The sequence below is a fragment of the Prionailurus bengalensis genome, chromosome A1 (assembly GCF_016509475.1).
Source record: "Prionailurus bengalensis isolate Pbe53 chromosome A1, Fcat_Pben_1.1_paternal_pri, whole genome shotgun sequence".
Taxonomy (NCBI): Eukaryota; Metazoa; Chordata; class Mammalia; order Carnivora; family Felidae; genus Prionailurus; species Prionailurus bengalensis.
Window position 1 is genome coordinate 119,596,304 of NC_057343.1, and position 288,358 is coordinate 119,884,661.

At 40.0% G+C, this 288,358-nt stretch overlaps 1 protein-coding gene across 11 annotated transcripts; it reads right to left on the reverse strand.

Annotated features, from left to right (window-relative positions):
* Window positions 1-12,524: 12,524 nt before the first annotated feature.
* NR3C1 (nuclear receptor subfamily 3 group C member 1) lies at window positions 12,525-132,999 on the reverse strand. Of its 11 annotated transcripts, none has more exons than XM_043589940.1 (9): window positions 132,801-132,999; window positions 127,134-128,348; window positions 41,553-41,716; window positions 37,013-37,129; window positions 32,127-32,405; window positions 30,974-31,118; window positions 26,709-26,839; window positions 17,273-17,430; window positions 12,525-16,720 (listed from the first exon to the last, which is right to left on the reverse strand). In XM_043589940.1, the coding sequence occupies exons 2-9, from the start codon at window positions 128,330-128,332 to the stop codon at window positions 16,568-16,570; spliced, it is 2,346 nt and encodes a 781-aa protein (XP_043445875.1). In that variant the 5' UTR covers window positions 128,333-128,348; window positions 132,801-132,999; the 3' UTR covers window positions 12,525-16,567. The 11 variants fall into 11 exon arrangements, with proteins under 11 accessions (XP_043445875.1, XP_043445839.1, XP_043445894.1 ...); XM_043589904.1 differs by having other exon boundaries at window positions 41,550-41,716; window positions 132,801-132,949; XM_043589959.1 differs by lacking the exon at window positions 132,801-132,999 and adding an exon at window positions 132,029-132,254.
* Window positions 133,000-288,358: the final 155,359 nt, after the last annotated feature.

Consider the following 288,358-nt stretch of genomic DNA (forward strand, 5'->3'; position numbering starts at 1 on the left):
GTGGGCCTAAAGCAGAAGTTATGACTAATCTGAGAAGGGCCTTGCTTGACTTTGGGGTATTTTTTGCTTTTGTTACTGTTTAAGTTTTAATTTAAATTCCAATTAGTTAACATACAGTGTAATATTAGTTTTAGGAGTAGAATTCAGTGATTCATCACTTACATACAACACCCGGTGCTCATTCCAAGTTTAAAATTTATTCTGTGGGGAAGCATCAGAAGCTTTTCAATGGGAGGCCTACGTGGCCAGATTTGGTTTAGGAAGATTATGCGGAAAGCAATGTGGAGGCTGGTTTGCAGTGCAGCGACACAGGGAGATCCATTAGAAGATTTTTGCTGTAATTCATATGAGGTGTAATTAGGGCCTGGATAGCAGTGTCACTGAGACTTAAAAAAAAGGTTTTTTAAATGTCTGTTTGTTTTTGAGAGAGAATGAGACAGAACACAAGCATGGGAGGGGCAGAGTGAGGGAGGCACAGAATCCGAAGCAGGCTCCAGGCTTCCAGCTGTCAGCACAGAGCCCTGCCGGGGGCTTGAACTCATGGACCGCAAGATCATGACCTGGGCTGAAATTGGAGGCTTAACTGACTGAGCCACCTGAGCGCCCCTAAAACAGGACTTTTGGAAAGGACTTCAAACCAGGTGTTTTAGTTAAAGAGAATATACATATGTTAGTGATGGTCATAGTTTCTAATCTGAGAACCTTTGTATGAACTCTTTTCCAGTGCCTAATGTTGTTTAAGAAATAATTTAAGTCTGTGTTTTATTTCCAGGGGCAGTTACATCTGATTCTATAAGTTGAAGGTTTTTTTTTCTTGTTTTTAAACTTTATGTTTATTGAGGCATCATTTACGTACAGTAAAATTCACCCTAGTTAGCGTACAGGTGAGAGTTTTGACAGACTCACACCGTGATGTAAGTGTATGTCAGTGCCACAGCCATCAAGGTATCACTCCATTAAGTTCTCCCCTTTGTTGTGTGGTCATTTCCCTCTTCTTCCCAGCGCCTGGCAACCACTAATCTGATTTCTGTTGCTGTGGATTTGCCTTTACAGAATGCCCTATAAATGCAGTCATACTGTATGAAGTCTTTTGTGTTTGGTTTCTTACCGTGCTTTTGAGATTCATCCAAGCTAGTGTATTTACTAATCGTTCATTCATTTTTATTGCTGAGCAGTAAGCCATTGTATGACTTAACATGATTTATTTTTTCATTTATTGATGGACTTTTTTTTATTGTGTCTAGTTTTTGACTTAACAGGTAAAGCTGCTATGAATGTTAATGTACAGATGAACGAATCTTTGGACATATACTTCTTTTCTTTGGGGTAAGTAGCTAGAAGTTGAATGTGTAGATCATATGGTAGGTATATATTTAACTTTTTAAGAAACTACTGTACTATTTTCCTTACTGTTTGTACTATTGTACATTCTCATCAGCAGTGTACGAGAGTTCTAGTTCCTCCACATCCTCACCAACATTTGGTACAGTAAGTCTTTTTAATTTTAATATTCTACTAGGTGTGTAATATTATATTATTGTGGTTTATTTTATATTTCCGTAATACATATTGATGATCATCTTTTTGTATGCCTATTTTCCATCTTTTTTTGGTGAAGCATTTATTCAAATATTTGGCATTTAAAAAATGCCTATTGAGGTTTGAAGAGCTCTTTACATATATAAAAAAATCGGTCTCTGTAAATGTGGGTTTATTTGACTGTCTAGTCTGTTCCAGTGGACTGTTTGTTTCTTTTTATGCCAGTACCATGCTGTTGTGATGACTATAGTTTTATAATAATTTTTGGAATCAGATGCATTTAGTCCTCTTTGGTTTTTTTTTTATTTCATAGATTTTTTTTTTTTATTATTGTAGGTCCTTTTCATTTATACATGATCTTAGAATGTGCTTGTAAATATCTGCAGAAACCTACTGGGATTTTTATTGTGGTCACATTGAATCAGTGGGTCAATGAGAATTGATATCTTAAGGATATTAAGTCTTTTATCACACAGATATATCTCTATATGTTTTTAAGTATTAACTTTTATCAGCAACATTTTGTAGATTTCAGTGTATAGGTTTTTCGCCTACTTTGGTTTGTCTCTTAAGTATTTAATTAATTGTTTGGATCTATTGGAAATGGTATCTTAAAAAACTATCAGTTTCTAATTGTTTGTTGCTGGTACCTAGAAATAAAATTAATTTTTGTATAGGGGTCTGGTGTCCCAGGCATCAGAAAACTTTTTCTGTGAAGGACTAGGTAGCAAATATTTTAGGCTTTGCAGGCCATATGTCTCTGTCACAAGTACTCACCTCTGCCATTGCAGTATGACAGCAACATAGTTCGCCTATAAAATGGGTAAGTGTATGTATTTCAAAACATTTTATTTACAAAAACAGGCAGTGGACTGGGTTTGGCTGTAAGTCGTGATTTGCTGACCCCTGTTGTATTCTGAAAACTTGCTAAGTTTACTTATTAGTTCTTGTAGCTTTTTTTACTTATTTTTACTTTTATTTTTATTTTTTTAATTGAAGTAGAGTTGACACACAATGTGACATTAGTTTGAGGTGTACAACATAATGATTCCCCAGTTTTATGCTATGCTGTATAGTCACTGCAAGTGTAGCTACCATCTGTCACCATAGGGCACTATTCCAGTCCCATAGACTATATTCTCTGTGCTGTGCTTTTCATCCCAGTAACATATACGTTCTGTAACTGAAAGCCTGTACCTCCCACTCCCTGTCACTCATTTTGCCCACCCCCCTCCCACTCTCCTACCCTCCGGTAACCACTAGTTTGCTCTCTGTATTTATGGGACTGTTTCTGATTTTTTGGTTTTGTTTTCATTTTTAAATTCCACAAAAAGTGAAATCGCACACTGTCTGTCTGGTTTGTTTCACTTAGCATTATGCCCTCTAGATTCATCCATGTTGGTGCAAATGGCAATTTTTCATTCTTTTTTTATGGCTGTGTAGTATTCCTCTGTGTGTGAACCACATCTTCTTTATCCATTCACTCTTAGTGGACGCTGGGGCTGCTTCCAAATCTCCATATGGCTTTCCACTTTTTTCTTTTTACTACAAGTGGCTGCACCAGTTTTGATTCTCACCAAAAGTGAAGAAGGATTCTTTTTTCTCTGCATCCAGGCCAGCAGTTATTTCTTGTCTTTTTGATAATAGCCATTCTGACAGGTGTGAAGTGACATCTCATTGTGGTTTACATTTGCATTTTCCTTACGTTTTGTGACGTTGAGCATCTTTTCATGTGTACGGTCATCTGAATGTCTTCTTTGCAGACATAGTGTTTTTTTTAATCCCCTGGTCATTTTTAATTGGATTATTATTATATTTTTTGGTGTTGAGTTGTCTAAGTTTTTTACATCCTTTGGATATAAACCCCTTATTAGATATTTTATTTGTAAATATTTCCCCCCATTTAGTGGGCTGGATTTTTGTTTGGTTAATGGTTTCCCTTTGTTGTGAAAAAACTTTTTATTTTGATATATTCCCAACAGTTTATTTTGCTTGTTGCCCTTGCCTGCAGAAGCATCCATAGCAAATGTTGCTAGGACCAATATCAAAGACATTAGTACCTGTGTTTTCTTCTAAGACTTTTATGGTTTCAGGTCTCACATTTAGGTCTTTAATCCATTTTGAGTTTGTTTCATGCATGGTGCGAGAAAGTGTTCTAGTTTCATTCTCTTGCCTGTAGCTGTCCAGTTTTCCCAGTACCATTTATTGAAGAGACTGTCTTTTCCCCACTGTATATTCTTGCCTCCTTTGTTGTAAATTAATTGATCATATAAACATGGTATTATTTCTGGGCTCTCTATTTTGTTCCATTTATCTTTGTGTCTATTTTTTGTGCCAGTACCATACTGTTTTGAACACGACAGCTTTGGAGTACATCCTGAAGTCTGGGATTGTGACACTGGGAGCTTTGTGTCTCTCAAGAGTGCTTTCAAGAGTGCTATTCAGGGTCTTGTGTGGTCCACACAAATTTTAGGATTAGTTGTTCTAGTTCTGTGAAAAATACTGTTGACATTTTGATAAAGATTGAATTGAAAAAAAAAATTTAAAAAAAAAAAAAAAAGAAAGGGGCGCCTGGGTGGCGCAGTCGGTTAAGCGTCCGACTTCAGCCAGGTCACGATCTCGCGGTCCGTGAGTTCGAGCCCCGCGTCGGGCTCTGGGCTGATGGCTCAGAGCCTGGAGCCTGTTTCCGATTCTGTGTCTCCCTCTGTCTCTCTGCCCCTCCCCCGTTCATGCTCTGTCTCTCTCTGTCCCAAAAATAAATAAACGTTGAAAAAAAAAATTAAAAAAAAAAAGATTGAATTGAATCTATAGATTGCTTTGGGTAGTATGGACATTTTAATAATAATCTTCCAGGCCACGTGTAGGGACTATCTATCCATTTGTTTGCATCATCTTCAATTTCTTTCATCAGTGTTGGATAGTTTTCAGAGTCTTTCACCTAGTTAGTTAAGTTTGTTCCTAGGTTTGTGGTGGTTGTTGTTGTTTTTGGTTCAGTTGTAAACAGAATTGTTTTCTTTGTTTCTGCTATGTGTCATTAGTGCCTAGAAATGCAACAGATTTATGTGTATTAATTATTTGTACTGCAACTTTAACTAAATTCATTGATTACTTTAATAGTACTTTGGTAGCGTCTTTAGGATTTGTTATGTATAATATGATGTCATCAGCAAATAGTGATAGTTGTTCTTTGTCTTACTGATATGGATGCTTGTATTTCTGTTTCTTGTCTGATTGCTGTGGCTGGAGCTTTCAGTACTGTCAAATAAAAGCAGCAGGACTGGACATCCTTGTCTTGTTCCTGATTTAGAGGGAAATCTCGCAGTTTTTCACCACTCTGTATGATGCTGTCATCTGTGGCCTTTATTGTGTTGAGGTACACTCTGTCTAACCCCACTTTGTTGACAGTTTTTCTTTTTTAATCATGAATGGGTGTTGAATTTTGTCAAATGCTTTTTCTGCATCTGATGAAATGATCATATATTTATCCCTCGTTTTGTTAATGTGGTATATATCATTTTGAATGATTATTGACCCACTGTAGGAATACTTTGAGGAGAATAGGTAGTAATTCTTCTTTAAGTGTTTGATAGAATTCCCCTGTGGATCCATCTGGTCTTGGACTTTTGTTTTCTGGGAGTTGTTGGAGTATTGATTCAATTTTGTTCTAGTAATAAGTCTGTCCGCATTTCCTATTCTTCCTTATTCTGCTTTGGAAGATAATATATATTTCTAAGAATTTCTTGATTGCTTCTAGGTTGTCCAATTTGTTGGAATATAATTTTTCATAGTAGTCTCTTGTAATTGTTTGTATTTCTGTGGTGTAGGTTGTTACTTCTCCTCTTTTATTTCTCATTTTGTTTTGGCCCTTTCTTTTTTTATTGATGAATCTAGCTAATGGTTTATAAATTTTGTTTATCTTTTCAAAGAACCAGTTCTCTTTGTTTTAATGATCTTTTTTATTTAATTTTTTTGTAGCCTCTATTTCATTTATTTCCACTCTCGTCTTTATTATTTCCAGCTGTCTACCAACTTTGGGTTTTGTTCTCATTTTTTCAGTTCCCTTAGGCATAAGGTTATGTTGTTTGAGATTTTTGTTGGTTTCTTGAAGGAGGCCTGTTTGCCATAAATTTCCCTCGTAGAACTGCTTTTGCTGCACCCCAAACATTTTGGACCATCTTGATTTTATTTTGATTTGTCTCCATGTATTTTTTTAATTTCCTCTTTGATATCCTCACTGGCCCATTTGTTGCTTAGTAGCCTGGTGTTTGGCCTCCATGTGTTTGTGATTTTTATTTTTTTCTTGTTATTTTTAGTTTCATACCATTGTGGTTGGAAAAGATAACTTGCTATAATTTCATTCTTCTTAAATTTATTGGGATTTATTTTGTGGCCCAACATGTCATCTCTCCTGGAGAACGTCCCATGTGTGCTTTAAAAGAATGCATATTTTGTAGTTTGTGTATAGAATGTTCTGTATAGATCTGTTAAGTCTATTTGGTATAATATGCCACTTAAGGCAGTGTTTCCTTACAGACTTTCTGTCTGGATGTTCTATTCATTGACATGCTTTTTTGAAAAATGAGAACAATTACTTTCTGTACATTGAAGCAATGGTCTTGTGTATGGTTATCCACTGTGTAGACTATGTGCCTGGTGACTTTGACTCTTTTGGGTGGCTGGAGCTTGGTTGGCATGGGCTGGGATTTCCAGGGTACTCTATGATGGGGATGCGCTGTTGGGATGGCTGGAGCTGAAGTGGGTGTGGGCTGGCGTGATTCCAGGGTTCTCTATGCAAGAGGCCTCCTGGCCAGACAGCTGAAGCTGAAGTGGGTACAAACAGGGACCCCAGAATTCTTTATGTAAGGGGCATCTTAGTGGCTGGAGCCCAGGTGGGTTCAGGCTGGGGTGCTCTGTGCAAGGGATGCTCCATGCAAGAGTGCTTCTGGTGAGTCATCCAGAGCTGAGGCAGGCATGGGCTGGGAGGTTCTGGGCACTCTGTGCTGGGGTGCCCTAGTAAGTCATCTGGAGGTGAAGTGGTGTGGGCCTGGAATGATCCAGGGTGTGCTCTTTGCCTTATCATCTTGGTGACATGGCTGAAGCTATAATGAATGCTGACCAGGAGTGTCCTTGTGTACACCATGCTGGGGCTGCCTTGGGATAGCACGGGCTGGTATAGGCTAATGGCCTCAGTCTCACTGAGGTGGCTGGCCAGCCGTGGTACCAGGCCTGTCCTCTGGGTTACACTATTAAGGTGGAGAGGGAGTGTAAACCATGGTGTTCGCCAGCGCCTCCCACTGGGAGAGAGTTCGAGCAGCATCACTGACCTTTTGCAGGGTTCTGAGGCTGAATCTTTTATATTCTAGTTGCTCTTTTAGGCCGTGACTTTTTTCCCTGTGCCCCAGAGTATGCACATCTGCTCATGGTCCCTCTGTACTCTTTCTTTCCACTTACTATGTCTCCATCACTCTGTCTCTCTTGCCAGTCTCTGTGTGGTTTATCTTTTGTACAGAAGCTGTTCAGTCAGCCCTCAATTATTATTTAGGAAGAATTATTCTATAAATAGATGTCGATTTGGTGTGTCTGTGGAGGAGGTGAATTCAGGGTCTTCTTATGTCGCCATCTTGGACCCTCTTCTCTAGTAGCTTTTTAAAAATTAACTTATTGAGATGAAGTTAATATTACATAAAATTAACCATTCAAAAATAAATAATATGGTGGCATCCAGGATAGTCATGGTGTTGTGCAACCACCAGTTCCCAAACATTTCCATAACCCCAAAGTAAAACTCTTATCCACAAAGTAATTTCTCATTATCCCCTTTCCTCAGCCCCTGGAAACAGTCAATATATTTCCTGTATTTATAGATTTATCTATAATAGGTATTTCATATAAATGGAGTCATACAGTTTGTGACATTTTGTGACTCCTTTTTTTCATTTAGCGTAATGTTTTGGAAGTTCATGTCGTAGCATAAATTAGTACTTCATTCCTTTTTGTGGCTGAGTAATATCTCATCACTTATATGTACTACAGCTTACTTATCCGTTCATCCCTTGATGGGCATATAGGTTGTTTCTACTGTTGTGGACGGTTCTGCTGTGATGAACATGTGTGTATTGCCTGAGGACCTGTTTTCAGTTCTTTTGTGTAGATACCTAGGAAAGGTCCTAAGGTAATTCTGTACTGAACTTTTTTGAAGCCTAGTTGCATTTTTGTACATTCCACAAATTTTTTTTGTGCATAGATGTCTATGAATAAAAATAGTTTTCTTTCTAATTTAAATGCTTTTTATTTCTTCTTGTCTGATTGCATTGGGTAGAGCCTCCAGTGCACTGTTAAATGGAAATGGTAAGAGTGGGCATTCTTGTTTAGTTAGTAAAATTAGAAGGGAAATATTCAGTCTTTTCCCATTAAGTATGATGCTAACAGAATGTGTTTTCTAGATGCCTTTTATTATGTTGAGGAAGTTCCATTTTATTCTTACTTTGCTGAGAGTTTGTTGGTTTTATTTTTCTTAAGTTTACTTATTTTGAGAGGGAGCACAAGTGGGGGGGGGGGGGTAGAGCAGAGAGAGGATGACAGAGGATCCCTAGCAGGCTCTGCACTGTCAGCACAGAGCCAAACACGAGGCTTAAACTCACAAAATTGTGGGATCATGACCCAAGTGGAAATCAAGAGTCAAAAGCTCAACCGTCTGAGTCACCCAGGCACCCCAAGAGTTTGTTAGTTTTTAATTAGGAGTGTCTATTGGGTGTTAGGCTTTGTCTGCGTCTGTTTGGATAATCATTTGGATTTTTAGTTTTCTACTGTCATCAGTTATACTGGTTGATCTTGAAATGTGAATCCAACTTGGTCGTGGTGTCATCCTTTTAATGTATTGATAGATTTTATTTGGTAAAGTTTTAGGTAGAAAATTGTATCTATGCTCATGAGGGATAGTCTGTAGTTTTCTTAAATGTGGGGTAGAAGAGTAACAGGCTGGTTGCCTTTTTCTGTCAGCCTCCTTACTGACCAGGAAACACTCTGGATAGAAGACCTCAATCTACACCTTCACCCTTCTCCTCTGGTCTTGACCGCCTTGGCAGCACTCTCCTGTTGGAAGTGGAAGACCCTTTCTGAAAGAATGGTCGCGTCTTCTGGGTCACATCTGTCAGGGGCTGATAGTTGGGAGTGTGTGGCATAATGAAAATGCAGGCCGGTATCCTAACAGTCTCCCCTTGCCCTGTGTGTGACCCTTCTTTATTAGCGATATGCGAGGTTATGTGCATTTCTGGCGTTCCCATCATTTGTCATTCACTTTGACTTCTTCTATACATTTTTGAGGAGAGTGTTAACAAATTCCCCTTTTAGATTTCCTTGAGGATTTAAAAACCAGCTACCATGTCTTGAGTGCTGATCAGACTGTAGGAATTGAGCTAAACACATTTAAGATTGTATCTCTGGGCGCCTGGGGGGCTTAGTCGGTTAAGTGTCTGACTCTTGATATTAGCTCAGGTCATGATCTCATGGTTTATGGGTTCAAGCCCTGCAACGGGCTCTGTGCTGACAGTGCTGAGCCTGCTTGGGATTCTCTCTGCCCCTCCCCTTGCTCATGCTTTCTTTCTCAGATAAACATTACAACAAACGAATATGGTACCTCATTTACTTCTCTCTTCCTTCAAGATGTTATTCCATTTTTCACATGGACCTAGAGTGGCTCTACAACTTCCCCAAGGTCTCAGATTTAGTAAATGACAGAAGCAAAACTTGATCCCAGACTTGTCTTATTATAAAGTTGTAGCTACATACAGCATTTATGACACACTTTCATTTGTATTTGAAATGAGCATGTGTGCGCTTTGAGTTCTATTTTTACTTGCTATGTTCGCGATGTCTTTGCACATGGTGGCTATCTCAGGGTAAGTACAATGTATAATAAATTAAGCATTAGGGGGAAATCTGTTACTATTAAATGAGTAACCCCTTGTTTGCACTGTTAACTTCAACTGATCCTTTAACACCCAGCACGGTGAAAACCTCTTCCGCTGGAAGATGAAAAAACTGCTGCATCTGTCTTTATCCAAAGGACTTTGTATTGGCTTCTGATGGCAGTTGATGCATTTGCTTCTCTGCATCTTACATATTTAAACATGTTTAAACATATGTTTAACATATCACAAAGTTTACTCACTTTAAGTGTATAATCGATAATTTTTATTAAATTTACTGAGTTGTACAACCATCAGTATAATCCAGTGTTAGGACATTTCCATCTCCCCGTAAAGGTCCCCCGTGTCTGTTGTCACTTAAGCCGTGTTGCCAACCCCAACCATAGGCAACCACTGATGTGCTTCTTGATCTATGGATGTGCCTTTTCTGGACATCTCATAAATAACCTGTGGTCTTTTGTGTCTGACTTTTTACTCAGCATGGTTTTGAGGTTCACCCATGTTATAGCATGCATGGTGTCACTTTTTTATTGCTGTCTGGTACCCTATTGTATGGATATGCCGCAATTTGGTTATGTATTCGTCAGTTGACCAACGTTGGGGTCTTTGGGCTTGGTTATTATGAATACTGCTATGAACATTTGCACGAAAGTCATCGTGTGTTCCTTTTGAGCAGACACAGGAATGGAATTGATGAGCCAGGTGGCTTTCACCTTTGACTCCCTGAGGGCAGAAACCTTCTCTTGAAGTTTTAGTATTTCCTTTGTGGTCTGTCTTCACATTGGCTCATCTAGCATGCCTGCCACATAGCAGGAAAGAAACTCATCAGAAGATAATTATGACACAGTCTTATCTTGTATGAACCTTTCTTTGCAATGCTAGTAAATGATCCTAATGGTTTTCGCTGGCCTAGATTCTTATTTCCAGCATAGCTGCACATGTACTGAGATGGTACTTTATAAGACACTGACGCATTGGGGCATCTGGGTGGCTCAGTGGGTTAAAACCTCCAACCTCGGCTCAGGTCATGATCTCACGGTTCATGAGTTCCAGTCCCACATCGGGCTCTCTGCTGACAGCACAGAGCCCACTTCAGATCTTCTGTCCCCCTCTTTCTGTTCCCCTGCCACACATGCGCATGTGCACATACACACTCTCTAAAATATTTAAAAGAATGAAAAAAAAAAGACACATTATCATAGGAAAGCTTATGGCTAATTTACACTGTGTACACATTACTGATCTGCACCAGTTTTCATTTGTAAACAACTTTTTTCTTTGGTTTGAATGTAGTCTATATGTTCCACATCCCTTGAAGAAATGTTTGTTGATTTTCCTGTGGCTGTTGATGAGACAGATTCTTTGTTGTGTATTTGACAAACTAAGGGGTAGTGTCATCTCTGGGCAGCCAGTGTTTTTTTTAACCATCAACATCCCCAGGGGATAGGACACATGTTTTTAAGAGAAGAAAATGTCATTGTTAAATGTTTAAGTCAAAATTGATATGGTAGCAAGAGGGATTAGATTAAAATGAGATCATGTCACAAGGCCTGACACATAATGCTCGGTATGGGTTCTTTTAATCTAGTTAGGAGCTTCATATTAATAATTTCTCCGTAGTGCTTAAGAGCATGAACCCTAGAGCCAGATGCCCAGTGTTTTTTTTTCTTTTTTTTTTTTTTTTTAAGGTTCTATTTAACCATTTCAAAGCTTTGTGACCCTAGGCAAGTTACTCAATTCCGTAAGCCCGTTTCCTCCTATAAATGCAACGAAGTTAATAGTAATGCTTTGTAGTGTTTGAAAGCAATATTTCATAGCACTGCTATGAGCACTCCTATAAGGTTTGCTAAGCTTAAATGAGATAATATATTGAAACATGCCTGGCATTCGGTTAAGTGCTCAGTAAATGTAAAACATTAATTTAAAAACATAACCAGTTCCCTGGGAGGCTTTTGGACAAGAGACTTGTTCTCTGACATGTGATAAATGGCCTTGCAGAGACTTTCCATTCAGATCTCAGTAAAAGGGGTGTTAGTAGCTATGAACCAATTGCTTAAACTCTGAGCAGCCTGTCTGCTGTTTTATAAATGGAGTTATTATTTTCCTCTGCATTTGTTCTCATTTCATGCATTCATTGGGTCAGGATAACCGGTATCATGTCAGCAAAGGTGTTCTGCAACTTTAATAGTTCAAGCGGACGGTAAAGCAGTAATGTGTTTGCCTCCTAGTGCTGTACCTGGTGTCTTTTGCGTTGTAAAGCACGGGGAAAGTCTGGTAGACACACTTTTCCAATCACATATTTCCAATGACTGAGGTGATGATATTTTTCTTCTCTTGTATCTGCGGTATTTATCACCTAGTGAAGTAGGTAGCAAATGCTTGGTATACTGAGGATGGCGAAGGCAAACTTGGTTTTTAAGGACAACAAATAATAAACTTTTTTTCTTAGTGAAGGAAGTCAGTGGTAAAGAAAAGAGTATTTCTAGGAAAACTGTGACATCATCCAGTTGATGGCTGGATCTGACCTCAACACAAGACATTTTCGGAAAATACCGAACAGGTTGTTGAGAGGAGCTGGTTTACCGCTTTAGCCCCTTCTGTCTTTATTGTCAAGACTGTGCCACGTTGCTGTGAAATCTACCAAGTATTTATGCCCTTTTCTGGGAGAAAGAATTGGTTTTAAAATACGTAAGGCAAGAATTTTGACTAGATAACTTGGTTTCCACAAAACATTGCTTTTCCTGAGGAAGACTGTTCTAGCGCACGAAACCTCAGGTGTGGGTTCTTCCTTGCCTTAGCACCCTTTGCAGTAATGGGCGTAGGACCATTTGAGGCACGAGTGGGATAGTCTTTGGGTCTTTGGCGCCAGAGTTAAGCTCCCTTTGGACTTATGCCATGATTGCACACAGACAGGGCCACACTGACCTGTAAATGCCCACTTCAGCGTCCTAGGTTTCCTGACGTGATGACGCTACCTTCTGTAGAGGAAGGAGAAAAAAAAAAAATAGGAAAACTGGGAGTGCATGAGTTCTACAAATGCATATTGGAGTCACATAATGAAAAAGCAGATTTTTTTATTATGATGTTTCTCCATATTTGGCATTGCTGTAAATGGCTAACTAACATTTACTGCCAATTCCATACAAATGTGTGGTTTGGTAATACCAGAACAGCAAATTTAAATGAAAAATAAAAGTTAAACATTTCCACACGAGATTTTACAGTCTGACATTTCACTGCGTAGGTAAAAAGACATTTTTTTTCTTTTACTACAGATTATTCAGCATGAATAAAAAACTACAACTTTTATTTTTAAACAGGAGTCACTGGTTTTAATTTTTACACATTTTTAAAATTACTGTGATAAAAAATAATGAAAAAGCTTCTTAATAATGCCATACACAGTATAATATAGATTTGTCCCCATTATATAGCATTTGTTTAATATACAAAATAGAATATTGACACACTTGAATCTATATGTAGTTAAGCAAGTTATTGGAGGAGGGTATTTTCATACAGCCTTTCATCAGAAAATAGAATCCTTCTTTCAGGCATTTTCTAGAGAGAAGCTAATCCTTTCCTGAAAACCTGGTCACTAATCCCTGGGGGACCAGGCTGACTGATCATAGTCTGGAAAATGATGAAACTTGCATTCAAAGTGGTTAAAGCATCCTGCTTACGCTCCTATTCTCCCATCCAACTCTCAAACCAGGCACATGAAAACACATTCATTTACCGCTACAGCCTTGAGGGCGACGGGCCAAGACTGAAATCTCACTGAGGGCTGCCATGGTTCTTGAATTTCGACAGATCAGAGTATAGTAATCTTGTTCATTCCACAGCGATGTGGTTTTAGGGTGTTTGACACGAAACGAAGATAAGGCTTATCAATAATAGTAAAATTATACAGAAGTAAAATCCGAATTGCCCCGCCCCTCCCACCCACCAGTTCTGAAATGAGGCTGGCTTTCCTTTGCATGCACATCCCGAGCTCTCTGATGCTAATTATCAAGCTCTTCACAGACCCTGGTCATGTCGGTCTTCCCACTAGTGTGTCCATTTCTTTTTCTCTCCAGGAGAAGGTAGATGATCTTTTAGGTTCCCTTCTCCTAGTTTTTAGACAGTTGGCTATATGTACCCCACAGGCTACTTGTAAGGTCTCCCACGGCAAGGCCTTAAAACACTGAGAAGGTCCTATTTTTCTACCGCTAATGAAAAATACTTTTCAGGATCTGCGGTGGCCAGTTCTCACTGAAGTTAGTACAAACTTAATCTGGGATGGCAAGATACCACATACACAGAAAATGAAGTTGCTTTCAAATAGCACCATATCTTTTCTCCCTTAAATTGTTAACTGTACTCAAAGGTAGTTAAGATAACCTTCTTCTTTCCCACTTACTCTAAAAGGGCACAACTTCTTTTCCCATTTAAGGTACAGCCTCCTACTTCCACGGATGTCAGTTGATTTTCTTTTCACAAAGTGTACATACCTTTTTTTCACTGAGTTCTATTTTTTGAGAACCGAGATTGGGACTGAAATAAGATTAATGTGTGATGTGCTTTCTGGTTTTAACCATATAATATTCTATATTATATGAATAATTTACCTTTCATAAGCTCTTTTTGAAACTTAACACTGTCATTGATAATAATATCCAAGCGGTATTTCTTAGGCACCAAAAATTTCACATCCATCTGGGTTACAAACCATCTTAAAATACTCTGAGCTCAATTTAAACCATTACGAAAGGAACATTCCCTTTTAGAGAGCATTCAAAAAGCAAATGATTACACTTGTTTATTAAATAATTTCTCCAAATACTGAAAAATAACAAGTAACATTCAAAAAAGCATTCAAAGAAAACACAGACGTGTACTCATTCTGTTTGGAAATGAACTCTTGTAGGATAGAAAGGAATTAGTGTATTATTTGGCAACCTAGGAGATTCTGCACTATTTACATATTGCTGGTACCTCTACGCATATTATTGCCAAACTTCTGAGGCCTCTGTGTTGATGACACCGCTGGAGAGGCTGTCTGGGAAAGGAACCGTGCGATCACGTGGTGCTCGGATGCGCGCGGGCACCACCTTTCTGTCCCGTTCGCTCGCACGCCTGTCCGCCAGGGGCCAGGGGAGACTCGGCAAACCGAACCGGCACTGACCGACAGGCTCCCTGCTGGAATGAGAAGGGCGGTGGTTGCGGGAGGCAGAGGATCCGAATGGGACGGAGCCTCAGCCGCCTCCCCCGCACACAGGGCCGGTTTCCATCCCCCTCTTCCCCTAGAGCAAACCCGTTTGGTTTCTGAGACCACTGCTGCCTGTATGAATGCTCACCCACACTAGAAATCATATAGGTTATCCGTCGACATTTCTTTGACCCCTACAAAAAATATATAGCATGTCGTGATAAAACAATCTCATCTAAAAATCGTTCTTATTTTACACTATACAAGCTATTTTACAATCATTTTAATAAATTGCATGTAAAGCTGCAGTAGCCCTTCCCTTCCCAGATTAGTGAATACCAATATGATATATATCTGAAACTATAACTAAATATAAAAATATATTAGAAGTTTCGTATGTTTAATATTAGATTTTCAGTTTTCTATTACACAAATAATTTGGCCACTTTGAATAGAAATCAGCTTTCTTGTGGCTTAGTAAATAGAAGTTGAGTTTACAGAAAGTTGGTAAGGTGCACACAGAAAGGGCTACTACAGCTCCTACTTTGTTTAAAAGGATCTTTCTCAACAGCGAGGAGGAGAAGTTCACAAGACTTGTGTTAAACTCTATGGCACACGGAGGGATGTGAGGCATGTGGAGTTGCAAGAACATGGAAGTCTGACAGACAGTTCTAAATCACAAAAGTCAGTAGCTGAACTTTCCTGTACCGCCAGGAAAGGTAGACCAATTGGTGACAGATGGGAATGTGAAAATGGGTGTCTGGCTACTTTTTCCACGTTGGAGATTTATTTTGGGGGTGAAGTTTAGTGACCGGAAATACTTGGTCTGATTCCAATCTCTCAGTTGTGTCTCAGCTGGTTCTTCGGAATCATCACTTTTAAGAAGGTATACAAACTACAGCGAAAGGTCCTGAAAGACAGTTTACCGACTTTCTTGCCATCTAACCATTGCAGAGACAGGCCATTAAGTACAAACAGGGCCTCTTGGTAGTTTTCGTGTTTGTTTGTTTTTAATTTCTTTTGCAACCATCATCCACGGTTTACGGAGCAGGTCACCGGACTAGGTGCTCTACGCCAGTTAGGGCGGTTAATTTGCACAACCTATATATAATTCTCCACTGAAGCAGATATACACAAAATATGAGCTTTTTTTTGACGAGAATACTGGAGATAGGAGTCAATTTTTGTGGTCTTCTGATAGCTAAGTGCCATCAGGTTAGAAGCACCAACCCATTTTCACACAGATGATTAATGTTTAGAGTTTATTTTGGAAAGCTATGAACTAGCTGCCCATCTTAAACAGCTGTACAATAACTTGAATACAAAAATTATGTAAGAAAAAATGAGCAAGCGTAGTTCACTGGATATAAAGGAAATTGTTAAAACCAGACAGTAATAGCTATAAAAGGCACAGCTTCCCTTTTCTGATAGACACTTGTAAACTTTTTTTCAGGTTTCCATGCATAAATCAAAAAATGCTATCCTAACTATACAGGGGAAAATACACCAACAAAAAGTCTAGGAAATTTTGTCCAGCCAACTGTGAAAAGTATGAGCAGAAAGTTTGTCACGCAGACTTTGGGCACTGGCGGTTTAGGCGCCGTCCTTCTCTGGCAGATGGGGGCTCCCCCACTGTGACCGCTGCTGATTCCCGGGACCCACCAACCATCACTCTCTACTTGGCCCACCACTGAAGAGTGATGGCCAAGGGCCTCTGTTGCCAAGTCTTGGCCCCTCTATAAACCACATGTAGTGCGTATTTAAAACAAAACAGAACAAAACCAAGGACCAGACGAAAACGAAAGAGAAAAAAATAAAACAGCAAAACTGCTACAGGACAAATTGATAGTTTGTACAACAAAAGCTATAAATTCAACTTTCTTTAAGGCAACCTTTCTTATTAAGGCAGTCACTTTTGATGAAACAGAAGTTTTTTGATATTTCCACTTGAATATTTTGGTATCTGATTGGTGATGATTTCAGCTAACATCTCTGGGAATTCAATACTCATGGTCTTATTCAAAAATGTTTGGAAGCAAAAGTTAAGGAGATTTTCAACCACCTGCAAGAGAAAATAGATTAACAGTTATTCTTCAACATTACTAGCAAGATCTCATGCTTGTTGGCTTCTAATTTTAAAAAACATATCTGACCTAGAGTATACCTGTCTTTGCTGGAATCTGCCAGATAAAGAAGTTCAGTTGGATAAAGTGAGCATTCAGGTTACCAAAGACATTTTGGGGTCTTTAAAACTGTATCTAGAGTCATACGGCCTTTAGCGCATCACCGTGACCCACACAGCACCGTGACATGGGAAGGACACATGCTGGTTTAATTGATTAGTCATATAAAAGAGAATTTGACTTAAAAGAATAGTGCCATTCTGTACTGGCATCATGCTGTTCTATGCACGTGACTAGATGAAATATTTCATAACTGGCATGAGGAGAGATGTGTGCCAAAGTGAAGCTGTCACAACGTGAACTCAAACCATCACCCAAATCCACCAACAGAAAGAACAAAAACAAAAACAAACAATTGGCGTATAATTACATACACTAATCAGAAGTCCCAGAAAATGTTTCGGATATCTGGATTTCAGTTTGACACTTACATCATGCATGGAGTCCAAGAGTTTTGTCAGTTGATAAAACCGCTGCCAGTTCTGACTGGAGTTTCCTTCCCTCTTGACAATGGCTTTTCCTAGCTCTTTGATGTAGGTCATTCTAATTTCATCAAATAGCTCTTGGCTCTTCAAACCTTCCTTAGGAACTAAAAGGTAAAGATGTTGTCACATAAAGAATTTTCTTACGGTGACTCTGTCATAGGTGCCAGCAGGGCCTTTTATGATTAATAGCACGCTTCTTGACATGACATACATTGTATATACACTCTGAATATATTCCATGTAATTACAAGCATTTCACAGGATCACGAGAGTGCGGCCAAAAGAGGTTAGGGGATAATAGAAAATTGGAGGATTTAATCTGGAGTTATAAGCCTTACTGGGGAGCAGGTATCTGCCTTCCCTTATGCACTTAGAAAATACGTCACGGATGCTATAAAATCAGTTGTTTTATATTACTCTTCAAAATGTTACTAGTAGGAAGGACTGTGAACAGAAGGTTAATCATGCTTTCCATTAATCTTGTAGAGACAGACTTTTGTACACTGCTCAATTTTCTCAAAATGTGTACCTAGGAACTCTGGTTCTGTGTGAATGGTTAGGGAAAAAAGGATTTGGTCAACATTGAAGCAAACCTAAAGGTTAATACAAAGTTAAGGAGATTTCTGGATTTCAGGATGTTTCAGAGCCAAAATTAAGCACTTTCTAGGGAGGGGGGTGTGTTGTTTCCCAAACTTAACTTCATTGTTGCTGGTATCTTAGAAAATGCTGGAATTCAGGAAGAGCAGTGGCTTTAGGAGCAAGAAGTTTTAATTTTTACTTGCCCTGTGGATTTGAGTATAACCTGCCTGAGCTGTGTTTCCTACTCATTCTCACTGAACTGTTTAAAATTGGTTTACAAATTTAGATATAATTGACATATTAGTTTCAGGTTGTACAACATAATGATGAAATATTTATATATATTGCAAAATGATCACAATAAATCTATAGTTAACATCCATCACCATATGTTACCATTGTTTTGGTTTGTGATGAAAACTTGTAAAATTTACTCTGTGCAACTTTCAGATATATAATATAGTATGAATAACCATAACCACCATGCTGTACATGAGATCACATGACTTACTCATTTTATACCTGGCAGTTTGTACTTTTTAACCTCCTTTACCCATTTCTCCCACTCCCCACCCTCCCACCTCTGGAGAACACTAGTCTGTTCTCTGTGTACGTGAGCTTGTCTTTGTTGGGTTTCCACATTCCACAGAGAAGTGAGATTACATGTTTATTTGTACTTGTCTTTCTCGGTCTCACTAACGCCCTCTAGGTTGATCCATGGTGTTGCAAGTGGCAAGATTTCACGATCTTTAATGGTGGAATAATATCCCATTGAATATATACACACCACGACGTCTTTATTCATCCATCCATAAATGGACACTTAGGTTGCTTCCACATCTTGGCTATTGTAAATCATTATGCAATGACTATGGGGCTACATCCATTTTTTTATGTCGTGTTTTCATTTTCTGTGGACAAAAACCCAGAAGTGGAATTGCAGGGTAATGTACTAGTTCTATTTTTAATTTTCTGAGGAATCTCCATGCTTTTTTCCACAGTGGCCGTACCAGTTTGCACTCCTACCAGCCATGCACAGGGTTGCCTCTTTTCCACATCCTTGTCAACACTTGTCTTGTTTTTTATTATTACATATTTTTTAATGTTTGTTTATTTTTGAGAGAGAGAAAGACAAAGCATGAGCAGGGGAGGGGCAGAGAGAGGGAGCCACAGAATCCGAAGCAGGTTCCAGACTCTGAGCTGTCAGCACAGAGCTGGACGTGGGACTCGAACCCATGAACGGTGAGATCATGACGGGAGCTGAAGTTAGATGCTTTACCGCCTGAGCCAACCAGGAGCCCTTTATTTCCTGTCTTTTTGACAACAGACATTCTAACAAAGATGAGGTGATCTCTCATGTGGTTTTGATGTGCATTTCCCTGTTGATTTGTGATGACAAGCACCTTTTGATGTGCCTGTTGGCCAGACAACTTGCAAGTATTTTCTCTCATTCTGTAGGTTGCTTTTTCATTTGATCGTTTCCTTCTGTGCATAGTTTTATAGTTAGACATGCTGCCATTTTTATTTTTACTTTTCTTGCTTTTGCTTTTGGTGCCAGATTAAGAAAATCCCCACCAAGACTGATGTCAGGGTGCTAACTGCTTATGTTTTCTTCTAGGATTTCTATGGTTTCAGGTCTTACGTTCAAGTCTCTGATTCATTTTGGGGTTAATTCCTTTGTATGGTGTGAGATAATGGTCCAGTTTTTTGCATATATCTGTCCAGTTTTCTCAGGGTTGTTTACTGAAGAGACTGTTCTTTCTCCATTATATGTTTTTTGGCTCCGTCATAAATTAATGCTCTCCTATCTCTCATTCATCTATGTGTCTCTTTTCTTGCCCATACCATGTTGTTTACAGGACTACAGCTTTATAATAGAGTTTTAAGCCAGGGAGTTTGATGCCTCCAGGTTTGTTCGCCATTCTCTAGATTTCTTTGGTTATTCTGGGTCTTTTATAGTTCCGTACAGAATTTAGGATTAGTTCTGTGAAAAATGCCATTGAAATTTTAACAGGGATTACAGTGAATCTGTAGATTGCTTTTGGTAATATGGAAATTCCAACGATATTCTTCCAGTCCATGAGTATGGAGTATCTTTTATTTAGGTATTCTTTAATTTCTTTCACCAGTGTCTTACAGTTTTCACTGTACAGGTCTTTTGTCTCCTTGGATACATTTATTAATTTTTCTGCTAGCTCGTTACTGGTATCTAGAACTGCAACAGATTTTTTTTTTAAATTTTTTTTTTGAACATTTTTTATTTATTTTTGGGACAGAGAGAGACAGAGCATGACCGGGGGAGGGGCAGAGAGAGAGGGAGACAGAATCGGAAACAGGCTCCAGGCTCTGAGCCATCAGCCCAGAGCCCGACGCGGGGCTCGAAATCACGGACCGCGAGATCGCGACCTGGCTGAAGTCGGATGCTTAACCGACTGCGCCACCCAGGCGCCCCAAGAACTGCAACAGATTTTAAATAGTGATTTTGTATCTTGCAACTTTATTAAATTTGTTTATTAATTCTAACAGTCCTTTTGTGGAATCTTTGAGATTTTCTATATATAAAATCATGTCATCTGCAGTGAGTGTTTTATTTAGTCCTTTTAGATTTGGAAGCCTTTTATTTCTTGTCTAATTGCTCTGGCCAGAACCTCAATAGTGTGTTGAATAAAAGCGATGATAGTGGATATCCTTGTGTTACTCCTGATCATGAAGGACAAGTTTGTAGCTTTTTCACTACTGACTATGACGTTAGCTGTGGATGTGTCATATATAGCCTTTATTTTGAGACATATTCCCTCTATCCTAATTTTGTTTAAAAGTTTTTTTTCATAAGTAGACATTGAATTTTGTCAGTGCTTTCTCTGCATCTGTTGAGATTTTTATATGATTTTTTACCTTTCTTTTGTTAATGTGTTGTATCACTCTCCCTGGATTTTGATTAGGGTTAGGCCAAAGAACACATACGAAAACGTTCTGATTCTAGAAAGCACTACTTGGTACTTCTAAGATGTCAGTATTACTGTGAAAACAAAGACTACTTAAACAGGAGTGGTAAGAGCCTACCATGTTAAAAATGGGCCTACGTCAATATATTACACATAACCTAATTATTGCTAATTTTTTAAATATTGAAATTTATTATTTTCATTGATTGCTTATCTTTAACTTTCTCCTGCATGTTACCCAAATTCTAAAAGTAATTGTGGGTGGAGCCCTATTCACTGCTTATGTTTAAAAGAATCTCATCCATCTCAAATTACCCCTAATTATCTTTGTAGCTCCGTCTTTTTGCTTTATGTGGTTGGGCCATATATTTAGAATTACTTTCCTGATAAATAAAATGTTTTATTTAAAGAGTATCTTTACATAAAGAACTGTTTTTCTTTCTGCTTTAAAGTCTGTGCTGATAGCACTGTAGCTGCTACCAATTCCTTTTAGTTTAAGCAGTGGTCAGCAAACCATGACCAGCAGTCTGTGTTTGTAAATAAAGTTTTATTGGCACACGGCCCTGCCTTCTCTCCTTACATTGTTGAGGACCCTGTTCACGCTGCAGGGAGCAGGGCTGATAAGCTATGACAGGGAGTGTAGGCAAAGCTGAAAACATTTACCATCTGACACTGTCCTGCACAACTTTGCCATCACCAGGTTACTCTATGCATAGGCTAGATGGCCTTGTATTTCAGCCACTCAGTATCTTTATTCAGATACTCTCATGTAAACAGCATAACATTGGATTATTATTTTTTTAATCCAGCCTTGCACTTTTTTGTGTGTCTTTTCACCTTGGACCCTTGTAGCTTTTATTCCCTCTTGATGTAACGAAATTGCTAATACATTTATTTGTACGATTTGTTACTTTCCCTTACCATGCTTTAGTTTACGTTCCCCCCACCCCCCACTCCGTCTCATTCCATTTTTTTGTATTGCTTTTCCTTCCCATGTTTTCCTCAGCTGCTGCCACCCTGAGACTCAGGGCTTTGGTCCTTTGTGTAGTTTCTCCGTCTTTAGCCATCATTACTGAAATGTAAACACTCATTCTTATCAAACTCCCCTTCTTGTTTATATGTAATTATTGTGTCCTTTGGTTCTGTTTTTTAAACCCTCCAAATTGCTGTTATTTTATACAGTAAATGTTAGCTTAAATGTATCTACATATTTTCCACTTTCTTTGTTCTTTTTTCCTTCTTAGAGATGGGATTACTTTCACTTATCCTAAGTATATCCTTTAATTACTTCATTCAGGATCTATGATGGCAAACTTTCCTTTAAAAAATAGATTATTGGTACATTTAGACTATTGAAATGTAAGGTGATGTTTGGATTAATAGCTACCCTGTTTGTAACCGTTTTCTACTCAGTGCACTTGTTCTTCTTTTCTTTCGTAAGCTTCCCTTTTTTTTTCTACTTTCTCTGGTTTTCACTGAGTATTTCATATGATTCTATATTCTTTCTTATCAATTAATACTCATTTTTAAAAGCTGTCTTCAGGGGCACCTGGGTGGCTCAGTCGGTGAAGCGTCTGACTCTGGATTTCGGCTCAGGTCATGGTTCGTAAGTTTGAGCCCCGTGCCAGGCTCTGCGCTGACAGCACAGAGCCTGCTTGGGATTCTTTCTCTCCTCTCTCTGCCCTTCCCTCATTCGTGCTGTCTGAAAATAATTAAAAAAAAAAAACCAACCACCAAAAACCTTTTCATTGGTTGCCCTACCCTTCCCCCTATACATAGACGACCAATCTACATCTCCTTTACATCACACTATTGTACTCGATAGGGAGGGCAGGTACCTGCCAGCAGTATTCCTAGCCCCTCCCTCCCACTGGTTTGAACCCTGCTGCCATTCATTTCACCAGTATACCTTACACCCATCCCGTGCACGGCTGCTATAATCACTCCACAGTTGTGTTAAGTTACATCAGCGAAGAAGAAAAAGGAAATCTTATCTTCGTTGCTTCCTTCTCTGATGCTCTTCTTTCCTTTATGGAGATCCATGTTTCTGGACTGTGTCATTTTCAATTCCTCTGAAGAACTGCCTTAAATGTTTTATGCAAGGCAGGTGTTCTAGTGACTAATTGTTGGTTTTCGTTTGAGACTCGCTGTTTCGCTCTCAATTTGGAAGGATAATTTCCCTGGATATATAATTCTAGATTTTTACTTTTTTAAGCACTAAATATTTCACTCGACTCCCTTCCTGCTTGCATGGCTCCTCTGTGGGTAAGCTGCTTTTTTTCCTCCTCGGGCTTCTTTCAAGAATTTCTTCTTGATTTGGTTTTCTGCATTTTGAGTAAAACATGTCTAGATGTAGATGTTGTGGTATTTATCTTTCTTGGAGTTTGGGAGTTTCCTGGGTCCATGTTTTGGTGTTTGTCATTAATTTTGGAAATTTCTCAGTCGTTATCACTTCATATATTTCTTCAATTCCTTTCTTTTACTTTGGATATCCCCATTACTTGTATGTTACACATGTTGTTATGGTCTCCCCACAGTTCTTGAATACTCTGTTGCATGTTTTTTTTTCACTCTTCTCTTTGCATTTGAGTTTGGGAGTTTGCCACTTGCGGTTTACTGATGAGCTAAATATCCCATTCCATTACAGTAATTCTCATCTTTATAATATCTCCATCATATGTTTCTTTCCTAGAGTTTCCACTTCTCTGCTTACATTACCCAGGTGTTGTCACATGTTGCTAACTTTTTCCATTACAGCCCTTACCATATATTAATCATTGTTATCTTAAATTCTCTGATAATGACAACATCTGTGTCATGGCTGAGCTGGATGCAAAGCTTGACTCTTCAGACTATTTTTTCTTGCCTTTTAGCTTGCTTTTTTTTTTTTTTTTTTGCTGTTGTCAGAACTGAGGTAATTATGCTTTTAGCATGAGGTTTGATGTTCATCTGGCTAGGAGCTGAGCTGTGTTTCATGCTAGCCATAGGTGTTTAATGGAAACTAAACCTGTTTCCTTGTTTTTCCCCTCTTGTCTTCGGGTTTCCCTAAGAACTCCTTCTCAGATGGCTGTGTTCTACAGTTCTAATCCAGTGGAGCCCTACTGATATGGTGGTAAGGTATTGGTGATGTGGGGTGTCTGATCCTTTTTGATTAAATCTGTTTTGTCCTGAACTTTAGAAGTGTTTCCGAACCACAACCTCCACCTTATATTCCTGTTTTCCTTGCCAGAGATACAGGAAGGAAAAGGGGGCTGCCCTGACCTATTTGCCCTTTTCCTCAGGTCAGATAAATTTCTTTTACAGAGGCTTCCCTCAGAGGGCAACAAACAGAGGGGATCTTTTCTCTGATCTTCACTGTGAAAACCTGGTGGGGCTTATGCAGGTAAACCCCCAAAAAGTGTGGGGAGGCAACCCCCTTAGTTTTTAATTCGCAAGTTCTTCCTAGGTCTCCAGCAATTCATCAAAATTACAAGTATTCCTAACCAGGTACTGGCTCTAGAAGTTTCTTTTCCCAGTAAGCTGATCATGGCTGTGCTTCTCTATATCTGTCTCTACAGATTTTGACATGGTCATTTGCCTTGTGACCTCAATTCATTGATGGCTCCAAGAAAAGTTAACTGATTTTTAGTTCAGCTTCTTACTGTTGAAGATGGGAATGGCAGTGTCCAAGCTGTTTACTTGTCAGAGATGAATGGAAGTCTACCTTCGTTTTTCAATATTTTTTCCTTAGCATTACGAAAAAATCCTTCCATTGTCTTCACTCCTGCTACATAGGTTATTAAGTTGCTTCTCCTTTGAGGGTTTTTTTTTTTTTCAGTCAGTTGGATTTTACTTGTATATTAGGTAGAATTCATTGAACTGCCTGGATAGGGCAGGAAAGTTTTCAGCCATTCTTTGCATAGTTCCCTTCCCTATTCTCACTCCCTTTCATTTTGGATCTCTGGTGATTATGTGCCACCAGAGCTTTTGTCAACTGGCATACCATGAATGGTCACCCATGTGTCAGGATACACATTTCATTTACTCTCAGTCTTCTTTACTGTAGAAATGCTCCTTTTTATGTTCATTAAAGCACTCTTTCAGCCCTCCTCCCTCAGTCATGCCTCTTGTTACTTATGTACGTGATACACACATATACATATCTATGCATTTAAAAACTTGTATTCTGGCTAATTTCTTCTTTCTCCAAATGGGTCTGATCTGCTTTTAGAGACCTCCCTTATTTAAAAAATTTCACTTAGGTTTCCAACCCCTGTCTTTAAACTTATTAAATATACCCTCTTAGTACAGCTGACTTCTTTGGGTTCCTGCCTGCACTTAGTTTTTCCTGCTTTTAGTCTAGCGTTTTCAGTGGGAAGTTAGGGTACCTCTTCTGGTATTCTGATAGGCTAGAAGTCTGACTGTATCTTATGGTATCTATTTTATTCCTTGTGATTCTATTCCTTTTTTAAAAAAGAACCAGTGTAAGGCGCCTGGGTGGTTCAGTCGGTTTAGTGTCATGATCTCAAGGTTCATGGGATCAAGCCCTGTGTCAGGCTCTGGGCTGACAGCGTGGAACATGCTTTGGATTCCTTCCCTCTGTTCCCTCCTCAGTTTGCACTCTCTGTCAAAATAAACATTTTTTAAAAATTGAAAAAAAAAGGACCAGTGATATGTACTAGTTCAGTTTACTTTTTGTATTCTCTGCAATGAAGAATCTGGTATGTATAAAACTTAAATCACCAGTGTTTACAAATAGGATTGCTTAGTGTTTGGTGCTGATCTGTACCTGGAATTATGATCAGAACTTCAACAGTTTATTGAAATAACGTCAAGCTCATTTCTTTAACACATGTGCTGCATTAGGTAACGTCAAAAAGTCTCTAGCAAATGAGTTGTGGAAAATTCCTGTCTTGACTAAAATGTTAATGGATTTAAATATTAATAATATAAAAGAACTTTCTGTAGAACAAGGTAGTATGAAAGCATTAATGATAGAGGTGTCTTGGAAAAGCTGAAACAGATACAGTCACATGCAACATCCATCACTTCGAGTTACTTGGCAGCTTTGAAACCAGAATTACTCATGGAAAGACTTTTTGAAAGCTTCAACTTTATTTGTATATGAAAGAAGGGTTCAGTCATCAACTTAGTATTTTATAAACACTACCTTCATATGGGATTTTTATTGGTATTATACAATTTTAGCCTATTCCAATTATTCACACACCTTCTACTGGTTGTTGAAAATGCCACCTTTTTACGAATCAGATACGTTGTATTTTTCACAAGCTTTCTAGGTTTACTGAGTAGTGCCTTTGCCAGTCAAAAGTAGTCTCACTCAAGTTGACATACCAGTAACTTTATCTAAACTTTGAAGACGGTTTCATAAACTCTTGCTGCTGTTTTCCAGATAGAACACCTCTGTCCAACAGTCTGGCAACCGTGCTGCATCATGGGATGTTCTGACGGTAAGCGTGATGTACTTTTGTCTCAATTTCTTAGACACAGGAGTATTCCTTGGGTAACTAAGTTGACCAGGTTACAACAGAGCACAGAAACTAAAATCATTCTAGCTGGCTTTGTTTCTCCCTGTTTCCCCCGGGGAAGGAGGTGTGTACACATTCCAGACCCACAGAGGCTCCTGCATAGCTCATGTACTTCTCTGTTTCCCAATGGTACCCAACTGTCTTCCTCATCTTAGCATCACTGGCTGGGCCTTTATAAAATTTTACATTTATGAACAGGCTCAACTATTTGAGTAGCGGGAAATAACCGTGCACTTGGTGCTATGTACACAAACAAACCTTTGTTTCTATATTTCCTATTTTTGACATACTTAGAAGTGAATTTTAGACGCAAATAGGTGTTCTACCAACCTGAAGAGAGAAGCAGTAAGGTTTTCATACAGAGATACTCTTCATAAGATACCTGAAGCCTGTGTAACTCAGAGGAAACATACAGCATATGTTTACATTGTTCATACATGCAGGGTAGAGTCATTCTATGCCTGTGAAAGACAAATATCAGTGTGAGTTAGGAAAGAAATAGTGCTTGTTCCCCTGCCTGAAGGTAGACTTCTTTGTTTTTATTTTGAAAAACTATGAACTTAAAAAGGAAAAGCTAACTGTTGCTATTAATGCTAATTCCCTACAGTTAAGAACCACGACAGCACCTAAAGAGACTGCGGAACAATCTATGTTTACACTGGAGAAATTATTCTTCTGTTGTGCATGCCACTTACTAAGTGTTTAGAATTGATTCATGCAGAACTTTACCAGTTGCTCCTTTAATTCAATGTTTCTTTTAATCCAAAGTTTTATGGCAGCATTTGCATTCAGGCCAGTTACACAAGACGGTTTTAGGTCTTACCCATTCAAAATCAAAAAGTTTTTTTTTTTCACAGCATCACATCCTGAAAACAGTTATGTGTGATTCTGTTTATAGTTTTGCAGAAGGTCAGAAGTACACTAGAACTCAACTCTGGGATTTCTGAAGTTTCTTAACTTTTTTTGTTTTTTTAAAAAAACTTATTTTGAGAGAGACAATCTCAAGCAAGCTCTGCAGTATAGCTCCTGCAGATAGGACCCTGAGATCATGACCTGAGCTGAAATCAAGAGTCAGACACCTGACTGACTGAGCCACCCAGGCGTCCCTGAAGTTTCTTAACTACTTTAATGACACTAAGAGCCTGAAACTGTGCTTGGTTCATGGTTTTTACAATACCTCAAGATTTTTGTTTGTTTCTGACAGAGAGTGATCTTGGATTTAGATTTAAAAAAGGTCACTATTTTTTTCTACTGAAGATACAGTTTGTTTCTTTATAGGATAAAATAACTCTGACAGGAATGGTATGCTGTGACAGTGATGACACAGGAGCTCACAGGACTCTTCAAATTTAAAATCTTCTCTTCCCAAAGAGGTACCTTCCCAATCTCCCAACAGGAATTAAGCATAAAATCATTCAGTAGGCTGTTAAAAACTATTTTTTACAACAGTAAGACCTAAAAACAACGGTGAGGCTACCTGATAGCTACACAGGCAGATTTGGGGTGACAGTGTACCTTCAAATTGTGCCTGTCAGACGATGCACCAGGATGGAAACCAGTGGGCAGAGGGAACAGAGCAGCACAGACCCCAGAATGGGGAATAGTAAGAATGCCCTCTACAAAACCACTCTTCCCGTCTGCTGTCTGTCCTCCAGCATGGCGGAACCCTGAGAAAAAGTCTGCAATTCCCACCTCGTGTAACAAATGCGTGCGGCACTCTTCAGGTTATGCTGTGACTGCTTACCTCTAACTTTGAGTGCCCCCCAAATAAAAACCCTGAATTAATTTCCTAAAATAGAAGGATAAGTTGGTGTTTCATAGAAGTCTCAGTTCACAGTTTTAAGCCCAATACTATGAGTTCAAATTACTTTTTTTGGGAAGGGACCGTAAATACCAAATGTTGCCAACATGATGTTTTTAAGTAACTGTGGTTGGATTCCGAAATGTGCAACCAGTACTCAGGGAGTTTTGGTGTCTGCGTTAACTCACAAGATTTCATGTATTCATTTGCTAATTAAATATCTGATCAAACAACCAAAACCCTGTTCCACTGGGATACAGGAGTTTGAACAGCCCTCTTGCTGGCAATTGAAGGTGACGTCCTTCTCTGACACAGATTCCTAGGAGTGTGGGTCTGTCCAGGTCTGATAGGGCCAGGGGAGGTGACATCTGGCCCCTTCTGGGAGTACGAAGAGGCGGGTCACTGCATGTACATTCCCCATGCCTCCTGTCCTGGTGCTTCAGTGTGAAGCCTTGTCCTTCACCTTTAGGTTTAACTCACCTCTAATTACACTTCCTCCCAGAAGCCATTAGCCACTTTATCTGAAATAGACCCCTCCAGTATAAACTATCCCAATCTGAAATTATTTTATTTGGTAGTTACCTGTATGGAGGATATAAGCAATACAGGTCGGGAAAGCTTGTCTGTCTTGTTCTCAGCTACTCTGTCCCAGGCTTATTAGGAAGGAGGAGTCAGTGGTGTTCCCTCTCATCCATCCTCCACCATGTTATCCTGTTTGAAAGCCTCCACTGGCCGTGGCTTCTCCTAGAATAACATCTAAACTCTGTTTCATGGCCTACAAGCCTCATATGGTATTTCCAGCCTTTGCCCTCACTTCTTCTGTCTGCAGGGCCCCACCTTTCACACAGCCTGTGCTTCTGTACTGTGTGATGCCCACTCCCTGGACCGGTCTTCTATGGTCCCTAAATCTAAAGTAGCAGGTGCCTGTCACTGCTCCCTTTGCCCAGGCACACTTTTAGACCATGGTTCTCTAAAGTAATTTTGGTTATCTATTTCATTTTCCCCATTGGAATGTTAGCGGGTGCCACATCTATTGTGCTATTACAGCTCAAGCTCCTAAAAGAGAGTCTGGCACTTGGTAAGGACTCCTATCACTGAGAGAATACTGTGCTGGAAAATAAGTATCACCAATAGAGAAAGAACACCAACTTTAACTCAGGATTCATTTCAGCCAGGATTTCTAGACTGGTTTTCTATGCACCTAGCTAGCCTGATGGCAGAAACGTGAAATCTCTGCTTTAGAGATTTCTGTCACAACGTCAAGAATATCTTCAAAACTACCTGGACCTAGTGTTATCCAGTCTCCTCTAAAACACTTAAAATAATGTGAGCTCACCACATTGTAAGGCAGGCTCTCCCACTGAGTACTGCTCAAATAGATGTTTTTCTTGAGCTCCTACCCATTATTTCTGTGCCTGGCACACCCATAAGGCAAAACAGTATGTCTGTAGGCTGCCCTCCTCCATACCCTCCCTGTTCACTGACCGATGTCAATTTCCATTCTCCTTGCCCTCCTGGACATATTTAAAGTTGTCACTCCTAATTTTAATATGGCATCCAGTTCTTTTTTTTTTAATTTTTTTTCAACGTTTTTTTATTTTTGGGACAGAGAGAGACAGAGCATGAACGGGGGAGGGGCAGAGAGAGAGGGAGACACAGAATCGGAAACAGGCTCCAGGATCTGAGCCATCAGCCCAGAGCCCGACGTGGGGCTCGAACTCACGGACCGCGAGATCGTGACCTGGCTGAAGTCGGACACTCAACCGACTGCGCCACCCAGGCGCCCCGATGGCATCCAGTTCTTAACACAAATTGCTCACGATGGGTTGACTCATATAGGGTGCAATGGGATTATTCTAATAACAGGGTTTAAGGTTTACAGTGATTTGTCTGACCCCTGGTCAAAAGTACCCAGAGCTCACAATTAAAGAAATCTTCATTTCTTACTCTGCTCTGACCATAGGTATGTGTGGGAGAACTCCCTGTTTTCATTCTCATAAAAGAGAGAAGCTGTAGGCACAAAAATTGTACTACAAGGTGGACAGTGGTAAGAACTAGGGATATATAGCACAGAGGTCTTATAAGGTGCTAAGAACATCATGAGTTAAGGGTATGCTTGAGGAACAGGTCATCTGAGTGGGGATGCCGTGTCTATCAAAGAGAACAGTGAGAGAAACCAGGTTCTGGAAAGCCAGTAACCATGCTGAACATGCATGGCGTGGGCAGGGAGGACATCTGGGTGTTGCGAAAGTATGTGATGTGATCAAACTGTACTGTAGGAATAAAAAAATCAGAACATGATGGAGGGCACATCAGAGGCAGAAAACTAGTCAGCAAAAACTGCAATGAGGTCAACAGAACAGACACCGGAAATATTTCACAGATAGAAACATAGGCCTAGAAAAGCATAGGTGGCTGATTTATCAAATCCTACAAGTCATAAACATGGAGTAGGCCTTGCCCTGGCAAGAGAGTCCCCTTGCCTCTGGGTCTGTACCTCCCACCTCCTCGGCCAAGATGTCCTCATCTATAGTCGTCCCTACTGAATGTGAGATCAACTGACCCCAGAGATGCTCACTGTATTAAAAAGTACCCTTACATGTGTCCTGCCCCATGTACATCTGGTCTGCCAAAATGTACTGATAAACCACTCTCTTTCAAGTGTGCCCTGTTCCAAGAAACCTGATAGAATGGATTCAGTTCTCAATGACCATGATAGCAATCCATCAGGAAAACATCAGCGGGATAAAAAAAAAAACAAAACACAAAACAGACAGACTCCCAAATAACTTACTCATTAATAACCAGATCAGGAGCAAAACACAGCATGTTTGCACTTGATTGTCTATATGATCTCCACCCCAGGGCAAATGCCATGAGGAACATCCATGAATATTGCAGTAGGGTCATTTGGTCATCCAGGTGTAAGTTCCTGAATCCTGAATTAAGAGAAGTAAAGGTTATGAGGAAACACTCAGTGCTGAAGATCATCTCTTTGGGAACTGCCACAGACCAGAACCCCTAAGAGGCAGAGGAAATGAAGTAACACCAAGGGGGCACAGTTCTCTTTTGTCATCCAACATGTCAAGACCAAAGCCTTTGGTGCTTTTTAACAGCATCCGGTACAATGTAACTTACTGTCACTCTTTCCCTATTTAAACAATATGAACTAAATAGTAAAACAGAAAGCCCAGAGTCCTGACTTGGTACATTACACAGTCAATGAATTCAATTTTAAAAATTCCCCCTGACAGTAACACCTCTTTCCCTCTTGACAGAGTAGAGATGACGGAGGTCAGGTGACTTCATTCTTGTCCTGTCTCTTTTCTGTGTGAACATAAGCTTATTGATTCTCCTCTAGCTGTAAAGTCTGGGCTGACACTAATGTTGACCTCTTATGCCCCATCTACATCAAGTTCCCATAGGGGGACTTTTATCTCATACGATCCTAAAAATGAGACTAATGAAGATTCACATTCAACATATATCATGTTACATAGTTAAGAGTTAAAAATCATTCTACTTTACCTTGAGAAAGGGTCACGACACTGGATTTTTACAGATTTTACAAATAACCTGATTTTTTAAAGTGACACACTGAAGGAAAAGCAACTGAGTTCTTACAAGTACGCATTCCCCGCCCCCCCCACTAGACCTGGGTGTAAAAGGAATTTCTGAGTAAGTCCTGTGCCCCTAGTTCTGATATTACACCATCCTGCTTGAAACTGCTCTGAGCAACACTGTGAAGAAGCTGGGAGGAGCATACAAGTTTCATTATAAACTCTCCACTCCCAGCTTTTCCAGCCTCTCCCCTTGTTAGGCCCCAGAACTGAGGAAGAGAAAGCAGGACGCACAGTGGGAGCTGGCTGACAAACAGCCAGAGCGCTGCGTCTGTTTAAGACAATGCAAAGCTTTATACCTTAGCTGTGTCCTCCCCTGCATCTTACCTGGTATCGCCTTGGCCCATTTCACTGCTGCAATCACTTGCCTCCCGCCTAACATGTTGAGTGTGGTCATGATCCGCCAAGTCGAATCTGGCAATGAGCTATCATACCCTGCGTATAACACCTCGGGTTCGATGACCTCCAGCAGGGACACCAGGGTAGGGGTGAGCTGTGGTAATGTTGCAGGAACTACCGTTTTGTTAGCAGGGTTTTCAGAAGTTTCTTGGGACACTCCTGGGGTGGCCTGCTGAATTCCTTTTATCTTTTTCTTTGTTTTTCGAGCTGTGGGTGTTTAAAAAATATATACATAGAGTGAGTTTTACTGGGAAGGTCTGGGTGACAGAGTTTATTCAATAAGTATTTTAATTTCTGAAACTATTCAGCAATTATAAAGTGAAATAGAAGAGGAAAAAGCAGAGTCAAGAGGAACCCATTGGTATATGAAGCCACGTCATACCGGATACAAAATTGTCTTTTGGGGTGCCTGGGTGGCTCAGTCGGTTGAGCATCTGACTTCGGCTCAGGTCATGATCTCGCAGTTTGTGAGTTTGAGCCCCACGTCTGGCTCTGTGCTGACAGCTTGGAGCCTGAAACGGATTCTGTGTCTCCCTCTCTCTCTCTGCCCCTCCCCCACTCATACTCTGTGTCTCCCTCTCTCTCTCAAAAATAAATAAACATTAAAAAAAATTAAAAATTGGGGCGCCTGGGTGGTTCAGTTGGTTGAGCGTCCGACTTTGGTTCAGGTCATGATCTCCCAGCTTGTGAGTTTGAGCCCTGTGCTGGGCTCTGTGCTGACAGCTCAGAGCCTGGAGCTTGCTTTGGATTCTGTGTCTCCCTCTCTCTGCACCTAACCCACTTGCATTCTGTCTCTGTCTCTCTCAAAAATAAACAAACATCATAATTAAGTGTCTTTCAATGTTATGTGAAAACAATCTAAATAAATCACTTATATAGATTCTTATATGAATTAATTTCTCACTCTCACTCCTAAGTGGAAATTCTCATCAGTTTAATAAGGCAATACTTTGGGGCGCCTGGGTGGCGCAGTCGGTTAAGCGTCCGACTTCAGCCAGGTCACCATCTCGCGGTCCGGGAGTTCGAGCCCCGCGTCGGGCTCTGGGCTGATGGCTCAGAGCCTGGAGCCTGTTTCCGATTCTGTGTCTCCCTCTCTCTCTGCCCCTCCCCCGTTCATGCTCTGTCTCTCTCTGTCCCAAAAATAAATAAACGTTGAAAAAAAAATTAAAAAAAAAAAATAAGGCAATACTTTTACTAGCAGTTGAAAGAAAAATCCTAAGTTCCTAACAGCAGACTAGGAACTGTGGCTAAGGGTTCATCTACATGATGGTATATATAATGAAGACAGGCATACTAAAACCTAGCATAAATTCCCCTTCTTCTCAAGATAGTATTAAGATGACACTGCAGATCATATGCTAGAAGCACTATTAATTTCAATAGCAGAAAAGTCCAGTTTTTACATTTATATGATGGATACTGCTTAGGTCTAAAAACATCTGGGAGATGAAGAAAAGAACTTTATATTTCTTTACATAAATTATCAGGGAGGGATTTCCCTTTTTTAAGAGATTTATATTGATGACCTGATAAACCTAAAGCATCTACTTTGATATCATATACAAAGTATATACAAAGTAAAGATATCTTTCCATCTTTGACTTAGTCTGGAATAGTGCAATCAAGTTACAACATGGATTCCATAGATTATTTAGTAAACATATACGTACTCTTAAACTTACGTGTTGTATGAAATTACGTGTTTTAGTAACAAATAAGAATTTCTTTTTTGGTGCACCTGCTGCTGAAGGGAACACAGTATTGTTCAAAAGGAAGGTCTCAGAGATCCAAGGAAGGGCAATGAATATAATTCATATGAAAGAAGAAATGTACCTGCCTCACTTATCAGGGATACAAAACATTTTTGCTCAGAGAAAAGTAAATACTAATCACCTTTTGAAATAATTAGATTCTTTGCCCTTAAAATGATAGAATGGTCTCATTATTGTGCATTGTGTTGAATATGCTAGTGAGAAATTAGAAATTTTTGTGTCACATCTCAAAACAGAGAAGGGATTGGGACAGGTCCATTCTTATTTTACCACGCTCTGTTGAAACACACTATGGTGTAGCAGTAAACAGCATAAATCTGAAACAATCATGGCTGAGTTTAAACCCTGGATCTGCCATGCAGTAGCTGGGATCTCACAGTTACTCCCTGGGCCTTAGTTTTCCTCTTCTACAAAATGAGGGTAATATTGGTACCTTGCTCTGAGGGTGGTTGAGAATTAAATCAGTTAAGACACGTACAATGCTTAGAACAGGTGGTGGCACACACCAAATGCTACGGAAGGACTATCATTACCTCAACTGGTGGCAGAATATGGCTTTTGAGTATTCTCAGTGTAGACAGTAAAAGTACACAGAGGAGCAGTACAGTTTAAAAAAGCAAGTGCTACAATACATAAGGAAACACGTGAAACAACCAAAGGTTTAGGAAACCCACATTTCAAAATCCTGGCAAGTACTCCATTGAGAAGATAATGACAGAGAATATCCTTTCCCAAATCAACACACTGAAACAATAAGCTGAAGACCTCAATTAACCATGGCTCAGAACCTACACTCCAGAGAACAGGAGAAACGACAGTGACAAACTGGTGGATTTTTAAAAATCTTCTGTGCTCAGTTGATAATTTCTTACTACTTAGCTATTGCCCTAAATGAGAGAACTAAGGCTTTTGAATAAAGCTCAAAATACTGACTAGAGCAAGAATGCGTGCTAATATGTTTTCATAGAACTTTAGCAAGGAGTTGTTAATTGAATTAGTTAAGCAACCACTATTTTCAAGCACTTTGCTAAGATTTCTACTCTATATAAAGTTTGACTCCTTGGAATATATAGGTTATCAGTCAATTTCTGATCTCTACAGAAGTGTTCAAAAGTCTGTGACAGTTGAAAACTTAGCTTAAGTTTGGGAACATGTGGGTGGCTCAGCTGGTGAAGCATCCAAACTCTTGATTTTCGCTCACATCATGAATTGAGCCCCATGCTAAGTGTAGAGCCTGCTTACGATTTTCTCACATGCGCTTTCTCTCAAAAAAAAAAAAAAAAAAGGTATGAAATCTGATAATGTCACAAACCTCCTTGCCTGTTAAGTTCCACCTGACTCTTCATACCAAAAATAAAACTAGGGGCGCCTGGGTGGCTCAGTTGAGCATCTGACTCTTGGTTTTGGCTCAGGTCATGATCTCAGGGTTAGTGGGATCGAGCCCCATGTGGGGCTCTGCATAGGCTCTGTGGAGCCTGCTTGGGATTCCCTGTCCCTCTCTGTCTACCCCTTTCCCTGGTCACACTATCTTTCAAAATGGATAAACTTAAAAAAAAAAAAAAGACAACTATAATTTGGAATGATTACAATATACTTTAAAATGAAGTTAAGAAAACATTAAGGATTACCCTTAAAAAACTTATCTGTACTCAAATGCCAGGAACTTTAAGCACTGAAGAAGGCTGCTTTATAGCAAATCTTGAGAATTACTTGGTATAGGAACAACAGTACCAAAATACACCACTTCTGGTATTAAGTTACATTTACGAATTTCATCTTTTTTGCTACTGAAGTGCTATGAAAAAGTGAAGATGATGCTGTGTATCTGAGTTGAGGAATTTAGACTCTTCATAGCCATACCCATGAATCTACTTCATATTTAAAAACAGGTGCACACATGGCTTGTGCAGATCGTGCCAACAGTCAGTGCCTCTTTTACCAAAAGAGCCACACACTTGCTGTTCTCCCTCCAACATGGCAGTGTGTTATTTGGATTACTTCTACAGCCATTCAATTGGTCTCTCTCTCTCTCTGAGATCAGTCTTTCTAAAATGTGAATCTGATTGTGTCCCACTTTGGTTTTTACATAACTCCTTCTAACTCAGCTTTTCTAGATTGAATCTTGCTTCTTCCAAGGAACCGTTCTCAGCTTTCCAGGACAGAAGGAGCTGATCCTCCTCTTGCTCCTGCTCCAGTTCCTTCTGTAGTGTGCCACACCATTTTGTGATGGACTCTGCAACCTAAGTCGACAGTGACTCCTTAAAACAGGCACCACTTTATTTGACTGATGTGCACCGCCTGCCTCCTTGGCAGGTTTGAGCAGGAAAGTGCTACTGTCACAGCAAATACGAAGCACATGTGTGATTCTGGCACCACCACTACCTTCATGGAGTTTGCCCTGTCAACTAAAGGAGAATTCCAAACGTTTTTCAAAGGGAAGTTTTCAAATGCTGAGACCAATGTTAATCATACAACTTTATATAAACAGGGCTATGAAACTCAAACTTACAACTAGCTTCAGGTTTCTTCTTTACTTGAAAAACAAAACAAACAAAACCCATTCAATACCTCCTTGAGGAGTTTCCCTCAGCCCAGGCAGATTTATCATCTACCTGCATCTGTCTAGCTATAGAGCCAAGTAAAAGGTAAATGATACAAAACGCACATGTAAGTACATCTGACAGAGAAACATTTTCAACTCTAGGGAACAGTTTTGAGGCCGAAGAAAGGGAGGAGAGAAAGCTGTAAGTAATGTTGCTTCACGTGTTTAAGTTTCATTTTTTTACCTAATTTACTTGCTCAGTGGACAGTCTGGCTATAATGAATTCCGTGTGTGCAGTACGAGCTGGTGAAAAAACTCAAGTGGAATATGAAATATTCACAAAAATCCTACTTAATAAAGCAGTAATATAAAATGATGTTAGTCAAGCACATATATATTGCAACGACTAAATTATTACTTTGGCTCACTTATATCTTAAAAAGGAAAACGACGAATTTTTATATGATGCAGAGACATTTCCTTTCAGGCGTTTACATTACCTTCCAGGTTCATTCCAGCCTGAAGACATTTTCGATAGCGGCATGCTGGACAGTTTTTTCTTCGAATCTTATCAATGATACAATCATTTCTTCCAGCACAAAGATAATTGTGCTGTCCTACACAGAAAACAAAGGCACTGTTAACATTTCCCAGGTTACAAGGGATCTTTTTATGGCGAGACTCATTGCCCTTTTGTTTTGGGCTGACCACGGGCAGGGACCACAGGCAGTGATGAAGAAAGATGTACTTGCTTCCACTCCCATTACAGAGTTGTGAGGTCACCTTAAAAATGTCCCTTTCTTATTCCGCTCAACAAATAAACATAGTTCATGAAAAATACTGCAGTACCCATACAGAAACGTGCACAGATTGTTAAGTGTAGCATCTCCTATGTTTTCACAAACTGAACACCGCCATGTAATCGGCTCTCTGGTCAAGAAGAACAGTACCCCACCAGTAGTCTTCTAGGCCCTTTCCAGTCACTACCCTCCTCCAAGGTAACCCTGTTCTGCATTACAGGAGAAACTGTTTAAAGTACAGTTTGACAGGATGTCTGAAGTCACTATTTCATTATGACTTCTGACTTAATGCTAAGGAAGGTTAAACAAAGAGGAAACTGCTTTCAAAATACTCAAAGAACCCCACACGGAAAATGACTTTCCCTCAACATTATGCCACCACATGCAAATGGAGCGTGCTCCCCCTTCAAGTCTAAGTGACAGGGAACAAACTTCATCTTGAATGTTAAGACTGCCAACAACTAGTTAGGGAAATCACACACCTGGCAAACTAACTACCGTATATAGATCTTACAGGTATTTGTTCATTATGTCACATGCACTGTAGAATGTAAGTGTTTAAATCCACCACCGACTCCACATATTAGGCTGTCACTGTCCATACCATCTTCTGGCACCTAGTATTTAACAATGTGTGGTAAGAGGTACAAAGTACAGTTTTCACCTGGCAAAAAGAATTAAAATGGAAAGACTGATACCCTTACCCACCCCAAAAAGCGCATTCTTGTAGTTTTCTTTTAATCTGGCTATTGAGTGTCAAAGAAAATATCGCAGGATCTGCTGGCCCGGCAGAAACTGAAAAGATCCTCCTGCACAACACCACTGTGGCTATGCACAGGACCACAACAGGGCATTTCTCTTCTCAAAAAGAAATCGCATTCAGAGAAAAGAGAAAAATCATCAGCTCACTAGGTTGAATATATCTTGTTCTGATTTCTGGGAAAAGATCCCTTCTGCACAGGACTGCCTACTACTTGGATGGAAACAAACCGTATTCCCTTCTTCATAAGAGGATAAATCACAGTGCTATGAGGCGTGCATTTTGAGTAGATGGTTAACTATATCAGGTTCAGTTCTTTGTGAGGAGTAGGCCACCGGGCTGACCGATGGCCTACAGTTGAGCTTTGTTCCAGAGCTGCTCCGCTCTCCAATGCCCAATGTCTTATACCAGCTGTCACTGCCCCTGGAATCCCAGCTCTACCACTTGAACTCTCAGCCTCAGTTTCCTTGATAAATAGGATCAGAACAGCATTTAAGAGCTCACAGAGCCCTTAATTCAATGGTATGATGTACATAAAACATAATGCTTGGTCTATGGGACATTAAAGGTAATGGATGCCTATCATCATTATGACCCACCAACAAAGATTACATGTACTTTTGTGTACAGGGGATATAAGTAAAAGGGACTTGGTGGAAGGGGGGACATCACTGAACTAGTATACATGAAAAGACATGAAGCTACCCAAAGTTTTCTTCTGTATGTAGAGAAGTGACTCCCAGAATACAGACTTAAAAAAACTCAAGGTATCTATCCTTGATCTGGGTTGTATGGATAAAACTTCTTAAAAATTCTTGAAATGTTCAGGTATTTTATCCTATGCCTATTTGGGGGGGGGGGGGTAACCTAGTATTTCCAGCAGGTGCCAAAAATGGACTGCTAAGTATGATACAGACTTTAGAAACTACATCTCTGTAATGAAAACATCTCCATCCTGTGTAGAGAGGAAAAGTAGAACTGTTCCGAGTTAGGTTGTCAAAGGATTACAGAATTTTAGAGCTGGAAGGGACGTTGGAGAAAATGAAAGTCCAAATATAGGATTTACTTAACATGGTCCACAGTTAAACCTTCCCCTACTAATTATGTAATTGAGCCACCATACTTAACTGAAATACTTAAACGCTAAATAAACATTTTGAAATGGGACAGCTCATATTCTATGAAATTTTTACCTAAAAACAAGCATAAGAATTTAATTCTAAAGCAGGGGGTAAGCCCTGAGGGCATATGGCCTGCAGTGGTATTTTATTGGGGAGTTAGGTTTAGCTTTTTTTCTTTTTTTTTTTACTTTTCTTTTTTACTTTTTAAAGGGTATTGAAAGCTTTCAAAGTAAGCTTGCACTCTCTAACCTTCCTTGTCCCAAATGTCTTCTATTTGCCAGAAGGACACATACTTGGTCCGAATAGGCATTTACGTTTATAGTCCTATTTTAAAGAATTTTTCATTCTCCTCCATTTTAATTACAATATTTTTTTAGGGGCACCTGGGTGGCGCAGTTGGTTAAGCGTCCAACTTCAGCCAGGTCACGATCTCACGGTCCGTGGGTTCGAGCCCCGCGTCGGGCTCTGGGCTGATGGCTCAGAGCCTGGAGCCTGCTTCCGATTCTGTGTCTCCCTCTCTCTCTGCCCCTCCCCCGTTCATGCTCTGTCTCTCTCTGTCCCAAAAAAAATAAATAAAAAATGTAAAAAAAAAAAAAAAAATTTTCAATACCCCTTTTTTTTTCTTCTAAGGTTCCACAGTCTCTTTCTGAATTTCACTTGCAGAAATTAATTTGCCAGTATTACTGTATATTGGATTACCTCTATCACTGCGTTTATATCATGGAGATAACTCAGGACTTAAAGTGCTGTGACAGGGGCACCTGGGTGGCTCAGTCACGTAAGCATCTGACTTCGGCTCAGGTCATGATCTTGCAGTTCATGGGTTTAAGCCCCACGTCTGGCTCTGTGCTGACAGCTCGGAACCTGGAGTCTGCTTCAGCCTCTGTGTCTCCCCCTCTCTCTACCCCTCCCCTGCTCCCATTCTGTCTGTCTCTCTCTCCTCCCCCTCTCAGAAATAAACAAAAACATTTAAAATAAAGTGCTGAAGTAAAGTGCAGACAAGAAAAAGCTTCATTCTCTTGGGTCCGTGGTGAATAAGGTCTACTTTGTTAGAGGCAGTAGAGTGTGCAGGGGTGGGCTTTCCTTAGCACTATTCATCAGTTGGGGGCTCCTACCTGGTCAAAGCCTGCCTCCCTGTGCTCCATGTGGGGTAACAGGAGGAATTTTATAGTTTGCTTATGGATTAAAAAGTAATCCAAACAAAAGAAAATGACTCATCTAACTCTTAAGGATATGCAAACAGAACTTGAGGCAAATAATAATAATCTTTCTCATACTGTGGATGGATAATTACACTTCTTTAAAAATTAACATACTCAGAGCTTTAGGTAATCCATTCATGCGACACCACCTTCAAACAGCTTTATAAATAACTAAAGTACATGATTTTTTCCCAAGAGGATTTTAGAGTAATTTCCAACACTAATTTGCTATGGAATGAATTTCTCTTTAAGGAGTTGATGTGACTGCCCTTGTCAGCAGACTGAATCTATAACCAGGGTACAGTTTTTATTAGTATTCATATAGTGAAATCAGCTTCTCTACATTACCTTCTTTCTCTATCTCCTCGGGCTGTTTATCACTTGCTTCTTACTACCACCTCTTTCCTGGAAACTTTGAACTCCTCTCTCACTTCAAGCAGACCGTGACCACTCAGAGGGTGGGGACCACGTCTTATGTGGACTTGATACCACTTAGCACAGTGCCTGGCTCAACAGGAAGAGAAACCCACCCAGATTTTCCCCTCACAGTTCTTACTGACCCTCATTTTTTGTCACAGTGGAATAGTCGGTGGTCTTAAAACCAACTACTTCATGGGAGTTAAAGCCCATGATTCTCATACAGTGAACGTTAGGTTTGGGCAGTAACGTAACACCATTTCCCACGACAGCACTTTCTTACTGTTACCTTCTGTTATCTGAACAAACTCCCTCTCCTTAATTTATACTTTTCTATTTTATTCTAGTTCTGCTTGTGTTGTTGTTTTATTCAAGTTAGTTAACATACAGTGTAGTCCTGGATTCAGGAGTAGAACCCAGTGATTCATCACTTACGTGTAACACCCGGTACTCATCTCAACAAGTGTCCTCCTTAATGCCCATCACACATTTAGCCCATCCCCCCACCCACCTTCCCTCCAGCAACCCTCAGTTGGTTCTCTGTATTTAAGAGTCTCTTATGCTTTTTGTGTGGCTTTTTAAAATCTCTCCATTTAGAAGGCCTCCGAGCCAACCCCCCGCACCTGACTTTACTGACTTCCAGCCTTAATGGGGTTCGCATATACCAGAAACTTCACAATCCACCTTGAGAGACAAGAACCAAGTAGAGGAAAAATAAAACTCTTCAAAACACACACTACCTTCCACTGCTCTTTTGAAGAATACTTTACAGCTTCCACAAGTCAAGACCCCGTAGTGACACCCCGAAGCTTCATCAGAGCACACAAGGCAGAGTTTGGGAGGTGGTCCCGTTGCCGCTGCAGAGCTGGATGGAGGAGAGCTTACATCTGGTCTCATTCCAGGGCTGAAGGAGGAGAGAAAGCAGTGTCAGGATCCACTGTCATGACCTTCAAAGAAACATCGAACTACAGCTCTCTTACCTCCTCACTCCCTAGGGAGCATGTTCACACTGAACTCTGGCTTCAAGTACTAGCAAGCATTACAACAGTCTATTCAAATATTTTCAAATCATGTTTTAATCTTCTTTTAGACAAAATTAAGAGTGAGGTAACTTTAAAAAAAAATTTTTTTAAATATTTATTTTTGCGGGTGGGGGGGAGAGATAGAAGCAGAGTGCGAGTGGGGGAGGGGCAGAGAGAGAGGGAGACACAGAATCCAAAGCAGGCTCCAGGCTCCGAGCCGTCAGCACAGAGGCCGATGCGGGGCTTGAACCCACAAACTGTGACATCATGACCTGAGCAGAAGTCAGACGCTTAACTGACTGAGCCACCCAGGCACCCCAAGAGTGAGGTAATTTCCTTTTAAGCATTCCCTAAAAAGAATGATGAATACATGCTTCACTTTGAAACTGTCATCTGTAGTTGCGTAGCATTTGTTTACATTCATGATCACCTTTATAAAGGGGTCGCTTCCATATCATTCACCATTTTTAAGCGAACCATTGGCGAGTTTGGCTAAACAGATAGTAGTGCAACTACCACCAGGATCCAGAGATAGTATAGACATCTGTCACCTCAAGAAGCTGCGTCCTACCCCTTTAATTGTTTGGGACATCAAGTTAATTTTTGTCATTTTAAGACCTTGTACAGGCCTCTCTCTAAACTCAGTGTCTAAATTCAGTCAATCCACGTCCTCCGCTAGAGTCAAAACTTCATAGAGTATTCGAGTTTGGGCCTACATCTCTCAATCCCAATGCTGTCAGGTTTCTCATTATGGCCTACAAAGACTGATGCGAAACATCACTGTCTGTCACCTTCCTGTGTGGCTCACAGCAAGAACGGAAAGGGCAGTGGGCTTTCAACAGGAAGGAGCATTCTGTCCTCTGCACTGAGGCCACGTGTGGCCTCAAGAAAAGGACAGGAATCTGCTTCTCCTACCCCATCTTGTGGTTCATTTTGCAGACTTCTCACCACAGTGAGTGCTGTTGTTGTGTCTCTAAGGATACTCTAGGCCCTAATTTGTTTTGAAACCTTTCAGCAAGCCCAAAAGCTCCCCTAAATCCTGTCCTCGGATGAAGCTACTGCACCTTGCCAGTCTTCCGTTCGAGAGGCTTTGTCAGGTGGACGGTGTTGCCATCACCCCGGTTCTGGGAACAGGCCTCAGGGTTTTACATGTTTTCTGAACACGGCCACAAAGTTCTGGATGCTTCCATATCACAAGGTGTTGGTTCCCTGCTAGGTGGGGGACAGCGGACGATGGGAGAGGACAGACTCAAATGACCGTGCTGTAGGTCTGGTGTGAGCCACCCGTGATGAATGGAAGCTTGTGACTAACGCGGAGGAGCTGCTCTAGGCAGTATTTTTACAGAAAGGTAGGAAGGACTTGGTGTGAGTGAACAGAGCGATGTGTCAGGGAAGCAAAAACTTCCTTGGCTTGTGGCCTGAAGATGCGCCTATTCCTGCTCAGCCCATCTCTGTCATCTGACATCTATTTTTAGGGATCAACCAGTTGTTTATGGAAAATGAGTATAATATTTAAAGATCTGAAAGGTTACTTCTGAAATGCTTCCTCAACCAATTTTATATATATATATATATATATATATATATATATATATATATATATGTTTATATACAATACTCACAAAAACATAGGCATATGTAAGTGTTTAAAAATTTTTTAAAAAGGTACTTTGTAGTAAAGGCATACCTCACTGATACTACAGGTTTGGTTCCAGACCACAGACAGCAATAAAGTGAATATCGCAATAAAGCAAGTCAAATGACTTTTTTGGTTTCCCAGTGCACATAAAAGTTATATTTACACTGCTTTGCAGTCTGTTAAAGTCTGTAGGAGCTTTATATTTAAAAAAGAATGTGTATACCTTAGTCTAAAAATACTTCATCTGTGTTTTCAGCGAGTCGGAAATCACAGATCACGCTAACAATAATGAAAAAATATGAAATACCAAGAGAATTACCAAAATGTGACACAGACACACACATAATGAGCAGATGCTGTTAGAAAAATGGTGCTGACAGGCTTGCTTGAATTAGGGTTGGCACAAACCTTCAGTTGGTAAAAAACGCAAAGTGCAATAAAGGAAAGCACCATAAAACTAGGTGTGCCTGGACTTTGTAGCTGTGAAAACACTTTCGTGAGTAAAATCTCGTCTAGCCGCTCACCAGCCCCGTGACAGGATGGTATCACCTCCAGATGAGGCCAACGCAGTAAGAGGAGGGTGATCGGGGGGTCTATTTGCAGTCAAACTGACATGCTTCAGATCCCTGCTCTCCCCATGGAAAGTCTGTGTGACCCTGGGTTGCTGTCTACCACTGTGAGCCTCAGTTTCCTCATGAGTGGGAAGGCCATCATCTGTGTGTGTGCTGTGAAAACAGGAGAACACACAAAATGTAGCATGTAGTTCCTGCATAGAACCAACACCCAATACATGTTCCTCCTTTCCTGTTTCAGAAAAACTAGAGATTTTATGAGACAGCATTATGTAAGTAGAAAGTTAGTATTCAGTCTGAAACCCAGGATGGTAATCACAAATTCTAGCTTATAAATGAGAGCATTGGCAAAACGCATTCAGGCCACTCAACCATGAGCTCCAGATGGCAACAGGGAAAGCTAGGAACCAATGGACGGATACAAGTGTAGCTGAGCATCTGTAATTTAAGTCAGCCTTTTGAAATCCCTTCAGTCATTCCAGGCTCCATCAGATAAGAACGGAGTACATGGAAAACTGCCAAGTATACCACAGACATCGGTGGGGAAAAATCCATTTCTGTCACACAAACACGAGGACTAGGATAGCCTAGGACGAACACCATTGGGGAACACGGATGAGTACGGCACAGTTTACAACCGCAAATGTGACCCTGTGCTACTGCTGAAGGGCTACAGGCCAACCAAACTGCTAGAACTACAAGGAAAATCATATGGAATCACCATCTTTTAATAAGGATACATGGCAAATACATGACAGAAAGAAAGAGAAAGCACACAGGAATGAGAGTGTATATGACATCTCCTTGAATGGGAAAGCTGAAAAGTCTGGGGTCTTTGATCTGTGTGTGTGGACGGCTGTGCCAAACTTGAAAGACAGTAAGAGGCTCCATTATGAACTGACCATATCCACGGTGAGTGGAGACTCATAGGAACAAAATGCCTTGCTCCAAGTGAACACTCAAATGCCGTTCCACACTTATAGTGGACAGCGTGCTAAACACCAGCTTATTCCTGAGGCGATGGAGTTTATGTGAGAGTTGAGAAAGAAAAAAAAAAACAAAAAACAACACATTCAAAGCTGGGTTTTTCTGTCGAGTTCTACAAGAAATGCAAGTGCTGAGAGGGGGCTCCCGGACGGATAGTCATGGATGGACTGTGAGAATTCATCCCACCCCTCGAGGAGCTTATAAAATGTACAAGTAAATGACATCCTTTCATTTAGCACGTGCTCACGAATCCGGATTGTCAGGTGTTGTGACGACACAGAAGTCATTTCATGTATGTAAGTCTTATTATGCGCGGAATACATCACTAAAATAACGAACCTTGAAACGCTTGTCAATATTTTTTACCTGCCTCCTGTGACATGGGACCACCTGGAGGATCTCAGGTGAAGCCAAGTGCCATAAATACCCTTCCCTCTGAGCCAGCTGAGGGTTAATGATCCTCCAAAAGCTTGAGTTCAGGTAAATGTAGATACTCTTTGTGATTCTACCCCAAAATAAAACATTCTGGTTTTTTAAAGGTCAGTACTGCAGTGCAGAATCTGAAGCCCTATCAGTGAACTTTTTGAAACACTGTTACATTAAACTCCATCTGTCTGTCTTGCGCTTCGAATGGTCCTTTTACCTGTGCATGATTTTGTACTATCCTGCATTAGTCATTTGGAAAATATTGGTTCACTGAGTTGGGCAGATTTTCTAAATGTTGACCAGTCCATTATACAATATAACAGTCACATCTATCAAGCTCATAGTGGCAGACATAAGTCTTTCAAAGTTCTAAACTGTCTTCCTTGAAGTGATAAGCTCACTTCAATCATTTTTGAGATAACATCTGGCAAACACCAAAGGCTAAAAACCATAGTTTATCCATGGTATGTCATGAAAAAGGTGGCTTGTTCAATGTGCAACATAAACAGTCTTACACCTACTCCTCTTTGACACAAACCTAAATGCTATGCGCAGCGTAAGTACGTAATAAGCTTCAAGCATCTTCCCATTTTGTCACACAGACAGTAAAAGGACGTTGTCAAAGGTGGAGATTTAAAAGAATATTTTGCTTCCTCAAGGATATCCTTTTTTAAAAAAAAAAACAAACTTTTTTTAAAGTTGAGAGAGAGAGAGAGAGAGAGAGAGAGAGAGAGAGAGAGAGAAATATATATATCCCCAAGCAGGATCCTTGCTGTCAGCACAGAGCCTGACACAGGGCTCAAATCCACGAACCATGAGACCTTGACCTGAACAGAAACCAAGAGTCAGATGCTCAACTGACTAAGCCACACAGGAATCCCTCAAAGATATTCTTAAGTGGAAGTGGCTTTCCTTAACTTGGGAGTGCAAGGCAGTGAGTACACTTACTACTGTACCCTATGAGGCCAGCAGTTTTACTCATCATTACTTTTGTACCATCTCTGCAAATGCCAACACAGTGAGAAAGGCAAATGAAGACTGTATATTTTTATTAATGTACTTCTGAAAGGGTCCTGGGGACACCCAAGTGTCCATGGACTACATTCTGAGAATTGCTGTTACAGAGAATAGTAAGGACTCTAAGTCAGGCAGGCTAGAATTCATAACCTAACTGCAGTGTAGTAGCTTGGTGACCTTTTAATCTCTCTAAATCTCAATTGCCCTATTTCTAAATGGGGACTGTAATGTACCTGGCAAGATGATACAGTATTGCTTAGTAGAGGCTTTCTCCCAAAGACAAAGAAGCAGAGATGATAAACATTACAAATCCAAATGGTGCTGTTGGTTTAGCCTCCAAGTTAAGTGAATTAAATCAATGAAATGCAAGGAACCCATTTGGGGGAAAACAAAACAAAACAAAACAAAACAAAGCAAAAGGGTATCACCTCAGAAAACAAGTATAATTAACATGGGGAAAAATCCTGAAAATAAAACTGGATTAATTTTTATCAAGTACATATGGAACAGGTGTTTTCTCATGGGCCAAATATTGTAAACCAGTGGTTCTTTGCTCCCAGGGAAGAGGGGTGTGTGTAGGTGGGTGGGGGGAACACTTGGTAATGGGTGGAGACATCTGTGATTGTCAAACTGAGGAAATGCTGCTGACAGCTAATGACAAAAGACTGGAGTGCTGGTCCACCCACATGCCATGGGTACACAGGACAATCCCCCACAACAAAGAGTTACCCAGAGTCGACTGTCAATAATGCTAAGGTTAAGAACCCTTGCTATGCATAAAGCTTTAGGCAACACAGAGAAGAAAACAATCCAACAAGGTCCAGAAACAGATTTTAAAACCTTTGAACTATCTTTAAAGGAGGCAAGTGTCCTACTGAAACAGGCTTAAATATTCTTTGATTCAAGATGAGTCCAAAAAGAGTTCAAAACAGAGCTGACACCAGGGACTACAGAGGTCTAGTGATTACTTTGCGTCAGTAATGTATTTGTCCCTCTAGGGCTAGCCTGAAAACGTGGTTTTTACACATTAAAATCACCTGCATTTTTCTTATCTTTTTTCATTAGGCAAAATGTAAATACTCAGCTGCACACACCAGGTGATTATGTTTTCTGACTATCCATTTATCCCTGCATTAGCTAAAGGATTACTGATTTGTCTGATAATAAGCTATGGAATAGTTTTTAAATCAAACAGAAAAATACTCTGAGGCAAGGCTTTCGTGATATTTCTGTTAAACGCTTCTACCAGAACACATGTTCTTGAAGAAGTCGAAGAAACACCGATTATTCTCTGCTTTGCATTTGTTCAGAGAGGTTTCTAACTTGTTTTAGCTTTAGGTGCATATTAAGACAGTTCCCCCAAACCATGCATCATTTATCCTCACTCATCTTAGGGAGAAGGTTAGACAACACAAACTCTAATAAGACAGGAACATTTTCAGTAAAGGGTAAATGAAGGAGGAAATGCCTTTTTCACATCTCTGAGACACCAAGGGCCTGTCACCTAATGTCTCTGGGCTTAGTTTCTGTCTGTAAAATGAAGGTCTTCCATCAATAGACTCCAAGAACTTGTCCACATTTCCCAAGGTGGCACAGGGGGTATAGGCAGGGAAGAATACATTTGGGCCTCCAAAAGGCTTCTTTGGTCCTGTGTATTTATTTCTATGAAGAGAGAACATGGTCACCTTATCTGAACTTGTTTTGTAAAGTCTGATCTAACGTGTTTCACAGAAGAAATGTATTTCTTTCTCTTTGGAAGGATCAGTCCTCAGTCTGGTCACTGTATTAGCTAACTTGAGATCTTAGGCTGCAAGTCCTCTGCTCTGTTTGCTCAGGCCTGCATTAGGGGACATGAATTTTAACAAGTACTGATGCTGTGGAGTGAGGATGTGTGTTCCTCACTTCCTGAGAGCACACAAGGATAATTATGGTTTGATACACACGGAGTTAGGAATGCTACATCTTTCAGGAATACAAGAACATGTCTGAGACAATGGTACGCTCACTACCTTCTTCTAATGTATGTCCCACTATATATCTAGGGGTGAAACTGATGGCTGTGGAGCTGTGGTTCTGAGCTCAAATCTCACCTGTAATGTTTTTCCATCTTTTCAAGACTTGATTTTTCACAGACGTTGACCCAGTAGGTATCCTCCGTGGCAAGTCCATAGCTGAACGCCATTGTTATTACAATTATTTGTGACCCCATGTAAGCTTGAGTTTAAGCTGGTACCAGCATCTTTGGGAACTGTCTCGGGTTTCAGTAATGTACGTCTAGCTTGCAAGATTAAGTAGACTTTATCAGCTACGGTCTACCTGGGGTTTGTAGTTTAATTTAGAATTGTGGTAAACTGATGATTTGTATTTGTCTTCATTTTACATTAGTTTTAAGTATTTTTGATTATGGAATTTTTGATTATGGAATCTGGGGTTGCAATGATATATAACAAAAGGGAGCAAATTCCCTGTGCGTGCTTCCAATCAGGATATGCAAATCCAGATTTTTGTCCAAGTAAGGGTTGCCAAATAGAGGGAAATAGGGAAAAACAGCTGCCTTAAAATTGTGCAACAGTGTATTGTTGGACTAAATTTTCAAAGGATCCACAAATTCATACTTATCTCATTCTGTACAATGAACACAATTCCTAAATCCTTACAAAGATGTTTTGTAAAATCACACAAATTCAGAGCAGCTGGGTCCTTATTCAACTTTATATTAGTATAAAGGAAGGAACAAAACACTCAGAACCAACCTCAATTTGATCTATGGCCACACACTTCCTCCCTGACCTCAGCCAAAAGTCAAGGATTGATTCTTCAATTCTCAGGTTCTTTTATTACTGTGAAAACGTCTTGGTTTCTCTGTCATGCCCGTCTACCCGATGGAGGTGTTTTGGTTTTTTGTTTTTTGGCTATACGCATTTCCCTTGGGTTTTGGTGATGATGCTCTCACTTCACACCCTGGTTTCTAAACATCCACTGAAATAGCTTAGAGGAATAATTCTAAGTATTGAATTAATAGCAAAAAGAATGGGAAACTTATCTCCTGAAGAGGATGGAAGACAGAAGAAGTCTTATCAGGCAGACAGACGGAAACTTTAAGACGAGAGGTTCTTAGGAGGGGACACAAAACACTCCCATCATAGTAATGACTACAGGGTACACTAGTTAAGTGATATTTTAATTCTACATGCCAAACTCCATGGCTAGGAACTTTAATAAATACATGACCTCTAATAATCCTTCCTCCTAGTCCATTTTACGGATGACAGTTAAACCATTTGTCTGCCCATAGTCACATGAGGAAAACCTGGATGTGAATTCAGCATTGCCTTATTCCAAAACCTGTGTTCCTTGCCTTCCTAACTGTGCTGCCTGGCAGGGACCTGCAGGGTAATATCCATTCAAGCTTGACAGAATTTTTTAAAACTTGTGTGAGTCATCAAGTAGATCGTCTTGAGGTAGGGTTAAACTTTAAAAATAATTTCTGATTTTCTCTCTTCTATCATTACTATCACAGTAGAATAGAAATTGCCTATAATTAAGACATTCGAGGGGCAGGAGGAGTAGGGGATCCTGGGCTCATGTCCTCCCTTGGACACACCAAAGTGTGCACCTACAAGTGGAACAAGTATCTCAGAGTGAACTAAAGACAAGCAGAAAAGATCACACCCAACTAAGGATGGGAGCCAACGTGACATATATAGGAGGTACAGACACAGTTTAGTCAGGACCTGCATGCTTAGTGGGGAGGCCCACAAGTGGGAGGGATATCACAACCACAGAGGCCTCACTGACGAAGGAGGGGTCTGAGCCCCACACCAGTCTCCACTGCTCAGGTGAATGGCACCAATAATAACAAGCTTTGAAAAGCAATGGGGTTTATAGCCAAGGGAGCCAGAGGACAGTAGGAAATAGAGACTCCACTCTTTTTTTTTTTTATAAAGTGTTTATCTATTTATTTATTTATTTTGAAAGTGAGAGCATGTGTATAGGGGAGGGGACAGAGAGAAAAGGAGAGAGAGAATCCCAAGCAAGCTCTGCAGCATGTAGCCCAATGCAGGGCTCCAACACACAAACCGTTGAGATCATGACCTGAGCTAAAATCAAGAGTTGGACCCTTAACTGACTGAGCCACCCAGGCGCCCCCAGGGACTCCACTCTTAAAGAGCATGTGTGCATTCTCACTTGTGTGGAAGCCCAGTGCAGAGGCAGCAGTTTGAAAAGCACCTGGGTTACATGTGAAGGAAGTACTTTCACTAATGGCTGGGGTGTGTGCCAGAGAGACAGGGATCACTTGGAGCATTCCCCAGGGACAGTGGCCCTGGTGGGCACCATTTTGTTCTTGTCAATTCTACCCAGCTGGACCAGCATTGGTGGGCACCATTTCTAATACTTTCTATCTATCGTGCTAGCACCATAACTAGCACCTATGTTATACCCCAGTGTTTCTGGGGAAACATAGCCCCAGTGTTTCTCTGTGAACTCACTCCATCCAACCAACTTGGAGCCCTTCCCAGGAGGCTTACCACCCCATGTCTCCAGCAGGTACTACAGCTCCTCCCAAGCATCCTGCCCTGGGGTGCCAGCCCAGCAAACTAAAATACTTACAACAGGTGTAGCCAGCTGTGCAGGAGGCCTGCCCTGCCTACCAGCCTGGCCATACTGCTGCCATCGGGCATTGCAGTCAGCTCCTGCAGCCAGCCCCACACACATCAGCAAGTCCATATGGATTGGGACCAACCACAACAGGAGGCATACACAGCCCACCCAGGCATCAGTCCTTGGGCACCTGGGTCAGGTGACCAGAGCATGTTAGGCTCCTGGGCCCCACAGGACACCTTCTGCATAAAGCCACTCCTTCAAGACTAATAGATGTAACTGATCTAGTACCACATAGAGAGGTAGGCAAAATGAGGACACAGAGGAGTATGTTGCAAATGAAAGAACAAGATAGAAACTCAGAAAAAAAAACTTAAATGGAACAGAGATAAGCAACCTACCAAATAAGGAATTCCGAGTAATGCTTATGAAGATATTAACTAAAGAGATGAATGGATAAACACAGAACTTCAACAAAAAACAGAAAACATAAAAAAGAACCATTCAGAGCCGAAGAATAACTGAAATGAAAAATATACTAGAAGGAATCAGCAGCGTATAGGATAATGCACAAAAAGGGATCACTGATCCTAGAAAGATTAGTGGAAATCACCCAACAGAAACAGCACAGAAAGAAATTTAAAAAGCAGGAAAGTTTAAGACTATCCTCTAGGATGACATCAAACATACTAACATTTGCATTGTAGGGGCCCAGGAGAAGAGAGAAAGAGACAAAACCTATCTGAGGAAATAATGGCTGAAAACCTCCCTAACCTGGTGAAAGAAACCTGTATCTAAGTCCGGAAACTGACAATCCCAAATGAGATGGACCCAAGAGACCCATATCATGACACTTTACAGAGAATCTTCAAAGTGGTGAGAGAAAACTTGTTATATACAAGGGAACCCATGTAAGACTATCTGCAGATTTTTCAGCATAAACTTTACAGGCCAGAAGGGAGTGGTATTAAAATATTCAAAATACTAAAAGGAAAAAAATATACAACCGAGAATATTGTACCTGGCAAGATTATCATTCCAAATTGAAGATGAAATAAGGAGTTTTCCAGAAAAGCAAAAGCTAAAGACGTTCATCAACACCAAACTGGCCTTCCAATAAATGTTAAAGGGACTTCCTTAAGTGGAAAAGAAAAGGCGGTAACTAGGAATAAGGAAATTATGGGAAAAAAAAAAAAAACCTCTCACTGGTAAAGGTAAACATATAGTAGGGGTAGTGGATCAACCACTTCCACAGCTAGTATGAAGGTTAAAAGACAAGAAGAGTAAAATCATCTAGACCTACGGTACTTAGTCTGACAGTGAAAACATAAAAGAGAGATAAAAAAGGTAGTGTTTTAGAACATGCTTGAACTTAAGTGACCATCAACCTAAAAGAGACTGCTGTATACAGAAGATATATATGAACTTCCTGATAACCACAGACCAAATACCTACCATAGGTACACAAAAAATAAAGAGGCAGGAAATCAAACATAACACTAGGGGAAGTCACCAAATCACAAGGAAAAGAACAAGAGAAGAAGAAAAGAGCAGGGAACTATCAAAACAACTGGAAACAATGAACGAAGTGGCAATACATACTTACTTCCTCAATAACTATCTTTTTTAATGTTTATTTCTGAGAGAGAGAGAGAGAGACAGAGAGAGAGAGAGAGAGAGAGCAAGCGTGCGTGAGTGCCCCATGTGGGGCTCCAACTCACAAACTGTGAGATATGACCTGAACTCAAGTCGGATGCTCAATTGACTGAGCCACCCAGGTACCCCTATCAATAACTACGTTAAATAGATTTAATGCTCCGATCAAAAGACACAAAGTAGCTGAATAGATTAAAACAAAAAACAGGGGCGCCTGGGTGGCGCAGTCGGTTAAGCGTCCGACTTCAGCCAGGTCACGATCTCGCGGTCCGTGGGTTCGAGCCCCGCGTCAGGCTCTGGGCTGATGGCTCAGAGCCTGGAGCCTGTTTCCGATTCTGTGTCTCCCTCTCTCTCTGCCCCTCCCCCGTTCATGCTCTGTCTCTCTCTGTTCCAAAAATAAATAAAAGTTGAAAAAAAATTAAAAAAAAAAAATAAAACAAAAAACAAAAAACCAAAAAGACCCATCTGTGTGAGTCCATGGAAATGGAAAGAAAGTCAGGGAGCAATACTTACGTTAGACAAAATAGACTTTAAAACAAAGAGTGTAAAAAAAGGACATTACATAATGATAAAGGGATCTATTCAACAAACAGGTATAACACTTGTAAGTATCTGTGCACCCAACCGAAGGTCAGTCACCTAAAGAAACAAAGCAATTACTAACAGACATAAAGGGAGAAGTTGACAATAATCCATTAATAGTAAGGGAGTTTAACACCTTACTTACATCAATAAATAGATTACCCAGACAGAAAATCAATAAGGAAACACTGGCCTTAAATGACACATTAGACCAGATGAACTTAACAGACAGATACAGAACGCTCCATCCAACACCAGAAGAATATGTATTCTTTTCAATTTCACATGGAATATTCTCTAGGATAGATCACCTGTTAGGCTACAAAACAAGACGCAATAAATTTTAAAAGACTGAATCATAACAAGCGTCTTTTCACAATGGTAGGAAACTAGAAATCAATTATAAGAAGAAAAGTGCAAAAAACCCCACAAACCCATGGAGGCTGAACAACATGGTACTCAACAACCAATGAATCAAAGAAGAAATCAAAGAAGAAATAAAAAACATCTTGAGATAAATGAAAATGGAAATACAGCAGTCCAAAATCTATGGTCACAACAAAAGCAGATCTAAAATGTATATAGCAATACAGGACTACTTCAAGAAGAAAAATTTCAAATAAACAATCTCACTTTACGCATAAAGGAAATAAAATCAAAAGAACAAATGAAGCCCTAAGTTAGTAGAAGAAAGAAAATATATTAAAGATCAGAGTGGATATAAATGAAATAGGGACAAAAAAGCAATAGAAAGAACAATGTGGGGTGCCTGGGTGGCTCAGGTGGTTAAGTCTCCAACTGTTGATCTTAGCTCAGGTCTTGATCTCAGGTCATGAGTTCAAGCCCCGCATTGGGCTCTACACTGGACATGCAGCCTATTTGATGACTTTTAGCCAGCATTATCAACATAAAAAAAAAAAAAAAGTGGAGGGCCCAAATAAAATCAGAAATTAAAGACGGTATGTTACAACCAATACCATAAAAATACAAAGGATCATATAATAAGAGTTCTACAAACAATCACATGCTAACAATGGGATAGCCTAGAAATGTTAAGTCCTTAGAAACAATCTTCTAAGACTCAATTAAGAAGAAATAGAAAAGTTGAACAGATCAACCACTGGTAACAAAATTGTTGGGAGGTTTTGATTATTGGTTCAAACAGAAGTCCAGAACAAGACAGCTACACAGGTGAATTCTACCAAATATTTACAGAAGAGGTAATACCTATTCTCAAACTCCTACAGAATACTGAGGAGGAAGAAATGCTTCCAAACTCATTCTATGAGGCAAGCATTATGCTGATCCCAAAACCAGACAGAGATACTACAAAAAAGGAAAATTGGAGGCCAGTATTCCAGATGAACATTGATTCAAAATCACCAACAAAATATTAGCAAACCAAACTCAATAATACATTAAAAGGATCGTACACCACGACTAAGTGGGAATTACTCCAGGGATGCAAGGATGGTTTCAGTGTCTGCAAGTCAATGTGATACACCACATTAACAACAACAAAAGGATAAAAATCATATGATCATCTCAGTTTATGCAGAATAGCTGTTTGATAAAATTCAACATCCACTTATAATAAAAATTCTCAAAAAAGTAAGTATAGAATAAAGATGCCTCAACATAAAAGGCCATTCATGATAAACCCACACCTAGCATCATACTCAACAGTGAAAAGCTTAAAGCTTTCCTCTAAGATCAGGAACAAGATAAGGATACCCAGTGTTACTACTTTTATTCAACGCAGTAATGGAAATCCTAGAGACAGCAATTAGACGAGAAAAGAGAATTAAAGGCAAGCAAATTGGAAAAGAAGTAAAACTGTAAAACTATCTGCAGACAACATGAAACTACATATAGAAAACCCTAAAGGCTCCACAGAAAAGCTAATCAGAGCTTATAATAAGTGAATTCAATAAAGTTGCAGGATACAGAATTAATATACATAAATCTGTTGCATTTCTATATACTTCTTAGAGAAAATAAGAAAATAATCCCATTGACAATTGAATCAAAATGAATAAATTACCTAGGAATAAATGTAATCAAGGAGGGGAAAGGCCTATATGTTGAAAACTGTAAGACACTGATCATGGAAATTGAATATGTCATGACATAAATTGGAAGATATATGGCGCTTATAGCCTGGAAGAATTAATATTTAATAGTTAAAATGCCTATACTACCCAAAACAATGCAATGCAATCCCTATCAAAATATCAATAGCATTTTTCATAGAACTAGTACCACCTAATCCTAAAATTTGTATGGAACCACAAAAGACCCCAAATAACTAAAGCAACTTTGAGAAAGACCAAAGCTGGAGGTATCTTGCTGCCTGATTTCAAAGTATACTACAAAGCTGTTGTAATCAAAACAGTATGGTTCTGGCACAAAAACAGACACACAGATTAATGGAATACAATAAAGAGCTCAGAAATAAACCCCATGCTTATACTGTCAATTAATTTATGACAAGGGAGGCAAGGGACAAAAGATAATCTGTTCAGTAAATGGTATTAGGAAAACTGAACGACAGGCGAAACCATGAAAGCAGACCACTTTCTTACATTATACCCAAAAATAAACTCAAAATGGATTAAAGACTTAAACGTAAAAACAGAAACCATGAAATTCATAGAAGAAAACATAAGCAGTAAGCTCTTGGGCATCAGTCTGAGCAACATTTCTTTGGATTTGTCTCCTCAGACACATGGAACTGAAGCAAATAGAAACAAATGGTACTATGTGAAACAAATCCTTAGGCACAGTGAAGGCAACACAAAGACAAAAGTAAACAAAACAAAGACAGCCTACTGTATGGGAGAAGTTATTTGTAAATGATACACCTGATAATGGGTTAATATCCAAAATATATAAAGAACTGACAACTCCATATGAAAAACCAAACAATCCAATTTAAAATGGATTCTGAGGACCTGAATAGGCATTCTTCCAAAGAAAACATACACATAGCCAACAGACACATAAAAAGATGCTCAACATCACTCATAGTTAGGGAAACAAGTCAAAACCACAATCAGATATTGCCTTACACCTATCAGTTTGGCTATTATTCAAAAAGACAAGAAATAAGTGTTGGCAAGGATGTGGAGAAAGGACAACCCTGGGACTCAGCTGTCGGGAATGCAAGATGGTGCAGCTACTGTGGAAAACAGTATGGAGGTTCCTCAGAAAGTTAAAAACAGAGTGACCATATGATCCAGCAATTTCACTTCTGAGTATTTATCTAGAAAAAAAAATGAAAATGTTATTTCAAAAAGATATAGACACCCATGTTCACTGCAACATTATTCACCATAGCCAAGATATGGGAGCAAACTAAGTGTGCAATGATAGATGAATGAATAAAGAGGCTGTGGTGTATGTATATATGATGGAATATTACTCAGCTATAAAAAAAATGGAATCTTGCAATTTCCAACAACATGGATGACCCTGCCGATTACTATGCTAAGTGAAACAAGTCAAAGAAAAGACAAACACTATATGGTCTCATTTATATGCAGAATCTAAAAACCAGAATGAACAAACAAGACAGAAACAGACTCATACAGAGAATAATCTGATGGTTGCCAGAGGGGCGGAAGGTAGGCACATGGGCAAAATAGGGGAAGGGGATTAGGAGACACAAAATTCCAGTTATAAATAAGATAGGGGGATGCAATGTACGGCATAGAGAATATACTTAATAATATTGTAACAACTCTGTGTGGTGACAGATGGCAGTTAGATCTATCTTGGTGATCAGTTCAAAATGTATATAAACATTAAATCACTATGTTGTATATTTGAAACTGACATAATATTGTGTTCTAACTATAATTCAATTTTTAAACTATGTTTATTCATTTATTTTTGAGAGAGAGAGCCACAGCACAAGCAGGGAGGGGCAGGAGACACAGAATCTGAAGCAGGCTCCAGGATCTGTGCTGACAGCTCAGAAGTCATGAACTGTGAGATCATGACTTGAGCTGAAGACGGACACTTAACCGACTAAGCCACCCAGGTGCCCCTATAATTCAATTAAAAAAATTTTTTTTAATGTTGATTTCTGAGAGAGAGAGAGACACAGCATGAGTGTGGGAGGCGCAGAGAGAAAGGGAGACACAGAATCCAAAGAGGCTCCAGGCTCTGAGCTGTCAGCACTGAGCCCGACGCAGGGCTTGATTCGAACTCACAAAGTGTGAGGTCATGACCTGAGCCGGATTAGGAGGCTCAACCGACTGAGCCACCCAAACGCCCCTATAATTCAATTTTTAAATTTTTAAATAATTCCACATTACCTCCACTTTTTTAGATTCTAGTTGCATTAATTTAAATCTCAAATTAGTATATTCACATTCTAAATTGTTAAGATACTGTAACAGTAACCATTAAAGACTAAATTACCTGGCAAAATATTAAAAAATATGAAAACAGAAACAGAAGTGTTTTATATATTTGCAACCATGTATGAAAAATATGAAAATGATATGGGGCACCTGGGTGGCTCAGTCGGTTGAGCCTCCCAATTCGGCTCAGGTCATGATCTCACAGTTTCTGAGTTTGAGCCCCATGTCGGGCTCTGTGCTAACAGCTCAGAGCCTGGAGCCTGGTTCGGATTCTGTGTCTCTGTCTCTGTGTGCCCTACCCCTGCTCACACACTCTCTCTCTCTCTCTCCTTCAAAAATAAACATTAAAAAATTTTTAGAAAATGATAGAAATAGGAATGTTTTGCATATTTATAATACCATTCTTGCCCTCAGAGGAGTTTTGAAGACATTATGTTTTAACTTAAATATAGGAGACCTTAGACTGAGATATATTTCATTTTGTCCCAGGACACTGCTCCATCAAAGTATCCTGTTGGAGATACATGATGTTATAAATAGTAATTATCGTAGTTTTTGGCAAATGAGTAAGAGTTGCTTTTAGTAAAATGAACTTGTTATTACACTGCCTTAACTAGAAAGGTGCTATCTAGTCACACTACCACTTTTATAGATGGAAGGTTTATATCTATTGGCTAGAATAAATTATGGGTGTAAATTAAATTGTCAACCAATGTTTAAAAAACAGATAAAACCAAAAAAATTGTAGTTATTCAATTTAAGAGCACTAAAATACTGTAATTATAGATTTAATTCAAGTTATATAATAACAGCTACCACTTATTTAGTACTTTTTAGGTGCTAGGCACTTTTGATATACATGGTTTATAATCTTCATCACTATCCTGAAAGATCTCGCTAATCCCATTTTATAGATGCAGAAATTAAGATTCACAAATGTAGAGAATTAGTCCCAGGGCCCTATAAAATACTAATGAAAGGGAAAGTCTAAGTTTTCAGGATTCCAAGTCTACTACTTTTTTAGCGCATACCAGTAATAACTTTTGGGCTAACTATATGGTAGATTAAATTAGAGCATTAAAATGTTGGAGCCCCTGTTTCATAGAAACTAATGTCCAGTGAGGCCCAAAATAACAGTTATCCTAGATCTAGGATTAGTACTTTGCACCAATAGCCATTTATTATCTATGTATCTTGCATTCTCCACATGCAGATAACAAGACTGACTACATTTTTTAAAATACATGTGAATTGTTTAAATTCTGTACTTTCCTTACATTGAGAAAACCCCTTTGTATATTATACAATTACATCAGTCAAAACAAACTAAACGAAAAACATACTGGGGTAGTGCACATTGTGTATAGGTACACCAATTTAAACATATTTGTACACATGTATTTTCTCAACAAAATTTTATAAAAACAGTGATGAGCAACATAAGCTATCACGTAGTTCCACTTTTGCTAACGTTAGCAATAAAAAAACCAGCAAGCTTTGGTTTTCCACAGTCCAACTAAGTGTAGATTACTGTAGTTTATTCTAGAATATTCATTAGAAAAATAAGTTCTGTTTCTTTTAAAATGGTATCTTCTAACATTTTAGAAACTATATAGGAATGGAAAAGAAACTTTGAAAGCAAGTGATGACATGATGTTTGTTGTAAAGTCTTGGGGATATTTGGAATGTAAAAATTTCAAGGGCACAAGCAGCACTTTTTGTAGGATGGATAAATGGTAACTACTGCAGTGGGAAATTTGCACTCTGGAAGCTTTGAAACTGATAAGCATTTATGATCAAATAATACTAGTTCTATTTATAAAATAATTTGCAGATTGAAAAACAACACCAATACTGCATTCTCTCAAATTTGTCTTAAATGCTCTGTCAAAGTTTGTATTTTCACAGAAGTGTTAAATCGTTATTTTAACGAAACCAAATCCCTTGCTTCAAAGAACTCGAATGTGAATAGTCAGCCATTAAGAAAGCATCTTAAAGTTGAGTTCTTATGTAAGCAGTTGGTTGTGTATGCAGGAAACAGAACCTGCTGAATACCACGCAGATTTGACATTCCCGTCAAAGGACAGCTCCAAAGTCTAAGAGAAACGCAACTTCTGAAACTAAAGTCCTCAGTTTAAAATATCTAAGTAGTTTTCAGACTTGTTAATTTCAATGAAATCATCACTTCAAACAGCTTCACAATTCAACCAACAGGGAAATGGCCAGGTTTTGAGGAAGGCAGGGGAGAAAGCGAACCCATACAAACAATGACTTTGACAAAATTTTCACACAGTTTAAAACAAAACACACAAAAAAATCTATCTGCCAAAAACATCAATCACAGAATTGATAAAGTCATTAATTTATAGCATAAATATCTGACAATTCTGAACTGAGGGTTCCATTGTTGATAAAGGATTCTCAAATCCTGAAAGCTGACATGTTGTAGAGCAGTAAACAACACGTCACAATGTGGACCGTTGACTGTTGGTTAAGTAGATAATCAATGCGTGAGCTGAGCTGAATCAGGCTTATTTTAAGACTGTTTGGACACCCTGAGTGTTCATTTTGGTTTCTGTACTTTCTCTAAAAACCACAGAGTGAACTTTAACACCCGAGCCATAAGAAGTATGGCTGAGAAGTACTGAGAGCAAGATGTCATAGCCAATCTCTTTAAATTAAATGGAGGTGGTTGGCAAAAGTATGCCTAGTTAGCTGGAATAAGAAATTGGCACCTCTCCCAAAAAAGGGGATAAACGGGCACACACGAATAGTAGTTGAGAACATCTCTGTTTGAAATTTAAATTTTTCTCACAGTGCTCCAGAAGAGTGAAACAAAATAAAGTATAACTTTTTGTGATTTCTAAAATGTAGTATAAACCCTACACCTGTAAAGAATGAGAAACAGCCACTAAGGGAAACTTACAAGACAGAAAACAAGGAGGGTTCACACTTTGTTGCCACTGTAGTGGGTAGCTGACATGACTCAAGGACTGTTTATGGGCCTGAGGCTCTCATTTGGGATAGGAAGCCATTCCCTTCTCTCCCTGCTAGAATGTTACGTACTAAGATAGCTCTAGATGTGGGCTGCCCCATTTTTCAGTCATGGGGAAAAGAATGTAATTATTGTTACCATACTGGGGAAAGCTCATTACCATGTCGATAAAGACCCAACTATTTTTGTCCTGGTTCATTTCTTTATCTCTAATCCATCACCAACTCCAAGATCATTGTTTTATAGTCCCTTAGAAATATACAAGTAGATATAATAGAAAAGTAATCTGGCAAATAAAACTGAAACAAGGTATTTTTTAAATCATAAAAGTAATAAGTATTTAGTTAGAAAATTTAGAAAACACTAGCAAACTTAAATTAGAAAATAAAACCATCATACTTTTATCAGAAAAAAAACAGGAAATACTTTTATATATATCTTTAATCTTTTAAAAAATTATATATATTTATTCTGGGTATAGTATTCTACATAACTCTTTTGTATCCAGCTTTTTTAAGTGAGGCACTGTGCATTTGTTGTTCATTACTTAACAACATTTTGAGAAGATTTCCTGTGTCAATAGTTTATCTCTTATTACATGATTCTTTGATGGTTACAAAATACTCAGCAGTAACTTCAGCATTCCCTCATTATTGGCTATTCTTTGTTCCTGTTTTTTTTTCACTATAATAAATTTGCATAAACCTTTGCAAACCTTTTTGATTATTACTTAAGTTAAAATCTTAAAAGGACAAGGAAAGCCAATAGACAGTTTTAGGACTTTCGATACATACTGTTAAACTGCTCACCCCACCTTGGTTCAGAAAAGGAGATACATGCATTTTCCCACATTTGTTCCTCACAGAAAACACATCTGGTCAACTATCACTTGATGAACACTATTTCCCTACTGGGGTGTTGGTCCTCTTTGGATTTATAAGAACATTTTGGACATTAAGTATTTCAACACTTAGTCCAATGAGGACATATCTACAAAACCCTGAATTTTAAATCAAATTTTAAAATATTTCAAGTCTGATGAAATAGCCCGTGTTGTTCAGAGCCCTTAATTATATTGCTCGCGTGATACTTCTTTTAGCCACATTACTGCTTCAAGTGTTATGTGAGTTTGAAAATAAAATGACCAGCCACATGTAGTTCTGCTTAAAGATGGTGCCTGTAACACATGCTTTAATTTCAGCTTCCTCTGGGAAGTAAAACAGAGTAATGACATTTGTTTTCCAAGGCATGAACCTCTAAGACTTCAGACAACAAGAGAAGTGGTGTTTTGTCAGCTAGAGCACAATAACACAGGAGGAAAAAAGAGAGATGATAACTAGCAAAATTTTACACTGGAATGAGCATTCTGGGGTCTGTTAAATTACCAGTGGGGAAAGCTAAGAAGCAACCTAATATGACCATTTTCAAAAGGCTGAGAAATTGGGGATAAAGGTAGGGGTCAAAATCAGGGGGAATGGTTCAAAGTCTGCTTAAGAACATTTACAGGTTTCTTTTTATAGAAATGACAGGCCAGGTTATGGGGGGCAACGTGCCTGTCAAAATTGAAATGTTAGCTAAAAAATGTATTTGAAAAATCCTTAAAAGCACCAATGTGCTGACAAAATGACAGGGTTTTAGGCTAAAATTGAAGGGAAAGGACCCTAGCCACCTGTGCTCTGATAATATTCACAAATTTAGACAAATGTAGCTTTCAAATAAAAGGAAAGAAAACCCATTGGAAACATGGACAAAAATTATACAGCTATTTTAGGAACTAGAACTCCAAATGGCCAATAAACATACAAAAAGTTATTCAGCTTCATTAGTGATCAGGGAAATGCAAACTGAAACCACCACGCAATATCATCACACACCCACCAGACTGGCAAAAATTAAACATTTGACACTAAAACGTGTCTGAGTTTAAAGAGCACATCGCCCTGGAAGACCGTGCGGCATTATCCAGTAAAAGGCAAGACGAGAATATCCTGTGATCCAGCAGCAACACCTGACATACACTTAAAGAAATGTATACTCTTTAGGAAAGTGATGTGTAGATACAGTAAAATGTGTTAGAATGACACTTTTTGTAGTAAACCAAAACTAGAGACTAAGTCAAGTGTTCAAAACAATGGGAAGGATGTATGAACAGTGGTACAACTGTATAGAGCAGTGAACTACAGTTATATATAATAACAGGGATGAACTGTACGGGTTAGAGGGAAAGCAACAAGATACAAAATAATACATACAGTTTTTTTCATTTCTATTCTATTTATTAAAGTTCAAAGCACGAGAAGTAAGCTACGGTGTTTAAGGATGTATATACAGGTGGTAAGGAAAGCAAGAAAATGATTATTCAGTCAGGATAGTGGTTACCTCTGAGAAGGGGGAGCAAAATGGGACCGCAATATTGCAAGGTCACACTGGAGGCCTCCATGGTGCTACCACGTTATATGAATAGTTACAAGAGTGCTAGCTTTGTAATTATTCATTAAATTGTGTGTGTATGTTATTCTTATATATTGCTTTGTGTCGAAAGTAAAGAGTTTTCTTAACTCTAAAAAAAACCAATAGGAAAAGAAGCAGATAGCTCATCCCTACATTACCTTTCCTTTTCCAGTCACTTATGATTTCCTATACTGGTCCTCTAACTTTCTTATTTTCTCTCCTATATTCCAGCTGTGTGTCTTTCTGCTCTTATTTCTAGGTTATTTTCTTACTTTTACTTCCCAACCCTTCTACTGAGCTTTTCATTCATGCTATAACCTTTTTAATTTCTAATAGTTTGGTTTTACTCCCTAAAAATTCCCTTTATATTTTTATTTTTTCTTGTCCTCACCCACCTTTCCCTGAAATTCCCTTTTTTAAACAAACCTTACTCTTATTTGGTGGATACACTATTTTTCTTATCTCTAAGCATAGCAACAGTAGGTTTGGGAGAAATTCCTTCTCTCTGCATATTTTCTATTGCCTTCAACGTGGGTTCTTCTATTTTTTGTTTTGATCTTTCATTAGAAGCTATCCTTCCTTTCACCCTATCCATCCCCTTCTTCTAGGCAGAAGGCTGGAGACCTCTCTCTGGGAAGAGCAAAACAGAAGGACCCTGGACAAGAATGCCAGACACAGTTGAGGGTAGAGGTATCTTTTAAAAAACAGGAGGATTGGGGCGCCTGGGTGGCGCAGTCGGTTGGGCATCCGACTTCAGCCAGGTCACGATCTCACCGTCCGTGAGTTCGAGCCCCACGTCGGGCTCTGGGCTGATGGCTCAGAGCCTGGAGCCTGTTTCCGATTCTGTGTCTCCCTCTCTCTCTGCCCCTCCCCCGTTCATGCTCTGTCTCTCTCTGTCCCAAAAATAAATAAACGTTGAAAAAACAGGAGGATTAAGTGAGCTGTTCTATATCCAGTATCAATGTAATTCATGTGGCCTGAGGAACAGAGAGGAAGAAAAGACTGAAGGAAAATTAATAGTACTTCAAAGACCTGAGAGACAATATTAAACGGCCCCACATATGCGCAAATGAAGTTCCAGCTGAAGACTGTGAGAAAGGAGCAGGCAGATATTAAAAACAAAAAACAAAACAAAAAACTAAAAGGAAATTAGAATCCATGACTTCAGCATGGTCACTGGGCACAATCTTAAAAAAAAAAAAATCAACCTTCCTTCTAGATACCGCAAACAATTCAAAAATGATATTTCCTGTCATTCATGATAGCAGCAAAACACAAACACATATACACGTAAAACAGGAATAAATGGGGGGAGGGAAGGGATGCAAGAGCTCTGAGGGAAAACATAAAACACTGGTGAAATTAGGTAACGAAGATCTAAGCAAATGGAGAGACAGCCAACATTAGTTTTGCCCATTCTTCCCTGACCTGCAAATTCTATTACTGGTTATGATCCCAACAGGCTTTTTTTGTGTACAGAAACTGACAAGCTGCTTCTAAAATTTACGGGAAATTGCCAAGACAGAGAAGATCTTAAAGTTTGGCTCTGTCTTCTGGGGGAGGTCTAAATGTCTTGAAAGATGGTATCATTCCTTTACCAAATATGTTAGAGTACCAGGCATTAAATATATACAATGAATGCAGCTCATCCATGAAAACAGCAACAATTCTGGGGCACCCGGGTGGCCTCAATCAGTTAAAGGGGCTGACTTCAGCTCAGGTCACGATCTCACGGCTCATGAGTTCCAGCCGCATGTCAGTCTCTGTGCTGACAGCTCAGAACCTGGAGCCTGCTTTGGATTCTGAGTCTCCCTCTCTCTCTGCCCCTCCCCTGCTCGCATGCTCATTTTCTCTCTCTCTCAAAAATAAATAAAAACATTAAAAAAAAATAAGAAAAACTGAAACAATTCTTCAACCTGTGGGCATATGCAAACTCTTCTTTCGGATGTTTTTATATACGCTCTTAGAGTTTCAAAATAATAACCTATATTCCTTGGTTTGTTCAAAAGCCTGAAATATATTAAACAAGTCACTGATCCAAAGAACCAGCAAGTGAATAAAGGAATGTTAAAGGAAAACCAACCAGCTTAAAAAAAAAACTTTTTTCTTTGCCAAAGGCTTAGTTGGATGTGTTAACTCAGAATTACAGGTATTCTTTGATTTATGAGGTTCTCATTTGAGTACTTTTAAAAATTGAAGGTAAATATTCTGATGCCTTACAGCAAAACGAGAGGCTTTACTTAAGCAGTCATTAGGACAATAACGAGTTGGAGAAGAAGAGGTGAAAACAGAAGTCAATACTCGGCAATCAGAATGCGGGGTCGGGGTGGGGGGGAGGGAACGAAAGTAGAAAGAACTATATCCACCATTGGTCTTTCTGGAGTCATCTATATACACCGCTCACAACTGCCCTGAGGACCAGGACTTCCCTATGTGAGAAGTCAAGTCTTCTAGTTGCCAGAACTCTTTTGACAAAACACATGCATCACATCCTTTAGTTTTTGCCTCTAGTTATTTTGTTTTACAATTAGAATGTTAATAGTGAAAGGACATTAAATATTTAGTATAAGCCTGTTCTTAAATACTCTTAGATAATTTATTCTTTCATTATTAAAGTAGAAAGAAAAGATCTATTTCAAACAAATTGTGACAATACAGAATTATTCAGTGTGCGCGACAGATAACATATGCAAATGCCCTCAATTTTTATTATGAATTGAACTGAAACGTTACTTCTATGGGCTTGACGTGAATCAAGTTTGTGGCAAAGAAAACACAGAGAAGGAAGAGGGGAAAATGAATGCCTTTCATCACATCATGTCCTGGCTCACATCCATTTGATGCCTGTCCAGGATGACGTGATTGTTGAGTCATACGCTATTCCACTGACGCTGTGTTCAAAATGACAAACTGGTCTCTCAGACCTTCAACAGGAATCCAGAACAGCCACAGTCAAAACACTATGAATAACAAAAAGGTGCCATGCAGGTGTTCCACAGGGGGAAAAAAAAGCCTGAAACATACTATGTTTCAAGAATAACAGAACTTCTTTCCTTTTCATTACCTCACTTAATTTGTTAATTAATTTACAATTAATTGTTGCTGACTTCCATTTAATATGTGTCAGACACTGAATCAAATGCTGTATCACAATTATTTTGGTTACTTTCATCCTGGAGACATCTCTGAGAATGGGTTCTGTTACTATCCCCACTCTCAGGATAAGGAAAGAAGTGCAGGGTGGCAGCTCACAGAGAATGAGAATCCAGATTCTCAGACCTCTGGCAGAGGAGTTTCTTGACGGGATTCTGTTGCTGCTCTTTACTTTGATGACATATGGGTAACATTTCCTGTGGATACTCTTTGAGGAGGTGGAAAAGCCATTAAAAGGCTCACAGCAGTAAGAGAAAATGTTAGCAGAAACCACGAGAAGGAGATGCTCCAAAATGTTTGCAGAAGGAACATGAATGTCCTGAGCGAGGAAGGAACGATGGTAAACTAAGTTCTCAACCAAGACCTAGGAAATGTGCTGTGTACTTAGGATTGTAATTTTAAGATGGACAGACACAAATTAGGTTTTCATAAGGCTTCTACAGTCCATTGTAGGAGAGACATACAAGCATATGGGCAGTTATAATACACTGATCACACTGCCATGGGAGAATACAGAAGGGTCTTTAGGTAGAGACAGCAATCAGGCAAGTCTACCTGGAGGAGATGGCATCAAATGTCAAACACTGGAAAGCTAAGCAAGAGAGGGAAGTTGAGGGAGACAGGATAACATGTACAGAGGTGTTTTGGTACACAGAGTAAGCTCTTCTGGGAAACTGAAAGGCACCAGAATAGGACCAACAAAAATATTAAAGAACATCAGAAAATTTTGTCCAACCAAGGTTCCAAAGTGACCTTTAAGTCATAGGTTAAACTTTATAAGGTGCAAATTTAAGACAGCATCTAGGGAAGGGAAGGTAATAAAATAGAAATTTTGGTAACACAGTGGTCCTAGCGCTATTTAGAATAGCACAGCATTCTAGTGCCCAGCAGACCCCCACCTCCACCCCACACTGACTAGAAATGGGCAACCAGAGAGATTTCAGATGTCCTACCACCAGCTCACTGGGGGACCACCAAGAGCTCACTCAGCATCCCTAGACTTCAAGATCCCTCTCCCGTTAATCCTAAGATAAAGACACTTATATTGCAGGGCACAGGATGCTGGACCTGGTAATTTTCTCAGGATTCTTTTAATTCTAACATCCATGATTCTCTAACTCAGTTACATGATGGCACATAACCAGGGACAACGACAATAACATGAGAACCAGTAACAGTAGCGAACACAACACGAACGACATGGGCATGAACTGCACGGGACCACTCAAGCATATTTTTTTCAGTAAGTTCGTGTGAAAGTTTTTGGAGATTCACAACAATTTGAAGAAACATGGAGATGAACTGTAGGGTTTACAAATATCAAAACAATTCAGAAAAAGGGATGTCGTGAATGCATAAAACATATGTAAATACCAGCCTATTTTATCATTTACTACCATAAAATATATACAAATCATAACAAGTTCAAATTTGTCAAATTTGAGAAATACGCACACGCGGACTTATAGCTCACACATAGTACCAATGACAATTGAGAGAAATGCAAACAAATGCAAAGATACCGTATTCAATCATAACTGCATGAAATTAACTGTAATTCATACTGTACTACCGTAATAATTTCACAACCGCCTCATTTTGCTATTATCGTCCTAAAACACCATGTGCCACCCATCATCTCTATGTGAGAAGCTCATCTCTCCAATAAACCGTGTGTCACAGTAGAAAGTGAGGTCTTGTGGTTCCCACGTATTTTTCATCGTGGTTTGTACAATACTGTAAACCTTGAATAAGATCACAGAACCCATAGAGTACCACTAGTGATGCTGGAAGTGTTCCCAGGAAGCAGAAAAAGTCAGACATTGTAAGAAAAGTTGGGGACGCCTGGGTGGCTCAGTCAGTTAAGCTTCCAACTCTTGATTTCAACTCAGGTCATGATCTCACGGTTTGTGAGATCAAGCCCCATGTTGGGCTCTGCACTGACAGCAAGAAGCTTGCTTGGGATTCTCTCTCCCCCCGCCTCTGCCACTTCCCCACTTGCACTCTCTCTCAAAATAAGTAAATTAAAAAAAAAAAAAAAGAAAAAGTGGAACTGCTGAACTATAGATTGAGGTCTACAGCTGTGGTTGCCTACCATTTCAATACATGTGAGTTCGGCATTAAGGACCACTGGAAAAAAAAAAAAAAGAAAAAAGACAAGGCAAGGAAATTCATGAAGCTATCACTGCAGCTACTTCAGCGGGCACAAAAACCTTGTACTTTTTATGAAATGCCTTTTTATCTCATGTTGAAATGCAGCTTTTATGTAGGTTCAGGATTGCTACAATAAAGACATACCTATAGACCCCATTATGGTTCTGGAAAAAGTAAAGTCATTATATGACAACTTAGAGCAAAAGGAAGGTGAAGGATTTAAAACTAGAGAATTTATATATATACAATGGAATACTACCTGGCAATGAGAAAGAACGAATTCCTGCCATTTGCAGCAATGTGGATGGAACTGTAAGGTATTATGCTAAGTGAAATAAGTCAGTCAGAGAAAGACAGATATCATATGTTTTCACTCATATGTGGATCTTGAAAAACTTAACAGAAGACCATGGGGGAAGGGAAGGGGAAAAAAAAGTTACAGAAAGGGAGGGAGGCAAACCATAAGAGACTTAAATACAGAGAACAAACTGAGGGTGGATGGGGGGTGGGGGAGAGGGGAAAGTGGGTGATGGGCACTGAGGAGGGCACCTGAGGGATGAGCACTGGGTGCTGTATGGAAACCAATTTGAAAATAAATTATATTAAAAAATAAAAAATAGTTAAAAAAAAAACTAGATCATTTAATGCCAGCAAAGGATGGTTTGATAATTTTAGAAAGAGGTTTGGCCTAAAAAATGTCTGGATAACAGGAGAAGCAACTTCTGCTGACCAAAAGTCAACAGACAAGTTCCCAGCACCATTAAGAAAATCAATAAGGAGAAAGGGTGTCTGCCTGAACAGGTTTTTATTGCAGACAAAAGTGTCCTATTCTGGAAGAAAATGCCAAAAAGGAAATGTATTAGTAAGGAAGAGAAGCGAGCATAGAGGATGCGAGGCAGGAAGGGGCAGGCCAATTCTACTTTTTGGTACAAATGCAGGAAGGTTTATGAGCAGAGCTGCCCTTATCTATGCCAAGCCCCGAGCCTTGAAGCAAGAAGATAAACACCAGCAGCCAGTCTTTTGGCTGTGTAGTAAGGAGGCCTGGACAATGAGAACCCTTTTTCCTGGATTTGTTCCATTGATGCTTTGTCCCTGTGGTCAGGAAGTACACCTTGACAGTAGGAACAGCCTCTTAAAGTTCTCTGTATACTGGACAATGCCCCTGGTCTCCCACAATCTCATTAGTTCAACATCAAAGATGCCTAAGTGGTGTACCTGCTCCAAACACAGTAACTCTAATCCAGCCTCCGTATCAGGGAGTCATAAGGACCTCTGAAGCTGATTACACAAGATACTTTATGGAAAGGATTGTCAACACTATGGGAGAGAACCCTGACAGAGAGATCACGACTCTTGTCAGTCTGGAGGACACCACGGAGGATGGCATCGTTGTTACAGAAAAAGCCGTGAGAGCCATCAAGTCCAAAACGATAAATTCTGGCTGAAGAAAACTGGGGTCCAGATGTTGTTATGCCTGACTTCACAGGATTTATGACAGAGCCAGTCAAGGAAAAAAATCATGAAAGAAATGGTGGATATGGGGGGGGGGGGGAAGGAGGGGATGAAGGGTTTCAAGATATGGATATTGCAGAAGTTCAAGAGCTAACAGACAGCAGAGGAATTCACAGAAGACAACTTGCTGGAGATGAGTGTTTCCAAACCAGTGCCAGACAGTGAGGCAGAAGAGACAGAAGACGCAGTGCCAGAAAGTAGATGGACGTTAGACAATCTGGCCGAAGCATCCTGATGATTCAAGACTGCTTTGAACTTTTACGACAAGGACCCTTCCATGATATAAGCACTGACACTAAACCAAGTGGTGGAAGATGGGCTGGTATTGCAAAGAAACACTTACTGATAAATGAAAAAGCAGAAGAGTCAGACAGAAATCATGAGGTATTTCCGGAAAGTTACACCAAGTGTGCCACGTCTCCTGCCTCCCCTTCTGCCTCCTCTGCCTGAGACAGCAAGACCAACACCTCTTCCTTCTCCGCCTCCTCAGCCTACTGAACATAAAAACAACAAGGATCAACAATGTTATGGTGATCCACTTCTGCTTAATAAATAGGAAACAGTCATCAGGCCGCACAGTTAATAAACTTATCTGTTGTGCCTGTGAGTGTCCTGGTGTGGAAACATCTAGTAACTGTACGTCAAGAACTGGAGGACAGGTTCCTGCATCATCATCACCACCTAAGTATTCAGTGTGGAGAACATCACATGTAAGACCTGTATGGAATTGGTTAGCCTATCCTTACGTATAGGCATTAGGCGAGGGATACTTTTTTAAGATGTATTTGAAAGAGAGAGAGAAAGCACGAGTGGGGGAGGGCCACAGAGGGAGAGAGGAGCGAAAGAATCCCAAACAGGCTCCCCACTGTCCATGCACTGTCCAACACGTAGCTCGATCTCACAAACCTTGAGATCATGACCTGAGTTGAGATCAGGTCAGAAGCTTAACCAAGTGAGCCACCCAGGCGCCTTGGCAAGTGATGTTTAATATACAATTAACAATGTGTTAGTTCTGTTACTATTTTATAGCTTTGCTTTCAAAGAACAGCATTAACATACAGTATGTGTCTGTCTCTTTCTCCCTTGCCATCAGAGAAATAGAATATGAGCCTATCATACAAATTTTTTTTAATGTAACGTTTCCAATACTGTGTTATGAATATGACTGTGATACTGAATGCCACTAAAATTTTATAACCAGTCATTCATTAGTGTGTAGGCTAGCCTACCATGAGGCAATCTTATCAATTACGCTGGCCTACTACAAAGACATTACATTGTTGCTTCTTCATTACCAATGCACTAATTATGATACATGTAAAGAAGCATGAATTTCTTTTTTTTCACATTAACTTTTCATTTTTATCGTGTAGTGTTAGTAACATATAAAACACCTACCTTGTTCTGTATCATGTAAGACAGTACTGACGTAGGTAGTGACAAATGATTCATCTTGTAAACAGATGATGTACACTTATGATATTGATAAATACAGTACGATATTGTAAATATGTTTTCTTAATTGTTAAAGATTTTATTTTTAAGTAATCTCTACATCCAATGTGGGGCTTGAACCTACAACCCCAAGATCAAGCCACATCCTTTTGATTTTTAAAAGGTGGCTTATGCTTTATTTACCTTTATAAATCAGTAATTTTAGGCTAGCATTTTTCTAAATTATAGTTTTATGATGCTCTTGAAGATAAACATGAGCAATCTTTAAATTACTTTCCTGTGATATAGTACTTAGCATTTAAATATTATATTTTGCTACTTCTCATTTGGGGAATCCAGGCTTTAAGCAGACTAAGATAAATTAGACATGAAAGAGAGAAAAGCAGACTCCTGACACAGTCTTCTACATCTGTAATTGTATAAAACTCTGGTTTTCTCTAACATGAACTCATTTCTTTTTTTTTTTCTTTTTTTTTTTTTTTTTTAGAGAGAGAGCACATGAGTGAGTGGAGGAGAGAGGCAAAGGGGTAGAGAGAGAAACAGAGAATCTTAAGCAGGCTCCACACTCAGCGTAGGGCCAGGGCTTGACCTCATGACCCTGAGGTCATGACTTGAGCTGAAATTAAGAGTTAGATGTTCAACCAACTGAGCTACCTAGCCCCCCCCCCCCTCAAAACATGAAGCCAGTTCTTGAACTTCATTTCAGTATGTCCTGGTAGTGCACAGGCGAACCAAACAAGAACTACATCAAAATAATACAATCAGTAATCAATACTAAGTAAGTATTTACTATGTGTTATACACCAGTCTAAAATACATTATAAGTATTAGCTCATGCTAATCCATAAAAATTCTCATTTTATTCAATCCTCACTACAACCACTTGAAGCAGATATTATTATTATCCCCCAACAATCAACCAAACTGCAAACTCAGAGAAATTACTCATCCAAGGTCAAAAAACTAATAGGTTTTGTAAGTAAGTTATAAATCTAGGAAATTAAAACCAATAGTTAGCTTTTTAATTTCTCATATGCTTTAGCCCCATTTTTTGGATGAAGAAATTGAGGCTCAAAAAGGTAAGAAAATTTTATGAAATAAAGCCACAAGACTAGGAAACAGCTGTATCTGGATCCCAGATGAGGCAGACCACTGTGGATGCCAAGCTCTTAACGGCTACGCTAAACATATGAGGTTAGGCCTTTAATAAAAGGCAGATTATTGCAAGGCACGCACTGCAGGCTGTCAGAATCCCGAGTCTGGATTATCAAAGTTACTGTAAAAGCTAGAGATAATTGGCAAGTAAGTGACTGAGCTATATCCACTAGGTTAAATGAACTACAAGCTGTGCTCAATCAAGGCACTGGGTCAGGGTCACTGCTTCACAGTTTCCTTTCCCTCTCCCTTACAATTCCATGGCATCTGCCATTTCAAACATGACACAGCCTCCTAATGTGTTCCTGCCTAGGTCCCACAGACCTCAGACCCTCCATCTGTACAGAGCAATCTCCAGAAGAAAAGATGAGACAGGACAGAAGAGGAAAATAGGCCCCTACCCAGCTACTTAATGAACGTCAGTATTTTTGCCTTATTGTAGTTCATGATTTTCCCATCTATCATGCCATCAGTACTTGAAAATAATTTGACAAGAGGCCTAGGGCCTTGAAGAACACATAGGAAAAACGTTTTCTGTGGTTTTGTAAGGAAGTTATAAATCTAGGAAATTAAAATTTCCCAAATTCGAACAATTTCTGGATTACTAGGAAAAAATCACCACCAAAATACTTTTCAGATCCAAGGAGAAACTAAAATGAAACATTCTTATAAGATGTTAATAAAGTACAACAGCAGGGCGCCTGGGTGGTTCAGTGGGTTAAGTGTCTGACTCTTGATTTCGGCTCAGGTCATGATTTTGGCTCAGGTCATGATCTCACGATTCTTGTGATTGAGTCCCATGTTGGGCTCTATGCTGACAGTGTGGAACCTGCTTAAAATTCTCTCTCCTCCTTATGCTCTTTTGCAATTTTTCTCTCTCTCAAAATAAATAAACTTAAAAAAAAACAAATAAACAAACAAACAGAACATATGGTACTAAAATGTAGCTTTTATGCAACACCTGAAAAACCAAGAGCTTTATTTTGTAGAGGACAAAGTCTCAATTTCCTCACTTAGCAAACACAGCTCCCCCATTCTGTGCACAGTGTGCCTCTCCAGGTTGAGCTCTTTCTCCTTTAAGTACACACTGCCGTGTCAGCTTTCAACCTCTGTCCTCCAGCCAGGTTATCTGAATCCCTGTGTATCTTCTGCCTTGTGGGTCTGAGGCCTGGACCCTCAGAATACAGGTTGCCTGATAGCATTACCCTGTACACAATTCTGCAGTATTCAACTCTAATATCAGGGCCTCCGTGAATGTTTAAAATTCACTTGTAACTCCAACATTAATACTCACGTTGCTTTTTTCGCCATGTGTGGGGAAACACAGAGTAAGAAAAAAACTTGACTTGCCTGATGTGCATGCTCCCAGCTGTGGTCAAACAAAGTGACATTATGCCTTCTTGCTTCAGTTCTTATACTGTAAACAAGTGTCCTTTCAGTGGTACATTTAGGGCCATGTTGTTTGCATTTTTGTGCTTTTTGTTGGTGATTTCCCTCTTTACAACGGCCCCCAAGCATAGTGATGAAGTGCTTCGTATTCCTCAGCAGAAAGAGGGTTTCATGTACCTTAGGGAGGAGGTGTATCGCACAAGGTTGGATCAGGCATGATTTAGGGTACTGTTGGCTATACGTTCAATGTTAATGAATCAAGGATATTTATTAAATAAAGAATCTTTAAACAGAAACACACGAAACAAGATTGTATAATGATGGGCTGGCAAAACTACTATGACCAGAGGCTCTCAGGAACCTAACTTCATATTTCCCCTAGGAACAATAGCTCAGTATTTACTAATTCAACATTCACTGAGGTTACTGTAGAACATAACAGAGTGAAAAATGGGAACAGCCTATATATCCGTCTGATGAATACTGTACAGTACCTATTAAAAAGGATGATGTGGGTTAGGGGTCAGCAAATTTTTTCTTGTAAAGGGCTAGGTAGCACATATTTTAGGCTTTGCGAACCATGTGTCACATATTTTTGTTTCTTTGTTTTTACAACCCTTTAAAAATATAAAAGCCATTCTTGGCTCATGGCTTCTGAAGGGCTGGGTTTAGCTTGTGGGCATTAAGTTGCCAGCCCCTGATGTGGTACCTAGATGCATTATCCCTATCCATCCATTATCTATATCCATTATGTTTATCAGTGCATCTATTCATAAATAATATATATATATATATTTTTTTGCAGAATATATTTTTTGCTTTTCCTTTTAAAAAAATTCCAAGAGCTCAATTTAAACATTTTATATAAGTATAGAAGGAGAATGGGTCTTACTATATTTGTACATATTTTTATATAAATGCACCTTGGAAAGTATCCAAATAATTACTTTTCTCTCCATACATGCCATCCTAGTGTAATTTTATACAAATTCCTTATTATTGCTGAGTAAGTGGGGGTTGGGTAGGGGAAGAAGCCTTGTAAGTTTTTCTCTTCTTAGCTCTCCAAATCCTTGAGAAAGGATGGGGAGAGTCAAAAATGATTATACTGTCTTTCTGTGGTGTTGGTTACAAAATGATAGTACAGTTTTTAAAAATTTTTTTTTAACATTTATTATTGAGAGACAGAGCGTGAGTCGGGGAGGGGCAGAGAGAGAGGGAGACACAGAATCCTAAGCAGGCTCCAGGCTCTGAGCTGTGAGCACAGAGCCTGATATGGGGCTCAAACACACAAAACATGAGATGATGACCTGAGCCAAAGTCAGATGCTTAACTGACTGAGCCACCCAGGTGCCCCGATAGGAAAGTTTTCTTTGGTTGCACTGCTCTACAGAAGACCCACTTCCCCATTGGCACCATTTCCCCCACAACCCTAAGGATGGCTGCTCCTCTAACTACTTCAGTCTGAGAGACTCAAAACCAAGAAGAGGGATCAGAAATCTCCTCCCTCACACAACCACTGCTGTTACTCTCTTCCCATGGTGCATCACCCCACAGGTGTGGGGTCTACACATGCAGTAGGTTCATCTTTCCATCCCCTAATTCTTCCAGCTGCCATTTCTCACTTTAGAGAAGTCTGGAACCTGACTCTCTTCCTCTCCATCCTGGTACTCATGACTATCCATTCTTTGATGATTCTACTCACACCCAGACCTCGGTTTTTTGCTTCACATATAGGGGTCTAAAATACAGTGTTTCCTAAAACAAATTCAAGTATTTTTTCACCTCCTAACCCAGGCCTTTCCTATATAGTCTTGTTTCCTTGCCTTCAAACTTCATCCCTCACCATTCCTTTTATTCATACATTTAACAAATATTTATGGAGTACCTATCCTATGCCAGGTTCTGGATTTAACTCTGTGAAAAAGATAGCCATGGTCCTCTACTCTCAGAGAACGTCTAGAATGGAGGGACACAGAGACAAGTCAACAGGTGGTTGCACTACAATGAGATAAATGCTAGGATAAGGAAAATGCTTGGTGCTGAGGAGAGGCCTGTAACCCAGATGCTGTGGCGGGGGGAGGGTTTCAAGGATGGGCTTGCTTGGGGATATGATGTTTTAGTTGGGCTTTGGCTACTCAGGAAGAAGAGCTGGCTCTATAGGTGGAAAGGTCAGAAGTGGGCTGAAATATAGGCAACAGCATTATGCAAAGGCACAGAGACAACAAAGAGGGAAGGAAAAGCAGTTTGGAAAGGTTACACAATGAAAAGCTTACCAGGTCATCAAAGTCCTTATAAGCCACAGTAAACTGTTAGACTGTCCAGAGGCAGTGAGGATGCTGAGGTGTTATAAACAGGGGACTGATCTGATCATTATCTGTATGTCTGACAGCTTTAGCTGCACTATAGAGTGCAGACTGAAGATGACAACAAGAGAGTCAGTCAAGATGATGTTGCACTTAGCCAACTACAAGGTTACAGCAGCCGGAACTTAAGGTAAGAAAAGGGAAGATACTAAGTAGATGAGTTTGTGAGGTATCTGTCAGTCACATCTACAAACCTTGATAACTAAAATATGGGGTTAGAGGGGGAAAAGGGGTAAGTGGGGATTATGTCCAGATTTCTCCACTGGGGAACAGGACTGACCAAGTACTGTACTCAGGAAGCATGGCATGGAATAAGCTGATGCATCACTTTGGACATGGAAGACTTTGGAAGATACTCAGTAGCTGATTGGAACTAAGGGTCAGGATGTCAAGAGCACATGTCTGACCTAGAGATACAGAAAATACGGGCGTCTGGTGCATACAGGCATGCTGTAATGGATGTGTCAAAAGAGGGTAAGATTATTCAGGGAGAGGGAGAAAGTGAGAAGAGAGCCCACGACAGAGCTCTGAGAAACTCTAAAAGGAAGAGGAACTTAAAGAGGCCAGAAAGATAGATGGAAGAAATCTCAAGAGTACTATGTTAACAAAACCACAGGAAGAAGCCATTACCAACAGGATCCTGGTGTGGGCTGCTGCACAGTGGGTCACTGGACGGGTCCACTGAACTAAACAAGAAGGTATCTGGTAACCTTGGAAAGAGGTCAGTGGAGTGCAGACAGAAACCAGTGATTTTCCAAGCTCAAACAGGTGCCTTGTATCTTCCAAATGGCTCTCACATCTATCCCTGGATTTCCTTCTCCACTGCTACCATTCCGGTTCATGCTTTTATTCCTACTTGCCTTGACCTTTGCCAATGGCTTATATACCTACCTTACTATGTAGTCTTTTTCTGCAACGTCCTCTTCCTTAAATAAAACACAGCAATATTTAACATGTTCTACACATGACTGCCAGAGTGATTTTTTTAAGATGCAGCTTCAAACAAACCAATCCTTAGCTCAGAAAAGCAATGGTTCTCCTTAGCAAGGGTACTCCAAGGGTACTCCTTAGCACGACAAAGACTTCCATTATCTTGTTCAAATCTGTGCGCCCAGCCATCTTGCCTACACTTACTTCTAACAGCCCATGCTCCACACACATGACTTTAAAAAATGCTAATCCTGAAAACATTTTTTTTAACATTTAAAAAGTCAACAATTATGGGCATGTAGGTGAGAGTAATTTCTTCTTTATTTAAAAAAAAGAAAAGAAAGGTCCACAGTTGTCCTTTATTTTTCCTCCACAAGTAACATCTGACAAAGAACTGTCAAATAACACAGATACTTCCTTTTGTGTTATGGCATGAAATACATAGCTTAAAGAGAGAAAAATGCATTTTATAAATACTAATCTTTTATAGAAAACATATCCATCCTATTATCAGCTTACTCATTCAATTAGGTTCTTAGCTAAGTAAAATGACAAGGAAAGAAGACAAGAGATAATGGCTTTGCTTTTTGTTTTGTTTTGTTTAAGGATTCCTCTTACCAGCCTTGCAGAAGCTATCCAGGGGTTTCTAACTGGAAAAGGGAGCTTGTACATACAATGTCCCCCTTATCCACTGTTTTGGTTACCTATGGCCAACTGCAGTCTGTAAGCAGATGATCCTCATGCTGATGTATCATCAGTAGGTCAACAGCAGCCTAACCCTACTGCATGATGCCTGTGTCATTCACCTCACTTCTTCTCACAGAGGCATTTTATCCCCTCACATGATTTTAAGAAGGGTGAGTATAGTAAAGTAAGGTATTTGGGGAGAGAGAAAAACCACACTCACATAACTTTTATTATAGTTTAGTGTTATAACTGTTCTTATTAATTGCGGTTGTTCATTTCTTACTGTGCGTTATAAATTAGACTATCATAGGGATGTCCCTTACAGGAAAACATTCTTTTAGGGTACCATTTGCAGTTGTAGGCATCCCCTGGGCATCTTAGAACACATACACTGGGGCTAAGGGTGGACTGCTGTACTGCACTAAGCCAGCAAGTGTCCTAGCTTTCCAGTTATACACACGCTTATTGCAAGTAAGTATATGGGTCAAAAGCCATTTAAGATTTTCAGATTAGTTTTAATCTAAACATATCACAAAGGGCTGTGACACATCTGAATGATATGTTGAAGATGACCCAACACATTGAGCAGGTTATGTTCTTTTAGGCAGAGCTGCATCCATCACAACATTCCTGTTCCTTTTTGTTGTTGTTATAGTTTTCTAAGATTTTGCACAATCACATACATGGACAAATAATGCAATGCAGTGATGATAAAATATGCTTACCAAAGATGTTGCCCTTTTATAATTTACCTGCTAGCTTTGGTACTACATTATAATACATGAATAACTTATATGTAAATATATGTGTGTATTATATGAGGATATATAAGTGATATATAAATGCAATGATCCCAGGATCAATCATCAAAAGATTACTGTTCACTTTATAAATCCTACACCCAAAATAAATGGTATTATGAAGAATTTTACTCAGATTGATAAAGAAAAATTTACCACTGTCAACTTAAAATTTCAATTACAGTTAATATTTAGATAACTTCTGCCCCCAAAACTAGTAATAGCCTGTTGACCAGAAGTCTTACTGGGAACATAAAGTCAATTAACACATACTTTCTGTATGTATTATATATTATATTCTTACAATAAAACTGGAGAAAAAGATACTGTTAAGAAAATCATAAGGACAAGAAAATTTATTCGTAGTATTCCAATGCATTTATCAAAAAAACCCCCAAACAAACAAACAAACAAACAAAACAACAACAAAAAAACCCTGCTTATAAGCAACCTGCCCAGTTCAAAACAAGTTATTCAAGGGTCAAGTGTAGTAGCGTGAGGTGATGAGTTGATTATCCCAGACACATCTTTCATGTTTGTGGAAGAATGCCATGAAGTCTGTTCCCCTTCTGTAATTGTAATTTACCATCGATCCTAGGCAAATGGAAGTTAAAAAAGTTTAGGGCACCTGGGTGGCTCAGTTGGCTAAGCATCTGACTTTGGCTCAGGTCATGATCTCATGGTTCGTAAGTTCAAGCCCTGCACCAGGCTCTGTGTTGACAGCTCAGAGCCTACGGCCTGCTTCAGATTCTGTCTCTGTCTCTCTCTCTGCCCCTCCCCTGCTCACTCACACACACACACACACACACACACACACACACACACACACATTCTCTCTCTCAAAAGTAAATAAACATTAGAAAACAAAAGAAAAAAAAAGAAATTAAAGAAGTTTATCACCACTAAAACAGCCTTAAACAAAGGGAAATTCTTTAAATGGAAAACAAAAGGCCATAATTAGAAGAAAATTATGGAAGGAAAAACTTTCATGAGTAAAAGTGAACATACTGTAAAGGCAGTTGTGTTTTAGTAAAGACAGACGTACAATAAAGGACTAACAAATCTAGTATGAAGGTTCAAAGACAAAAGTAGTAAAGTCAACTATACCTAAAAAAAAAAATTAGTCCAGGGGGCTCACAAAATAAAAAGATGTAAAACAGAACATATACATAAAATGTGGAGGGGGGAGTAAAAACGAAGTTCTTTTAGAATGTGTTCAAACCTAAATGACCATTATCTTAATACAGACTGCTGTGTATTTACGATGTTACATAGGAGCTTCGTGGTAACCAGAAAACAAAAACCTGTAATAGATACACAAAAAATAAGGAGAAAGGAAGCCAAATGTAACACGAAAGAAAGTCATCAATCATAACAGAATAGGGAAGAGGAAAGGACTGAGAATGACGAAAACCAGAAAACTATTAACCAAAAGGCAGTAAGTACATGGCCATCAATAAGTACTTTAAATGTAAATGGTCTAAAAATGCTCCCCAATCAAAAGACAAAAATGGAGAGTGGGGAAAATGGCAGGAGTAGATGATCCTGAGCTCACCTTCTCCCACAGACAACTAGGTGATAGCTCCGTATGTGCAACGGACAATGTCCTGAAGCTGCCAGAACAGACTCTCCACAGAAAACTGAAGACAAGAGACAGCACGGAAAAGGGTACAAGGGCTGGAGACATAGTTAGGAACCAAAGCCCCAGCTGGCTCAGTTGGTTAAGTGTCTGATGTTGGCTCAGGTCATGATCTCAGGGTTCAGGAGTCTGAGCCCTGCACTGGGCTCTGCCGTCAGTGCTGAGCCTGCTTCAGATCCTCTGTCCTCCTCTCTCTGCCTCTCACCTGCTCACTTGCACACGCTCGCTCTCAAACATAAATAAACTTTATACATATAAAAAAAAAAAAAAAGACTACCCACAACCAGGAGGAGCACCATAAGCACAAAGAAGCAGGAGGTTCAGAACCCACACCAGGCACCCCAGGTACTAGAGACCTGTGGTGGACGAAGAGTATGCATAGCATCTGGCTTTGAAAACCAATGGGTTTAACTCCAGGAGCTTTTAAAATCATCAGGACTTGGGGCGCCTGGGTGGCGCAGTCGGTTAAGCGTCCGACTTCAGCCAGGTCACGATCTCGCGGTCCGTGAGTTCGAGCCCCGCGTCGGGCTCTGGGCTAATGGTTCGGAGCCTGGAGCCTGTTTCCAATTCTGTGTCTCCCTCTCTCTCTGCCCCTCCCCCGTTCATGCTCTGTCTCTCTCTGTCCCAAAAATAAATAAACGTTGAAAAAAAAATTAAAAAAAAAAAAATCATCAGGACTTAACTGTGTGTACTTTAAAAATCAGGAGGCTCGATGAAACAGAATACTGGGCCCAGAAATAAACCCACATGTACATGGTTCATCTAGGACAAGTGAGGCAAGAATATACAATGGGGAAAGACAGTCTCTTCAATAAATGGTGCCGGGGAAACTGGATGGCTACATGCAAAAGAATGAAGCTGGATCACTTTCTCAAACCATACATAAAACTCAACATGGATTACAGATCTAAATGTGAGACCTCAAACCATAAAACTTCTAGAAGAAAACATAGGCAGTAGTGTCTTTGACATTGGCCTTAGCAACATTTTTCTAGGTATGTCGCCATGGGCAAGGGAAACAAAAGCAAAAATAAGCCATTGGGACTACGCCAAAATAAAATGCTTTTGCACAGAGGAAGAAAACCATCAACAAAACAAAAAGGAAATGTACTGAATGGGATAAAATATTCACAAATGACATCTGATAAGGGGTTTATATCCAGTATATATAAATAATTTCTACAACACCCTCCCCTGCCAAACCAAACAGCTGGCTCAGTTGGTAGAGCATGCAAGTCTTGATCTCAGGTTCATGAGTTCAAGTCCCACACTAGGTGTGAAACCTACTTAAAAAAAAAATAAAAATAGGGGCGCCTGGGTGACTCAGTCAGTTGAGTGTCTGACTTCAGCTCAGGTCATCATCTCGCAGTTTGTGAGTTCGAGCCCCACATCAGGCTCTGTGCTGACGGCAAGCCTGGAGCTTGCTTTGGATTCTGTGTTTCCCTCTCTCTCTGACCCTCCCCCACTCACACGCTGTCTCTCAAGAATAAACATTAAAAAATAAATAAAATAAAAATTTTAAAAAAATTTTAAAAATGGGCATAGGACTTGAACATTCTTCCAAAGAAGACACACAGATGGCCAACAGGCACATAATAAGTGCTCAACACCACTATGGGGGAAATACAAATCCAGACCATAATGAGGTGGTATCTTACACCTGTCAGAATGGCTAGTATCAAAAAGAAAAGAAACAAGCACTGGTGAGGATGGAGAGAAAGGGAAGCCTTGTGCACCACTGGTGGAAATGTAAGTTGGTGCAGCCACTTTCCTGAAAAAATTAAAAAAAGAATTACCATACGGGTCCAGTAATTCCACTACCTGGTATTTAACCAAAGAAAACAAAAACACTAATTTTTTAGTGTGTAAACACCTCTGTTTACAACAGCATTATATACAATAGCCAAATATGGAAGCAACCCACATGTCCATCAGTAAATAAAGAAGATGTGTATACACATACAACGTACACGTGCATGCACACCCATGTGCGCATGCGCGCACACACACACACAGGAGTATTACTCAGCCATGAAACAGAATGACGTGTTGCCATCTGCAACAACATGCACAGACCTAGAGAATATTATGCTAAGTGAAATACATCAGACAAGGAAGGACAAGTATCATATGTTTTCACTTACATGTGGCATCTAAAAAACAAAACCAACACACCAAAAGCAGAAACAGACCCATGATTACAGAGAACAAACTGACAGTTCCCAGAGGGAGTAGGCTGGGGGTTGGGCAAAATGGGTGAAGGGGAATAGGAGGTATATGTTTCCAATTACATGGGTATGAAAAGTACAGCATAGGGAATCTAGTCAACGGTACTGTTAAAGCATTTTGTGGGAACAGGTGGTAGCGACACTTGTGGTGGGCATAGCCCAAATATGTTGTATATATGAAATTAATGTAAAATTGTGTCAGTTATACAATTTAAAAAAAAAGCATGCTCTCAACTAGAGAAAAAACATTTCATTCAGATTGCTGAAATCTCAACATCTTCTATAATATACATTTATCTCTTTTATGTGCTGCTATGTTTATTTTTCAGCTATGATATATTAATATCAAACTACGATAGTGTACTCTTCTATTGTCTGCAGCTATCATGTTACCAATGGTTCTCAGAAGCATTTGGAGGGCTTTATCAAAATATAAACAAACAATTCCAACCCCCAAATTTGGATTCAGTAAGTCTGGGACGAAGCCTGAGAGATGATTCTGATTTGCTGATTAGTACCCATTTTGTACTCATCATAGTCTTTGTGGCAGTCCAAGGGGAAAGAACATGTAATTTATGTGTTACATACTTGGGGGACACAACATAATTTCTATTTGGAGCGTTTGTCATTGCTAATTATTTAGTTTAATTCAAAGATGAATGTGTTGGCTTAAATTTTTTTTGGTAAACTGCCATGGATACTTTTTAGAGATAACAGCCAATTTCTTAGTATTGTTTATATAATGAACTGTCCTAATTTTTAGCCTGGTGCTATAATTTAAATTAAATAAAGCATCACTGTATGAAATGGCAAATGTTAATCCCAGTTTTGACTTCCTTTTTTAGTTTTCATGAAGAAAGGAAATTCACACTGAGTTGCTTAAACACTGGTAAAAATAGAGATATTCAAACCTAAACTTTATAGGTTTTATTCTGTCTGCAACATAGAAAGCACCGCTACTTACTAAGTTCAACTAGGCCCAAAGAGTTTTCCTCAATCATAACATTAAAATATTACAAGTATGTGTGTTTCATGCATTTTTTTTCCCTTGGGGAAAAAGCTACTTTCATGGTCCAAAAAGCTTAAAAATACCGACTCAGGAACCAGAATTGAACACACATAAAATTATTTTCCTATTATAACAATGAAAGAAGGGCGGGCTATCGAAAATCAAATGTCCTTCTGTTTTTGGCTTGCTATCAGTTTTAAACTTGCTGAAGGAACAGACAGGGAAACACATGTCAACTCAGTAAATGTCTTTTGCACCTACAAAAAATTTACTTTGTCTTAATCATAATCAGGTTTTACATCATGCAGGTAAACCCTCCCCTGAAAGACTTTCAGATATGGAAAGGTATTTAAAGGCATAAACCATTATATTACTGTATTCTCAAGTGACAGTATATAAAGTTTTACTGTTAAGAAACAAAAACATTTTTCTTACAATTTTCAAAATGAATTTTAATTTGGATAAAATTCCCTTCTTCATATAATTTACAAGTAAATAAAAATCTTCAAGTATCGTTTAGAAACCTTCTCCAACCAGTAATCTGACCCCACAAAACTGTTCTAATCTTAATAAAGAAAAAAAAAAACCCTAAACACAGGCATTTGAGTTGTGAATACAAAAGAATACTTAAGAAGACCTTTAGGTCTTGACCAGTTTTTCAATAAAAAATTGTACAGAATTCGGCAGCCTCCAGTCCTCATGCAGGGGTGACAGCTGGCTCAGGTGGTTCAGTGATTCACCAGCTCCAAACAAATGCTTGGGGCAGAACACACACTGAGAGATAATATATTTTCTAAGTTTTTTTTTGTTTATCTTATATAAATAAAAAAATAGAATAAAAATAATTCAATTTTAATATCATACAACATTTTTCCTGCAAACAGTGTTGGACAGTAAATACTTTGAAAGTAGGTCAGAGGAATTCCCAAATATAATCTCAAATAAATCAGACAAGGTAAGGGCAAGCCAGTTTGAAAAATTCCTTTTAATTTAATTAAAACTGTCTTTTAAAAACTTGTCATTATTATAGGAAAGTCCGGGATATCAATACTGATGAAATAGCACTAGTAACTTCTGGGGATTGCTAAAAGATTTGTAAGCCCTAAAAGATCTTATGCAGTCCTTAATAAGTGAGTATAGCTGTGCCTTTTTTCCAAGCTTAAAAGAAACGGAAATGAACAAGTTAAAAGGCATTTTCCTAACCCTGACTGCGAATCACAAGCCTGATGTTACTTGAAGCCAGCTGGCATGGTGCCCATTTACAGTAAGTTGTTTACTCCCTGTCCACCAATCACAATCACAGCACAGAGAAAAAGTGCCTCCAGCCACAGTCAGAGTGTCTTTTCAAGACAGAGCGACAGAGAAAGAAAAGTTTATAAGCTTTATTAAATTCTTAGAGGTATTATTTTTAACGCTGTTCCCAAATATTCCAATCCAATTTCCATAACCTCAGCATTTTCAACTCACATAATTGTCTCTCCACAGCCAATCTGAAAATCACAGTTCATCAGTGGAATGGGCAGTGTCTTCTTATCATTTTTAAGTGCCTTACTAACTTTTAAAGGCCACAATATCTCCCTTAAAGTGGATTTTAATTTAACTAGACTGAAACTTTTAAATGAGCAATATTTGGCATAAAAACTGAGAACAGTAAAAGAAACAATATCCAGGAGAACAGAAAACAGAAAGAGTGAACTCTGATCATCAAAAGAGAAATGAAGAAAACACAATGATCCAAGTAAGTGATGCCTGGACTGCCCCCAGAAATCACGTTTGGTGCTTAGCCCTTGGAGAGCCTCTTGTCATCCATGCTGGCCAGCTGACGGGAAAACTAGGTAGTAAAATACCTATTTTCATGGACCAAACTTGTCTACTATAGCTGTTCCCTAAATGACTTCCTAAGTGACATGCCGTCACTGGTATCAGCTGCTCTGAAAAGTTCAGAACCTACCTTCCACTCAGTGTGTTCAATGAGTGTTCAAATGAGCAAAAGATACAAAAAGGGAATGTCTCAGGCTTTCTCATCAACATCTACTTGATCCTAGAATCAAGTTGAGATCCTTTTTTTTTTAAAACCAATAGCAATACGATTTTATTGGAATATGAAATGTAAACAAATATTTTCAAACAATCTAACCTCATAAAAATGTATGGCATTACTAAATAGTTAATAAAGAAATCCTAAAGTATGATGTGGGCAGACACCTTCAGCTCTAGCCTAGCTGTGCAAAGTCCCCAAGGCTGTGGCAGAGCTCTGCAGCTGGGGGGAGGGGGCTGCTTGCAAACCACCTGGTGACAAGTCCCCAAAATGAAATCAGCCCCATTTTTCACTTTTTAAAACACAATCTAGCTTCCTTTGCTAACATGAATTTTGAACAAAGCTCAGCTCAAAGGGCACTAGGAACCAAAACTTCTCTTTAAGCCACACATCTGGGTTGTGTTTCCCCTCACACCTTGTGTTAAGTCCGTTATGCCCAATAATCTTGGACTTTTAGTTGCTGCAATGTTTGCTTGTATAATCAGTATTTCTTCCGTTACCTCTTTCACTTTTGTGTATTTCTCATAATTCCTATTTCTTCAAAAACAAAGATGATGTGAATATTCTATCAAATAAATTAATAAATTATCCTATACTACTTTTCAAATCATTTTTGGGGGTGGAGGTGCAAGTTCAATGTTAATGATCATCACACTTAGTTTAATTTTCTTTTTTTGAAGTCCAAACAACAAAGAATATACACAGAAAGTACTGGGAGTTGTTACAGGTCAAAGAGCATGTTATTTCTAAGGGTGTAAGGTTTTAATTAGACTTCATTCGGAAAGTAAAGACCAAAAATAAAATTCTGTCTTTGTTATAGCAGTTAAAAGCTGGAAAGGTGCCAGACTCATGGCCTTGGAGATTATTATATAGTTTATAAGGAGGATTTCAAAATAATGCTAAAGCAGTAGTGCCTTTTCTCTTCCTCAGTCACTTCTGGGTCCAAAGGGGGAAAAATCATCAACTATTCATTAAGTTGTAAGTTTTATTCTATAAGTGTAATGTACTCCTAGAGCTTTTGCTACGGGAAAGCAAGTTGATTTGTCAACACAATGTCAAATATCTTGAAAGTAAGATTATACACAGTACTGACAAAGGAAATTCAAATTTAACAGGTTGATAATGGTCATAAATTATAATTAATAACTATTAATTAATACATTTTACAGTAACAGTTCCATTTATCAAATTTCCAACCTCCACTTTTCCTTTCAATTTTAACCAGTAAAAAATACAAAAACAAAAAGCACTATTTTGTTAGTTTAAGAAAACTTTTCTATACAAAATTGAGCATCAAAGCATGAGAAAGGTGAACTCCAAGAAAACCAAAAGATGCTCATTCTACCTATTAAATGAAAATTCTTGAATTAAAAAATTCAAATGCTCGGGGCACCTGGATGGCTCAGTCAGTTAAGCATCCCACTTCAGCTCAGGTCATGATCTCACGGTTCATGGGTTTGAGCTCCGCGTTGGGCTCTGTGCTGACAGCTCAGAGCCTGGAGCCTGCTTTGGATTCTGTGTCTCCCTCTCTCTCTGTCCTTCCCCCGCTCATGCTCTGTCTCTCTCTCTCAAAAATAAACATTAAAGGGGCGCCTGGGTGGCGCAGTCGGTTAAGCGTCCGACTTCAGTCAGGTCACGATCTCGCGGTCCGTGAGTTCGAGCCCCGCATCGGGCTCTGGGCTGATGGCTCAGAGCCTGGAGCCTGTTTCCGATTCTGTGTCTCCCTCTCTCTCTGCCCCTCCCCCGTTCATGCTCTGTCTCTCTCTGTCCCAAAAATAAATAACGTTGGAAAAAAAAAAAAAAAAGCTTTAAAAAAAAAAAATAAACATTAAAAAAAATTTTTTAATGCTCAACACAATATTCCAAACCAAATTCAACAATACAGTAAAAGGATCATATATCGCAATAAAGTGGGATATATTCCAGGGATGCAGGTTGAACATTTGCAAGTTAATCTTTGTGATTCATCACATTAATAAAACTGAGGATAAAAATCATATGATCTAGGGGTGCTGGGGTGGCTCAGTCAGTTAAGCGTCCAACTCTTGATTTTGGTTCAGGTCATGATCTCATGGTTCATGTGATCAAGCCTCGCCTCGAGCTCTGTGCTGATAGCGTGGAGGCTTCTTGGGATTCTCTCTCTCCTCTTCTCTCTTCTCCTCTGCTCACGTGCATGCGTCTGTGCTCTCTCTCTCTCTCTCTCACTAAACATTTTTTTAAAACAGTATGATCATCTCAATAGATGGAGAAAAGCATTTGACAAAATTCAGCATCCATTCATGATAAAAACTCAACAAACTGGGTAGAGAGGGAACATACAATATAATAAGGGTCATATTTGACAAAGAGCTAACACCACACTCAACCATGAAAAGCTGAAACTTTTCCCTCTAAGATCAGGAACAAGACAAGGAGGCCCACTCTCCCCACTTTTACTCAATATATCAACTGAACTCCTAAGTAGAGCAATTAGGCAAGAAAAAGAAAGAAATGGCATCCAAATGGAAAAGAAGTAAAACTGTCAATATTTGCAGTTGACATGATACCATATATAGACAACTCTAAAGACTCCACCAAAAACCTACCAGAATGTATTCAGTAAAGTCCCAGGATACAAAATTAACATACAGAAATTGGTTGCATTTCTAAACACTAATAAGAAACTTTCATAAAAAGAATTTATGAAAACAACCCCATTTATAATTACATTAAAAAGAATAAAATACCTAGAAATAAATTTAACCAAGAAGGTGAAGTACATGTACCCTGAAATCTTTAAGACACTGATGAAAAAGTTGGAGATGACACAAATAAATAAAACGATATATCATACTCCTGGACTGAAGAATTAATATTGTCCATACTACCCAAAGCAATCTACACATTCAATGCAATCACCATCAAAATGTCAAGGTCATCTTTCACAGAACTAAAACAATCCTAAAATTTGTATGGAACCATAGAACATCCTGAATAGCATAAGCAACTTTAAGAAGAATAGGTGGAGGTATAACAGTCCCAGATTCCAAAGTATACCACGGAAGTGTAGTAATCAAAACAGTGCTGGCACAAAAACAGACACATAGATCAATGGAACAGAACAGAGAGCCCAGAAATAAACTCACACAAATATGGCCAATCAATTTATGACAAAGGAAGCAAAAATATACAGTGGAGAAAAGATAGTTTCTTCAATAAATGGTGCTGGGAAAACAAGACAGCTACATGAAATAAATAAAACTGGCCCACTATCTTACACCATATGCAAAAATGAACTCCCAATGGATTAGACCTGAATGCAAGACCTGAAACCATAAAAACCCTACAAGAAAATGCAGGCAATAAGCTCTCTGACAGTGGTCTTGGCAGTATTTTTTGGACCAGTCTCTACAGACAAGAGCCACAACAGCTAAAACAAACAAATGGGATTACATCAAACTCAAAAGCTTTTGCATGATGAAGGAAACTATCAACAAAAAGGCAACCTACTGAATGGGAAAAGATACATGCAAATCACACATCTAACTATGGGTTAATATCTAAAATAAAGAACACACACACAATATTTTTAAAAAAACCTTATAATAAAATTGGCAGAGGACTTAAACAGACATTTTTGTAAAGGAGATCTATAGATGGCCAACAGGCACATGAAAAGATGTTCAACATCACTTGTCATTAGGGAAATACAAATTGAATCACAATGTAATACCACCTCACACCTGCCAGACTGGCTATCCTCAAAAACCCCCAAAAAATAACAAGGATGTAGAGAAGAGGGAACCATTGTACACTGGTGGTGGGAATGTAAATTGATAGAGCCACTGTGGAAGCCAGTACAGAGATTTCTTAAAAAACTGAACACAGAACTTGCATATGATCCAGCAATTCTACTCCTGGGGATATATCTGAAGAAAACAAAGTCACCAGTTCAAAGAGATATATGCAGTGTAGCATTATTTATAATAGTTAAGATGTGGAAACAATTAAAGTGTGCATTGACAGATGAATGAAGACAATGTGATATATATACACAATGGAATATTATTCAGCCATAAAAACTAATGAAATCTTGCCATTTGTGACAACAGTGATGGACCTAGAGGCTATTACACTAGGTGACGTAAGTCAGACAGAAAAAGACAAGTACCACATGATTTCATTAATATGTGGAATCCAAAAAACAAAACAAACAAAAAGCAGAAAAAGATTCATAAATATAGAGAACTGATGGTTGCCAGAAGGGATGGGGTGGGGGATAGGCAGAATGGGGAAGGGGAGTGGGAAATACAGGTTTCCAGTTATGGGATGAATAAATCACAGGGATGCAAGGGACAGCAAAGGGAATAAAATCAATAACATTATAATTTTTTATGGTGACAGTAACTAGACTTATTATGGGGGATTACTTCACAATGCCTAAAAATACTAAATCAGTATGATGTACATGTGCAACTAATAGGATACTGTATGTCAACTATACCTCAAAAAATACAAAAAAATTTTTATTTACTTTTTAATTTTTTTAAATGTTTTTAAATGTTATTTTTTAGAAGGGGCAAGCAGAGAGAGAGGGAGACACAGAATCCGAAGCAGGCTCTAGGCTCTGAGCTGTCAACACAGAGCCCAACACGGAGCTCCAACTCATGAACAGCAAGATCATGACCTGAGCTGAAGTCAGATGCTTAACCAACTAAGCCACCCAGGTGCCCCCAGAAAAAAATTTTAAAAGCATTCTGTAATCTTCACCTTGTAGATGAACTGAGGAAAGGTAATGTAGGTAGACACCATGAACTACAAATAAAGGAATGCCATGCTTCCTTTCCTCCCTTTTTCTTTACCTCTTCCATTATTTTTTTTTAAGTTTTCCAGAATAGTAACTTAAGAATGGCATTTTTAACATTCAGTAAAAAAGAAAATTCTATGGCAATATATTAGTTGCCCTAGCTAATATATAACCTTATGATTTCATTGTCCTAAGTTGGTACTTCTATTCATCTTTTTTTTAAAAATTATTTATTTTGAGAGAGAGTGTGATAGAGCTTGTGAGCATAGGCAGGGGAGGGGCAGAGAGAGAGAGACAGAGAGAGAGAGAGAGAGAGAGAGAGAAAGACAGACAGACAGACAGACAGAAAATCCTAAGCAGGCTCTACACTGTCAGCACAGGGCCCAACATGGGGCTTGAACCCCCAAATCATGAGATCATGACCCGAGCTGAAACCAAGAGTAGGACGCTTAAGCGAATGAGCCACTGAGGCGCCTCTGGTACTTCTCTTCCTCAAGAATCCTCTCATCTTTCCCCCATTCCTCACCACCCCATACACAGTTGTTAGACTTCCCAAACTAAAACTAGCTCTGAAATTTTGGTTAATAGTTAACCGAAAAAACCTGAGGTAAACAAGAAAAAAAACTTAAGCAGATATTTTCTTGAACAAATATCTGTTCAAGCCAAATGAACAGTTCTTTCATCCAAAAACATTTAAGATGTCTCAATCTTTAGGTTATTACATGTTACTGAACAGGACATTTATTTTCACTGAAGTATGTTAGGACTTGACTAAACGGGGCTCCAAGAAAATGAAGGTAGGTATCTCTTCTCTTCACATCCTCTTTGACCATTCCCCATACCAGCTCTTCCCATTCCCCGCCCCAGTCAACAAAACATGTACGTAACTGTTGTTTTGCTCTTTCCTCTTTATTCATCCTTTGAAATGTTTTGCTGCCATTCTCCAAAAGCCATTATTATTTAACATTTACTATACAGAGAACTCTCCACCACAGATGTTTTTCTTAATCACATTCAGTAAGACCCATGTTAGCTCAGCAGTGTACAGGGCCCAAGAGGATACTAGAAAGAAACAAAGGTCTGGGGACATCAACATTAACAGCAAGTATGCCAAACAAGTTAATGATTTAGTTCTGAAGGGGAAGAGCCTTAATGTCACTTTGATCACGAGTCATGAATATGATACCTTGGCCATTATAACCATCTAATATCAGACACCAGGAATTTACCATGTAAATAAATGTTGGCAAAGAATTCCAAACACAAGAGCCTCCTAACAGTTTTCTTTGCCTGAAGTTTTAATCTGCTCTAATGAATGTCTTCTAGCAGTTTTCAAGCCCTTAGCAGCAAAATCCTTTCCTTTATGAGATTAAAGCTTATGCAGAACCCTCCAATACACTAAAAAGATAAAGGGTTATTATACTGGGAAAGCGTACCTTTTAAACACATACTTACAATATTAATTTTGTATGGAAGCAATCAGTGAGATCCGTAAAGTTTTGATGAAATCAGTGAAACTGAAATTGGAAATGTCAAGCGTAACATCAAACTTTGTATTTTACACCGAGTTTGGAAACCACTGCCCTAAACCCTCACTTTATCCCCATTATCAGCCCCAAGCCCCGTTTGCAAACTTTAATCAAATCTTCTGATAAAAACCAAGCCCAAAGGTTAACAAGGCCCACCTAAAACTCAACTACAACATTATCCCTCACCAATTTCTTGCAGGAACTGTCTTCCTGTCAGTATGTTTTCTCAGTGTCCCTCAATACACCAACTTCATTCATTCATTCATTAACAAATATGTTCTGTGTACCTTTAATGGGCCTCTACAATTTTGCTCATTCTGCCCTTCACTGCCTTAGAATCTTCCTCAACCATCCTCAACAAAAGCTTTCTCCTCTTCTTTCTAAAATACTCAATGATTCCTGCCACTCAGAAATCCTGAAGTCACTGTCTTTAATGAGGAATAGGCCACATGGTACACAGTCACGACCACCAAGGGAGAAACGTAGTAAAATACACAATTGTTTCCTCAGTTTGGATTTTTAAAAACCAAGCTATTATTTCTACTGAAGAAAGTAAAACTCATTTCTGGCCTTCAAAACTGAAGACTTTAGTTCTATGTATTTTATAGAAAAAGAATAAATGAGCACACACAATTTAAGTTGTATTTGTGGTTTCAGTTTTTCCTGTTTAATAATTAAAAATTTAATTTTTTTAATGTTTATTTTATTATTGAGAAATGGAGAGAGAGCATAAGCTGGGCAGAGAGAAGAGACACAGAATCCAATGCAGGCTCCAGGCTCTGAGCTGTCAGCACAGTGCCTGACACGGGGCTCGAACTCACAAACCATGAAATCATGACCTCAGCTGAAGTTGGACGCTTAACCAACTGAGCCACCCAGGTGCCCCCAAAATTAAAAATTTAAAGGCACCGTTTGGCATACAGAAAAGTTCCCAGGTTGGCGTTGGGCGGGGGGGGGGGGGGGGGGAGGCACATTTTTCACATACATGATTAAAGAATAATCATCTCAAGTGTTTTTCACAGCATAATATTTGACCAGAATTTTGAAACATACTAAATGCATGAATTCTGATCTCTACCACTATCTATAAACTTAGTAAAACTACTTCTATTGGCTTGTATATGATTCAGTTTTGAGAGATGTTTAAGTTCTTTCTTTGCAACATTATGTACCTTCAAGCTTTTAAAAAAAAATTCACAAGTGAGCCTGTGATATGTTTCAGAAAGGACTTGAGTCAGCTTTAAGAGATATACAAAATTCATTCAAGATGGTAATTTAAAAGAGGAAGAAAATTTCAAACTTCTCAATTACACTACTATAGGAATACACTACTAGATCACTGTGATTTGCAAGCACAAAATATTTGAGATATCCTCACTTTCACCTTTCTTTACTGATTAACTTAAGCCAAGTCTACAGTTTTCAACTGCTACATAAAAGGAACGTCAATAAAAGAATAAAGTAATATGGATGTTTCATCACAATGATGCCAAAATTGGTACTAGGCTTTGCCTTACCTATAACATTTAATGAAACATTAATGACACTGCTCCACCTACTGACGTTTCTATGGTTTCTGTTATCTTATTAAAGGACTCCTGTAAAGCAACTGATAAATAGTAAGCAGAGCGACTTCCAAGTTAGATACGTGTAAGTGCACAGCCTAGCTCCATTCTAAATTGTCTCCACTCTAAGCTGACAGCTACTGCTGTAGGGAATCCTTTAACGTTTTGTCAGAATCTATCCACTGAGAAAAAGAAGTCAACAAAGCACACCAAAGTTACAACATACTGAACACAATTTAAACTGAAAGAAAATATTCCACGGGAGGAGGAATGGGAATGAGGAAAAATAATCATGTTGCACGCTTGTGCACTGAGCAGACTTACAGCAACTGGAGAGTGTACTGGGTATTAGTTTGAAAAGAATTCAAGGTCATTTTTCTAAACTTAGGCAATTTCCTTTTTGACTGTTAGATTAAGCTAGTTTTAATTACTGTAAGTAGGAAGCACTGCTGAACGACAGAGGACAAAATAGAGAGCAGCAAGAGAGGAATTAACTTCAGTGGATTAAAACCTTGCTCTGGATTACAGCATAACTAAAAAGTGTTACATTTTAATAGCTTTATAGAAGGAAAGGAAGTGAAAGATAGGTTAATTAGCAAAACTTCTATGAATTATTTCCTACACAATGGAGAGTCTTGATTCAATGATAAATGTAGGCATTCCCTACCGCTATAAATGACACATTCTTAAAATCACTTGTGACAAGCTTACAAGGAGAGTGGGGGAATGTTCTATTCCAAGAAGAGTTAAAATACATTACAGAATCCTTCTGTGTATTTCATGCTGAAGACACAATATTCGGTGATGCACTTCTATACTTCACAGATGTTCTATGATCTTTTCCCCCTTTGTTACTGGACAAACATTCCACCTGATTAAGTGTATGGGAGCACAAAGGTGAAACCAAAGATTGACTATTTGGTGCATACTCATAATTTGTACTGCTGTCCTAACTGTATTAAATATAGGAACCCAACATTAATTTTTCTATTTCCAATGAATTTCTCTAAAAACCATACAAATGCAATAAAATATAACAAGTAGCATTTGAATTAATTTTTTCAACCCCAGAATGCTTTCTTCATAGAAAAGCATCGCTGGAAATGTGGTATATAGTTAAGAGCTGGATAGAGTTCTCTGTGCTTAACTCCACCTCTCCAGGTTACACTAAAGTTCCCAGTAGCTCTTCAGAGTCATCTGAAAACCACTGTAATAAAATCATCACTTGCTCAAATGCCACCGTCCAGATAAAGATGCATACTACCGAAGCTGTTGGCTGGCAAGTAGTACCATACGGTGACTTGAAATGTTTGTCAGCTGCCGTAAGAAATTTCTAGATTTACTATGAAAAGTGTTTTTGTGGATAGCACATCAATATATGCTTTTCAAACAATCACAACTTCGTTACCAAGAAACTCATTTGTTCCGAAGTTGAACTTCTGACAGTTCAAGACCACCTGTACGTTAGACAGTATGGTAAGACTCAACAGATTCTGAAGTTAAACAAACAGTCAAACAGTCTGCCAAAGCTCTAGTACTGGGTTTTAGCCAATATGAATTCATTTTCCAAACTAAAGGGCCATAATAGTATTTTTCATTATTCAGAAGTGGAGAGACTTTGGAAAGAAAACATTTGGGTTTTATAAAAAGTGCTTTTAATATAAGAGAGTAAAGTCAGCAAAAATGGTGGAGTAAGGAACTCCAGATTCCACCCTTCCATAAGAGCAAAGCAAAAGGCAAAAACTGTCAGAATCAACTTTTTTGGAACTCTGCAAATCAACCAAAGGCTTGCAGCAACCCAGAGAGTGCTTATTCCATCTAAGACCCCCTCCATTGGCCCCCAATACATACACTGATTCTTGGTAAGAACAGTGAACTTTGTGGTGTTTTAAGTAACTTAGTCGTAACCCCTACTCCCCAGGCTCAGCAGTAGCTATTAAACTAAGAGCCCACATTCCTGGTACCAGAGGTAGCAGAATGAAACTCACCTGCAAGGAATTATAATTAACTATTTGTCTCTAGAAGACCACCTCAAGAAGAGCATCTTGATTTTGCCTAACTCAGAACTGGCCTAGTGTCAAAGTGCTATACTTTTGGGGTGGGGTGGGGGGTAATTTTGTTAAAAGCATTCATGATGATATCTTAGTTTGCTGCTGCCTGAGGTGATGGACAGAGGTACAGTTGGGGGCAAACAAGAGACTAACCAAAAAGCTTAGGAGGAAAGACTGGAGCTTTGAAAAGGTCTCACATGTTCCCGGGAATCTAGAAGGCCATAAGCTGAGTAGCACTGAGTATGTGCTCTGGAAAGATCTAAGAAGTCACCAGGCTTTCAACTCGTGTTGACCTTGAGGTTCTATTCGAGCTGAAGGTAAAGGCTTAGGCAGAGTTGCAAACTGCAGGGATGAGAATTAAAGACCTGTCCTAACACACAATGAGCCCCTGAGCAAAGACTGTGAAGATATTCTGGCTTCCCGATATTTAATAAAATCTCTTTGTAACCATCAGCTGACCACTAAGCCAATGGAACAGAGCCTTCGGGATCCACATGGACAATGAATACAAACTTTACAGAATTACTTCAGAAAAGTCACACAACAAAACAAACAACATTCTATAACACACGACAACAAACACTTCAGAGAGGGGAGAAAATCTGATTTCCAGAGTTGTTACACTATAATATTCAAAATGCCCAGTTTTCAACAAAATATTTGTAAGACACGCAAAGAAGTAAAAAAGCATGGCACATGCACCGGGAAAAAAAAAAAAGCTGCTGGAGGAAGCCCAGATATTGTACTTTCTGGATAGACTTAAAATCAGGTATTTTAATGTGCTCAGTGATGTAAACAATGTCTTAAGAATTATAGGAAAGTTAAAAATAAAGTCTCATTTATTTGAGATTAATAGAAATATATTCTAAAACTAAACTAAAAAATTTTGGTGGAAAAGTACAATAACTTAAATGAAAAATTCACTTGAGAGAATTAACAGCAGAGGTGAGCAGGCAAAAAAATCAGCAAATGTGAATATAGGTTAATTGAGATTATCCAGGCTACAGAATTCAAAGAAAAAAAAAAAAAAAGAAAAACCCAGAGTATCGGAGACCTATGGAACACCATCAAATATACCAACATATGCATAATGGGAGTCACATAAGATGGAAAGAGAGAGAGAGAAGGGGGCAGCAAGAATATGTCAACAAATAATGGTCAAGAATATGCCCAATTTCATGCAAAACATCCAAGAAACCCAACACATCCCAATGGGAGAGATTAAAAAAATTCCAGACCTAGATACCATAATCAATCTAGTGAAAGATGGAGAGAGAGAATCTTGAAAGCAGCAAAAGAGAAGCAACTCCTTATGTACAGGTGATTCTTAATAAGACTAATACATTCCTCATCAGAAATTATCAGGGACAGGCCAGAACACAGTAGAATGACACATTCAAAGTGCCTAAAAAATTAAATGTCAACCGAGAATTCTCTCTCTGGCAACACAATCCTTTAAAAATAAAGCGAAAATTAATACATTCCCAGAAAACAAAAACTGAGGTAGTTCATCATTAGGAGACTTACCCTTCAACAAAAGCTAAGAGGAGTCCTCTAGGCTGAAATAAGACGATATTCGACAGTAACTCAACTTCACATGAAGAAATAAAGAACACCAGGAAAGGCCACTCACTACTTAAGTAAATGCAGGAGACAGTATAAATATATCTTTTGTTTTCAACTCCTTTTTCCCCCTATGTGGTTCAAAAGACAATTGCATAAGTAATAATTATAAATCTAGGTGATAGGCACACAGTGTATAAAGAGGAAATCTATAATAATAAGAGCGTAAAAGGGAGGGAGCAGAGATGTATAGGAACATTTCTGCATACTACTGAAATTATAACTGGTATAAAGGAAACTAAAGTATCCTTATTAAGAGGTTAATGTAATATCCAGGGCAAACAGTAAGAAGTAATTCAAAAAATACAGTAAAAAAAAAAAATAACAAAGGAATTGTAATTGTCACATAAACACTATTTAATACAAAAGAAAGGAGTAATGGAGTAATTTAGGAACAAAAAAGACACAACATCAAGAAAACATACAGCAAAATGTCACAAGTCCTCCTTATCAATAATTACAGATCAATGGATTAAACTCTCCAGTTAATAGGCAGAGACTGGGAGAACAGATTTTAAAAAAGAAGAAGAAGAAGAAAAAGAAGAAGATTTTGAAAAAGAGAAGAAGAAGAAGGTCAAACTATATGTTCTTTAGAGATATTTACCCTGGATTTAGACACAAATAGACTGAAAGTAAAATGATGGAAAAAGATATTCCATGCAAACAGTACACAAAAGAAAGCTAGAGGAGCTAAACTAATAACAGATAAAACAGACAACACAAGGATCACATGGGTAGCTGAGTTGGGTAGGTAGCTGAGTTGGTTAAGTGTCCAACTCTTGATTTTGGTTTAGGTCATGATCTCATGTTCGTCAGATCCAGTCCTGCATTGGGGTCCACACTGGGCATGGAGCCTGCTTAAGATTCTCTATCTCCCTCTCCCTCCACCCCTCCCCGGCTCACGTACATTCTCTTTCTCTAAGGAAAAAAAAAAAGACAACACAAAAATCATTCCAAGACACAAAAAGGACACTATAATATAATGATAAATGTGTGACTATGAGATATAAACATATACGGAACTAATAGCAAAGCCCCAAACTATATGAAGTAAAAACTAAGAGAATTAAAAGAAAAAAATAAACAATCAAATAACATTAGTTGGAGACTTTAATACTCCATTTTCAGTAAGAGAGCTAGATAGAAAATCAGCAAGGAAATAGAAAACTTGAACCATATACCAATTGGATCTAAGACATATCTATCAAACACTTTGCCTAACAAAATAAGAATACTCATTCCTCTCAATTGCATGTGGAAACTGTCTACAATAGACACTCACTATATTAGGTCACAAAACAAATCAAATAAAATTTAAAAGGCTAAACTCATATAAAGTGTGTTCTCTTGACAAAATGGAATGAAGTTAGAAATAATAACAGAAAAAGATTTGGAAAATTTACAAACACACAGAAATTAACACACTCTCAAATAATGAATAGATTAAAGGAAAAAAAAATCATAGGGAAATTAGAAAATACCTTGAGACAAATGAAAAGAAAATTACCATACACCAAAAGTTATGGGATGCAGGGGCGCCTGGGTGGCGCAGTCGGTTAAGCGTCCGACTTCAGCCAGGTCACGATCTCGCGGTCCGTGAGTTCGAGCCCCGCGTCAGGCTCTGGGCTGATGGCTCGGAGCCTGGAGCCTGTTTCCGATTCTGTGTCTCCCTCTCTCTCTGCCCCTCCCCCGTTCATGCTCTGTCTCTCTCTGTCCAAAAATAAATAAACGTTGAAAAAATATTTAAAAAAAAAAAAAAAGTTATGGGATGCAGTGAAAGCAGGGGTAAGAGGGAAATTTGTCACTATAGATGTCTACTTACCTTCTAAGGAACAAAAAAAACTCAAATCAGTAACTTTATTTTTCACCTTAGAAAACTAGATGAAGAGGAAGCCAAATCCAAAGCAAGTAAGAAAATAATACAGATTAGAGGGAAATAAATGAAATAAAATAGATAAAAGAGAAACAATAGAGAAGATTGACAAAATCCAAAGTGACTTTATTAAAAATTAACATAACTTTAGGTAGATTGACAAAGGAAAAAAAAAAAAAAAGATAGAGGACTTAATTTACCAGAATCAGAAATGAAACAGGGAACATTACTCCTGATCTTGTAGTAGTAAAAAGGATTATAAAGAAATACAATGAATAAATGTGTGCCAAGCAATTACATAACACAGATGCAATGGACACATTACTAGAAATACATAAACTACCAAAGCTGTCTCCAAAAAAATTGAAAAAATTAAGAGACCTATAACAAGTAAAGACAATGAATTTAGTAATCAAAATCATTCCAACAAAGCTCAAATGGCTTAGCTTGTGAATTCTACCAAATATTTAAAGAAGAATTAATAATAATCCTTTACAAACTCTTCCAAAAAATAGAGGAGAGGAGGGAACACGTAACACTTTCTAGCTCAGTCTGAGGCACTGTTATTCTGTTATCAAAGCCAGACACAGGTATCACAGTGAAACTAATGACCAAAATATCTTATGAGGATAAATGCAAAAATCCTCAACAGAATACTGGCAAACTGAATCTTAAAAGTACACAAAAATGATTATAAACCATGAGAAAGTGAGATTAACCCCAGGAATACAAGGTTGGTTCAATGTACGAAAATCATTTAATTTACCAATAGATTCAAAGACAAAAACCATGATCATCTCAACAAATGCAGAAAAAGCATTTGGCAAAATCCAACACGATTTCATGATAAGAACACTCAACCAATAAGGAAAAGGATATTTCAAACCCATAAAGGACATCTGTGAAAAAACCAAAGCTAACAACATACTAAACTGAAAGTATATCCCCCCAAGATCAGGGCCAATACAAGTAGGCTTCATTACTCTCACCACTGTATTCAGCATTATAGTGGGGGTTCTAGCTGAGGCAATTTGACAGGTAACAGAAGTTAAAAAAAAAAAACCCAGATTGAAAAGAAGAAAGTAAAACTATCTCCATTTGCAGAAGACAAGATCTTATATATGGAAAATCCTATAGCATCTACCAAAAAAACCTATGAGAGCTAATAAATGAGTTTAGCAGTTTAAGGATACAAAGTAAACACACAAAACTCAGGTGCAAAAAAAATCAGTTGCATTACTGTGGAGGAGCAATGAACCATCTGAAAACGAAATTAAGAAAACAATTTTTTAATAGCTTCAAAAAGAATAAAACTTCTTAAAATAAATGTTTGTTTAGGAATAAATTTAGCCAGAGAAGTATAAAACTTGTACTCTGAAAATAATAAAACTACACTGCCGAATAAAATTAAAGATGTACACAGATGGAAAGAAATCCTGTGTTCACAGACTGAAATACTTAATATAGTTAAAGACTGCAATACTCCCCAAACTGATCTATAGATTGAATGCAATCTCTATCAGAATTCCAAGTACCATTTCCCCAGAAAAAGAAAAGCTGAACCTAACATTTATATGGATTTGCCAGAAACACAGAATAGCCAAAATGATTCTGAAAAAAGAACACAGCTGGAGGACTGACATTTCCCAATTTCAAAATGTAGAATGAAAATACAGGAATCAAAGGAGTGTGGTACTGGCTTAAGTTAAACATATACACCAGTGGAACGGAATTGAGAGTCCAGAAATAAACTCATACGTTATGGTCAACTAATTTCAGAGAAGGTATTGAAATCATTCAATGAAAACAGAAGTCTTTTCCACAAATGGTGCTGAGACAACCAGCTCTACACAAGCAAAATAATAAAGTTTGACCCTTGCCTCTCACCACATACAAAAATGAACTCAAAATGGATCAAAAAACAAGTGTAAGAGCTAAAACTTAAAAAATTTTAGATGGAAAGTAAGTGAAAACTGGTGACACCGGATGAGACAACCTTTTTTCCCTTAAAGATACAATACCAAAAGTACAAGTAATCAGAAAAGAAAAAGATAAATTGGACTTCATTAAAAATAAAAACCTTGGAGTCAAATAACACTCTCAAGAAAGTGAAAAGACAACCCTTAGAATGGAAGAAAACATCTGTAAATCTTATCTGGTAAGGTTAGAAAAACCCAGCCCAATTAAAAAATGAGCAAAGGATTTGAAAAGGCATTTCTCCAAAGATAAGTCAACGACCAAGAAGCACATGAAAAGATGCTCATTATTATTAGTCACTTGGAAAATGCAAATCATATCCACACGGAGATATCCACACTCATTCAGACAGCTATTACAAAAACAAAGATAACATCAAGTATTGGCAAGGACATGGAGACAATGAAATTCTCACACATGGCTGGTGGGACTGAAAAATGGTACAACCACTATGTAAAACAGTTTGGCAGTTACTCAAAAGGTTAAATGTATGGTTACCATTTGACCCAGCAGTTTCCCTCCTAGGTATATCCACAGAAACACCGGTATATGCATGTTCATAACAGCATCATTCATAATAGCCAGGGAGTGGCAACAAGCTAAATACCCAACAGCTGATACGTGGATTAAAAAAATGTGGTGTATTTATACAATGGGATATCTATCATTCAGTCATAAAGGAATGAGATATGGTTAAATGAGACAACACAGATGAACCTTTAAAACATGTTTACTGAAAGAAAATTCCAGAATAAATGAATCCATAGAGACAAAAAGATGAATGATTGCCAAGGATGCTACCTCCTACAATGGAGCCGAACCTCCCAGGATTACTGAGTTCAAAATGTCAATGGTGCTGAGGTTGAAAATCTCTGTTCTAAGGTGAAGCTCAATCTATTAAATGGGAAAAAATAACCAATCTGGTAAAATTATATTCACATAATTTTCGAACACAGTACTCCAAACTTATTAGAGCTGTAGATCCTTGCTCATTTTGACAATATGAAATAGGTTGGTGAATGAGTGTTCTCTTCTGGGGGCAGTCTCAAGTTTAGCATGTACTTTAAAAGTTGCCTATTTTAAGATATCTTTAAGATCTTGCAATTCAAATAAATTTCTTTTCTGAAAAAAATTCAATCAGATTAGGTAAGAGGATTTTGGGAAATCCAAATGTCATCACAGTGTTATGAGAACCTGTTTTAAGGATGTTTCTTTTGTAGATATCTCCTTGCTGGAGTACATTTACATCCAGTCATTGGAGAAGATGAGATGACGGCTTTTGAGACTGGCATCCAGGTCTTCAAAACCGGGTTGGACATATAAGGTCAGGTGTGTTGCTGCAGATGTGTGCAGCAGGTGTGTTGCTGCAGCAGGTGTGTTGCTGTGAGCATGTCGGTACTTGTGCGTCTTTTCTGATCTTTTCCCCAGTACTGGAACCTGACCAATCACTAGTACTTTTATTCTTCTTTGAAAGATGAGATAAAAGGTGTCATTCACAAAAGCTTTCGAAGGGGGCTCCTCGCAAATGAAGGTGTTTGAAAACCAGGAACATGGGCAGAAGTGCGTTAATTTACAAACAGATGTGCTTGCAAAAAACAGGAGAAGTCAACATTCACAGGTCTGATTCCGGGAAGCAGAAAGCACTGAAGTACAGTGGGAAAAGGTACAGAATCAGAAATCATGACCTAGTTTCAAATCCTGTCTCTGCTGAATTAACATCCAAGTCACTTAAGCTCTCTGGACTTGTTTTCTTATTCCAAAAAATTGGGATAATTTTATATTTGCCCTAAGTATTTCACCAGATTAGACAATCAAACAATAATAACATTTGTAACACAATTTGTATTTACCTAATAAAAAACGCATTTCAATGTAGGGGTTTTTTTAATGAAAAAAATAAAAATTCATGGAAGAGAAAACTGAGATGGAATCTGGGTCTTCAGTTTATTATAATACTGAAGCAGCTCAATGGATCTTCCTAAGAGTAGTCCCTCTGATCCTTTTCTCCCAATCCCTAAAACGATGGTTTCTGGTATCTCTTAAAAATTAAGAGCTCCAAATAGCTCTGATCATCTTGAGGATGCTACCAACTTATCAAGCTTACTCTTTTGAGTGGACTTTATGTCATCTTGGGCTGGCAGCCAGGGGTCAGAAATAAGATGGTTCCCCTTGCCTAGCCACCAAACAGAGGGAGCCTACTGAACTTTTGTTTTTTAAAGACCTGAAAATGTTAAGTCTGAGGAATAATGTGCATTATCATATTTCTTCTCGAAAGCCACTGACCGTAAATATATGATTATTATTTAGCCAGCCTTACTTAAAGTGAGGGGATAAATTAATTTTGAAAATCTCTCTTCTGGGGCAGAATGGTAACTTGAATTTCTTAAGCTGTAAATTTAGGGAAGGGAGTCTTGAGACATGACACCAATATGTTGAGAACACTGGCTACAGATCTGTATATTACAACACCCTGGTCCTCCCAGGCTTTAGCAGTGACTGGCATTTAGCTGACGGTGTACCGGTCTGACTTTAGGTTATTACTGGGTCTACCCCTACTCAAACACCTACCTCATTAAAAGAGTAACTGAAAAAGAAAACCTAAAGTGTAAAGAAAGTGAAATGAGGTCTGCACAAAAGGAACTTATCAGGAACCAATAAATGCTTGGAAGCTTAGTATCTGATAGTGAAAGCAAAGTGACACTAGAGGTGAACAACTTAGAATAAAGCTATTAAGTGTGTGCACGGATTGTTTAGACCACAGCCAAATGAAAAGTGAAGTGCAAGGCATAGAGGGCTATTAATAAAAATAAACAAATATAAGAAACTAAAGTTTTCTAAGAATCCCACTCTGATAATTAAATGAGATTCTAAATGACCAAAGGCCAGAAAGGGGAAAACTTAAGATATCGTAGTAGTCTCTAAAAATATAATGTTTGTTTGGCACCGGGGGGGGGGGGGGGCTGGGGGGCTCAGTAGATTGAGCATCTGACTCTTGATCTCGGCTCAGGTCATGATCCCAGGATCGTGGGATCGAGCCCTGCACCCTGCGTTGGGCTCTGCACTGAGTGTGGAGCCTGCTTAAGATTCTCTCTCTCCTCTACCCCTCTCCCCTGCTCTCTCTAAAAATAAAAGATAAACAAAATTTTTGGTTTTCTTCCATTATGTAGATAGCCTCAATTACTTTAGGTGGCCACCTGACGTTATCAGACAAATTAGCCATACCTTAAACACCAGAATGAAAGAATGAAAAGGGGAGTTTTTTTTAAGAAAACCCAATTCGAATTTTGAACATTACATGTCATTTCAACTCTCACGTTTTTATTGTTATGAAAAGCGCCCTTGCTTTTGACTGACAACAAAGGTAGATTCTTAGTACACAGTCTAGCATTCCACAAGAAACCATTTTGATTGCATCTTATTTCATATCATTCTCTCTCGCTGTTCCCTAAGACTGTGAGCTCCTGGGCAGGAATCTGGCTTCCTCATTTTAGTCTTTAGCAGGCCATGAGAGTGTTCAGAAGGCTTGCTGGACAGACATTACTCTGACAGCAGACACTGCAGCTGTGATTATCAGGAGGCAGCAAAGTATGAAGCAAGTTCTGGGGGCGTGGCCAGAAGAAACCTGAGGACACACTCCATCTGTGTCACTTGCAAGATGGGTGTCTTTGGTCAACCTGCTTCACCTCTCTTACCTTTGCCTCTTTATCATTAAAGCAGTAGGTAGATGATACTTTTCCTCAAGCATCATCATTAAACAAGATCACAAACGGGAATGTTCTGTAAATGTTAAGAGTTCCGTGTGACGGTAACTTACTATCTCTGCTTGCTGTTGCTAAGGTAAAACACAAACCCCGTTTTTTGTGTGCTTTCCCAATAACTGGTTGCTTACCCTTAAACTGCGGAAGTGACCCTCTCCAATGCTTTTTCCACCTCTCTTACTCAGCCTTCTTTCAGCAAGCACTTAACAGTAAATCTCAAAATTTCCTACACAAGTTCCTGATGTTCTGTCACAGCTGGTCAGCATCACACTCAATCTAACATGAGTCTTTTAACTCGGGGGCAACCACCAGCATACAAAAGTTGGGGAGACTGAAACTGACCCACAATTATCTCTAGTACAATCATTCAGAAAAAGCTTACTGTCATTCTATTCAACAAGCCAGCACAAAAACTGCTCTGACTTTCAAACCACACATGCATAATTTAGCACACTAGTTTTATTCACTGAGGCAGAGTAGCTCCAGAAAACTGAAAAAATTTTCCTTTTAGGCACTTTTGTAACCAATGTTTATTCCAAGTCCTACATTAAACAAATTTCTCAATTTCTACATTAAAACAAAACAAAAAAACCCTACTTTGATTTTTAAATATATATATATATTTTAAATCGACTTAAAACAGTACTGTGAAAAACCGAAATGTAATTACTTGACACCCACCACATTGGCACAAAAGGAAGAGCAGCACACTACCACACTCTGGTGAGGATGTGGGGCAAAAGGAACACTTCTAACACTGCTTGGTAACAATTTCACATTCTCTGGAAATTGTAGGTACATGCATATGCCTTATGACCTGGTTATTCCACTTCTAGATTTAATTCCCTAAGAAAACGCTCTTACAGTATACACCAAGAGACATTTTCAGAGCAGCGCTGTTCAAAATAGCAAAACAACAACAACAAAACAAAACCTGGAAACAACCCAAATGTCCATTAAGAGAAGACCAAATAAATGTGTGTACTACTATATTCGTTCAGAGGCATAACACAGATCTGTATTAATAAACTTCAGCCTACATGCATCAATCTTACAATGCTGAGTAAAGAAAGAGAAAAAAATAGGCACTCAACATGAGCAATTATGTGAAGTTACAAAACATCTGGAACTAAGCAGAGCATTATTCAGGGATATATTAAAAGATAGTCAAGTCACAAAACTAGGCAAAAGAAAGATCAACACAAAAGTCAGTATTGCAGCTCCCACATGTTGGGAAGCAGGGGACGTGCTGGGAAGGGACAGACGGTGAGCTGCGGAACTAATGTAACAACCTCTTCCTCACGTTTGGTGGTGGGTACAAGGAAGTGCCTATTTCATTATTAGGTAAATCATGTATGCAAGTTATAGATATTTTCTATGCGTATGAAATAATTCATTAAACACGGTGCCTATGGTAGAACAAGAAAATGTGTTTTGAAAATAGTTCATCAATTCACTTTCTCTTTCCTGTCTTTCGGCTTCTACAACTGTCTCATTCGGCCACTCTATTAACACATAAAACATGCTACTGCCTTTATAGGATGTTCCCTATTCGGTATTTATATTGTTTACCTTCCCATACTCTAAACTGTTAATAATCAGCCTCAGCCTCCTATCAGCCTGGGGACTATTTTTCAGAGCAGTAAATGAAAACCAAAAGATGAAACACTGAGGGACTGAGGGAGAATCACAGAGAAGAATGGAGCTGAACTGGGGGCCTGAGAGTTGAATTCTCCAGTCGTGATTTATTTAGTATGTAGATTATGCTAGCTTCTTCTCTCAAGCTCCTTGGCTCCATACCCTATCTTCACAGGTGCCATCTTGCAACCTGGGATGGTTACCGTTACATGAGGAAAACCACAAATCTCAGCAATGGGACGTGGGCACGCAGGCAGTCGCTAGACTCAACACCCCGCCTCGCCAGACTGCAGGCTTACATCACGTCAGCAGCTATATTTGCACACCAGTCTCCAAAATTCTTCACAGGCCCTCACTCTTTCAGTAAGGAAGCCTAGTCAGCCCACCTAGGCTTAAATTGAAGATTTCGGGAATTTTACCCAAAAGTACTGAAAGCCAGTCACATGGATAACAAATAATTTTAAATCTATTTATTTATTTATTTATTTAGAGACAGAGGGAGTATGAGCAAGCTGATGCACTGCTAGTGCAGAGCCTGACATGGGGCTCAAACTCACGAGACCATGAGATCAGGACCCGAACCGAAATCAGGAGTAGCGCACCTCGCTAACTGAACCACCCAGGTGCCCCAGTGTAACGCCAGTCTTGATGGATTCACACTCTGGGACTTCAGGCTTTCAGGGTTGGGAAGCAGTGGTGGTGTGGGAGATTGGAGATCAAGAATGGCCAGGGGAAGAGGAAAGCAACAAGCAGGCTTAGTCAGCTCGGTGAGAAAGACAGGGAGGACGGGCTTCACGTTTATGTGAAGCAGGTGCCGTGACTGACGGACACGGGGAAGGCTCTTTCACCTCCAGTTATCTCACTAGCATTTTTACTAAAAGAAAGGAAAATGTCTTAAATCCCACCACTAGGATTTCACTCCTTCGTTAAAGTTGTGTCATTTGGTAAAATACAAATAGCCCTCAGTATTAAATTTTCGCTGATGGAGCTAAAATTCATTTGCTTCTTTTTTAATAGGTCACTAAAGCAAAGCAGGTTTGAGGGCAGCACCGTATCCCTTGTTCTGGAGCGGGGGAAGGAAGGAGGTGCCCCCACCCCCCTAAAGGCCATGACTCAGTGTGGTGGATTTTGCCATGTGCCTCAGGCCAGCTTTAGGGCTGTATCTAGAAGCAGCTGTGTGCCTGGGACAAGACTTGACCCGCAAGGAAGGAAGGATCTGCGTAAGCAAGAACCAGTGATGATGTACTAGGATGACCCTTCTCCCACACTTGCCTGACCAGTCTGTGACCTCCTAAAGATGCTTCAGCACCTGTCACAGCTAACTGTTTCTTAATTATTTCATGGATCTGGCACCATGTCTCCCCAGCCAGATGCAAGTTCCTCTGAGATCAGGAAGAACATATGATTTCTCTTTCCTCGCCAAAGCACAGACTGCCACACTCAACAGGTGGAAAGTCCTCAGTAATACCTTTGTTGACCCGCCATATGAGCAGGTGATACTGGGGAGAAACACTCTTCTACTGCCATCTTTTGACGACCCCTCCTTCTGAGCACTGAACTTGTCAAATTTTTCTCCTTTCCAATTAACTATCCTTGTAAACTAAAGTTCCTTTCTCAGCACGATCTATTTTTATTGGTTTTTGCAAACATGTAGGAACATGAAATTAGCACTGCACATTCTGGGAAAATATCCCTGCATTTCAAATATGTTTGGAGAAGATGAAGTTCACCTTTTTTTACAGTTGAAAATGGTCTTTGTAAGGAATGGAACGGGAAATGTTGATCAAAACAAAAAAACAAAAACAAAAAAATGCCGCAAAAAACGCAAACAACAACAAAGATTGAAATCCATAAAACCAATATAATCTTTAAAAAAAACCAAAACCACTAACGGCTTCTAAGCCACAGACTTTTACTGTCCATACTAAAATATCTTATCATTTATCAAAAAAGTGTACCCAACCTTTCTGAGAATAGAGTATAATTATCAACATGAAAGGGAACTACGGGGCTAATAGCAACTGACTTGCTTGGGTTCACACAATTAGCTAACACCAGAGATGGTTCAGTCAGTTCTCAGTTCTTTGAGAACACTTACCTAGGACCTCTCCTGAGAGAGGCAATCAGAACTCCAGTTAACATTTCTGATTACCTGCATTCTGGAATATGAGGCTCTTTGTGTGAGTATTGTACGTGACCTTTTCCTTTTCCTACTAGGAGGATGGAGAAAATTAAGTGATTTCTAGGTATGACAAACCCCCCAATCTAGTGTTAAGGCACTTAGTATGTCTAAGAGGGGCCAGAATTCTTAAAAAAAAAAAAAAAAAAAAAAAGACAAAATCTAGATTTGGATTATATCTTATGTTTCAACTCTCATCCCATGAAACATAGTGAATCCTACCCAAGGAGACCCAGGCCTTTTTATTTCTTAATAAAATGGGTCTCAGCCATTCTTATCTTACAGGAAAATACCCAGCGAGGAGTCAGTTCATTTTGAGGCCACGATTAGTCAATTTCTCCTCTTTCCTAACACACTTTTCCTTTCTTTTAATTCCAAGGAAGGGACTGAGTCTTACACCTTGACTGGGGTGGGGGGGGGGGGGGAAGGGGGGGAATAGGAATAAAAGCAATTTCTTCTATTTTGCATGAATAAAAGCAATTATTTACATACTTAACAGAGGCCTAGCCCTTTCTTTTTAATAAATTACACATGAAGAATCTGAGGTTCAGGCTCAACAACCATTATGAAGTGCTTACCAGGGAGGTTAAATAACTTGTACAGAAATAAGTGATGGAGCTGGAATGTGAACCCCAGTTAGTCTCTAAATTCCAAGCTTTTATCCTTTTGGTCATACTGACTCTGCTTTTCCACCCTAGGAAAGTTCCATAAGCAATCAGAATATCAACAACTAAAAGGTTCAGAATTTCAAATGCACCCAATTCCTATAACTACAGTGACAGATGGCAAAAAAAAAAAAAAAAAAGACGTCCCCCAAGCCCTCCCAATAGTCATGCCTTTGCCACTCCCTCCATCTCCTGAAAGCAGAATGGTTATGTGACCTGCTTTGACCAATGGAACCTGGTGGAAGTAAGACTTGTTCCAAGCCTACATCTTGAGAAGCTTTCCATGCCTCTGCTGGTTCTTTTGGATTCTTGTTGTGTACTGTGAACAAGCTCTGGAGAGCCTGCTGAAAAATGACACGTGGCTGTCAGCCTTCACCTCCACGGTCAACCAGCCAGCTGCCACAGACACACTGGGCCTAGCTGACATCAGGTGAGCCTCGCCAGTTCAGGAGAACCGCCCAGCTGACCTGTAGACTCAAGACGCATACTAAACGGTTATTATTTAAATCTCCTAAATTTGGGGGTGGTTTGTTATAAAGCAAATACTACCTGACACAACCACCAAACAAACACTTTGAACAAATGGAGAAAGTTGAACAAAAAAAATTATTTCTAAAAGATGGGCCTCAACATGGAAACTCTTGTTGATATTAAAATACGAGAGATGTAACTGAGAACTGAGGGTTGATGGGGGGTGGGAGGGAGGGGAGGGTGGGTGATGGGTGTTGAGGAGGGCACCTTTTGGGATGAGCACTGGTTGTTGTATGGAAATCAATTTGACAATAAATTTCATATATTGAAAAAAAATTTTTTTTAAATAAAAAGTAAAAAAAATAAATAAAATAAAAAAAAATAAAATATGAGAGATGTTCAACGAATCCTTAATTACATGACTTAAATTTGCAAAATAAGGTTGAAATATGTGACTTGATCAATTCAAGAACTTGCAAAGAGCTTCAGTCACATGTAGCAACTTCAGATATGGACACGAACAATTGTGTATTTGAAAATCTACATCCAGAAAGTCCTTTTCATGGTGGGATTTAATTCAGACTAAATCATAAAACAAACAAACAAACAAACTAATTTTGAGGTCCTTCTGTGAAGAGGTAGAAACTGTGTATTGTAATAGGACTCTCAGAAAGCTAATGTTCTCTTTAAGAAGAAGCCAACGATAAACAAACAGATCAAATAGGAGCAATGAACTCATAATACCCCCAGAGTTTGTCAAAAAATAAGATTGCTCCTCTTCAGACACTGACTGCAATTTACCTTAATCAAGGTCCTAAGGGGTTCAAGTAGTAGAACAGGAACACTGGTGAGGATGCGGGGGCAGGCAGGAGTGGGAGAAAGCCAGACAGGAAGCACTCAGGAGGCTTCTTAACAAAACATCAATCACGTACGCATTTTCCAGTTCCTCCTCAAACTTATGGTCAAAAAAAAAAAATCTGATAATGGTTCCAGAGGTTAAAGTCTCCATTACATAAGCATAATTACTTAGCGTGAAAGATCATGATGAAGCCAGTTAAAGAACTAGCAGTTAATGAAAAAAAAAAAAAAAGCTTAAGAATAGGGTGGTATGGGAGCACTTGGGTGGCTCAGTCAGTTGAGCATCCAACTTGGCTCAAATCGTGATCTCACGGCTCGTGAGTTCAAGCCCCATGTCAGGCTCTCTGCTGACAGCTCAGAGCCTGGAACGTGCTTTGGATTCGGTGTACCCCTCTCTCTCTCTCTGCCCTCCTCCACTCATACTCCGTCTTTCTCTCCTTCAAAAAATAAATAAACCTTAAAAAAAAAAAAAGAATAGGCTGGTATGGCACAATGGACAGAGTTCTTGACCATCAACTTTGACAACAAGGAGTTATCTCATCCTGTCACCAAAAGTAACAGTAACGTTTCATGCAGGCTTTGTAACTGCCAGACACCTGCTAAAGCAGTTTATATACATTATTTCACTGTGTTCATTTCAAAGGTAAGGGAAACAAGGATTTATAGGATTATGAACTTGCTCAAGGTCACAGAACTGTTAAACAGATTCATACCCAAACACACTGACTGCCAATCCTAATTATGACCCACAGCCAAGTCAGAGAAGAGAAAAGCCTCCAGAAGCCCCACACCCCTGCACTTCCCCATCTGCACATGCACACCTGTCATCTGCCCGCAGGGCCCCTCAGGGCGCACCCCCTAGCCTCTCACCCAGGCACTGCATGCAAATACCATGCTAGCTGCCCCTTCCTGACCTGGGCACCCCTGGCCCTCCCCCTTCTCTCACCTCCTCTGCCCGTTCGGAGCACCCCCCCCCCCGGGAGAGGGGGTGGGGAGAGTGAGCTTAGCCAGGAGCAGGGGGGAGGGGTGGTCCCAGAATTCCCTTTCTCCCCTTCCTGAATAAAGATGAGGGTGCTCAAGTTGTCTTGGTTTTAATTTTTTTTCCTTTTTCCAGTATACTAGCTTGTCTTTTAAGAACTGTACCAGGCCTTAGTTTCCACAGGTGAAAAATAAGGATGGGATATCAAGATTGGCTCCAGTTAGAATTCTAGAATTCTGTGACAGGGATAGGAACACACTCCTTAGTGGTTTGTGTGTTGGATAGCAAGTAGGATTGCCACCTTTTCCTAAGAAGAAATATGCTAACATTAACCACTCTATTCCCCTTTGCTTCTATACACAGGTCCAGAAATGGTTTGGGAAACAAGTCTGCTATGCACAGTTACCCTGGTCCATTCGCCACCTTGCAACAAAGGTCTGGCTGCCCCTGGGCTTTCTGTCGAGTGCCTGGCCGAGCAGGCATTGAACAAATGGATAAATACTCCATAGCCTCTGTTGGAAAGAAGCTGAAATCCCTTACCACTGTTTTAATGTAACCTACAAATCTTTAAGTGTAACATCCACAGACCAGAAGGTCTGCAAGGACAGAGACAACACACCCTTGCACACTGCTCCATCCTTTGCAACTTGAATTGAGCCTCACATCTTGTAACAGCTCAACACAAGGGCTGTTCTTATTGCTGCTACAGGATTCTTACAGTTCCAATTTGCCCTTAAATGGCTAAAATATATGATTAAAGGCAAGGCCATGCTATTTACTTCCTCTTCTGTAGGAGTTATTTGTTCAAAGAGCCAACCTAAATTGAGTATCTTAAGTGCCAGTGGTGCGGTGAAAACAGTCCTTGTCCTTATGAACAGATCTAGTAAGAGTTCAAGAAAAAATATACAAGGAGAGGTGCCTAGGTGGCTCAGTCAGTTAAGCAGCCAACAACTCTTGATTTCAGTTCAGGTCATGATCTCATGGTTTGTGACATAAAGCCCAGCATGAGGCTCTGTGCTGACAGCACACAGCCTGCCTGAGATTCTCTCTCTCCCCCTCTCTGCCCCTCCCCAACTCATGCACATGTGTGCTCTCTCTCTCAAGTAAACATTTTTTTAAAAAAAATATACAAAAAACCAGTATTAACAAATATTTATTGTGTATCTACTATGTGCTAATCACAGAGTTAGGTATAAAGAACTGTATGGTGAGCAGTATGTAGCACACAGCACATAAAAGTGTAGAAAGTGGGGGTTAAACTGGTCTAGAAGGCTACACAGTGTTAAAAGCAGAGAGAAGGACTCTGAATTTCAGACCACATCAGTTCCATCATACAGCACACTGGTATGCTGTGATCAATTTTAGGATTTGTGGCAAAAATGTTAGTAGTAATCACTTTTGTATTTTCATTGTAAAAAAAATATATATATATAAATGCTGCCAGTTTAGACTGTGCTTTGTGGTAATCCCTGTGAAAAGCAATTTAGAGATAAATATATACGGGGGGCGCCTGGGTGGCTCAGTCGGTTCAGCATCCGACTTCGGCTCAGGTCATGATCTCATGGTGAGTTCGAGCCCCGCCTCGGGCTCTGTGCTGACAGCTCAGAGCCTGGAGCCTGCTTCGGATTCTTTGTCTCCCTCTCTCTGACCCTCCCCACTCATGCTCTGTCTCCCCGTGGCTCAAAAATAAATAAATGTTAAAAAAAAAATTAAAAAAAAAAAAGAAAGAAATATATACACCACTGACTCTGCAACCAGACCTTGGTAGGAATCCATGCTTCGAAACAAAGTTGCTACACGTTAAGTATTCACAGAAAAGGGTGTTTATTGGAGTCCTGTTTGTAGTGGCAAAAAATCTTTAAACAACCTGCATGGAATACTGTACAACGATTAAATAGAACAGGATCCATATCTGATCTGGAAGGAAGTTCAGGGTGTACTGCTGGGTGAGCAAGTAACCTGCAGACAAACTGGTGTGTGAGGATTCTTTACTTATATACCAGCAAACAACCCAGAATACCTTGCATGTGTGTGTTTACGCTTCTAAGATTACACAGACACGTGCCAGATAAGGGGACACAGGCAGGATTGGAGGAAGAAAGACGAAAAAAAGAGGTGATAGAAGAAGTTTATTTATCCATCAGTGTTTTCTTGGTATAATTTTAGTCAAGTTAATGAACACATTTTCACAAATTTTGGAAGGGCTTTTGGAGAAACAATAATGACTTTTTAAAGTTTATTTTGAAAGAGAGCAAGAGCAGGTGAGCAAGCGGGAGAGGGGCACAAAGAAGGAGAGACAGACTCCCAAGCAGGCTCTGTGCTGATGGTGCAGAGCCCGATGGGGGGCCCAAACTTAAACTGTGAGACCATGACCTGAACGGAGATCAAGAGTCAGAAGCTTAACTGTACCACCAAAGCACCCCACAAATTATAATAAATAAAAACTATTTAAAAAGAAGCAGTCCACAGACTCTCCCTGTGAATTCACTTACTTACGCTCAGATATGCTTTCCTGGAGAAGACAGAACAGCAGAGTTGTATGAAGCTGTGCATAACCCAAATCCTCCAAGGGTTCTGGAGTATTCTTGTGGCTCCTTGCCATGCACCACAATTGGCATAAGGGTTGCAGTGGAAAGAACATGGAGAACCACTAGGCCATGAGCAACAGAACCACAGACATTTTTGGCTTAGGGGAATAATACTGAAAGCAGTGTTGTAGGAATAATCTGGCAGTACTGATGGAGAACGATTGAGAAGGGAGAAGAAAGAACAAGAAAGCAACTAAGAGACTATTGAGGTGATAACAGTTCAAACTAAGGGATGGCCAGATTTGTGTTCTGTTGTGTTGGCTTTTCAAAGTTTATTTATTTGGGCAGGGAGGGGGGGCAAAGAGAGGGGGAGAAAGAGAATTCCAAGCCAGACTCCATCCCACAAATTAACCGACTGAGCCACCCACCCAGGTGCCCCTGTTGTGCTGACTTCTTGGGGAACACAAACTTAAATTTCTTCCTCGTTTCCCGCCTTCGTGTCTTACCCCAACCCAGTCTTAGGGTCTCTGTGGTCTCAGAATTATATTTCTTATTATCCACTTCAATATGTTAATCTAAATTCCAGAAACTGATTGGGCTCTCCAATATAGGGTTTATTCTTTAAAACAAGAAAATTACAAACTAATCACCTGCTCTGTTGTTCCATTTAGGGTTTCACAGATTCTCTTTGACTTCTCAGAATGTTTACATAATTGCAAGATGGGCTTCAACAACAGTTTCTCACGTTTAGGATACTCTGCTCTCTCTCCTGTACCAGAGCTGACTTGACAGCAAGAACTACTCTGTCCCCACCCAGATTTAAACCTGCTGCCTCCTAATTCTCAAGCTATTCATTCACTATCTTTTGTGGCTGCTCTCTTTGGATGCCTTCCAGAGCCCTGTCCTTGGTCCTCCCCTCTTTTTTTCCTAAACCCTGAAGCTGTTCATTCTTAAATGACCTCATCTGATTTTCCAGCTTTAGCTAATAGTACTTACCTTGCATTTTCTCTTTCCTGTGACTGTCTTGACCATATTAGGCTGAACTCTCCTACAACTCTTAGAAGGGATAACTAACTCATCTTACTAACCTTTTGAATGGCTGAAATATACTACAGGTAAAAGTCAAAACTATACACACAATAAGTCAAATCTAAAACATAAATATGCTGGAGAAAGGGAATTTAGAATTCAAGCAAAAATAAAGTACCTTTCAGAGTAGTCAGTAATTACACACACTTACATGAAAAATGGGCAAATCAGTTTCTTGCCTGACTTTCTGGATGATCAACACAAACGTGTATGCTAGATATCTGCTAGAATAATCCCAATTCTTATACAACTGAAAAACATAAAGAGGACAGCTTCTGCTATAAATGGTTACTATCTTGGGGGTACCTGTGTGGCTCAGTCGGTTATGGTTCTGACTTCAGCTCAGGTCATGATCTCAGGGCTCATGAGTTCGAGCCCCAAGTCGGGCTCTGTGCTGACAACTCAGAGCCTGGAGCCTGCTTTGGCTTCTATCTGTCTCTCTCTCCCCAAAGTAAATAAAATAAACATTAAAAAAAATTTTAAAGGTTACAATCTTGAACAAGATAAATAAAACAAAACTAAGCCTCAAACTTTATTGCCAAGCTTTGGCTACCCTAAATTGTTCAACTGTAAATGTACCAGAGTTTTAAGAAACTATCAAAAGCCGTGCATTTCAAAATCATAAAACAAATTTATAGGATGTCAACAATTAAAAACACATTTGCTTAATGTACTCTGACTCTGTGTATACAAAAACACATGTCCATCTTAAAACCGATTTCCTCTTTGGAGGGGATGACCTGTACAATTCCTTTTAGTGATACTCACTGTCTGCTGATACTTCCTTTTCTCTGCAAAGACAGAGGTGCATTCCATCACCACACATCATCTTGGTATATGTGTCAATTTTGTTTATTTATATATTCAACACGTATTTGCTGAGGACTTACTATGTGCTAGACACTCTTCTACTTGCTGGGTACAGGAGTAAGCAAGACAGACATTATCACTGCTCTCATGAGCTTACATTCTAGCAGGTGAGAGGACAAGACACAATCCATCTCATATGGAAGGGAAGGAAACTGTGTGTGAAAGATGCTACTATTTCAGATAGAGCAGTCAGGTGGTGTCCTATGGAGTTGACATTTAAGTGGAGACCTAAATAAAGCGAGGGTATGAATGTGATAAATGACCGAAATAAAGGTCCACATGCACAGATGTTCGCTGCTGCTTGTCAGCTGGAAGGATCTTAGAGGTAAGTAAACCTCCCACTCCGCTCATCTTCAAGACCTCCTCTCCCAGAACATGCCTTTGCAGTTCCTCCTTTCAACACCATGTGGCTAGGCTGCTTATTTAGGATTTCCCAGTGCTCATACAGAGACACCCGGGCCCAGAAATTTAACCGGATGCTGGAAGTGGGATGGAGAACTTTCATTTTCTTTTTCCATGGGTTTCTGAATTCTAACTTTTCCTCCACCTTCATTTACTGTTTTCTCATTTAACTATGTCTGTGGTAGCTCCAAAGCACTGTGTATACAGTTCTGTTAAATGACACTAGCAATTAAAGGGTCACTTATGCCTCATGTATGAAATTAGAGATTGTTTCACCTACTTTTCTTACCTTCCCTTTAAGAGTACTTATTATATTTAAAATCTAGTACCCATAAACTTCAAGGACACCAAATCTTAGTAACTGCTTAGTGGTAAGAAATATTTTTTTACCTAAGAGGAAAACAGAATGTAACAGGATGGTTATAAAAGGTATACCCTATTATGAATTCCACTGCATAGATCTTTACAAATTCAAAGGCCGGGATCTATTCCAATCTTAGCATTTTGTAAATAACAAACACCGCTAAATTTAGAAAATAGTGACAACCAAAATTCACTTAATTTTTTTTTTAAATTTTTTTTTTCAATGTTTATTTATTTTTGGGACAGAGAGAGACAGAGCATGAACGGGGGAGGGGCAGAGAGAGAGGGAGACACAGAACCGGAAACAGGCTCCAGGCTCCGAGCCATCAGCCCAGAGCCCGACGCGGGGCTCGAACTCACGGACCGCGAGATCGTGACCTGGCTGAAGTCGGTAATTTTTTAAAGTACTTTCACTTCAGGGGGCACCTGGGTGGCTCAATTGGTTAAGCGTCTACCTTCTGCTCAGGTCATGATCTCATGGTTCCTGAGTTTGAGCCCTGCATCGGGCTCTGTGCTGACAGCTCAGAGCCTGAAACCTGCTTTGGATCCTGTGCCTCCCTCTCTCTCTTTCCCACCCCTGCTTGCACTGTCTCTCTTGGTCTCTCAAAAATGAATAAAAGTTAAAAAAAATTTTTTTTAAAGAAGTACTTTTACTCCAAGCAGGACATTTCTTTTTAGGTTATAAGGAATAAGAGATAATATGTAAATTAGTATGTGAATCTTACATTGGAGCTTTAACTCTCTGTTGAACTCTTTTATGGGTGTAAATAACTGTAGTGTACTTGGAGTTGTTCTTGCCATAAAGATCGTCAAGTAGTTAATTCCTTGATACACTGAGGACCAGAATGAGAAATTAAACCTTTGGGGAGATGAGCAATTACATGTAAGAACTTACATTTATTTTATATTTCCTGTCATCAAATTCCCTTCAACTCCAAGGGAAAGAAAGGTACCTTATTTGAACATAAATATGAAAAAATCAGGCTTACAGGTGAGTAATATCTTTTTTTTTTGTACTCTGTCAAGAAAAGAGAACATAGAAGCTGTTAGAATAGAACAGAAGAGAATATAGAAGGCTCTTGAATAGCTTAAAGAAAACAAATCTTAACTGTAAAGAAAACAAAACACCTTAACCACAGAGCACCATCCACTTCAGACTGGTCATTTGGGAAGCTAGGCATTTATTCCAGGGATATTTGAGACACATTTAAACATCTATAGAAATACCTACATGGGTTCTTTTAAATAACCTCAATGAAAACAAATGTTATAATGTGAGAGAAGATTAAATTTCTAAATTTCTGGAAATACTGAAATCGTTTGGAATCACATAAATAAGGTAAAAGGTAAATGATCAAGTTAACGAATAAATACATCTTCTGATTAAGAAAGAACATTCAGGCATTACCATAGTGTAATGAGTCCAGTTTTCCTTTATGGCTTACAAGGTGGGTCTGAAGGCAATTTCAAAAGGGGAATAATACATAAGCTCTTCAAAGGTAGAAGCTTACAAATACAACATTCATTTTGGTTTTCTGTTAAAAAAAAAAAAAATCAATCTATTTTATAGTCACACTTTGTCCTTAATGCAACTCAGCTGGATTCCAAATGACAAATTTCACATAAAGTTCTAATTAAATTTTTTAATGTTTCCCTTAAAAAAAGCTGCCTATGAACTTAAGTTATATTTTATACTGGTATGTTTACCATTTCAAACTGCCATTTAACTTGTCTCTGTACTTGGTTCTTTGTGATATAAAAAAAGTTAATTATAACTTTGGTTTCATCCATCAAATTTGTTTGTGTGTTTTACCACTTGATCAATAAAGAGTTATTAAATGTAGTCAAGTGAGTTACATAATCCAAATTTATGCACTTAGGATAAATTCTGGTATTCAATAGTGTCAGACACTCTTTTCACACAGCTTTGCTAAATAAATGTGAAAAAAATTAATGCTAATAACTTCATTCTCATTTTCAGGAAAATTAAAGTTTCTTAATGAAATTTTAATGAGTCTTCACATGCTTGATTTTACAAGAATACCAGACAATAAAATATCAAGGGGGCATTCTACCATTTATTAATAAAAACCTAACAATGTCGCTAAGGTTATCAATATGCTATTAAATTTAAATGACCTATCTAATTAACAAAATGCACTGACAAGCTAACAAAAAAACAAAATTAAAACTAAAAATAATAGGGGCGCCTGGGTGGCGCAGTTGGTTAAGCGTCCGACTTCAGCCAGGTCACGATCTCGCGGTCCGTGAGTTCGAGCCCCGCGTCAGGCTCTGGGCTGATGGCTCAGAGCCTGGAGCCTGTTTCCGATTCTGTGTCTCCCTCTCTCTCTGCCCCTCCCCCGTTCATGCTCTGTCTCTCTCTGTCCCAAAAATAAATAAACGTTGAAAAATAAAATTAAAAAAAAACAACTAAAAATAATAATAATGTAAATACAATTATCTTGGCCCTTGAAAGCTTTAAATACAGTAGTCCTTAGGAAATTGGGATCCATGACCCTTTAAGGATCTCACACAGTAGACACTGTAAAAGTATTAGAGCCTGATGAATAGGAAATACCAACACAGGCACAGATGTCCTCATGTACTTAGCCAATGAGGGTCATGCTGGTTTGAGCTCAGGAGACTTGGCAGAGCTTTAAAAATTCTCCCTTGAATTTTTATAGTACTTTTTAATTTTCAAAGTAAACATCCACGCACAAATCCTGTCAGGCAAAAATGCTGGGTGTTCTTACTGTTTTACAGAAGCTGAAACTGTGACAGAAAGCTGTAAATGACTACACAAATACGTACAGGAGAGCAGAGGCTTGATCCCATTTCTCCTATATATATCGTTTAAAGAGTCACAGATGACAAATAAAAACTCTTAAAGACCCATGGGAAATTTCTTACACAGTATTAAACATTCCCCTTCAGAGGAGTATTAAGTTTTTCTGACTATTCTTTTCTCTCTCAATATCTCATTTTCCCACCTGTAAAATTAAGTTAATAACACCGGTCTTCCATGCTACATAGATAATGGCACAATCAGTAATTTAATACAGAAACTACAATTACAAACTTCCACGGGTTGCTCAGAGGTTTAAATGAGATGAACGTATATGAAGCCCTTAGCATGGTGCTGCCACATCATCCATGCTCATCACCGATGGCAGAGAAGAGAGTTAAAAAATAGTTAAGAATATGGATAGTGTACATTTTTTCAAAGCCGAGCTAGGTGATTCACAGCGACTCTTATAAAACACCTGGCTAATCTGTATTAAGTGTCATGTCTCTAGAACTAGAGACCCGATGTTAAGAGAAGCCTGCGAGGGAACTCAGACAACTGAGAATTAGGATCATCCTCCCAGCAACACAACTATTTCTGCGATGTATCTCTAGACATTTCCTATGGGTCTCATTTCCTCATCTGGAAAAAAAAGAGTGTGGGAGCAGATGAGCTCTCAAGAGCCTTTAAGCTCTAATCTAAAATCACTGTACCCAACACATAAAACAAGCTCGGAGAACTCAAGAGCCCCACCTTTCTAGCACTACCAACAACAGTACTGACACGGTATTTTCTCTCCCCACCACTGACATTATTTCTTACAAAAATACCAAGTCCAGGTCCATTTTTCATCTTGTACATGACAGTGAACACAAAAAGTCAAATGACCAAATTTAGTGCACTATTCCCTACCCACAGTGATCGGTTAAGAGGAATGTAGAATTTTAGAAACAGAAACACACACACGCATGTTATGAAAATAATTCATATATAATTATAGGGAAAGTACTTTGACTCCACAATATCTAATCACTAGAGGTCAAAGACTGGCTCTGCTCAGCCTCAGAATTCAAGTCTTCTCATTCTGAGTCTAGTTCTTTTCCATGATTTCTATGCAAACAAATGGAAAGGAATTTGAGTGTTGTTTTTTTTTAAGCCACAAAATTGCAACTTAAGTCATCTTAAAATTAAAGAAGCCCTAATCCCCAATAATTACAAAACAAAACAACAGAACATGAAAACAACAATAACAAAGTCTGTCCATAACAAACCGGTAGAGCTTTAATGTTCAACATGTGATGACCACAAGGTCACAAGTCACTGCATTGCCACAATAGCATGAAATGATAAATCATGAACTAGATGCCATTTCACAACAGCTTTAAAAAGTTGGCTATCGAATATGTTTTCAGAATAGCCAGTTAAATACTATGGATAATTATGAAAACAACTAGAATAGAGGCTCTATTTATTATAAAAAGGGACAAAAGGTAACATTTATTGCAACAAACTGTATGTTATAAATATGGCATACTCAAGTTGAATGCCAAAACGTTAATTATAAAAATAAAATTTCCTGGGGCACCTGGGTTGCTCAGTCTGGTAAGCATCGGACTCTTGATTTCGGCTCTGGTCATGATCTCACAGTTCGTTAGTTTGAAACCCTAATAGCACAGAGCCTGCTTGAGATTCTTCCTCTCCCTCTCTCTCTCTGTCCCCCCTCTACACTCTTGCTCTCTCTCAAAATAAATAAACTTAAAAAATAAAACTTCATGTAAGACAATAGTGCTAAATAAACATCTGCAACTAATCTCTTACCATATATACATACACGTGTGTGTATATATTTGGTGCCTTACACCATGAACTTTTAAAAGAATTCTAAAATAAAGAGGTACTTTGCCTAAATTTACTGCATTATTAAACACTATCAATCTTATAATATTTTGAAACTGGCTCAAAAAGTATTTGAAAGCACTAAAAATTAATATTTGAGTTACTCTGGAAAAGTATGTTTAAAACATGCAGCTCTACCAAGATAACATATTAATATTTAAATTAGCCAAGAAATAAAATTAGGGGATGACACACTTCCATTCAAAATAATTAGCTTTAAGGACTATATTTGCAATATAAATAGTTTAAATAACTAGCAATTGCAAAACCCCATAATTTATTCTATCTATGTACTGTTGAATAAGAATTTAATTTCTTCAGTATTCCAGCAGAAAAACACACAGCCCCTGAAAGTACATTACTAAAACAAAGGGTTGCATCCCTTATGAAAGTGAATGTAAAAGTGTACTAGTAAATACAAAGTGGTTTCATCAACCTAAGATCATCATTATTTCAACTCTATTGTAGTAACTAGATTCTCATTGATTAAAGAGATTAAATAAAAACGGGACAAATATGGACTTGATCTTAGCTGGAATAAGGTAAGTGGAACTAAAATGTCTACTCCATACCTTTTTTTTTTTTTTTTTTGGTAATAAAGCACAGCAAAAGACAACAAAGTAACCCTTAAAGAGTTAGGGCTATATTGCTATACTTGGCTCCAGAGTTCTACTTCAAATAAAAGAAGCTAAATTGTAATTCTGATTAGTGCCCTCCCTTGTACATAAACACAACCCCAGATTTCTCTTTTTTAGTCCTCTGAATTTCATGACAATTGATCCAAACTTCTGGTTTTCAAAATTGTTCCTGATACTTCTAAACTTAGCCTCCATATTCCACACTTCTTCTGATCCTCCCTCTCCTGCCCTCCCCACCCCACCCCCAACTTCATTAATTCACAAACTCCATGGGAAATCCTGCATTCAAGGGACATTTGTGAGGACAGTTAGGAATAAAGTCAACAGCATATATTTTCTAAAATATACACCTTAATGTGTGAAATGAAGGTAAAAATCACCATTAAAAGTCACATTCTAATCCAGTTCAGCATAGAAATGATCACACACAATTCAAAGGGAAAATGGACCTTTTCTTTCTTTAAATGAATAAACGAGAAGAAAACAGCAGTTGGATCTCTGAAACTACAGAGACAAGGAAAGCAGGGGCTTTTAAACTCTTCTGTAAGGTTCAATAATCAGGAATTTATATTTTTTCATTTACAGTTTACTTCAACAAAATACTTGAAAACTCTTATGCAACACACTTCACCAATATATGTTTTACAGGACTCAGAAATATGGAAGCAGGTGTCCATTAATTTGCCAAATACCTGTAAATACTACGTTATACAATTACCAGGGTGCTAATTAAAATTAAAATTAGGTGTAATCTTTTAAAGTGACAAGCAGTATGTTTTAAGAAATATGCCCCAGACTTACGGTAAATCTAATGTAAATTAAGATTTCCTAACAACTAGGCTACTTCAATCACCTGCAGGCCAGAGTGGATTAAGACTTATATAACCAACCAATTAATACAGATGCTCTTTCACATTAGGTACTCATACTAAAATAAACCCTTTTGATCCAATCTCTCCACTAAAATCTCAAAAGGCCCCTACAGTAATCTCCACCCACATACGAATTTCATTTTTAATACAATTTGCACTTAACCTACATTTATGCAAGGTATGTTTTAGAGGAAGTTTTTCATAAAACGTATAAACATTCAATGATATATTTCAAGTTGTCTGACTCAAATATGTTACAGCCATAGACAAAACCAAAACAGCATCACAATACAAATTATGTCAGCAACTGTACAAACATAATGGAATGGCCGAAGAAACATCATAAGAAGTTATTTCAATAAAACCTCACCACATGCTAATCACACATTTCTGTATCTGAGGCCTTCCACACTAAACTGACACACCTGAATACACAGTGTGTTTTATCTTTTTCTTTTACTAAGACAGCCATAACAAAGTACAGCGTTAAAAAAAAAAAAAAGAAAAAGATATTTATCATTAAGCTAAAAATAAATATGTAAACACCTAAAGCAAATCTCCTTTAACGGGCAGGAGTCAAATTCTATGAGTAAATATTGGAAATATTAAACCCAAAAAAGACCATGAAATGCTCACTGCCAGAACTTTCATAAGGAGAGGAAAAACAGAAGATAGGAAGTAAACCAAGTATCCATTAAAAAAGGAGTACATCATGGGGCGCCTGGGTGGCGCAGTTGGTTAAGCGTCCGACTTCAGCCAGGTCACGATCTCGCGGTCCGGGAGTTCGAGCCCCGCGTCAGGCTCTGGGCTGATGTCTCAGAGCCTGGAGCCAGTTTCCGATTCTGTGTCTCCCTCTCTCTGTGCCCCTCCCCCGTTCATGCTCTGTCTCTCTCTGTCCCAAAAATACATAAACGTTGCAAAAATAAATAAATAAAATAAAAAAAAATAAAAAAGGAGTAAATCATAACCAAAACAAAATCTCTTCCTTATGTCCCTTCTCTGAGAAAACATTCAGCCCGGCGTTCATATGAAAAAAAGAGAAAGGGGCAGAATTTGCTTCACTCAACCTGTGCACAGGTCTTCAATATCATTATGTAAATACAACTGGACGCAGATGCAATTAAAAGAGATGTTACAATCTACATAAATTTTCAGAGCTTTGTAAATTAGAGCCCTAAATTGTCCCCAAGCCTGAGTTTACAAATTAATCCTCCATCATTCTCTCTTCAATAATCTTAACCCTCAAAAAAACGGTCAACTTTTTAACACTCAAGTTTCAACATAATCCCAATAAAAACTCTAATTCCACCTATAACCATTCACTCCCCTGCCTCTCTTCAGAAGTTTCACCATTAATGTGTAAGTGAAACAATGCTGAAAATCAAATTATGCAGAAATGTGTTTTCATCAGCATTACAAGTGTATGCTCAATTTGTCTAATTTCAGTACGTAAGAAGCGATTTCAGTTAGTATGGCTAGTTTGTTTTACTTAAAGAGTATCTTTGAATGTCACTAGGTTTTCTCCTGTTCCACTATCATTGAAGGAACGTAATTCTTAAAAAGAAAATACTTGATTGACTACGCTCAGTCAGGATAGTCATAATTTTACAAACAAATGTGAACTGGATATTAAACTATGTTGACACATTAGGAGTGACCGCCCCTGGCAAAACAGAGTATAAAATATATTTTTTAAAGCATTTTGAGAAAAAGCAATCTTACGTGACATCTTAAAAAGTCAATTTATGCTTTCTTTTTTTTAAATTAAAAAGGAATGCAAGTCAAGTTATTAGTGGCATACAGCATTTTTATACCTAAAGTCAGAAAGTCAGGATTCACTACAGTTGTGATCTCAACCTGTTCATCACTTGGGTCACTGCTCACAGTTTGGCCAGAACCATGTAACATATAGAGGAGAGAAAGCAACCAATTTTAGTTATATCAGGGCTGTTGTTTGCAAACAATAGACTAATTCAGTGATGGTGAGAAAAGAAACATTGTTTGAATTTACTTGGAAGAAGCTTTGTTCTGGGTAATCACAGTTCCCCGTGTTAAGTCAATGCCGTAAGATATAAAGTTTTCAAATGTTAGCCAATTATCCTGTATATTACACCTTTTCATTAGGACACAAACTACTGATTGTAATTACAAATCACACACCAGCATAAAAATAATCATTTCAATGGTTATTAAATCATCTCAAAAGAACCACATCATCACTCCTTTGCTAATCGCAATAAGGTTGTCATGAGGCTCAAATTAAAAGTAAGTGAAGGCACTTTACAAGTCATAAATTCCTACAAAAGGCATTAAAATGATATTTAATGATTTAAAGTCACCTATGTTCATCTAAGACTTATGCTCCAAACCCCAGAGTTTACAAGGCTTAATGAAAATTCACTATCAATGAAAAATCGTTGTCTTGTTCTATGTTTTTTTACAGTAAGAAAAATGAAAACAGTACTGTGGTAATTGCTAGAACAAAATGCATTAATAATCCCCAAGAGTTTCCTAAGATATATTATGCTTCCTTGTACAATTACATTTTATAATTCAGTCTAATAGTTTCCTACAGATAACTTAGTCAAATCAACAGCACTCTTTAAGACAACCAAGCACCCCGAATCATTAATTACATTGCCAAAATTTTGATACTGAAAAATTTAAAACACAGCATGTCTTTTAACATTTAGACACAACTAACGCATTAAGAAACATCTCAAATTTCCTTACTGAAAACCTTTTAAGCCTTCCATTCAGAATGACAACAAAAAGTTGAAGTGGTATTCTAAAGCAAAGACTATTTACATAATAGATTAGTAGGCAATTTACACGAAGGCATACAAGAACCAAGTGAGCCTCTTAAAGGAATAGAACCTAGCCTAAATCTAGGTCTGAATTTTTTCCCCAACAAGAAAACCTTCCTCCTTCAAGAGGATAGAAAAGAGACAAACACCATTGTTAAGATAGATCTTTAACAGAAAAAGTGTTTTAAAGAGAGTTTTAAATAAAATCTTCAATGACTAATCAGGAACAAAGAAAACCACCAACATTAAAAAAACAAAAAACAAAACAAAACAAAAAACCTTGAAAGGCTCATGTCCAAGTAAATCACTGTCTACTCTGCCTTTCAAACAAAACAAAACAAAACACACCACTGATTAATCAATCCCGTGTCTCTACAATCACATTATATTTCCTTCACACCTAAAATGTGACATACAATCTGAATTGGGGACAGGGATACGGGATAGAGACCTTAACCCCTATCAATAGATCCATCTCAGTTTAGAACATTTTCCTGATAATTTCATTTTAAGAGACCTTTTTGAGGCCAAAAGGAAATGTCAGTATACTTATAAATGTCTGAGGAAAAAAGGGGAACAAATCAAATGACAGCTGAGAACTGAAGCCATCAGGTGTCTCTTTGAGAACTTGGAGGAACTCTCTGGAAAGGGAGGTTTTGTTTTGCACCATTTTGGCACCAATTCCTTTCTTAAAAAGGCTGAACAGCAGTCCCACCTCTAGGGCTACGGTCAGGTACACGGCTCACTGCTTTAGCAATCTCAAAACTCAAATTCTTCCACAGAAGCTTCAGTCTGGAGAAATGGCTCATTGTTAAATCTTCTAATTTTAACCCTTCAATCTCCTCAAGCTACTATTTTACAAGTGTACAAACCCAAAGCACAACTTCTGATTTTGTGAAATATCAAGGGTATGTGTTACTCTAACATAACAGCGTACTTCAAAGCACACACAAATATTACGTATGAAAGCCCTCTTAAGTTTATGTAATTTTTACTTAAGATACCTGTTAATGAGCAAAATTATTTAGAATTTCTTAAATAAAACCTTCCACTACCGGCCAGTGGGATACTGAATGCCATTACTTCAAAGAAAACTTGAAATGCTTATATACAGATACATCACTTAGGCATGATTGAAAGACCACCTACTTTCAAAGGACCACTTAAAAATTTAGTCACACGGAAAAGGCACAGGAGTCGTTGGAAGACAAACACAAATTGTTGAATATTCAAGTCTATCCATCCATCTTACGTCCATTCCGAAGAGACAGAAAACCATCTGGCTTACCTTGAATAGCCATTAGAAAACACCGATCGGCCAGGGAAGTTCAAAGACCCCAAGGAAGCCAAGTTGTCATCTCCAGATGCTTGACACCTATTCCAATTTTCTGAACCAACAGGAATTGGTGGAATGACATTGAAAATAGGCTTCTGATCCTGTTGTTGCGAAAGGGATGCGGTATTCATGTCATAGTGGTACATCTGGCCCCCAGAGGTACTCACGCCATGAACAGAAATGGCAGACATTTTATTACCAATTATATTTGCCCCAGAAAAGCTTGCCTGACAATAAACTGGGCCCAGTTTCTCCTGCTTAATTACCCCAGGGGTGCAGAGTTCAATGAAATCTTCTTTTTCTGTTTTCACTTGGGGCAGTGACACACTGTTGGGGCTTGATAAGATCAGATCTCCATTATCCTTAATTTTAGGTTTAGTGTCCGGTAAAACGAGAGGCTTACAGTCCTCATTCGAGTTTCCTTCCAAAAGGAATGGATCATCCTCTCCTGCCAAAGGAGAAAGCAAACAGTTTTCATCTATCAAGAGGTCTGATCTCCAAGGACTCTCACTTGTCTCTTTATCTGGGGACCCAGAAGAAAATTCCAAATCCTGGAGTTTTTTCCTCCAAATGTCAAAGGTGCTTTGGTCTGTGGTATACAACTTCACATTGCCCCCGTTGGTGCCAGTCTGGCCCTTCAAATTTTGCTGTTCTGAAGAGACATCAGAGAGTGTTTTTGGAAACTCCTTCTCTGTGGGGGCAGCAGCAACAGCAACAGTCGCTGAGCTCTTGGGGTTCTCGGGAACACTGGTCGACCTATTGAGGTTTGCGATGCTTTCTTCCAGAAGCTGAAAGTCTGTTTCCCCAGAGGAAAGGCTGATTTGGCCCTGCTGTGGGAATCCCAGCTCATTTCCCATTACTTTTGTTTCTGTCTCTCCCATATACAGTCCCATTGACAGCGAAACTGCCTTGGACAGATCCGGCTGCTGTGCATTGCTTCCTGAGCCTTTTGGAAAATCCACCAAAAGTCTTTGCTGCTTGGAGTCTGACTGAGAAACAGCGGCCAGTGACGGTGAAGATGCAGAAACCTTCACAGAAGCTCCTCCCCTTAGGGTTTTATAGAAGTCCATCACATTTCCCCTCTCCCGACCAAGCACACTGCTAGAGATTTCTTCTTTACTGGGGGGGCTTAATGATTCCTTGGAGTCCATCAGAGAATATCATCAGCTACCAGGGGGAAAAAAGAAAAAAAAAAAAAGAAAGGTGGGGGAGACATAATAAGCTATAAAGTCACATTATCTCAGTGATCTGATTAGTAAGAGCCAGTTAAATGAACCTTTTAGTTAACTCCGACTCTTAACTCCTTGTTTAAAGTAGCTTCTGTCTTCCAGAATAAAAAAATCCGCATCCCCTGCCCCCATTCAGTGTGGCACATTTAAAAGCACAATGCAATTCAATTGCACAGCGGAGGGCAAAATTGTATCAAACTAAGCTTGGCTATTCATCCTGCCACTCACAGAACTGTAACTTTGTTAATCACAGACATTATAACTCATTACATCTGATTATCCTAAAGGTTCAAATTGATGTCAAAGTATTTAATTTAAAAAGAGTATGATCATTAAAATTCCTACTTCCTTTCAATCAGTCAAGGCTGTTTGCTTTTCTGAGAACCCATACACATAAAATTTGCTAATTACTATGTTAGAATTCTCTCTCAAATCGCTCCCAAACTGGCCTCCTACCTGCTAGTCACACATCCAAACCTTGCAGTACAATCTAGGATGAACCACGCACATTAAAAAAAAAAAAAAAAAAAACAATAATGATCTGCTCATCTTCCAATACCATAAAAAGGACACGTATATTTAACCCATATTTCTTACTAAATGTGTCTGTTTCAAAGTGCCTGCCTTCTTCAAATTTTGGACACAGGAAATGAAATATGTTCTATACAGGCCAACTAAAATTTGGATTTTAAAAAGCAAAAGAAAGTGCAGCAGCTTCTCGCTACAAGTTTAGCTTACTTAAAAACAAATATAACTCTCTCAACCCTTACAAAACAATAGACTCCTAATGAAGCTTTTTTTCAAAATTGCTTAAGACCTTCAGTAGGAAACACTATTTTATCCCTAAATTAAGATTTTTTCCCTTTCCATATAAAGAGGTACTGAAACAGAAAAAGCAACTGTGGAATCACGTTCATATAAACGCAAATAAAATAATACCCAATGAATGCTCAGAATAATTTTCTCGTGTTCTAAACCTTCACCAATCCCAATTCGGAAGCTGTTCTCGAGAGTCTTGGGTTGCTAGTATATTGTTTCTCATCACGATGTTATTAACAGGCAGCCCAAGACTTTGATAAGTAGATCTGGGACATTACAGTCAGATCCTATTCAATGGAAGGAAACCTCTGTGCGGAGAGACCTTAAGCATAAACTTCAATGGCCCTCACGGGAAGTGCAGTGTGATGAAGGTGGAGACGGGGCTGGGGACCTGCCCCTACACATCTTTAGGGTAAACTGCTCATCTCCCCGCCCCTTCGCCGGGTTTCTCGGATAAGGATCTGTAAACACAAGGTATCAAATGGAGCCTAATGAATTTCCACGCGGCTTTGACAGCTGCCTTCCAACTCGAAACCAAAACAATACTTCAAAAAAAAAAACCGAAACAATCCCTCAAACCACTTTATCCCCCAGTTTAAATTGCAAGTAACTGTCACATTCACCGGCCTTAATGAACCGTGGCAAGGGGTCTTAAGTGGTATTACAAGGAGGTAGTTACCAAGCCTGCAGCCCCAAACGTCAAACTAGCGCTTGGCCACAGAAGGATTCTGGCTAGGGAAGGTCTTTTTCTAAAAGGGACCACTTAGAAGCGTCAGGCGCGCAATGATGCCAAGCACCGAAGAACAAACCCTCTCCTGGGGGAGAAAAAAAGTACAAGGGTAAAAGAAATGTGTCCAGACCTGTTGAGTTCTTTCTCCGACACGCCCACTTCTACCAGATAACGCCAGCCCTGGCCGAAGTCTCCAAGTTGCAGGCTGTCAGCCCCCTGCGTGTGTACACTCACACACACACGCACTCTCTCTCTGCGCGCGCGCGAGCGCACACACACACACACACACACACACACACACACACACACACACACATCCCTGCGCGCCCTCCAGAAAGGAGACGCACTGGAGCCTCGACAGAAACCCTGATCGCGCTCGGGCGCACTAGGGTGGAGTGGAAGTATTCGGTCGAGGAGCATTCAGACACGGCTCGGTGTTCACCGTAAAAAAGAAAAAAGAAAAAGAAAAAGAAAAAGAAGAAAAAAAAAAAGGGAAAATGACGGGTGTTTGGGCGGCCCCCTGGAAGGGCACGGAGGGGGGACTTGGGGCGCCGGGAGTGGAGAAGCCAGAATTCCGCGCCCGGAAAGCGGAGCACTGCAAGCCGGGGCAGCTCGGAGAGGCTCCGCTCGGACCGAGCTCAGGTTCCTCCCCCTTCAGCCCGACCCGGGCACCGCGGCCGAGGGAGAGGAAGAGGCCAGCGCTGTCACCCGCGCGCTGCCCTTTCGTCACCGTCACCCGGCCCTCGCCAGCCCCCACCCCCACTCCCCGAGGCTAATAAAAGTTTGCAGGCTCCCGCCGCGGCCCCCGAGCCAGCCTCGCGTCCCCGGCCCGCACCTCGGGGGAGCGAGCCCCGGCCCTTCCCCACCTCTTACCTCTGGAAGAGGCGCTGCTCACCCGCCACCGTCCGCAGCTCCCACCGCAGCCGAGATAAACAACTTAGCGTGTGAAAGCAGGAGGAGCAGGAGGGAGAGATTTTTTTTTTTTCTAAAAAAAGGAAGTAAACAGCCGCCCCCTTCTCCATGGGGGGGAGGGGAGAGCCCCTATTTGAGAAAGTCTCCCATTTCCCGGCTGACAAGCCAGCCCCCCGCCCCTTGCCAGTCCCCGCGAGCCGGGCTCCCAGGCGCGCGTCCTCAGTCCCGGCGCCCCGCCGCTTCGGCCGCTCCGGCTGTGGCGTCTCCTTCCACCCACTAGAATCCGTCCCCGACGGGCGGGCAGTGACTCGGGCTCCAGTCACAGACTCGAGCTCGCAAAATGGAGGAGGAGGCGGAGGAGGAGGGGAGGGAGCGCGGACACGCGAAAGGGCCGCCCGGCCGCGGCGAGCGAGCGGGACCGATCGGGGGGCGGGCGGAGGCGGCGCCACGGCGCGCACACACTCGCACACACACGCGCTCCCACTCCACCCCCGGCCGCTCCCCGCCCGAGGGGCCGCGCGGCGGCGGGGAACGGTGCAACCTGTTGGCGAAGCTCGGCAACTGCAGGGGCGGCCGCAGCCCCCGCCCCCACGCCCTCTGCGCTGGCCCCCGCCACCCCGGCCCCGACGGCGCCTGAACGCCCCCGACCCCCGGCATTGCCCCGACCCTAGCGGCCGGCCGCCGCCCCCCCTCCCCGAGCGCGCGGGACTTCTCGCGCCCCCACCCCCGAGAAAAGGGAGAGGCGGCGGCAGCGGCCAACCTGGTCTCTCTGGGGCGCGCTTGGGAGGGAAGCCGAGTTTCTCTAGTTTCTCTTCTCGCTGCCTCCTTCTCGCCCCCGCCCAGCTCCGCGACTCCCGACCCACTCCGGAGCTGGCCCAGTCCCTCGGCGGCAAGCGCCGTCAGCGCCCCTGCGGGTGACAGCGGGCTGTCTGGGGCGGGGGGGCCGGGGCGCGGCCCGCAGCAGGGCCGCGGGAGTGGTCCGCGCCGCCGCCTCGGAGCCGAGTTGCGCGAAGTGTGTCACTTAGCACGGGGCTTACGAGGGTTGCAAGGAAACGGTGCCGCAGCGTCTCGGCCGCGCTCGGGGCCGGACAGCCAGACACGCCCTCTGGGGAGGCTTAAGGAAGGGAGGGCAGAAGAGGGGGTCGGTGCGTACATACTCTCGACTCGGAGGTAGTCGCGTGCCGGCAGGTCCCCCACCGCTGCATCGTCTGGGCGGCCCCGTCTGCAGCCGCGGCCGCCGTCGCGCTCTCCCACCGGGAGAGAAGTTGCAAAGCAGAACCCACCCTCCCCCGCGCTCCGACCGTCCCCCACCCTCTTCCCCGAGTCTGCGAGGCGGCGGCGGCGGCAGAAGGAGGCGCCGCCTGCCAAGTTCAACCCCCACCCCTCCCTCCCTGCTAGCGCGCTCACACTTGAAGGAAGTTGCACGCCAAATGCAAAACCTCCGGCGTGCTGAATTTCTTTGCACTTTTTATTATTATTTTTAAGGAAAGCAGGGGGTGGCAGGCCTAAAAGCAAGTTGCAAGCGAAACAGTAAGTTGCTTGCAAAGTACGCCCTCCCTCCCCCGCAAACTCCTGACCTCTCCTTCTACCCGCTCCAGGACCAGTGTCCAAGTTTCCCGTGAAGGCCCCTCGCCCGAATATTGACATTTGCTGCACTCCACTCAGTGCGTCGCCCACCCTTTCGTGTGCACGGGACCCCTACCCCTCCAAACAAAACAAAACACACGCAGCTTTAAAATGTCAGCATTTAACTCCCTCCAGCTGTTCCCGTTACGCGCCTCCCCCTCAGTGCGAGGGAAACACGTGGCCTGTCCCCAAGGAGAGGGGCGTGGGGCTAGGGGAGTCCGCGCGGGAGACGCCCGCCCCAGCCCCCTGCCCCAGCTCGCCGCGTCCGAAGGGCTTGGGCTTTGCCCGGACCGAACTTCCTACCTTGAGCGACACACATTATGATTTTTGTGACTCGGGGAAAGGTTGTGCTGTGTTGCTTTAGGGTTTGGGGCGGTAACTTTTGCGCCCCCACAGGTGACAGAGCTTGCCAGCTCCTGACGGGGGCGGAGGCTGCCGCAGCTCCACCTAATCCCTGCCCCGGCGCCCGGCACCAGCCACTCACTCCTCAGGCAGCGCTCAGACGCTATCCGTGGCCACCTCTGCTCTGACTTCTTGAAGAGGATTGGGGAAACGCGGGCCGGAAGCCGCTCCCCGCCATCTTGGTAAAGGACGGTGACGCCTGCCCGGCCTCGCGTCCACCATCTTGGCAAAGGTTCTAGATCGCGGGCTCCGGAAGAAGCCCTTTCTGTGTTCTGAAGGGTAGAAACTGCCCCATGTGTTGTCCGTCGTGAAAGGAGAGAACTAAACATTTTAGTTACTCGCTTGTTCGGAGACGACCTACTCGGGCCGCCTCCAGACCATTCTCAGGCCGCCATCTTGGAAAAGAAAGAGCTGCCCTCTGCCTCAGAAAAGGGGACCAAAACCTTTGCCAACACAGAGCCCTGAGCAACCCAGTTGTTAACAGAATCCCCTTATGTATCTAGAAGAGATGACTCCTCTTTTCTTTTCCCTTGGCGCAAGTCAGCTGGAGGGAGGCCCTTGCCTTGGGTGCTCAAAGGGGACACAGAATTTACTTCAAGAACGCTACTTTGCCTACTTGGCGAGTTTTTCCACCTTAGAAGCCCCAGTTACTAAAATCAAGGTTCTTGCATGGATTGGTCCCCAAATCAACAGTTTCATGGGGAAAAAAAAATCCAATACCCAAATTTAATATCGTATGCGTATTTTAAAAGTGGGTTCAACAACTCATACCAATATGATTATCCTAATACATCTACTTAAAAGTTATGCTAGGAATTGTATATATGAATACCTTATAAAAATACAATAATTTGCATATATATGTAAAGAGACAGTAACAGATACCTAATAGAAAACTTCTCCCCACTACATAAACCTATCTCAATTGAATCTCTGCTCTAAGATAACAATCCACTTCATCTCTTACCTCTTTAAATTCGGGTTAGGTATTATGTTTTTAAATAATACTTGACCGTACAGGAGTCCCCTTTAAGTTTCCTCCACTCATTTTGTCTGCAGGTCCAGCAGATCATCTTGAAATGGAAAAGGACATTGTTTTAGGTTAAAAATTGTTACTGAAAACCCTTTCAATTGGGCAAAAGGGTGAAATTTTCAGTGGTTTAAATATGTCTGTTAATTTTGTAATTTCATGGAAAAAATTCCACATCCTTTAGCCTTTCACATTCATCTGAAAGCATGCATAAACTGTAGATTAACCTAGTGTCTGTCATGGTTAGAATTGTTAAGCTTTGTGGCTATTGTTTATTGACCATTTTGTGCATCTTTTTTTTTTTTAAATCATTCCCATTGAAATAATCCAAACCTGACTCCCAGATTACTCTTCCAGAACATAATTACATCATGCCATGTTCCTGCTCAAGTATCTACAATAATTCCCTTCCATTGTATAGAGATCCCAACTCCCATTTTGAGATTTAAGACCATTAGCTTTCACCTACCCATTTCTTGAAGGCAAAGCCTCTTAGCTGATGCAACTGGACTCATATTTAATTAAACTAAAAATTCAGTTAAAGCAGAGGAATTATTTTTTAAAATCATACTTGCAAATGTTAAGTTTTAAAACCTAAAACTGAACATTTATGTCGTACTTCTGTGAAAGCTTTTGTGAGCCCACTGACTGGAGTTCCCTGTCTTCATTTGTGGATAAAATGTTCCCACATTGCATCAGTACAGCACAGCAGTTACAAGCAGACTGGCTGGCTGACCTCCACCACTATGAGGAATATAACCTTAGGCAAGCTAATTCTTCGTGCCCCAGTTTCCATCATCGGTAAAATGGGGATGATAATAATACTAACCCAAGTTACTAGAAAGATCAAATGAGTCTCAAGTATGTGAAGTGCTTAGACAAATTCCTGGGACATATTAAGTGTTTAATCAGCAGCAGTCATTATTATGAATATATATATATTATACATATATATAATATATATACTATATATAATATATATAGTGTATATATATATATATATATATATATATTACTATTTTCTCCAGTTTCCAAATTGGAGCAAGAAATTAATGTGGAGCAACAAATATATGTGAGTGTAGATTTCTAAATTTGTATGATTTATCCCCCCTGACCTCACCCCAATCTGTTAAAATTGGCTTGCATACATCTGATTTGACAGTGATTGTTTATATAATATCTTTCCATTTAGATTTTCTAGAACAACTACTTTTTTAATCCTAGTTCATCATTTAATGAATTATTTAAATTAACTAATTATAATAACAAGCGCAAATGGAATAAATATGTTTTGGGGGAAAAAAACATAAGGAGCTGGTGTAAACGTATAGGTTAACTGGAGGGAGCAGAAGTGTGGGGAATACAAGAAGTAACCTTGGCTCCAGTGTTCAGCATTCCCTAGGCATCAGTCAGTATGTTTTCCAGGGAGAATGGAGGACTTGAATTAGTTGAGATGAATGCATTGAGTAGTGTCAATTAAGAGGAATCCATCCTGTTGAAGAAAGGGCATGGCATATACAACATCCATTCCCACCTCTATATGTTTATCACATATATTTCCTTTTACATAAGGATACCTCCTACAGCCCATGAGTCTTTGTCATGGCTCTATTTTCCACCTATTCTGTCTCTTCTCCCCCACCCAACACACACACACACACACACACACACACACACACACACACTTTAACTCTATAATAGTAAATGTAAATTGGCATCAAATAAATACTTGTCACATTTATGTGTATTAATAATTTTGAATATGATTATTGCATACGTTAATTTTATATTAAGGCAACACAAGCAACTTTTGTGGGTTGTCAGAACTTACTTTAAAAAATTGTTTCGGCAGTTATCATAGCTATTAGATGCTTCTTTACAATAATATCTTGACTTTTCTTACAATAATAGTTCTATTCTTGTTTAACTTTGTGAGGTAAGAGGTACAAGAGAAAACTCAGCTAAGCTTTAAATGTCCCACCTCTTTCTGCCTCAGTATTTGCATTTTACACCAGACATGTCTGTTATAAACAATTCACACTTAGTACAGCAAGTTCTTAATCATAATGAATTCCACTTTGGTACTTCTCTTTGTAATTGGAATTAACATTCCCACATGAACTGGGAAATGCTAAATTGTTACCAGCATCCCTGGTGTTTTGCTGCTTCTCATAATGCTTTCAATGATTTCATCATAAGCAACCTAAAATATCACAATTTGTGCTCATAGGCATGACATGCTCTGTGGATGTCCTGTTAAATCTATATTCTTTATGCTGACAGAACGTAGTTTGAGTAGTACCTGATTCAAGAATGAGGTAAATATTGGCAGATAAATGAGGGAGATGTTGAAATAAGCAAGAACCTCATGTTTTTCGAGTTTGGAGACATTAGATCAAGCACAGTGAATGATTGTAACAAATATTATGTACTTTGTTTTGCATTTGTGGCATTTGTGGCTGGCCATTATGTCATTAGCTTTCTTCCTCTTCTGATTTAATCTCCTTTTCTGTCCCATGTTCCTTTGGTAGAGATTGTTTCAATCTGCTCCATTTCTAGGTGGAATCCATCAGTGAATTTTTGAGAACCTACATTTCCATTTTGGTGCTTACACATTATTTATTTATTAGGTCATGCTGGGTTATGTTTTGTTTTTAAGGTAATTCAGAAATAGTGGAGTTTAAAAGATCAAAACACCCGTGGTATAAGAATCCCTTAACAAGATATGAATGTATTTGATATCAGACTCCGGAGTGTTACAAAAGACATTTGTTACATTTTTAGAAAACTTTATCTTGGTATTATTCAATTAAATTTTCTCTAGCCCCCTGTTTAATTTTCAATATAAGACCTGGGTTTGAACTCCTGTTTTGCCACTTAACTGAATGAGCTGGGGCCAGTCATTTGCTCCTTTGTTTTTCTATCTGTACAGGAAGAATAATAATATCTACCCTACCTATCATCTCACAGGAAATCTGTAAGGCTCAAATGGAATGATGCATACAAAAAGGGGTTTTTAAACATCAAGTTTGGTTCAGAAAACAGGCAGAGACTTGTAGAATTTTTGCATCATCAGTTCATCACAACAAAAATGATTACTAATTTTATTGAGAAATTGTCATTGCCGCTCACATTCCCCAGACAATCTGTGCAATGGGCAGCTTAAAAGTTTAAGTAGAGGAGTGACAATTCAGTAGAGAGCTGGCCCAGCTGCAAGAGCTTGCAAGAGGCAACTTAAATTTTCAGGAATTTTTCAGTCACTTGCTCTAGCCAACATTAAAAACTAAACTATTTATAAACTTACAGTTAAATAAAATATTCGAAAAATGAAGGTAACAAATGTTTAAAACTTCATTTTGTAATTATTTGACTACATTTTGCTACTATGATTTAAAGTTATCTCCCTCTGTTCTTTAAAATGAATGTACTATATAGTGATAGGATACAACATATCTCATCCAACTCTGCATTTGGAAATGTTCTTTTGATAGTTTGCAATCAACCATGGTGGAGTATTTACACTACAGAAATGGGAAAACTACAAATCAGAGCTCGATTTATTTTGTTGATTGTCTAAACTTAAGAAATTGATAGGAAAAATTTTAATAATAAAGGTTAAATTTTAAAACTGTGTTTGTGAAAAATGCAAAAAAATTAAAGCAATATTTTTCTAGCAGTTGCAAACTGTTACCTGATCAACAAAGTAGTCTCTCCCATCGTGGACAAACGAGTATTGTCCCCATATACATCTTTGTTGTTTCTCTTTCATCTTGCTTGTTAATGTAAAAAACATCAACCGGCATTCATGTTTGAGCTTCAGTGTCTGGAATGACTTCTTTGTTGAACTGGATTTTAATAAAATATTTATTTACGGTCTGCTTTTGCCAAACATGGTTGAATTCCAACTGTGGGTTGACTATGGCTGCGAGAGTTTGGCAAAAGTCGCTGAAATCATTCTGTGAAAATCAGTGGGCAATATAGAATTTATGATAAAGAGTGTTACCTCTTTTTTTTTTTTTTGGTAAATTGTGTGCTACACATCTTTTATATCAGCAAAATGTGTAATGTATAGACACATAGATACGCCCATACTCCCTCCCGCCCCTTGCCTGGATAGCAGTTGTTAAACATTTATCTGTGTGCTAATGGACATAGTTTACTATTTGTAAAGATCACTTTGCAATGTGGAGCCTGGGTGGTGGGAGCTCAGAGAGGAGGCAGGGAGAACAGTGAGGAGGCAGGTGCATGGGTCCAGAGAAAGAGGGAGATTCGTACTGGGTGGTGACAGTGGAGGTGAGAAGCTAGGATCCATTGGATAGCAGGAGCATTTGGAGGCCAAAGGCAGGCAAACCAGTCATTCAGTAGCTCTGTGGAAGTCCTGCCCCCTGCCCTGTTAAAGGAAGGCCATGTGGTGAAGACTAGGAAGCCTCAAGGGTTGAAGGAAGGGAGTACATAGAAAGCCATACCTGAGAAAAGGAGCTGGGTGCTGGATGTAGAAGGAGGAAAGGAAAGAGAGGCAGTTCCAGCGTTTAAGTAAATATCTTTGAAGCACATAGAGAAAGTTAGGCTTGATTGCCTTACAGCGGGAGTGGGGAGGGGAAACCCCAAAAGACAGTAACATGTCATAACTGGGACACACAGACTCAGAAGTTTTCTTACTTATCTAGACATTGTATGAAGATTTTTGCCTACATAGCGGGATTATTTGTTCATCCCAATGCCTTGATCCTATCCCAGCGTTCGGTAGACTTTTTTTTTTTTTCTTAGCATATGTCCATTTTAATTACAAAACTCTCACCCAGTCACCCTGTGCTGCACAGATACTGCTGCCTCTTTTATGCTTCTGATGACCTTGTTCTCAGTTTTTCTTTGTTATATCATAAATAAGGACATGACCATAAGGCACCCTGCTGTATTGCCTGCGAGGTAACAGTAAGCTTCTGGCTACCACTGCTCTCCCCGCTGCTTCCTTTGCAACAGACAACCTATACTCCACAATACAGGTTGTATGTTTTGGTTATAACATTTTACAAGAGAGGTTATTAAATTTTATGGAATTTCTAAAATGGTAAATGTTTTTGCAAAAGAATGGACTCCCTCTTCCCATTCACCAACCCTGTTGACCAGAGAAAGGAAAAATTCTCAACAGCTACCGACAACTGACACTTTGAGGCTTCAATTTGGATATAGTGATTTGGTTTCCTTTGGGTCTTCCCTATCTACCTGTGTTATTGATGGTTTCAATTCATGGAATCATTATTAATAGAAGGGACTTTCTGAACTCATTTTCTTTCCCATTCATTCTTTTCTTCAGCAAAATACAATTCCATCAACAAAATAGCAACTACTACATATTAGGCCCCAGTATAAGGCAAGAGGAATATAAAAAACCATTAAGTACAATATTTACTTTGGAGGAAATGGAGACAGATACAGTAATAAGTCATTCTCAAACAATGCAGACTTGTGTGAGCAATGTAGAAATGTGTGATACATGCATAAAGTACTACATATGCATCAAGAAGTCATCTGGGTGTTTAAGAATAGGGAGGTAGGTGTGAATGTGGAGATGGTAATCGGAGTGCTTTGGAGTAAGCATGACTGATTTGAATTATGAAGGGTCTCTTCCAGGTAATTTGGTTATTTCTGATAGAAGCAATACTTACAAAGAAAGCTTGTCATTAGTGTTCTAGCATGGGGTTTTGGTGCATTTAAAAGAAACCCAAATGTGAAAGCAAAAAGGAAGTTCATTGATTTACTTAAAAATCTAGAGGTTGTCAGGTTCAGGCATGGCTGGATCCAGGGGCTCAAATGATGTCAAAGGGTTTGGACTCTCTCTTAGCTTTACTTTCCTGTTTGGGCTTTATTCCTGAGAAGGCTATCTCCACCTGATAGCCTACAGAACCTTGATTTAAAACTTCCTACCAGCTTAGTAACTTCAATAGAAAGAGAATTCTTCTTTTCTACGAATTTTTGTGCATGCTTCTGGGAGGGCCTTCATTAGCATAGTTTGGTCACATGCTCATCCCTGCGCCGATAACTATGACCAAGTGATGTAAGGGATGTATATAGTCTGATCAGCAAAACCTAGGTGGCGTTCTCACTACTGACATTTAAGAATGGGGTAAAATGAGAGAGAAAGAGAGAGAAGAGATGCTCACTACAGTAGCTATTTATCAAAATATTACCAGTGATATAAACATCATATTTTATACTTTAAGGGAGTTAGTAGTGACTAAAATGTTTGTCAGCAATGGAAAGAACTCTGAAAGTTAGGCATAGCTGTTACGGGTCTTACTGATTTCCCTTCCTGACTTTAACAGAAAAAGAGAATGCAGATTTGTACTTTAAAATTTTTAAGTAGTACACACATGGATTGACTATTGCTTTACAGAAATAGTACTTCTACTTAATTGGGCCCTTTTCAGGTGATATAGTGATGTTTACAACTTTGAAGCTCATTTCATAATCTTTTGCAGAAGGAGTTTGTCTTGCCTGACGATGATTCTAACAAACACGATAGCATAGAGAAGGCTGCTGTGAGCCTCTGCCTACTTATTTTGCTACTTCTATCTTGACAATCTGAATGTCACGCAAATGTCTCCAGCCTGGGCACTGGGCAGGCAGGAAGCCAGAACCAGTAATAGAAGCAGGAGGCACTCTGTGAATACTTGCTGATTAATTTTAGCTCCATAGGCCTGATGGGTTTTCCATCCCTATAATTACCATCAGCAAATAGTTGTTGAATGATGTCCAGCATATTTTTATTCCTCTTTCCTTGGTCCTGATTTTCATTTTCTATTTTACCTCTCTGTGATTTCATCCCATGTGCTTCTGTTCATCACACCAACAGAGCCTCTTTGATCAGTTTCTAATTGCTTAATTGTATTCCATCTATGAGATATCTCTACCTATCTAAATTTATTTTTTTATGAAATAATAATAAGTTCTCTCTGGAACTAGTGAGGGGATAAACTGTGAAAAAAAATAGGTTACTAAATGAATATTCTGGTAGTATGTTTCATACATGCTTTATAAGCCAGGTTTTTTTCATTATATTATTAGAAATAATGCCTAATATGGTGATATGTCCTGACTAGGTCACTCTATAGAGCAAATGGAGAACAGTGAGGAGTGAGGGTATAAGCTTTGAATATGACAAGGGGGAAAGATTTTACAGAAGGAAGATCAGGGGCTTCCAAGAAAACTGGTTATCACTGTGTAGATAGCATTAGAAGATTGAAACATATCTTTAGATAGATATTACTTCTGTCTTAAAAAAACTTTAAAATAATCCATGCTAAAATATACGTGCTTATTTTAAAAATCCAACAATTAAATGAGAGAAATGCATAAAGTCAAAAGCGAAAACCCCCTCCCCCACACAATCCCATTTTGCAGATATAACTATTTTTGAGTCGGTGTGCATCCTTTTAGAACATTTTTGTCTATGCATGTATACACACACTATTTTTTAAGTGGGATTTTACTATGCATATTTCTCAATTTTATTCATCAAATGTTTTTGGACATCTTTCCAAGTCAATATTTTCGGGTAATAGCAGCATAGGTATCTATTGTTGGCTATATTATAATTTATTTAAACTTTTCCTTGTTGATGAATATTTGTTTCCAGTTTATCACTATTGGAAGCCATGCTGCAATGAACACCCTTGTGGCTATATCTTTGCACCATTGTGAATGTATTTCTGTAGTATAGAATTAAAATTACTCAGTCAATTGTCATTGATAACAAATCATCAAGTGCCCAAATGTGCCACATTAGTGGGCTTATTGAAAATATGCTTGTCCATTACCAGCTCATTTTCTACTTTCATATTCCTTTAGGCATTCTAGAAAAATTCAATTAGAGGAAGAGTCATGGATAGCTGTGCCAAGCAGGCTTCAACCTGAAGACCCTCACGTGTTGCTTAGGGACCCAATTTTGCTAATCCATCCTTATGCTAACTGTATTATAACTTCAAGAGGATTGGTTTATATATGAACTGGGAAGAGTCACCTGAAAGGGATCATTTAGGGATACCACAATGATTGTGACGACCAACCTCCATGCTCTGTGAGTGTCTTCTATGTCCTCTATAAGGACCAGATGGTACGTAGATATTGTTTTGCCTGCCATGCATCTACTCTCCACATATGGTACTAGGACTTCAATTTTCCTTTGGAAAACTATCCTTTCCCCAACTTCAGTCCATATATTTGTGGTGGGATTAGCCCCATCCCAAACTCTATGGATGGGTCAGGCCTGTCCTATCAGAGACTAAGTTTAGAGATGGGTACTTAACAGGCAAAAACGAGTCTTCCTGTTAGGTCCTTTGGGACTATTCAGAAACATGCCCTTTTCAAACTGATAAAACGCAAGCTTGGAGAACTGTATTGTACCACTTAGAACTTCCAATACAGTGAGGGTGGTAAAAAAAAAGGGGTGGGGGTGGGGGAACCAAAGAGATCTGGAAATAGATTCCCAATAATAAAATTTGGATGTCCAGATCCTGAGACTAGGGCTACCCCTAGACTTCAACATTACAGATTCTGATAAATTCCTCCTCTCCCTTCTCACCCTCCCCATTCTTCTGTTTCCTTTTTTCTTCTCTTCCCCTCCCCTCACCACTACTACTTCTCCTCTCTCTGCCTCCTCCTCCTCTTCCTCCTCTTCCTCTTCCACCTCTTCCCCTTCCCCTGCTTCTCCTTCTCTTTCTCCTTCTACTTCTTTTCCTCCTTCTTCACCTCAGCCAGTTGGAATGACCTCTTTAACACTTGCATCTGAAATGATCCTGACATAAAAATTCAAGGTCTAAAACATGGGTGCTGCTCCTTCTGAAACAAAGACACAGGCTAAGGTTACAGGGCATCTAGGGTGACCCTAAAAGAGAAGGGGAGGCCAGAGAGAGAAGCCAGTTGGATGTCTAAAAATAAACTTTACCTTCTTCAAGAGTTTGGCTACAGCTTCCTGTTAATGATTAACTAGGTGAGATGGCCAAACTGTTTCTTTAAAACGTATGTACATAAGTGAGACTATCAACCTCAGTTCATTCTGCCTCAAATTTTCATTTTCAATTAATATAGAAATTGCTTCTCTATTTTAGGCTATGCTTTAAAAGAAAAAAAAAACCTCAGTTAATACTCCAAAAGAAATGTTTTACTTAGTTCCTCTTTAGGACAGCCTAAATTATTACTCTGCTTTCCATATCAATGCAGTCTTATATTTTATTGCTTTATTTATAGTAGACTTGATAATATATTAACTTAAATACAGTTTCTGTAACTACGGTCTAGTGAAGTATGTACTAAAATATTTTAACATCTTCTTATTTGTTTTTGATACTCAAAGCAGATAGCTGAAGAAAAAACTCTGCTAATATAAAAATATCAATCCTTTAGTTGAATTACATCCACAACGCTTAACATAAATATTGCTAATGTTTTACATATATAAGCTTTAAACTTCTCTTTCATCCATTTCAGGGAAATAAGGCATGAATAGGAATATCATTAATTTGATTCAGTAAACATTTATTTAGTTATTAATAGCTCCAGCTCAGTCTGAAATAGACTTGAGACGCTACCTCTTAGTAGACATGTGTCTTCAGGCAAGTTACTTAACCTCTCTGAATCTCAATTTCTTTAACTGAAAAATAAAGGTAATAATAGTATTTGCTTTGTACAGATTAAATAAACTACTCTAAAAACCCATAAACTCTGACATTTCATAAGCGCTGTTATATTACATGATTATTGTCACTAAACCCTGTGCTAGGAACTGGCAATGTAAGGAAACCAACAAATCACAATCTCTGCAGAAAGTGAAAAGGACAGGTAGGCATACCCCAATTAGAGAACACACACACACACACACACACACACACACACACCAGTAGGTTCCTTTAAACCACTTTCCTCTTTATATGATGAATTGCAAAGTGAGACTCACTGAGCACCTGCTGGGGTTTTTGTAAAAGAAATTCAGCCACTACCTGGACATTTTCACTATATGATTTATCAGGATCCCCACAGCTCTGGGGTCCTCTAATTCTATAAACCACACAAGTTACATATCCCTGTGGGATCTGATCGTTATGAAACCCAAGAGAAACATAGATTTTCCATATCCAACTGAGCACGCTCAAATAAAGAAATACATTTAAAAGCGAGGAGGTTGATCTCATGCTCTTTAACCAGCAAAATTCTATAGCCAAAAGAATGAAAAGCACAAAGAAATGGAATGATTTGTCTGTAGTGTGACTGACTTGCCAAGGAACCAAAATGAACATGCAAGCTTTCCTAACTCCTAGCTGAGTTCTCTACACACTAAACACAGCGATATATTAATCTTCACATGTCAATATTGACTTTTTATGAATGTATTGTTGGTGATGTGTCAACCCACAAATTCATTTGTTTATTTATATCCATGCCATCAAAAACCCTTTCACTTCGCCATCAACGTTTGTATAACATAGTAAGACAAAGCACGGAGCGAGGCAGCAGAAGACTGGGTTTTGATTTTGGCTTTGGGACTCTTTCCTGCTCCACACCCCCACTACCAGGGATACAAGTGACTAGCCACCTGTTGTTGGCTTTTGCAGCCTCTGAGGGGAGAGAGCCAAGTGCCCTCAAAGTCCTCATAGTATTCCTAACACTCTTACTGGGGCTGGGCCAACAACAGGGGTTCAGAAGGGTGTGTGTGTTTGTTTTGTTCAACTGAGAATGTGCTTCAAGTAGCTTTTCTGAATTACAACATTAATGGGCCTCATCCTTCATTATCTTCCATCTAGAAGCAGCATAGTGGTTAAGGGTACCAGCTCTGGGGCCAAATTGCCTGGGTTTGAATCTGGTTCTCCACTTGTTACCTATGTGACCTTGATAAACTTCCTAACCTCTGTGTGCCTCAGAGTCCTTACCTGTAACCTGAGGGAAGACAATAGTACCAGCCTCAGGAATGTTGTGAAGACTGAGTTCATATATATAAAGAGCTGAGAACATAGCCTGGTGATGATAAGCAATAAATACATGCTAGTTGTTTGTCTTGTTTTTGTGGATCATTCATTTGCTCATAGGATATTCTTTGTGTTTTTTTTTTAATTTTTTTAAATGTTTATTTTTGAGAGACAGAGAGAGAGTGAGCATGAGCAGGGGAGGGCAGAGAGAGAATGTGAAGCAGGCTCCAGGTTCTGAGCTGTCAGCACAGAGTCCGACGCAGGGCTCAAACTCACAAACTCTGGGATCATGACCCAAGCCGAAGTCGGACGCTCAACGGAGTGAGTCACCCAGGTGCCCCACTCATAGGATATTCTGAAGTAGACTTTAGGTATGATATGGACTTAGTAAAAGGTACATGCGTTGTATGCAACACAGTCACAGACAGGACCAACTGGGAGCCAGTGGTTGAAGTGGTATTCGTTGCTTGGTCCATTCTCCTCCTTGGTTAGACTATAAATAGCTTGTTTTTCCTACCCGCCACCCCCCACTTATCTTTACTGGTATCCAGGTGTCTCTTACTTTTCCTAACTCTTCCTTCCAAGTATGACATCTCACCCAGTCTTCCCTGCTTTGACCCTCCCTGGTGTTTTATTTGGGCATCCTTTATAATGTTGTTTCCAATGGAGTTGTCCATGAAATCATTTGGTAATTCATTTAAAGTACAGATAACTGGGCACCACCTCAAACCTACTGAACCAATCTCTAAATGGAGAGCCCAGGGATCTATCTTTATTTTAGTCTTTAGTTGACAGGTAGCATGGTGTGTTTTTCAAGAAAACAACCAAGGAGCCGGGCTGCCTAGGCTACTTGCTAATTGTATGACTTTGGGCCAATTATTTAATTATTTGTCTTACTATCTTTAACTGTAAAACGGGGGTTATAAGAATACTTGCAAGGTTGCTATGAGAATGCATGAGATAATGCCTCTTAAAACAATGTTCGGAACTTTATAAACATTTAGTAAATGTTAGCTGTTTCTTTTCTCTTTCTCTTTTACTTTCTCTTCTCTCTTACCTTCCCACCCATCTTCCCTTCTTTGATTATTGCCTTCTTTCCTTCCAACAAACACACATTGGTCATCTACTCAGGGCATGACTTTGAGGACCTAGAGATGAATTAGATGTGATTCTAGTCCTCGATGGGGTTATAGTCTAATGGGGGAAATAGACACATAAACAAATAAATATAATTAAGTGTTCCAGGTGCTCCAACAGATATATTTACAGAATATAAAATATTTACAGAGTTATTTTCTTAGAAAGGAGAAGAGGTTGAGGAGAGGCTCCAAACAAGTGATTTTGGCATTCAGAGTTGGAACAGAGATAAAATTAATCTATTCCGTGCAACAAGCATTTTCAAAAGTACCTACTAGGGGCACCTGGGTGGCTCAGTCGGTTAAGCGTCCGACTTCGGCTCAGGTCTTCTCGCAGTCCATGAGTTCAAGCCCCGCGTTGGACTCTGTGCTGACAGCTCAGAGCCTGGAGCCTGCTTCAGATACTGTGTCTCCCTCTCTCTCTGCCCCTCCTCTGGGGCTCTCAAAAATAAACGTTAAAAAAAAAGTACCCACTACATACCAAGCAGAGGTCACAGTGCCTTTTTGAAAGTGTCTTCCCTTAGAGAGTTAACTTGATGTTTTAAAGTTATTAACTCAGCACAGCAAAATAATCTTTAAAAAGAGTAAATTCGGAGGGCTCACAATTCCTGATTTCGAAATTTACCACAAAGCTATAGTAATCAAGATAGTGTGGTACTGGTATACATCTAGACATATAGGTCAATGGAAAAGAACTGAAAGTCCAGAAACCCACATGTCTGTTGTCAACGCATTTCTGCCAAGAATGTCAAGACTATTCAATGAAGAAAGAATAATCTTTCCAACAAATGGTGCTCGGGCAACTGGATGGTCATATGCAAAAAAATGAAGTGGGACTCTTAACTCACACCACATACAAAAATTAACTCAAAATGGATCAAAGACTTAAATGTAACATCTAAAACGGTAACACCCTAAGAAGAAAACATAGGTGTACATCTCTGTAACCTTGGATTAGGTAATGGTTTCTTAGGTATGACACCAAAAGCACAACCAAACAAGGAAAAAGTTGACAACCTGGACTACATCAAAATCAACATCTTTTCTGCTTCAAAGGACATTATGAAGAAAATGAAAAGACAACTCACAGAATGGGAGAAATAGTTGCAAATCATAAGGTAGATCCAGAATATATAATGAACTTTTGCTGCTCAATAATAAAAGGACAACCATACGCTTTAAAAATGGGCAAATGATGGGGCGCCTGGGTGGCTCAGTTGGTTAAGCGTCCGACTTCAGCCCGGGTCACGATCTCGCGGTCCGTGAGTTCAAGCCCCGCGTTGGGCTCTGGGCTGATGGCTCGGAGCCTGGAGCCTGTTTCCGATTCTGTGTCTCCCTCTCTCTCTGCCCCTCCCCCATGCATGCTCTGTCTCTCTCTGTCTCAAAAATAAATAAGCGTTAAAAAATTTTTTTAAAAAATAAAATGGGCAAATGACTTGAATAGTTTTCTAAAGAAGACATGCAAATGGCCAATAAACACATGAAAAGATGCTCAACATCATTAGTCACTAGGGAAATGCAAGCAAAAAACACATGAGATACCACTTCATACTCACTAAGATAGCTATAACTTAAAAAATGGGAAAAAATAAGTGTAGGTAAGAATGTAGAGAAACTGGAACTCTCATATATTGCTGATGAGATTGTAAAATGGTGCAGCCACCAGAGTTCCTCAAAGAGTTAAACACAGAGCTGGCAATTCTACTGCTAAGTGTCTATTGAGGAGAAACAAAGAAATTTACTTATCCACATAAAAAACTTAAACACGCATGTCCTTAACAGTATTATTCTTAATAGCCTAAAAATAGAAATGACCTAAATGTTCATCAGCTAATGAATGCATGAACAAAAGCATATCCATACAAAAGAATACTATCCAGACATAAAAAAGAATGAAGTACTAATTGATACATGCTACAACACGTATCAATCACATTATTTCAGTAAAAGAAGACAGACACGCGGGGAGCCTGGGTGGCTCAGTCGGTTGAGCGTCTGACTTCAGCTCAGGTCATGATCTCGCAGTCTGTGAGTTCAAGCCCCACTTCCAGCTCTGTGCTGACGGCTCAGAACCTGGATCCTGCTTCTGATTCTGTCTCCCTCTCTCTCTGCCCCTCCCCTGCTCATGTTCTGTCTCTCTCTCTCTCTCTCTCTCTCTGTCAAAAATAAATAAACATTAAAAAAAATTTAAAAGAAGACAGACACAAAAGGTCACATGTTATATAATTCCATTTGTATTAAGTGTCCAGAATAGTCAAATCCATGAAAATAGAAAGTTGATTAGTGGTTGCCTGGGAATTTGGGAAAGAGGGAGTGGGGAGTGACTGCTAACAGGTATAGATTTTATTGCTGGAGTGTTGGAAAAGTTCTGGAATTAGGTAGTGGGATGTACAAAACTAAGAATACACTAAAACCCAGTGAATTGTATTTTTCTTTAATGGTGAAGTGTATATCATATGAATTTGATATCAATAGCAATAATAAAAACAGAAAAAAGTTATTAAGGCCAGCATACGCTTTCTGTTTTGTTTGGAATATTGATACATTGTTACAATTCAGCTGACATAAGCAAGCTCAACAGTTAGGCCATTGTTATTTGTTTTGTAAAGATATATATGTTCCACTGGAGGTGGGAAGTTAAAGTTCATCCAGATTATGATCAAGAGTAGGCAGGGGCCAAGGGAAGGCTGAGTTTAAAGGATCTGCTTGTCGAGACTTCTTTGACTAACTTCTAAACTCCGGTACGATAACTCGTGTTCAAAGCAGCACTTTGAAAAAACAACTTTGATTAAAACTTTATGGTACACTAATTATTGGGTCAAGCCTTGTCTCAGAGGCACAAGTGAGACATGCCTGGATATGTGCAAGCTCTGTGGCTCACTATACAGCTGTTTATCTGGGGCTAACCCGGGGGCTCTGGTACACTTATTCATCCTCTCAACCTGTCTCTCTGCAAGACCGCACCAACTGTATCCGCTCTCTGTTCCTCACATGTGCTTTCACTTTTCTCATTCTTTGGGCAGAGCATCCATGTAAGTGGATGTAAGATTTGATTTGCTCTTGGAAATATAATTCACAGCTCATATGGATTTAGCCTTGTCTATTCAAGCAGATCCTTCATTCATTTCTGTCTGCTTTTTTAAAGGAGTTCAAATGCGAATTCCCTCTCCTCAGTGAACTCCTGAGCATACCTAGGCAACTGTAATATTTCCAGTCCTTGAGGTGGAGCCCTGGTGTACACATGTAGGAGGAGGGTAGGATTTTCATTACTTAATGTGACAAACTGTTTTTACTGATGATTGCATCCCAGATATGGCTTTTTTCCCCCCTCTCTCTGATGGAGATACAAATAAGGATTCTGAAGCAGTTTGCAGTCTCACTAGGCAGGGTTAATCTATCATGTTGGGGACTCCCTGGTGGTGGGGTGGGACCAAGGGAATTACCCTTGGAGTTTAATTATGAAATTCACACAAAATGGATGCAAAGTCATCTAAAGACACAGAAAGGCAGGTAAGATGAGACACAGAGGCAAAAGGGAGTTGCTAAAGCAAACCTCAGCAGTATTTCCTCCAGCCCCATCCATAGATAACAGGATTTGGGAATTCCCGTCCCAGCAGATAGGCCACCTCCTGGGGTGGAGGTGGATAGAGTGTTGTAAACCCAGGACTGTGAGCTGAGGACTTGCTGGCAATGCCTTTCTTAAGGGAGATGAATTTCTCGGGCCATGTGAGCCTGATGACCGTAAAATTGGATTTCCCTGCCTTCCTTTCCCCCACGGATTCGATATTCACTGGCAACTTTCCGAACATGTCTGCCTTCCACGGGACACCATGCTGTAGTGGTTAAGTGCCCAGACTCTGGTTCACACCACGTGGGTTCAGCTCCCGTCTCTCACACTTACTCGATTTGTCATCTTAGAAGTTACAGAATCTCTGACTTTCTCTGTGAAGGGGGCTTAACCACAGTTTCTACCAAACAGGCCTCTTGTGAGGATGAAACTAGGTAATCATATAAAGGGCTTTGCACCATGCCTGGCACATTGTTAATAAATGCTAACTAACCACTGTGACTGCTGTTATGTTACTCAAATGTAGTCAGGTGTATGGGGAGTGAATAGGCTGCCTTGGTTTTCGTTGATGGTTACTCAGCTGGGCTTCTGACTTAGTATGTTAATCACATGGATTTAGTGTTAGTGATTCAGACAGGAAGAGAGGGGTGAGGGACTGAGATTCAGGGTTCTGATCCTGCCTGAGGATTGGAGCTAAAGCTGTGGCAACATGATGCCACCTTGTGAAACCCCTTGGGGCCAGCCTGCCAGTCTTGCCTTGAAGTTACCAACTTGATCAGGAGCTTGCTTAGGAAATTCACAGAAGAATATTTAAATGGGGTCAGGGGTTCACATGGTGATTGAAAGCTGAAACACTCATCCACTGGGCACTGGGTTTATATATATCAGGCTAAACAACTTTCTAAAACCTTCTGAAGCCTTCCCTCCTGCTCTGAGGATAAAAGCTACGCTTCACACTAGGGTCCACAAGGTCCTTCCCGTCTGGCAAGTTCTGTCGTCCAACCACTTGGTATAACCCTCCTTTGCTCCCCATGCTCTAGTCCAAGGGTGGGCAAACTACAGCAAAGTTTTGTGAAGTTTCATTGGAAAACAGCACACACATTTGTTTACATATTGTCTAAGGCTTCCTTCACGCTGCAATGGCAGAGTTGGGGGTAGTTGAGACAGACACCATATGGCCCACAATGTCCAATGGTAACGCCTAATTGCACTGCACTTGGAAAATGAGGTCTACTTGTGCTTCCAAGATGAAGAAATGATTTTGTTTGTCAGCTAACAATTCTTGCCATAAGAACAAATGTATGGCGGCACCTGGGTGGCTCAGTCAGTTAAATGTCTGACTTCAGCTCAGGTCATGATCTAGTGGTTCGTGAGTTTGAGCTCTGCGTTGGGCTCTGTGCTGACAGCTTAGAGGCTGCAGCCTGCGTTGGATTCTGTGTCTCCCTCCTTGCTGCCCCTCTCCCTCTCACACACTCTCTCTCTCTCAAAAATAAATAAACATTAAAAAAAAATTAAAAACAAAACAAACAAACAAACAAACAAACCCCCACAAATCTATGTGCTGGGGGTCCTGAAGACCTAACCGCCCTGACCATTCTGATTACCACCCCATTCCCCATCAGAGGTCCCTAGGGCACCCTCTACAGAACTTATTACTTCAGGGCAAAAATTTTGAAAGACACTGACCTTACTAATTTGATTTGACACTTTGAATAAAGCTACTTTGTAACTTTGTAACTACAAATACCACCCTTGCTTTAAAAACATTTAACAGGAAGCCAGAGACAGTTTCGCATTGAGTCTAAATTCTCTGCTTATTAATAAGTAACAACAACAATAATAGTCACTAACACATGATGCACACTTTAAGGATCTTACCTAATCTGTACCTATGAGGTAGTGCTATTCTCATCCATTTTAAAGATGAGGAAGTGGAGGAAAAGAGAAGTTAAGTCACTTGGGCGAGTTACATAATAATACAAAATGAATGACAGATATAAGATTCAAAACCTGCAGTCTGACACCAGGGCACTGAGTAATTCGTGTTCGCTCTATAACCACATTATATGGTTAAACTCATACCTCATCCTCGCGTAGTTTGTAGTTCACAAAATCAATGAGCTTATCCTCATTTTCCAGGTAAGTAAACAGAGGCAGGACGAAGTTAAGTGATTTGATCAGGTTATGTCTCTACTCTCAGGCAGAGGAATATTGGAAACTACTGTCAAGATTTCTCCCATCAGGAACAAAAAGCTGAAGGGGCACTGAATGGCATTGCCTCCTCTTTGGCACAGTCACACAGCTGGAACCTTCTGGGCACGCAGTCAGAACAAAGTATCTTGGATGCATTTCAGCCGTATATATTAGTAGATGCCAAATACATACATCCCTTGAGAAAGAAATTCTGCTCCTAAGAATATGTTTTTCCTCACTGATAGAGGAGGCAGTGTAACGATAGTAAGAAAATGGAAACCACCCTAATACCAGCCAAAGGGAGAACGTTTAAATTAACTATGCTGCTTCCAGAAGACAGAATACTGCCCTCAAAAATCGTGTTTTTCTATCTGGGAAAATGCTCAAAAAAATCTGTATATTCTTATTTATACTTATTAATATCTACTTATACTTATTTTACACATACATATACATGTGTGTATCAATTGCGTGTGTATAAGACGGGCTTTGCTTTTGACATATCTTTATGTATTTTATTCGTTGATATTAGCTGTTTCCTAAAATACATTAATTTATCTTAAATGCTTTCACAGGAAATGCGTTAAAATATTAACCATGGCTGTCTGTGGGAAGTGGATGATAGTTGATTATCATTTTCTTCAATATATTTTTCTGTACTTTTCTACTTTATCCCATGAAGATATTTTACGTCTATGAGAGGAAAAGCTTCACAACGCATGTTATTTTAAGGAACGGTGCTGGCACTCTGTACTTCACAGCCTGCCTCCTCAGTGAGGTCCTGCCCTATTTGGGAGCCTTGAGCATTTAAATGCAACCACTCAAAAAACAGATCCCTGCTTTGAATCAGTTCTGAATTGCACTCAGAAACTCCCAGTTAAGCATCAGTACCAGCTAAGCGTGTTGTGAATTTAATCATCTGTTTCTTGCTGGTGCAGAGATACGAGGAGGGAAGGGGAGGTTTCGATCTTTGTGGTTTCATGGGATGTACTGTTTGGGGTCCCTTCAGAGCAGAAGAGGGAAAAGGTGCAGATATGATGTAGGACTGCAGAGTGCCAGGACTAGGTATGGCCCAGGGCTCTGGAGCTCCTCGAAGTGGGGGTAGGCCATGCCTGTCTACATTCATTTCTTCTTCTTCTTTTTTTTTTTTAACTGTTTATTCATTTGTTTTGAGAGAGAGAGTGCATGGGGGAGGGGCAGCGGGGGGGGGGGGTGGAGAGAGAACCTGAAGCAGGCTCCACACTGTCAGTGCAGAGCTCCATGCAGGTCTCAAGCCCATGAACCCTGAGATCATGACCTGAGCTGAGATCAAGAGTTTGGACACTTAACCGACTGAGCCACCCAGGCATCCCCCACCCTGGCCCCGACCCAATGCATCCATTTCTATCTACTGAATTTCAACAGGGCTTACAAGCCTCCTGAGAAAAATCAAAATCTTGCCCACCGATGTGCAGAAACGAGGTTACTCCCACACGGAGGACAGATTGCTCAGTGGAACAGGTACCTCCAGGGAAGAATGAAACATGATCAAAGTTATCATTAGTGCAGAGTGGGGTTACAGATAATATCTTAGCTGACACCAGAACTTTTCCTCACCCAGTCACCTCAGGGGCTTGTCAGCAGCCTTGGGGAACAAAAGGCACAGTGGCTGTGATACAGAAGAATGTTAACTCTGTAACAGGAGTAACACATTGGGGCTCAAATAACTTTGCGTGGTGGCTCCCGCCGAGTGTGGCATGACACTGGCTTGGCAGTCACAGTTATAGTGGCTTGGGCATGGACGTGACCATCCCTGAGGTGTGGCTGCTAGCTGCAAAGATGACAGGAGCATTGTTTACACCTTGGAGGAACAGTACTTCCGGAGCAGTGTCAGGGTATAGGGTGATGACTTCTCTGCGTGGCCACCACACCTCCAGGGAGAAAGTCCTGCCACGAACCGCCATTACACCCAAGGTTGAACACATCTGCTGTGGGACCCCCTCAGCAAGTGTTTAGCTCTCGCTTTGCTGCCTGGGAAGGTGACAAGGGTTCCCAGCTTCCCTGGCAGGTGTTCCAAATTTACCAACATAGGGCCTGCAGCATTTCCAGGTGGTGGTCACAGTGACAGCAGCAGGAACTGGGGACAGACCTCTAGTCCTGAGGGACATCTTTGTGGGAGCATTGGAGCCCAGGTCCTGTCACGGTGGGGACCCTCAATGGAATTATTTTCAATCACATGTTAGCACCCCTGGGCATTTCCAGAAATATTTAGGGGACAGGGACTCTTTAAAGGCTGAGGCAAAGAAGGGACACCCATAATTAAACAAGTGTGCAATGGGGACCAGTTTATTCATGATTCTCCATGAGTTCTATATTTTTCTAGAGCAATTTGGCTTCTGTACCTACTTGTTATAATTATTTCAAGGAGATATGCTTCTAGGACTTCATTTTTATTACATGAGAGAAACACCATGATGTCAGGCAAATCTGGACAACATTTTACTGTAGGTACAGTTTATTTTTGGAGGCCACTCTCCCAAGGAATCTTCTTCATCTGTCCACAGTATACTCAGCAACCCCACAACAATTGCCTTCTCTGCCCCATTTATTCCGCCCATTCTCCCATTCCCCCTTAAGTTAGCTATGATGGCACAAAAGCAATCTGATAGGTTTAATTCACGTAAAATGACAAATGACTGACAGTAGGTCAAATTAAAGTTTCTATTTTAAAGGAGGATGTCTGAGGTCCACCATGCCTTAACAGAAAGGAATCAGGTTCATTGTGAAATTCTTTCATCATGACAAACCGTTGGAGGGAGAATTTGGGGCAGGGGAACTTCCTAGAAACTATTAATGATACACCAGAGGCAACTCAGCTGGCTCATAAAGCTAACTCTGATGGTGCTGATGATGGAGCTTATAATCCCTAAGCTTGTACTGCCTCAACTTTGCAGAGTTTTGTTCAGCATCCTTTTGAAGTAGGAAGAGCGGACATGATCATCCCTGATTCACAGCTAAGCCACTAGGGAGTAGTGGGAGATACTCAGTTTGCCCTAGCCTCTCGGATGGTAGCAGGTGGAACCAGGACCGAAGGTACAATGTCACCTTGTTTAGGCCAAAAGTGCCCAAGACAACAGTGTTTTCCAGGGCTCTGATGGGGATCCTGCAATGTTAAGCTGGGAGGAACTTACGGATCGGCAAGATTATCTGATCTGTAAAACTCTCTCTCTCATTTATCATTTCTAACCCTTCAGCAAATCCCGTTGGCTTTGCATTCAGAACGCTTGCTGCGAACGACCACTTTCCACTGCTTCCCACCGCCACATGCCTCCCCAAGTCCTCACCGTGTCTCCCATTAGAGGATTGCAAGCTTCCAGACTTCTCTCCCTGCTTCCCCCCTACAGTCTGTTCTCCTCACGCCAGCCAGAGGGATCCTGTGAAAACTAAGCCAGGTGCCTGGCAGTCCTTGGCTCTAACCCTCCATAGCTCCGCATCCCGCTAAGAGTCGAAGCCAACATCTCCACCCCGGCCCGTGGCTGCCTTGCTGGCCAAGTCTCCGGGCCTCTGCCCCTGGTTCTCTCTGGCCACGCTGGTCTTTTTGCTGTTCCTTAAACTTGCCAAGTGTTTTCCTCTGTGAAAGCCTTCTTCCTTGCTCTTCCCCTACCTGGAGTCCTTTAGAGGTCCACATGACCACATGACGTGCTCTGTCATTTCATTCAGAGCACTGTTCAAACCTCACCTCCCCAGAGAAGCCCCTGCCCCACGCCATCCAAAACAGCACCATCAGTCACTCTACTCTCTTGCTACGTTTTTATTTTCTTCATAGCACTTTCATCTGGCACATTAGACATTTCGGAAGTGCATTGTCTGGCTCCCCTATCTAAATGTAAGCCCCATGTGAGGTTTGTTTTGTTCATTGCTCTATCTCACTGCCTAGAATAGTGTCTGGCTCTTACTTGCTGAATACATGAAACTGAGACACAGAGCAACACATTTCTTTTTAGATAAGCCCACACACAAAAAGTGTTTTCTTCCTTTTCAGTTTAAACTACCCAGAGTATGACATAGTCCTGTGATCGTTTCTTTTTTCTTTCTTTTCTTTTTCTTTTTTTCTTTTTTTCTTTTTCTGATGCTCTGACCTCCGGGTGACCTTTAGCAAGTAACTTGACTTCAGTAGAACTCACTTTACCCAGCTGAAGAATGGGAATGAAAATAGTACCTACCATCCTTAAATGAAGCAGCCTCTGAAAAGCCATCTTTGCTTTTTAGAGAGGGAGCCAGAGAGATGAAAATTCTCACTCTGAAGTTACAATTAAAGCCCCAGGAGAGTAGGAGCTACGCTTTGCTGCTCTCCATTCCTGCCCAGAGGAGGCATTCAGCAAGTACTTATCAAAGTTAGTATCTGTGGGACGCAAACTGCACCTACTTCTGTCTCAGTCATCACGGAAACCAGCCCCCTTTCTGGGCCAACGCTCTGAGAGCAGCGGACGAAATCTAGCTTAGAAGTGACGCAGATTCCTTTTTTCCAGAAGAAGCATGACACTTGGTGGACAAAAGCTACTGCTTGTGTGTTCTGTGCTTTGAACATGAAGCAGGGAATTTCACAAGAAGAGAAAGAATTCAGATCAGAGGATTCTTTCTCTCAGATATAACTTGTTTCAGAGTGACCCTGATTAATACAGCAACTCTCCTAATTTTGGGGCATTTCCTGGTTTAGCTAAGAGCTACTGAGTCAGCAGATACTCCCTGCGGTCAGACCTTTGTGAAAACTAACTTGTAAGGTCTGGTGCTGGGAACTTTCTGGTGTTTAACAAAGGATTTGTTCAATAGATGAGTGCGTGAATATTCACACTAAACAATGTGTTTCCATCTTCCCCTCTTTCCTTCTTCCCAGACTCCCTTTCTAACTCCTTTCCGTTCCTTTCCCATTCTGCCCCTGTGCCTCTCTCGGACACGCAGGCATTTTATGGTTCTACTGGGCTTCAAAGTTCACTGATCCTCTAAAGCCCAATAATTTGGCGTCTGAAGATCTGAGTTTCCTCCTGGTCTCTACTTAAAGAAGTGTGTTGTAATTTCCCCAGCAGAAGTGAAAGTGATCTGCATCTCCTTGAATATCTGCAGAGGCGCAAGAATGAAAGGGGGAGGCAGCCAGAGAAAAGGAAGAGGGGACTTTTGAAGGGGCGAGAGCAAACCCTCACAGGCGTTCTGACCACCCTGTGGGAGGAAATGAAAACTTGTCTTCAAGGGCAATTTTGCCATTGATTATAATTCTCTGTCATCAAACAGGTGCCAGGAAAAAAAAAATTCATTTTGATTTTTATACGTTAATTTTAACAACTCATTTGCCTGAGGAGGGGCTATACAAGGACACACACTTTGGAGTTAATTTGAAGATGAATAAAATATTAACATACCTTTTGTTTCCCCTAGAACTAAACACCTAAACCAGCACAGTGCCCTGATCACTATCCCACATGTGCATTTAACTTGTAAATTAGCTCCGTTTTAAGCACATTTATTACAGTTGAGCAAGTTGAGAAATGCATTACGTGGCCATGTTGATACTAATGATGGTGACCTTCAGAATTCTGCTAACCCCACGAACACCCACAGCACAGCCAATAATCCTGGCTTCTTTGGCCCCAATCAGAAGGTTTCCATCTAGTGCATTTGGCTCTGATCGCAGCAGAATCGTTCAAATAGATACGTTTCCAGAAATCTTGCTTGACACGGGTCAAATGGCAGAAGTTACAAAGGATGTCATTGTTTTACATAAAGTATCTGTGGAAATTACACCTAGAAACTGTTGCCTTTTTATCCTACTAGCTGGCATAAAGAAAGTGACAGCTAGGTCAAATTGTTACCACAGTGGCAAGGATCATTTTATGGTACATTTGTGATAGTTCTAAAACATATTAACTTGAAATGAAATTTACCAGAATTAACTGGTGATGTTTTTTGCTTAAGAAGTGGAAAAGATGAGGGATGCCTGGGTGTCTCAGTCGGTTAAGCATCTGACTCAATTTTGGCTCAGGTCATGATCTCACGGTTGCGACTTCTGGCCCCGCATTGGGCTCTGTGCTGACAGTGGGGAGCCTGCTTGGGATTCTCTCTCTCTCTCTCTCTCTCTCTCTCTCTCTCTCTCTCCTTCTGCCTATCTCCCTCTCTCTCTCTCTCAAAAATAAATAATAAACATTTTAAAAAGAGGAAAAGATGAAAAATTTATTAAGGACATTAGAAGACCTAAGTGTGAGACCTGAAACCATAAATCTTCTAAAAGAAAACTACAGGCAGTAATTTCTTGGACACGGGCCTTAGCAACACATTTATGGGCGTGTCTCCTCAGGCAAAAGAAACAAAAGCAAATATAAACTATTGGGACTACACCAAAATGAAAAGCTTCTGCAAAGCAAAGGAAACTGTTAACAAAACAAAAATACAACCTATTGAATGAGAGAAGATATTTGCAAATGACATATCCAATAAGGGATCGATATCCAAAATATAAAAAAACATATACAACTCCACAACAAAAAACCAAAACAATCCAATTTTAAAAATGGGCAGAGGACTGAATAGATATTTTCCCAAAGACTTACAGATGGCCCACAGACACATGAAAAGATGCTCAACATCTCTAATCATCAGGGAAAAGCAAATCCAAAATGGCTAGCGTCAAAAAGACAAAAAAAAAAAAAATCACCAAAAAACAAAAAGCAAAAAACAAAACAAAAAACAAGTTTTGATGAGGATGTGGAGAAAAGGAAACTCATGCACTGTTATTGTATTTGTTGAAAGAATATTGTCAGGGTCTTTATCTGATGTGTGTCTCCATAGAACATAGTTTCTTTAGATTTTAGTCTTAGTTCCCACCATACTGCTGGTTTGTTTTAATCTTACAGAAACTGTAGGTTTTTATTCATGACCATATTTTCCTCTTTGCTTTGGTTGGCAAGAAGCTCAAAACCAAATTTACAGACTATCTCTAGTGACTCCACAAAACTTTGTTTGTACACCTTTTTCTTTCTTTTCTGGAGGATGAGTGGGATTACACTAATTTTACCCTTGGCTTTATTTTTATTACCAATATTTTCTCTTCACTCTTATTTTTGCGACGGTTTTCCTTCCTCCTTTTCTACTGTATACATTCTTTTTTTTTTTAATTTTTTTTTCAACGTTTATTTATTTTTGGGACAGAGAGAGACAGAGCATGAACGGGGGAGGGGCAGAGAGAGAGAGGGAGACACAGAATCAGAAACAGGCTCCAGCCTCCGAGCCATCAGCCCAGAGCCTGACGCGGGGCTCGAACCCACGGACCGCGAGATCGTGACCTGGCTGAAGTCGGACGCTTAACCGACTGCGCCACCCAGGCGCCCCTCTACTGTATACATTCTTAAAAGCTGTCATGCAAGGAGATGGAGCATGAGCATGTAATTCGATCTGGTCTCAAGGCAACAATGAAACTCATCCAAAAATCATCATCTTGGTGCTACTCTTTGTCCCATCTCACTATCTTTTTAGGCTATACATTTAGAATATTGTCCTCCTCGAAGTCATAAAAACAGTTTAATTCTTGTTTTGAGTTAGCATATACTGAACTCGGGTTTTCTTCCTAGTCTTGTAAGTTTTGTTCTCTCTTTTTTTATCCTTTGCCTCAGTAAATTGGTATGAACTACGACCTTAGGTTCTATAGTCATTGACTTGGGGAAGACGCTATTGGTATGCTTTCCAGTAAGCATCTCATCTTTTTCTGATAGCTGGGGGGGGGGGGGGGGGGGGGGGGTGACGGATCTACTGTAACCTCTCACGTTCTTTTGCTCTGTCTGCCCAGTGATGGTTCTCGCATTTATTTCTTCACTTTCCAACTCAACTAATCCACTTATTATTTGGCCATATTGTAGTCTCTGTCTCTCTTGATCCCTTCTTTCTTTGTCTCTCTCTTTCCCTTTATGTCTTTCTCCTGTCCCCCCCTCCATTCTCCCCACCCTGGATATGCTTCCCCAGAAGTTTAAAAATAATAACAAAGGCCCATATCCTATCAGGCCATTAAAACAGAAAGAAAATTCTAGAAACTATAGGAAAGGAAGAAAAAACAAGTACAGCAGAAATCCAGTTATAAGTATAGTCTTTTTAAAAAATTTAAATCCAAGTTAGTTAATATATAGTGTAATAATGAATTCAGGAGCAGACTTTAGTGATCTATCACTTACATACAACACCCAGTGCTCATCCTAAGTGCCCTCCCTAATGCCCATCAACCATTTAGCTCACCCCCCTACCCAATATCCCTCCAGCAACCCCCAGTTTAGTTACAGTCTTAAACTCAGTGTTTAAGACTGAGTGGCTAATTCCTGCAAAGGGGAAAGGCAGAATAGGTCTTGTAAGTTCCAGTGGCACACAACCTGTATTAACATATTGACTGCCAGTACAACTGGACCTGGGCGGGTAGAGGTAGAGAAGAAGAGGATTGTGGTGAACACTGGAGATTTATTTGAATATATAATGGCATGGAGATAATTGGATCCATTTTGGAATCATCCCGAGTCCTCTCTTTATTTCATATCACATCTTATCCGTTAACAAATTCTATTATTCCTAGTCTCCAGATGCATGTGCATTTGACTTCAGATACCAGGGTGCATCTGACATATACTTCTTCTTCCACTACTGCTGTCCCATGCTGGTCATCATCATCTCTTGCCTGGGCTGGCATAGCCTCTTTTACTGCTCGCTCTGCCCTGCCCTTGCCCTTGAATATACTCTTCTCCACCCAGCTGCCAATGTGACCATGTGAAATCATGGATCACGTCCCTCTGCTCAGGCATCTCCTATGGTTTTTTCTTTTTCATCTCATTCAGACTTAGAATGAAAATCCTTCCCATAGCTACTTGACTCTACAAGATCTGGACCTCTGATCTCTCTGAGCTCTCTCCCTGCCTCCTGGTGCTTTGGCCATGCATCCTAAGTGGCTGTCCTCAGGCATGTTCCCCTTGCCCACCAAGATCCTTCAGTTACACCTACATCTCACTCCTTACCTCTTTCAGGTCCTTGTTCAGGTGTTTTCTCATCAGAGAGACCACCTTACCTGAATTCCTTTTTATCCCATCTAAAATTAAGGCTCTTCTTCTACCCCTGCCCTCTCTATGCCCTTGTTTAATTTTTTTTTCCATAGCACTTATTACTACCTAACATACCGCATATGACTGTGTCAACTTATTTATTGTCTATCCACAGGCACCCATCAGAGTAAAAACTCTTGTCAGGCAGGTTGTTGCTGTTGTTGTTATTGTTGTCTTTATGTGTATTGTTTATGCTGTATGCCCAACACCCAAAACAGTGCCATGTGGGTGAGTGTAGCATAATAAATATTTGTTGAATGAATAAATGAATGAAAGTAAATACTCTGGCCTCATTGGCACAAATTCTAAACAGCTAAGCTAATAGAGCAGAATGCCGTCCAAAATAAATTAACAGAATGAAGCAAGTTCCCCATTGCCAAAGTAAAATAGAAAATTAAAGCAATAACCAGTTGGTTAATTAGGGCACAGGGATTTTGTACTGTTATAGGATCTTATAGAATCTTCCTTCAGGAGACTGAAAGGAAATGTGAGTTCTCTCTCAGCCCTGCCTCCCGACTGCAAGAAGGAAAGGGCACATTTCGCATTTCCATCACGCAAAAGGGGATATTCTTGGTGTTTAAGTGCATCTGGAGAAACACTCTCATGTTCCAGTCACTCACCATTTTTCTTTTTGATGTTCAACAACTCACTATCCACCTCCCTTCTTAGGAAAGTCAACCTCCCCCTCAAATCCCACTCATGAAATAAAAAGCCGACTGTGACAATGTCAACCTCCTGATTCTCCTTATCTGGCCTCAAACAGCAATAAGAAAAAAATACAATGTTCCTCAGGTATCAATGGGAAATAAATCAAAATTCTGCTAAACAATATTGAAGACTGTAGCCTTTTCCTTCAGTAATTTCCTGTGAAATACATTTTTCTATAACAAGTTACAAACAACTTCTCTCTCTTTCTCTCTCTCTCTTTTTTAAATAGGAAGAAACCACTAGCTCAATTGTCTTTTTAAAGTTTACACATTGTAGGTCAAATTCAGTTATAGTCATATGCTGCAGTTAAAAAAATTCACAGGGGGTAAGATTTTCTGGTCTAGGAGAAGGCCCATTTTTGAAGCTTGTCTGACTTTCGTTAGATACTACTTTAAGTCAGTTTAAGTCAATCGCAAGTTTCTGGTGAAATAAAAAGTGTGAGAGAAGGTAAGTTAGACTGGAAATTGGTGGAAATTGGAAGCCTGGGCTGGAATTTGGTTCTCATTCTGTTGTGAATGTGCTGTGTGAGGCAGGTTACTCAACCTCTCTGGGCTTGAATTTTTTCTTTTTTCTTGTAAAAGAAGAGCTTTGGATTTAAAGAAACTGTGTTCTCTTTCATCCCTAGGATTTATGATTCTTTATATGGTTAAAATGGATTTGGCCTTACATTTTTTTTCATTTTCTCCTTCATTCTTCCCTCCCTCCCTCTTTTCTTCCTTCCTGCCTTCCTCTCTCCTCCCTCCCTCCCAACCATCCATCCACCCATCCATCCATCTTTCCTTATATTTTGATTCTCTACTTTCTTTCCACCTGTTCTTTCTCCTTTTTAAAAAAATTTCCTTTTCCTTTCAACCACTTTCTTTCCTACCTCTTTCTTTACCTTTTTACTTGTCCTGTTTCCTCCCTTTTCTTTTATTCTTTCCTTTTCTCTTAGTTTTTGCCCTCCCTCCTTTCTAGTGTTATTTCGTCCTCTTTCTTTCATTCTTTCTGTCAGCAGCAAATCACCTGACATTTCAACAAATCCATAAAGTAGCAGTAGTTTTACGGGCTGGTGTTAACACCTATTATGACCAGCCAGGCATGGCAAACTGATGTGAGTGCTGATAGAGTAGCTCTAAGGCATTGCGTGGAAAGTAGCCAAATCAGCACATGGCTATTATTTAATGATGCCCGGAGACTAACAGGAAACTTTTGGCAAATTGCCTCACAAATTATACAGTGGCTCCCTGCCTTCTCGTTACTGGCATGAAATTGATTTGTGAAACTGGGTTTGACATCCAAATTCTTTCCTTGTCACTGGAAGCCTCAAAGCTACCTTTTGAAACCTGAATATGAAAAGTAACTGTAAACAGAAAACGCCATAAACAAACTAAGTATAAACAACAAACTTGGGAAATATTTACAACATAATGACAATCAAAAGGCCTAATTCCCATAATACATAAAACATTCTTGCAAATCATTTGTATATACACGAAGAGATTTCCACAGAAAAAGGCTAATTTTATGAATAGCTAATTTGCAGGGGAGATAAAAATGGCCAACAGACAGAGGCTGCTCAACCTCAACAATTAAAGAAGTTCAGTTTTTTTTTAGATTAAAGATATTCAGTTTTAAGAGGTAATTTTTTTGAGGGGCACTTGGCTGGCTCAGTCAGAAGAGCCTGTGACTCTTGATATCAGGTCGTGAGTTCAAGCCCCATGTTGTGTGTAAAGATTACTAAAAGAAAATAATAATAAACTTAAAAAATTAAATAAAAGGTAATTTTTTGAAAGAGAATTTATTTTAAGCATGAAGTATAATGCTTTAAACTTGCCTGAAGAGTAGTAATATTTGTATACCTTTCCTCTTCCTTAACCTCTCATCTCATCATGCGTACCTTTAGAAGCGACTCTAACAAAATCTCCCAATAATTTGGCGAAATAACATCCTTTTACTGTTCTCTTAAAAGTCTAGCTTATAGGGGTGCCTGGGTGGCTCAGTCGGTGAAGCGTCCGACTTCGGCCCAGGTCATGATCTGGCGGTCCGTGGGTTCGAGCCCCGCGCCGGGCTCTGTGCTGACAGCTCAGAGCCTGGAGCCTGTTTCAGATTCTGTGTCTTCCTCTTTCTCTGACCCTCCCCTGTTCATGCTCTCTCTCTGTCTCAAAAAAAATAAAAAATAAAAAAAAAATTAAAAAGTCTAGCTTATAAAGACACTGGGGGCTATTGCTCTGCGGGCTGTTTTATTTCAGGCCCCATCCCTCACTCTGATCACTTCCGTTGATCTCCTCTCTGCTTCCCATCCCTAACTGAAATACTCAGAATATTAGTTATCATCGCCATTTTTCAAATACATGTTGGAAAGAAGCTGGGCCATCTTTGACAACCCCTTCACTTTTACATCTTCCTTAGGACAGGAGAAAGCTAACATCATAGGACTCGGGATCAAACCAAACCTGGGTTTCATCTTAGCTCTGATCTTGAGGACCGCGTGCCCTTGGATAACTCACTGTCTTGAGCCTCAGTGTTCTCGTCTGTGAAATCGGACCACTACTAGCACCTCTTTCATAAGGTGTGGTAAGACTTCAGGGATGGAGTGCACATGAAGTCCTTAGCGGAGTCCCCGACCCAGGACCAAATAAACAAACTCCTGAGATGTGATGGGGATAGTGGTGGTGCTCATGGATAGTGGAGGAAAGCTTAAGAAAGTGAGAGAGTTGATTGCACTCATGAGGGCAACTCCACATGGTATCCCCACAGTTAGAAAGAGGAGGCCAGGCTCACCTAAGTGCTAAGAAAAGAACTTTGCAACTTATTCATGGCTTGGGGCTAAGTCCCTCAAAATCTCACTGAGTCAGCATGAGACACAATGATATCTCATTCTGGTGAATAGCTGAGCTGTAAAATGTCTTGCACATTTAAATGCAGTAGAATGAGGGAAACAGATCAGGAAAGAGAGTGAGTAGAGTCGAAACAGGAGGAAAGGCAAACACACATCCAGGTCTCTGTATAATTCTGACACAATATGGGTCAACATCTAATAATATTCCAAAGATGATGAGAGGTAACCTTGACAACCCAGCTGGTGCAGGCACTGAAAGAATAAGAGGTTCACAGAGAGATGCAAGAGAAAATCTGGGCCATTTTCTTGGTTCACTGATGGCTCATAGCTTTTACTTTGTAAAACAATTTGCTGTAACTCATAAACCAAAGTCTTCTCTTACTTAATCAATGAGCATCAATTAAATATTTGTAATATGCAAAGACATTGAGTTAGGCGTTGGGGATATAGAGACATTGCCTGCCCACAGGAAGCATCTCAGGGAGGACATTCCCATTTATAGCCAAATAGGATGCAACTTACCCCACACAATAACCCTACAGGCCTTGGCTTTTTATTGGTGCCATTTAACTGGCTGAGGAAATGGAAGCTCAGAGAAAATACAACTAGAAAGTGTCATGGCTGATATTTAAATCTCCTTCTGCCTGGGTTCATTACTCATGCCGACAGAGACAAAAATGGAGAGATTTATTTTGACTAGGATAACTTAAATGAGAGTAAGAACAGGCTAGGTTTTGCTGCAGTGACAAACCATCTCCAAATTTCAGTGGCTCATCACAACAAAATTTTATTTCTTTTTTTTTTAAGTGTTTATTTATTTTTGAGAGAGAGAGAGAGAGACAGAGCGTGAGTCGGGGAGGGGCATAGGGAGAAAGAGAGAGACACAGTATCCGAAGCAGGCTCCAGGCCCCGAGCTGCCAGCACAGAGCCCTACGCAGGACTCAAACTCAGGAACCGTGAGATCATGACCTGAGTCAAAGTCAGACGCTTAACCGACTGAGCCACCCAGGTGCCCCCCAAATTTTATTTCTTGATCATGCTACATGTTCATATACGTTGGCGGGGGACCCTGCTTCACATAGACACTGAGCTTCACCACCTACCTCAAGCAACTTCCTCAGCTGCAGAGGAAGATGGCATAGAGAATCCCTGGGTGCTGTGGCTCTCAAGTGTCCCTTCCAGTGCCAACTCACTGGCCAGTACTTGACACATGGCCTCAGCCCCGCTGGGCGTAGGTAAGAGGATGAAAACACCTGGTGAGAAGTCTAGGAAGGCACTGGCTCTCGGGGTTGTGCAAGTGCAGGATTGACACTTGTGTGACCTTGAGAGCCAGTGGCTCCTTAGATTTTTTTCACCGTAGATATGTTTCTGGTCTCACCTTAGTTGGGGCCCTGGCCCTACCTAACTGAAAAGGGGCTAGGAAGTGTAGTGTTTTCAGTGTTTAGGAGAGAGAGGTGGGGAGGACATTGGAGAATACTAGGAATGTCTAGTTACCTGGGCTTGAAACCTCAGCCTCGCTGGTGACACTGTGTCTGTTCCTTTTCCCCACACCTTCTGATCTAGGCAGTCACCAATCCTTGGGCTTTTAACTAGATACAGCAAAGGGCTAATGTGTCGGCATCATGCATTGTCCTGCGCATGCTTCCGCTCATCAATTTATTGATGATATGAATCACTTATTCATAACTCACAGCAGCTCTATGAAGACGTTCCTATTACTAATCCAGTTTTCAAGTGAGTATACTGCGGCTTAGAGAAATTGAAAAACATGCCCCAGGTCATGGTTGATAAGAGTTGCGTAAAATTGTGATTTGGACTCTTACCTAACTACAAAGGCTTTCCTCCTCTGAAGTCTTAACTATATGCCACTCTTCCTCATGGGAACTCACTCATTTTGTGTTCCATATTTTTGAAATGAGATCAGCCCAACCCATGGGATAGCTGGAGTGAAAAATACTGACTTGGAACTGTTAGGTGGGTATATACAGATGGTATACCATCATCAGTGATTTCAAACTTATGTCATTGATAAAAAGTGATGGCATTTTGTCATTTCGTTTTGCGTTTCCACATGAAAACTCAGGGCCATCTGTTAGTAGCGAGAAGTAAGGGATAGATTAAGGCCTCAGAAGTCTTTACTAATCAGACGGATGAGTAGGACAATTACCTTCCTCTGGGTTTTGCCGCCTATCAAATAGGGGGCTGAATCAGACCCCCAGAGGTCACCTCCAGTAATGACTTTCCAAAATTCCGTGGGGATGGTAGAGATAGGTAAGAGCATAAGGAAGGAAACATATTCTTAGAGAACATAAAAAAAATTCTCTATCGAAGTTGAAAACACTGCTCTCTCCAACAAAATGGAGACAGCGCCTGACTGCTAATACTGATGCAAATTGATCCTAATATTTCCACACAGAATCACTCCTTAACCAGATGAAAATGTGAGGTAAATTGGACAGATCTCAGCTGCTTTACATGTCCATTTACAGGGACTGCGTTTTCTTTTGTGGGACGTTCAAGTACTTATTTTGGGTTTGTGGCTCAGAACACGCAGAATGAGTGACGCTGCGGCCGAGCGTCTGACCCCTCCCGAGGGCATGTGCGACCATCACACATGGCGGGAACACTGAGAGACTGGGCAGACAGAGACAATAGGTGTTCTTTACAAAGGAACTAGGGGAGAACTAATTCTCTTCATTAAGAAGGAGGAGCATTTGGAAGCAGTCATTAAAGATGACGTCATATGCCCCAGTGCACACAAAAAAACTTTGCCTTTACATTTCTTTTGTGGAAACATCTGGCAAGAACATGTTGAGGAAAGAAAACTTCTCTGTTTTGTGCAGCAGGATCCTGATGAAAGATGAAAACTTGAGCTAATTACAGGATGTCTGCAAAAAGAAAGGACTAGCTTTATAGTTTAGACCCATTTCTCTCCCTACAGGGTAGATTGTCTAATGTAAAGGCAGTGGTATGCTGTGGAAAATAAATATGGGGTAAGACACAATGAACTGTATCTAATATATAATACTGTACCATAAGGATTATTAAAATAGCATTCAATTTTACTTGCTTTCATAAGCGTGCCATGAGAAAAACAGACAACTCTGAAACCCATATGATAAATGCCACAGCGTTGTACCTTTTCTTGTGTGTAAAATGTTGCAGGCCTTTTCTTAAAAATGTCCCAGATTGTTCTATATAGAAGGAAATAAAGCACATGCCCAAACTCTTTTCTAAGACTACAACATGCCCAAACTCTTTTCTCCTTTCTCAGTGTCCTTTACCTCTTTCTGCCCTTCCCTGTAAGCCTACTACTTAATTTTGTTCCTTTTCCAGAGTTTTATAGACTATTCAGTCTAAAAAGGCAAAATAATTAAAAAGACAAGACAAGACAAGACAAGTTGGGGGCAGCCTGGTTCTAATCTCTCTTGAAGCATCCTGTGTGACCCTGTCAAGATTCTAAACATAGGCATCCAGGAGGTTAAGACCATTCCCAGCCATGTAACAAATCCTGTAGACAATTAGCCATTCTAAAAGGATTAGGATCTGATCTAGGCAGAGTGATGTTTAATCCCATTGGCTTCTTCCTATAGGAACGAGATACTTGAAATCACCCAGAGGGGCATTTTCTGAAAGTCTTATCAAATTGATTGAATAAAAAAGTTTATTTTTTTTCCCCATCTGGAGGATTTGGGTGGATATTTTTAAAAAGTCTTGGGGTACCTGGGTGGCTCCTTCGGTTAAGCGTCCACAATTGATTTTGGCTCAGGCATGATCTCAAGAACCGTGAGATTGAGCCCTGGGTCGGGCTACGTGCTGACAGTGTGGAGGCTGCTTGGGATTCCCATACTCCCTCGCTCTCTACCTCTCCCCCACTCGTGCTCTATGTCTCAAAATAAATAAACTTGAAAAAATAAAAATAAAATAAATCTTTATAAAGAGCTAGGCTAGTCACTATCTACCTCCAAGATGTGTGACATCACCTACACTGACAAGTCCTGGCTGAGTCTTGGGGCTCGGGCACTGAGGGAATTTGACTCCTGTAGCCCAGGCTCCCTTGTAACCGCACACCATCCTCTGTCCATTATAAACACGCCACTGTCAAAAATCCGCTCTCAGAGCCAGAAAGTTCAAAACCATATGGAGAATGTGCCACCTTTATCATTCAATAGTGACATCCTCCTCCATAGCTTCCCACTCCCAACACTTCCCACTGTCTAAAGCCGAGACCATGGCTTCTTCCCTTTCCTGTTGTTCTTGCAGTGTTGGTTTTGTTAAAGTTGAGGACTATTTCTCCATAACTGAGTGTCTATCATAAGTGAAAAAAATTAAAGAGACCAAAAAGGTTGTGTGGCTGCTCGGACATCTGCCTGTTCCCTGTCAGCTTTTGATGTGCAGGCTTTGTAATAGGCCTGTCATCTCTATGAAGGTCGTGACTGTGACTTTTTGCGCTCATCACTGTTCCTTCTCCTAGACCCTAGAACTGTTTCTGGAAACGTGTAGATGCTCAGAAACTTACCTTGTCAAGCACAGTTATGAATGTACTCGCTCTGGCCATGCACTGTGCTAGGGGTTTTGAATATAGATATGAATAAGGTAACACAGCCTGAAAGAGGACTAATCTTTTAAACACACCTATCAATGCTGTGGGCTTTAAGCAAAGCAATTTAAATGGAAGTTCCCACGAAAGCTCTGGTTTAGAGATCCTAAAGGAAACTCTGCTCCCAAATGTTTCTCCGATGCATTAGCCAGACAGCACATGGTACTTACTGTATTTATTAATAATGACAACAGCAATGGGAAACATAACTTATGAGTGCTTATTCTATGTTGGACACTTGTACAAAATGTCTTGCCTATATTCCATAATATAATTCTCACAATCCCCCCGATACAGGTATGAGGATCACTTTATTGATGACAAAGAGACAAGTTCAGAGAGGTTATAGGTCCTAGTTGGTAAACCACCCAGATGGCTGGTAAGTGTGCTTTCAGCTCTGGCTTGCCAGATTTCAAAGCCCAGACCCATAACCATGCTCTGTTCTGCCTCCCACTTCTTTGTTAAGGATACAGTAATTTTATCAGGAAAGGGTCATATATGGAAAGGCATTAATTGGCCTGACTCTGTCACTTATGCAAAACAAAACTGGATAGGCTTTGATTTGATTCTTCCAACCATTCACTGATATGGAGGCCAAGTATTGTATTCCTACTGTACCCATGTGGAACTTGGAGCTCTCCGTTGGTCATATGGACCTACTGACTGCTGGTCAGACGAGATGACCATGTAGGATTTTCCCCACTGTGTGTGGAGGGAAGGCTCCAGGGATTCCAGAAAAACATCTTCTGTCCTACGTTTTCACCAAGGGATTGCACTCCATGAGGTATTTTTGCATCTGAGCCAAAGTGGAGTAAGGAGACCAAATTGACGATTGGCAAAATATATGACCAAAAATGCCAATGAGAGTCTTGCTTCATTTATGTCTGCCTTTTTTGAATGATAAGGAAACAGTCTCCACCTGCTAGTCTCTACCAGCCTCTAAATCAGTGGTTCTCAATCAGTGGGTTGCCCCCAGCGGTATTTGGAAATGCCTGGAAACTGTTTTGATTATAATAACGAGGCTGGGTGGGTGGTACTGGCAGAGTGGGCAGAGCTGGGGATCTGTCTCACACCCCACAATGCACAGCACAGCCCCCAGCAAAAAAAAAAAAAAAAAAAAAGGCTTTTCTGGTCCAAAAACATCCTGCTTTGTAGTAATGTTCTGCCTGTCACATTAAAAGAAATCCCCATTCTTCCAAAAAGTATAGAAGAACAAGGCAGTTCAGCAAGGATATCCAAATGAACCATATACAATGCGAGATGTGTAGGACCAGTGAAGAGAAGGGAGAGATTTATCTTATTTATTTATTTATTTGAACATGATATTCTTTTTTTTTTAAACTTTTTTTAATGTTTATTTATTTAGAAAGAGAGAGAGAGAGAAAGTGGGAGAGGGGCAGAGAGAGAGGAGGGAGAGAGAATCCCCAGCAGACTCTGCACTATCAGCATAGAGCCCAATGGGGGTGGGGCTCCAACTCACGAACTGTGACATCATGACCTGAGCCGAAATCAAGAGTTGGACGCTTAACCCAGTGAACCACCCAGGTACCCCAGAACGTGATATTCTTAGAAAATATTCCTCCCACTCCCAAGAGGCGTGTACAGTATTCTTAAAAAAAAAAAAAGCTAGTATTTTGAATACAAGTTATTATACAAAAAAGAATAAAATATCAATTGGGGTCCTTTATCTTTCTAAATAACTAGAACAGAAGAGAATAACAAAACTAAGCTTTAACACTGGCAGAGAAGTGATGTGTTGATATAAACCTTTAATCCACTGACTCCTTTCGGAGGTTTTGTGAAGTGTTCCATTTAGAAATGATTCTGCTTATGTGGCACATAATCTGTGCTTCTTTGCCTCTGCTGTCTGTTTTGGGGACATATGTGGGTAACCAAGGATTCGCTATTAAGTTCCTGCAACAGGAACCAGGACAGCAGAGAACTGTCATTGCCAGTGGCTTCAGGTGTAACTGGGCTGAGGGCTGTCAACTTAGAGGCGGGTGTCTCCAAGCCCAGGGACACCGACCTGCCTTCCGAAGCTGGACTCTTCATTTCAGTCTCCTCGAGGCTGTGTCCTCGGCAGAGTAAAGCCTTCTTCTCCTTAAATCTTTTAAAGAACACTGATTTATTTATTTATTTATTTATTTAACATTTTTTTTAAATTTATTTTTGAGACAAAGAGAGAGAGAGAGAGAGCAGGGGAGGGGCAGAGAGAGGGAGACACAGAATCCGAAGCAGGCTCCCGGCTCTGAGCTGTCAGCACAGAGCCTGTCGCGGGGCTTAAACTCACAAACTATGAGACACCTGAGCTGAAGTCAGATGCTTAACCGACTGAGCCACCCAGGCTCCCCAGGAACATGGATTTATTTTTTGATGCAAACGAGGCACTGTGTGAACACTAAGAGTGTGCACAGTGACAGAAAGATGGACATGGTCCTGTTTTCATAGAGCTTATAGACCAGCAGGGGAGACAGAGAGGCAACTGATAATCTCATGAATAACTGTTTAGTTACAAGGATGGTAAATACTGTATGTTAATTATACTTGAATTAAAAAAAAAACTAAAAAAATAATAATTACAACTGTGGTAAGCATGACAAGGAAAATCACATAGGATATGATGAGAGAGCACGTAGGGACCCTGACCAAGTCTCTGAATCTCGGGGTAAGGGTGGGGCTGAGGGTGAGGATAAGGTTTTTTAGGTGGGTTTCTTTTCTTTCTTTCTTTTTTGTAGTGTTTATTTAGAGAGAGAGAGAGTGCACATGCAGGCAGAGGAGGGGCAAGGGAGGGGCAGGGAAAGAGGGAGACAGAGAATCCAAAGCAGGCTCTAAGCTGTCAGCACAGAGCCTGATGCGGAGCTTGAACTCACAAACTGTGAGATTGTGACTTCAGCCCAAGTTGGATGCTTAACCGACTGAGCCACTCAGGCGCCCCAGGGTTAAATAGGTTTCTCGAAGGAGGTGATGTTAAAACTGAGATCCACAGGATTAATGAGTGGATTGGGGAAAATGGGTTCCAGGCACAACAAGCTGCCTCACAGCCTCTGCTTGCTTATACTTTTGACTCAACAGTAAATTTCCCTTGCACGTGCATCTTCGTGCCTTTTTAGCTCCTGCTACTTCTGCCTGTGGTAAGATTCTCTGATAGTTCCACCTTCACATTCATAAGGGAGGGGAGATGATTAGGTCAGATCATCTTTTTACCCCTGGCTTGGATGACTTTTGAGTTATTCCTGTTTCTGCAACCAGAGTCACATTTCTTCTTGGCAGAAGCCAGGGTCCCCAGACAGACAACCTTGCTTTGCGTGCTCTGGAATTCTTCTGGCCGTTGCCACCATGATGGTCCTTTTTTCATGTGAACAAAGATGGAGTTTGGGACCATGTGGTAATGCAATGCTTAGCCTATTCCACTGCCTAATTACTGTTAGGGGCAGGAAGGAAAGCATAAGATATTCTTTGACATCTTTATGTCTTTCTTTCCAAAACATTTTGGGTATGGGGTACCTGACTGGCCTAGTCAGTAGAGTCTGTGACTCTTGATTTTGGGGTTGTGGGTTTGAGCCCCATGTTGGGTGTTGAGATTACTTAAAAATAAAATCTTAAAAAAACATCTTGGGTACAGAAGAGAGAGACATGCTACCTTGTCCCCTACCCTTATCCGTCTCAGCTACTGTCTCTCCTGCACTGAGCATGGCTGGTAATGGACCTCTCTGTCTGTGCTTCCTAAAATACAGTACGATCTTGTTTGGATTTCTTACACAATTTAAGAAAGAAATCTTATAAGCAGAAGGGTGAGAAATAATATGGATAATATCTTATTATTACTTAATATTATCTTGAATAGCAAATGAAAGGGACTTTATTGAAAAACGCTTTTGGATGACTCCTGTCTTTTAGAGTTAAGAATTTTTCCCCATGTCTTTTAAAAGAATTACTTCAAATTACTTTAAATTAATTAATAATTACTTAACTTATGATAACCAAGGAGAAGAGAATCTCTTACTTTAAGCCATGAATTACCCTAGAGGAAGGAGGGATACCCCCGACCCTTCTTTCGTATTCACAGTGTACAAGAGAGGTGAACAGAAAGTGATGCTAAGAAGATAACTCCATAAAAGTTTGTTTAATCATTCAGTGAAGGAGGGAAAGCATGAAGTCTTAGCCCTGCCTAACTCTTGGGAATATCATCACCATCTTGCCTGGGACATTTTTTTTTCATTCTTCTGTTGCAGCACTTATCATATTATATCATCAAATTATTATACTGTCATCATCATTGCCAACACTCATTTTGAGTTGCCTGCTAAGGATTGTTATCAAGGTGGCCTTGGCTAGCGTTTAGAAGCTTGATTGTCATGATCCTTCATCTGTCCATATGTCTGTCCATCCATCCACCTAAACATCTATCTAAGCTTGATTGTCTCATTCATCTGTCTATCCGCCCAACTGTTTGTCTTCCCATTCATCTATTTGTCCATCCATCCATTCATCCATCCATTACCTCTCCATCCATCCATCCATCTGTCCATCCATTCATCCATCCATTCATCCATCCATCCAAGTGTCTATCCATCTGTCCAAACACCCAGCCCTCTAAATAAGACAGTCATGCCTTATTGACAGTCTAGTAGTCTATGGTTTTGTGAGCATAAACATCCACTTCTTAGAAGTCTGAGTTCTTAAGCTACACATGGGAGAAGAGAGTAGAGTGGGGGATAGGTGAGAGAGAATGTGTACATTGGGCTTCACAAACGTGAGTAGACTGAGGAGTGAGGAGGTACAGGTTCATTCAGCAGCTACTTTTGAAATAAGAGACCAATACATATGTTAAAACTATTTGGAGATTGATATGGCTTCCCTTGGGAAAGGACCAAGGTCTTAAACAAAGACCTTTCATGAGAAGCCACAAATAATAAAAGCCACTCATTTAAAGAAAGCATGCAGAGAGAGAAGAGACTAACCTGAGGGAAATGCTGAGAAAAAGGGAAGCCCTGAGAAATAAGGAAGGACCTGAGTCAAGAGAAAGGGCAGTGGGGGGTGGGGGTGGGGGACAAGTAAAACCTATCATGCTTAAAGAAATTAGCATAACTGTCTTAGTTCTTTGCCAAGAGTAGTCTCAGGGATTGGGGCAGCTAGATGGAGTCCAGAAGGATGAGGGACCATGATTTTGGCCCTAAAAAATTCCTTGCAGTTCCACTAGACTCTCCCCACTCCCACCCCACCACTCAACAGCACTAAATCTGATTTTGCTTCTCTATGAATCCCTCTTTATTGTCTCAAGGCAGAATAAGGCATGGTCTCATTTTTACCCCCATAACTCCTACCCTCCTCACTCTTTTAATAAGGATTAATTATTTTATTCCATGTTGCTTGCTTGTCTAACCACAGCTAACCTGGCTGTGGACTTATGGGTAAGAATTTTGTTTAGGTGCTCTTTTAATTTCTAGAGCCTGGTGCAGATATCTTGTTGATACTTAATAAACGTCTAAGAAATGGAGGAAGAATAAAGGAGGAGTTAAGTGACTATTCTAGTTGCTAGATAGAAAGAAACATTTGGTGAGACTTCAGACATGCATTCATTCATTCATTTACTAATTCATTCACTCATTCACTCATTCATTTAACCAACCAACAAATACCAGCATTTACTAAATGCCAACCACTGGAATAAGAAATGATCCTAGCCCTTAAGGGTTGAATCCCCATCAACAGGCAAACAAACTGCAGTGTGACATAACGAGGTGCATAGTGGTGATGAACATACATTCTGAGTGTAATTAATGTCACTGAATTGTATACTTAGCAATTGTTAAAATGGCTGACTTATCTTGTATATATTGGATTAAAATAATATTTAAAACTGTGTATCACATACTTAACTTAATGGCAGTCCAATGACTTGCAAACCAACCTATAGTCCTGGAAATCAGAGTGTAGGTGTGGGGTTGTGGGATTTTTTTAGAAAGGAGTTACAATAAACCTTTTGGGAAGAAGAAAAGTTTTTTTTTCTGTTGTATACAATTATGTGTATACAACTATCGAAACTCATCAAACTCAACATTTAAGATCTGTGCTTTTGATTGTATGTTAGCTATTTCCCAATTATGAAGGAAGGTAAAACAGAAAAGGAGGTAGAAGAGGAGTTTATATGAGCAACAGGGTGGCTGGGCACCAACTCCCAGGAGTGGATACGAGTCAGGGAAGGCTTCTTTTTTTTTTTTTTTTTTGTCTTGTGGGGAAAAGAAAAAAAATTCTTTTGTTTAGAGTTCTATTAGTGATACTATAACATTGAATACTTACCCCTCCCCCCCACCCCACACATACATTGTTTTATCTGATTGAGGGCATAAGAAGGGAGTGTAGGTGCAAGGACATTCTCTCCCATCTCTCATAATAGGAATCATACGTAACTAGCCATATGAATAAAGTTTAGGGAAGGCTTCTTAAAGGACACCGAGCTAAGCATGTGCAGCATCAAGGAGATGTTTACATATTTGAAGAAAGGGAAGCGACTCAGAGATGGGAAGTGACATGTCCAAGGTCACGTTGCTGACTGATGGCAGGGCTGGATATAAAACCCAGTTTTCTGATTCCCAACCCAGGGTTCAGTCCCTGAACCTGTTGTTTGGATTGTCATCTAATGTCTTTTGGTCTCATTGTGCCATGTTCTGCTCTGTGATCCTGCATTTGCCAGACACTAGACCTTCAAACTGGGTTCTGTTAATGGGAGGCAGCAGTGGAAAACAAGAAGGCAGGAGGCAGGAAAAGGGGCAGCATGCAGCTCCAGATCCACTGTTTCCTGGTAGTATTCCAAGTTATCAGTGACAGACATCCGTTAGAACACCGGCCCTGCAGCGTCCCCTGAGAGCATCAAATATTGACTACCTAGCGAACCCACCGAGGGTTCCTGGGGCCAAGCCCCTAACTTCAGAGGTGTGGGTTCAGGCAATACAGTCCCCCTCAGAGGTCTGAACTGAAACGAAAACCTAAGTCATGATCTGTTCCCCCAAACTGTCCTTTCTCCTAGTGCTTTCAAGCTGAGTGAATGACATCAGGTTCCCCACATGGCTATCCTTGACACCTCCCTCTCCCTCACTCCCTCACTCCCTCTACCCCAACCCCACACCAAGTCCTGGCCATTTTGCTTCCTAGAAATCTCTTAGATATAGTCACTTCTCCTCCCCACTCCCATCCTATGCTTCCCTACCATCATCTCTTGGCTTCTATAATAAACTCCTAACTGATCTAGCATTCACTCTGGCTTACATTACTGACTATCTATCTCCCTTTGTTTTAATGTGGTTTTCAGGCACCCAATCAGGAGACTTGGTGTCTACCCACAGCTCTGTGAGTATCCAGTACAGTGGTGAGCAGGTCAGTTAATTTCCCTAGTTTTTACTTTCCTCAATTATAAAAGAACAGGACCTATATATGCACCAGCATTTTTACTGGTCAAGGAAAGCTTTACAGAAAGCACCACACCTGGACGTTGAAGGAGGAGAAGGATTTTGACTTGTGTTTCAGGTGAAAACTGTAGCCTGTAGAAAAGGTATTGTGCCCCTGTGTGTTTAGGAACAGCACAGAGAGCGCAAAGAGCCGACAAGTGAATTACAAAGCTGACACGATGAGATGCCCCAGAATGGCGCCCTTTCCCCAGTCTCCCTCATCTTATTAGATGGCACCACCAACTATGAATTGCTGAGTCCAGAACCTAGGCATCATCTATGATTCCTCTCTTTCTCTCCGCTGACCCTATGGCCAAATGCAGCCACATTGCTTCCCACCTCCCACTGGTGTCCTCTGCTCCTGGATTCCATTCCACCACTGCAGTAGCCTCTTACATGCTTTCTCTTCTTCCACATTTGTCCACTCAAAATGTGTACACAAAGTGGGGTGCCCTTGATTTTGGCTCAGGTCATGACCTCATGGTTTGTGAGTTGGAGCCCCACATCGGGCTCTGTGCTGACAGTGTAGATAGAGCCTGTTTGGGATTCTCTCTCTCCCTCTCTCTCTGCCTGCCCCCCCACCCCCCACCCCTCACTTGTTCGCTCTCTCTGTCTCTCAAAATAAATAAATAAACTTAAAAAAGAGGAAATCATATTAAAAAATATATACACAAAGCAGCCAGACTAGTCTTTTTATTTTTAAAAAAATAAAACAAATTTTTTTAAAATTTATTTTTGAGAGAGAGAGAGAGAGTGCGCGCGAGAGAGATTTAGCGAGCATGAGCAGGGGAGGGGCAGAGAAAGAGGGAGACACAGAATCTGAAGCAGTCTCCAAGCTCTGAGATGTCAGCACAGAGCCCGATGTGGGGCTTGAACTCACGAACTGAGATCATGACCTAAGTCAAAGTCGGCCACTTAACTGACTGAGCCACCCAGGCGCCACACCCCTCTCCCCAACTAGTCTTTTTAAAAAGATCCATCAGCTCATTTGCTTGCTTAAAACTCTCCTTTGGCTTCCTCCTGCACTTGGAATAAAATTCCGATTTCTTCCCAGGATTTAGAAGGCCCAGAATGATGTGACTCTTACCATGGGTGCTGTGCTTTGTGTCCAGGTTCCCTTCCGGGGCAGAAGGACTTCTTCTCTCAGCTGCTGGGAATGCAGCAGCCTGACAGCCCTCACTTCTCAGCCCTGGCTGTCCGGGAGTAGCCCATGTCCACTGACTGACTGCTCACATTGGGACATGGACTGTCTTCCTTCTCCCAACACTGAAGGGCCATCCAGTTCAGAGCTCCCTGCAGGGCTGACTGAAGCCTTCTTATGACTGCATAAGCCTTCTTACGACTGCATATCACAGCCCAACTTCCCCCTCCGCCCAGCCTTCCTTCCTCCTCTTCTCCTGTGGTTGGTGATCCCAAGAGCCAGAGAACCCAACCGACAGCGGTCCCTGTGTTACTTGCAAGCCACTGTCCTCCTCCAACAATCACTTCACAGTTCTTCCATCTCCTATGCTGCACCATGCTCCTTCTGGCCTCAGCTCCATTGTTGTTATTTATTCCTTTGGTCTGGAAATTTCTTCCTGTTCTTTGCCCGATAAGTTCCTACTCAACCCTTCCTAGTTGAGTTCACAAGAGACTTCCTCAGGGAATTCATCCCTGATCTGTCAGACCAGGGCAGGGGTCCCAGTTATAAATTTCAGCCACACCCTCTGCTTTTTCTTGGCACTTAGCACTTGTCACATGTTAGAGATCTATCTTTTCTGCTGGAATATAAACTTCAGGAGGACGGTGATTTTGTCTGCTTTTTCACCATGTCTGCTCAGTACTGAAGCAGACTGTCTTACATTCAACAGATGCTTACTCTGTTGATTTGTTGGATAAGTGAATGAATGGACGATTTAATTCCATGGTCTTATCCCTCTGTGATGGGCAGAAAAAGGCACTAATAAGGGCCTCTGAGTAACTGTGGCTGACAACAGCTTGTTTTTCCCACTCATCAGAAAAGGAAACAAAACAAAACAAAGCAACAGCAACAAAAGAAACAAAAGCAGCAACTTAAACAGAAGTCTCTGGCCCACATCCAGAGTGAGAAGCACACGTTCCTGGTTAGAGCCGTAGTCAGTGACGGCTGACTGGTAAAAGCTTCAGCCAATGGGATAATGAAAACATAATAACCTCGGGAGAGATTAACAAAATCCCTTCCCTGTGTCCAGTGTGGAGCTAAGGGTGTCCCCCAACACGCACAATGTGCCAATTAAATTAGACTCAATTCAAGAAGCATTCTCGCGGTTTCCATTTTTACATTGTAATCATTGATCTTTTTGGAACGTGGTACAATGAAACAGCCAACTTAAAAACAAAAAACATATGAAGGCCCTTTAAACTGTGACTCAAAATCTAGAAGCCATAAAATAAAAGATTAATAACTTAAACTGTATAAACATTAAAACAATTTTGGAAGGCACGAACTCCATAAGTAGGGACCAATACAAATGACACACTGATAAAAAAAAACTGTATTTCATATTAGAAAGTATTTATTTATCTTTCTGATATATAAAGAATGACTTGAAATGGATCAGCAAAAGACTAGCAACTGTGCAAAAGAATGGGCAGGGGATGGGTACAGATAATTCACAAAGAAGGCAAAATAAATGGTGTCTAAACATACAAGATTCTATTTCACTATGAGAGAAACCACATTGAGACACCATTTTCTACTCATGACATGAGCAAAAGTCCAAGTGTTCAATCACTGATTCAATGGCAAGGCTGTTGAGAAGCAAGCACCTTCATTCATTGCTCATGGATGTGTAAATTGGTAAACTCGTAGGGAGGCTGATTTGACATCAATTAGCGATGCACATATCCTTCATCCCGGAAATTCCACTTTAAAGAATTTATCCAATAGTTGTACGTGAAGGGTCTATATAAAAAGTTATTCATTACAGCAGTTTGTAACAGCAAAAGATTAGAAATAACCTATAGTGCATCAAACGCGAGACATTTTATGACTGATTTCTAAGTAGTTATTTGCAAAGAGGTTCAAGACGTGTTGTTAGCTGAAAAAAAAACCCACAAAATGCACAAGTGTTATAGTAGCTATCTTTTATGTAACACAGAGGGAAAATATATATAATATTTTCTTAGAGAAATATGAGAATTTTTTTTCCCCTCTCTTATTGTGGTAGTGGTGAGGGGGGTGGGAACCAGGTAGAAGAAAGAAAGGTTGGGAGTTGGCTCATCACTGAATTTCTTTTATAATTTTTAGTTTTTTTACAATGTGAGACTAACCACTGAATATTCCCCGTTAAACATTGGTACTACCTATTCACAAATGACATAATAACACAGAGAAACACCTCACACTCTCCCAGGGCTGGAGATAGCAAAGATAGCTCTCATCTCAAAGAACTTGCAGTCTACTGTGATCATATTGAAGCCCAGGAAAAAGGGGAGAGGACCAAAAAGATGATGATTATCAAAATGCGAGGCGAAGAAACCAAGCGTGATGCAAGAGAAGAATTAACAACAAAGCAGGGAGGGCTGGCTGGTTTAAGAGGCTGAGTTCAAAGAAGAGAAAGGAACAAGGTCTTTAACACAGAGCATGTTTGAGAAAGTGTAGATCAAGCCAGGCACTGTGCTGAGTCCTTTCTAGGGGGCCACATTCTTTAATCTTCCCAACGACCAGGAGGAGATCAGTGTGGTTACCATCTCCATTGTTTGATGGGAAATGAGAGGTTGGGACACTTAGCTTGTAAGTGGTAGAGCAGGGATTCACATCCACATTTTCCTTCAGTGGCACACCCCCTTTTTAAAAAAGAGAGTATTGTTTTTAGGGAGGTAAATTTTACATGCAGTGAAATGCAAATATTCCGAATACGTGTTCATTTGGGTGAGTTCTGACATATGTGCATACTTTGGTCACCAATACTCCAGTCAAGAAAACTTTCATCACCCTAGAAAGTTCTGCCATGCTTCCTTCCAGTCAATCCTTGAACTGCCATAGAAAACCACTCCTCTGATTTCTATCGCGGTAGATTAGTATTAGTAGATTGCCTATGTTGTTGAATATATTGGTTCTGTGTTCATTTTTACTGCTCAGTATTCCATATATTCTACTTTATGACATTCTATAATCTATAATTCTATAACTTACTTCTGCTGATGGATATCTGAGTTGTGGTCCTGTTTTGTATATTAGCAAGAGAGCTGGTATGAATATTCTTGTACAGCTCTTTGTGTGGATGCATGCTTTTGTTTCTCTTGAGGGAGCACCCAGGAGTAGAACTGCTGGGTTACAGAAGAAATGTATCTTTAACCTTGTAAGGAATTGCAAGATTTAAAAAGTGGCTATTCCACTTGGCAATCCCATCAAAAACGTGTGAGAATTCCACCTGCTCAATGAGCTCACCAAAATCTTGTATTGTCTTTTTGATTTTTAGTTGCTCTAGGGGATATAAAATGGTTTATCTCATGGTTTTAATGAAAGGCACTGAGCACTTTTTCATGTGCTGTTGGCCACTCAGACATCTTTTAAAGTATCCATTCAAGTATTTTGCCCATTTCTATTGATTCTTTGTTGTTGTTGCCATTGATTTGCAAGAGTTTTTATATATTTGAATGCAAATCTTTTATTACACATATGCATTACAAATATTTTATCCCTATCTTTCAATGATCAGAAGTTTCACATCTTCACAAAGTCTAATTTATCATTTATGATTAATGATTTTTGTGTCCTCTAAGAAGTCTTTGTTTATCCCAAGCTCATGCATGTATTATCCTTTTTCCCCCCTAGAAGTATTCATGTTTATGCCTATAGTTTAGGATTTTGTGTTTAGTTCTGGGATCCATTTAGTTCTAGGATCTGTATATGGTATAAGGTAAGTGTTAAGGTTCTTTCTTTCTTTCCTTGTTCCTATATGCTTATCCAGTTTTCCAGAACAAGTCATTGAAAAGATATTATTTGTCCCAACACATCGCCTTGGATTTATTATCATAAATCAGTTAAAAATGCCTATAGGTCCATTTCTGGCCTCTGCATTCTGATTCATTGATCCATGTGTTTACACTTATGCCACTGCCACTCTGTTTTGATTCCTGTAGCTTCTTGGTAAGCCTTGCAATCAGGTAGCGTGAGTTTTCCAAATTCGCTCTTCTAGTTCAAAATTGTCTTGACTGTTCTAGGTTCTCTGCATTTCTATAAATATTTTAGAATCATCACATCACTTTCCTCAAAAAACCTACTTGCCTCTTACTAGGAAGGTTGTGAATGTCTCTCAAGGAAGGACAAATGACTTCCAAGGAACTTGTCCAATTAATCTAAGTTGTTAGGTTTTATTGGCATAAAGTTGTTTATAATATGTCCTTATTACCCTCTTAATGTCTGTGGGATCTGCACTGACATGCCCTCTTTTGTTTCTGATATTCATAATTTGTGTTCTCATTATTTCTTCATTAATCTATCTTATTAGGGGTGTATCAGTTTTATTAATATTTTCAAAGAATAAGCTTTTTAATTTGTTAGATTCTTTTGATTGTTTTTCTTTTCATTTCATTTCCTTGAATTTTGCTCTTTGTTTATTATTTCTCTCTATTTACTTTGCAATCTGTTCTTCTCTTTCTAGTTTCTTTCTTTCTTTCTTTCTTTCTTTCTTTCTTTCTTTCTTTCTTTAATTTATTTGGGATTCTTTATATTTATTTGGGAGAGAGAGAAAGAGAGAGATAGTTAGCCAGGGAGAGGGGAAAAAGAGAGAATCGCAAGCTTCTTCCATGTTCAGTGTGGAGCCCGATGTGGGGCTTGATCTCATGAGTCAAACACTCAACAGACTGAGCCACCAAGGTGCTCTCTTTCTAGTTTCTAAAGTAGAAACAGAGATTACTGATTTTTGCCCTTTTTTCTTTTCTTTAAAAAATTTTTTTAAACATTTATTTATCATTGAGAGACAGAGAGACACAGAGCGTGAGCAGGGGAGGGGCAGAGACAGGGAAGACACAGAGTCTGAAGCAGGCTCCAGGCTCTGAGCGGTCAGCACAGAGCCTGACGCGGGCTTACAAACTCACAAACTGGGAGATCATGACCTGAGCCGAAGTCAGTTGACCAACCAACTGAGCCACCCAGGCGCCCCCCTTTTTTCTTTTCTAATATGATCATGTAAATTTATAAATTTCCTTCTAAATGCTGCTTTAGCTGCATTACACACACTTTGCCAAGCTGTATTTTCTTTAGAACCATTTTGAAATATTTTCTGATTTCCCTTGTAATTCCTTCCGTGACACACATGCTATTTGAAACTGTGTCATTTAGTTCTAAAATATTGGGCATTTTTGAGATTTCTTATTGCCATTATATTCTAACTTAATTTCATTGTGGGTAGAGAATACGCTTTTATTTCAATTTTTAAAAATTGATTGAGACTCATTTTAGAGCCCAAGATAAGGTGTATCCTGGTGAATGTTCCATGTCCACTTAAAAATAATATATATTCTACAGTGATTTCACATGGTTTATAAGTGCCATTTAGGTCAAGGTGATTGGTGGTGTTTGGATATTCTATACTCATCACTTGCTACTGTTTACTTGCGTACTTGTCCTATCAATCACTGGAACAGGGAGGTTAAGATGAACTATAACTGTAAATCTATCGAATTCCGCCTTTAGTTTTGTCAGTTTTTGCTTTGTAGATCTGGAATCTCTGTTTCTAAGTTCATACACATTTATAACTGCTATGTCTTCCTGATGAAATGGCCCTTTTGTCATTATGAAAAGTTTGTTTTTATCTCTAATGTTATTCCTTATGAAATCATCGTTGATGTAATATAGCCACACTGGCTTTCTTAGGCTCACAGTTTGCAGGGTCTCTTTTTTCCATCCTTTTGTTTCTAACCTAACTTTATATTTAAAGTTTATGACTTACAGACAACAAATAGTTTGGTCTTGCTTTTGTATCCAGTGTAAAAATCTCTGCCTCTTAGTTGGAGGCTTAGCCTATTTGCTCTTAATGTAATTGTTGGTAATGGAATGGTTTTCAATTTTAAAAAATTTTAAAAATTTATTTAAATTCAAGTTAATAATTATTATAAGGTTGTTTTTAAAAAATGTTTATTTATTTTTGAGAGAGAGAAAAAGAGAGCACAAGCACGGGAGAGGCAGAAGAGAGGGAGACATAGAATCCAAAGCAGGCTCCAGGCTCTGAGCTGTCAGCACACAGCCCGATGGGGGGCTTGAATTCACAAACCATGAGATCATGACCTGAGCTGAAGTCGGATGCTAAACCAACGGAGTCACCCACCCAGGTGCCCCATAAGGTTGGTTGTAAGTCTACCATCTTGCTATTTGTTTTCTATGGGTCTACGTCCCTTCATTCCTCTCTTTGTTCTTTCCTGTTTCCTGTTAAGCTAATCAAATACTAAAAAGAAAATATTCCGCCTAATTCCTTTATTGACTTTTTAACCTTTTCTTTAGGGATTACAATAGGCAGTCTATATGAATCGCTTTATATAAAATACTTAGAAAAGGGTTCCATTTTCTCTATGTCCTTTGTGCTGTTCTTGTCATATGTCTTCCATCGGATACATAGCAGAAACAAGATAGATACACACTGAATGCATGCATAGCAGGTCAGAATAAAATATCTAAGAAAAGGGAAGTGTTGCATTATAACTTTGACTGTGGTCAGTCCTGCTACATTCCCTATGTCCAAGATTGGTAGTATTTTTATGGATTCACTGAGATCATCATCCTCAGTTCACTGCTTACTGAGTATCTAGGGGGTGCAGTTGTGACAGAGTAGAAAGAACAGTAAACTTAGAGTCAGGACCTTTGTTTCAAGCTATAGAAACCCAAGTCAAAGTGCCGGAGTTAAAAGCAAAAAGGAACAGGTATTTATTAACTTTAAACATTGACGAGTTTAGGAATGCAGCATCAGGGACTCAGAAAAATTTTGATTAAGCCTCCCTGTATCTGTCTCTCTCTACTCTCTCACCTCTGTTTCTGCTTCTCTTTTGTGCACCGGATTCATTCTCTCCACTAGAGTTAGACTCTCCCCACTTTGCAGGACAGATAATTTCTGGAAACCCGCAGCCTATATTTTTTCAGCTTAGCAAAGTTAGAGGATTCATATTGGCTCAGCTTAAGCCACATGATCTGCACTGAACCAATCATTGTATACCAGGGAATGTGACTGACAAAGACTGAGCCCTGAGCTCTCTCACTAGTTGGTCAGGGAATCATTGATAGTCCCAACAGGGTCTCATGGAATGAGAGATGAGATATTCAAAGGAATCTGGACAAAACAAATGGGAAAGTCTGTTGGCCAGAACAAATCTGGTCAATAATGTCTTTTAAAGTCCTGTCTCCATGATTTTCTGTATGACTTTAGCCAAATCACCTCCCTTCTTTAGCTTCATTTCTCATCTGCATAACGATCTCTGATAGTTCTTCTGTCTCTAACATTAGAAGCAATAGGACTGTCCTTCAAAAGTGGAATGAATAAATTAAAGAATATTCAGATAACGAAATACAACACAGTAACAAAAATTAAATAACTAAGGTGAACTATTTCAACATGCGTAAATCTCAAAAACATAAGGTTGATCAGAAGTGTAACTTGAAAAAGGCTATGCTCAATATTCTATGCTTAAATAAAATTTTAGAAGACAAGATAAAAATATAAAAGCATGATTCACTCCCAATTTGGGACTGTAGCCATGGGTGTGAAGGGGAGGATGGGGATGGGGGTTGGGTGAGTACAGCGGGGGCTTTAACTCTTTAGTATCTGTAATGTCAATTCTTACAAAAGATGGGAAAAAAGTATGGCATCATATTATGGTTTGATAAAGTTGAGTGGCAGGGGCATGGGTATTTATTACTCTATACACTAAGACTCTCTGTATGGTTAAAATATTTCAAAACAATAACAATGATAGCTACTGATACAATACTATTTATCATGTTGTAGGTATTCATCTAATTACAAAAATCAACTCGTTTAATCTGTGTATTAGTTACCTGTTGGATGGTACACAGAATGGGTAATTCTGAATCACTGCACAGGGAACCAGTGGGAAACAACTCCAGAACTATGGGATGTGGTGGACTGATGGAAGCTAAGAATACTAGCCCAAGGCTGAAGATCTAGAAAGATTTCAGGGTGGAGAGAGGCATCTGAGAGCTAGGCTTTAGGAAGAGCAAGGGCAAACTGGGAGATCAGAGGGAGGAGCCCAAGAGTAGAGGAAGAGCCAGAGGCTCCCCACAGCAGAGAGGGCCTTAGCCTGGTGGCTGAGAGGTGGGCGAGTGGAGATGGACCGTGTTTTGTTTATTCCACACCATGGCCTTGATGGGTTAGTACTATAATGCCCATTTTGTGGATGAGGAAACTGAGTTCCTACTGTGTACTCTCTGAGACTTAGTTCCTGATAGTGAATCCTTCAGTTCTGAAAGGGAAAAAAAATTATGACCTTTACTTTCTGTTGCCTCTTCCCAACTTGCACAGTTTCTGAGAAGCTCCGGGCAATGACCTAAAAAAAAAAAAAAATCTTCCTTGCTGCTAAATATAGATGAGTGAAATTACTCATTATTAGATAGTTCTTGCCTTAAAAATATGCAGATAGATTCCTGGAATGGTGGAGTAGGGAAGAAAATAGCCTTATTTAAAAAAAGAATAATTGGGACTATTAGAGGTGGCTAATGCATTCAAGTTTCACAACGAGAGTAAACTCCAGGCAAGACTGTGTCATCAGGAAGTTTGCTTTGGTGGCGCTCTCCCTCTCTGCCCAGGCACTCTTAGGAAGAGAGGTGGACTTTATAGGGGTTCTCCTGGCAGTGAGTATCACCGCATTTAGTGAGGACTGAGGACCAGCAGGAGGCCAGGCCCGGCATGTAGATGCGTGGGACAGGTCTGCCCCTCAAGCTGCTGACAGCTTAGTAGCGGTTAATAGCAAGGCACAGAAAGCCTTCACAACTTCTGCTCCTAAAATTAAGTTTCTGTCAGTTTGCCTGTCATCTCATCACAGGAAACAGCTGGATGAACTTTTACGAAATCTGGAGGGTATGTTTGGGATAGTCTGACATAAAAAGTAGCCTCTAAGTGCACAAAAATTAAATTTGAAGGAGTCCCAGGAGGGCGTTTCAAATGGATGACCAATTGCCCTCCAGTGCACCTGAAACTGAACAGGACTGCAACTGGGAGGAGTGCACGGCACATGCTAACACTATTCAGAGCAGCTGATATTTGTTGAGTGCGTACTATATATTAGGATGAAGGGGACAGAGAACAAAACAGTGGTTTTATATACAAGCCTCAGTAGGAAAGTCACTGAGGGCAGATGCTCCCAATTGTCAACACTCATTAGCAATGATCTAGTTGCTTCTCACCAGGGTGAATAATATATGAACCGGTCCAGGAGGAGTAGCAGCAAGGATTTATTTATTTCACTATTTTTAGTCATTCTCCTGAGCATGGCAGGGAGGCCAGTTACTTCTTTTATTACTACCATTAATAATAGCTACCATTTGCCATGTGCTCGCTATGTGCCAGGCAAGGAGCCACATTGCTATTATAGGGGTTACCGCTCCATATTATGGAGAAGGAAGCTGAGGCTGAGTAATTAACCACCAACATGTGCTAGACTGCCATGATTATGATAAAATATTCTCATACCCAAATCAGACCTATGGGACGACAAAAAAAATTTCTGGGTGAGTTGCACATTTAAAAGAGTTTTAGCAAAATATAAAAATTCGCATGTACTTTATTCATAGTAAGTCCCTTTTATTGAAAATATTAAAATGATATCAAATGAACACCGTCCTTGGAAAGTTCATTTTGGAGGAGTCTTGGTTTGGGGGACAGAGGAGGAAATTATTCCTATCACAGGGGTCAGCTCTGGCACTTGACTCCTCTTGGCATCAGCTCTGTGCTGTTTAAGCCTTTCTACCTGGATTTCTAGGGCTGCCACGAGTCCCGCTTCCTTCCGCTGCCAGTCCCGACACTCAGATCTAATCACACACCTCTTCTGCTAAGAAACCTTTAACACTTCATGATCTCCACAATTAAACCCAGACTCCTTCACACAGCTTCCGGGGCTCTCCACAGGTTGGTCACAGCCTGAATAATCAGTCTCTATCTAAATCTCTTACCAAGAATACTTCTACATGTTAAAAAGATAATTGAATAACTTCAATTAAAAAGAATCTTAAACGCAAAAATAATTTTGTTTAAATAAAATCATACTTAAACATTTATATTTGTAACGCACATCGGAGTTTAGACCGTAAGCTCACATCCCTCGGGTCATTTGACATTCATGACAACCCTACCAGGCAGGCAGGTGTGAGCATCCCTGGTTTTTAACATCAACTTTAGAGGCTAGAATCGGTTTACAAGTACAGAAATGTTCACAGACAGTACAGAGAGTTCCCAGTATGCCACACATGGTTTCTGCCATTACTTACATTTTGCATTAATATGGTGCATTTCACACCTTTATGAACCAGTGTCGATATATTTGTGTCAGCTGAAGTCCATACTTTCTCCAGAACCCCTTAGTTGTTACCCACTTTTGTCCTTTCTCTGTTCCAGGAACCCATCCAGGAAGCCACATTGTTTAGTTGCCACGCCTTCTTAGGCTTCTCTTGGCTGTTGACAGTTTTTCAGACTTTCCTTGTTTTTTTTTTTGTTTGTTTTTGTTTTTGTTTTTGTTTTTTAATGATTTTTACAGTTTTGATGAGTACTGGTGAGGTATTTTGTAGAATGTCCCTCAATTGGGATTTTTTTTTTCTCAGGATTATACTGAAGTTCTGAGGTCCTCTTTCTTCTTTCTTTCCATACCGTGTTCTTTGGAAGGAAGTCACTACACACAACCCACACTTAAGGGGCAGGTAACTATGCTCCTCCTTTCCGAGAACATCTACTTAACTCTGGAATTCTTCTGCATGGGAGATTTGACTCTTTCCCCCCATTTACTTATTCACTCCATCACTATATCACCGTGGACTTAAAGAATATTTGTTTTATACTTTGGGTTCTAATTCAACACCATTTTACTCATTTGATTCCCCAAATGGAGCTGGCTTTGGTGGCTGGGAGCTCTTTCAGTAGGCTCCTATGCCCCTTTGATGGGCTCCTCTGGCATATTTCCTGCCCCAGTTGTAGGATTTGTCAGTTCCCTAAGCAGCCCTGGTACCCTTTACTGGAGAAGGATATTAGAAACCAAGTTCTAGGCACTGAGATGTCATCGTTCCTAGGCCCTCTCAGCTGACATTACCAGTTACTCCTACTTTGTGTCACAGAACAGGAGATTTTCCTCATTTCTTGAAGATACCCAAAGCTTCCTATAGTCTCGCTGCCTTTGAACACCTCCTCCTCACTATTCTGTGTAGTGAGGTAACTTCTGTGGTCCATCTAGTGAGTTTCCTGCTCTGAAACGCTCTCTCCTCCTCCCCACCGGAGTTACTCATTCTTCCCCCTACCCCCCACTGTACTTGGTTCACACCATGAGGCGCACTCATCACAGCGTATGTTAGAGTCAGTTAACACGTGCCTGTTCCACTGCCCTGTGTTGCTCATCTAGCACATCTAGTATGTGCTCAGTAAATACACACATGGATAGTGTTTGAACTGGAACATAAAGAATGAGCAGAGATAGGAAGAGGATGCCTCGTAGAATGCCTGAACTCACCTTACCTCTGCCCTTCCCACTTCCCATTTAGAGTGAGTTCCTCCTTTTGGTTAAGGTTTATGGCATCCTGTGCAGAAGACAGGATCATTGGGTCCTTGAAGGTCATCTAGGCAAGGTTTTCTTGGTCTTAGTCTCAGAGCAGTTGTTCCTAAACATGACTGCACATTACAATCACCTGGGAGACTGTTAGTAGGTGGACTCCCTTCCCCAACCTCCACTCCAGAAAACTGGTTAAGTCTGAAATGGGGACTGGAGCTCTGTATGCAACATCCTGTCTCTGAAAAAAGAAAGTCCGTAAAACCAAAGCATGCAGTCTGCAATGTAATCATTTTGGAGTTTTGGAGAAACATAGCCTCTCCAATCCAATCTGTAATATTTGAATTATTAAAAAAAAAATTACACTGGAATCTGGATCTCCTCCCATTGTGGACACACAGGGTAATGAAAATATATAAACGTGAGGAGAGAGAGATTGTCTCAGAGAAGCCTCTTGGAGACTGTTCAGTGTTATAATGTTAAAATTCTCGTTACAGGGTTAAACTGGGCCAAACCAAGTTTAGAAGTGACAGTTTACAGTTTGGTAACTGGGCAGCCTCCCTTAATGCTCATGATTTATTTGGAGCTCCCTCATCTCGTGCTGTGGTTCTGAGAAACACGCTACTGAGAACAAAGAACTGAGTTAACATTACAACTCTTCCAAAGTTGCTCAGTAATGAAGCCTGGCTCATTTTCTGCAAACAAAGATTGTTTTACAGTAAACCTGTTTTCTAGCAAATATCTACTTTTCAAGTAAATGTATGAAAGACTTTTCTTTATTTTCTCCTTTCTACCTTTCCCTCCCCCCCTTCCCTTCCTTTTGCTCCTTCTCCCCTTCTATAGTCACAAAACTAATTTGTTTAAAATAATTGCATCGGTTGAATAGGGTAAAACCTGAATTTCATAATATAGTAAAAAGAATTATAGTTTACAGCTTTCAATGACTGTATATTTAGTAACACAGATGAAGCTGAAAACATATGGACAGAAATACTGATATGATCACGTTTTCCAAAGTTCAGGATTAGAGCTGGCACCTGACTGGCTCAGTTAGCGGAGCATGTGACTCCTGACCTCGGGGTCCTGTGTTCAAGCCCCACGTTGGGTGTGAGGTATACTTTAAAAAAAAATGGCAAAACAAAACAAAACAAAAGAAAAAAAAACCAATGGTAAGGCTCAAAGAACAGCAAACTTGTAAATAGTTTGAGTGTACGGTTTCCGGTTAATTGTTTTTACAAAAATTAATGTTGCTGATGTCTTAAAAAATTGTTTATAGATGTATAGGCCTCCACTCACAACCTTGTTAATTTTATTATGTCATGTAATAGGATGATTTTCTTTTCATACTCAGGAAAGGTAAACATTTTAGTCCTGCCCTAAATGACCACACATCATACTAATTTTTGTGATGATAATGATGATGATGACGACAATAAAAGTAGTCACTGGCTTTGGCTGCGTTCAATATGCCAGTCACATTGCATGCATTATCTTATCTAACCCTTGTATGAACTCTCTGAGGGAGACAGATAGTATTATTATCATTGCTATTTCCAGAGAGGTTAAACAGACTGCCTAAAGTCAAACTAACAAATGGAATATTTAGCTTGACTGTATAGTACAACACATCATGCTTTTGACCACTACACTACAGCATCTCCAATGCCTCCTAGGTGCTAGAGCTATACACATCGATATGATGACAACAGTGCTGATGATAGAAACATATTCATATTCTGGGAGGTAGGAGAAGCGTACTCTCTACAAAATGTCTAAAGTTTTCTCAAACTTTCACTGAAGAGTAACATCAACAAGATTGTGGAATAGGAGTTTTCAATTGTTATACCCCCATAGAACACAGATTTGATAACCTCCAAGGACGAAATTGGGTGTCCAGGAGTCCAGTGGAAAAGTTCCAGAATAATTCTGCAGCAAAAAAAATCCAAGGGTAGACACATCCAAGAGTGTAAGAACAATAGTTTCATGTTACCCACACAACTGCTCTCCTGAGGTGGCAGAGCTTGATGCCAGAAAGATCTCCCAGGTCCTGATTTCTTTCACAGGGGAAAGCAAGAGCATAGTGAGTAAGTACCCAGCTTCCCAAGATGCAACCCAAGACTCCCACTGCTTTCTCTCTCACCCAGAATACTGAAGGGATAAGTATGGCTGAGTCTGAGGAGCTGGGAGCAGGGAAGAGGGGTGGGGAATCCTAGCAATCAGGATTCAGAACTCAATAAGGGGATGTGGGTCTTATTAACTGCTATACAGACATTAGGAGACCAGCACTCAGGACGGCTTGCTTGTGGGCCCCCCAACTGGCCCATCCACAGCTCTAATTCTCTGGTGTTCCCTCTGCACAACGGCCATCTCCCTGCATCCTCCGCCACTGTCGGTGACACAGAAGCTCACACGTCTGCACACAGCTCATGAGCAAGTGCAGAAAAGCTGCTCAATGCTGTGGGACTGGGAGCAGGTACACCAATGTGAGCATTTCAGGACACTGTGCTCGGGAAAACAAATGGGAGCCCCCTTGACATTGGCCTTGGCAATGACTTTTTGAGTTTGACACCAAAAGCAAAGAGAACAAAAGCAAAACAAAATAAAACACCAAAATACAAAAGAACAAGTGGGGTGAAAAGTGCACAGCAAAGGAAATAAGCAACAATGCAAAGGCAATCCGTGGAAAGGGAGGAAATATTTGCAAATCTTATATCTGATCAGAAGATAATATCTAAAATATATAAGGAACTCATGCAACTCAGTAACGAAAAGAAAAAAAAATTAACCTAATTATAAAATGGGCAAAGGAACTGAATTGCCATTTTTCTAAAGAAGATATACAAATGGTCAATAGGTATATAAAAAGGCGTCCACCATCACTAATAAAAAGGGAAATGCAAATCAAAACCACAATGAGATATCACCTCACACTTATTAGAATGGCTGTTATTGAAAAGTCAAAAGATATTGACTATTGGCGAGGAAATGGACAAAGAGGAACCCTTGTACACTGTGATGAGAATGAAATTGGAATGGCCATTATAGAAAACACTATGGAGATTCCTTAAAAAAATAAAAATATAACTACTATATGATCCAGCAATCTCACATCTGGGTATATCCATGAGAAATAAAATCACTACCAGGGCGCCTGGGTGGTTCAGTCGATTAAGGATCCGACTCTTGATTTTGGCTCAGGTCATGATCTCATGGTTGTGAGATTGGGCCCCAAGTCCAGTTCCGTGCTGGGTGTGGAGCCTGCTTAAGATCTTCTCTCTCTCTCTCTGTCTCTCTCTCTTCCCCTCTGCCCCTTCCCTGTGTGTGCTCTCTCTCACTCTCTCCAAAAAATCACTACCTTGAAGAGCTATCTGAACACCTACCTTCATTGCAGCATTATTCACAGTAGCTAAGATATGGAAATAATCTGTGTCCATCAGTGGATAAATGGATACACAAAATATGATATATCGACATACACACACATATAAAATTTATATATTTTATTTATATATATCTTATGTATTATTTTATACATATTATATTTATATATTTATGTATTTTATATTCCATAGTATAAAAATGGAATATTATCTGCATCATGGAATAGTCTGTGTATGTGCACACACACACACACACACACACACACTGCAATATTATTCACTCAAATATGGTCAATCATGCCATTCACAACAACATGGATAAACCCGGAGGATGTTACTTCTGATCTCACATATATATATATGGAACCTAAAAATGTCAAGCTCATAGAAATAGAGTGGATTGGTGGTTACCAGGGACTGGGAAGTGGGAGAATTTGGGAGATATTGATCAGAGGGTATAAACTTGCAGTTTTATATAAAATGGGTAAATTCTGGAGACCTAATGCACAGCATGGTGATATAGTTAATAATCATATGTTGTATATTTGACATTTGCCAAGAGAGTGGATCTAAAGCACACGCATGCACACATACACATAAATGGTAATTATGTGAGGTGATGGATATGTTAATTAGCTTTATATTGGTAATCATTTCACTATGTGTATCAAAATATCATGGTGTGCACCTTAAAAAAAAGCTTTAGGGAATTTAAAAAATCTTTAGTCTGGGGACTCATAATTAAGTAAAGTGTGTTTCTCTTATTATTTTTTTTTTCTTCCATACCAGGCTAACTTCAGAGTAATACCAGTAAGGGGTTAGTTAATTTTGACAAAAACTACTGCCCTTTGCAAATCCACTATTTTTAACCAGTCATAACTCTGGCACCAAGTCCCCTTGAGATTGTAACTTTCCATTCTATGAAACATCTCCCCTCTCCAAGTTCTGGTTTCAACATGCTTTTGAAAGGTTCAAATAACTCAGAGACTCAGAAACCTAGCACAATGTTTTCCCAGTCTGTACTGACTCAATGGAAAGAGAGACGAAACCAGTCACACATATAGTGCCCATGGGTTGCTGTCTCCCTTCTGGTACCAGCATCTCCTTTCTCATCTACTGGACTCTGAACACTCCATGTAGTGGAGAAACGTGGTTTGCAGAAATGTGGTTTTCCATGTTTTCTTATTGCTTCTGGAATGAAAACAGTTTCCGTCATTCATTTGGCTTCCTCTTGACATAAAACATGTCTCTCTTAATTTTACATTCAAGAATGGTGTGGGGAGAAAGCTGTAGTCCAACAATATCATCTCATCAAACTTCTTTTTACAGAAGAGAGAACATGTTTACCAAAACCACAGTGTTCTCAACATCAAGTGGTTAGGGGAGTAATTTGATAACATGCCTTTTTCTACCTCACATGCAATTGCCATTCTTTCGTCTATTTGGTCAACAATATTTGTGGAGTACCTCCTTATGGTAATAGTCATCGTTTGGTGACTTGATAGACTTGATCTTTGCTCACATCAAGATCACCATTTACCACAAAAGGCATGAAAAGAGAACAATAAAGTTACTCAATTTTATTTACTGACAAATCATGATATGCCTGAAATTAAGTAAGTAAGAGAATAAATGTTTTTGTTTTGGGCTTTTATATGGATGGAATGGCCTCCATTTCAATTTGGGCTAGCTGATTTTATTGTCTTTTCATGGTCATAGAAGTAGCTCTCTCATCTACCATACCTTTTGCAAAATACGTTTCCTTGACCACAAAGGGCCTGCATAACGGTATACAGATGGATGAATCTGCACTTATCCTGATTCCTAAGCCAAGAAGTGAAGGGGTGTGTTCCATGGATGATTGATAGCACAGCAGATGGCTTATCTATCATCAAATACCACTGGATTGCCTCTTTATCGTGCCTCTTGCACACTTACTAATAAAACAGAGTGAAGTATAAGTTAAGCATGGAGAAATAGATAATCTCTGGGTGTCTTCTGGAATTAAACAAGTCTCGTGCAGAGGCTTTGAAGTTCAAAAGGAAAGACACTTGGTTTTAGCATTGGACAGAAATATAACATTTTAATTTGTTTGTTAAAATAATTCCAGTCTTTCATTCTGAAACAACAAAAGTAAATATTCATTTGTTCACTCATTCATTCATTCATTCATTCACTTTTTCTCTCCATAAGTACTTTTCACATTCCTATAACGGGCCAGAAACTATGCAGGTGTGGCTGACAGAGACACAAAAAATATTTGGTCCACAACTTGAAGTATCTTGAAAACTGGAAAGGGAAGCAAAAATATAGGTGGAGTGTGCAATTCAGGCCTCCTGTGGATGGGAACTGAAGGCCAGTCAGGGCCCTGAGGTTTGGACAAGGCCTCAGAAAGAAAACCAGGCTGTGACTGAGTTTTGAAAGATATGCAGATTTTTTTTTCAGGTGGAGGGAGGGGATTGAGGACAAGCATTTTAGGCACAGAAAGAACAGCAGGTGTACTTGAGAAACTGAGCAGTTTAGGAGGCTGTGGCATAGCAGGGAGATTAGTAGGGAGGGTAGCCAGGGAGGGATTCACCCAGAGTAAGATATAGCTCCTGATGGGAGGAAGTAAAGCACATAAAACACGCCCTACAGCACATATTTGATGAAAGAGTTTTGCAGTCTGTTGTCTAAAAGACCTCTTAGAGAGGAAGATGTTTGTGAAGGTAAGTTGAGTTTTTTCCTCTTGGCATCAGTTTCAAGCTGTTTGGGTTCTCTTTTGCTTCCACTTGTACAGCCTTTCTCCTACAGCGTCATGCGAGCTCACTGTTGTAGTTTTACGTTCTTGACGGTAACCTCTCCAAGGAGGTCAGAAGTACTACAGCAGGAAGGAACACTTAGAGAGTCCAGCAACTTTGTACCTCAGATCAGAGAGAAAATTCAGTAAGGGACTGCCAAACTGGCAGCTTTCCTGGTGCTGAATTTGGTGTGAATGTGTTGAACTTTTTGCAAAGAAATTTAAAAACATCAGAAATTATGTAACTTGGCTTTGAGAAATATTTTTCTCCTTTGGGGGGGTATGGAGCCTCTCCTCTCTGCCTAAAGAAATGTGACCATCTGACTCTAGCCCAGAATGGGCCTCACACCTTACTCCTGGCCCCTCACCCAGGGTAGATTTTTCCTCTAGAGAAGCTGCTGGAATGATCTTGGTAGCCATTACCTATCAGTAGCAGCAAAAACCTCTGTGCAGCTTTGTGTTCAGATGTGAGTCCCACACACATAATTTAAAATTTTTTAGTGTGCAGATTAAAATTTAAAAATTTTTTAATGTGTACATTAAAAAAGTAAAAAGGGACAGGGGAAATTAACTTTAATAATATATTTTATGTAATCAAATATATCCAAAATTGTATCATTTCAAAAGGGAATCAGTATTAAAAAGTTTATAAGATATTTTACATTCACATTTTGAGTCTTCAAAAGTGGTATGCATTTTCACACTCATAACACATCTTGATTTGCACATTTCAAGTGTTCAAGAGCCACATGGGGATAGTAGCTACTATATTGGACAGGTTGGTTCTAGATTTTATGTCAGGTCCCACAACAGAAGCTGAGGGGATGGGCCCTGGGAATGCTTTTCTTCCTTTGGTGGCCAGACCCATTATGTACTGGAGAGGGGGCTGAATCAGGGAGAGAGACTAGAGAGAGCCCAGTTTCAGTGTGGCTCCTACAGAACATGTCTTCGGGTAGCAGGAACTAACTGCCCTTTACAAAGTGGGAATGTCTGTAAATTGGCAATTGACAGAGCCTATAAATATTATCACACATTTCCTACGAACGTTATAGAGTAAAAGTCTATGATCAAAGTGAAAAACATTCCGTCAATGCAGCTCTTGCTTTCTTTTAAGGATAAAGATGGAGATCACAAGAGTACTAGGAACAGATTACTGGCACTTAGAGAAGATTTTAGAAGAAATCAAAGACTCCAAAATATCAGAACTGGATGAAGCTTTCAGGCCACGCTTAGGTGTTTGGAAACTAAGACCTATAGAATTTAAGGGGCATTACCAGCCAACAGCTGGGTAGAGACAATGCCAGGTATAAGGCCTGGCAAAATCCTTACCCTAATAGTGACACCTTGGCCCCTCTATCACTCAGTGACACAACATTAGTAATGCTACAACATTAGAGGAATATACAGCTAATTTTAAGGCTGCATCTATATATAATAGAGTGGAGACCTAGACGTCACATGGCTAACCTCATCTTTGGGAACAAGCAAATAAATTCTTACCAATCATTTTTTTTTATAGGGTGGGGTGGAGGTAGGTATTGGTTTCCTTCCTCAAATGTACTTATTTTTATCCTGGTCAATTTACTAAGCAACAGTTTTTTTGCTCTATACTATGGAGGAAAAATAAAAGAGAGAGAGAGAGAGAGAGAGAGAGAGAGAGAGAGAGAAAGAGAGACATAGGGAAAGTAAAAGAAAGAATAAGTGCAAATATTTGGGTAAATGAGGCCAAATAAAACAGTCGTGTGAAAACTGAGGCTGTATTACAGCCAGATGGCTGCCCCCCCCCCCCCAATTTTGCTGGACTTCACGACCTTGAGGGTTTCCTTTAACCTCAAGAGCTGGGGGGTATAAGATCTGTTTGACACTGGCTCCCAGAACTAGGTGGGGAGGGAAGGTTTCTGGTTCCAGTAATTTTTAAAGGGGAAAACTGTAAGTAGATGATTTAATTGCCAGCCCTTGAACCAATTTATTTTCGGCAGCAACAGCAAAGTCTTACAAACCAGTGACACGAGTCAAGTGATTACTCTTTAAATGTGAGAGATGAAGAAGAGAGAGAAATTAAAAAAAAAAAAAGCCTCTGACTTCATATTATGGCTTTAGGCCAGACTGCAAAGAAGGAATCTGTGAAATTCAAGGTCCTTGAGTCTATTATTTCTCTTTGCTATTATTTCTGAAACAAGACCTAGGCGAAATCAATTCAGGTTCAGAAAGAATATTACTTTAATTTTCTACATAAAATTGTCAGGAAGTCTGAGTTAGAAGAGGGGAAAAGACAGATGACTATCACCCAAGCAGAAATTAAATGAATAAATTAAATGAAGTAAAGTACATTTATATTACCAAAACTCTGGTCATGAGACAAAACACATCTCTTGGCACAAACTCCTAGGGGTTTAGAAAACAAACCAGCAACACCAATGATGAGGTAATGTCCCTGAAAATAAACTCTCTCTTGAGTGTTAGAAGATCAGTACTAGATAAAACAGAATTAATTTTATTTTGATGCAAATGTATCTTTAAAGCTTTTAATTAGACTTTATCCTAGAATATGAGATTTTCATAAAAATTTAACTTCTACTCCCCCTTTTCAAGCTACTGACATACAATTTAAAAAAAATGGGAAATCTCTTGGGAACATTCTGCCTAAGAATATGATGAAATACTAACTCTCTTGTCCTACTTTCAGAGTGGGTTTTCCTCTCACCATAAATTCAATCTGCCTCTAATTCAATCTCTACCAGATGTTGAAAGAATAGCAAGGAATCTGAGGAAGCTGGTGATAACACTTGCATGAGCCTTCCCAGCAGATACTCAAGTAGCTCACAGTCTAGCGGGACCATTTCACTGCTCTTAAGCTTTTGGCATTTTAAGGGACCTTAGTTTTTACTCTTTACATATCCCCCCCTTCCCTCTTGGTTAGCAGAAAGCTTTCCAGAGGCTGTTCAGGCTGGATTGCTGGCATGGTGAGATCAGTCAGGATAGTCCATGGCTGTTTGTATGGTACAGACAGACTTTTTTTTTTTTTTTTTGATTCTCCCCTTACTGGGTAAATACCAGTCCATTCTCTGGGTGGAGAAGCAGATGATGTTGATTTTTGGCATTTGGTTCAACAAAAATGTTGAGCGCGTACTCTGTGACCAGCCGTGCTAGGCACTGTGTCTATGACTAGCCATATGTTCTACATGGTGAGCTTACAGTCTGGAGATAAAATAGCTCTATTTCATATCACTCGGTGTTTTCTTTGACACACACATTAACCTTATTTCCTCTTAGGGGTACAAAATTCATGGGCTGCCAAATTTGGCCGGGCATATCTCCTCTTGGTTAGGATTTATTCTGGATTTCTGTCCCCCAAATAAAAACTGACCTTCCCTAGGTCTCATTCTCTCCTGATTTTGCTCTCTAGTGACAAAGGCTAGTTGATCCATGATCTTCCAGAGCTGGAAGGAATCTGATAACCCACACAGTCCAATGTCCTCATTTTAGATATGGGAAAATGGAGTCCTGAAGGGTTTAGTTCAATAAATATTTCATAAGTGTGTCCTTGGGGCCAGTGAATGTGCCACAAGCTGGGGCTGCACAGCATAGTAAGACAAGATTCCTACCATGATTATTTTGCTGGAATATATTTATATATAGTTAATTTGAATACTTTAGGTGCAAAGAGTATGGTATGTTTAGTGTATTATGGTGCTCATAGGGAGATCACAGGGAAAGCCTTCTTGGATATGGTGTCTAGGCCACTTTGTAAAGGATGAGGTAGGATTGGAAAGCTAAAAGCTGGGTGAGGAAAGTCAAAAGGACGTTTCAGGGAAAGGCATGAGCCAAGTCATACATAGACTCAACATGTTGCATGTGAGTTTAGAACTCTGGTCTCTTCCTTGTAAGCCTAGCATTCCACCCACCACATCATAGATTCGGCTGGAAATAAGTGCCTGGAGAAGGTCCTAAATGAGTGCCTTGATACTGTGGACATCTGCTATTTTTGCCAGGTGGGCATCCATCCTTGATGATAACAACACTTCATTTCTTTTTTTTTTTTTTTGAGAATCTCTATCCCATACTCAGTTGGAGTTTTTGTGGGATGATGACCCCTGCCCCAAGACTCCAGGGATTGGTGCCTGACCCAGCTGTAGCTAGTCAACATATTCTATCCTCCTGGGAAAATGACTGGTGCAGCAATGGACACATGAACCAGCCCAGGCCAACAAGACTCAGTTCTACCACAGAATTTTTTTCAGTTATGTGAATCCCTCTTTTGGCTTGAGACTCTTTCATCATCTATTGGGAGGTCCCTAACAAGCACATCAAGAAACATTTATGAAAGCTTTCTATGTCACAGGCATTATTTTAGGATAGAAGTTACATGGAGATTCCAAATGCCATGGCATGGGCATAGGCCAGAATATTTGGGGGCTTATATGTAATGGATGACTATTTTCTACTCTGGTCAATCCTGAAAACTAGCCCTGACCTCTAGATCCAAGTGACCATGGCACCTAAACTTATTAAAAGGTTAGTCTTGGGGCACCTTGGTGGCTCAGTTGGTTAAACATCTGACTCTTGGTTTTAGCTCAGGTCATGATCTCATGGTTTGTGAGTTGGAGCCATGTCAGGCTATGTATTGACAGTGTGGAGCCTTCTTGGGATTCTCTCTCCCTCTCTCTGTCCTTCCCCCACTCATGCTGTCTCTGTCTCTCTCAAAATAAATAAATAAACTTAAATGTCTCTCTCAAAAAAAATAAAAATAAAATATTAGTCTCGTGAAATTATTGGTTTCCTCGTCAGGGGGGATGAGTGGTAAAACATACAAGGGTGAGGCTTAGCCACCTCAGTGGCTCCTGTGAGTGTTGACCCATTTGTCTTTTCTTATCTAAATCACAGCCCTTGGTAAAGAGAATGCCACTCAATGCTTACTGGTTGAATGGAGGCTGAGTGAGCCATGTCTTTGGTCCTTTTACGTTGTCATTTGAGATCTTAAGGAGCAGAGTGATTGTCTTGAGAGAAAATGGGTCAATAGAGGCTGAATCTTCCCTCTCAGATTACCCTGGTCATAAATGATGCTGAGCAAGGGAGTTTGGGGATGTGAAAACTAGGAGGGATAGGACCCAGCACCAGCCAAGACCTCTAGAAAGGCAGTGGAGGCTGTATTCTTGTCCACTCACTGACTGCTGCTAAAGAAACTTTTGGAAACCCCGGGAAGGGGGAAGGCGTAAGAAAGAATAAAAATGTTGCCACAGTCCCACTCTGCAGAGCTAACTTGTGTTAACAGTTTTGTGTGTATTGACCTCCAGGCTTCTTTCCCATGCAAATACATTCATGTGCACCTCTAAGTATATGAGGACACAGGGGCACCCGGGGCACTGGTTCCTGCCTCTGCTGCTCTATCCCTGGCTTTTTCTAATGCAGTGTATCCTGGGCATTTCCCTCATATGCAGAGTATTCTTAAGCAGGCTGGATTAACCTCCAAACAGTTCCAAGATGCCCTTATCTGACTCCCATGTTTCTAAGTATGTGCCAGCCGCCTGAAAGCAGTTTTCTCTTGGCCACTATTTCAGGGGAACATCTGCCGGCTGCCTCTTTCTCTTCCTTCTGCAGCAGCCAAGCAATTTATTGACCCCGGAAAAAACCACAGGGACAAGATTAGGGACAAGCTCTAGGGACGGTGGGGGGGGGGGTGGATGGGGAAGTGCCTTGTTAATTCCAAACATGTATGGAGAGTTAGTTGCAGTATCATTCATACTGTTGTTGTTGACAATAATGATTCAAATACAGGTCTGACCTCATTATCCACCCCCCTGCTTAAAAATACTCCGTGGCTGCCCATTGCTTTTAGGATAGCTACCTAAATCCTTACCATTGGGGGACCCTGAATGGTTTGGTCCCTGGGGACCTCCTGTCACCGTCTCCTCTGCCTGTCCTTGTGTCCTGCCTGGACTTTCTTCATTCCTAGCACTGTTAGTCTCTTTCAGGCCTCAGGGCCTATGCTCTGCCTCTTCTGACTCTCTTCCTAATCCTGGTACTATTTAAAGTCCTAATTATCCTTCAGCTCTAGCTCCAGCAACATTTCTTCAGGGAAGGTGCCCTTAGGATGGGCGTCCACGTTTTTTGGTTCCATGCATCTGTCCTTTGCTGCACTTACACTGCACTTGTATTTGCAAATGCGTATCAGCCCAGGTGACTGCTTGCTTGATTCTCTGTGTGTCCTGTTGGACTGCAAATTTCATGAGTGTAGGGATGGTGTCGACGCTGCTCCCTGGGTAATCCTTGGTGCTTGGGTCAGTACTGAGCATATAGGTTCTTTTTTTTTTTTAATTTTTAAAATTAATTTATTTATTTTGAGAAAGAGAGAGAGAGAGAGAGGCAGAGAGAGAGGGAGAGAGAAATCCCAAGCAGGCTCTGCACTGTCAGCAGAGAGCCCAATGTAGGGCTTGAACTCACAAACTTTGAGACCATGACCTCAGCTGAAACCAAGAGTCAGACGCTTAACAGACTGATCCACCCGGGCATGCTGAACATTTAGTAAGTTCTTAGGAAATCAACGAAGGAAGGCACACTGTAGTCATTATGGTCATTTGGGTGGGAGGGCAAGATGGGAGGCACACAGACAGGAGTCAACTTCATGGCTGCCCCCTCTTTCTTCTCAACTCTCTTGGCCTGGCACCAACTCTGTTGATTTTTCCAGCACCCCCTCTCCCCCTGAAAAGTCCCAGAAAGGACTCCAACCCCCCTTGATCTCGCTTCCCTTCTCTATTTCCCTGCTAGAAACAGGAAGCAGGAGGCGAGAGGGGTCAGGACCACAGGGTTTTGCATTTAAACACAAAGATGGCCCAAACTGTCCAGAGGGCCCTGAGTCTACTGGAGCAAGCAGAGACTTCATACTTGTCAAATTAACCAAGGTCGTGAGGCAGAATTAATGAAGCTTCTGTTGTGGGAACCAGGTCAACTCAACTCCTTGAACACAGCACAGCCCATCCTTACAGAACTCATCAAGTCAGAAACCACAGGAGGAAAATAGTTACTATTTTTCCATTTTTGGTGTGGAGCTTGGGTTTCCTACTCTTCTCTTTGGAAAGGTGATGGCCATTGCTGTGATAATAACACCTTTCCCCTCCATGAGGACAGGGCAGTGTAACAAATCTGTCCACTTAAATGTATGCTTTTGTCCTTTGCGGCTGAATCTTAGCTTGAAATTTGTATTTCTGAAGTGTGTCCCGACCCAGTTACCAGAAGGGGAACATCTTCCGTAACTACTGAGCCTCTGTTGTGACCATACACAGTTGCTTCTAGGCTCAGAAACCACCAATGACTCTTTTTTGTTAGAGAGAAAAATCCAAGTTCTCTGCCAAACATGCAGGCCCCACCTGACTCAAGTTTCCTCTGCAACGTCCCCTTCTGGAAGGTTGCTATGCAGGGGAGTTCTGCTCAGACACACATCGTTCTTTGACTACTACTTCAGTGTTTGGGTTTTAAGTACCATGGTGGCCCCTTGCCCAGAAGGCCTGTCTTCCTTCTGCCCATCCATGTCTGACCACCATCTCCACTGGTTCATTCATCAGCACAAACCCTGCCGTCTCCTCCACAGCTCTTTTCCAGCTACCTCCCACCAAAGCCAACAGCCCCCTGTATCCTCATTCACTTGACGCTCAGTAGTATTCACCTCTTTGGTTGACCTCTCTTGTCCCCTTCATCTCTGTGATACCCATCTGTCCTTGTCTGCCTGAGCTGTGGATACATCTTTTTCTACCCAGACATTAAAGATGGCATTTCTCCAACCGTGGATCTAGACTGTCTCATTTCTCACTACGTGCAACTGACTCACAAATTTGTATCTCCATCCTAGATATAGGCTCTGGGTTCTAAACGCTTATATCCAACTCTTAGATTCTCTGCAGTATCTCACTCCCCACGGGTGTGCAAGACAAATTCATGATCTGCTCCTCACTTCCTCTACCTTCAGTCTTGTCCCTCCTAGGTTTCCTTTTCACAGTGACTGGCATTAGCATCCATCTAGGCATGCATGCCAGAGCTCTGGGAGTCATCCTGGGCCCTCTTCATACAGACACACTTCTTCATGCCTACTATGTGCCAGACTCTGGCTCTCGCTCATGTGTGTCAGACTCTCTTGGTTCTCTGTATACACGTGACCTCTCTGCTTGAAGACTGAAAGTTCCTGGAGAGTGGAGATTCTATCTCTTACGCATCATGCCAGGCCCTAACTTTAGCATACTGCCACATTCCTAGCAGGCACTCAGTAAATGCTTACCGACTGCTTCAGCAGACAGAGAACAATCTAGGATTCACAACCAAGACAGATTGGCAGAGGCTACAAGAGGACTATTCTGTGATTCTTTAGTGCTGCCTAATACCATATGCCTGATTTGAGAAAACGTAAGAGTTTTAAGTTCTCTTTGTGCTGTTAAACCTGTGATTCCAGAGAGGTGTGTCTTTTTACTTAAAATAATTTTTTTTAATGTTCATTTTTGAGAGAGAGACACAGAGCATGAGCAGGGTAGGGGCAGAGAGGGAGAAGAAGACACAGAATCCAAAGCAGGCTCCGGGCTCTGAGCTGTCAGCACAGAGCCCGATGCGGGGCTCCAAGCCGCAAACCGTGAGATAGTGACCTGAGCCAAAGTCAGACGCTCAACTGACTGAACCACCCAGGCATCCCAGTGTGTTTTTAAAGCAATGGAGAGCCTAATTTCAAGCATTAAGCTTCTAAGTTTTCAAATGCACAGATGGCAATGGAAGGGCTAGATTCAGAACAATAATTTTGTTCCGTATAGAATAGTCTTGGAATAGGAAGCAAGCATTTCTTCATTGTTTTTTCAAGTATTGTGGTGCAACACATCAGGTCATCTGCATAAACAAATGGTTGAGTCCATCCTGTCACAATGTGAAGGGTTATGTAAGGTGAAAGGGCTAGAAAGGAAGTGATTTATGAAACTAACCACAGGAAACTAACCCATAGGAAAGGGCCAGATTTACGGCATTTGGTAAACAATTACAGGCATTTTAATATGAAAATCACTAGATGGATAGAAATTTTACACATAATTTTGAGGGATTTTTTTTTTTTTTTTTTTTTTTTTTTTAGAAAGTAAGGTCTTGACTTAATTAAGTGATATGCTGCACTTTATAAAATGTCAAGGACTAGAGGAGGACCTGCCTAGTCCAACCCCTTATCTAATCTCTACTCCCTATACAACAGGTTTGCTGTGTAGTTAATCACGCTGTACTTGAATACCTCCAGTGCTGGTGTAGGTTCACTACCCTATCTTTGAATATATCTGATTATTGGAAAGTTTCAGTTATGTTTGGGCCAAAGTATTTCCACGTAGCTTTTATGTGTTTACATTCAGTCTTCCCTTTAGAGCTATCCAGAGTAAGTTTGAGGACTTGTTTACACAAACACTGCAGAGAACAGCTCCCAGATTTCTTAGAATTGCGTTTATTTGTTGTTCATTCATTCAACAAATTTCTTTTTTTTCCCTTTTTTGTTTTTAAATGTTTATTTTTCAGAAACAGAGCGAGATAGAGCATGAGCGGGGGAGGGGCAGAGAGAGAGGGAGACACAGAATCCAAAGCAGGCTCCAGGCTCTGAGCTGTCCGCACAGACACTGACTTGGGGCACGAACTCACAAGCCATGAAGTCATGACCTTAGCCTAAGTCAGACTCTTAACTGAGTGAACCACCTGGGCGTCCCTCATTCAACAAATTTCTTTATGTTCCACACATAGTTGAAGAATTGTAGAGACACAGTAATATCTCCAAGGCACCCATCTGTGTCTCCTGTGCTTCCAGTATCTGATACATAAACTAGGCATTCAGTGGATATTAACTAAATGAATGGTGGAGGCTGTGACTCCTTTTTTTTCCCCCGTGGTTGTCACTCCTAACCAGAGATGCTTACAATCTAGTTTGAGAGGCTCACAGTCACAGACAGATGCTTTACAACCATGTTTGTATTCTAGCCATAGCTGATTAGATCCCATGGATACCTAATTAGGGTGGACCAATCAGATTCTCTTCTTTTACATATACCTGAAATATTTTTTTTTCTAAAAAGGAAAAAAGGGGTGCCTGGGTGGCTTAGTCGGTTAAGCATCCGACTTCAGTGCGGGTTATGATCTCGCAGTTCGTGAGTTTGAGCCCTGCATTGGGCTCTGTGCTGACAGCTCAGAGCCTGGAGCTTGCTTCCGATTCTGTGTCTGTGTTTCTCTCTGCCCCTCACCTAGTCATGCTCTCTCTCTTTCTCTCAAAAATAAACATTAAAAAAATTGTTTTAAAAAAGGAAAAGGAAACAATGGAAATTCTGACAGTCGTGTTTGGCTGAACTATAGCTATTGATAAATTCCTTTCTTCCTTGCCAAATACCTTCCCAGTCTCTCTTGCATTAAATGTGGCCATGAGACAGTTTTAATGAATGAGATATAAGCAAAACTCTTCTTTGACGTTTCTCAGAAGGCTTTTGCTTTTCTGATATTATGGTCAAATCAAACTTGTGGCACTTCTCCTCTCCTTTTCCCTTTTTTGAACATGGATGAGATGTCTGGAGCTCTGATGGCCAATTTGCAACCATGAGGAAAGGTCAAGAGAATCACAGAGATGCTAACTTTAACATCATTGAACCACTGACCCAATGCCAGGAGTTACCTGTCTCTAGATACCTTGCTATGTAAAAACAAATAAATAAGCAAACCTCTGACTGTTTAAGACCCTGTAGACCAGTGTATTTTAAATCCTTTTTGTTCTCATGGTATGCTGTAAGAAGTATTATTAAGTCCCACCATATCCTGTTCCACTTTGCTAATATCTCTTTCAGTGAGGCACCTCAAACTGAAGCCAATACTCCAGGGGAGTCATATTTATATCTAATAAAGGAAGGCTGTGACCTGCCTCATTTTAATTTGTATTTACTTATATCATTACTATCCAAGATCAAGCTTGCTGTTTTGGTAGGCTCATAACACTGGTGATCCAACTTAAACTTATAGTTAAGTCGAGTCCTAGCACCTTTGACAAGTAGTTTAAGGTTTAAAGAGCAGTAGGAGGTATAATTCGTTTTACTGATGAGCACAGTCTCAGAGAGGCTCAATTATTTTCCCCAAGGCCTCACAAGTCACAAGGTTTCCTTTATCCTTTCTTCTTCTGAGATTTTCTCTTCAGTCTGCTCCAGTAGGTCCCCATGTAGCCAAGCTTGCATTCTTGCTTCTAGCTGGCAGGCTCAGGGGTGGATACCTGGTTGAAGCTGGGCCAGTGAATTATCTCTTTCGGATGCTTTCAGGACTGAAAACTGGCTCTGATTTCTAAGAATTTAGTGCAATGGATGTGGTGAGGGACTCAAAGCTCAAATATTATTTCAGGAACATGCTAATCTGACAGAGCTGGTATTCCCAGGTTATCAGGGATCAGAGCAGAAAATGGCTCCTGCAGAGATTGGTCCACCCCCTGACACTGTGCCCACACCTGACCTGATCCAGCGCTGGCGTCCTGGCCCAATGCTACTCTGGCTTAGGCACTGTTCCCTCTCGTTGCCTCTCCACATGCAACCTAATATTCTTTTTCTTTCTTCCCTTGAAAGAATGACATGCTATAACATCTCTTGTCATGGGGTGATAAATGCACGTTTTCTTGTAAGTGCTATATATTCATTCTCTCTCTGTGTTCATCTATAGTAAAATCTACAAAACGAAAGCAACAGAAAGAAATCATTCTTCATCCCAAGGTAGGGAAAGATTTAACAGACTACAAGCTATTAGGAATTGATGATATTTTTCCTCCTATGGTTATTGAGGATTTTGACAGTTTTCATGAAAAGCAGAATTCAAACATTAGAAGGAAAGTGATTTTAGTGCAAGGGCCTCTTTAGTCGAAAGGGAGGGCACCTAGGTCTTGGCCTTTTTCACATGCATGGGATTGGCCTTGAGCATTTTGGGTTTATGCAATAACTTGGGTGTATCTTGTACTTTCATTCCTGAAGAGGTTAGTGAATTTTTCTTCTGAGAAAGCCTAGAGTCAAGTGACATGTTTTAGATCACAAGAACCCTCAAATTTCATTTTTAATTAACTGAAACAATCTAATCTTTCTTTGTTCTAGAATCAACTGTTATTTCTCTCTTTCTCTCTTCCTCTTTCTTTTTCTTTCCTTCTTTCTTTCTTTCCTTCCTTCTCTCTCTCTCCTGTCCTCCCTTCCATCCATTCTTCTTTCTTTTTTCCTTCCTTCCTTCCTTCACTCCTTCCTTCCTTCCTTTCTTCCTTACTTCCCTTGTTTCTTTTTTCTTTTGGAGTAGAAGGTTTGAAGAATAATGATTATTTCTGAAGAATAGTCTTCAGGAAAAACAAAATAGTGAAGGTAATTTCCATAAAGACCCCTGTTCACGGTAGCAACCCCCACCTGATAATTAAACCCATTGAGAGAGATGGGTATGGAATTCAACTAACATCTTGTTTCTCTGCAGCAAATGTTTACATAGCTACCATATTGTTGACCATCACTTGCGACTAAGAAAATTTTCGAATGTGAGGGGAAGATAGAAGAGATTTCTTGGAAGCAAACAAAACAACCTATTAGGTCAAAATGATCATACAGGGAGTCCCTGTGCATTTTGCATGAAGCATAACTTTATGGAAAATACAGATTGAGGCAATTAGGCCTTTCCAACTTTATGCAAGCAGTAGCAATGGGAAGTATGCCAAGAGGGATGATTAAGGATTAAACAACAACATGGGAACTTGATCAGAAGCTCCAAAATCTTGTTGCCAGCATCTGATATTCTTATATCACCTCCTCCTTGATTGTGAAAGGCAGAGGCCCTTCTCCTGGACTCCACCCCTTAGTCTACTTACTGCTCAAGGGAAAGTTGGGGAAGAGAAGGATTCTGTCTCAACCAACTTCTAAAAGGGAACCCAGCCAAGACAGGCAGGAAGAAGCATGCTCATTTCCAACCTTTTTGGCAAGCTCAAATGGGAGCAAAAGCCACTGCCAATTCTATTTTTTAATACAGATTTAAAAAGGGTTTTGTCCATACATGCAAAGGGAAGTGCACATTGCGCCGTGTTAATTTAAGCAGCCCAACATTTTTTTTTAATTAAAAAAAAAGTTTAAACCTTTTTCTGATTATCCAGGTACTTGTGTTTCATGTGGTAGATACAAATCGGGTAAAAGCCTGAAGTGCAGTGATTTCTTCTCTAAGTCATGAGGAAGCCACCCAGCCCGACATTTGATCTCCCCACCTTCCCAGGCTGGCCCAGAGACCACCCCTGAGACTTTCCAGTCTGAAACTAGGACTAAAAATCTCCTTCCTTGTGGCAACAGTGTTGAGTTCCTAGATCTGGCGGACCCTGACCAGAGCGTCACTTTGATGGTTTGAGTTGGAAAGATCTCCAGAGACAAGAAGAGAACAAGAGACAGTGAGCCCTAGAGAATCCACGAGACCCTGTTCTCCCTGCACAATCGGCAACTATTCCCACAGCCTGTATGTTCCCCAACAATATTTCAAAAGTTTATTTGACATTTCCCATGAAAAATGTGTGCTCAAAAGATCATACGTAGAGAAACATTCATTTATTTATTTTGTAACAAATGTAACAGCTTTTTAATATTCTAGTTCTTTTTCACTGCAACATTTGTTGGTCTTATGCCATCACAAATAATGTTGCGATGACCATCCTTCTATGCATGCCTTATACACTTGTTTCTCTTTCACTCAAGTTCTTGGAAGTGAAAGTCGTTGGTAAAGGGTGTTTTTGTCTCTTTTGAGTATCCCACAATGCTCAACCATGCTCACTGAGTAAAGAACACATGGTATGTGCTAAACAGGAGACAGTATAGCATCATGACTGGAGCACCAACTCTGCAATCAGTCAGTCCCAGCTCTGTAACTCATGGCTCATGTGACCTTGGGTAAGTTATTTCACCTTTCAAAAGCAGAATTTACCTCCTATGAATTGGAACAATAAATAGTAACATCTCGAAGTACCTATGTACCAGGTACTGTTTTAAGCACTGGACTCATCGACTTCTCAAATAACCTTATAATGCAGATACTCTTAGTATCCTTTTTTATGGATGAGGAAACTAGGCACAGAAAAGTTACCAACTTTGCCCAAGGTCACACAGCTAGGAAGTAGTGGGGCCAAGAAGTCTGGCTCCAGCGCCCATCTTTTAAATACTTTTTCAGGGGTGCCTGGGTGGCTCATTCAGTTAAGCATCCAACTCTTGATCTAGGCTCAGGTCATGATCTCATGGTTTGTGAGTTTGAGTCCCGTGTTGGGCTTCTCACTGATGGTGCAGAACCTGCCTGGGATTCTGTCTCTCCCTCTTTTTCTGCTCCTCCCCTGCTCTCTCTCACTCACTCGCTTTCAAAATAAATAAATAAACTTAAAAAATTTTTTTAAATATTTTTATTTATTTTTGAGATAGAGAGACAGAGCATGAGCAAGGGAGGGGCAGAGAGAGAGAGGGAGACACAGACTCCGAAGTAGGCTCCAGGCTCTGAGCTCTCAGCACAGAGCCCAACGCGGGGTTTGAACTCACAAACTGTGAGATCATGACCTGAGCTGAAGTTGGATGCTTAACCGACTGAGCCACCAAGGCACCTCTATAAATAAACCTTAAAAACCCCACTTTTTCATAAGGGATTTCCATATAATGATGAGAACTGATAGTGAAAAGATAGGTAGATATGTAGGTAGGCAGGTAGGCAATGGAGAGAGAGAAAGAGAGACAGAGATAGAATTTAATATGATGGTGTGTGGCATTTATGAATTCACATGGCTTCGCTACAACAAAGGTACAATGTCAATCCCTCCTCCTGCAAGGCACAACCTCAAAGGATGGACAAGGATGGCCTGATCAATTTCTTTAAGATTTCATTTCTATGAATAGGAAGGCTGGGAACTGAGAAGCCTATGACTCTGAAGAACTTCTGGAGTTGAATCTTTTAGCCCAGAAATCAACAGAATTGTGGAAATATGTATATTCCTTAGATTGGAATCAAGTGTACTGATTAGGAACATTGTAATAACTATAAGTAATTAACCTTCCAACTGCTCAAGCGGAAACAGGGGGATGGAGCTAGCTAGGAACTTGACCCCGGTAAGGAACAATGGACTGTCAGGCCAAGCCATTTGGGGAAATTTCTTCTGACCGAGTAAAGTGTGATACTCCAGGGGGTTCAGCGGGGTTCCTAAAGGGCAAGGCAGGTTGTTCCTGGTTAAGTGCTTTTCATTCAACATCTTATTTAACCCTCATACTAGCTGTTTGAGGAAGCAGAATATTGTCCTTGTTTGACCAACGAAGAAGCTGAGGCACAGAGAGGTGATGTGACTTCCCCAGGAGTCTGCTCTTCTCCATCGCAATTAGCTTGAAGAGGATGTGGAAATTTCTCCCATGGAGAGCACAGTCAGGATGAAAGAGACCAGGGTTTGTGTCCTGTGTCTGCCACTAACTAGCTGAGTGACCTTGGGTAGCAAACGTGGTAACTCCACATCTCTGTGTTCTCATCCCTGAAACGAGGGTAGGAGTTGTGCCTAACTTACAGATGGTGGAATAGATGAGGCAATTCATATAGAACACTAAACACAGTGACTGGCACATGGTTAGCACCCAAGAAATCTATCGAGGATGAGGAGATGAGTACCGAGTAATGTATAGAATTATTTTTTATTTTTTTTTCCGCCAGGGGAATTCGTACTTTGTTTTATTTTTTAATTCATTCTCAAGTTAGTTAACATACAGTGTTAACTTTGGCTTGGCTTTAGGAGTAGAATACAGTGATTCATCACTGACATATGACACCCAGTGGTCATCCCATCGAGTAATGTATAAAATTGTTGAATCACTATCTTGTACACCTGGAACTAATTTAACACTATGTTAATTACCCTGGAATGAAAAAAATAAATACAGTTTAAAAAAGAATCAGGAAATACAATTTTATTACTATTATTTTTCTGGTGTCAAAAATCACAATGTTTACCGATTAGGCCCTTTACATCTAGACTGTAACTACTTCATAGAGTAATGAGTATTAAAGTGTCTCTTGCTTAGGAAGTAGAATAAATACGGTATATACCATATGTCAAGAGTTCTAATGAAGTCGAGACTACTGTTGTGGATTATTTTTACCAGCAACCTGCCAGACTCCATGTGGCTTCAGACTTGCCCTCTGTGGGACTGAACTGTGCTATCCATGAGGAAATGATCCAGCTATAATCTGTAAATTATTAACAAAACTGAGAAATCTAAGGAAAATTCACAAAAATAATCACCCTAGCATAAAGAATAAACACTTGCCTCATCTTACTAGAAAGAAGAATTAGTCTTTGTGGTAAAAAGCCAGGTACAGGATAGTTGTTTTTTTGTTTTTTTTTGTTTTTTTTTAAGAGAAATGGTATTTCATTGTAAAATAATGATAATACTCACTGTTTAGAAGCCCTAACTATGACTTAGCCTAGGCCATATTGCTGACACCCATCAGTTTATTCAGTCCTCACAACAATCCTAAGAGGTTGACAGTGACATTTATCTCCTTAAAAATTTTTTTTTTAAATGTTTATTTATTTTTGAAGGAGAGACAGAGTGTGAGCAGGGGAGGGGCAGAGAGAGAGAGGGAGACACAGAATCCAAAGCAGGCTCCAGGCTCTGAGCTTTCAGTGCAGAGCCAGACGTGGGATTGAACCCATGAACCATGAGATCGTGACCTGAGCCAAAGTTGGATGCTCAACCGACTGAGCCACCCACGCGTCCCAAGTATTTATCTCCTTTTGATTAAAAAAGAAGCTAAGAAGCTCAAGAGAAGTGACTTGTTGGATTTATCACCTTCTCTGTTATCCCCCTTTCCCCAAATCTTGTTAATAAGAGATATATTGTGAAGAGCTGGACTAAATAGCCGACAAACTTCTGTAATGGATTATTTAAAAATTGCTCTACATATAGTTACAGTTTTATTGTATGACATGATGACATGTGGTAAGTAGTTTCTTGGCTTAGTTCAAATCACAGACTTTCTCAATTATGGGCTATAATGAGCTTTAAAAATGAAGGGCCCTGCTTGTTTTGAAACCCTGAAGAAGAAGGATGGGGAAAGTAGATTTCCTGACTTTCTGTGCCCCTACCAAGAAGGTTCCCTCCTGTGTGGAGTTGACCCAAGGCCAGCTATCTCCTCCCACAACCTGAGGAAGACTGCTTCAGGAGGGCCCCCTCACCCTCACCTCCTGCTGTGGGGAGCAGGGGCGGGGTGGGGGGGAGATGATGAAGAGAACTTCAGTATTGAAGTTGTTAAAAGAGAAAGCACATGGAGAAAGACTGGCCTGAAACTAAGAAGCTTGGTGTGATCCCTCAAGTCAGGGTCAGCAAATTTCAGAGCTGTGGGCCTGGATGGAGCCTCAAGCATGACTTTTCCATCAGGACAGCCCTAATGCAAATAGGAAACAGATGGGGTGAAGCCGAGGCTCTCTGAGGAAGTCTCCCTTGTGGACACCCCTTCAGCCTGAGAGGACCAGGCTGTGGCAGGGGATGTAGGCTGGCTCACCATGGTACCAGTTATTCTGGCCTTAAATGGGCTGCAATCATGTACAGCTTTGCACAGAATTTCCAGTTCCTCCCTCATATTTCCTTGCATGCCCCTCACAAGCTTCCTGTGTCAGAAGTCATGACCTGTAATTTCCCCTGTATGGAAATTTCTTCCCTCAACTCCTACTCCAGGCCTCACCTCCTGAGAGCTTTTCCCTGCCCACCTTCCCTGAGGAAGGTCTTTCCTGGTATCTCGCCTTCCTTCTTGTTTGTTCCCTTAATGGCATGTGGTGTGAGTTTAATTCCAAGTCTTCCTCTTGGTTCATCTGTTGAGTGCCTGTTTCTGCCATCAATCTGTAAATCTCACAAGGGCATAGCTGACCGTTTAAGCATTGATTCCAGTGCAGAGCATAGAGCTGAGATTAGAGTAGATGTTCAATAAATGTTTGCCAAATAAATAAAGGAAGGAATGAAATGCCCAGCCACCCCCTAGGCAACAGATTTGGAAGAAAATTCCAATATACCCCTGGAGCAAAGAATTATTAAAAGCCTTTGGAAAGAGGTTAGTTCAGTTTTTAAAACATTCTTGTAGAAGAATCCCAGGAGTAAAAGAAACATAAATAAGTTGGTTTGTGGAATTTCCTGGAAATGTCCTAATGTGATCGTCCATCTGACATCCAAAAGCTGTGGGGATACTGCCTATTTCCTAGGCTGCCTCTTACCAGTTGTATTTCCAACAGGATTATAATGACAAAAGTACTGAGAAAATACAGGAATAGTGTGGTTTTCAATTATCCTGAGAGTACATTTACGGCTTTTGAAGGACTGTCATGGCAAGGTTGACATCTTGGCCACCTCACTACTGCTCAGCATGAAAAAAAAAAAAGCGTATAAAATCTAGATATTTATTAACAGTTCTAGTAAAGATGTGGGAGGAGATGTTGTAAAAGTTATTGGCCAATGTTACGTACCAATTTTACCTCAATAAAAAGAAAGTTATTGGCCGGACTGAGGTTTATATTACAATAGTAAATTTCATTTATTTAAGATGTTCTTCTGCCTCACAACCATGGTCTAAACCTGGGGGTATCTGAAACGGAAAATGCAACTCCAGGTTGACACAGTGGTGCTACTCGCTATGATTGGCTGGGGTGAGGTCTGGACCTGGTAGAGTCAATTGCAAGTTGCTTCACTGACCTGCTGGTTGGGAGCTTACTCTAAGCTTCCAGGCCATTATTATTCGGGCTACCGAATTAACTTGAGCACAGAGAGCATATCTACTCCTTGGAATATGGGCATCCAGATGGGGGAGAAACTATGGCAAATCACACTGGCAAGGGAGGAAAAGAATATCCTCTTTCATCCCAGTGTTTGGTATCAGTGAAGCCCAATTAGAATTCGGTCATTCACTCACTCACTCACTCACCCATTCATCCCAACTTAAAATTCTATCTGTGTGAGTATGTGTGCTGACTGCGCGATAGCCCTTTTCCCTTCACACAGTATTGCAGGACCATGAAAATTGCCATGTAGGCTGACACCATGCAAAGTGATCATCGTTATCGAGGGGAAAAATTATGGTTGTTCCGTGACCTTTGAGAACTCTCTGTCAGTCATAAATGTACAGGGAAATACAAAAGATAGTAAAACTGTTATTTATCTAGCACGTTGTAATTTAAAGCATTAGAAACATTGATAATTAATGCAAAAAAACTTACCAAGAGTCATTTGAATAGGGCTTGCCCTCTCCATCATGTAACAATACAGTGCAGACACCTTACCAATGTCTGGGCAAATTATCAAACTCCTTTTTTTTTTTTTTTTTAATTTTTATGTTTTATTTTATATTTGAGAGAGAGCGGGAGAGGGGCAGAGAGAGAGAGGGAGACAGACACAGAATCCGAAGCACGGTACAGGCTCAGAGCTGTTAGCACAAAGCCTGGTGCGGGGCTCCAACCACGAGCAGTGAGATCATGACCTGAACCAGAGTCGGACGCTCAACTACTGAGCCACCCAGGCGCCCCTATCCAACTCCTTTGTAAATGTGGATGAGCGTCCACCATTTTACCCTTTTCTTCTCTGTCTGTCAATGTGAGGTATCACCGAGAGTGCCTTTGATGTGAATTGGTCTGCCAGCACCGCTTCTGGAACGTCATCATCCTTTTGGTCACAACCAGTGTGCTCATTGCTGTCGATACATTTGCCTTTACTAAGTCCCTCTGGCCATATATCTGGATTATATCCCACTGGCATGATGTATACGTTCCCTGGTCAGCTATTTCTTCTGTAACTCCGTTTACATTCAATTTGAATTTGACTTCCAGGGTAACCACATTTCATTTCTTTGCTGCACTTCCATCTTTTCTGGCTAATTTCCCCTTTTGACTATCCATATCTGTAACATGTCACATGGGTTTATCACTGGGAGACAAAGAGGCAACACAATTACTGCCGTCACTGCCTGCACATGAACTAACAAATGTGCAGTGACCCATCACCAACACACTTTGGAAGGAGTGACATAATTTGTCACTGATCGTGGTGCAAGTCTGTTTTTCACGAAGTGATTTGATAGACCGAAAAACAAGCAGTGAAATTTCTCCTTTATGCAATTAGAGTTTACCTACTGTGGTAATTAAGTTTGAACCCTGCCGTTGGAGGACTGATGTTATATGACCACATCGTGGGAAGCAAAGTTTGTTTACCAGAACTCTGTAGAAGGAGGACTGCCCACACAAGAGAGACAGCTAGGGAACATCATAGAGGCTTCTGTGAAGCCTGTGGAGTGAGGTAACGTTTCTTGGAGAAGGTGATATGCGAGCTGGGACCTGAGAAATGAACGGGAATTAGTCTGATGAAGGAAGAGAGTACGGAAGACTTCCAGGCAGCGGTTAGAGTAGGCAAAAGGCCTCTGATGTAGGACAGTGCACAGGGCGTGGGGTGGAAGCTGTGGCTGCTTCAGGCAGGATTGTGGGACGTAACCCTAGTCCATATCTGAGCTGCCTCCAGCCCTGCAGGCTCTTGCTCTTGGTTACCAGGGATCCCTGGCTGATGTGGGTGGGAATCTCAGATGCTCTGTTTTGGGATAGTCACAGTAGGGCACCCTGCTGCCTTCTCCACTCCAAGGGGCTCTCCTGTGGCAGCTGAAGAAGTCACCAGGAAAACAGAACCAAACTAAACAAATTGAATGTAGATACTAGTTTGTATACATGATAGAGCAAAAACCAATAATTCAGATACAAATGATCTAAGTACAGGATGGTATAAAGCAGAAAGAAAATCCCTTTCACAAATCACAATTCAGAAGGTTGGTTCAAACTTTTAAATGATAAAGTGCATTTCCAGTCAAGACAAATACAGAGTACAGTATCTTTCTTATTCCATTTGGCTAAAATCTATTTTTCATGTTTATTTTTGAGAGAGAGAGAGTGTGTGTGTGCAGGATGGGTAGGAAGAGACAGAGACAGAGAGAGAGAGAGAGAGAGAGAGAGAGAGAGAGAGAGGATCCGAAGTAGGCTTTGCAATGACGGCAGAAAATCCCATGTGGGGCTTGAACCCGTGAACTGTGAGATCATGATGTGGGCTTGAACCTGGGAATCATGAGATCAAGCCCTGAGCCAAGGTTGGATGCTTAACTGACTGGGCCACCCAGGCACTCCCTGTTTGACTTACATCTAAATGGTTACTATGAGTAACTGGCCCAGGGAATGCACTGAAAATAATCTCATTTAATTTCCACAACACTTTTAGGATGCAACTATTATTACCCCCATTTTACAGATGAAGAAACTGAGGTGAAGCCACCATAAAGTCACAGAGCTGGGATCCAAACTTTGGATTTATTCCAAAGCCTGTGATTTTAGTGACTACCCCACCAGCATATTTAATCATAATTAATGAAAATAAACACAATTGTCAAATTTGTGATGAATGACTATTTTACGTAAGATAAACAGATCAAGATAAATGAGAGAGAACAGAGCAAGAATGTTCCATCCTTGTGAAAACATTGAGATGGAGAGAATGCTTAAGATGAACAGTTTTAAGAAAAGTTTGGTGAAAATGAGTGGAATCCCAGGCATGAGTAATGAATTCAAGATTCTATTAGGAAAGCAAAACACCGAGATTATCTTGAATACTGAGTTAACAATGAGATTTCACCATCTGCATTCTAGCCATGAGTAAGACATTTATTTGAATTAGATAAGAAGATATAATGCCATTTGAAGGAGGCCCAGTAAATTTAATAACAGAGATAAATGAAACTGACAATGATCTCACACTTTATAAATCTAAACATGGGACCAAGGTTAGACACAGAGACCCTAGTGGTTGATGAATGAGGTTGGATGCTGCTTTTTGCACTGTCTACTGCACACTGGACATGATTTTTGTGTTTCTCTCTTCTAACCAAGGAGATTAGGAAAGAATTAATTCAATTCCCTTTAAACCAGACCACAGGAGCCAGAAGCAACCTTGAACCTCTCTTACTCAAATAGCAGCTCTGTTGGTAATTTAATCACTAACTGAGTTGTGTAACTTGCCTATGACAAATTGTAAAATACCTACAATGTGGAGACTTGCCACAGCAATTCATTCGTAGGAAGGGGAGGGAAGCCCCAGCCCCCTCACACATTCTGCCTCCATGTCTCTTGCTCCCTGCCCTCGCTTGCTGACATTGCTTCTATTTTAGGAAAGGATATGGGTACAGTTCTGGATCAAGCAAGAGAGTGCAGTCACTGAAACATGTCAGGATGCTCTGCTTCCCTGCCCTCTCCTCCCCACCCCCACTTTATACTTGCCAACGTGTAGCGCCACATCAGGCACATCACTGGCGCTCCATCAAGTTAACATGTTTGCAAGGACAGACCTATAAATACAGAGAACTCATGCTTCCCAGAGAGGAGACGTGTGAGAGATGGGCAAAATGGGTAAAGGGGAGTGGGAGATAAAGGCTTCCACCTATATTACAGAAAGAATAACCCACAGGAATAAAAGGCACAGCATGGGGAATACAGTCATTGGTATTGTAATAGAGTTGTGTGGTGAAAGTCAGTACCTACACTGGAGGTGAGCAAGGCATAACGTATAGAGTTGTTGAATTACTACGGGGTACACCTGGAAGTAATGTAACATTGTCAGCTATACTAAAAACAAGTCCTCTTGGGTAGCAGTGTAAAAGACTCCTGGATTCGTAAGATACTCAGCATGTAACAAAATAATAATAAGAAAATGTTAGCAAGGAGTGAGGGTGAGGTCCCGTCTGATCTGGCTCCTACTCATTGTCCAGCCTTATCTCGGGTCACTTTCCACCTTGCTCACTCTGATGCTTAGCTTCAGACACAGATATTTTGAGTAGAATTAATGTGGGTTATTCTTCCATTTCCTAATAACCAAAACGTTTCATTCTTTAGTTTCAGTTTGAGCTTCATATTCCCTTGGAAGCTTTCCTAGGTCATTCGATCTATATTAGCCTCCTGGTCACAAGCTCCCGTAGCTCCTGTGTTTCCTAGCACTAAACATGCTTCTGTCTCGTCTGCAGGACTGGAGGGTCTGAGGGCAGGTGCAACGCCCCTCCTGTCCCCCCTGTATTCCAACACCCAGCACAATGCCTGGCATGCCACCTGCCCTCAGTCAAGGCTCATAGAGTGAATGGTTGCTTTCTTCATTTTCATTCTGAAAAAGGTATTACAAGATATTTAAGACATGCATCAATGCATAAAGAAAAATATCACAAAGCCCCGGTATCGGTTACAGATGCAAGTGTTAAGTCCCTGCTTCCCACTCCCTGATCACACTCTGCTCTCTAGAGGCAATGAGTAGTCTGAATTTAGTTACTACTATTTCTATACATTTCTTAATACTTTCGTTAAACATATACGCAAATGTATAATATTGTATTTTCATACTTTAAGTGTCGTACTCTATGTATCCTTCCGCAAATGGCATCTTTCGTTCAACTTTAAAAAAAAAGTTTATGTATTTATTTTGAGAGAGAGAGAGAGAGAGAGGCAGAAAGAAGGAGAGAGAGAGAATCCCCAGCATACTCTGCACTGTCAGCGCGGATTCTGATGTGAAGCTCGAACTCGTGAACCGTGACATCATGCCCTGAGCTGAAACCAGCAGGTGGACACTTAACCGACTGAGCCACCCAGACGCTACCTCCTTTCAACTTTTTGTTATTCATTCCTACCACTGCATTTGGCTAGAGGTTATTTATTTTCACCGATGTGTGGTATTCCATTGCATGACTACCCTACTATGAATCCGTTTACTTACTGATGGAGTATTTTCTAAATTCTTGCTGTTACAAAGTGCCACAAGTGTCCTTGTCCTTGTACTTTCTTCTCTTAGTATGAAGTATGCATACTTCTTCCCACCAGTATGCAGGATCTTTTCATTTTTCATTGTCAAACTGACCTGTACTTGGTCTGTAAAAGCCATGCAAGAGGCAGGGCACTGGATAATCCAATTTATGTTTGTGTGAGATGCCTATGAACGGACCTCTGAGGGGCAATGTGGAAGAGTGACAAGAACACTGATATGGGAGTCAAGGAGAGGTGGTGGATCCCAGGACCCACTCAACTCCTTAGCAGCTGGGCTACACTGGGAAGACAAAGTCTCAGTTTTCATTCTGTAGAAATGGGATAATAGCCTCCCATCTACCTATCTTATAAGGTTGCTACAATGATCCAATGAAATGACATTGCTGAAAGGGTTTTTCTTTTCTTTTCTTTTCTTTTCTTTTCTTTTCTTTTCTTTTCTTTTCTTTTCTTTTCTTTTCTGTTTTTTTAACTTTTTATACGTTCATTTATTTTTGAGAAGAGAGAGAGAGAGAGAGAGAGGCAGAGACAGAGCATGAGTGGGGGAGGGACAGAGAAAGAAGGAGAGAGAATCCCCAACAGGCTCCAGGCTCCGAGCTGTCAGCACACAGCTGGACATGGGACTTGAACTCACAAACCGTGAGACCATGACCTGAACCGAAGTCAGATGCTTAACTGATGGAGCCACCCAGGTGCCCCAGGATTTTGGAAACCTGATGTATTATGCAGCATCAGAGCATCCATAGCCAGATTTCATTACTCAGGTGTAATATAGCAAAAGAGTTAAAATAAAACATTGCAATAAGAATATAAAATAATTTATCACTTCCTATAAATTTGTTATCCTCTACACACATTAACTGGAGTGTTCTAGGAATAATACCTTACTCCCAACGAACAGACTGTGGGAAAATCAGACTCTTGAGGGAAATCTGATTGGACCCATGGGTTTCCACTGCCTATAACATTCTACTGAGGAGACAGTTGAGTTGGTTCCAGAGTTGAAATGAGTTGAGTTGGTTCCAGAAAGGTATTTGTTGCAAGGTTGTGTCTTCATGCTCAGATGCATGATGAAGTAAGAGAGGTGTGATGGTTCAAACGAGAGGTTTGGAATTCAAAAGACATGGGTTCAAATCTTGACTTTACTTCCCTTTAATTAGGACAATACATAATCTTGTAGGACTGCAGGGAAGATGAAATGAACTCACGTATGTAAAGCAGCACACTTAGCGCTTTCAGCGTGTGGCTCAAAACCAGGCTCAGTGGAAATTTCCCAAAAGGTGAGACAAGGTTGCTGGGCTTTTGTTCCACTCACGTGATCTCAGCTCAGTTTAACTCCCCTTCATTTTTTTTTTTCAAGTGTTGGTGCAGGCTTTCTGTCAGGACCTTCAGCTCTCATACTGACACTTTCCCCAAAATGACCAAGGTATGCTAAGAGCAACAAAGAACGCAGCCACTACCACCAAGTTTTGACCTGAAACGATTGACTTCTGGTTTGCAAACTGACAAAGAGCCGCCTTGTTCATTTGTCTGGTTAATTAGCAAGGCACCAAAGAGAGGGTTTCCAATTTAGTCATACAATCTTGGTCTCCTACAAATGCTAGTAACAGACAGTTAAAAATGCAGGGTCAGAACCCTGGATTCCTACAGAATTGTTGCTATCCCTATCTGCTTCACCAGAATCCTACTGTTTTATTTTTATGGAGATAATGAGTCAAAGAATGGATTTATTTTGTGTATTACACACTGATGTCTGGGTTCCTGGGAACTGGCTTGCTTTGCAAGCACACATTTGTCTCTACAAATACATCCCCTGTCAAGGTCTCCCCAGGACTAGGAAGGAGGTGAAAGAGGAGGGAGGAGGGACACAGAACAATGTCCTTTCTATTCTAGTAATCTGGGGAGGCTTCCTGGAGGGCAAATGCCTGGAAAAGATGGGTGGAGTGAGTGGATGGAATTTCGCTGTCATAGATTGCTTTTGTTGCCCTCTATCCTTCACTTGTTCACTCAAAGAGGTTTATTAAGCTCCTGCTACCAGGCATTGTGGCTTGGGAGCGGGTTTAAATCCCAGTTTTGCCACTGACCAGGTGTGTGGTCTAGGACAAAGTTTTAATTTCTCTGTATCTCAATTTCCTCATCTGTAAAACAGGGATAATAATAGTACTTGTCTTATCGGGTCACTGGTGGGGTTAAATAAATTAGTGTTCTCTACATCTACCTCGATATCTTGAAACAGTCCTCGGGCCATTGCAAGAATTCAAGAAATATTACCTGCTATTATTACTCTGCTAGAGACTGTACTGGTATTAAAAAAAATTGTCCTGTAAAACTTAAAGACAGAGCTTTTCTGATAAGCTCATCAGTTCTTCAGGGTTAAGAAGAGGCTTTTTTTTTTTTTTTTTTTAAAGTAAAGCAAAAGCATTGAGGTTATAATCTTCTTGGCCACGGTAAACAGCTCAAACTTGGAAGGCTGAAGACTCGAAGTGGTCTGGGAGGCAAAGGCACCAAACTATGTTTAATGGCAACTAAAATAAACGCTATTATGTATTTGCTAAATAAGCCATCCTTTCCAAATGGAAAACATCAGTCATTTTAGTTTGCCACTGAGCTCGGCCAATGCTGTTGGAGAAGCACAAATGGGACGTAATATAAAAGTATACACATGATGTACTGTTCTAAATTCAAAAAGCGCATTTCTCTTACATGGCTATTCCCCGAAATTTTCAGAGATGATGCATAGAATGAGGTCGTTATTAAGCTAAAAATGAACAGTAAAACAGAGAATGGATCCAGAGAGCTGAAAGAGTTGAAGGGAAACCATTAAATAGAGGTAATAGGGGAGGACGGGGAATGTAAGAAATTATGTTCACCCTCTTACCTCAAGGAAAGACTAACCCTACTGTAGCTTGGAGTTCGCAGACAAAAATCTTAAACAAACAAACAAACAAACAAACAAACAAAGGATGTCCAAAGAAGGACAACTTACATGTTTGCTCAATAGCGCACTGTTCAGAAATGCTTCTAAGAAAATGACTTTTGTGTAACCTAAATTCCTCACACTGCGGTCCAAGTCTGTCTAAAAGTTGCTGTTGCGACTATAGAAAAAACAACAAAAACTCACATAACTAGAATTCTTCAGAATGGATTGCTTTTATTGTTGCTGTTTTTGCTGTTCTGCTTAGCGTGGCCTACGAAGAAAATTTATTTCAAGCTTTCTGTTCAGACTTTTTAGGAGGTGCATAGAAGCCATGGAAATACAGTAGAGGGAAAATATCTTAACCTTCTTTGAATAATTCAGGACTCTCCAGGGCTTCAGGGCTCCTTAGGAGGAAGATGATTATGACTGGGCAGGCCTGAAGATGCAGAAAGTTGAGAAGACAGGACCTAACCATCATTCAAATACATCCATCTTGGAAGAAGTACCTTTTACGGGAGGGGGAGGGGCAGAAAGACACTTAGTAACAGAGCCTTTCCTTAGGGACTGAGAGTAAAAAGGGAAAAGAAAAAATGCTGTTCCAGTAAACTTGAGGGTTATGACACTACTTCTAGTACATATGAATTTTAAAATATATATATGAAATATAACTTACATACCATAAATTCACCTATTTAAAGTATACAATTTGGGGCACCTGGGTGGCTCAGTCGGTTAAGCCTTCGACTTTGACTCAGGTCATCATCTCCCAGGTCATGAGTTCAAGTTCCGCATCAAGCTCTGTGCTAACAGCATGGAGCCTGGAGCCTGCTTCAGATTCTGTGTCTCCCTCTCTCTCTGCTCCTCCCCCACTCACACTCTGTCTCTGTCTCTCAAAAAATAAATAAGTGTAAAAAAATTAAATTTTTCTTTTTTTGAGAGAGAGAGAGAGAGAGCATGTGTGATCAGGGGAGAGACAGAGGGAGGAAGACAGAATCTCAAGCAGGCGCCACACTCAGCACAGAGCCTGATGTAGAGCTCCATCTCACAACCCTGGAACTATGACCTGAGCCAAAATAAAGAGTTGGAAGCTCAACCTATTGAGCCACCTGGGCGCCCCTATGTATAAGTTTTTATGTAGGCATGTGTTTTTATTCCCCTTAGGTAGATACCTTGGAATCTGTACCCAGTTGAATTGGTGGGTCACATGGTAGTTCTTTGTCTACCATTTTGAGGCACTGCCAAACCATCTTCCATTCCAACCAGCAATGTATGTTTCAATCTCTACATCTTTGCCCAACATTTGTTATTATGTCTTTTTCACTATGGCCACCCTAATGAGACTGAAGGGGTATCTCATGGGGGTTTTGATTTTCTTTTCCCTAATATCTAATTATGTTAACTGAGCATTTTTTCTTGTGCTTACTGGCCATTTGTCTGTCTTCTGTGGAGATATGTCTATTTAAATCCTCTTCCCATTTAAAAATTGGGCTCTTTGTCTATTGTTGAGTTGTAAGAGTTCTTGTTATATTCTGGATGCGTGTTCCTTGCCAGATAGATATGATTTACCAATCAATATTTTATTCCATTTTAAGGGAATGGTTTTTCAATTTCTTAATAGTATCCTTTGAGATAACTCAAACTATTTGTAGTAAACCATTTTTAATAATCATTCTTAAATTTGATTAAGTTCAATTTGTTTACCTTCTTGATTGCTTGAGCTTTGGTGCCATATGTAAGAAACTGTTGCCTATCCTAATGTCACAGATATGTACACTTATGTTTTATTCTAAGAGTTTTAAAGTTTTAGTTCTTAAATTTAAGTCTGTGATCCATTTTAAGTTAATTTTGTGTATAATGTAAAGGAGGAGTCCAGCTTTATTCTTTCACAGGTGGATATCCAGTTTTTCTAGCATCATTTGTTGGAAAGACTAGTCTTTCCTCATTAGTTCATATACTTTAAAAAATTATAGCTAAATATTGAAGAAATCAGCTACAAAACCTATCTGTACATATGATATCTGATAAGAAAAATTGATTTATAGATTCTTTCCTCCCTAGTACATTGTTTGACTTTGGATCAAACAGTTTTCATGCCCACTTGTCCACTTGTTTTATTCTTTATCAATGATGTGTAGAAACTCTATTGGGCAACACAGGGCACACAGTGAGGAATTTGATAGTGGGTGGATTTAACCTGAGGCTAGCTTCTCTCTTGGTAGAGTGAATAACACAAGGAGGTATGAGAGAAAGGATGAGGACAGTGGATGGTTGTTTCAATAGATTCTTGTATCTCCTGTTATAAGAGGAGACATCATACCTTTCTAATGCCAGTATTTATCCAACATGCCAATATTTCTTAATACATCAGGGTCTTCAAATATGCTGTTCTACTCAGTCTGAAATGCTTTTCCCTTTTCTCCTTTCCTGGTAAGCTGTTAATCACTTCAGCCCTAAAAGGAACGATCACTTTCTTCGGGAAGATTTACTGATTCCTCAGGTCAGCTGCTCCTGTTCGACACATGCACAGGGGACTCTACTTAAACTAGGTAGTACTTTCCATCTGGGTAATGAAAGAATTAATTGGGTAATTAGTGGTTTCATGTACATCTCCTCTGTTGTTGTCAGAGCTCATTCAGGGTGGGTACTGTGTCTATCTTTTCCTGCTCACTATTACATAGAGCTTGAGAGAGCAAGCTCCAGAGTCAACAGACAGGCCTGGTGAGAAACCCAACTATAGTTAACCACTATGAATCTTTATTTCTCCATCTATAAAATCGGGATAATACTGGCACCCACCTCACAGGGCCTTTGGGAGAATTAATGAATAGCTCCTGGAGTACTCAGCATGTTGCTTGGCACATGGCAAGCACATTCAGGTGCTTGGAATCTATTGGATGAATGAAGGCATCAGCCCCATGGGGCAATCTGCCATACCCAATGGACCCAGGTGGGAAATGTACACTTCCCATAGAAGCTGGGGGGAGAAGGCTGAATGAATGAGTGGCACAATGACTCCTTAATAATATTTTAGAATAACAAACATTCCCTCAGTGTCCTGGGTGGCCAAACCACTCTGATTAGAAAGGTATGATATCTTTCAGAAGCATAGTCTGTACAATCATTAAAAACAATTAGACAAACTATATTTTTGTATTTCCACAGCATACCAAGCAACCAATCTGCCTAATTTAAAGAAAGATTTTTTTGTGCCAACATTATTGTAGCTTAGTGTTCAACATAGTGCTTAAGAAGGGATGCTCTGGAGTACAATTGGCTGGGTACCCACTCTAGCTCCTCCATTTAGCATTTAGGCAAGTTATGCAATCCCTGAGCCTCAGGTACCTGATCTGTGAAATGGAATTATTAATCATATCTTGATTATAGGGTTGTTGAGAGGATTCAGTAGGGCAGTGTACTTAGCTCAGTGCCTGGCACATCCCACAGGCTCAAAAGAACTTGAGTTATTTCCAGTTGTTAGTTTGGAAAGGCTCTGGTTTCTGGTTAAGAGAGATCTAAATCCCAAAGTATTAGTTTCATTAAACTCTTGACAATCTTCCAAGGAGAATGAGAAACAAACAGCATATAAAACACCCATTTAGTGCTATTTTATTGTGAGCTACAGTTAATCGGATTGCCAAATTTTCCATTCATTCCCAAGAAGTCATAATTAGGAAAACAAACAGCGTATGTATGTGGTGTGCATGTGTGTGTGTGTGTGTGTGTGTGTGTGTGTGTGTGTTACTTGGGGGTGGTTAAATTCAGCCAACTTATTTTTGTCTGAGTTTACAGAACAAGAAACAAATCAATCTCTTGAGTATTTCAATTGTTCCAAATTAAGGTAAAAAGCCAGTTTCTCTTTACACTATTCCTGATCCTCAGAGAAATTTCTTTTGCCTTAGGCCTTCCATAGTTATTCTTCTTTCTACCCCAAAAGAAAGCTAAGAGCTCTGTCCTCCTTCCTTCTTTCCTTCTCTCTCCTTCCTTCCTTTTCGTCCTTTTCTCTCTCATTTCCTATAAAGTGACAGGATTACCTCTCTGTGTCAAATGGGGATAGTTAAAACAATACTGACTTCACAAGGCTGTTGGGAGAATTCAGCGAGACATGTTGATTCCTTAGTGCAGCATGTAAAAGCACTTCTATGTGCTAGTTACGATTGTTAGCACTATTTGGAAAAAAGCAAGTTACCCCTCTTATTTCTTTCCTCTCCATTCTTCTGACTTTGTTTTTCAAACTCCAAGTCCTGGGAACAGTTTGCCTGCATTTCTTCCCCTAGTTCTTTCCATTGAGGCTGGTTAGCAGCTTTCAGTAATGGCAGAGAATTGCTAATAAGTGATCTGTGTACGAACTCTTTAGGAGTCAGGCATTGTGCCAGCACCTCAGACGGGAATTGGTTCCCAGCTGGGATGTGCTCGTGGTATTGGTTAGTGTCTGCCTAGGGCCTGGCTACCACTGTCATATTCGAACTGTCTGTCCCAAGAGTGCTGGGGGCAATGGCCTTCACTGTGTGGCAGACAGGCAAAGGCAGGCTCAGAGGCAAGAGGTGTTTCCATAGGGACCAGTCAATACCCCCAGGATCAATCGGGAGTGCCTGCAGCTTCATGCGCCACATTAAGTAGCATCGCATGGATCCCTGAGGTTCAATGTTCTAAATTAATGCACACAGAGGGCACAAATTCAATTCCTCATCTGCCAGTTGTGCAGCCTGTTGGAGAGGTTTCTTGTAGTCTGCCTCTCTGACCCTACAGACTGGGGTGATAGGAAAAGTAGGAAAGATGCTGGTGTTCCCTTTTCTGATTCTGCCCCTGAGCCTTACCAGGGATAAGAGTGGCTCTCAAACTATAGAGAGCATACGAATTGCCTTGTTAGATACGGATTTCCAAGACCTGTCCCCTGAGATTGAGACTCAAAGTGCCGGTCTGGTGGTCTGTTTGGCCTCCCTCCAGCCCTGTGGACACTGTTGGAAGGCAGGATCAGGTCTACACTGCTTCCTGCTGTATCCCTGTGGCCTGCCTTTGAGGAAGGGAGTGAAATATAGTCCCGCATCTCTCAAGCTTCAGTATGCACACCAGTCACCCAAGCTTGTTAACATCTTGACTGGCATTCATTCATTCTGCAGGAGGGTCTAACAGGCTGCATTTCTAACTGTCTCCTGTTAGAGACAGTTAGAGACATCTAAGTGTCTCAGATGCTTCAGGCTCTGACACTCTGAGGAGTCTGGGTGGAGTCTCTAAAGACTACAGTTGGGATCAGACCACCTGGATTTGAATCCTGGTTCCACTCCTTGCTAGTGGGGAGACCTAGGCTGCTCTCTTTTCCTATAAAACAGGACCAATGAGAGGACCTTCCTCAGAGGGTCCTTTTGGGGTACCTAGGAGGTAACAAATACATGGGAAGCATGTAGCCCGATTTATGGTGAGGGCTCAATTAAGATGAACTCTTCTTGTAACTGTTATGACTAACGCCAAGAAGTTAAATCTCAAATCATGAGGTTCTTGGGTGGCTCGGTCAGTTAAACATCCAACTCTTGGTTTTGGCTCAGGTCATGATTTCACGATTCATGGGTTTGAGCCCCGTGTGGGGCTCCGGGCTGACAGTACAGAGTCTGCTTGGGATTCTCTCTTCCTTTCTTTCTGCCCGTCCTCTGCTCATGCTCTCTTTCTCTCTCTCAAAATAAACAAATTTTAAATCTCGGATCACAATTTAAGAAACTGGCATCTCACTTGGCATTATGGTCAATGAACAGAGTCCAGCATGAGCTGCATGTGTTTGTGTCCTGGCTCCACCACTCATTAGTCGTATGACCTTGGGAAAGCTTCTTGACCTCTCTGTGCCACAGTTTCCTCATCTGTGAAATGGGCACAATAGGTGGCACCTGCCTCCTATCGTTACTGGGAAGACTGGACAAGAAGATGCATCTAAACTCTTCATTCTGGTGCCAGGCATCTGGGAGCCCCTTTTATGTTATTCTTATTATCGATCAGCTGTAGCTGGAGAGTTTTGGTGTGAGGTTGTGAATTACTGGGACCTCTGGCCCATCTAATCCAAACTGTTGGTCACGTGCATCGAACATCTTGGTCTAGCTAGAATGTGTCAAAGCAGCTATCACCTGTCAGCTATTCATTTATGTCAGCTATGCATTTATCAGCTGTGCACCTTTGGAGACTTATTTAACATCTGTGGACCTCAGTTTCCTAATCTGTAAATAGGAGAAAATAATAGCAGTTGTCTGATAGTATTATTATAAACATATGAGGCAAAGAATAATTAAAATAAAGTTTGGCACCTGGTTAGTGTTCAATAGATGTTAACTATAATAGCAATTATTGTTATTGTTAGATTATCATTACATTACAATATGGTGTGCAAAGTAGGTGTCAGCTATGTGAATTACTATATTATAGTGTACTTACATATTATATAAAACATGTTATTTAATACAATAATTAACATCAGATGCCAATACTTATAATTAGGCTTAATAGTTTAATTATTTTGTATCTGAAAACATCTCTATTTTGCCTTTAAAATCTAAAAACTGTGGTAAAATGCACATAACATAATATTTAGCATCTTAACCATTTCTAAGTGTATAGTTGAGTGGGACTAAGTACATCCACATTGTTGGGTAACCATCACTACCATCCATCTCTAGAACTCTTTCTCATCTTGCAAAACTGAAACTCTATACCTTTAAACAATAACTCTGCATTCTCTCCTTCCCCCCTCCCCCACCCCCAGTGCCTGGTAACCACCATTCTAATTTCTGTCTGTGAATTTGTCTACTGTAGGTACCTCATATAGGTGGAATTGTAGAGTATTTGTCTTTTGGTGACTGACTGAGGCCACTTAGCATAATGTCCTCAAGCTTCATTCGTGTGGTAGCATGTGTGTGTCAGAATTTCCTTCCTTCTCAAGGCTGAGTAACATTCTGTTGTATGTACTCACTACATTTTGTTTATCCCTTCATATATGGATGGACATTTGGGTTGCTTCTACCTTTGGGTCATTGTGAGTAATGCTTCTGTCAAATGGGTGTGCAAAGATCTCTTTAAGATGCTGTGACTTCTGTGGTCATAGAGTTGTATCTGTTCTTACAACTTATGGCCCCAGACAGACATATTTCTCCTTACGCTATCATACCCCATGTTAAGGAGAAAGCCAAGAAACAAATAAGCAACAGAAACTTCCTTCATTTATTTATTCATGCTCCTATCTACTCATTAATGACTGATATTTCTTAAAACATCCACTATGTGCAAGACATTAGGCTAGGTGCTGTCGGACTTTGACAGTGACAGATATTCGATTTGGCTATTGTGTGTAGAAAAGTTACAGTGACTTTTATTCTTTCTCGAATGACTACCTGGGCGCTTCCCCTGGTATCTGGAGAGAATCCAGCCTCAGGCACACTTGGAAACTTTGCCTGAGTCCCAGATGGAACATCCCTCTCAGATGAGGCAGTTTTTCTACCTAAAGGATTCCAAAACAGTCTCAACTGAGACTTTGCAAGAATGGGAGCCTGTAGAGGTAAAACCTGTTAAAAATTTGTAGAAGTAAAAAACCTGTGGTCATACTTTCTATCACTGAGAAGCATATTTGGAGATTCTGGTGGTGGGGGCAGGTTCATTTTGATTTAGCTTTAGGTAAACCATAGACATGAACTTTTCCACAAGAGTACTTTCCAGTCCCCTGTGTCTTAAAACTTCTGTGGTGAGCTACCCTGCAGTGGCAGGACCCTGTGCCCTGGGAAGGAGCAGTGTGAACGCTCAAGCCAGACTGCCTGGGTAGAAAACCCAGCTCACTTACAGGATGTGAGGGCTTTGACTCAGGACTTAATATCTGAGTCCCAACCTCTCTCATTTGCAATGTCCCCATTAGTAAAATGAGGTGAACCACAGTCCCTAGCTCATAGGATTGCTGTGCAGATTTAATGAGCTAATACTCATAATGGGTCTGCTTGTCACAGGGCCTGGCATAGAGTAAGTGCAAATTAATGTTGGATATCCATCACAAAAATGAATGTGCTCCATGCTCCCTGCCTGCAGCTGCACAGACCATTTTTTAATCCCTCAAATATGCCATGCTCTCATTCTTCCGCTGGACCTCCGCCCATGCTCGTCCCTCTTTCCTTCTCTCCCACTCTGGCCCCTGTTGCCTTTCTAACCCTATTCATTCTTCAAGTCCCATCATTGATATTTTCTCTAAGCAGACACTTCACCCCCCAAGATAAGTTACATGTTTCCTTCTTGAGCTCCACAAATACCCTGTATATATCTCTACCACGGCACCCATCATCTCGTACTGTCACACAGTCCAGTTGCCCACTTAACTAAGCTGTGAGCTCCATGAGGTCTGGGCCTGTCCACCTTGTCTCTGTAGGATCTCAAGTGAAAGACATTAATGAAACATAGATTTGCATGCAGCATAAGCTTCCACTGCAAGGACCTCTAATGTGGACACTCAACTTCAGGCACCATGGAGAGATCCCCTAGTGTAGCATACCTCCTGACCCTCCATTATAGCATGTCCTGGAAGGGTTTTAGTTCCCATGTAAAACGTCTACCTCCCCATGCACCAGGTTGTTGCCTACTAAAGGGCAGGCACATGTAAGACAGGACTGATCTGGCTTCTCAGGACTCTGATTCAGCTTTTGGGTGGAATGGTGAAGACTTTCACAGTACGTTCTTGTCTGGGGCCACCGGCCAGAGGGTTCTGTCCACAGCACACTAGACTGATCTGCCTTTTCCTCAAACCACTGTCTCAATCCTCATTAGCAATTTTCTATCCTGGTTCTTAACAATGGTATGTTTGTCTCTGTTTCATTCCAAATGAATTGTAATTAGTGATTGGGCTTGCTGGGTAGCTTATTTCTCAAAAAGGCTATGTTCTCAGTGGTACGACACTTCTATGCTATTTCTATGCCATCCTTCAACCTTCCTGCCAAATCAATTCCTCTTGGATTAATGTAAGAATCATGGCTATAATAATAGACATTTATTAAGTGTTTCTCTATGTCAGGCACTTTGTGAGTGCTTTACATGGATTACCTCATTTAATTTTTACAACAACCCCGTGAAATAGAAACTGTTAGCATCCTCTTTGCAGCTGAGGAAATTGAGGCACAGAGAGATTAAATAATGTGTTAAAGGCACACAGAAAGAAAGTGACAAAACAGGAACTGAAACTCAGGTCTGCATAACTTCAAAGGCTGTGCTCTGAGCCACGAAGCTCCATCACTGCCCTATAATTTTCAGTTATTATAATGTCCTGATTTGAAAGCACCAGGTACACTCAAAAATATACACTTTGTACCCAAAGTGACTTAGCTACTGTGATCTTACTAAACCCATGCTTTTCATATTACACCCTAGCTTACATTTTGTCTTTTATTTGAAAGGTAAATGGGACAGAAATATTTCATTTTTTCTTCTTCTTCCTTTTAGAATCAGGCACTGTTTTGTTTGTTTTGGATGAATGCAGAAGGTTATGAGATTGTCAATGGATGGTTAGCTGGACTGGTACCCGGCCAAGCAAGATTAATCTGATGATTGTGTTTTTATGGGAGCCACTTAGCTCCTCTTTGGTTCCAGAGCTGACTGGCAGGCCAAACTCACACCAGTCAGTTAGCAAAAAATATTCCTGGATACAAGAAAGATAGAAGGGGCAATGTGGATAGTTTTGTGTGCAAATCCACTTTAGTTGCTGAAGAAAATATTATAATATGCTCTCTACACTGTCTCCATCATTCCTGTGTGTGTGTGTGTGTGTGTGTGTGTGTGTGTGTATGAGCACGTGCTGTGTTTTAAGATTAAGAGTGAGGAGAGTTGTAAGATAGGAAATCAGTAACTCCTACTTTTGCTTTCAAAAGTTCTGATTTGCTAAATTCAGAAAATCAAGTTCAATAAGTAGAGCAACTTGTTCATTCTTACTCAAATTGCTTTTTATGTAAAAACTCTGGTAGAAGAAGAACTTAATACTTTTCAGAAAGAAACAATAGGGAGTAATTGTTTCAATTTCATTTTCATTCATTCTTAAAATACTTACTGAGTATTTAATATACATTAGGTACCATGCCCAGCCCTGGGGTTGTGGAGGTGAATAAGTTAAAACCCCTGCCTTCACTAGATTTACGATCTGTATACAAATTCTTAGAGGTGATGAATGAAATCAATTTGACATTGGAACATAAGAAAGCAAGAAGAGGTATTATTGACACATAGTTGGTTGAGAACCTTAGCTGATGGGTCAAGCAGTGCTCTCTTGCCTTTGGCCTATATAATCTGTCATTAGGAAAGTATTTTCCACATTTTTCATGTGGTTTGGTATCAATAGCAACCACAGTTAATCTTCTATTGCTTTTTTCCCTATATACCTTGATAAATTATTGATTTATTTTTATTTTGTCAAAGTATGGGAAAAACCCCCAAGAGCTTACCATTGTTTTTCCTGTTACCAGCAGGCCACTGGTTGATGATGTGGAAAGGATGAGAACCTGGTCAAGGTGAGCCTGCCATTAAGTGAGGAGATTCTAGGCACTCACATGTGTGTCTCAGGTTTTGGGAAGATGGCTTTCAAATGACTTGGGTAGGCTTGTCATAGGCAGAAATTCTAAAATAGATCTAGCTCAAGACACATGTAGATATTAAAGACTGTAATTCTGACTGCCCACTGTGAATAATTCTAATGAAGAGAAAAGGGAACATCTAAAGCAGGAGGCAGAGTGAATAGATGTAATCTCAAATGCCAACTAGATTGATTGGTAGCAGGAGTTGGAACACTATTTGAGAAGGATTCTGAGCCTTATCTAGAATACCAGTGGTAGCTGACTAAACACTAAACACACTGACACTAGATTGAAGTCCTCTTGTATAATGTAACTCCACTGGAGCATTTGACTGAATCAGGATTCAGAATAATCTTAAAACACTAAACAATGAATCAAAATCAACAAGGTGAAGGCTCATAAAGGTAACTGTATATTCCTGCACTTAACTTCAAAATTCAGTGATGGGATACATTCTGGGATTGGGGAAACTTGGCTTAATAGCAGTCCATGATGGGGCACCTGGGTGGCTCAGTCAGTTGAGTGTTGGACACTTGGTTTTGGCTTAGGTCATGATCTCATGGTTTGTGGGTTTGAGACCTGCATCCAGCTCTGTGCTGACAGCTCAGAGCCTGCTTGGGATTCTCTCTCTGCCCCTCCTGCATGTGCTCTCTCTCTTTCTCTCAAATAAGTGAATAAACTTAAAAAAAAATAGCAGTCCACGAAAGAAGGTTCAACCCTAAGCTCCATATGCACTGACAGGATGGTGTGGCTACAAAACATCCTATAGTGATGGTGGGCTGCTGGAGTTGAATAGAGAAGCCCACCATTAGCTACTCCACTGGAAGTGAATTTCAGTGTCTCTTTTTTCTAGTGTGTTGCTTTGCTGTTAGACTTGAGGGTGTGGGTACAGTCTGGGCTTTTGGAGTTGGACATTTTCTCTCTCTGAGGATAGGAAGGAATGTGCTTATATAGAAAGAAAGAGGAAAGGTGCCTAGAAAGACCAGGAACTCTTTGTCTTTGAAATAGGCCAGATTTGGAATCAGAAAAAAAAAAAAATTACATCAAATGATTTTGCAAATAATGGGTTTTTGAAAAGCTTGAAATGTGTTTTGCCCCAAGCACTCTACCCTTAAACACACCCACATGCATTTCAGGAAGAATTTCATCCATATGGTATATACATTGGTAGTTAACTCATCAAAATCACTGTGGTGTCAGAGCTATTTGATTTTCAACTTGCCATTTAAGTTGTTCCAAAAAAGCTCCTGAAGGCTTATTTTCTTGAGTTAGGATACGGAGTTTGGTCAAAGGAATAAGGAAAGTGTGCATTTTTCAGCTTCAGTTTAGTACAGACAGAACTCTCAAGAATCTTAAGCTTATTGCAATCTGTTCTTTTAAAACCAGGCTGGCCTTTGTCACCCTGTTATAAAGATAATGATGATGATGATGATGATGATGATGACGGCGACGACAACGACAATGACTGTGGTTATTTGGCTGATTGGGTTTGGGTTCTTTTCTGATTGTTCTTGGAACAAACTTTTTCCTAATAATTGTGTAAAAACAGAGAAGGCAAAGAACTGGAAGGGAAAGTTAGAAAACAGGGATGGTTGGGTTAAAAGCATTGAACACTTAAAGGACATTAACTTTGAAGGCAGAAAATCTAATTTGTGACTAGAATTTATAAGTAAATGACATCTAATTAGCTCCCATTTAGTCTCCTTGTAGGAAGGCAAGTTCCAGATTTGGAAGTCAACAGTTGGTTGGGTAACTCCTATCCAGAGACCATCTGTTTGACATCCAAGTCACAAGAGGACATGGAGACCTGGCTTAACCTAACTTAGGAAATGCAGGATGGAGCAGAAGGTCCCAATGGCTGCATAGTAAGTATTGCTGTTTTTTGACTAATTTTAATATTCTCCTTATCTAATTGTCTTCCTATCAGGGCATGAAGAAAGGCTAGAAGGGAATTTTTAGGCACCCTGTATAGTTAAGTAAAATTAACTCATGGGTATATTTGTATCTACTATTTTGGTCTTATTAAGACATGCTCTAATGATTGGTCAAGTCCTGTTTTCAGGTCAGTTTCCCAGCTACCTTTTGACTCAACAGATGATGATTGAGAGGGGTAAGTAATTTTACTTTATAATCTTTGAATTCACTTCTTTCAACTGATACTTAAGGAGAGGGCTGTGAAGAATCTTAGTGAAACTGAGATTCATGATAAAAATTCCAGAATTGGTGCCAAATAAGAAGGAAAGGTGAAGGCAGTTGTAAATGAGATCAACTTGGGTATTTTAAGTGGGTACATAATGAAGGTCCATGGAGTCATGTTTAAGTGTTGGATAGCAGGGAAGAGAAGAGGATTAAGCATCTTTCATTTTAATCCTGCATCCTCTGGAAGGCATTATTTGTTCTGTATTATATATTATTATTCCAGAGGAATAGTTAGCTTCAAACAGGCCATGCCTCATCTCCTATGCCTTTTTTAGCCAAGGAGCTTTGAACATTTTTTAGCGACAAGAAGTCATCACTGTAAGCTGTAAGATATAATAGGCACAAGCAAGTTGCAAGTTCATGGCTGTTAGGTGTTCATTTTCCCAAGGATGCCACAAAAATACCTACTACCCTAGCAACTCTGTATAATATTCTAGTTCTATGCTCCTTTCTGAGATTCCAATACTTTCTTTAAAGGCCAATGAAACCATTAAATTGGCTCCAACATTTGTAAGATAGCAAGGGTGGTTTTGATTTCAAAAACAAAAGTGTAAATGTGCTGTTCAAGGGAGGAAACAAGACATTTTTAGATGCTCTAAGACTCACTGTCTCAGGAAGAAGCTTCCTAGGTAGCTGGCTAACCCAGACTTACTTCATGAACAATTGCTAAGAATCATTAGACTCAAGCTTTTCAAAGAGCTTGACTTCTATTCATACACGATGGGTTCTCTCATATTCCATCGGTTTGGTCACTGATTCCAACCACTTTTGGGCAAAGAGTGGTAAATGAGTAGGGGAATGGAGAAAAATTTTGGTTTAACATTCTATCCAACCATAAAAAAATCAGATTTCAAAGAGCTGGATTTTCCCACATCATTTACTGAATTCTCTGACCAACATGCTGCTATTCTTTGAGTAAACAAGGAGGATTATACTGTTTTTAAGAAATTACAAACCATATCATAAGGGTAGAATTCAGTTGTGTATGTGGCTGATAAACATCACTTTCTTTGGCAAGATCTTTTTCTTCCTTTTTCTATTTTAACGTTTAAAGAGTTTGCCTTACTTTCCTTTATTTCTTCCTTCTCTGTCATTTGTAAGCCTGATTTTAAAAAGTCTCAGATATTTATCTCCTGGTTATTACTGATTTTTATTTGTATTTGTCTTTAAAAAAATTTTTTTTTCCAATGTTTATTTATTTATTTGGGACAGAGAGAGACAGAGCATGAACGCGGGAGGGTCAGAGAGAGAGGGAGACACAGAATCGGAAACAGGCTCCAGGCTCTGAGCCATCAGCCCAGAGCCTGACGTGGGGCTCGAACTCACGGACTGCGAGACCATGACCTGGCTGAAGTCAGGCGCTTAACCAACTGCACCACCCAGGCGCCCCTATTTGTATTTGTCTTAAACCACTCTTTGAAGTCTACATACAGCCACAGAAAAGGAAACTACAACATATTCCCAAAGAAAAGAGTTCTCTTTCCTTGATCACCTAGTAGGTGCCAGGCACTGTTGTAGGTGCTGAAGACTTTGGGGTAGACAAGAGAATTAGGATCTTTGTGCACTTGGACTTGACTTTCCAGTGGAGGTAGGCAGACAATAAGCAAACCGACCAAACAAATAAGGAAACCAGCAGAGAATGTTGTGTGGAGGACTACAATTAAGTAAGGTGATGCAGTAAGCAGATCACAGCTTTAGATTGGGAGGTCAGGGAAGCACTCTTCTGTGGTCATTTAAGCTGAGGTCTTATTCTGGTTACTATGGCTGCATAATGAATTACCCATCAACTCAATGGCTTAACACAACAATTTATTATGCTTTTGGAATTCTCTGGGTCAGGAATTCTGAGAGTGCATACTGGAGACAGCCTGTCTCTGCGTCACCATGTCTGGAGCTTAGCTGGAAGATTCAAAAGGTTGGGCTTGGAAGAATTTCAGGGTTTGTTCAAGCACATGGCTGTTGGTTGATGCTCACCGCCAGCTGAGAACTTAACTGGGACTGCTCCTTGCACACCTCCATGGGGTCTGTCCAGGTATCCTGGTCTCACATTGTGGTGGCTGGGTTCCCAGGGTGAGTGTCCCAAGCTAGAGTGGGCCAGGTGGAAACACTATTATTTTTTATGACCTAGCCTGAAAGTCACATAGTGTCACTCCTGCTGCATTCTGTTGGTTAAGGTAATTGCAAAAACTGACCTAGTTTCAACAGGGAGCAACATAGACCCCCGTTTCTTGATGGAAGAGTATCAACCTCACATTGTAGAATATATATTGATGCAGTCAACTGTGGAAAACCCAGTCTGCCGCAGGTCTGAACAACAAGAGAAGTCAGGAATGTGAAAATTGAGGGGAAGAATATTCCAGGCAAAGGCCCTAGGTAAAAGCAAACTTGACATGCATTTGAATCATAAATAGAAAGCCAGGTGTAGGATATAGAGAAAAAGGGAAAGAGTGGTATAAGATAAATTTGGGAAGGCGGGTGGGGGCAAAAGCCTGAAACACTAGGAACTATCTTCACTCTAGGCAAAAGGTGGAAGGAGACTGGGTTAATCTTGAGACTCATTCATACCTTCTTTGGGAAATCTCTTACTTGTCCTTTGGGTCATTATTTAAGTTAGGGCCTCTGTGTCTCTAGATTCACACAATACTCTTCTTAGCAGTGTTCTAATTTGAAATCCCCCAAGTCTAACTTTCTCTTTTCTAGATACTGGACACTATGGGGTGGGGAATGAAAAAGAATCTTTCATTTCTCTAGGCTTTCAAGTTGCTTTTAATCTGGTTGTAAGGATTAACACACACACACACACACACACACACACACACACACACACACAATACACACACACACAGAGATGTTAGCTAAAATATAACTCAGTAAAAGTTACATGTCAAATACATGGTAAGAATCACATGGGTTCTAGGAGTCAGAAAAAGGGATCATCAAATGTCTAACTAGAACACATATATTCCAACGGTTATTAAACTGGGGTGCCTGGGTGGGTCAGTTGGCTAAGAGTCAGACTCACAGTTCATGAGTTCAAGCCTTGCGTCAGCACTGACAGTGTGGAACCTGCTTGGGATTCTCTGTCTCCCTCTCTCTCTGTCCCTCCCCTGATCACTCTCTTTCTATCTCTCTCTCTCTCTCTCAAAATAAATAAACATAAAAAAATCAATTTTTATCCATGTATATTTATCTACATAAATGAGATACTTCTAAATTGTAAGAAATGCCATACACAAAGTAAAACGATAAATAACAAGCTAGGAGAAAATATATGCTGCACATGTGACAAAGGCTATCTTTAGAGATTGTATCATTCACTGCACAAAAGAGAAAAAAGTAAAGACATGAGCAAAGATTACAAAGAGGAAGATTGCAGAAAAAAATACAAGTGACTAATAATCATGAAAAGAGGTTCAACCACATCATAATAAAAGAAACACAAAGCAAAGCAATTATAAGCAACTGACAAAAATAATATAAAAATGAATGATTTTTTAATGAAATTAATAAGATTAAAATATTTGATAAGACTCAGTGTTGGTGAAGATGTGGGAGATTTATGGCTGCCATTATACTGAAAGGCATTGAATGCTAGTAAGTATGAATGGCATTCTACTGAAAAGCATAAACTGTTTTGGTAAAAATTTGGCAATATTTTCAAATTTAAAATGTATATTTTCTTTGTTTTAGCAATTCCACTATTTGAAAACAATCTTATGGATATACTTGTGGATATAGGCCCTCATATGCAATGAGATATGTTTGAGGATGTTGACTTCCATATTATTTACGAGAGCAACAAATTAAAATTATCCAGATACCCATCATTAAGGGACCATATTTATAAATTATAGTACATTAAGAAATTTTTTTATGTTTATTTATTATTGAGAGACAGAGCAAGACAGACCATGAGCATGGGAAGGGCACAGAGAGGAGGAGACACAGAATTTGAAGGAGGCTTCAGGCTCTGAGGTGTCAGCACAGAGCCCGACGCAGGGCTCGAACCCACCAACTGCGAGATCATGACCTGAGCTGAAGTCAGACGCCCAACTGACTGTGCCACCCAGGTGCCCCTAAATTATAGCACACTTAGAGGAGGAGGGACTTTGGAAGTACCATACAACTATTTAGAAGAATGTAGAAGATTAAAAAAATGCTAATTTTGAAAGATGCCCAGAATGTATTAAGTAAAAAAGTAAGGTAAAGACAATATGAATAAGGTGATATTATTTGTTTGAATAACTTTTATGCAGAATCATATATACATATATGTCTGTCTGTCTATCTATCTATCTATCTATCTATCCATCCATCCATCCATCCATCCATCCATCTAGTATACATTACCCAATTTCTGGAAGGACATACAACTTATGAAACATTAATAGTAATTTTGGAGTATGGAATCAAGGCTCAAGGGAGTGGAAACAGTTTAGTTTTCATTGTATACTTTCTGTAATATTTTTTCTTTAAAATCTTGCGCATGTATTAATTTTAAAATTAAAGAGTAATACTAAAAACATCATGAGCATGTCTACTAGGCCCATAGGTAGTGAAGTTAATGGTGGGAATTTTAGGAGCTGATATGTTGTCATATTTTAGGCCCTTTGGTGCCCCTCAAATTATACTGTTTGCCATCCTTGTTGGCTGGGTGTGAGTCATAAACCATTGTTCCTGTCTCTTTGACTGCTATTACCAAATCTTAAAAGTTTCCACCCTCAAGGAAATTATACTCCAGGGTGCAATTGCAAAAGTCCCCTGTTCTATTTCAGCGGTAGACTTTTAGCTCACAATTTTATTCACTCATTTTAGTTTGGTATTGGAGATGTGGGGCTGGTATGGGGTGGACTGAAAGCACCATCTTATTCAAGAAAAGACAGTAATCTTTTGGGTCTACTTGGGTCTTCAACACTTGCAGATGTCTCTCCCTCGCCTTGCCATCCTTCCAAGTTCCACCATGTAACTAATACACTGGGCAGAATTAGAAAGAACTACCTCACCTCAGTGAAGGGATAGTTCACAAATTGCCCAATGAAAGGGATGCTTTACTAGACTCAACAGCTGGCTGTCACGCTGCTTCTAGCAGGAAAAGAGTGGAGACTGTGTGTAAGTTTGTTAATAAGAGCTTACAATTCCACTTGTATAAAAGCCTGCTGTCAAGTCAAGCAGAAACGCCATGCCACAGGTATGTGCTGTGGCCGCCAACTTGGCGGGCACACAGCAGGCACACATCACTATAGTAACGACCTCTGAGCGCGAGGTGAGGAGTCAGGTAACCGAGTGGGCAGCCCTGCTCCCTGTCAGGGGAGGTGATGCGTGGGTGGGGATCTAAACTTCAGGTTCCTGGAATCTACGGGCCTTGAGCAGGGCTCAGCTCGGCTCTTTTTCGATTCCTTGGAGGACACCGTGTCATCTCAGCCCTGACTGACTTTTGTCTCAATTGTGCGCAAGACCACGAGCCCAAATTACTTAAGACTGAGGCAACGATCCCATTAATTTAGGTCAAGAATCTACCTATATGATATTGAAGTCCACAAAAATGGCCTTCTGCTAGCAATAGAGCCCATCTATTAATATTATGGCTGTATAAAAAAAACCATGATATAAAGCAGAGGGCAAATGCGTCTTGAAGTCTACATGTGCTTGCTGACAATGAACAGCTCAGATAAATTGTGACAGGTAATGATTAGCTTAAAGTGTCTAAATACGTCTGAGCCTTCCAGAATGAAATACATAAATCTGAGAATGGGCCATCAGAGCAGTGGAAACTCGTGGAATATTTCCAGGGTCTGTTTTCTTGTACTGGTGCCCTATGTCAGACAAAGGGCAGAGATGCGATTCGAAGCAAAGGCTCTGGAGTCGGGGGGCTTGAGGCCAAATCTCGGGACTGATGTGTCCTCTCTTGGCTTGGGCTCTTGGGTTGGCTTGTGCCATACAACACAGCACACCTGGCTTATCGTCAGAATGGAAAGTGTCAGGGCAAGAATGCAACGCACTGAGCATACACAGTGCTTGGCACAGGTTGAGCGCTCCACAAATAAAAGACATCACCTCCACCACCACCCTCCTCACGTCATCATCACATTTACACCTAACTGCTTGGATGTGAGTGTAAAACATAATTTGGCTTCTAATTTGATAGAACTTTTAAATAGGCTTGCTACACAAATCTATTTAATCCTAGTCAACTATGGGAAAATGGGTTTTTCCTCATGCAGTTTCAGAAATAGTTTTGTTTGTTGGTTTGTTTTAAAGGTTGGGCGTTGGTGGTTTAATTGTGTGTGTGTGGTGGGGAGGACACAGATTTTTAGTCATATGGATTTGGGCTTGAAGTTCAGCTCTACTGACCAGGTAAGTAACCTCAGGCAATTTGCTTTACCTCTCTGAGTCTCAGTGGCCTCATCTGTGTAATGGGGATATAAATCCCTGGGTTTCAGGGAGGATTAAGTGTCAGGTAACATTTGAACAATGCCAGACGTATACAGGTTCAATAGCTGTTAGTTTCCATGTCCAGGGGGAATTGGATGAGGTCATGGGTATTTTAAGGGAGCATTTTAAACTGCCTTACAACACAAAACACCTGGCTCACAGGTGGCTGCATCTAGTATTTCAACGAACATGGAGAGCCCAGCTAAATCACAGCCAAAGTGATCTGAGCCATGGGGGACACTTAACTCAGCAGAAAAACCCATTACGAGAGAACAGAGCAAAGAGAATCTTCTGAGAACGCATAAGTCACTCTGTCAATACAAGGTGTCATTATTAGTGGCTAATTCCTAAAACCATTTAGATCTATGGCTGTCAGTGTTGTTCTTGAGGCTGTGGATTAAAACAGCTAGGTTATAGCCACAGACTAACTGCCTGGGTGTTTTTTGTTACCACCTCACAGTCAAAATGGCCTTCTGGCATGATTCTGCGTGTCTTGCCTTCACTCCCACTGCAGCAGTCGTGGCAGCCACATGACTTTGAGATGACAGTGTCTTGGGAGCTCTGCTTGCAGCATCTCTCTGCTAGCCAGTCTTCTTTGGGTTTCAAAGGGGCTTCTACTCTGGCTTGGCCGAACTGACAGAGGAAAGATTGAGAAAGAGAGCTGACAGTCCCAATTTGTGCTCTTACTAGTTATGTACAAAAGTGTCTGTTGCCCCACCTCTTGGTAACATTGGGTGCTATCAGTGTTTCATGTTGGCAGTCTAATGGGTCAAATGTGTTTTTCCCTGCTTTTATCACCATTCTTTGATTACTTGTTAGGCATAAAGATTCTTATATTTATTTACTGGCTATTGAAAATGGCATCTTCCATTGTTTTGACGATTTTTCTTTCTTTCACATAGTATCTTCCTGATGAGGCAGTCTCCCTCAATGCCCTCCCTTAAAATTAAGCCCCTAATAGCAGTTACTAATTAGTAACTACCTACTACCTACTACATAGGTAGTAGATGTGATAGTAATGGCTAGCACTATCCTAAATATGCTTAAAATATTAACGAATTTAATTCTCACAATAAAGATACCATTATTATGACACCCATCTTACAGATGAGCAAAGTGAGATCCAGGTTGGAGTCCATACTTATGTTCCAGAAGCAAATACATGCAGCCTGCTTCCCAGAGCCTCACTATGAACCACAGCACTTCACTCCCAGGTTTCTGCCATCACCACCACCACCACCACCATTTCTACAGCCTATAATAGTTGTCATTGTAGTACTATTCATTAAACACCTACTGCCAGATATGTTCTAGTTACTAAAATAAATGCCTTTTCTTTTTATTCAGCATTCAATCAACAAATGTTGCTTTTGTTGAGGACCTGCTATAATTCTGGCACTATTTTAGCTGCTGAGATATTATAGTAAACAAAGCCAACAAAACTTCTTGCCCTGATGAGGCAAGTGGGGAAACAAACAAAAGTTATAGACACAACCATATCAAGTATGGGGCTTTAATATATATTATCTCCATTAATCCTTAGGACAAGATATGAATTAAGTGCTGTTTTTGTATTAGGAAACTCAAACCGAGAGGTGAATACCTTGCCCAAGGTCACTCAGCTTAAGGTTAGCAGAGCCGGGGTCTATGCCTTCAATCTCTTTCCCCCTTAATCTTCTTGTACGTCCATCTAATGAGGAGGAGGGAACATCATATGCCACGTTCCCAAACCATGGTCTCCTCCTCTTTTTGAAGATGAGGGCGGAGAGTTCTGTGAATGAAAACAATTTTTTGTGTGTGCTTTCTAGTCCCTCCCAAATTAATTCACTCCAGAGTCCTGTGGTCTCCTTCACTGATGTCAAGAAAATGTACTAATGAGGGCACCTGGGTGGCTCAGTTGGTTGAATGTCCTACCTCGGCTCAGGTCATGATCTCTTGGTCCGTGAGTTTGAGCCCCGCGTCGGGCTCTGTGCTGCCAGCTGAGAGCCTGGAGCCTGCTTCAGATTCTGTGTCTCCCTCTCTCTCTGCCCCTTCCCCACTGGTGCTCTGTCTCTCTCTCTCAAAAATAAATAAAAATTAAATTTTTTTTTAAAAAAGAGAAGAAAATGTACTAATGAGGCAAGGATTATTTCAGTATGACTGAAACACAAAGATGGGTGAAGAATCTATCATTCTGAATATATCATTCTACACACACACACACACACACACACTGTAGACATTTTTCTAGAGAACGAAAGACATTTAATTGAAAGGGAGGATAGTGAAAAATCCCTCCTTACACATACTCTCCCTACCTCTTTTTCATTCGTCTTAAAATGCATGTGAACTAGCTGAACCTGTTCGGCTGTGTCTATTCAGTTACTGGATTTGATTTGTGTTTTCTGACAGCTTTTCAACAGAAAACAGCTTCATTGAATCGTCAGGACCCACACACAACACATGTTAAAGACCAAACAGAAATAAGTCACCACTCACCACAAAATACCAAGAAAAGCTGTTTCCTCAAAAAGTACATTTCCGAGGCCTTAGATGAAATATACACTGCTTAATAAAACCCATACTTGAGTGGAGAGTGAAGGCAGTACAAGGGCAAACAGAACAAACAATGGATGTTCCAAGAGTTCAGCTACAAATAAGAAACAAAAAATGTACCCAGGGCTTGCTAGGTAAAAATGTCCTTTTATATAAACCAAATTGGTATAAATCCAAGAGGGCCAGATAGTGCCTATTAATTATTATTGCTTAGAAAACATTGGAAGTGCACAGGGAGATTCAGGGCCACGCACAGGTTATGTTTTCCCCTGGAAATCCTTTCCCCTTGTTTAGAGATGAAATCAGTGCCTGAGAAACAAAGTCTGCCCAAGGATTCACCAAATACCTTCTTCTGATGAGGCATGAGTGTTTGAAAATAACTCGAGACTAGGTAAATTTTACGTATTAATTTCAACTCAAAAGGGAAAGAGCCAAAGTTATTTCTGATTATATAAAAGCAGTATCTTAGTGTAAAACATTCAGACTATAACAAAAAGAACATAGAACATATGAAACAGAGAAATAATCCTTAATCCTACTCTTGGTGTTAATTTCAAACATTCTGGTATATTTCCATCCATCATAATAGAGAATTTTAAGATCAATTATAGCCTAATAATTTTGAAGACCTAGTTAAAATGGATAAGTTCCTAGAAAAAAAGATTAAATGCCACACTGACACAGAAAAGAAATATAGAATTTGACTACACCTGTATGTATTAAGTAACCTAAAATGATAAAAGCTCTGTTTTTCTCAAAAAACTCCAGACCCAGATGGTTTTTTGGAAAGTTCTACCAAAGGTTTAAGGAATATTAATCTCTACCTCACACATGCTTTCAGAAAAAGAAAAAGGGAAAAATGTATACACATCATTTTACAAGGCTAGCATAGCATTATTCAAAGTTAAGTGAGGACAACACATAAATGAAAACAATTGGCCATTTGTACTTATTAACATGAGTTCAAAGATTGTAAATGATATATTAGTTAACTTACTGCTAATTTAAAAATAATACATCAAGATTCAGACTTTATCTCAGACATATAGGATGGTTCAACAGAGAAAATTTATTATAAATGCTAGTGTATTAAATTAATGGGGAAAATTGTGTGATGAAATCAATCAAGATAAAAATGCATTTGATAAGATTCAACACAAATTTATGATCAAAACTCCTAGTACTAGAAATAGCAGGGAATTTCCTTAACTGGATAAAAACTCTTTATATTAAGTATTACCTTGATGGAGAAAATTAAGATTCATTCCCTTCAAGATGAAGTTAAGACACGGATGCTCATTGTTACCACTAGAGGTCTTGGCTGAAGCTAAAGAAAAGATAAAGAAACAATAGGAATGAGAGTGAGAGGGGTGGTAGGTTATATTCTTGTTCACAATTATTCACTAACCCCTTCCCTGCAAGAAAAAGCACACTCACTGCCTGTTGCCATGTAATTTGTAAGACCTTCCTCTGGGAGGAGGAAACTTTAACCCTATTGTCACCAGGCTTGACCAAGGGATTTGTTTTGTCCGGTGAATACGAATGTATTTGACAAGGTGCCAGTTCTGAGCAGAAGCTTTCCCAACTGTTGTGTGGATTAGCTGGCACCCTTGAGCTTTTCCTCTGCTCCAAGAATGGTATGGTCCTAATTAGAGCTGCCTCTTCATCTTGGATCCCGGAAAAAGAAAACATACAGGGCAGAGCTGAAGCCAACATATATTCAATGTGTTACATGAGTGAGGAAGAAAGTTTTGTTGTTATAAATCACTGAAATTTGGGGATTGTTTGTTATTGTAGCATAACAGTGAAAGCTGACTAACAGAGAAAGAAGGTAAGAGATAATGTTGTATTGATTACATATGATATAATCTTTTACCTAGAAAAATCAACAGATTTCAAAGACAGACTACTAGAAGGGGTGAGAAAACCAAGCTTACTGAATATGAGATTTTTTTTTTAGCATTAGCAACAGCCAATGAGAAATGGAATAAATACTAATACATCATTCCCACTATCAAGAAATGTATTAAGTATCTAGGAATTAATTATATTAATAGAATAATGTACAAGGTATCTACAGAGAGAACAGAAAACTTTAAAATATTAGCAAGGGTGGGCGCCTGGGTGGCTCATTTGGTTGAGCATCCAACTTCAGCTCAGGTCATGATCTCACAGTCTGTGAGTTTGAGTCCTGCCTGCATTGGTCTCTGTGCTGACAGCTCAGAGCCTGGAGCCTGCTTCAGATTCTGTCTCCCTTTCTCTCTGCCCCTCCCCTGCTCATGCTCTGTCTCTCTCTCTCTCAAAAATAAATAAACATTAAAAAAAATAAAATAAAAGAGTGAGGCGCTTAACCGACTGGGCCATTCAGGCACCCCAGAAAAGTACTCTTTGGGGCACCTGGGTGGCTTAATCAGTTAAGTGTCCGACTTTGGCTCAGGTCATGATCTCGCAGTTCGTGGATTCAAGCCCCGCATGAGCCTATGTGCTGACAGCTCAGCGCCTGGAGCCTGCTTTGGATTCTGTGTCTCTTTCTCTCTCTGTTTCTCCCCTGCTCACACTCTGTCTCTCTCTCTCAAAAATAAATAAAGATTAAAATTTTTAAAAAAATATTAGTAAAGGATATAACAGGTGATCTGAATAAATGAAGAAAACCCTATGCTTTTTGATGACACAACTTAATGTTATTCTACAAAGGCATCAATTCTTTCACTTAATTGATAAATTCAATACAACCCTAAAAATTTCTTCTTAGGGGTATTTGAAGAACATGGTAACAAGTTGCTTTAAAGTTTATTTGGATGAATCTGTTAGTGTATTAACAGATTGATGGAAAAAAGTTCACAAAGTTTGTGAATGGCTAAGTCAAGCTTAAAAAGCATGACTAGAGAGGGAGCTTGGTCTCTCTATGAAAACACACAACAAAGCCATAGTAACAAAAAATAGTGGTGTACTGGTACAAAAAGCAGATGAATAGGCCAATAAAATAGGACAGAGAGTTCAGACACTGACCCATATGTATATGTGGAAATTTGAATATGATGAAAAAGATATCACAAGTCAGTACCTAGCAGCTTACATTGGGAAAACTGACTCACTACAGAGACAGAAATAAAACTGGATCCTTGCCTCACATACCATACAAATGTGGACTCCACATGAAGTGAAGACCGAAGGAGTAAAGGTACCACTATAAAGATTAATGGGGCAGAATGTAGGAAAATATCTTGGTGACCTAAGGGCAAGGAAAAGCTTTTCAAACAAAATTTCAAAGCCACAAATCTCAGGCAAAGTGCTGATGACTTTGAGTCCATCAACATTAAGCCTTCTTGTTCAAAGAAGGCACCATGTACACATTTGTTACACAGAAGCATTATTGGAAAAATATTTACAATGTCTAGACCTCACTAAATGAATAACACAAGTAACTTCTATAAATCAACAAGAGAAAGGCAGCGACACCAATAGAAAAATACACAAATGATACAAACAGGACATTTATAGAAGAGGAAACTTCAATCGCTAACTAAACATATGAAGGCAAACAACGCCTCAAATCGTTAGTAATCCAAGAAAAGTAAAACAACAATGAGTTAATGCTTTATGTTTATCAGACTGGTAAAAGTTATAAAGATGGATACAGCCGAGTGTTGGTGGGGAAGTGGGGATACAAGGGACTTCATCATCGCAAGACTACTACGGCATTTCTGGAGAGCATCTGGCTCTACTTAGGCAAATTAAGAATGTACATAGCCCAAACACAGCAATTCTACCCCTCGGTATGTATTTCAAAGAAAATCTCGCATGGATCCTTGAGAGGATGTGCTTGAGGAGATTCATTGCAATCTTATTCGTAGCAGTGGAGAGTCAGAAGCACCCTGAGTCCAATTGCTGAGAGAGCAGTTGGATAAAATGTTGAGGACACCCACTCTGGAGTACTAAAAGCATCGAGAAGGAATGAATTAAAGGTATGCATAGCAACATGGATGGGTCTTAAAGACATCATGCTTGGTGAAAAAATTAATGTCAATGAGACATATAAAATGATAGTTCCATATAATTAAAATAGCTCATTACAAAATCTTATTTCATAATATGCATATACAAAAAGTACACGTCAACACATTAGAATGGTTGACTAAGGTAGGGATGGGGCCCAAAAAAAGTACCTAAAGATCATTCTTAAGTCTATACCCAGAGATAATACTGGATGACATTTTTGTATCTTTTTACTCAGCATCATAATAATGGGTATATCATTTATAGACTACTTACTGTGGGCCAGACACTATGCTAAATGTTTTATACACTTCACGCATTTAATCTTCCTAATAACCTCAGAAGGCAAATTCTTTTGTTACCTCCTCTAAAGAAGAAAAAATATGAGATGGAAAAAGATTGAACAACCTGTCCACCATCATCCAGTCAAATAGAGAATGGGTCTGACACTAAAGTCTAGGCACTTAATCATTACCCTAGTTTCACTTCCATCCAGACCTTTAGCTATGTGATAAAACAAGTTCATATCTTCTATTACACGAATGAGAGCATGCCATAGTACTGCTTCATAACACACTATTTTTTTTCATTTAATATTTTTTTTTAAGGAGCAATCTCCAACGTTTATTTATTTTTTTGGGACAGAGAGAGACAGAGCATGAACGGGGGAGGGGCAGAGAGAGAGGGAGACACAGAATCGGAAACAGGCTCCAGGCTCCCAGCCATCAGCCCAGAGCCTGACGCGGGGCTCGAACTCACGGACCACGAGATCGTGACCTGGCTGAAGTCGGACGCTTAACCGACTGCGCCACCCAGGCGCCCCATCATTTAATATTTAATCATATTATGAATCTCTTTAACTTAGTAAATGCAGATCTTAAATCTCATTTTTAAAAGCTCCATAGTATTTCACTGTCTGAATGCATGATGGAGGATTACAATAGTAGGAGATGACGATGACTTCTAGCTCCAAATGTTAGATATTTAATAGGCAATTAAAGAAAGATTCTAGCATGTCAGACAGGTGTTGGTTGAGGAGGGATTCTTTTTTTTTTTATTAAAAAAAATTTTTTTTTCAACATTTATTTATTTTTTTGGGACAGAGAGAGACAGAGCATGAACGGGGGAGGCGCAGAGAGAGAGGGAGACACAGAATCGGAAACAGGCTCCAGGCTCTGAGCCATCAGCCCAGAGCCCGACGCGGGGCTCGAACTCACGGACCGCGAGATCGTGACCTGGCTAAAGTCGGACGCTTAACCGACTGCGCCACCCAGGCACCCCAAGGAGGGATTCTTGACAACATTTAGCAGATAGGGAACCTAGAGCTATTATGTAATCTTTCTGGAAATAGGAAGAGGATGTATTCTGGTGGTTTGTTTTACTGGAAACAGTGCCACCAGATAATGGATATATTATTTATATATATCTAATTTATATATAAATTATAAATATATATAAATATATAAGTATATATATACATATATATGTATATATATGTATATATATGTATATATATATATATACATATATATGTATATATATATAAAGCAATGGCTCTCTTTTAAAAAATAGACTTTGTTTCTTCTTTCCCAGGATTGCTTTCATTATTTGGGGATCCTTTGTGGTTCCAGTTTAGGGTTGTTTTTTTCTAATTCTTGGAAAATGTCATTGGAATTTATAGGGAATGTAATGAATCTATAAAACTTTGCGTAGTATAGGCATTTTAACAATATTATTCTTCTGATCCATGGATGTGAAAAAAAATTTCCATTTATGGCATTTTAAATTTCTTTCATCAAAGTCTTGTAGTTTTCATTGTACACATCTTTCACTTCCTTGATTAAATTTGTCCCTAAGTTTTTTATTGAGCTTGATGCTATTTTGAATGGGATTATTTTCTTTATTTCTTTTTCAGATATTTCATTGTTAGTGTATAGCAATGCAACTGATTTCTGCATGTTGATTTTATGCGGCACAACATTACTGAATTTGTTTATAAACAGTTTTCCTTTTTGGTTGAGTCTTTAGGATTTTCTATATTTAAGATCATATCATCTGCAAATAAAGAGACTTACTTTTTCCTTTCGGATTTAGATGCCTTTTATTTATTTTTTCTTGACTGATGGCTCCAGTTGTATATGTTGAATAAAGGTGGTGACAGTGGGAACCCTTGTCTTATTCCTGATCTTCACTGCTGAGTATAATGTTAGCTGTGAGTTTGTCACATAACTTTTATTATGTTGAGGATTGTTCCTCCTATACCAAATTTGGGGAAGAGAACAAAGCTGGAGGCATCACACTTCCCGATTTCAAACCATACTACAAATCTATAGTAATCAAAACAGTATGGTACTGGCATAAAAACAGATGCATGACCAAAAGAACATAATAGAGAGTGCAGAAATAAATCTTCATATATGTGGTCTGTTAATATTTGGCAAAGGAGCCAAGAACACTACTCAGTGAGGAAAGGATAGTCTCTTCAAAAATGGCATTGGGAAACTGGATAACCACAGGTAAAAAAATGATATTTAACTCCTATCCTACATACTCATAAAAATTAACGTAAAATGGGTTAAAGTCTTAAACATAAGATCTGCAGCTATAAAAGTCCTCGAAGTACAAGTAGGGTAAAAGCTGCTTGCCAGTGATTTTGCCAGTGATTTTTTTGGATACGATACCCAAAATACAGATGACAAAAGCAAAAATCAACAAGAGGGACGACACCAAACTAAAAATCTTCTGCACAGCAAAAGAAATGATCAACAAAATGAACAGGAGAATGGAATGGAATGGAGAAAATATTTGCAAGCCACATATCTGTTAAAGGACTAACAATGCAAAATATAGAAAGAACACACACAATTCAGTAACAGAAAAACAAAAACTTTGATCACCAAATGGGCAGATGAACTGAATAGAAATTATTCTAAAGAAGACATACAGATGGCCAGGAGGTACATGAAATGGTGTTCAACATCACTAAACACCAGTGATGAAATGAAAATCAAAACCACAGTGAGATATCACCTCATACCTGTTAGAATGGCTATCATCAAAAAGACAAGAGATAACAAGTGTGGGTGAAGGGGTGGAGAAAAGGGAACACTTGTGCACTGTTGCAGGGAATGTAAACCGATGTAACCACTATGGAAAATAGTATGGAGATTCCCCAACAAATTTAAAAATAGAATTACCATATGATCTAGCATTCCAATTTTGACTATATATCCAAATGAAATGAAAATAGGGTATAGAAAAGATATATGCACTCCCATGTCTATGGCACCATTATTCACAGCAGCCAAGATATGAAAACTACCTGAGCGTCCATCAGTGAAGGAATGAATAAAGATGTGGTATACACACACACACACACACACACACACACACACACACGATGGAATATTATTAAATCACAAGAAAAAAAATTCTGCCATTTGTAACAACATGCAGGGAATTTGAGGCCATTATACCAAGCGAGAGAAGTCAGAGAAAGACAAATACTGTATGATATCACTGATATGTGGAACCTAAAAAAGCCTAACTTACAGAAACGGAGAATAGAACAGTGGTACCAGATGCTTGGGGGTGGGGGAATTGTCAAAGGGTACAAACTTGCAGTTAGAAGATGAGTACGTTCTGGAGAAACAATGTACAACATTGTGATTATAGTTAACAATCCTGTATTATAAACTTTAAAGTTGCTAAATGTTCTATCACAAAAAGAAATGATAATTGTGTGAAGTGATGGAGGTATTAGCTAACGCTACTGTGTTAATCATGTTGCAATATAAATGTATCCAATCAATTATGTTATGTACATTAAACTTACATGATGTTATATGTCAGTTATATCTCAATTAAAAAAAACGATAGACTTTGGGTGATCCTGAAAGGTGCTGAAGGAAGATGATAAATTTCACTCATGCATTCATCTTAGCAATCTAAAAATGGTGATGTCCTCAATGAACTTTCTGAGCATGCCTCAACAGAGCTGATTTTGCTGAAGTAGATAACACTAGCTTCAAAGGATTTAAGTTCATGATAAGGGAAATGATTACCAACTTGTGTTGGTTACTCTTCATAACAGTGATGGCACATGGGACTGGAAGGGAGCTCTACACCTCTCAAACTTCTAGCACAATCAACTGGCCTATTTGATCCTCATAGCAGCCAAATGAGATAGGTCATGGAGTGACATTATCACCTCCTTGAAGATGAGGAAGCAGAAGCCCTAAAAAATTAGAGATTTAAAGATTTTAGACATTTCTCCCAAGTTCACAGCAGTGTTTTCCTGGAACTGCAAATCCAGTGCCCCTCCTACTACTCCGTACTCCCATACCTCCTCTGAACCTAAAAAGGAAACAGCATTATTTACAATGAATTGTGCCAACTTATGAACTTAAAAAGTGATGCAGAGATTGTACAGCAGCAGGAAATATCAAATGATTTCCGTGCATGTGTAGGTGAGGGTGCTTTGTAGTGCACAGGTGGAAACAAGCTGATATGCAAACTAACATTTTAACCAGCAGAATGCAGCCCAGTAGTCAATAACCTGTCTGCACTCCCACACGGGATTTGGGTGAGAGAGGATGGAGCAGTGAGAAGGTAGGAGACCCATACTGTTTTAAAGCACAAAGTGTTGAGTGGATCTGAGAGGCCGAGTGTTAGATGGTCCCCCTGTAAGTTCGACAGAGGTCATTCACTGTGATGTCATGTAGCAACAACGAAGATTTCCTGCAGATCACAATCTTCTGCAAAGAGCAACTCTACAGAAGTGAGCAATGACAGTCCATTTAAAACATGTATGTTGAGTGCCCACTCTATCAGCTTGATATTTTGCAAAGGCAGTAGAAATACTTCAGTCGCTATTTGGTAAAAGAGAAGAATGCAGCTGGAGTGCCATTAAAATTAGAGGTCCAAGTTACTATCAGAACAGAGGAAGAGATGGATCACACTGGGGTGACATGGGAGGGTAGGGAAAGCAAGGTGAATTGGGTCTTCAGGTCCAGGAAATAGCTTAACAGGCAGATGTGGAGGGAAGAGATGGGATGGGATGGATATGACAGCCAAGAAGGTCAGAAGAGGGGCAGCTGATGGCATTTTCAGTAAATCCCTGTTGAGCTGGTTATGACTGTGGAGAACAGGGTTTTTTGTCCCCTGCCTTTTCCTATTCCCATCCTGTTCCTTCTGCTTTGCAAGCATTGCCTACTCCTTCTCTCTCCTGGCTCTCCTGGAAAATCCCTACTCATCTGCAGAGTAAGCATTGAAGTGTCTCCAACTGTGAATGCCTCTTTTCTGATCCACCTACCCATGATTCATCCCTGCTATCGTATCTAAACACACCTCCCTTGCACTGTTCCAAGGTGTGGCATCCATTTGCTTGGGCACAGTTTCTGTCACCAGCCTGTTGGCACTGAAGAATGGGAACAGTACGTCTTACTAGCCTTTGTATTTCTACTACCCGCAGAGTGCCTGGCACATCGTCAGCACTTAATAAATATCCTTTCAACAGGCTTATCATTTTCTACATAATTTTCTACATCTTTTGTGGGAATAATTCTTCAATACCTTGTATTTTAGTAGCTTAACAGTGCTATCTTTTTAAAAATAAATATTTTCTACCTGCTTATGGCTGGCAACCATGGACTTGCAACTGACTTTGGTATATTGATCTTTTATCCAGTAGGATTGTTAAACTCTCTTGTTAATGTTAAGAATTGGCCTGTAGATATTTCTGTGCTATGTAGATAATTATATCGGTTGGGAGTTTCATTTATTTTTCAATGCTTATATATTTTATTTCTTTTTTTCTGCTTGCTATTCTGTCTAGGATCTCCAATATATCATTGAATTAAGTGGTGATGGAGGGCATTGTCTTGATTTTGATTTTAATAGGGGTGCTTGTAATGTTTCTCCACTGAACATGGTGGTGGCTCCAGGTTTTCCATAGTTACTGTTTATTAGGTTAAGACCACTCCTTTCTGTTCCTAGTTTGCTAAGCGGTTTTATCACTATGGGTGCCAAATTTTATTGACTCCTTTTTCTGATCTATTGTAATGATCACGTGTTTTCTCCCTTTCACTAGATGATGTGGTGAACGACATTAACCGATTTTTGTAAATTTGAACTAAATTTGCATTTTGGGAATTAGCCCAAAACCTAAGTTATGACTTATGTTTTTTATACCTTGCTTAGTTTGGTTTGCTAACATAATGCTTAGGATTTCTTGTATCTAAGTTAATGAACGAGATTAGAGGGTAGCTTTCCTTTCTCCAATTTCTCTTGTCAGTTTCTCTATCAAGGTTATACAAGTCTTTATTTAAAAAAAATTTTTTTAACATTTATTTATTTTTAAGACAGAGAGAGACAGAGCATGAACGGGGGAGGGTCAGAGAGAGAGGGAGACACAGAATCTGAAACAGGCTCCAGGCTCTGAGTGGTCAGCACAGAGCCCAACGCGGGGCTTGATCTCCCGGACTGTGAGATCATGACCTGAGCTGAAGTCGGACACTTAACCGACTGAGCCACCCAGGCGCCCCTACAAGTCTTTAAAAGTAGGTGGAGACTATTTCCCTTCTCACCTTTCCCCCCCTGTTTTCTGGATAGTTTAAGATTAAAATGATCTGCTTCTTGACTCTTTGGTAAAATTCACCTGTAAAACTGTCTGGAGCCTATGTCATATGCAAGGAAGATTTGTAACTACAGTCTGATCTTTATTAAAGATGATAGTACCATTTAAGTGTTCTATTTTTTCTAGGTTTTGGCAATTTTCACAATCCATTTTATATACATTTTCAAATTTTTGACAGTGTTTTTATAATATCCTCTCATCTTGTTTCATATTCAGCATCTTTACATTTTTTTGTAATTTAAATGCCATTAATTCATCCGTTTTAAGTGTGAATTCAAATGAGTTTTTGTAAATGCGTTCGGTCATGCAAATATCACTAAATATGCTTTAGGATACTCTGGTCACCTGAGAAATAATTCTTATACCCCTTTTTATTCAATCCCTGCCACGAGGCAGCCATATATTTCTTTTATGCCCTTACATTTTCCAAAATTTAATACAAATGGAATCATATGGTACTTGGTCTTTTGTACACTGCTTGTTTTATTTAGCATGATGTTTTTGAAATTCATCCATGCTGTTGTGTTAGTAGCTTCTTCTCTTTATTGCTGAGTAATATTCCTGTCACCTGTCAGATGCCTGCCATCAACTCCTGTTGATGCACATTTGGATCCTTTATACTTTTTGACTATTTTGTATAATGGATACTCTGAACATGGTGTACAAATACTCTGGCGACATATGATTTTATTTCTCTTGGGTAGACACTGAGAAGTGAAACTCCTAGGTCACATGGAAAGTATATGCTTAATTTATTTTAGACTGCTCAAGTGTTCTTTGAAGTAGCTGTACCAATTTTATTTCTGTTAGTGATACATGAAATTCCAGTTGCTACACATACTTGCCGTACTTGGTGTTATCAGATTTCTTTCTTGCCTCCTTTCTGTCTTTCCTTCTTTCCTTCCTTCTTTCCTTCCTTCCTTCATTCTTCCCTTCCTTCCTTCCTTCTTCCCTTCCTTCCTTCCTTCTTCCCTTCCTTCCTTCCTTCTTTCCTTCCTTCCTCCCTTCCTTCCTTCCTGCTTCCCTTCCTTCCTTCCTTCCTTCCCTCTTCCCTTCCTTTCCTTCTTTCCTTCCTTCCTTCCCTCCTTCCTTCCCTCTCTCCTTCCTTCCTTCCTTCCTTCCTTCCTTCCTTCCTTCCTTCCCTCTTTCCTTCCTTCTTTCCCTCTTTCCTTCCTTCCTTCCTTCCTTCCTTCCTTCCCTCTTTCTTTCCTTCCTGCCTGCCTGCCTTCCTTCCTTCCTCCCTCCCTCCCTCCCTTCTTTCCTTATTTCTTTCCTTCCTTCCTTCCTTCTTTCCTTCCTTCCTCCCTTCCTTCCTTCTTCCCTTCCTTCCTTCCTCCCTCCCTCTCTTCCTCCCTTCCTTCCTTCCTTCCTTCCTTCCTCCCTTCCTTCCCCCTTCCTTTCTTTCTTCCCCCATTCTTTTCTTCCTTCCCCCCTTCCTTCCTTCTTTCTTTCCTTCCATCCTTCCTCCCTCCCTCCCTTCCTTCCTTTCATTCATTCATTTCAAATTTAAAGAATTTACTCATTCTAATATATGTGTATCTTATTGTGCTTTTCATGACCAAAGATGTTGGATATCATTTCCTTTACTCATTCTTCTGTAATGTGTTTTTAAAATAATTTTTCTGTACTTTATGTATATTCCCATTTTAATTTTTATTGGGTTTGATTTTTTATTATTGAATTGCAAGAGCTCTTTATAAATTTTGGGTACAAATCCTTTTTCAAACTCTCTTACCTTTTTAATGTCTATACCATATATTAATTATGTTCTGGTTTGCAATTATAATATTATTTGTGCCTTCTTTCATTTTTACCTTGATCAATCTTGTAAATTATTCTGTATTGTAACTTCTATTAGTCATTTAAAAGAGCCAATTTTTGGTTTTGTTAAACATTTCTACTGAATGTTTTTTTTATTTTGTTAACTTCTACTCTTATATTTATTATTTCTTTCTATCTACTATCCTTAAAAAATTTCCCTAACACTCAAAGTAGATAATTAGGTAATTACAGCCTTTCATATCTTCTAATAAAAGCAGTATATTTCCCTTTAACCACTGCTTTAGAAGTAGTGGTACATATATTATTATTAGAAAAGATTCTAGTTCTCTCCTGACTTTTAAAAACTACACAGTCGGATCTTTCTCCTTTGCTTTCAGTGATGCAGTATCCATTATATGTCTAAGCATGTGTTATTTCTTTTCATTAGCTCATTGGTCCTTTTTCCTCTCCCATCCTCCTCTTCTTCCTCCTTCTTTTAAATCATGCTTGGGATCTTCGAATTTGAATAAACACTCAAAGTTATCGATTTCATCATCTGGAAAGTTCTAAGTCAGTTTCCTTTTCAAATATTTCTATTCCATGATGTCCTTTCATAACTCTAATGAAAGTATATCCAGACTTTATCACTATTTCCTCGTTTCTTATGCTCTCATTTTTTTCCTCTTTTATTTTTATAGCCTTTTTTCTTCTTTGGCTTCTCTCTGGATATTTTCTTCTACTTCCTAGTTCATTAATTTTCTCCTGAATTATGTCTAATTTGTTTTGCCAACACTGCATTGAATTTCTCCTTTTAATTTTTATATTTTCGTGTCTAGGAATTATGTTTGTTTGTTTTTTCATATCTGCCTGATCAGTTTTGATAGTTTCTTATTTCTTAATGTTTATTTATTTTTGAGAGAGAGAGAGACAGAGAGAGTGAGCAGGAGAGGGGCAGAGACAGGGAGACACAGAATCCAAAGCAGGCTCCAGGCTCTGAGCTGTCAGCACAGACCCTAATGCAGGGCTCAGACTCACCGAGTGCGAGATCATGACCTGAGCCAAAGTCAGATGCTTAACCGACTGAGCCACCCAGGTGCCCCATAGTTTATTTCCTTGTTACAACTTCAGTACCATCTTTTATTTATGTAGACATTTATTCAAATAATCTTATGTTCTATAGTTGATACATTGTATATTACTAGATGTTTTGGTTTGTCTGATTCTACAGTTTGTAGTTGTTTTTTGTAGTTTATAGTTGTTCATCTCCCATTCATGGTGGCTTATTTCTGCATGCATTTTTCGATAGTGATCTCATATTTTTTACACACTTTATCTGCGAGATGTATCTTATTCCCAAAAGGATTTGTGTTGGTAGAAGCAGGCTTCTTGGGAAACTTTTAACCTCATACCAATTTAAATTTTCTCTCTTTTTTTTTTTGCCACAAAAGTTTTATAAATTATGGTCCCAAATCTATATGACTGCAGTATCATATTTAGGAATTTTCAGACATACTAAAAAATTTTTTTACATGCCACCTAAGGCCTTAATCCAAACAGGCATCTATTACCACCATCTCGTACTGTATGATGGTTCTTTTCTTTCTTTCTTTTTTAACCAATGGGGTGTCAACTCTGAGTCTTATGATCTACTCTACTACTCTGCTCTTATCTCAGGGTTTGCTTTCACTCTTTAGGTGGAAAGCCTTTTAAAATACAGATTTTAAGGCGCCAGGAATTAGCCGATAAGCCTGTGGCAAATGCCACTCCATTGCTTACTTAACCTTCTTCACTCATATTTTTAGCTTCCAAGGATCTGTCTTGTATATAAGCAACTCAGCATACATTTGGAGTGTATGTCCATCACTTTCTGATATACTGTTACATGAGGGATTCCCTAAATATCTAGTCCCCTTTGACTGGAAAGAGAAGGTTTTTACTTGGATGGTTTGAAAGTTGTTTGGGGTGTTTGATCTAGAGTTCCGTGCGATCATGTTTTACTCAAAGGCTTCCAGTGACTTCCTATCACACTTGGAATGATAGCCAGCACCCTCAGCACAGCCTGTACACCCTGGTAAATGTGACTTCTTGCTCCCTCTTCAACATCATCTTTCATTTCCTCCTCAAGCATCCAAACATCCTGGCTTTTTGGTGTTCCTTGAGCATCTCCAAGGATGTCCCTATCACACGGCCTTTGCCCTTGTTCTCCTGTCCCCCTGAAACTCTCTCCAGATACTCATAGGCCTTGTGTTCTCATTCTATTTTGGTCTCCTACTTGAGTGTCACCTTTTCTGGGATGTCTTCTACTTTTTTAAATGGCATCTCTTCTCACTCTTAATCCCCTTTCCCTACTTTCTTTTTCTTTACAGTACATGACATCACGTAGCTATCTATTTGTGTATTTACTTCTGCTTTTTAGAATGTAATCACCATGAAAGCTTGTCTGCCTTGTTCACCACTGCATTCTCAGTGCCTAGAATAGTACTGGACACATAATAGGCGCTCAAATATTTGCCGAATGAACAGATGAATAACACCATCATTTTAATAAAAAATTGAGTCATTCCTTCTTAGTAAGGGATCTATTTTCTGGGGCATGTGGCTTTGAAACTAACACTAAAAAAATATCGTGTAACACATGGAATCATTTGTTTTTACTAACAAGTCAATTCAGTTTTTGTAAAACGCACAATTCCCAAGCAGCTGCTTAAAAACGAGGCAATTCATTTCCAAGCTGGTTCCTGCAAGCACATTTGATAGTGTTAAATATTTATTAAGTGCCAGGGTGCTAAATTAGGTGATGGTGGAGAGTGACCACATTTAAATCCACCCAGTGTGGGTCCAGAGAGTACAAGGCATAGAGGTGTAGAGATGGCCTGGCCCCCCTCCTCAGGGCCCTCAGATTTCACTCCCTGGATGGGGAGAGGTAGTTTGAGAGAAAGTGGAATCATTGCGTGTTGAGTGTTAGTAACTCCAAATGTTTCCTCCCAGTTCAGTGTCTCTTGTTGCAAAAGCCACCTAGACAGGAAGGGAGGTCAGGACTTTCTCCTGGCCCACCTTGTTGTTCCTAGCATGACTAGGTGCTTCTAGCAGGAAATTCAAGAATGTCATGGTGGAATTATGCGTGTATGTCTGAAAATGGGACTTGTCGCAGTATTGTGCTTTCTTTAACAATCGCTCTCCTAGTTCCTCCAATTCCTCTGTGTCCTGGCCTACCTTGGACCCTGGTTGCTCCCAGCTGCAGGTGACCCTTTCAGCCTACAATGATGTTTCCTAGATTCTTGCTGCTGTGGCTCAACTTCCACAAATCCCATTACCTGCTGATTTCAGTCCTCTGTTTTGTGTCAACCATTTCCTAAAAAGCACACTGAACCTTCATAAAACTGCCATTTTTGCATGGCTTTTTGATCCTTTTTTTTTTTTTTTTTTTTTTTTTTTTAGCTTCGTCTAGCTCCACTACCAGCCCACCGTCATCAGCCATTGTGGATTAGGACTGTACAGCAAGTCTAAAACAAATGGCAGGGAGAGGCTATTCATGCAGGGTTACAATTCACTATGTGGAACCACAGTCTGCTCACAATGGTGTAGGGGAGCCTTCCGTGTTCGAGAGGGTGGTCGACGTGGCACAGTGGAATTTATTGGCTGAAGCAGGGTACTACTGTCTCCACTCATGGCTTGAGTTTGAAAGTATCCATTAAATAGATAGTATAAAGGGGCATGTTATACTTTGAATTAGGAAAATGTTTCAGAGACATTATTGTAAAGAATTGGTTCTATGCAGAGTGGTTTTCACCAGAGTGGGCACATACTAGATAGAATTCTACAACATAACTGACTTTAGCTGTGGTCACACACAAATAAGTACTATGGGCTTTTTACAGTTTGTGTTTGGGATGATATGGGGCATAGCCTGCCCTTTTAGGATACCCACTCACATAGGATATTTATACAATGTGTATACCCACATAAACATGTATTACAGATATGTATACATTTTGCAAAAATCCAACTTAATTTAGCAGAAAACTACCGAGTGCTCACTATATGCCAGACAATATTTTTAAAAAAGAAAGATAGATCGAAAATAGACTCTGCCTTCAAGGAGTTCAGTGTGGCTAAATAGAATGCAGACTTAATCCCTCAGACCTTCTTGGCAAGGCTGGGTATGGTTTCTAAGACCCAAGAGGGGTTAAACCATTCACTTACTGTTTCAGCAACCACAATGCTTCCAAAGTTGTCATTTGGATTGGGTTGGGTGGTAAGCTACAGTTGGCTTTTTCCTTTTTTTTTTTGTTTTTTGTTTTTGTTTCCAATAAGCTTCCAGCTAAAAAATATCCAAACCCTGCAAATAATTTAAATAATTAAATTATTGCTTAAGGTTTCTTGTATTTTGGCATATAACATGGAAAAATTTTGATTATGTGAAGTGAAAGACTGCTTAGTGTTGAATGTTTAAACTAGACTTGGCCCAGCTTGGTTCCACTTTTATCAAATATCACAGATAGCTAAGAAAAGGGGTGTGGAAAGGAAGGAGAATGAAAAATGCTGGAAAAATACTGTAATATATCAATGAACTGATGACACATTTCATTTCCTAGAGATAATCTCTGAAGGCAGGACGTGAACCAAGGAACACATTTGATAGAAGCCAGTCTCTTTAATCTCTTTTTTTTCTGTAATGAACTTTCATTCACTCAATGAACAATGAGTGCTACTATGGCAGGCACTTTGTTAGGCACTGAGGAGGTGGAAATAAACCAACCATAGCCCCTGTCTTCAAGGAATCCAAAATTTAATAGGGGGGACTCATTGTATAACAAATAAGTACTAAGTGAGAAAGGGAAAGATATTGAAAGAGACTGGGGGCTTGCGGGGTGGAATACTTTTAAAAGGTAATCCTGATGACTGATCGGAACTTTTCAACTTGTTATGGACACCAGGATTTTTGTTTTCTAAATTATGCTCATGGCATTTCATGTTAGTAGTCTATTCCATTTGCCAAAACAGAGTACATGTCATAGACCTGGATTATGGTTGGAGTTCTTCCAGCTTATAGCTGAGTGGCCTTGGGCCAGTCACATCATTTCTCTGAGCATATTGCCTTATTTGACAGAAATGGGGTCAGCTTACTACAGGAGAACACTGATAGAAGGAAGCACTGCAAATGAGAAGCATGATAAGGTATTGACTACATTCTTCACTAGAGGATCCTTCCAGCTGGATGATCTCGAATTTTTCTCGTTGCCCATCTTGCACTTCCAGCAGACCAAGAGATCTTAAACTAGGTTCATAGACTATTGGTTAGCTCCCAAGCTTGGAGTACTAGCTGAGATCGTTCGTAAAGTTCTGGGTATATATGCACATGCACATTTTCCTAGTTCCATGGTTTCATCAGGTCCTCAAGGGGGACCATGGCTGCAAAGGTGGTTAAGAACTGCTATCCTGGATAGAGTGTTTTTTGGGGGTACAGACAGTACCTTAGTTATTTTTCTATTCCAATATCTATGTTACAGTGCCCAGCAATAGTAGGAGCTCCTAAATTTGTTCCATTAATACATATAAACATGGATTATGCATTATGGTGGCAAATATTAACGTTCAACACAAGTCTGATATCATGCTGGGGATGAAGTATTAAATTCTGATGAAGTCTGTTATTGGTTGTCAAATAGAAATTGGTGCTAAATTTAGAAGGCCTGACAAATGCACCATTTTAAGCAATTGGTTTTTAGAAGTTCATTATTTTTTGCCTGTCTTTTCAACCAACTTGGGGAAACTCCTTCTCTCTTCTTTGCCGAACTTGCAGATGGCTTTGTTTGTTTGAGCGTGTCAAGGTTGAAGGCTGCTCAGTCACACAGGTGTCCTAAAGACTGTCCTCTGAATACAGAGGAAAGATCTAGTGAACATGTACCCCCTCCAGGAGAAACCATGGCCAAAAAACAAAGACAGCTTGCAGGAGTAGATACAAACCTTTCAGTAATTTGTTTATGTCTGCTCTGACTAGATGATTCTTACAACAATGTGACTCTGCTAATACAAAACTTCCCTGGACACAAGTGGACACAATTACCTGAGACTGTAAAGTTGAAATACATGTCTTATACACAAGAAGAATTGAAACAGGTGGGGTGTCAAATTACCTTACAGCTGGAGGCAAGAGTACAAAAGGCAAAAAGTAGGCAAAAGTTGTCCACTGCATTGTTATTGTAACACCAGAGGAGTGGAAAACAATGTAAATACCCATCAAAAGGAGACTAATGACAAGAATTATCACATATCCAAACAATTAAATATTCATAACACAGTCAACAGAGTGAGGCAGTTATAATGTGCCGAAGTGACATCATAACTAAGATACATTTTTAAAAAATCAAAAGCGAATTACTTTTTATTTATTTACTTTTACTTATTTATTTTTTTTTAATGTTTATTTTTGAAACAGAGCGAGAGACAGAGTGCAAGCAGGGGAGGGGTAGACAGAGGGTGACAGAGTCTGAAGCAGCTTCCAGGCTCTCAGCTGTCAGCACAGAGCACGATGTGGGGCTTGAACTCACGAACTGTGAAATCGTGACCTGAGCTGAAGTTGGACGCTTAACTGACTGAGCCACTCAGGCGCCCCAAAGCTAATTACTTTTTAAAAAACATTTTATTCTGAAATATTAATGGACTCAAAGAAGTTGCAAAGGGGTTACAATGCAGACAAAAAGTCTTGTGCAGTCTTCATTCAGCTTCCTTCAATGGGAAGGAATGTATTTAAAATACATCTTAAAAGAAAAAAAAGTAGGTTGCAGAATAGTGTCTATGGTAGGATCCTATTTGTGTAAAAATAAAAGTAAATATATCAAGATTGTTAGCCCTGAGTTTTTCTGGGAAACAGGATATGACAGGCAGCAGGAGAAGGAGCAAATGAAGGGTATTTTTAAATTTATAAATGGCTGTACTACTTAATGTAGTTACCTATATAGATGTCCCTATATTTATATGTAAATCTAGATACATATCTCAATGAGCATGTATAACTTTTATTTTTAAAAGTAACACAAACCATAGTTTTAGGAGAATTATTTCTATGATGGCAAATCCAGGCAGATTAATTCAAGGTTTAAAATATAATTCTAAGTTTAAAAATTTTAAAAGGAATGAAAACGATAATCAGGCTTGCATTAGGGACACTTTTCATATATTGCTCTAGAGCTCACCACTAGTCTTTATAGGATACGTTAGAGCGCATTTTCACGAATCATGAGACTGATTTTCCATGATTCCTTTGACTGTTGGGCCCTTTAGGCAAGACTGGACAACATACTTGGAAACCAAAGTATAAGGTAATTATAAAAGGCCTTGGTTTCTATATTTAAATGTAATTTTACTAGCAGAATATTACTATGGCCATTTCTCCCTAAGCCAGCTTTTGGATGGGCACAAGCAGTTTGTAGCCAGAATTCAACCTGACCTTGGTATGTAATCTTGACTATTTTAAGCTCTCTGATTCCCTATGTGCTTTTTATCAACGTTTGTCCATTCTGCAACTATTTGAATTATCTGGTACACAATGAAAAATGCATTCCCAGCTGTATTGTACCAGTCAGTAGTGGGTGATGGGACCTTCCCATGTCATTTCTCTGTAAGCGTATTTGTACTCTTCATCCCGTCTCTTTGGAACTGTCCCAAATTCCACAGGCCAGTCCACCGGGGAGGTGGGGAGGGAGGGCGGCTGCTGCTGAGCGTGCAGGGTGTGTAACGGAACACTCACTTGGTCACTGTTAATGTATTTAAACATGTGTTTATTGAGTATCTTATCTCTGGCACGTTATGATTTGTTAATGGTGTTAAAGAGGAGTCATTACTGTTTTGTGATTAAGGTGAAATGAACAACGATGCATAGTTAACAAGACATGGTATTTATATGATTTTCATAAGTCATATAAATAGATTTTTCTTCCTTCAATGCTAACCAGAGGCCCATGAATCATTTGTGGTGTTTATGTGACTGAGTGAATGCTGATTCCGTAAGCAGAATTAGCAAACAAGTTGATTTATATGAAGAGTAGTGTCATTTCTACTTTCTGTTTATCAGAAAAGTCTCAATTAAAGAAAACTGAAAATATACTTGGTAAGTTACAGCAGCAATATTCCAATTACCTGACAGACACACACATGTACTTAAGCATATCCGTCTATCCATCCATCCATCCATCCACCTGATATTTACTATAGGTCAACTATGTGTCAGGCTCAATGTGGAAGGCTGAGGATACAATGGTGAACAAAATATAGATTCAGTCTGTGTTTGCACAGGGTTTACAAAATCTAGGGAGGAGAATGCCATTGATAAAGAATTACTCAAATGGTTATATAATTGCCAGCTGAGCCAGGTGCTCTGAAAGAAAAGAATAGGTTCTATGACAAGGTATAAGATAAGAACCTAATCTAACCTGGGAGCGTTGCTTTCCTGCAAAAGTGGTGCTTGAATTAAGATATGAAGGATGAGTAGGTGCTAACTGGGTAGAAGAGGGTGTGTGGTTGATGAGTGAGTGTGGTTGGTGAATGTCTGTGTACATGTACTTGTGGGGCGAGCTGTCCAGAACTGGAAATGGGTGTATAAAGGCTCTGGGGTGGGAAGGGAGATGAAGGTGTTGAGGAAATGAAAGGATGCCAGGTGGCTGAACCACAGAGGAAAAAGGATCAAGTAACTGAGCACGAAGTGCAGAAAAGCAGGGCCCGTAATATGCAGGGCCTTGTAAGCTATGGCAAGACACAGCTGCACCGGGCAAACTTTGAAGAGTTCTAAGCAAGATCAAACATGCTCCCCCTACCCATATACATGTTATATGCAAGAAAAACAAAAAGGAAACGTATGCTCAAAAGCCACTGGGGCATTGTGCTATATTTTACACACCTGTCTATTAAAATTGTCTCATATTCTTGTTCAGGGTTCCAAGCATAACTGTGGTAGAACAGTTCCAGAGATTTTTCACAATGACATGTTCATTTACTTTTGGGATCTGTGCATCACAGAGCTCCTTCATCAAGCCCTTTATGAAACTGAGACACATAAAGGTATATGGCCACTCTGCAGACATCAAGAAAGTACAAATTTTCCAGCTAGACCCATAAGGCTGTCCCAGGGAAGTGCCTGGTTTGGGCTTTCATTGTGTTTATGGAGCTAATAAAACTTCACACTTATGAAGACAAAGGAGAAAATCAATAGAAATTGGATGTGTTGCAAACTGAGAACAATGGCAACGAGCATGGGTATTTCTGAGACCTCTGAACGACACCTCTGGTGTCAGAGAGGCTGCTGTACTCTCACCCCTGTTATTAAATCCCCAAGAATTTTGATGATTAGATGTGTTTTATGTGGCTACTGCCTTGTGAGGGCATTTAGCCTGAGAAGATAGCACAGCCTCTCGACTGTTTTCACAAGAATTGTGCACCATCTACGGGTGCACCCATGTAACGAAAACCCAACATGCTACAGTCAGAGGAGGAAGGAGGAGGTGATTGAGTACACATGCTGTTTGTTTAGTCATCTAAGCTTTACAACTTGGAAACGCTGACATAGACATACATCTACCAGTCACCACAGCAGTGATTCAAAAGCCCACTATGTTGCAGAAGGCACACTTTGGATCTGGAGAGTAGATGTGAAACTTGTGAGTGAACTCTCTGCTCAGCCAAAATATTCATGTCAGAGAAAAAGATCAATGGAGCAATGCATAAAGAAATTGTTGTGTATATGTACACACACACACACACACACACACACACCACAACGGAATATTATTTAGTCATAAAAAAGAAGGAGATTTTGCCATTTGAGACAACATGGATCAACCAAAAGGGCATTATGCTAAGTAAAATAAGTCAAATACCATATGATCTCACTTACATGTGGAATCTAAAATAAAAACAGGCTCATAGATACAGAGAAGAGACTGATGGTTGCTAGAAGTGGGAGGAACGGGGAGGATGGATGTGGGAGTATGAGAAATGGGTGAAGGAAGTCAAAAGGTTAAAAAAATTGGAAATCTCACAAGGCAAGCTCAGGAGGGCCATCTAGCCAACAAATTCTAAACAAGGAAGTTGAGGGAAAGGGGAAATCTATGCTTCATACACATCTCTGAAAATAATCTCCTTTGCTACTGGCTTTTGAAATCAAGATAATGAAATAATAGCAGGTCTTTGAGGATGATAAGATGAGAGGAATTTCATGTGTAATTTGTAAAACAATAGCATCTGCCTTTACCAATGAATCTCAAGAGAATCACTTTCAGAGTCCAGAGTGGAAGAACACTTAACTTGGAAATTGCTCTTTATAAATATTAATCAGATGGTTTACAAAAGTCTTTAAGATATAAAAGCTATTTTAACCTAAGCATTCAAGGCAATTGATTGTTGTAAATATCTGTACCTAGCTCTGTGCTTAGGAGCAACGGTGTGTGTGTGGGCATGTGTTTTGTGGGGTGGAGAGACGGTGCATTCATTCAGGTTCACGCTTTTTTTTTTTTCCCTGACCAGTTATTTACTTATTTATTTTTTTGACAGAGTGGATGAAACTGTTGTGGTGTCATGGAAACCTAGCCATGGAAACCTTATAGAAATATCAGGAGATTAAGGGAGGGAGTATTGAAGAAAGCATCATAGAGAGACTGCTACCAACTGATTCCTGTAAATATTATAAAAATAACCCCTCTTGTCATCCTATTTTCAGGGAGAGAATCTCACTATTTGGAAAATCAGCCTTGCTAGGCTGCAGTTTTTCTGTACAAATAGCTAATAAACAACTTGGGAAACAGTCACTTACTTATCCTGAATTGAATTGGATGTCCAGTTTAGAGGGCTGAGCAAACACAGCTCGTCTTCATACCTAGCGCATTCCCCCAGCCTCCATATCAAGTCCATCTGTAAGCACCATTGATTTTATGTCACCAATATGCCTTGAATCTACTTCTCTCCATTTTTGCCTCTGAGATAATAGAGAAACAGGCTATGTTATCACACTCCCATCCCTGGTCAACTTCTCCTTTGATATGCCTTCTTGGCACTCTATGCTTTCTCATAGCATTCAACATACTTTATGTTCAACATGTGGTACTTCATTCAATGTCTTATTCTTGTATTAATTCACTCAACCAATATTTATCAGGAACCTAAATCTGGATTAGATGCTGTTCCACCCACTGATGACACAGTAGTGAAAAAATAGTCACAGTCTCCACTGTTCATGGAGAGGACACTTGAGTGGGCACAGACAGGTATAAGTGAATGAAAAGCAAATAAGAACATCACCTTCTGTCCAGTTGGGAAGACAGACATTCAATCTATTATCCCGTCAGCACCCAGCATGACCTTTAAACACAAATCAGACAGGTCAGTTCCCCCACAAAATCCTTTCCATGGATTTTGGTTGCACTCAGAAGAAAACACAACTTTCCAATATAATCTATGCTGAGCCACTGGAGGTAGCATTTTGGTCTGAATATATCATTAGGTGAGAAAATGGTGTTTCAGGTCTACTTTATGAAAAGCAAATGAATTCTCAAAAGAATGGGTGTCCTCCTTAACCTCTTCATTTTCAACATCCACATGAGTGAGCTGGCAATGTGTTTTGTACCAACATCTTTCTTAGGTTTCTTCTCCATCTTCTTCTTCTTTTTTTTAAAGATTGTTTTTCTTTTGATGATCAGCTCCTCTCCTGGAAAACAGCTCTATGATGAGGGATTTAACCTTTTTCAAAGTTCAATTTCCTCATCTGTAAAATGGGGATGCTCATATTTTACTTTATACATTTGTTTTGAAGATTAAATGACCTAAAGGGGAAAATACCTGCTACCACATGAACACTGCATTATGTCTTTTTCCCTTTGAGCAAATGAAGCAGCCCTCATCCTCTGCTGTTGTAAATAAGCAAACTTACTGGTATTGGCCTAAAAGCAGGTCTCTGAAATAAGAATACTGTAATTGTTTACTTCACACCGGGGCTGTGGTTGGGGCGAGGAGCATCTGCAGCCTGGGTTACTGGTAACCTGTCATAGTGACTGAGCTGACACCAAGCCTTACTCCGGAGCAGATATTTTTGTGCAGTTAACCTTCTCTGGGCCGTTGATTATGCAACATGTTTGTTCCCTGAGTACACATTGTTCTCAGGTGGCTGGCGTGGTCACTAAAAATCCTACCTACTTTAGCATATTCCTATTTGTAAACACCAGGCAATGTTACCAAAAAAGCTTCCCAGTGAGGCAGAGATGCTGAAAGAGTCCTGAGGCGAACATCCATCCCCTTCTTGTGTGGTACTTCCTGAGGGAAAGGTGTCTTCATGGGCCAGACCTCAACTCAAAGGCAAGCTTCTGCCCCCCAGTCACCTCTTCCATTGCCTCACTTACAGATCTGCTCTAAAATGCTTTTATACCCTTGTGACTCTCATTGTATGAGTAAAATAGAATCAGAGGACAGAAAAAGAGACAAGCAAGCATGAGAGCAAGCATGAACATGATGATAATAGAGAATAGAGAGCAAGAATAAAATAAAAGTTACCAGTCATTCTACCCTCTCCCTATCTCCAAATAACAAATGACTTCAACTGACATTTGGCTGTAGCCTTTCAGATTTTTTCTCAATTCATATGTTTTTACATATTAAAGTGGGTAAGTACATGGACTATGGAATAAGCCTTCCTGGCTTAAATCCCAGCTGTGTGTGCTACTAGCTAGGGGCTGAAATTATTTTTAGCTCCTCTGTCTCAGTTTCCTCATCTACAAAAGAGAAATTTCTCCTGGGATTTGTGAGAATTAATGAGGTAATAAATGTAAAAATGATTAGAAAAGTGCCTAGCACATAGTAGGTTCTCAGTAAATTCTGTCTAGATGTATAGTTATATATAAAAATTGGATTGGGAATGCTTACCTGTGTGACTTGGGGAAGAGAAGAACAATGTCCCTTGCTCACAGCCAATTTCCCAAAGCACACAGTAGGGAATGAATAAACATTTGTTAAATGAATGAGGGAATAAGCTAGTTAATTAATTAATTAGAAAAATACATGAGTGGGTACAAGCTGAAATGAATGTAACATTGTGGGTAAAGTATGCTCAATTAAAAAAATAAAAAGAATTGCAATTAATTGAAACATAAAAAAATATGAGTAGGTAATTAATGAGAATGTGTCAAGGTGAATTGGACCCAATGAAAATCACTAGCTGAGGAGAACCTTTGGATGCTGGCGATTTTCCTAGAAATATTGATAAACTTATATTAGGAACTTAAAGCCTTCTTAGGAAAAGAAGAATCTCATGGAATCACCCTGGAACACAATGGGAGGAAAGGAACTGTTCAGCCATGTCAGTAACTTACAGTGGATATTGGGGTCTTCTGCTGCTTAAACACCATGTTCATTGTTCTGAGGGGAGCTGAAGGTCTACATTCCTGAGTCTGGCTTCTGATCTGTAGATGCTAGAACCCTCTCTCCTAACTCCAGGCACCTCATTGCCTCCTGCTAATTGGCTTTATTTCAGTCTTGAAGAAATGACAGAAATTGGTCACTCACCACCAGGTCTGTGAAAAACTTCTACAGAATTTATACAAGCCAAGTGCCCCATCTTACTTTCCAATTCAGACTAGAGAAATGCTTGTAGTTGATGAACAACTCCAAGTTCTCGGCGAAAGGCAGTGCTTGGGAATGGCTTGAACATTTTCAGTCGTGGGGTTCTGAGAAGAGAGCATTCTCCAGGGGGCTAGGAGAGAAGGTGTGAAGGGTATGTGTGCCAGAGATGCACGGTGGGATGGGCTGAAGGTCTGTCTGAAGCCTGGAATGACAGAGGGCAGTTTCACACATTGCCCATGGTGAGGCCTGTTTTCCAGCCTGGTTAAATACCATTACATCACTCCTCCAGTTACAAAAAATCCAGCCAGAGCTTGCCACAGCAATTCCCTGAGATCCAACTCAAACACACTGCCCCTCCCCAGTCCTGGAGGCTGACGACGTGTGAAGGAAAAGCCAATTCACGACATCCTTCTGTTGGGCTTGAGAGGCTGAGGGTGAATTGGCGGGGCAGGTGCATGGTGGGTAGCTTTCTAAGAGTACATATGACCAGACATCAGCGACACACATGCTTGTCTTTTTCTTTCTTTCTTTCTTTCTTTTTTTTTTTAAAAGAAACATCATTTGAATTCCATTTTTCCACTTGACAGACTATCAAGGCTGACATCCTAGCTCTGCTGCTAACTAAGACCTTGGGCTAATCCCATGAGCTTGCAAAACCCCAGATTCATCATCTGTAAAATGGGGATATAATAGGACCAATCCTCATGGGACATGTGAGAATAAAACCAGAGCATCCACATAAAGTAGTGCCTGGCATATGTTAACATGCTCAGTAAATGTTTTCTGTTATTGTTATCACCAGTGAAGATGGTCAGTCCATATTAATTAGGGCTTTTCCTGTCTTCTCTCCCTCAAAAACATAACTTTTTTAAGGTAAATTTTGTTGAGGTAAAAAACCCACACTGAAAGGGACAGAAACTGTAAGTTGTTTGATGAATGTTTGCAAAATGGGGGCCCCACATAACCACACCTATCAAGATATATAGCTTCTTGTAGCATCACTAGCTCCCAGAATCTTCTGTGTTCCCCTTCAAACTCACTGTTCCAACCATTCTGACTCCTGTCACTAGAAACTAGCTTTTATGGTGAAATCATTGTCCTAACCACCAACCAAATAAAAATATAGAAGAGTTTCAGCAAGCCAAATGGATTCCCATTCTACCCAAAGAGAACTACTCTTGATTTCTATGACAATAAATTTTGTTTTGGTTTTATATGAATGGAATTATACAGATCATGCGCAATGTGCTGTTTTGTATCTGGCTTCTTTTACTCAACCATATGTTTACCTATGGAATCCATCCATGTTGCTACATGAAGCAGACATTCATTCTTACTGCCATATAGCACTGTGTTGTACAAATAGCCCACAATATGTTTTATGTCGATGAATATTTGTGTGGCTCCTGGTTTTTTGTTTTTGTGGTTTTTTTGTTTTTGTTTTTTTTGCTACTCCAAACCATGCTGCTGTGAATATTCTTGTACATGTCTTTCAGTGCACATATATGCATGTTTATGTTTTTTTTATGTATCTAAGAGTGAAATTGGCAATATTGTAGCATGCTAATGTGTTTTTAGTAGACAGTGCCAAACGATTCTCAGTGTTGTGCCAATCTATGTGCCAGCAATACAGGAAAGCTCTGGTTGCTTTACATTCTCATCAACACTTGTAATTACAAGTTTTTTGTTTTTGTTTTTTAATTTAGTGACTCTGGTGGGTGTGTAGTATTACCTCATTGTAGTTTTAATTTGCATTTCCCTGATAGAGAAGATGTTAAGCCCTTATACTGATCATTTTCATATCCTCTTTTGTGAACTGGACAACTCTTTTGTCCATTTTTCTATTGGATTACCTGTCTTTTTCTTATGGATTTAGGAAAGTTAAAAAAAACATAAACACATGTCCTTTGTTAATTATGCAAATATCTGTTCCCACTCTGCAGCTTGCCTTTTCATTTTCTTGACAATGTCTTTTGATGAGCAGAAGTTTTTAATTTTACTGTGGTTCACCTTATCAATTATCTTCTCATAGTAGGTGCTTTTCATGTCCTGTTTAAGAAAATCACTGCTCATCCTAATGTGATGAAGGTATTTTCCCATGTTATCTTCTAGAAGATTATTATTTTTCCTTTCACAACTGAAGGTGAGTTTTGTGAACGGTGTGAGGTAGGGGTCATGATTCATTCCCCTTCCTCCATATAAAAATTCAAGTGATGCAGCATCATTTATTGTAAAAGTCATCCTTTCCTCATTGCAGAGTAATGCCATTACTGTCCAATATCTGGTAACGACATATGTGGACATCTTCTCTGGATTTTATTCCATTGATTTGTCTGTTCTTATGTCATTATTGCACTTTCTTAATTACTCTAATTTTATACCAAATCTTAAGATTTGGTAACAATACAAGTCTTCTTGGTTTCTTCTTCTTAAAGCTTACCTAACAACTTGCCAATTTATTTTTCATGTACATGCACCACACACAGAGAGAAAGAGAGAGAGAGAGAGAGAGAGAGAGAGAGAGAGAGAGAGAGAGAAAGAGGGAGAGAGAGAGGGAAAAATTTGTGCTTTTGTTTCAGATTGCATTGAATTGATAGACCAATTTGGGCATAAATATATTGAGTCTTTTAATCAATGAATATGGAAGAGCTCTTCAAATATTTAGATTTCCTTTAATTTCTTTCAGTAATGTCTTGTAGTTTTCAGTGTAGAAGTCTTATACATCCTTCACTAGATTTGTCCTTCTGTTGTGCTTGTTTGATGCTATTATGTATGGTATTTTAAAATTTTCATTTCCTAATTGTTGCTGGCACATATATAGAAACAGTTGGTTTTGTTGTACACTGACTTTGTATCCACCAATTTTACTGTATTCAGTTAATTCATTTGAATCAGTAAATCTGTGAATTATTAATTTCAATATGTAAATTAAAAATAATTATATGTACACAGTTCTATCAACTGCAAATAATGACAGCTGAAGTGCAGTTTTGGGGGACTTAAGTTATTTATGTTTCCACTTTATAAAAGAGACATATCTTCTTTATTTTTAATTTTTTTAATGTTTATTTATTTTTGAGAGACTGAGAAACAGAACATGAGTGGGGGAGGGCAGAGAGAGAAGGAGACAGAATCTGAAACAGGCTCCAGACTCCAAGTTCAGGGCCTGAATGTATGAGCTCTGAGGTCATCACCTGAGCCAAAGTTGGATGCCTAACCGACTGAGCCACCCAGGTGCCCCAAAGAGACTCATTTTCTATCACATTTAAAATAAAGCCTAAACTTCTTTTTATACCCTTCAAATGTTTAACTTATGATTATGTGATTATGTGGGATAAATAAACCCATGTCTCAAAAGCAACATCTACTTCTGTCCTCAAGAAAACTGAGCACCCAAATGAACCCCTACATTTCTTACACTGAAAGAAAGTTTCCCTTTTGCATTTTACCATGTGAAGGTGGAAATTAATCTCTGGGGACAAAAGTACTGAAAAGTAAATTTAACTTTGCACATATACCAGCAAGTAACCTTCCCCCCATATAATTTCATACAATTTAAATATTTTTCAAGATATATTATTTTCTACCTAGATTTAATTGGACACTGCATTCAATGTAATTGTCAACATCAGTTGAGATTCTAGAATTTAGGGAAAGGATGACAAAATATAAGACAGAAGAACTTCCATGCCAACTTCCTGTGATCATGGCAGACCTCACTAATCAATCACGACATTCTCTACTATTTAGTCCGGAAGGGGTCTCAGGACCCTTCTTAATGCAGAGTCCCAGGAAATTACTAATGCCAGTTGATTGGATCTGTTACTTAAAAACTATTTGCCTTCTTTAATATAGAATTTCTGGGAGCACTTTACTATATCCTTAAAGCTCCTAGAGCTTGTTCCTTCCAACATAATCATCTTAAATTTTTCTCTGAATTGTCTAGTATTATATAGCTGTGACTGAATTGTACTGCATTTAAGGCAGTATGAAAGAAATTAACTGGCTGGCTAGCTGTCTGCCTCCAACAGGTCTGCTCAGGTAGGCGATTCCTTGGTGAGGTAATCTCAGGACAGGACCTAATCCTCACCTTTGTATTTTTAGAAACTTTATTCAATCAGCTGTCCCTGAGTTTATCAAGCTCCCAGGCACTGACTCAGACAGATACTAACTGGAGACAGATTTATAAATGAGAATGCTGGCAGCTGACTGATTTGTAGTGGGAGTACAGAACTTGCCAGTGGGTAGAACGCTGCTCTCCACTACTCAGGAGATTCACTTCCTCATCTTGAGTTATGTGGAAAAGTGAATCAGGAATCTGAGGTTTAGTGGTTAAGAGCTCAGTTGCTGGGGTGGAATCTCAGGTCTTGGTGATGTCAGAAAAACTGGGTTTAGCTTCTAAATCTTGGTCTTTTCATTTGGATATTAGGGGTGGGGAAGCAACTGTAATTACTTCTGTGGGTTCAATGTGCAGAGTCCCATGCTTCATTTAAAAACTTAGGATAAGTCACATAGAAAAAGTCATTAGACAATGAATTATTAGTGAAGGCTCAGCACAAAGGGAATAGGATATTTTAAAGGAATGTTTTTCCCAGACTGTGGAAAAGTTTTGAACTGCCCCTCTGCCTTGTTAGGGGTCCAAATCATTAGGGTTCCTCTGATAAAGTATATGTCACTTTCTTTTTGTTGGATACTTTTGGATGAAAACTAATAAATTCTTAAACACAAAATCGCCATTTTCTAGGCTTCAGGCTGACTCCCATCCTCCTCCTCCTCCTCCTCCTCTTCTTCTTCTTCTTCTTCTTCTTCTTCTTCTTCTTCTTTTTGTTTTAATTTATTTTCAAGTTAGTGAACACACAGTGTAGTTTTGGATTCAGGAGTAGAACCCAGTGATTCATCTCTTACATGTGATACCCAGTGCTCATCTTGAAAAGTGCCCCCTCTTAATGCCTGTCAGCCCCTCCAGCAACCCTTAGTTTTTTTAAGAGTCTCTTATGGTTTCACTCTCTTCTGATGACAGTCATCATAAGACTAGATCAAATAAAAGAACTAGGTGATAACCTTTTATATTGGTCGCATTCTAACTCTGAGGAAAGATGCTGGGCATCTTGACTAGACAATAGACATATTATGGTCTTTGGCCCTAGGAGATATATTGACCTCCTTGATAAAGCCTTGGTGTTTCTTGGTATAGAAATACACCCCAAGGTGCAGGTGTGTGTATGTCTACTGTGATTATACTGGAGGTGGGGTGAAGAAGAAGAAGGGAATGTTTCCTGAGTGGTTGTTGTGTATTATAGTCACTTCACATGTGCTTATTGTTCATAATAACCCTGTAACTTTTGTCTTTTATCCTCATTTTATGGCTAATGTACAGAAGGTGTGAATAATTAGACTAAAACCCCAAGGCTAGCAGGTGCATTTGAACATCTGGTGGACTTGAACTTATGGTTGTCTGATATCATAGTCCATGCTCCTTCCACCACACCTTAGTACTTTCGGCTGGATTTTCAGAGGTTGACATTTCTTCTGACATTATCTAAAAGGTTATATAGTTTTAAGACTCTGTATCAGTTATTATGATCACAAAATCTCTGTCCATTTATATAAATATTAGAAGAGAGATTTGTGAGGGTGAATGATACCATCTGGGAGGATGATACTCAGTGGGAAGAAGAAAAGATTTAAACAAGTGGTTCTCAGACTTGAATGTTTATCACACTCACCTGCAGGGCTGGCTAAACTACAAGTTGTTGGGCTCCACCCAGAGAGATTCAGTGGGTCTGGGGTAGGGCCTGAGAATTTGCATTTCTGACAGATTCACAGGTGATGTTGCTGCCTCTGGTGTAGTGATTACACTTTGAGAAACACTGACTGATTGAATAGAGAATAAAAAAGACACCTGGTCAGAGGCTTAAATATAAAATAAGGATTGTATTCTGTATAGCTCCATATCCTGTGTTTTATAGGCTCCACGCTCTTGTTGTCTATCACTTCCATGCCTAGTGCAATGTGGCAGCTATTAATTCCGGGAGCGGCGGAAAGATGGGTGAATGGGATAAAAGCAAGATGAACCAACTGGTGGAGAAAGAAGAGGAGGCTGTTAAGTTGGGGAATGAGACAGCAGCCCTGTTTCCTGCCAGGATCCAGGTTGCCCTTTCCAGAGGAAAACTGACTTTGGCTCCAGCTTCTGCAAGGAAGGGTGGACCGGGTTACAGAGTGGTGCCGGGCAGCAGAGCCTCTTGGATCAACCCAAGGTGAAGGGTGTGGCCTTCAGCCAGGCCTCCGACAGGAAAGGTTCACGACACAGGAACTGTCTCTTGAATTGCTCAGTCATGCTTCTATACTGATGAGTGAACCAAGCAAGTCAAAGTTTTTCTACTAAACTGCTCCTCATGTGTCTCCCACCACTTTGCAAAAGAGAACAAAAACCAGGGAGGAGGCTCTTGGGACTCTACCCATAGTAGATCTGGAAACTCACCTAGGGAAAAAAGAGCCTGAGAAGTTCAAGCAATTTGCTTCACTACTTACTATCCAATATTGGACTTTGAGTCCGGAATGTAGTTTGAAGTAGATAGGGAAAATATTTTCTTCTTAACAGATTGTCCTTGGGCAAAGAAGAATGTCAACAAACCTAGGAAAAAGCTTTATCTGCAGTTATCTGCCACAGCTGAGGTGTTTGTTTTTCTATCTCTCTAGCTTCATATGTTGCTTTAGGTGAAAATAATAGTGATTAATTTCAGGCATTGTTGGCTTTGACTAAGTATTAGGTTTGCAAGATTCCTGCAAGGCCTTGTTTTCTTGGCCTTGAAAGAGGAATGTTAATGTTAGATGTTCTCAGTCATTTTGAGAAGCACTGTGATGTTCATTTATGTTTTTTAAATGTTTCTTACACAGCTACTACGTGCCAGGCAATACTAGGTACTATTAGTATGAGTAGTGGAAAGAGCATTGAGCACAAAGTATTAAGAGCTGGGTTTGAGTTTCTGCTCTGTAGCTGACTAGCTGTATGTCATATGGCTTTTCAGGGCCTAAATTCCATCTGTGAGAGAGTCACACACTCAGCATACAGGGTTGCTGTGAAATGGCTTTGAAAGTCATAAAAGTCACGCAACCACAAAGTGGCATTCTTATAGCATTCGAGCCACCTTCACTTGGCGTTATTCACATAGACCTGATTGTATTGCCTGGGATGAGCTCAGTACCTGGTCTGGTATGGGTGCTCCATAGCCATTTGTGGAAAGAGGGGAAAAAGGAAAGACAGGAAGAAGGAGGTAAAATGAGTAGATCCTTGGCCTTTGCATTTCACTTTTCAGTTCCCTCGGAGCAAAGGTCCGTGATAAGGTGGTCAACTAATTGGTGAGGCAAGAGGTGAGTTATGCCATGGAGATTCATTCCAGGTCAGACCTGGGCACTTGTCCACATTCTCTTTCTTAGTGACCACTGAGCCTTTCAGAGCACGTCACTTCCGAGCTGTGGCCTTTGAAAAATGAACACATTACTTCCACTCTACCCACCTCACCGGATTATTTTGAGGATCAAACAAGAGAGCAGATGTGACTGTGTACTGAAAATCATAAAGTGCGATATAGATAAGATGATGTCTTATTTCTACTTCTATTTGCACCTGCATCTTTTCAACAAAAGGTTTACAAGGAGGTTTTATATTATCTTGTTGGCTTGTGAGGGCCCTGCTCACTCATAAACTCAGGAACTAATTGTGGAGAGTTGAAAACAAGGTATTTTTAAACAATAAAAAACAATAGCCTTCCAAAACACTCTTAGGAGGAAGTCCACAGTAAAAACAAAGAGTAGCAGAAATGTTGTGAAAGGGACAGAAAGGAACCAATGGTCAATAGCCAGCAAGGAGGGCAGAGAGCACAGACATTGGGTGACCAGGACACCTTGGCTGATGGTGTAATGATCAGAACACCCTCCCATTGTTATGGCAACAGATTGATCTTCCTTGGGTGGAGATGGCCTCCTGATGGAGGTGATCCATGGGACATCTGGGTCCTTCTCACTTTCTTCAGTGTTGGCATCTACGGGGCAAGAACCTCTGGTCTGTTAACTGCAACTTGAGCTGTGCCCTGCTCCATGTTTGAGCTTCAATAGCAGGACACTCTTCAAATATCCATAGGGTCAGGTCAGGTGTACAAACAAGCAAAATTTGCAGGCAAAATAAATAAGGAGTTCCAGACATTGGGCAAACTGAAGAAAATATACCTAAGCTTGAGGTAACAGCCTTCCAGTTAATTGAAGGCATTCTGGAATATGATCCAGTTTTTCTAGATCATCCCACTTTCAAAGAAAAGCAACACATATGGATTTCCAAAGTGAAATCCCCTGCCTGTAAGTGCAGAAATACTATGCAGGGTCAATAAGGTATCTCTCTGATTTGTTTCTTTGCATTCTCTAGCTCAAACCCTCACATGTATCCCAAACACACTTCTATCAGTGGGTACGAATTTCTCAAAAGAACCATCAGCATGAGCCCTACGTACCCTCTACTATCTCAGAGCACCCTGCCCGCCCTACTTTTAGAACAGTACTGTATATCTGCTCAGAATACAGGCAATATGGTACAGTGGTTATGAGCTGGAGATGTGGAATTCAGCCCTGGGCTTGAATTCCTGCTTTAGCTCTTCCGAGACAGGCCTTCAGTTCTTGTGTGTGACCTTGGATCAGACACTTAACATCTCAGAGCCTTGGGTTTCCAAAATGACATGGCACTAACTACACTCTGTTCTTCAACACGGGTATCATGAGGGTTAAATGAAATATAAATACACTACTTTGTGCCACACCTGGCACATAAGTGAACAGCGAACGAATGTTAAATATCCTCATTGATACTAATAAACAGTTTATTCAGTGGTTAAGTTTTCAAGCATTTTAGTTAAACTTCACTAAACATTCTTCTTTAAAGCAGGAATTCTCTCTCAGACTTCCAGTTTGTATCCCTCAGATGCCAGGCCTCTCCTAGGCTGGATGCTGCCTACCAGTGCCATCATGACAATCATCACCATAGGAACCACCATCAACATTATCAGCAGCAGCTCTAGAGCCACCATATCCCATACCATATGATGGCCCAATTCCTGTATTGGTGCTTATCCATGCTGGTTCATTATAGCCTCACAGCAACTCTACGAACTAAGAGTTATTCTCCCTCTTTCCCTACTTTATGAATGAGAACAACAAGACGCTAAGGAATTAGACACCCAACCCAAACCTACCACCCAGGAACATCAGGGCTAGATTCAGACCTGGGCTTGCCTGGTTCTGAAGCCTGAGCTCTTCCCCTTTCCCCATGCTCCTGATTACTTTGGGAAATGGAAGTTGAGGAAATTATATATCATGCAGCCGGTGTTGGACACATTGGTGTTTCGAGGTGTGTGTCTCTACATTTTGGTACATTGCTATCATTTTGTCTTTTTCAGATGGCAGTTTATTTACAACCAAGGACGGAGAGTCTCTTCACCCAAATGTCTCTTTGAAAGGTTCCAATTATGGTTTCGCTTACATTTCAGAAGGTTGGTGGTAGAGATTCACAATGATGCTAGGTACAAAACACAGAAAAACCTCACGCTTGAGGGAATCCTGACTGGGGCAGGGAATGCCATGCCCCAGAGGAGGCTGATACCAAACAGAGCCTCTAGCATGGACGCTGACCATCCATCAGTTCATGTCCTCTGTCGCGATTATTTCTCCCAAACAGGCCACTGTATCACAGACATACCTAGGAAGTTGTCTGTCTCATGTGACTACCAGAAGGTGGGTTTCTTCTTGGCCCTCATGTACAAACCCAGCCATGAGTATAACATTTCCTTTCTCACTCTCTGCCTCACCACCCAAGCCAAGCTAGTGGACCACAGAGGACTTGGAGTCAATCAGTCCACAATGAGAGAGCAGCTTCTGTGGGCAAGGTCCCATGCTGAGCACCAGCGAGACGCTGAAGGTTTGTGGTTCAGAACCTTGGCCTCAGAACACAGTCAAGCACTTCATAATGTTGAAGGGAGAAATGACATCAACTCTGTAAACTGGGGCTGAGCATGGGGTGTGCTTGCCATGCTCCAGTGTGATTCTGCATTTTGAGTAACTGCATGGAAGCAAAAGAACTTTATCAGTAGAGGCAACGTACCACAGAGAGAAGCTTATCAGACACTGTCTGCCACAAACTTGCTCTGGACACTGGGGCTGGCTGCTTCAACTGGAGTCAGACTGGGCTTGTTTCCCAGCTTTGCCATGTTCTAGCTGTGTGACTTCAGCAGGCTGATGAATTCCTCAAGCCTCACTTTAGTTAGATGTACAATGGGGATGATAGTGACTTTCTCATAGAGTCTCTAGGAGAATTGAATAAGACAATGTATGTAGAAGTCTTAACACCATGCCTGGCACATAGCGCTGAGTGTGGTGAAAATAATGATGATGATGATGATGATATTAACATTATTATTAGTGTGTTCCAGGCTCTGCACTAAGTTTTATTCTGCTTTATAGCTACACTTCTGCTATAGATGACCTCATCTTCGCATGACTTTAAATGCTATCTCCAAATTTATAGAAGTATCAACCCCTGTCCTGAGCTTCATACACACACACACACACGCACACACATGCACACGCACACACACACACACACACACACAAGCACACACACATCTGTATTAGTAGACATATATAGGGGTTTTTTTGGGGGACAGATATCTAAACAAGACTTTAAAGCTTTCCAAACCCCTCACCTGACTCCTGCCTATATCCCTGCCCCACCAAACTTTCTCCTCTCCCAGCTCAGCAATGTCAGCACCATCTTTCCAGAAAGCTTGGAGTCATCCTTGATTCTGGTGTCCCACTCTTCTCCAGTTCCTCCAGAAGCAAATCCAGGTGGCTCTCTTTTCAAATACATCCAGAAGCCAACGAATTTTCACCACCTTCACCACATCCATGCTGGTCTCCCCTCCTTCCCCCAGGTGAGTGTGAACAGATGACTGTGAACAACCTGTCACTGGGCTCCCTGCTTCAACACATGAGCCATATCAGTGCCCTTCTTGATACCTCCAATAGCTTCCCATCACCCCAGAATGAAACCAAATTCCACACAGCCTTCAAGGCTCCTCAGCTCTGGCTCACAGCTGCCTTGCCAGCATCACCTCCTATCTCACCAAGCTCTGTGCTGAGCGTGCTCCAACTCAGGGGGCCCTGACACTTCCTGTTCCCCCTACCTGCCTGGAATGCTCTTGCCCTGCATGTCCACATGGCTCATTCCTTACCTTCTTCAGATCCTAGCTCAAATAATGCCAACTGAAGAGGTCTTCTACGTCTATGGAATAAAGGAGAAACCCCATCTCCTGTCCTCCACGGCTCTCTCACCCTTTATCTTGTCTTATTTTCCATCACAGCACATATCCCCCTTTGACCTATCATATATTTTTGTTACTGTTGTTGCTTAGAAGGTGAGCTCGACGTGAGTTTGTGTTGCTCACTGTTGAATTCTCATGAGAATAGTACCTGGCACAGAGTAGGCAATCAAATAAATATTTGTCTGCTTAAGAAGGAAGGAAAGAATGAAGGAAGAAACATTACAGACTTCATGTTTCCTATTTCTAAAGAGCAGTGGTTGAATTAGATGCTTTCTGAAAGGTCCCTTCTAGCTCAAACACTTATCACTCTGACAGGTCAGTAGACTTCTAGCTGGCTCTCAGCTCCTATGTCTCAGCAAGGCCAGATCACTCAGAAGACTGAGGTGCTTCCTCACAAACAAATTAAGCCATTTATAATCCCAAGTCTCACGAACTAAATCAGATTGTCCTTAGAAAGACAGTCTTGAGCAAATTTCAAACCTCCTCCCACTTAACCCCAGGGCTGGTCATTTTCCATCTGCCTACTTGCAACCCTGCCTTTCCTGCCATGCATTTCTCTACCCTTCTCTGTGTCCCAGCAGACTGATCCATGGGCTACCTAACTTGGCTCCCTAGCCTGCTGGCTTTGCTGATTGGGTTTGGCCAATGGAAGAGGAGACAAGAAGAAGAAAGGGAGAGGAGCTGGACTATTTTGTGACTGCCCCTTCTTCATTTCCCCACTGCCAACTGGCCACACTTGCTTTGACCACAACTCCTGCCAGGCAGCTCTGTCCTCCTGTCTCCAGCTCTCACTAGGCTCCACAACACCCTTGCCTTCCCTTCCTCTTCAGCTCTAGGGTTGGAAATGTCTCCTTGCTGTTCACTGGCAGTCCCTGAAGCTTCCACATCCTTTGTGGGATCCATTTGCCATATAAATAATTCCTTTATCAAACACTCTTCGATGAAATCTTATGAGTGGAATTCTGTTGCCTGCCTGCCAAGACCTTAACAGTAATGAGTGAATCTTGTTCCCTTATACTTTGAAAGTCATAGAAGTTGAGATATATGATATTTTGTGAGGAAACACGTGAGGCTGTATGTGTGTTGGCCCTGGAGTTGTTTAGAACTGTGCCTACAGGTCTCTTGCAATTTGGAGAGAAATCTTTGTGTTCGTTTTGCTTGGTTCAGTTTCCAGCCCCATTAAATAAATACTTTCAGGGGGAAATGTCCACAGATGAATACACAATGGAAGTTCCTCTGATACATACCCCAGGGTGAGGACAGAAAAATCTGGCTGAGTGGTACTTAATTCTAATATTCTTACTGCTCAAAGGAAATGCCTCACTCAGCCTCGTTACTGTACAGGTATGAAAAATCACTCTGCATGCCTTTCTTGGGAGAAGAGTTTTGAATTCTTTACTTTATCTTTATTCAGAACAGTTCCACACATTCCTGAAGAATCAAGCCTTAAATCCACAGAGCTGGGTGATGGGGAAGTGGCAGGATGCCAGGAAACATATTATCATGTGTGCTAACCCTGTTTGACAAAACAGATCATTTTAAACCTAAGCAGATTACATTTTAAAAAAAAGCAAAGTGAAGCATAATCATAGAGACTAAGCACAGAGAATGTAAAATGAGACCATAATACAACCCCCCCAAAAAGAAAAGAAAAGAGAAAAAAAGAAAAGAAAAGAAAAACTATGGGAAAAATATAAATATGTAGGAGGAGCAAAAGAGTTAAAGAAGAAGCCAGGTTAATATTAAAGTAAAATGTTTTATTCTTTTGGCTTTACACTTTCGCTAGGCATAGAAACATATCTCTGAAAACACGTGTATTTATTTCCAAATAAGATTATCCAGCTAATAAAGGCTATCCAGCCATCACCACAATAAAGAATGAGCTAGATTTCCACATGTAGTAACAGGAACTAAATGCACAAATGTGGAGTTGTGGCTGGGAAAAGGTTTATAAACTGGAAGGTAGAAGTGATTTGTGGATGCTTACTGTACCTTTATAGCCTGCTGAACACACACATCTTTAGAGACATGAAGGATTAGAGTTCATTAAATAGTAGGTTCTATTACTCCTACCAGAGTGAAGGAAGAGGAGAACAGAGGCTGAAAATCAGGGTGGATGCCTGGTGAGGGGAGAATTGCTCTCTCTACCAGACCCTTTGATTTACCAGATGCAAGGCACCAATAAGCAGTCTTACACGAAGCTCACAGCAGATCTGTGACTTGGGCTATGGCCAAAATACAAGTATTTTCTTATTTCAGTAAAGCTCTGACAGGACCCTGTATTCTGAGATGAACTCTTTGTCTCCTGCTAGGTAGCAAGGCCCTAAGAGAATCTTCCTGAACGTTCTGAAAAGGACTCTTTATGCTATTTTTGTGTTCCTCCTTCACCAGTGTCCACAGGGTGCATTGCGCTTAGGACTTAGTACTAACAGCTTCCTTCTCTAAGAAAACTGACATTGTCCTCCTTTTCCCAGCAAACAAAAAGCTACATGGCACATGATATTTCTTCTTTATTTTCTCTTATGAGTTCATGTAACTTATGATCTTTCTCTTTTTGTCTTGGTGGACAGGAATCTCTGCGCAAATGCAATAATATTCAAAGTTAAACATTTTTTTTAACAGCAAGAAAATTTCTTCAATGCAAATCTATGCAGGTGTCCAAATATAAAACAGACATATGAGGTGCTATTCTGAGTGGAGCAGAGACAGAAAAGCTTACAAATCTGGCCCCTTCTCACCTTTCTCCTTCCTTGATGTCCTCAAAGTCACCTCTAAGAATCCTCTCAGGGTAGATAGAGAGGGTTTCACCAACAAGACCCAGAAATCACACACCACAAAAGAAAAGATTGATAAATTTGTCTGTGTTAAGTCAGTTTCTACATTTGTTTTTAAAAAGGCACCCAAAATAAAATTGAGTAAGAAATCAACTGGGAGAAGATGTTTGTAGTTCTTATGTTTTCGATTTTTATTAATTTTTATTTATTTTGAGAGAGTAAGTACACACACCTGCACACACGTAGGGGAGAGGGGCAGGAAGAGAAGGAGAAAGAGAATCCCAAGCAGGCTGTGCACCATCAGGACAGAGCCAGACAGGAGACTCCATCTCACAACTGTGAGATCACGACCTGAGCTGAAAACAAGAGTCAAGACATTTAACCATCCAAGTGCTCTGATACTTGTAATGCATAAATGAGCAAAGAATGTGTTTCTGGATTATGTAATGAGTGACAAATGAACCAGAAACAGACAAACCTTTCAATTAAAAAAAAAATGGACAAGAGATATAAATAAGAAATTTCTAGAAGAGAGAAATTGGCCAGTTAAGATATGGAAAGATGGTCACCCTCAGTAGGGAATTATAAGTAAAAGAACAATTCCAGAACTCTCAGGGAAATGTTTTAAAAGTCTGATAATAATGACTGCTGTGAGGAGGTAGGGAAATTCTGAAGTGCTGCTCTGGGCGGGTCAATCGGGACAAGTACTTTCCAGAACATCTGACAATGCCAGGAGGTATGAAGCTGCAGAGACACACGTGACCTCTGTGGCAGGAGTTCTCTCTGAGATGTGAGTAACAGATATATAAACTAGAGACAGTCCCCACATGCGCACAGCAATCCCTGTATGAGAGAGCTGATTATGGCAGTGTCTGTAACGGCAAAAAACGGGGAGACACGCTAAATGTCTATTAATATGTAAATGAGCAAATAAACTGTTGTGAATTCATTCAATAGAATGCTGTCCGAACAGCTACAACAAATAACTTAGATCTACAGATATCAATGTAGATAAGCATGGAAACCAATGTGGAGTAGAAAAGGCAAGTTTCAGAACGTAAAGTACAGCGCATTACCGTTTGTAAGGCTGAAATACCCACACTATGTAATGCGATATGGGTATGTGCATATGTAGTAACACTGTGGAAACCTGAACAGGGAGCATTTCCACCACTTAGAGAAGAAGGTTACCTCTGAGGAAGTAAGGAGGGGATGAGAGCTGGCCGGGCACCTGGGGGCTTACAGCATATCTGGGCTATTTTGTTTTGATCTGAGTAAAATATGGTAAGATCTATTACATCTGGTTGATGGGGATGATGGGTAAATTGATTTTTGTCATCTTAGTCTCTGTTCTATATCTTTGAGAATTAAAAAAAATGTTAATGCTTATTTCTGAGAGAGGGAGAGAGAGCGAGTGAGCGAGTAGGGGAGGGACAGAGAGAGAGGGAGACACAGAATCTGAAGCAGGCTCCAGGCTCCCAGCTGTCCACACAGAGCCCAATATAGGGCTTGGACCCACAAACCATGAGATCATGACCTGAGCCGAAGTAAGACACTTAACCAAATGGGCCACCCAGGCGTGCCCCCCACCCCAATTTTTTTGTTTTTAATTTGAGAGAGAGAGAGAGAGAGAGAGAGAGAGAGAGAGAGAAACTGTGAGTGTGAGTGGGGGAAAGGGGCAGAGGGAGACAGACAAAGTGAAAGAGAAAGAGAGACAGAGGGAGAGAGAGTCAGAGAGAGAGAGAGAGAGAGAGAGAGAGAGAGAGAGAGAGAGAATCCCAAGCAGGCTCTATGCTCAGTGTGGAGCTGATGAGGGATTTGATTCCATGACCCTGGGATCATGACCTGAGCTGAAATCAAGAGTTGGGTGCTCAAATGACTGAGCCACTCAGGCACCCCTGAAATCTTTTTATAATAAAAATAATAGATTTTAATGAAAAGTACTGTAATTGTGAAATCAAGTAACCTCAGCCATGATTTCTGGTGTGATTTTTTCCCTTTCACCATCCAACTCTTGATGTTCTACCCCGAGTGTAAAGGTCTTGCTATACATGTGCCCCAGTCTCTCTGTGTTTTTAAATGAGATGATGCGTGTGAAGATTCTAGCATGGTGTCTAACTTGAGGCGCTTGTGCTTGTTTATAGTCACACCATCCCACTTGAAAGCCGTTCTGCAGGAGTATATGGTACACAATAAATGGTATGTGTTAGGGGAAAAATCCACATCCAGGCTCATTCATGTTGCTGGATTTCATTTCCTGTACTTGTAGGGATGGGGTCTTGTTTCCTTGTTGGCCTCTGGCTAGGGTTTTTCTCAGCCTCCAGAGGCAACCCATATTCCTTGGCTCATCACCCCTTCATTTTCAAAGCCAGAAACAGTGGGTTGAGTCTTTTGCATGTGTCATGCTCTTCATGCCTCTTCTCATTGATTCTTTTCCTCCTCTGCTGCTTTTTTGGGCCTATGTGATGACACTGGACCCATTCAGATAACCCAGGATAATCTCTCTGGCTTAATTCCATCTGCCACATCCCTTTTGCCATGGAACATAACAAAGTCACAGATTTTAGGACTAGGATGAGGACATCTTTTGGGAGCCATGATGCTGCCTACCACACCTCCATCCAATTATTTTGGGAACAACAACAATTTAAAAAGTAATGACAGGGTTACAACAGACAAAAAGGAAGCCTCCTAAGTCCTGGGCCCAGGAAAAGAAATCAGGCAGTCTGACCCCAAAGCTTGTGTTCTTAACCATTATGCCACTGCTAAAGTGCTTGAACTACAAATTCTGCAATTTGGAGAGAAACAGATTGTTGTTTTTGTTCTGATTTTCATTATCCCCTGCTAATTTCCTTGTGGTATTCCAAAACAGGAATGATGCTTAGGATGGATATGGAGAGATGGGGCTTGAAAGTCCTTTTCATTTAGAGAGAAAATATGAATATATTTTTACTCACATGACAGTGACAAAGACATGAAATTAGGGTCTTATGTATGTCACTTATCCATATAGGATGGGACATAGAATCAAACATAAAAGCATTAATCATATATCAAAAATAGATGATTTCAATAGACTGATTACCAGCAATGAAATTGACTCAGTAATGAAAAACTCCTAACAAACCAAAGTCTAGGAACAGATGGCTTTGCAGTGAATTCTATCAAACATTTAAAAACGAGTTAATACCTATTCTTCTCAAACTATTCCAAAAAATATAAGAGGAAGGAAAACTTCCAAATTCATTTTATGAGGTCTGCATTACCCTGATACCAAAACCAGATAAAGACATTAAAAAAAGGGAACTATAGGCCAATATCTCTGATGAACACAGATGCAAAAATCCTCAACAAAGCATTAGCAAACCTAATCTAACAATACATTAAAAATAATTCATCACAGTCAAGTGGCATCCCAGGATGCCATGCGGTTCAATATTCATAAATCAATGTGATACATCACATTACTGAGAGAAAGAATAAAAACCATACGATCATTTTAAAAGATGCAGAAAAAGGATTTGATAAAATACAACATCCAATCATGATAAAAACCCTCAACAAAACAGGTTTAGAGGGAACATACCACAACATAATAAAGGCTATATACGAAAAACCCACAGCTAACATCATACTCAATACTGAAAAATTGAAAGCTTTCTCACTAAAATGAGGAACAAGACAAGGATGTCCACTTTCACCACTTTTATTCAACATAGTACTGGAAGTCCTAGCCACAGCAATAAGACAAAAAGAAAGAATAAAAAGTATCTAAATTGGTAACAAAGAAGTAAAACTTTCACTATTTGCAGGACATGATATTATATATGGAAAACCATAAAGACTTCATAAAAAAAAACCTACTAGAACTGGTAAATAAACTCAATAATGTTGCAGGATATAAAATCAATGTACAGGAATCTGTTGCTTTTGTCAATACTAATAATGAAGCAACAAAAAGAAAAATTAAGAAAGTAATTCCATTTATAATTCTACTAAAAATAATAAAATACTTAGGAATAAACTTAACCAAGGATATGAAAGACCTGTATTCTGAAAACTATACAACACCAATGAAAGAATTTAAAGATGACACAAACAAATGAAAAGATGTTCCATGAACATGGATTGGAAAAACAAATATTGTTAAAATGTCCATAGTACTCAAAGCAATCTACAGATTTAATGCAATCTCTATCAAAATACCAAAATACAGCATTTTTCACAGAACTAGAACAAATAATCCTGAAATTTGTATGGAACCACAAAAGATCCTGAATAGCCAAAACAATCTTGAAAAAGGAAAACAGAGCTGGAGGCATCACAATTTCAGACTTCAAGTTATACTACAAAGCTGTTGTAATCTTTTTGATGGTATGGTATTGGCACAAAAATACACACACAGA

Coding starts and splice junctions, on each gene's coding strand:
- NR3C1 (XM_043589904.1), bottom strand. CDS start 128,332: ATGGACTCCAAGGAATCATTAAGCCCCCCCAGTAAAGAAGAAATCTCT. Junction 17,431..26,708: donor CTTACTGCTTCTCTCTTCAG/GTTGGTAGAACA, acceptor TTTACCTTTTAG/TTCCTAAGGAAGGTTTGAAG. Junction 16,721..17,272: donor TCTTGGACTCCATGCATGAT/GTAAGTGTCAAA, acceptor TTTCTCTTGCAG/GTGGTTGAAAATCTCCTTAA.